Genomic DNA, 275,283 nt, shown 5'->3' on the forward strand with positions numbered 1-275,283 from the left:
ACATCAAAAGTACCATTTTTACTACTTCAACTCAACACAATAAAGGAATAACAACTTGTAATTAAAATTTGGTTAATTTATTAATATCGAAATCAATACGGTGCATCTTTTTATGCAAGAATAACTACTATATAATTGTTGGCTGGTTTTCTATTCATTCAAAAAAAGCAAATTTTACTGTCCCACCTTGGTGGTGCCGACTTGCTACAGCAAGTCGGTCAATTCTTTCGAATTAAAATATAAGGAAACCGACGACTACTCATTTTTTATTATTCATTTTTATTATTCATTTTTTATCCTTCATTTTTTATCCTTCATTTTTCATCCTTCATTTTTTATCCTTCATTTTTTATTTCCGATCAATCAGTATGCGGCTCTTTGACACCATGCTTTTAATATAGTCTTGCCATACAAAATAATACTAGTCGCTAATCTGAGCCCGCAAGGCTCCCTGCCCCTCTTGTGCACAAGATTATGCTAGCCTTGACGTCCTAGATATATCTACTCCGTAAAGGTGTCCTCGACATATCAAAGCCCATAACTTATGATCGGCAACCTCGCAGTTCGAGTGTTACAGACACCTAAGTGTACCAATCGTCTATAGGAACTTGCTGTCCTGGACAGTGTACAAATCCACGTATTCGTCTATAGCCATGGCCTCCAACTTCTTCGCGTCATTGCCCAGATCAACTAACTGCTGGACCTTGGCCTCGCTAAAGTGCGGCCCGAGATGTCTCTTATACTTAGCCAGGATCTCTGGCTTGGCCTCCTCTCTTCTCAGTCTGTGTCCAAGCGGAGCGTCGACCACGATTTCCTCGAGAACAGTGCCATCGTTAAGTGTGACAGTCAATGCGTTAGGGATAGTACGCATATTCTCGTTGTGATAGTCCGCAGTGAATTGGGGATCCTCAACGCACTTGATCTTCTGGCGGAGAGACTCGACGAGAGGGGATGTAGCGGCCTCGCCCCCATCCGTGTAATCGGTGGCTTCGAGACGACCAAAAACGAGCATGACGGACGCCATGTATTGGATACAATGGTCGCGGTCGGCAAAGTTATCCATGGGCTTGAATTGCTTGTCTATTATGCGGACGCAAGCTTCGTGTGTGCGGCAGACGATACCCTTGATGTCCGCCGCGGACTTGCCTTGGTCCTTCAATTGCTTGTGGATGCGCTTGGCTGCTTCAATCGCAGTTTGGGAGTGAAATTCAGCTAGGAGGTGTTAGAAATATAAACAATATTCGACGAATGACTTACCTGGGTAGGAGACCTTGAACAAAACATTCTCCATAACGTAGCTACCGTACGGGCGCTGGAACTCAAACGCATTGCCCCTAAACAGTACATCATAGAAACCCCAAACGTCGGCAGACAGAACAGTCGGAACACCAGGCTCGCCCTTCATGACCTTCAAGACTAGGTTGACGGCACGCTGGCAAGCATCACCGGCAGCCCACGACTTTCTGGACATGGTGTTGGGCGAGTGTCTGTATGTCCGCAAGCTCTGGCCATCAACCCAGGCTTGGGAGACCGCATCAGCGGTCTGCTTCTCGGACAGACCCAGCATCTTGGAGACCACAGCAGCCGAGGCAACCTTGACAAGCACAACATGGTCCAAGCCGACCTTGTTGTACGAATTCAGCAGGGCCAGGCATCCCTGGATCTCATGGGCCTTGATCATAGCCTCTAAAACCTCCTTGACAGTTATGACCTTTCCATTGCCCAAGTTCCCGCCCGCTCTGTTCGTGCGCGAGATCCAGTCGGCCACAGCCAAAATGGCGCCCAAGTTGTCCGAGGGATGACCCCATTCTGCGGCCAGCCAGCAGTCATTGTAGTCCAACCATCTGATCATAGTCCCAATATTGAAAGCGCCATTGACGGGGTCGAGTTGGAAGGGTGTTCCGGGGACCTTTGTACCATTGGGGACCACAGTCCCCTCCACAATCGGGCCCAGGAGCTTGGTGCACTCCTTAAACCGCAGACCTTCGAGGCCACAGCCTAGGGTATCGAGAAAGACGAATCTTGCCGTGTCGAACTGTGCCCATGGTCAACGTAACTATGTTGGACGGGAGTGAGGGCAAGGCGGGGTAGCTCTTACAGCAAGGTCCGAATTAATGGGTGTATTGTGCACGTAGCTAGCAATGTCCTTGATCTCGGGATCGTATTCCCGAGCCTGAGATGGGGGAGGAGCCCCGGATTGTCTGGCTGCCATGACGGAGAATTGTCTGGCGGTTGGGGCGTGGGTTAATGCTGGCAGAGATGCTCTTGAAATAGCGAGGGGGGTACGCAGAGCGCGCGAGTGGAGTGCCGTGGGCCGCCGAAGAGATCTGGAAACTGTGCGAGCACCACGGTTGATCGCCGACATGTTCAATTGAGCGGAGGGGTATAAGAGAATTGAGGATCTCACTTTCGTGAGAAACAGGATCAGTACGAGTAGCTTCTTGTTGCTATTGTTGTACGGATGATTCCTTGCTATTGCTATTACTATTGCTGACGCCGACGCCGACTTTCGCTTAGTCAAGCGGACCTCGGCAAAGCCCGGCTCTCCTTTTTCTGAATCTGGATCCAGCCCTGCTCAGAGCAAATCAACACTTCAAATTTTTTGTAAGCCCCAAATAGTTGATTTCATTCACTTTAGATTCATCTCCGTCGACTGGAGCCCGGAATATAAGATTGAATTCATAATTCGGAAAGCATGAACTCTTATCAAAGCTTGTCCGGACTTCTAATGTTCTCGTCGTTTGAAGATTAAGACGAAGAAATATTCATATCTAAGGCTAGACCCCCATCATCCCGAACTGACATCAAATCTCGTGATTAGACCTCAGACCTAATCCTCACAACAAGATTGATAGAGCGACCTCTTCTTGACAAGGCTTTGAGTCCTGGTAACCAGAGGCAGTGGTGAAAGCCCGCCCTTAATTAATAGTCGGTGCGCTGCCTGTTTACCTGCGGGCTCTCGGTAACAATCAGGACAAGCAAGTGTGCCATTTCAATTTGTATGAGAAATAGCTTAGCAACGAATAGAGCTATAATATTGAAAACTAAATGCATAGATTGGCGTAGTCGAGATCTCTAACATTCATAGCAAGTGTGAAATCCTCTTATTGACAATTTTATAGCAAACAAACGAAATAGTATTTAACTTACGATTGAAAATGATTCAAATCAATTATTTTATATTGAAAATTTTGCATTTTTCAATACTAGTCGTATCTTGTGTTGAATTTTGTGGTGACAGATGGCGTATACCTAGATAGGTAAGTGGAGCAAAGATCAAGAGTCTTAAAGGTGGCGATAGAAGTGTCTGATCTGTTAAGAGCAAAGGAGCAACTGTAGATATATACCGTACCGGTACATGTGTGGCACGTGGGTTCGCCTGGTGACTAAGGAGCTTGGCAAGAATGTGAAGAGCACGTGAATAGCACGTGCAGGACCACACTGTACAACAAATTTCAATATAAAAAATTGATATTTGAAAAAACCTCATTAAAGTGGACTCGTGCATCTTGTTTTTATTACTACCGCTTTACAGTTGTTATTTTATTGGAGGCATGAATACGATCGACAATTTGACGTTCTTGAATTTTCGCTGAACTGTCCGAGCTTTTTTCGCTTTTACAATCGTACTTTTTGCGTGACAAGTATTGTTTAAATTATTTCAATAATAGAAGTGTATAATATTCTCTGTGATTCGAGTAGAACTCGCTTCCGCCAATTTGTTTATCCAGCTTTTATTGTTATGGCTTTTTTTCGTTGATGACTTATTCCTAGTACAAATCGCGATCTTCGATTGTTTTTGGTCGGCGGAATCGAGCTCTTTAGAAGGATTAAAGTTTCAATATTGTACTGTAGCTCTATCTGTCGCTAAGTTATTTCCAATACAAGTTGAAATGGGAAACTTGCTTGCTTGAACAGGCCGCTGTAGCACACTGACTATTACTTAATACTTATCTCTTCATGACTATCATACTTTTATGATTCCTGGGTACCCATGAGACGGAAGCGAGAGATGTCAAGCCTCAAGAAGCTCATTGTCCAAACCATCAAGCATTTCGGCTAAGCTTCTGCTCCAGAGACAATGCACGATAGCGAAACACCATCCATAATTTATTCAATCTGTTCAGATGGGATGGCGAGTCATGGATGGCTCTCAAATATCATCAAATCCCAATCAGCTGCAGGAGCTGCGCCACCAACCACGCTCTCCCGGTGTGCCGTGCCAGCGCGTGCACTGGATTATTGATCAGGCGCAGTAGCGAAACATCAAGGCTCTCCGTCAGAAGCTCTCTAAGACCTCGTCCGGTGCGTGGCTTTCTTTGAACATGAGGGAATTTTCTTTGAACCGAGCCCCTTTGTCGTGTGCGCTACTCCTTTGCTACCGTACCTTGAAGCTCAAGCTGTGCAGAAGCTTAATTGCTGACTCTCAAGCAGGCGAGGCGGTCAAGCAATACTCGGTACTTTGCGTGCTGCACAGTAATTCTTCTCCCTGTCAGCCCCAGTCTAGACGCAACTGCTGCAAGCCTGCTCGAGTCCCGCTCTGCCACAAGCCAAATCCAGCCTCAGGAGTCGGACTGCCCGAGTCTGTTTCAAAATTCCCAATCAGTCTTTATTCTGCTCTGCTCCGCTCTGCTCTACTCTGCTTTGTTTTGCTTAAGCATTTACTTAAGACTTCAACCACCCCCCCCCGCAACACGCAACACGCAACACGACATTTCTGTTCAAAGTGCTTGACTTGATAACTATCAAGGGCTGACCCGTCTCTCGTTCACATCAATCATGTCGCCCTCCCGCACCTCATCTCCTGCCAAAGCCCACGAACAGATCAAGTCCGAGAACAGAATGGTTCAAAATTCACGTTTCGGCAAGCGCTTCTGGATCATCACCACTTGCGTCTCCCTCCTCATCATTGCTATCGCCCTCGGAGTCGGTCTTGGCGTCGGCCTCTCCAACAATGGAGGAGGAGGAGAAGGAGGAGGAGGAGGAGGAGGCTCATCGGATGACTCGCCGGAACCTCCTCAAGTCACCAACCCGAACGCAACGGAGGGGAGCTTCTGGCGCCCTGAAGCCGGCACCTCCTGGCAAATCGTACTACAGCCAAACATCACTGACCTCACACTCAATGTCTCCGTCTGGGACATCGATCTCTACACCACCAACGCGTCCGTGATCAAGCAGCTGCACGACAACGACTCCAAGGTCATTTGTTACTTCTCGGCCGGCAGCTACGAGGACTTCCGCCCGGACTCGAGCGACTTTGAGAAGAGCGATTACGGCAAGCCTCTGGATGGATGGCCAGGCGAGTGGTGGCTGAATGTCAGCTCCCCCAACGTCCGCAAGATCATGTCCGCGCGCTTGGACCTCGCCCAGCAGAAAGGCTGCGATGGCGTCGACCCTGACAACGTCGACGGCTACGATAACGATACCGGCTTGGACCTCACCAAGCAGCAGTCCGTGGACTACATGGAGTTTCTGGCAACCGAGGCCCACGGCCGCAACATGTCCATCGGTCTCAAGAACGCCGGCGGCATCGTCAATTCTACGCTGCTGATGATGCAGTGGCAGGTCAACGAGCAGTGCGTCGAGTACGACGAGTGCGATCTGTTCCAGCCGTTTATAGAGAACAACAAGCCCGTGTTCCACATCGAGTACCCCAAGTCGGCACCACGCATCTCTGCGTCGGACAACACTACGTTCTGTGACTCGAGCTCCGATGCGGGTTTCTCCACGCTGCTGAAGAATATGAATCTTGATGATTGGTATCAAGAGTGTTAATCGTTGGCTGGAAATTTGTGCGAAAAGACTTGTGTAATAGTGATTATTGAATGGGACTGGATACCAATATCTCTTGGCCGTTGCATTTCCTCGCTTCTCATAACCATCCCCCCTTTCCACCACCTGCGTGAACGCGATCTATTGAGCTCTAGCGCGCTGTCGAAACTGAAAAAATTTGCTCGGATATTATGATCTGCAATCTATTCTATAAATTTGACAGAACATCGCTGCTCAGTATCTGAATGCACGATAGTTGGACTTGAGGCATTGATATTAAGAGTTGACCTCACAGCTTTTGGTGCCCTTCTCTGAATTGGGCGAAATGAATATATCCCGCGACAATAATCTGTCCTGCGTCAATTGCTACCAAAATCAAGCGCAAACATGATAAAAATCAGGATTTAAATCAACGTGCACATCAACGAACATCGATGGTTGGCATACGACTCATCTTTTCGCCGTGGCGGTAGACAAACTACGAAGTATGCCGGAGAATAACTTCCAATCGACCCTCCTCGAACTTTTCTTTAGGGAAAAGATTAAATTGATCTCCAGGTATCTCTTGAATTTTGTGTACCATTACGCGCCAACACCACCCCAAATTCGTAGCAGAAGATCCATCCCCGAGCGCCAAAGATGCCATGCCATGCCATGCCTTTCCATGCCCACTCCGCAAATCGATTCTCAACCAAAGGAAACGCTTTTCTTCTTCTTCAACTTCAGCGGCTTCGTTCCCATAGCCGCCTCGCTCGATATGTTGCCCTTCTCGTCGCCAGACGACCTCTTTCTCTTCTTGCGCATGCCCTCCTTTGTCTCGTCCAGCTTCGCCTTGCGCATCTCCTGTCGTTTTTCCGACTCGGCCTTCCTCGCTTCGCGAATTTCCTCCATCTGCCTGGCCTTCATCATCTTGCTCTCGATCTGGCCGTCCTTGTCGGCATTGACCATTGCAAGAATTGTCATCATGCTCTCCTAAACCAGTATCAGAATCCGTTCATCGCAATTAAAATGCCGTAGCGTACCCGGTCATCCACGAAAACCTTGCCCTTCTTTTTGCCCTTAGGCTTCTCGACTCCGATGGGCGTAATCATATTCAGGGCCGGTACCCCCAGCTCCTTCTCAGTGTAGACTCTCCTCTTTTTTTTCAGCGTCGCCAGATTCCCGGCGCTCTTCTGTGGTTTCGGAGGCGGGCCTTTGCTCCTCGGTTTCTTGTTCTTCGAGACTCCGTCGCTCTGCGGCCTGGTACTAGATTTGCTGTTCTTAATCCCAGACTTGTTCGACGCATGCTTGGATTTCACTGTAGATGTCCGTGAGGGTGCCATTGTATGGTGGTGTTATGGGTGGGCACGCAATTGTCGGTTGGAAAGGAAATATTTGAGCATAGAGTATGTTTTTAAGCGGGGCAATCAATTATTCAACCTAAGCCTCGATCTTTTTTTTTTTTGCTGCGACTCACCGCGCTCGCAACCACCCCGCATAAGACTTTCAGGCTCTGCATTCAACCTTCACGACAACCCTCAACCATGGATTTGAAACCCGAGCAACGGATGCGCGCGGCGGCTCTGGCACGCGACACAAACGAGACGAAGATTGTGCTGGCCATAAACTTGGATGGAGGAGAATTCCCTGCCGATACGGACAGCAGGTTGATCGATTCATTGAACGGAGTGGATGGACATGGACACGAACACACCCACGCCACTCAAGCTTCGAAGAGCCAGACGATTGCCATCAACTCTGGAATTGGCTTCTTAGATCATATGCTCCACGCATTGGCGAAGCATGCGGGCTGGAGTCTGGCGCTCAATTGCAAGGGGGATCTTCACAGTATGGCTCGACTCCCCTTCACGGCTTGCTAGCCACCACCTACCCTGCCCATGACTCCTTGCTCACACTGCTCAAAGTCGACGATCACCACACGGCCGAGGATGTCTGCCTAGCGCTGGGGACTGCCTTTAAAGACGCTCTTGGAGCTCCTGTCGGCCTGGCACGTTTTGGCTCAGCCTATGCGCCCCTCGATGAAGCGTTGTCGCGCGCAGTTGTGGACCTCTCAAATAGACCCTTCAGCGTCATTGAGCTTGGGCTGAAGAGAGAGAAGATTGGAGACCTGAGCTGCGAGATGATCCCGCACTGCATGGAGAGCTTCGCCCAGAATGCAAGGATCACGATGCATGTCGACTGCATCCGGGGATTCAATGACCATCACCGGGCGGAGAGTGCCTTCAAGGCGTTGGCTGTGGCAATCCGACAGGCCACGAGTAGGGTGGCTGGGCGGGAGGGAGAAGTTCCTAGCACGAAGGGGACGCTGACGACGTGAAATACAAAAGAGCGTGTAAGAATACGACCTCGAACTAAATCAAGGCGTGAGTTATTTATGTTACGCTGCGGTTCTTGGTTGAGATGAAGCGTGATGATCGGATCAAGTCAAAAAACAGCATCAAAAATGGGTCATTGCGGCAGCGTGGGTGGATGACGAGTGCAGTTATCGCGATAGTGTGAACGGCAGGGAGAGGAGGAGAAGAGGGACGAAAGGCGAAGGCGAAGGTGAGGTACGGACTACAGTGTGTATCTTGAAACACTTATATCTATATATATATCTATATATATATGTATACGAAGTACATACTCCGTACCTGGGAAGATAGCTTGGAGGGGGAGCTAGTGGGTATTCCGGGTATTGCAATGCATCGAATTGCAATGCATTGAATTGCAATGCACTGCACTGCACTCACCAAACCCAGTGCCGAAATCTGCAGCTAGATAGTCGACACGGTATTTGAGTATTCAAGGCAAATACGTGCTGTCTTGCACGAGATGTGTTTTCCATTTAATCCCATTTTATCCCATTTAATTCCGTGGCTCTTTGGACAGCACGCCCACGGCCCTTTCCTTCTGGCTTCTACCATGCAAACCAGCCAATTCTATACGTACCCCTGTAATGCAGCGGAGCGGTGAAGCTCGATCCTAGCTTGCTCGCTTAAAAATAATCAGTTATCCGTGATACTACTTCTCCCCCTCCCCCCTCTCCCTCTCTCTTTTTTTCCCCAAATTTCCACATACACAAGACAACGGAGTCCAACATACAAACACATCCACCTCCAAAACACTATACTCTTCGTCGAAATCATGCCTCAGGCTATCGCTGAGCTGTGAATGCCCACTGCGGACGTGCGAACCCAGCACGTCCGTAGTCCTTCAGCCAACGAGACTTTCAATCCTCATCGACCTCGACGAAGTACCCAGACTCTCACGGTCTTCGCCTGCAGTACCCTGCGACGACAAATTAGGGAGTCTATCGCCGACACAACCAGATAAAGATCAATTGGTGCTCCTGTCTTCAGGGGTGGATCTCAGTTCGCGAGCGAGTGACCGACCGCCTTCACCACTCGCTATAACCTCAAAAACACTTTCCGACCTTCGGTCCCATATGCACAGCCGCGAGAAGTGCAGGAAATATACACGCTATCCTTTCCTTCTCCCGGCGCCGATTTTTGTTACTGAAAATCGAAACATTTTGTCCCTACACCGCCGAACACTTTAATAACAACATCGACCTGCACCATACCGCTTCAGACAGTTAAGATGTCTCAAAACATGCACCGTCGATTGACTCCTCCGCCTACAGTGAATACACAACCAAGTACTCCACAGACATCACAAAATTCTGACTATGACGACGATTACGGCGGGGTGGACGACATATCGAGTGGCGAAGAGGACGGGGACGAGCCAAATGTTGAGGGGGCTGAGGAGCGGGCAATAATTTCGTCTGAAGACGTCCCCGCTCCTTCTCAGCCGCTCTTGATAGAAGAAACATTCCAGGAAGAGTATGACTTGAGCCGAGCAGACTTGGAAGCCTTCGACTTGTTCGAGGAACAAATACTTAACGAGTCTGATGACAAGGCTGTTGAAGCCCGGAAACATGTCCCGAAACATGTTCACTGGGAGTCCCTACATGGTAGCGAGTCAGAGTCCAATGGCTCTGATAATGATGCCGATTGGTGCACCGATCTTTTCATGGAGAAAGATGAACTGAACTATCAATTTCGCCAACTCATTGATAAGGATGATGACAAAGGACAATTCTCCGACGATGGCTTCTACTACGGTGATGCAGCAACCGACGAAGAAGCTGACTTCGATGAATCTGGTGACGACAGTGAATTGAGTGGTTACGACTGTAGGTGGCCATCACCGCCAGCCTTGTCAATGCTAACATTTACCAGCCGATGAATCAGGGTTGACTACTGACGAGGAAGATGTGCCTGTCACCTGTATTTCTCCTCATCGTTCAATTATACGCGCTACTTCAGAAGCCTCAACCTCATCCGAGGAGGTCATTCGCCCTACAGTTCGTCACGACCCCATTCTCGGAACCTGGAATCATAAAAGCACCACCCCTTACGCTATCTACGACAAGGAAAATAATAAAGTTAGAGTCTTTAATCTGGAAAACTTCAGACGACGGATGAACATGGAATCCGCCTCCAGGTCTCTTATGGCAACTCCGATGAATACTCCTCAGCAAGGCTTCTCTTCCCTTCAAGCATCTCCGATAGTCAGTAATTCTGGGGATATCATGCTGAGCGGGATAAATTCGGATTTCTTCGACAGCGGCTTCTTGGGTTCTACCGAACAACGCGAGGATTACAACGTCGAGGATGCGTTCAGAGAGTATACAAACCTCGACAGCTCTTCCCCTCCCACCGACACTGATGAATCGGATGATGAAAATCTGTGGTCTCTCGAAGATCTGTTCGATTTTGGCAACGATACCTCCGATGAAGAGCGAGCTGCTGGATTATCTGACAAATGCCCAACCGACCCTCCATCTTCAACACCTGCTCGTGCCACGACAACCATAAGCGAAGACCAATTGCATCCCAAGCTTGATCCCCTGCTTCGTCATTTCAGTCGTGGAAATGTCGGATCGTTCCGTGCCTACCAAAATGAGCAGAGCCTTCTCAATCGAGGATTGGCTACGGAAGAAAGCCTCGAATTTGGGACTGCGGCCACTATCCGAGGTGTCAAGGCGGGGCGTCTTCATCATGCCAATACACCGATCACCCCCATTCGTAAGAAGAAGAGGCCTGTTGCGTTGGAATCGAGTCCAGCGAGTCCATCTCCGTACGCACCCATGGCGAAGAAGCGCAAGCTTAACTATGAGGAGAGACCTACAAGTCTCAAGAGAAATCGTGAGTCGTGATTGAGAAGATAAAACGCTGAGGACGGCATGCCTGAAAGGGCATCCCTGGCCTCCTGCTTGCTCGTTTTCCTTTTGCTTTGCTTTATTTTCGGAAAACCAAAGAAAAGTTTCGCCCTGAATTCAATTTTTGTTCATTCGTTTGTTTGATTGATCCTGTATCCAGTTGCGGCTACTTCGTGTCTTGGATGTTCGATGTCTCTGGATGGATGGGCTGGTAGGCACTTCGTCTGGATCGAACGATTTTGGCGTTTGAGCTCGAGCTTGCATCATAGGGCAGAAGTCAGACGCAAGAAAAGTTGGTGATATTGCGTTTGTTGAGTCAGGAAGTAGCGTGCGTATGCTGCGATATGATTTGCGATACGATCTGCTCTCTCTGCATGCTGGCTGGTCGGTCGAGGTTGGATGGTCGGGTTCATGGTACGGCGTTCGGGACATACGATCACAGGCTTGCCTGTAGGTAGTAGTTAGAACCACGGCCGCGCCTTTATTGCTCACCATACCAACGACGATACCAACGATGGAAAAAAATTCATACTCAATACTCAACCTTTTCCTGCTTATTAGTGACGCCCTCGTGCGAAGTGATTTCCATGCCTTTGGTAACTTCGGAGGAATAACCCCCGGTGGAAAAGCCGCCTTAATCGGCAGAGTTCTGCCTCGACACGGTCCACGGACCACGACAAACAAGCTTTGTCGATCTATAGTTGCCAAGCGAGCTTCTTTGTTAGATGCCCTGAAGCCAGGCGATCGTCGTCCGTAGATACTACCTCACGATTTATTCACCATATATACATAACAAGACGATAGATACGAGGTATTGAAAAATACAATCCAAATTTGTCAAACGACTAGGGATCGGTTGGCGTCGTTGCACATGGTCTTGGCGCTATTGCAGATAGATCTCTGAAATGCGGCTAGATTAGTATAAGGAATGGAGGAAACCGTTCAACAAGTTATAAGAACTCCGCTCACGCCTTTTATTATTATTTTTAAACGATTGAAATGTCTTGCGATCACTGCCCCTTTCTCGAGGTCGATTTACTCGATAACGAAACAAATAATTTCGATTCGTGGACGACACAAGCAATGAAAGATAAGCACGCCGAGGCTGCCGATATGCTAACGCATTATATCAGTCAATCAGTCAAAAGCAAACTATCGGCAGCTGATTTTGACCATATGAATTTGATGTTTACGTCCTTTTGGACGATTTTCGAACCGATGCCGACACAAAACTTTTATTCGGCTTATCGAAAGCTTTTCACTCTTCGAAACAGCGAATATACAATCGAAGAATCCCTTACTCGCATCAAGCTATAGAACGAAAAGATCGAAAGCGCGGAAATCGATGTGATGTTCGATACTCGAATACTTTTAATCTTGATGCATAGGCTCGGCGGCAACGATTCGTTCAAAGGATTGATATAAATTTAATCGATAAAAGCCGATTTAACATCAGCGAAAGCGATATCAATGCTTCGAGCGGAAGTGCTGCGAAAGCAAGACCTATCGAAGCAAGAGAGGTATGATTCTCAAGTCGGAAACGGCTGTTAATTAAGGATTTTAGAGCATCGAAAAGCATTCGGCCGCATGCACGAAGGAACGAATCGGCTTGGAAGTGAGATACGCGCGACCGATCTCATTTCGGCGATTGTTTGAATTTAATGACTTAATAGTGGGACTTGACGTCGCAGCTTTAGGGGCCTGACGTCGCCGATGGGACTTGTCGTCGCAACTTTAGGGGCCCCTCAAGTGGCGACGTCAGGCCCCTGAAGTTGCGACGTCAAGTCCCATTATTCGGATCGGCGGAATTCACGAAAATCGGAAAAGTTCAAAGCTAAGCGCTATAGCTATTCGAAGATTTACGCTAGCTTTCGATATCGGAGACGACGTCGTTAAGTATAATTATTATATGATGAAATCGGTCGCTTTCGTCAAATGGAAGTTGCTACTACGTATGTCGGTTATATCGGGTCGACATTTAAAAGGAAGTATGAAAAACACCCCAAAGTTTAGATGTCGGACCCAATTTAGCCCCATAAATCGTAGAGCGGTGGTTTCTGAATGGCTTCAAGCCCTGTCAACTCAATTGCATAGACTAAATACTAAGTAGCTTAAAGATCCTTTTCAAGGCTGGATTCTTATACTACGTAATTTGATTGGTTTAAGCCCTGATAAGATTCCTTGCAGAATTATACCTTCGACATGTATTCTTGGAGGGGGGGGAGAGTACCTCAAAGGCAGGTAGGGGTTCATTTGAGCGATTTTCTGACCTCCTTTTATAGCTAGAAGACGGTAACTATACCGTTTAAAATCAGTGCTAGTTTACAAATCAGGAATCGTTCAGTTTTTTCATCGTCCCCGAGCTAAAGACCGCCCTATGACCATCTTATAGCCGTCTTCGTCTAGATTTTTTAAATAAGCTTCTAAATAAGCTCGTCTTGAAATTTTAAAATAGTTCGGTAGCTACGTAGTACTACGTACTACGTCCCAGGCGTAAGTATAACCCCTCGAGGGTAGGATAACCAGGGGTTTTAAAGTGGAAGCTAAACTTTTAAGGCACCCTCGAGGGGTAATACTTAGGCCTGTACCGTGGTACTACGTATATCGCCTACTGAAAGTTGGAAGGGGGTAAGTAGGAGGGATAGGTAGGAGGAAAGGGGAGCTGAAAAGGATATTTTACTTCTTGTTTGCTTACTAATTCAAGTCCGTCGAGACGGTTTAAAATTCGGGGACGGCCTTAGGACGGCTACCGGTACGAGACGGTCCTAAAATGGTCCCAAAACGCTCGGGGACGGTCTTTACGCAAAAAGACCGACTTTTATAAGCGACGATCCAATCGATCAAAACGGTCTTATCTTAACAATAACCTTCTAACGAAAAGACGATTTAACCGATCAAAATGATTTTATTCTAGCTACGATTCGAATAATTTAAATCGTTTGTTCTTACTACTAAATTCTGTTCAATCTTGAGTATCGGCCTAAGGTGATCCACCAGCTCTGCCAATCTACTAGTACTACGTACTACGTCGCAGGCGTAAGTATTACCCCTCGAGGGTATGGAAAACAGGGGGTTTAAAGTGGAAACTAAACTTTTAAGGCACCCTCGAGGGGTAATACTTAGGCCTGTACCGTGGTATTAAGATCTTCTTTAAAAGAGATGCATATCGGATGATCAGCTAACCGTCTACTCTCCCATGAATAAATGTCGGACCCAGTTTAGGCCCATAAATCATAGAGCGGTGGTTTCTTAATGGCTCAAAGCCCTGTCAACTCCACTGTATAGACTAAATACTGGCTCAAAGATACTTCTCAAAGCTGAATCCTTATAAGTTGATTGGTTTAAGCCCTGGTAAGATTCCTTGCGAAATTATACTTTCGATATTTATTCATGGGGGGGAGGGAGAGTAAAAGCTCCTGCATTGCTCTTTAAGGTACTACTACGTCGCAGGCGTAAGTATTACCCCTCGAGGGTATGGAAAACAGGGGGTTTAAAGTGGAAACTAAACTTTTAAGGCACCCTCGAGGGGTAATACTTAGGCCTGTACCGTGGTAGTAGTACTACGTAGTATCTTTAAAGTGCACTCCGCTACAGTAAAGGGGAAGGTCGAACGACTAGGGTCGGTTAGCGTCTTTGCACTTGGTCTTGGCGCTATTCCAGGAACGGTAAAACTTGGAAATGTCGTAGCTAGATTAGAAAAAGTTATCGAGGAAAACGTTCAATAGATTGATTTAATTAAATTGATCAATTTCCGCCAATCGTCTTGCTCGTCGGACCCTGAAACCGGGTAAACAGAGTCAGTCACAACTCGATTCACAGGAAATTCCCAAGCAACTCCTGGCAGACTGGATGAAGCTAAATTAAGGCTTTCTGTCGCTCGTGTTTCGGCGTTGGTCGTCCGCTTTAGTAGGTACTATCGGCGAAAATCACTCCTTGTCAATTAGTATGCTATGTATATAAGTATCAGCTATGAAATATTCTGACAGTCCATGCCATGTAAAGCTTCTCCTTCCCTCATTTTGACACCTGAGACCAATTAGTCGTTGATAGCCAGCCAAATTGTCGCTTCTGTCCTGTCCGTACTTTCTGCCCGTCATGCGTTCCATTTCCACACTCGTCGTCGCCCTTGCGAGCGTATACGTCGCTGGTGCCGCACAGAACGAACTCCAGGAAGTCACGAACTTCACTGCTGGACCTACCGGCGCCAAGATGTACATATACGTCCCGACGACCAAGCCTTGCCTCGCTCCGATCGTGGTCGGGATTCACTATTGTAGCGGCACGGCAGCACAGTATTTCACCAACACCCAATACGCCAACCTCGCCGACGATAAAGGCTTCATCGTCATCTACCCAGAGGCTCCCTCGTCCGGACGTTGCTGGGATGTCTCCTCGACGGCGTCATTGACTAACGGCCAAGGAGGAGACAGTCAGACCATCGTCAACATGGTTGACTATGCTGTGAAGAACTACGGCGGCGATCCAGACCGGGTCTTTGCCACCGGGACCAGCTCTGGGGCTATGATGACCAATGTGCTTGCGGGTGCCTATCCTAACATCTTCAAAGCTGCTTCCGCATACTCGGGCGTTCCGGATGGATGTTTCGCCGTGGCGGGAGCTGCTGCTGGGAGCGACACGCCAGGTTGGAACAGGTCAGTATCTCTCCTATATCTTGGAAGAAGGGAAGAGAAAAGGGAAAAGAAACAGAAAAAACCAATAAGCAAGGTTCTTGAGATGAACGTAGCACAGTGATGCTAATGTTGCCGAAAAGTGAATGCTCTTCCGGAAAGTCGATCAAATCCGCCCAGGACTGGGGAGATCTCGCGAGAAGCTACTATCCTGGGTACACTGGTCCCAGGCCAAAGATGATGATGTAAGTCAGCTTGGCTCGAGGAGAATGGCGAGTTGGCGGACTGACGGCGACGGCATGAACAGTTGGCACGGGGATCAAGACACCATCCTCGCATACCCCAACCTGGCCGAGACTTTAAAGCAATGGTCGAACGTGCTGGATGTCGAGTTGACGAAAAACACGACGGATACGCCCGAGTCTGGGTATACTGAAATGATGTAGTATGTGATGTGCATGCATATCCTTCATCCCCGATACTTGCGGAATCCGAGACTAACTCTGACAAAGTGGTGATGGGACGAAGCTGCTTGGCTACTCTGCTAAAGGGGTTGGCCATTCGGTTCCTGTCCATGCGACTGTTGACCTCGCTTGGTTCGGCATTGAATAGCGCAGGTAATTACTTGCAAAAAGGAGGAGAAGGCCAAGATGGAAGATGTGACGCAAGCGTTGCAAAGCGTTGGATGAGTGATATGTATGTATGTTCATCTGTATATATGTAACATAATATTGAATTAGTGACATGTCCAAACAGATGTCAAGGCAATCTTTCCATCCCACGACAGTTCGTCGGTAGACACGTGATTTGAGGGAACCGAACCGAGGTGGGCGTTGAAACTTCAAACCGCTCACTTACTTACCTACCTACCTTACTCATTAGAAGACAGAGTTGACCGAGGCCTCAACTGCAACTCTCCTCATATCACCTACTCACTTAATTAGCCTCGACATCCAGTACCCAACGTCAATTATCCAATACTTAGATACAAGAAAAGGACCGTACGGACTTTGTCGACGTCTAAACTTACTTCCCATCCCTTGCTTCTCGCCTGCGTCTTCCATTCGATATCAAAAGGTCTCAGTCTCATATTACCAACGTGACCATGTCCTCTAAGGAACAAGAATCAGACTCAGACGACGCGAAGGTAGGGACTTGTTACTAGCAATCTGTCTTTTCCAAACCTTTTGTTTTGCTTTTATATACCATCTGCCGTCAACCTCCGACTATCGGCGCAACCCTCACTATCGTCCATCCTACCTTAGCCGTTGTTCTTCTTGTTGTTATTTTTGTTATCTTTATCATTGCAATGACCATGTTGCACCGTCGAACAGAGACGGTCGTCGCCGCTGATGATTTTCCGCGGCATATCTACACCAAGAGACTGATATATAGATGCCAGTCCGTCACTCCCTCATATCCATCTCCATCCTTAGCCACTCCGCCTCCACCTCCGCCAATACATTCCTACGTCTCTCTCCGAACCATTGTACTTCTTGCGCTGCCTCTTCTGTCTCTGCTCGGTGGCTATGGAACCTGGGCATTAGCATCCTCGAACGGCACATTCGAAAACATCTTCGCCTTGATTGCCTCCAAGGATCCGAAGTTTCCTGGCACGGATGATCCGTTGGTAGATACCTACACGACAATCCCGTGGCTGGACAGGCAGTTGACGATCCTGGTGACCTTCTTCGCCCCGGTCGTGTACCGGGAAACCGGAGCCCTCACGTTGTTATCACGCTATGGCATTGGCCAATTTGGAGGAGCCTGGACTTTGATAGTCATGGAGGGCATGCGTGTGGGCAATCGCTGGAGGGCCGTGAGTTTGTAGGTACCTACAGCTGAACAACCGATAGTCACTGACTTACTTGGTGAAGTGTCGCCACGATGGGACTTATCTTCCAGAACATATCATACACAGTCACTGTTCCGATATGGCTCTTCTTGCATCTCCTAACATCACCAGTCGCCCGGCCTTTCCCAAGCAATAGCATACACGCCAACAGTGGCCTGCTTATCGATCCGTGGGACCTTGTTATCCTACCATACTCGGTGGCCATCAGCTTCCTCCTCCCATCAATCCTCATGGCGCTGCACCATCCCAGCGTGGTATCGACACGCACACACCAGCAACTCATTGCTTTCTGGCAGCCGTTCCCCCTCTGGACAGTGATAGCACACTTCTTCCTCCGCGGCACTGCACGCTGGCTGTCCGGCATCTTCCACAGCACCCGCACCAAGCAGGACACCTCGCGGCCCACCGAGGCGCCTGGAGCATCGTATCTGAGCAACGCAAAGCACGTCTACCGATTCGTGCTGTTCCTCTGCATCAGCACTCACGTGCCAACGTTCGTGCTCGCCCTCCTCCCAGCCGGCGCGGTTCCGGCCTCGATGCCCAGCCTCGCGGCCCTGGCATCACACTCCTTCGCCTCGGTCTACGTCCCCTATTTCCCCGTCCCCTCTTACCGGGTATCCTCCCTGGCTGAAGGCGTGCACACTTTCCTCGCCTGGGACCTGCACATCGGCTCCACGGCGCTGCTGTGCTGGGCAATCCTGCTCCACAGGAACGCGACGACGGAGAGGGCCAACGAGGACCCAAACGTCAGTCTGCCGATCTACAGGGACTTGCTGCTGGGCGAGAGGATCGAGGACGGGCTGGCCTGGAGGAAGTTGATCGGGAAGGTGACCGTCTGGACCCTGCTGGGGGGACCCATTGCCGCCGTGGCCGTGCTCTTGTGGGAGAGGGATGCGATTGTGAGGCGGAAGATCAAGCAGGGGGTATGATGGTCGTTTGCACCGGGGAGGCCTCGTATCTCAAGTAATGATTTGTCCATCTATCTGTGTGTTTCCGAGCAGATTAGAGAGCGGGTTTGTTGCCCGTCCGTATTAGGGCGGCATAGAGAAATGAGTAAGAAGAATCTACTCGCAATTCAGATTCCGGCACGGCGTGGAGGCTTAGATGTAGGGGTAAAGTAAAGTATTCATTCATTCATTCATCCACTCATTCATTCCGTTGCGTGAATTTCCTAGACGTGAGTGGGAGACGACCCCAGCAACAGATTTTGAACCATCGGAGACGACACTTCCGCTGCGAAAATGCACATCGACCAGGTGACGGAACGAAGGAGCCAGTGACGAGAAGGAAGGAGGAAGGATAATGGCCAACGAGAGGTGCCCCGAACGAGACAAGAAAGGTACCAAAAAGGAGCACTAGTCGAAAGGTATTCGGCGCTCGTTCAATTCGGGCTACAGATGAATGCATGCTATTTTGACCAGCCACGAAAGACCAGCTCAGCCAACTCCAAGAAATGCCGCCCTTGTCATATCGTAGCATCATTACCCTTGCGTCTATAGAAAAATCCATCCCAAAGCTGCTATTTAGGCATCATCTCCCGCCACAAGAACAGGTCTGCACTAATTGGTGACCACCAAGATGGCCCACCTCAAACCTCAACCGCGCTCTTCTTCTTCCTCCCAAACCCGAGGCCCTTTCGCGTTCCGCTCCGGGCCATTCCACTGTTGGCGCCATCAAAGCCAGTGAGCGCCTTCTCCTTCTGCTTCTCCCGCTCTCTCTCATCCGCATAGCCCTTCCGTCTCTCCGCACGCCCCTTCTCAATAGTATCCTGACTCAGATGACCAAAGCCGTTTCTCCTCTTATAGCAGGCTTCCATCAACCCATTGCAATCAATCAACTTCCTCGGAATAGTTTGGACGACCTGAAAGATCTCCATTGGGTCGGAAACGGCTTTTATCTCCGCCTCGCCAAGCTTGAAAACAGTAAGAGCAATGCGGAAGAGAGTCTTGCTGCCTTCGCAGAAGAACGAATCCCACACTCTGAGAGTGGACTCGATGGGAAGGGTGCCAATGAAGCAGGACATGAACCAGGCCGTGGTACATAGGGTGATAGGGGGAAGTCGGAGAGTTGAGGGCGGCAGAGAGGAGCCATCAAGTTCGCCGCCAATTTTGGCCCAAATCTGAGGCATCATGTCTTTGATACTGGTCATTAGGACACCGAGATCGACATTCGCTCCCTCAAGATTCAGTTCGTGGGTTCCGGGAAGGTAAACACCCGTGATGATATTGAGCATCCAGAATGCCTTCTCCTCTTCCATGAAAAGTAGCAAGAGACCAGCGAGGAAATTCAGCGACTGGCAATACCCAATGCGAGGGTTGTAGATGGAGAACGCTTGTAAGACCCGGCGCAGGGCTTGTAGGATTGGCGTCTCGGGCTCGACTTGCTGGCTGTTACGAACTTCACCTGGCGACAGAGGTGGTGGGTCAGGTTTGAATCTGATATTGTCGGGAAATGTACGATTGAGATCCCGCTCGATGATTTCCGCATCAGTCTCGGTGACTTCCCCTGCCGCAGCTCGCTTGACAAGGTCTTTATACACGCCATAGTTCTTCGCTACCATCGCCGGACCACCAGCATACCAAAACCACGCATCGCCTCTCCAATCCGGAGGGATGCCTTTCCGGATGAACCGTTTCACTTTGGCGGACTTGGCCGGGAATCGAATAGGTCGATCGGTAACAAGGCTGTTGTCTTTCAGAAGTGCAATCCATTTTTTCCGCCGCCGCGCTAGATACTCGGTGTATGGACCGTTCCAAGCCTCGTACTGCTCCAACGATATGTGTTGTGTCTTCTTTCGAAATCCGTACCGGTCCCTCGTCTCATCAAATACAGCTTCTCCGGTCACTGATCGCGTGGGACTCGAGGGTGGCTGATCCGCGAAATAACCCTCCTGGATCTCCAACCTTCCACTCGCGGTAGACTCATCCTCGCTCGGCCTTCCAACCACGTTAAATATCTGATGCGAGTCCCGTACTATCATGGCATTGTCCGGTGCCATGAGCGAGCCGTTCAACGCGGGCGGGTACGGAGCCCGAAGTACTTCACTCGGTGCCAGAGTTTCTCTCGCCACCATTGGATCATGCATAGCCTCGTGAAGCCCTGATATCCTCTTCTGCTGTGAATCTGCCGTCTCCGGTCTCAGCCCATCGCCATCCTCCACTCCCGAGTCGAAGCCGCTCTCGTACATCCCGATTGCATCGTCCACGCTCATGCCTTCATCTCGCCCAAATATCGAAGTTGCCGAACTGCTTTTTGTCATTACGCTGCTTCTCTCGGTGCCACTTGTTCCCATAAAGCTCGAGTTCGTGGTCAAAGCGGAGCGGAAGCTGGCTCGGACCTCTTCGTCATCGAAACCGGTCGGTCGAGGAAGAGGGTCTCGCCGATGAGCCGAGTAGTTGCTATCTGGCCGATTCACTGCTTCTGGTAGATTTGCTGCCTGCCGCGGTCGATATTGTGCGCTATGAAGGTTACGCTGGCGGGAGTAAATCGAATCTGGTGCGTGGTAGTCGGGTATTGACGCTGAGGGTCGTAGTTGGTACGCCGGAAAATTGTTGGGTGACTGGGAGGAAGAGGTAGAGAAGCCTCTATCTCGAGGTGAGCCCCGCTCAGCCGGGGCTGGTTGCTCGTCGTGGGCTGGCAATGGAAAGGATGCCGAAGGTTGCAATAGAGGCTTGGGGGAGTGGTTCCTGCGCCGTACGCTCGGCTGCCGAGGGCGGGAGAAGTTGTCCGTCACATGGAATTCCTGGCGGTCGGAAGTCTGGCGGTCATCGCTCGAATACGTTCTGTAGCCATTGTTCAATGCGCGAAGCCTGGAGGCCTCAGATGGCTTTTTGTGCAGACTTTGGGGAATCGGCGGCGGCGCGGTGAAAGACCGGGAAGTGTAGGGGCGTTGGGCGTGGTCTTCTCTTGACACGAGAGGAGGCCATTGAGCTGTTGAAGAGGAGGGGGGAGAGGGAGGGGAGGAAGGGGTCGAGGTCGAGATCGAGGTCGCCGTCGAGGTCGAGGTCGGGGTCGAGGTCGAGTCCTTGGGTGCTGTGCGAGGCCGGGAAGGATACAGACTCAGCTTCATGCTCCGCTGCCTCTTGACGTGCTGGCTGTCAAAGTCGGGCCCTTTGTATACCGCCCCAGCTCCATGGCCATAATATGTATTCGCCATGACCAATACTGACTCCCTCCAATTCGACCCGACTCAACTCCTCGACGACTCAGCCCAGGCTAGGCCAGTCCAGCATGCACTGCGCAGCTCGATGTAGGGTGATGATATAGATGTGTATGTATATAAGTGTGTAAATGTTTTTTCTAAATCTCCTGGACGCGATGTAAGTTTTTTTTTTTTCTTTTTTCGACCGTTCTCGTCCGGGGCTCGAAATGGTGGGTATTGTTGGTGAACGGTTGTCGATCTGGGCACATTGGGTGCTTGCAGACGATGTTCAGTCGGAGTCGGAGTCTGAGACCGAAATGTCTCGGACGCTTTGTGTTTGTGATTTCGTGGTGCTCGTGCAGTGCAGTACGGTAAGGTCCGAGTCCGAGACTGAGCCTGAGCCTGAGCCTGTGAGCCGGAGAATCTGGGCAGCCATTCTTCTCACCGCCTTCCCCCCGGCAGAAAAAGTCAAGAAAATTGGAATCTGGAATTGTGCATTTGCGGAATTCTGAACGGGATATCGCAGATGGACTGACTGTACTGGTATTGTAGATAGGAACAAAAAGAATGATAGCACGATCAGAGCATATTTTTCAACCTGTTGATTAAGTAGCTCGAAGGTATCCCCAGGAGACCATAACCCACGGTGGTATTCAGACGGCGCTCTTGCCTGAACCAGAGAGAGGCGGATCGCCAAGATACAAGATATTAATACCTGGATCACGACGCCATGCAAAAGGATTGTAATTTCAAAACATATAACAGCAGGCATTCTCAGTCTATGGTCGTTATGTCTCATGTGCTTCTGCATATGCCTATACAAAGCTCCAAATAATGTAAGCTCCAAACAATATATAGCGGCAAAGTCAGCTAACTAACTGACTACCGACGGATAACAGCAAACCACTTTTCGTATTTAGTTAAGGTAAAGAATTCAAGTGCTTTTATGCAAGCTTAATTGAAACGACGCTCGCGCTTACGTGAAATGTCATTTGAGCGCTTAAAACTTTAGTATAGTACCTCTTTGGATGATGGGCTTGCAGGTGTATAGTCAAATAAGCCAATCGCTATACCCGTAATACGAACTTCGTTATACTACCTATAAGACAGCATATAATCGAACATAAGCTTATTTCCGGCCACGCTTTTTTCAGGGCTCCATCAAATCACCGTTTGTGGATATAGGGTGAGACATTGACATCACCTCGTGACCCATAAGCCATACAGTAGCTTCTCCCGCCTGCCTGGGTTGACGCCGCGTCGCCGAACACTGCAATCGGAAGAGCCACAACTTTGGGAATATCCTTTCCTTTGATCAATTGACTAGAAGGCACCACCAAACATATTCCTCTCGCAACCACGATATCTTCTTCAACACTGTATCCGTCGATCGGAAGTCCTCGCAGCACCTCCTATACCTGTTCTGTTTACAAGCAGCCAGCCAGCCAGCCAGCCAGCCATCCAAGCAGGGGTGTGTCCTTGTTTCCACTACGAGGTAGTCGAGCCTAGTTGTACTATGGCTTTACAATACTCCTTTTCCCAAAGGAGCCTTGTGTTCTTATTGATATCCTTACACATACAACACTCGAAGCGTACTTTACACTTGTCGGAAGGAATTCATCTAGATCCTACTGCCGGAACGTTCATCACCTCGGGATATACTAGCATCAATACGAGCAAGCAATCACACCACCTCTGAATTTTCAGCCGCGATTAGACTCGCACGAGAAAGGAAGGCAGAGGAAACAAGAAAGGCACCAACGAAGTCGGGAGACATGGAAACACAACAGCGTATACGAGCTGAACGAGCTGAACGAGCTGAACGTAAGCGAATGCGCGCCAGGGGCTTCATAGAGCATAGAACGCGAATCAGGAGATGCTAGGTCCTAGGCAGTCCAACAGCCAAACACAGCGTTTGAAAAACGCTATCAAGTAGTGATCAATTCTTGATCGAGTGTATACAACCGTTTCTTATACTACTGTTTTATAGCAATAGCGATGGAGGCCAATGCTATGTATATGTAGCCCTGGAGTCCGCGCGGGTAAAAATCGACTCTTACGATTGCTCCCTCTTTAAATCAGATTAGAGTTTCCACTTGAGTCCGCGGAGCTCGAAATTTGCCCATTTCTTGGACTTGCATGTTAGAGGTTGGGATAATGCAGATGGATGATGCCGTAGATGCATCGAGTATATATGTGTACGACAGAACAGAAAATCTGTACCACCAGGATCGCGGATTTGTCGCATCCGAGGAAATACGAGTGAGCGCGGACGAATTCAGACCAGTCCAAATCAGAGCAGATAGCTGGCTAAACCTTGTAGATAGCCAATCAGAAAGTTCGCTTTCAGCTAGCCAAATACAGAATGAAATCCTGTAACTCTTCAACAACGTCTGCTACCTCTTCCGTCAGCTGGCCGCTCATCATGTCGTATATCCAAGGACTGTAAAGAGATGTCTATCCAATAACTCCGCCTCCACAGGGTATCCATCAGCTTCCCTCCCCAAACGCCAAAATCAGACTCCAGTACGCCCCCAAGAAACAAACGATTCAGCCACTCGTCTCTCACAGTCCATCCCATCTCACCGCCTCGAGTGCCGGGTTTTATCCCAAAGAGTATCCTTTGCTTCTAACAGACGTTCGAATGTTCGGAGATTCATCTCATAATCTCACAATTACAATCCCAAACGGCTCAATGCGTTTACTCGGTCCTCAACCCATGATTGTCTGGGTGGGGTCGCTGGCCGGCTGACCAATGATGGCGATGGTGATGCTTCTGATGCTGGTGCTGGTGATGGCGGCGGCGGCGGCGGTGGTGGTGACGATGAGAGCAGCTGGAGGGCCAGCCGGAACCTGGCATCAATTAATCAGCATGGCCAATAGCCAGCTAGGGGAGTCAAGGCAATCAAGGGAATCAAGGCAATCAAGGCAATCAAGGCAGTCAGGGATAGAAATGTCATGGATAGAGACGTACGGTACCGGCCCTCCGAACTGGGCATCCCCTCTTCGGAGCTTCATTTTTCTGCTGGGCAGGCCGTAGGACACTGGAGTCCTCGCTCGAAGGTTTCTTGGAGTACACCGAGCGCGCCGGTCAGAGAGGCCTTTCAGTCGTCGTCCATTGCTTCTAAGTCAGCCTCATTGGCGATGCTAGCCGTGTCCTCCAGATTCGAGGTGTGACCGGCGATTTTCAACCGCTTGATGATCGATGCGTCCGGCTTCTGGATAATGTACATGGACTGAACGACAGTATGTGTGGCCTCGCTATCACACATGGCTTTCAGCTTGGCAAGCTGCCTGCCCGCCATCCACCAGACGAAGCTGCTGACATAGAGTCTCGAGGGATTGTAAGGGCGTTTGTAGTTAGCAAAAGATGCAACTGCAGTGGACGCCTTGAGCAGTTCCCAGTTAGACAACTGCGAGTTATCTCCTGGAGTGGTCATGAGCATTCTTGACACGCTTGTCTGTTGACGAGGTCGAATATCGCGGAATTTCTCGTAAAGGTCCTGGGAAAATACTGCAAAATCGGGCACCGATTCTTCATCCTCTCGGCTGTTGGGGTTGCGTTTGGTATTGCCGGCCTTCTGAAATTTCTTGGTCCAGATGTCTTTGAGGCCTTGAATGTCCGCTTTCAGGTCGCTCAAGAGCTTTTCGCCTTGAGGATCACCGGAGAACTCATCTGCAACCTTGAGATAATATTGCGCCAGATCAAGATCCCAAAAAGGAGGCTGGCTGATCTCATTCTTCTCCTTCCTGGTGTCGTCGCTATCTTTACCCTTATAAAAGTAGCCGATGGCTCTCTTGCCGGTCTCATCGGCCACCCATTTCAAATAGTCGATTATATGATCCGCGCCAGGCTTTGGATCATCTGTCTTGTAAAGAGGTTGTGCTGGTGTCATTGGAACTTCTGCTGCCTTGAAGGCCGCCCATTCGTCTTCGCCAAATATGAACCCTTGTTTGGGCTGATCGACAAGGTTGCTCAGGAGCTGGCTGAGAATCCTTGATTCCTTAGTATCAACACTCCTCTGCGCATAGCATACTCTTTCTTTGAAAGTGGTGCATGTACCGAGTAAGCCTTGCCTCATGTTGAATTCGAAGCTGCGCTTGAGGAACAACGATATACCGTCCTCGTGGCTTAGGCCACGCACGAGGTCTTTGTAGGTCGTTTTATCTTGTCGAATGAGGCCTCTGGCAACTAAATCAATGGCCTTGGGTACTTCCGCGGTTTCGAAATTGTCTACGATAGCAGGCTCCCAGCACACCCATGCCACATCACCATCATAGTCGCCACCACTCAACTTGTCTGCTAGGGCAGGATACCCCTTCACAGAGAAAATAATGACATCTTTCAGACCAACCAGCTCCTCTCTGATGACGGCTTTAACCTTTTGGATATCACTAACAAAGTGAGCAGGTGATCTTGCCACTAGTATTTGGCTTCCACTGGGTGAAGCTCCTGATAGTCCAGAGACATTATCGACGAATGATGAGAAGTCGATATAGACTTCCCCTTCCTCGAGGACTCCCCAAAAGTCGGGCACCATGTAAGCATAAGTGGATCGCCCCACGGTGATGTTCAATCTTTTCTTCAGTTCGTCGATTCGTTTCGTGAAAACCTTCTTTGCTAGATCCTCCATAAATCTGATGCCCTTCGGATGAAAGCCAGCATCGAGCAAAATGTTTAGACGCTCTTCAAGAACGTTCGGTAATCCAGCCTTGTAGCCAATGCTGCCCCTCTCGCGCTCCTTCATGTTCGGGTTGCTGTCGCGGACCCATTGCCGGAATAATTGTGGATGGTCCCTTGCCTCCTGTATTTCCTGAACCCTCAGCTGCAGACCGTGCTTGAGTATATCAGAGAGGACTCTCTTCATAAGAAGTTTGTCCTTCGCCCGGTCCATCAATATTGGCAGGAATTGGAGATTAAGATCGGCAGACTTGAGCGGGCCTGAGCACTTCGAGACTTCGAAAGTGCGGTGACTTTCATCATCTGACTCTTGGTCGCCTGTTTTCTTTCGAACCCATTTACGCTGCGACGGATACGTTTCAATCCAGTCATCTTGGCCCGTATAATGGAGATCGGTAATCCACAGACCCTTAGCCTCACCAATGCGCCCCTGAAAGGCAGCTGGGAGATATGAGAGGCCGAGGGTCTGCGTGATCTTCAATGCTAAACTTGGTGACATCCTTCCGGCACCGTCGTTCATCACGTTCTTAGGATCGCCAAAAGTGATATTTTGAGCCATGATCTTAATTTGGTCCGGCATGAGCACCACAGTTGATTCAGTTCGAGAGAGCGCTAATGGTCTTGTCAGCAACAAGAAATATATTAAGTACAAAGAAACAACGTACCCAGCGTTGTCCTATTAAACAGTTTTAGATACGACTCATGCTCGTTCCCTTGACTAGGACGGACACACTCAAGCAATTTCGGGATAGATATCTTTGGGCGGTCTTTACAACCATCTACAGCGAAGAAGAATACTCGAAACGCGGCATCTACACTCTCTACATCCTTCACCATCAAAATTTGTTTTTTCGGACGCTCCTTGTCCTTTACCATGAACGGCTTCCAGCTTCTTCCTATAAAGCGATGAGTGGAATCGACCAACCATTCAATGATGATCGATGGCCCCCGTTCCCCCATGGCTGCCAAAGCGCTTGGTATGTTTCGTCCAGAGAGCTGTGGAATACAAATTTCCAAGAATCGATCATGTCCAAATCGACGGCCAAGTCTATAGGATTTTTCCAATTTTAAAGGAGACAACTTCAACTTGAAGAATGTTTCGTCCTCGTCCGGACTGAAATGAAGCGATGCAGCCAATACTACTGCACGAAATCCACTCTCGTATTTCTCTAAGGCACTTGCCCACGCTTCTTTACTTGACCGTTCCGGAAAGGGCTTGTCTCGTAAGACTTCGAGGCCGCGAAGATGTGCCCAGAGCGTCTCATAGTCTTTAAGACTTGCATCAACTTTGCCGTTGTATTTGGATATCGGGACATCAGCGTGAAGAAAGACCCGGGCCACTTCATATACAACACAAGGCAAGGCGCGACTTAGGCAACGGGGCAAGGCAGCTATATAAGTCAGGCGAACACTTGATAATAGGGGAAGATATGAACCCACGAAAAACACCATGGAGTTTCTCTTTGAAACACTCTTCGGCTTCAAGCTGAGCCTCGCTCAACTCACTGTCTGGCATGAACCTACTTTGGCCAAAGTCAAACTCTGATAAATTCTGCGAAAGCTCCTGTTCTGCTGGGCCTGCCGGATTAGCAGCGGCGACGATGATCTCGTCTTCTGTTAGACCCATCAAACGCGATTCAAAGCTACTCGATTGATAGTCAGAGCTATCAGGAGCGTTTTTGTCATCCTGCAAGGTAGTGAACGCGTCCTTGGTCGGCTGGCTTGCGTCAGGGATCGTAGTTTGAGAACTTTGACTTGACGAGTCTTGCTCTTTCTGTGAGAAGACGGAGGTTCCAACTGTTGAGGCAAAACTGGTATTGGCGCTCATGAGATTTCGAGACTCTGATCTTCTACCCGGGGGTGCCATTGTAGATGGCATCGATTGGTGCGGTGGGAGGTTCGATTCCCGTATTATCTCCCTCGAATTTCTTTTGGTAGTGGGAGCATCAGTGAAGGATTCTTCCCGGCGTCGTTTCTCGCTGTTTAACCTTGGACCAGGGCTAAGGATACTCGAAATTGGGACCTTCTCTACCTGCTCTAGTTCCTTTCTGTACTGCTCCACCTTCGACTTGATGGAAGGTGGGCTACCACCATTGAGTCTGTGCCAGTCTTTTTGGTAAGAGAGGAAGATCTCGAACAGGCATTGTAGCAGTTGCTCTCGTTCTTCCGCATTAACGGGCCTCCTCTGTCGACGGGTTGCATCAGGAATGGTCCCTCGTTCACCTCGTGGTTTGTGTACCCAGCCTCTGTAGATCACATCGGCTTTTTGGGTGAACTCTTGATACGCCCTGTCGAATAGGCTCTTGTAAAAGCAGAACTTGATTGTCGCGATACATTTCCGGCTGAGAGAAGTTGGGCTTAAAGACTCGTCGTCGATGTCTAAGCGTAAGTCCCACTCGCCGCATAGAAGGTCGATCCTAGTCTGCAGGGTCTTCTCATCCATCGCTGTGATCCGGCGGCTGGGTGTGCCCGGAGGTTTGGCAATATTGGGAGCCATGGTGCCGGCTCTGATGTGTTAGGATGAAGTTGAGATTTTGTGAGAGAGAAAGAGGGGACCGCAAGGAAAGACTGTATCCAACTGAACTGTTTACATGATATATCAGCATTGCAATTGAGAGCAAAGGGGCCGCTGTTGATACAAACCTGTTTAGATTTAACAATAACGCATTACGGGCGGGAGAAAAGAAAATAAAAAACATGTATTCGCAGAGCAAAGAGTGAGGATGGTGGGAGGGGGGGTGAGAGTTGACGAGGAACGATCTTTTCCGAAAGCTAGAGCGCTCGAGACAATTATAGAGTACGGCTAGCTAGCGAGCGGCCCCGGCCGCACTTAGTCCCCTCCTGTCAACCCTGACAGGCCACTACTGTACGTAAAAGTCACTGCCGAGAAACGGTAAATCCCGAAACCGACAATCGAAGTCGAAAGCAACCAAGTGCGAAGTATCGTCAAAATGCATTCTCAAAAGTATACCGATCTTCGAAATAGCATTCATTCCCTAATCTCGCCCAGTAAGTGTCGCAAACCAATGATTGCGCTTCAATCATTCCAAGAGCGCTCGCTGGCTCCTGCACCACCATCCCTTCTTACTTATTTAGCCCTTGTTCTTCTACCGGTACCTGGAGCAAGAGAAAAAAAAGGAGAGGTGAGGTGTACCTACTGTTACTGAAGGGTTTCCGGGTTGAGTTTGTTGGCATACGGTTATCAATCAAAGCTTACCGGAATCATTAAGATTCCCTATACTACATAACATATATCAGCGGTTAATTTCTCCAACTGCTTGTATGCAGAGATAATATTACAGGCAGACCATGGCAGCTTGGTCGTCACTCGGACATAGTAGAGGATGGAAATGATGATCAGCAACGTACACAAAAAGACCAAATTTCGCGTAGGTAAATACAATCATAAGCAGATATATCTCCATACCTGACTGACCATCCAGAAACCCCAACGCTTCTAATACAACCCCAAAGACATGCCTTCAAATTCATCAATCCGCTCTTCGGGTCCGCCCCCACACCTCATCAGGGTCTTTTTTCCCCTTTGTCTCGGGCACTTTCCAGCTGACGAACACAAAGGAAGCCGCGGCCAGTACGGCAAAAATGAAATAAACCCAGCCCTTCCCGCCAAACCTCTCATTCAAGAAGGTGTTCAGTATAGGGAAGAACTGGGCCACAAGGAAAGTGGCGACATAGTTTGCCCCCAGAGCCCAGCTTTGGGTTGCACCGACAGCTTCTGTGCCCACCAACTCGCTGGCCATCATGAATGGTACAGGACCGAGACCACCGGCGAAGAAGGCAACGAATAAGAGCACCGAGATTGCAGAGAGAAATTTGAACTCCCAGCGTAGGGCTAGAGCCAGAACAAGCGACATGGTTCCCATTCCAGAGATTGAAAGGAGCAAGCAAGCCTTACGGCCAATCTTATCCGGCAATGGAGCGCATGCTACGGTCGTGAAGAGGTTGACAAGCGAGATCATGATGGTGAGTAGGGAGGAGGTGATGGGCAACACGCCGTGAAGAAGTGAAACCGAGTACATCATGATGCTGTTGATACCGCAAAGTTGCTGCGCGCACATGATACCGATGACAGCAATGATCGCAGGCCGGTAGAAAGGATCTCGTATCACTTGGAAGAATCCGACATGTGCCACAGACTTGGAAAAGGCTCTGCTTGTGATGGAAGGACGTCTCCCTCGGGCCTCGGAGTCAACCAAAAGCCTCTCCTGTTCGGGAACGTCCCTGTCAACATCCCAGTCTTCGATCTCCTCAGCGATAGAGGACCCGTGGCCCCGGATACGCTGAAGAGTTCGAACAGCTTGCTGCGGATTTTTGTGAGATGCAAGCCATGCTGGACTCTCTGGCACAAAGCACAATCCTATGCCCTGCATCAGGCCAAGCCCAGCTCCAACCGCCAGTATGATCCTCCATAGCGAGTCTTTGCTGAGATAGTATCCCAAACTCTGTGTGATCAAGATGCCAATATTGATGGTAACCTGTGTCATGGATCCAAACAGCCCTCTCTCTTTCGGTGGCGCAACCTCCGAGATGTAAATCGGCACAATGACGGTCGAGGCGCCTGCCCCGATACCAGCCAGAAATCTGCCGCCGGACAGCATAGGCACTGAGCCAGACAAGGTTGCCAGACCAGAGCCCACGACGAAGAAGACACTTGTAATTCTCATAGCGAGCAGCCTGCCATAGGACCCAGCAATCGGACCTGAAGTGATGGCGCCGATGAAGCTACCCAGAACGAACATGGAAGACAGGGCGGCAAATTCGACCTCGTTCATGGGGATACATTGGGGAAGCTTGGAGTCGGGCTTCGAGCCAAGCTCGTCGACGTTGGAGGTGTTTTTGCAGGTAATAACATCTTGAGGAGCGTTAAGTTCCGACTTGAGGATGTTAGCCGAGTATGGGGGAGAGTGATGGGGGAGAGGAGGCGTAAGTAAGCGAGTAACTAGGCAGGTAAGGTACGTGTACGTACGAGATGGTATCCAAATTGGAGGGGTCCTAATGTGGAGATGAAGATCAGGTAAACCAAATAAAGGGTCACGTCGCGAACGGACTGTCGTAGTCCGGGGGAAGCCATGTTTGAAAGTTGAGGTGAAGAATTCGCTGTGACTGTGACTGTGTTGTGTGTTACATATGTGGTAATGGTTGATGTTGTCCTTCGAAGATGGCGGCCGCTCTGGAATGGAACTACGGGTAGGTAGGGTGTATGAGAGTAGCCGAGACCCCAATCCAGACCCGAGTCTCGAAGTTTTGCAGTACCAGACAGTACTGTATCAAGTCATGGATGGCATGGATATTGACTTGTTGGAGTCGAACCGTCCGAATTGAAACGGGGCAGGCATATGGAGGAGTGTCAACTTTGCAACTAATTCTAATTGATGTGGGGGAGTGCGCGGCTGAATAATATGGTAATCAGCACGTGGAGTATCTACAGAGGTATCTTATCTGTCTTATCTACCCCCACCCTACCCCACCTCACACCCCACGTGATCATCGACTTGGCGACTTTGTTTCATCGATGGTCAAAGGGAACAATTGGAAACGAACTCTGGGCTTGTCTCGGCACCCTTACTTATTGGCCCCTTGTCCCTGTACTGGACCGGGCCTGGCGTGGTCTGCCCCGACCTTTGTTCTTTGCTACGTGTAGCAGTTCCTATATTGTAACTCCTACCTCCATCAGTCACTCTCTCTTGTCTGCGTGCAAACCCTCTCCATATACTGATACTTATACTTATTGTATCCCCATCTTCCTCCTCTTGTCCGTGGTCCTTCAAGCCTTTAAAGCCACTACCCAGTCCAGTCCAGTCTAGTCCAGTCCGGCCCGGTCTTTTCGCCCTCAAGCCCCCTAAGCCAGCCCCTCAGCTCCCCCGTTCTCCCTACCACCACGAGGCTAGTTATCTACTAGGCGCAATCATGGCGTTGCGACCGTCTCTCCTTACCAGAGGCCTGCCAACTGGACTCAGCGATACGGGCTCTCCAGCCTCGCCCGCCGAGCAACGAGACGATGCGAAGAAGAACATGTTGAAGGCGATGCGGGCCCTGCCTACTCAGCATTACTGGAATGTGTACTTTGACAGGTGAGCAAGCGGCTTGAGAGCACTCACAGCTTCACTCCCCGGCTTTCCGGTTCCAATCCGCACGAAGTACGAAGTACTATGTATACGAAATCCCTCTAACACTGGCAAAGACAGCAGAAGGAGCAGCAAAAGTCCCCGGATGGGTCCTACACAGCGTCCCTGGAGCAGCTTGGCTCCCAAATCGAGTCGGTTCAGGACTTCTGGCGCTACAATAACAACACGCCCGTCGACCAGATCAAGATGCGTGAATCCATCTACTTGTTCAAACAGGGCTTCCAGCCCGTGTGGGAAGACCGAAGAAACATAAATGGAGGGAGTTGGACTTTCCGAGTGCCCAAGGCCAACGGGCCCGATTTTTGGACGAGAGTCCAGCTGATGGCTATTGGAGAGAAGCTGCAAAGCATTCTCGATGTTGGTACGTAGAACTTTGACTGGGACTGGAACCGAAAGACCGAACGAACGTATCCATATCAGATCGTAAAAGTGCTGACAAAATGCTGCAGGTGATCAACTTGCCGGCGTCGGTCTCTCGGTCCGTTTCAACTCGCACCTCATCTCCATCTGGCATCGCGACGGCTCCAACAAGAAGTCGATTGACGCCATTCTGGCCACCGTCCTTGAGGAGCTCCCCGCAGAGCTCAAGCCGAAGCCAGATAACTACTTCTACAAGAAGCATTCCGACCACGCCGGTTTCAAGGCTCCCGACCCCGCAGCCACTGCTTCTGCTTCTACCGTTCAGCCTCCCAAAGCATGATACCCATTGATTTGAACGATGAAGAGTAAGGAAAAAATAGCGTACGATATACTCACAGATTCCGTGTATTGCATTGTTGGATTTGGTGTTCTGCGTTGTTGCATATTGTGGCCATTTCGTTGGCAATCGGAAGTTTACGGCGTAGACACGCTCGCCTTCGAGATAAAAGTCCAACATAATGATAAAATTTTCTCGAAATTCGATGGAATGGAGTCCACGCTTCCTGTTTAGCGTTAAACTGCTGTTAGCAGCTGTTCCACTTGAAATATGACTTTTTTTGCCCGACTTATTTTAATATTAGGGTCCACAGCGGAAGTTTTCTTTCTACAACAAATATCCCCTTGTCAAAAGGACAAAGCATCCAGCATCTCAAGCCCGGCTGCCCGGGTAGCTCAATCGGTAGAGCGTGTGGCTCTTACGACCTGTCTGTAGCAATACTGTCTGCGTCAAGATCACCTCAAGGTCGTGGGTTCGAGCCCCACCTCGGGCTCAATTCCCGAGGTTTCCATCTAAGGAAGCTTCTCATCAGCTTTTGCCTCCTAATTTTTTTTGTGGCGTTTTTGGGGGGTTTGTTATAGACCGCGGCAATCGCGGCTCATACCGGTATTTTGCGTGTTTTTTCACCAGCTGCTTCTCCATGTAAGGGATTGTCAATCCAGCAATCTATTTAATTACAGTCTCGTGCAGCAGTGCTGCTCCCACAACCTTATTAGCGTTCCATTCTGAAACCTCAACCGCCTTTCAACGTTTTCTTTTGCCGCTAGCAGGGCGAGCCATGCATGTCAATCAATTACCTACCGGTACTTCGATTTCACTCTGCAGTCGCGGAAATCTTCAAGAATGGTTGGCAGACTTATTTGGCCGTATCAGGATCGTGATACGTACCGGTATCCGCGACAGCATTTCACTTCCTTACTCACTGGACATTCCTGCGTTATCTAGTATGTCGCATCTTCGTGCCATCGACGACGTACCGCCGAGCGCCACATAACCAACCACCAGCACGATCGTCGAAGTACTTACCTACTCCCCGCCCTGCCTTACTTGCGGCAGTGGATCTATCTATATGTACATTTATAGAAAGAAGGAATGTGAGATTGTGAAGACATACTACGTACGTAGTACAAACACGACATGCTCAAACTCAATCTAAATCTGGAAGTTTTTTTGTACAGGAAAACATTCGTGGTCTAGCTCTATGTATATAGACAGTCATATATACATGCATGCATACTTACATACCTTTCCAAAAACCTACCCTGATAGTCCTTCGGTTGTGAGTCTTGAGAAAATGCAAAGTATGCAGGTCGTTAGACAAGTGCAGATGCACTACGGAATCGCAAATGCCAATTCGAATATGCCCTCCAGCACCCCCCCTCCTTCCCCTCAGCCCATACCTGGGTCACCGACCCACCGACCCAAAACGCCGTTGCAGCTCTAGCGAATAAAGTGGTATCTTGGTGTCTCTGTGGACATGCAAATGCTACGCGAGCAAGCAGGACAGCCCCTACAATAAAATAAAATAACACAACCACTTCTCTACTTGCCTCGGCCATCTTTGCAGTTGACATGCACGAGTCTATGTGTCCATTCCGAGTGGCCACCTTCGATCACGACAGCCGTGAGCCGGTGGCCCTTCAAGCAGCTGGTATCCAGTCCTAAGCTGTACTTGTCGACCTGGAGGCCCTTCTTGGAGTCGTGACCAAAAATAACGGTGGTCCGCTCATGCTTCGGAAGAGTCTTTTGGTACTTGTTCCAAACCTGCAGTACGTTAGTACTTGCAAGATAGATAGCCGAGAGAGGGGAGTAAGAGCGAATAATATGGAACCTCACCTTCGTCCAAGCTTTGCCTTTCCTCCCCTCACTTGGTACGCCTCCTTTGCCGATCGTCCTCATGCTCATAACAAACGACGGGTCCTGCTTCTCCAACCTCACACCCGGGGCTAAGCCAGCGTGTACCACCACCACCTCGCCCATAGACCCGAGTTTTCCAACTCGCAGGATGACCGGGCACTCCTTGAGCCACTTCATGCGCTTGTGTCCCAGGGCCTTCACCAGCCTGCGATCGTTGTAGTCCCCGTGGCTGAAGCTCTCTTCTTCCAGCGCATCGTCCTTCTTTGCCGAATCCTCGCTGGGCCCAGGTAGTTCCGTTTCGACTTGCTCGCGCTTCATGTCTGCTGCTGCCAGTATAATGCGATCCTCGTGGTTTCCGCGCACGCCCGTCGCTCCCAGGCTCATGGCCAAATCCACCACCCCAGGCGAGTCCGGACCCTTCGAGACCATATCCCCGGCCAAGACTAGATGGTCGTGTTTCTTGTTGAAGCCAACCTTGTGCAGGAGAGCCTGCAGCTCTTCCTTCATGCCGTGGACATCGCCAACGACCACCAGTCGGCCGGGATGACGGTTCTTGCCGGTCTCTGGGACGAATGTGGCAGGGAGGTCCATCAGCTGGGTCATGTCCGAGAAGGCGGGGTGGTCGCCCAGACCATATTGCTCTTCGACCATCGGCTTGGGCTCAGTAGGCTGCTGCGACGAGGCATCTTCTGTTGTTATTGTTTTTTCCATCAGGTCCATGATCTCGGAACGTTGGAAGAACAGCACAGAGATCAGCCAGGAGACCAGTCCGAAGGCCATGATCCTTAAGAACATAGGTCGCCGGGACGGGGTTTTCGTCCCGCCCTGGTGAAGAGGGAGTGAGATAGGCATTGAGTCGTTCGCTGGTGGAGTCTTTGGATGGGCAATGAAATGAATGCGGCGTCTCTCCTCCCTCGCAGCGACTCTGCGAATCTGATCAATCTAGTGGAGTCTGCTCTTCAAAGTCCTGGATATGTTGATAGACGTGTTGGTGTTGTTCATGTTGATTGTCTCTTAAGTCGGTCGCCTGTCACTCCCAGTGCATGGGAATGGCGAAAGCCGTCTTGGCGAGGAGATCCGATCCCCAGGCGGAGGTACGAGTCATGAGTGGCCATTAATAGTGGGGCTTGCTGCCGCAACTTTTGGGGCCCTTACTCCGTACTTAGCGAGCGTACATAACGTGCTTAACGGTGTACCGTACGGGATTATCTCGGCCCGCACCAGCCACGACAGCCACGACATCCACGACAGCCATTGACCTCAGCCTTTCTGGTCTGACGAATATTCCCAGCTCCGCCTTGCACAGTCGTGCAGTCGTGGTGAGGTTCCTTTTTCCTCTTATAAGTTGGCTCACTTCTCCCTTCCTCACACTCCCCTCCTTGCAACAAAACGCGATACACAACCAATCAATCAGTCAATCACCATCATGCCTCGCGCGACTCGAGAAACCAAACTGTACAGACAGGATGCGAAACTCAACCACAATTTGTTGACACCGGCCGAGCGCGAGAGGCTGATAGAGGTCGGTCAACCGCCCCGTTTGGGAAACAATCTCTCACAGTTTCGCAGCCATATCTTCCATCTCCGCCTTCGCGATCTCCTACACGATCTGGCAGAAGCTCAGCCATTCCAACAATTCACATCGACAACCCGAAGGCGCATTCGAGGCTCGGGCTACGGAAGTTTCTGCGCAATCAACTGCACGCCCTTCTCTATGCCATCGTCCACACTCTCTTCTCCGTGTACGTACGCTTACGGCTGGGATACCATGCCGTGAAGGACAGAATATTCGCCATTCTGTACTATCACCATCGAACGCCCGAGCTTATTCAAAAGGATGTCAAGGGATTGGGCCGCTTACCTACACACCTAAGTGTGATTCTGAAGCTCGAAGATGGAGGTCGTGGTGGCGCCGGGCTAGAGGCCCTGGTGGACGAAGTCGCCGAAATATCTGCGTGGTGTGCATGCGTGGGCATTCCGATGCTTTCTATATACGAGAAAACTGGTATGTAGCAGGATTGTGGTTGCTGGTGGACCAATTTTAACAGGTACCCAGGTATCCTCAAGGCGTACGTTCCTGCGACCCATAGGGCGGTTTCCAGGAAGCTCTCCTCATACTTCGGGCCCCAGCAAACGGTATTGTCGATGCGAGCACCTCACATACCCTCCATAGAATCAGCTCCCAGTACCTCGACAGGCGAAAACGCCAGAGCACCAGTCAAAAATTTATCAGTGCTGCTGCTTTCCGCAGAGGATGGCCGCGACTCTCTAGTCGATCTCACCAAGACTCTCGCGGAGATGTCTCAACATTCAAAGATATCCTCAAACGATATCAACATCGACCTCGTCGACGCAGAGATCTCGGAAAGTGTCATGAACGAGCCTGAGCTCCTGATATTGTTTGGACCTACAGTTGAGCTTTCAGGCTATCCACCGTGGCAGATAAGACTCACGGAGATCTTCCATGTACAAGACAATCACGGCGTTGGATATCAAGTCTTTTTGCGGGCGTTGTACAACTATGCTAATGCTCAGATGAGGTTTGGCAGATAGAGTAAAATTTCGAGTCGAAATCAGGGATAGAATAATCAGATGTGCTTTCAAGTTCGTATTTTCTTTGTGCATGATAGCCGGCTGGGACAGCTCACTCGGATTAAAACGACCAGAGTGACAAGCGTCATATCCCTGCGGTTGTAGCGCCGGTTCACTTTCCTCGTCTCTCCCACGATATCATTGCCTTGTATTTAGTTGCCTCCAGTATTTTTGCTTGGTGCTTCCCGCAGAGGCTCCTCGCGATCTGGCTCTGATGACCTTCCATGTCGTTGCCCCCAAATCTTGATAGATCCCTTTTGCGCGGCGGCTTGTTCGCTCTTCAAACTTGCCCATAGACTGCACAGCAACTTAGCCGAAAATCCCATCTCTCACGCCGCTGTTCTTGTCCCCAACGCCATCATTGCCCATGCCCGGACTCCAACTGATCGTGACTTCGTATTCTCGTCAGATGAGCCTATCATCTATCTCCACACGCCTGCTCTCCTCATAATCACCTCAAACTCATCTTTCTCCACACCCTTGGCCACCCCAGCACCCCCGTTGGCCTCCAAGATCATGCGGCGCATCAGCTCTTCGTCCACATCCTCCTTCAGTGTCCTCGCAACCCTTTTCAGCGTCGCAAGTGTGATTCGTCCCTCGCCTCCGCTGCTAGTAAACAATGCGAACGCCTCATCTACTTCCTTGGCGTGGGAATCGGACGTGCGGGTTCGGTTGTGGAACTTCAAGGCGCAGATAGCGACGAAGGAGCTGTAGACCGCGAAGCCCTCTTCGTCAGGGTCAAGGATGGATATAAACTCTTCGAGTTCATCTGGGCTGGGCGCAACACCCAAGGCTCTGCCAGGAAATCTGCATGAGCATCCCCTCTGTACACATATGGAAGTATGAAGTAAGGAGGAGTGAGGCGAAGCATACTACTTACTTCATAGCGCGGCGCACATCTCCAATCGGGATGACCTTCTCCTTCTCGCCCTTGCGCGTCTCCTCGAAAAGCTCGAAGGCCTCCTTGATCTCTAGCTCCTCTGCCGCGGTGATGTTGTGTTCTTTTGCGAGCTTGGAGGGGCGCTGTTTCGCGGTTGACGTCTCGGCCGGCTGGGCAGCGCGACGCTTTGCTGGCTGTGGGAATCTCGTTAGTCTTCCAGGTGTGTGCCTACCATACTAGAATGAGCAGAGGGCAATAAAGTTATATTTACCATAGTGCGACAGCGACAAAGAATGATCCAGCTGTTGTGGATGTTGAAGTTGCTGTTGTTGTCGGGATTGATTTACCCCGGCCTTCATTCAGCCTTGCAGGGAAAGGTTGGAGCAACTGTAGCCGACCCCCCTCTTTCAACAGCTTCAATCGATTCAATTCACCCCATCCCCCCCAGTCACACTTTTTCACCCTACTCTATCTTCCACTTACAATAAAATAAATATCTCACCCAAGCTTGCGCCTCTCAAAGCCATCAAGCTCTCGGCAATCATGGCTCAAGCCGCCATGAACCAGGAGGATATCAAAGCTCTCGAGCAGCTCCGCCAGCGATTCTTCAACCTCGCCAACAACATTGCATCACTGAAACAAGACGTACTGCGCAGCAACCCACTTCCACCATGGTATGTTCCGTGTCTTAAGTGCTTCCTCACGCTATACGAACGAAGATCTGATCAAACCCTGCACAGGTCCTCCCTCCAAACCTCCGCGTCCATCCTTGCGAGCAACATCGAGAGTATCACGAATCTCATGTCCAAGAATGCCGACCTCTTGAACAGAACAGTCGTCTATCCATCCACCAACTTCCCAGGCCGCACACAGGAAGGCATCCTGACGCAACTACTGCGCAAGAAGATGGAGCCACAGGTCGAAACCTGGGTCGAGGAAGGCCGTACTACTCACGCTGAGGTCACAGAGGGAGGTACTGATGCGAAGGCCGAGGAAGAGCTGTTGGACTGGGCGAAAAACTGGCTCGGTGGCCGCGTGGCGAGGTATGTTATAAATGAGGCAGGGGACAACTATACCTTCGAGGAGCGCGAACTAGGGATCGAGAATGTCAATACTGGGCTGCGTCGAAAGCTCGAAGAAGGCGATAGCGCACGGAGCCGCAGCCGGAGCCGGAGCCGGAGCGGGAGCGGGAGCGAAGACGAGGAAGACGCAGGAACTGCGGTCACAGCTGTGCGACGAAGCAGTATTGGAGAGGTCGAGTCTGGCCTGGGACCACTGAGGAAGGACCCTAATGGCAAGAACAGGAATATTGAGGATATTCTGAGGTTTGGGGTTGGTGGAGCAGTTTTGGAGGGACGCCGGTGACGGGTGGACGAATCAGATATGAATGAAGGACGTCAATCTTAGCGTCGATGCTGAACGACAAGGAACAACATTTACCAGGACAGACAGACTACTAGTGAGTCGGTTCTGGAGGCTCCATGATGACTTCCAATCTGGTTAACGTTTCGAGACACTCTCGACAGACTAGTGTTACCAGCCTATCGCAGTTCTATCACCGGGATTCTGCAACACTAGGCTTACCAAAGCCAGATGTAAGCACAAGAGCACCTCTTATCAGGAATAGGCTTTACGTTGGTCATGGCTACCATACGTCCCCGGCATATGCCAAAACTGTGGCTTTACGAATCAATAGGAGTAGAAATGACTTCTGTCATTCCAGCCTCACCGGTTGTGGCCTTGCCTCTCTTGGAGTAGATCTCTATTCGCAGTCAGCAGGCCTGGGGTTTTGTTGTTGTAATTGGGTTGGCGCTCAGCTGAGTAAGATGTGGTGCTCTTGATGCAGCTGAGGTTACTTTGTCACCCCCGAGGGCCGATTTGAGTGGTACAGAATGGTACTTGAAGTTCTCTTCCTCCCCTTGTGTTTGATTCCTTTTTTGCATTTGTTCAACTTCATGTCATAGTTCACTGAAGTCTTGTTGACTAGTGTCACTCTCTCTTTCACACAAGCGACTACCTTCTTAACCAAGAAGTGACTACCCTTTACTTTATAGAACGACCCGGCAGTTCACGCGCGGTCTCGCAACCTGGCAGCGCTCGTAGGTGCGCCGGGTCGGCGTTGAGGTGCTGAGACGGGACCTCTGGATTGGCGGCTTAGAAGCGATTTCGGGCGAGGAGAGCAGGACCGGGGAAAGGCGCGAGGGAGAGGCGAGGAGAAAGGGGCTTGGGGAGTGGAGGGAGCTCTGTGCGCTCTGGGGCGGGATGTGGATTGTCAATCTTACCATCAAAGGGAGCCTGCGCGTGAAGCTGCTGCAGACCGATCCGGGAGAGCCATCCAGCTCTGCTGCTCCCGAAGGAGCGACTACTTCTGCTTCTGCCTCCGCCTCTGCTTCTGCTTCTCCTCAGCCTCCTCTTTTCTCTCTCCTTCAGCGGACACGGTGTCGGCAAACGAGAGGTGCATCCTGGACGTCAGGTGCGACTGGGTCCTTCACGGCCTCCTCGCCCTCGAATCTCTCCGGTATCTGGAGCTGGAAATGAGAGACGCGGGTGTGAGCCGCGAGGAGAAACTTGTCCTCTGCGCCGGCCTGGAAGCGCTGCTAAATACCGGCAAGAAGAAGAAGGGGGCAGAGGCCGATGGGGGGTGGAGCGGTGATGCACGGGTGGTGTTGCTGGAGAGAAGCGAGGTCCCGGTCTACGGGAAGGAGGGGCCGAATGGTTGTAACTTTGCCTGGTTCGGAGGGGAGCCGGGTGATGAGATTTTCTGGCATTATGATAAAGATTTCCCTCCCGTGTGGCTGCTAGTTATTTTTTTTTTTTTTTGTTGTTGTTGGTAGTCGCATGGGCTGTCTCGCAGTACAGTATGCAGCTGTGAATTGATTGACATCGATGCTGTCGCAATCCATCTGCTTTTTGTAGCTTGCTTGAAGGTGCAAGGTGCTGCCATGAGTCTGTTCTGGATGTTCATCTCGGGGGGTCTGTTTTGAAGGAGTACCTAGTTAGTTAACTTACTAACATCGTGAATTAGAATCCAATTTGATTGTCAGTCTACCTAACCCCTACGTTTATTTAAGCGAGTTTTTCTTTGGGGGGGGGGGGGGGGGGGGTGGAGTTTCTTGGAAATCTTGAGACATCCAAGAAAGAAGTAATCACTAGGTAATCGATGACTTGAAGAGGGATAGAAGGATCAATTCGATGCTCTCTGATCATTCTAGGATTTGAGGAAAGTTGAGTCTTCGTTCATATCAGCATTCCCTCAGGCATGTCCTTCATGACGAGTATCTTCCCCTTGCTGCTCGTCCTCACTCATCGCTCCAACCCTTGTAAACAATACGACTTCCGTAAACCTCGCCCTTCTTCAGCACGGACTGAGCCCTCCATTCGGGTACGTTGACCGCGTTGACGTACCGACTCGGCTCGACACAGAATCCGCTTCGAGCGCCTCTAGCCTTGACGCCGTCCACCTCGGCCACATCAATGTACTTGCCGGTGTAGAATTGGAATGCGGGCTCGGTGCTCAGAACTTCCAAGTGGATCTTCGTCAACGGGTGGTACGCAGACACCAGCTTGTGGAGCGGCGACGAGCGAGTGTCGAGTGGAACGGAGGATGCGGTGGATGGATCCACGATGAAGCAGTCGTCGATGTCGGGGAGCGTTGGACCGAGAGTGAAGGAGGTGTTGGCCTTGACCTCTGGGTGACAAGCGGTTTGCGTGCTGGTCGGGATGCCTCCGTCGTCGAGTGGAAGATATGCTGAAGAGCAGAGGGTGACCTCGGTGCCTTCGATTGTGGGAAGGCCACTGAGGTTGAAGTACCTGCAGTTGAAAGTCAGTCAGTAAAATTCGGCTGCCAGTTGGGCCTACTTACGAGTGGTTCGTAACATTGACCGCGGTCTCTTCGACTGCGTCACCGACCAACTTTACTTCATACTCAATCCCCAGAACTCGCACTTCCTTGCCACTCTCACTCTTTTGCAAGCCGGTAGTGTATACGACGCTGACATCCAACGTTCCTGGATATCCCTCTTCGCCATCCTTGTCCAGCAGAGTAAACTCGACACTCTCGCCACCCTCCAGCCCATCGACACCCGGGATAGTGCGCACACCGACCAGTTTGGGGCCATGCCAGACTCTCTTGCCCCATCCCACAACACCACCATGCAGAGCATTGGCCCCGTTGTTCTTCGCCAACGGGTAGGATTTGCCATTCAAAGACTGGATTTCGGCGTTGGCGATGCGGTTTGCGACCCGGCCGATCGTCTCTCCGAAGAAAGGCCCATTGTGAGAGACGTACTGCGATTGTTTGGGGAAGCCTTGCACGATGTTCAAGTTGCCCTTTCCGACCAGGAAGGCTTGAATGATGGCCCCCAGGGAAAGAAACTGGAAGGGCGCTTCGCCGGCCATGGCGAGGTTAACCTGTTCTGGTGCCGTGTTGAAATCTGGGGATATGGGTACGTATTTACTACTGATTGCTGATTGACTGAAAAGCTTGAGGTTGAATAATCAACCAACAATGGATGCAGTCCGAAGAAGATTAATATAGACGGGAAAACAGCGTCTGATCTGGCGAGACATTCAGCCTGTTGTCGGCGGCGCGGGGAAAAAGGCTACACGAGGCTGAGCCAAAGAGGGGTAAATAGAATAAGTAGACCAGGGACCTAAACAATAACTCGCTAAAAATAAGGCATGTACCTATTGGACCGGCAACAACAACCTTGTAGTTGTCAGCTCGCTTAGGTGGCCTCCTTTCATCCTTTCAGACTTCGATTCAAGCGAGCATATTGCGCAATGAAGCCAGCAAGCTTTAGTATTCTCGCAATCGCAGCAGCTTTCTTGATTAATAGGAATTTTTCTATTGATACTCTGCTGCTCGAAGGATAACTCTGATGCTAATGACCATGGTCCATATCCAGTGCTGCATTTTCGTTGTACGAGGAAGGAGCGACGTGCCTCCATAGACCCGGCCCATCTTGTTGATTATCGTCCTGTTATGTCGATGCCACTAAGCGAGGACAATACTTACAACAGATGATGGGCAGATTTCTCGACCGGGGTCACAACAATTATTATGATATCCTGCTTTGAATGATTCCCATACAGACCAAGAAGACAGGGCTGTGCGCATACCCATCCCATCTACAAATGAAAAGAATTCCAAATAGGCTAAGTCCCAAGCCTGAATTCTGCGAAACATAAATAATGAACATCGAAAGCGACTAATGATGAAATCAAGAAGCCGTAGCACTGTATTTGTCCTTGCATGTAGAGCACATACACCATGCGCGCTCAAGCGGAACATAAGACAGGACAGGCCCTGCCCTTTGCAACACAGCACAGCACACAACATTCGTAGCACCTCACGCCATGCTACTTGTCTTATGAATCTCCGCGTGATCACTGATAATCTTGTTCAGTCCCTCCCGCTGCTTGCATCTCTCAAAGCTGAAGCTCTTCGCTGCTTCGTCCAGCTGCTCGAACGAGAAATCCTTGAACAGGTTCGCGAATTCGACCGAGAAAGACTTCGCCAGGAAGGTCTCGATGGTGTTTCGTACCAAATGTCGCTGTGTCGGCCATGACGTGGGATAGGTCTTGGTCGCCTCGGGCGCGACGCTGTCCATCCATTTCGCAAGTGGCTCGATCACTGTATTACGGTAAGTTAGTAGTTGCCAGATGCGTATGCCTCAGGGGAACGTTCATTATTGATAGTCTCAAAAAAAAATATTGAGGCTGGATGGAAAGAGAAAAGGGAGAAGGGAAAAGGATTGGGCCCCCCCGCTATCTTACCGTCAGCAACTTCCTTGCTAGGATATTTACCCCAGCTATCGAGCTGGAGCATGCGCTTCTTCTCCAGGAACGGCTGGATCGTCTTGTTCCACAAACCATCCGGATCAGTGTGGACCATGCCCTGAACCCCAATGTCCTTGTACAGCCAGATAGTCCACGGGATTCTGTGTTTGTCGTAGATGGCCAGCTGAGCCCCCAGCAGGTTGTATCTCTCTTGGTTGATCTCTTCGGCGTCAGAATCGATGCGCGGGTCCGAATACACGGGCCCGAACTCGCCATTCCACGCTGGAACTTTCTGCTCTTGCATGAACGAGCATTTGCGCAGGAACTGCTGCTCGATCTTTGAATTCTGATCGATGCTTCCCCTGAACCTGTCGCCAGTAGGGAAGCCCATCGAGCAGTAGTCGTGCAGAGCGTACACGCTGTTTGGCAACACTCTATCGAAGTATTTCCATTCCATGGCGAATGTATTCCCGTCCAGCCATAGTATATGATTGGGGTCGATCTTCCTCAGCGCTGGCTCGAGACGAGCATAGAAAGCTGGCAAGCGCCAATGTTCGGGATCACAGGGCTCGTTTAAGGGGTTGTAGCCCGCCACCCAAGCGTTTTCCCTGTAGTGCCTGGCTATCTAATGAACGTAAGTAATTGTGTTCAGCTATGTAAGAGGCAAGTTCGGAATTTAAGTTTGCTTTCTACCTCTTCCCAGAGCCAGACTGTGCGATCTTGGTGATCTTTGTAGTCCCAGAAAGCCGCGTAGGAACTACCCGTGTCAGAATGCCAGTCAGGATTCTGACCACCCGGCGTCGTGTGCATGTCAAGGATCGTGTAAATGTTGTGCTGGGCACACTGGCACGAAGTGTTAGCTTCTCCTTGGTGACACAGAGGGGCTTTGGGAGATGCACCAGGTCGATGACTCGATCCAAGTGCTTGAATCCCGACTCTTTCAACACGCGAGGATTCATGTCGTCCTCGAAATGTCGATAGTTGAATGGTAAACGGATACAGTTGAGCCCCAGACTGGCAAAAAACTGGGCGTCTGCCTCTTGAAAGAAGTACTCGAGGAATTTATCAAAGAAGAACTCCTGCTTCTCCTTGCCAAGGACATTCAGCATGGCGGCTCGGTGTTGATACTCGTGGCCTGGGTAGCCAGTTCTGTCCTATTCAGTACTGACATGGTACGTAATTAATGGTGCCGGGAACAGGTCGTACATGAAGTTCTCCATGTTCATCCATCCTCCAAGGCCAGCTCCTCGGAGAATCACCGTGTTCCCCTTGCCATCAACCACTTTGTCCCCTTCAACCCGGAGGAAACCGTTGGACATGATTTAGTCAATAGACGGCAAAAAGTTCAATAAGATAAGCCGACTCAAGATACTTTCGCTTTTGCGTGAAATGAAAGGAGAACGAGAGTCATGTTGCGGACTTGCCAAGTTGCCCGCACGCATCATATAAAGGTTATAGTCGTCCATACGGAATCCAGTAAGTAGCTGTAAGCTATTCAGCCTGATATATATGACTCCAGTCTTTCCCCGCGTTATACATGGATGGCAATCCAGAATAGGTCAGCCGGCCGTCACTTCTCGCTTACCGGATAAATCAAAACAGACCAATTCGGCTGGAAATTGTTCAAAATCGCGGCTTCTATTTTAACTAGTGTGGTGGAGTTGGGGCTCTGTATTTGTTTTGTCCATGTATATAGTACTGATGTTTTAGGCACCTTTGTCACGTGGGTGCGCTGCATGCTCTGGCCTGCTAAGCACGTGGTTAGGTCACGTGCAGGCTCCTATATAAACGAGTAGTTGGTTCCTCCCTGAACCAGCACCACATCACCATACAATACAATACACGTACTCACAGCACACATTCGAGTGTCCTTCGATCGTCCTCCTTTTCCTCCCTTATTCACCTACGATTCTACCATAGCTATATTCATATATATCTCTTGATTTGACGTTGGGTATATGTCGGAGCTCTTCCCTTCCACATATATTTAGTGACCTACGCAAGGAATCGAACCAAAGGTTGGTCTTTATCCCATCCCGGCAGAACTGTGATTTTTCCCCGATTGTGGCACCAGCGCGCTCAATCCGTTCTAAGGTCTTGTCGATGTTTTGGATGTGTTCGAGCACGAATCGGCGTATACCCGGGAGTGCTTCCTCGTCGGAATAATCCGTTTGTGGTCCTTTTACCCCAATATCGTCGACAAATGGCATAGAGACTTTGGGTTGCAAAGGACTTAAGATGAGATTGACTGTTCGGACGAATTGGGCCACCGAGTTTGTAGCACCTTGCGGGAGGGTAGTGCATCGGAAGAGACCTAGCGATGTGAAGAAGGCGGTAAGGTCCCTACTCGACTGATGGAGTGTTTGTTGATCATAGCCCGAATAAAGGTCGACTAAGCTAGCTATCTAGCAACCAGAAAACTCTTCAGCAAACTCATCCACAGTTAAGGGTAGATTGGCGTCCTTCCGTGTAACTGCATTGAGTAGAGTTGCTGAGTTGATGAGTCGGTACTAGCCCGGCTGCTTTTTGGCTATTAAGAACCACTGATTCCGGTACGGTCCTTCGCAATACTCTAAAACTCCTCTATCAAGCTTGTCTTGGAGCATTTTGATGACAATAGGCTATAGGGCTTTCGGACACGAGTAGTTAGGAGCCTGCCAAGCCGTGTGTAAGATGGTTTTTAGCTTAGTCGGTAGTGATACGTCGTCGTAGAACCTACCGCACTCTTGCCAAGCGAATGCGATTGATTTTTCTTTGCTCAGCATCATCTCTTTAAACAAATCCCTTTCCTTAAGCCGTAGTGTATTACCGACATCTAGGTTCGCTATGCGTTCGGGTGTGATTCGGGAGCCTCTCGGTATGTCGGCAATGCGCGGAAAGAGGTATTGCTTGTATTCTCCTACTTGTTCTTGTGGCGTATCCTTGGCCTTCGATAGCTCGTACCAATCAACCTTGCTACCTGGTGCTGCTCTTACGCCGTCTGCTTCGTCAACTGGCTTGATCTTTTTATCCTTGGTCTTGTACATGCCGAACACCTTAGCCGAGTCCGAAGAGATCTCTTTTCGGGTCCGATAAGGTGTCGAATTCCAATAGTCGATATGATCGTAACAGCGGGTCATAAGGGTATCGGTGCTGACGGCATCTATTTGGCAAGTTATTGAAGGATCGCATTCCGTAGAGGCAAGAACGTCGATAAACTGCTCCCAAGTAGTAGAGTAAGACCAACCTTTGGTTCGATTCCTTGCGTAGGTCACCAAATATATGTAGAGGGGAAGAGCTCCGACATATACCCAACGTCAAATCAAGAGATATATATGAATATAGCTATGGTAGAATCGTAGGTGAATAAGGGGGGAAAAGGAGGACGATCGAAAGACACTCGAATGTGTGCTGTGAGTACGTGTATTGTATTGTGTGGTGATGTAATAGTCAGTGCACTGACTTTGTGACCTGCGGGCTCTCGGTCATAGTCAGGACAAGCAAGTGTCCCAGGTCAAGCAAGTGTCCCATTTCAATTATTTCAACTTGTATTAAAAATAACTTAATAACGAATAAAGCTATGATATTAAAAATTTGATACTTTTAAAGAGCTCGATTCCGCCGATTAATGCATTCAATTTTTATCAATATCGCTCTTTTTATTATCAAGTAATTCAAGTTGCAAATCGTAAAAAAAAAATTGGCTTTGATTCTTTATCGAAAAGAATCGAAAATCGCGATTTGTATTAAGAATAAGTCAATAACAAAAAAAGATAAAATAATAAAAATTAGATATACGAATCGAGATAAGTGAATTATACTTTACTTATTAAACATATTATATATTTTTTATTATTAAAATAAGTAAAATAATATTTATTACGCAAGATCACAATTGTAACAGCGAAAAAAGCTCGGACAATTTAGCGAAAATTCAAGAACATCAACTTTTCGATTATATTTGTAACTTAAATAAATAATAATTATAGAAGTTATAATAAAAAAACCAAATGTTACGAGTCCGCTTGATTAAGAATTTTTTAAATATCAAATTTTTATATTAAAACTCAATTCAAAAGACGATTAATATTCAAAAATATAAAAAATTTAATACAAAATATTTGATTTTCAATCAAATTCAATCGATAATCAAACATTATTTATTCTATTTATTATTAAATTATTAATAAAAATATTTTATACTTGGTTAGACTTTTAAAGATCACGATTACGCCGATCTATGCATCTAGTTTTGAATATCATAGCAATATTCGTTGCTAATTTATTTCTAATACAAGTTGAAATAATTGAAATGGGACACTTGCTTGACCTGGGACACTTGCTTGTCCTGACTGTGACCGAGAGCCCGCAGGTCACAAAGTCAGTGCACTGACTATTAGTGCTGGTTCAGGGAGGAACCAACTACTCGTCTATATAAGAGCCTGCACGTGACCTAACCACGTGCTTAGCAGGCCAGAGCATGCAGCGCACCCACGTGACAAAGGTGCCTAACATCAGTACTATATACATGGACAAAACAAATACAGAGCCCCAACTCCACCACACTAGGTAGGTATGATTAGGTAAGTAGATTAGTTAAATGAATGCATTAGCCAAATAGACCAACCAAACAGACCAGCCTAATAGCATCGACCAGCTTGAACACGTACTCCCACGTGCCTGCCAAGCTGCCAAGCCTTAGGCGATATCACGTGTTCACCATGAGTACTCTAGCAGCTGCTCCTTCGCTCTCCTGAACTAGATCAGACACTTCCTACCATCTTTTGCTGGCACCTTGATCCGTACAGATATTGCACCATAGAAAGCGATGGCCAGTTCTCGGGAGTGCGCTCGCTGTGTTCTATTACGTTCACAAGCCGGCAGCGATAATTGTCTTGACGTTGAAAAGACGCAATCCAGCCCTTCGAGCAGGTCCTGGTGACGCAGATACATATGTATCCAGTATTCCTCAGATCTACAGGCTTTTTTTCCTGGTACTGTCGAACCATGATCGGTTGAACTTCAGCTTCTCGCGGAAGAAGATTAGGGCATGACGAGAGATCCCTGCCTGTACCTCTGATACCTTCGTTTGCATGCGATGCACGATTCCACTACCTACTTTCATCGAGAAGACCGAACAAACGCTCAGGACGAAGGGAGAATCCCTAGTGTGGTTTGCTTGTTGCTTGTGATTAATTGGGACATCCATTCTTTGTTGATGCCTTTCTTCTCTGTGCCTAGACCCAAGGGAATTCAATCAAAGTTCGTAGTCCTTAAGGCTCGAATCATTCACTTGCTGTCGTTCCGTCTCGTTGCCTTTTTTGTCCGCGTTCGATATTCATATTGGCTTCTCTTCGCTCGCTTGAAGAAGTTACAACTGCCTCATATATTTGCAAACCCGCTCGTTATCTAATATTATTTACCTAACGCATATCACCATGGCGCGCTCGAAACCGCAATTTGCGACAGCTATACCAGTATTGATGTTAGCCAGTGTCCTGCTCTTCTCGTTGCCGAACCTCATTTTTGCGAAGACGAACGACGGAGATGCGTGTTCGTGCTTTCGAACGAATGAGTCCTCGGAGGGGTACTTCTTGAACCATCAGTTCCATGATTATAGAAATATTGCTGGAGCGTCGAATCCACCTGCCCTGACGACAGACATGACAAATGCAACGAATGCACTTGCAACCTCAGCTTTCTTCCGCCAGGACGCGTGGACGGACGAGTGGGCTATTCAGACCTGGAATAACAGCGATGTTATGGCGAATACTGGGGCTTCTGTCTTGATGGTGAACACGCCCAACAATATATACATCGGTACAACTTCCCTGGCGCCTTTGCAAAATACAAACATGTTGATAACTCATAGAGCAAATTCAAGACGACTCCCCAGACTACACTTCATACCTGACTCTCCGCACCGTCCGCCACGAAACCTTCCAATCGGTGTCCGAAATCGACTCTGCCGAGCAAAACTTCCACCACCTCTCGGCGCGATTTCTGGCACGCGTGATCGGATCTTCCGGTGCCTGCGCGGGTCTCTTCACCTACCTCGCCGGCGCAACTGCCGCCAACGTACAAGAAGCTGACATTGAAATCCTGACACGCAACCCGCGTAACCGCGTCCAGTACACGAACCAGCCGTCGGTGGACCTGGCCGGCAACGAAGTCCCACAGGCGACAGTCAACCGCACGAACCCCGACGGTCGGGACTGGACCCTGTGGAACGTGTACCGGATGGACTGGATGCCGACGCAGACAAGCTGGTACGTGAACGGAGCGAGCGTGGCGAACATCAGCTTCCAGACGCCGAGGGACCCGACGGGCCTGATTGTCAACATGTGGAGCGACGGTGGCGTGTGGACGGGCAACATGAGCGTCTTTGACGAGGCCTTCCTTCAGATCCAGTGGATAGAGATAGCCTATAATACAAGCGGGCCGTACGACGGGCTGGAGAATCGGAAGGGGAAGAGAGGGAGGGAGGAAGAGGGGACATGGCCCGTGTTAGAGAAGACGAAGGGAACCCCCGGGTGTGAGGTTGTTTGCGGCATCGATGAAAAGGTTTCTACCAGCGGGACGCCGGCGCTTTTGTATAATAATACGGGGATGGCGCCAGTGGGATCGAAGGGGAGGGGGCGGGAGTGCTGGGTTGGATACCGTTTATTGCGGGTGCTGCAGCATTTGGGTATTTCTAATTTTCAACTTTCAAATTTTTAGCATCTAGTTTCTAGATCTCAGGTGTGTATGTATCATATTGGGAGGTGTATTGGGGTGACTAGGAGGCGTTTGAGCGAGTGACGATTTATGGGTGGGCTTTTTAATGGTGGTCGGTTGGTGTCTGCCGAGATAGAGATGTGTTACTGTACGGAACATACCGATATCACCAAAATCACCATCCTTAAGCAATGGATAATCAAGCGAAGTACCGCCTACAGTGTTGTCGATGTGACTTTTGGAGTATTATGTATGGTTGTAAATCTGTTGTCGTATCCTCGAATCTAGTACTAGGCAAAAGCGCAAAAGCATACCGGGCCTTGGTGCTGTCAGCCCCTGGACCATGCTCCTCCGTATAGTAGAGACGAAGTAAGCAGCAAATACTGTAAACAAACGACATCCTCAGCTTGTCCACCTACCCCCACGCCCACGCCCACGTCTACGTCCACATCTACATCCACCATCCACGCCGACGTCTGGCAGCAAGCAGCTATGTACGCGCCTACTTATGGAAGCTCTCCGCCTCCGCCGCCGCCCTCGCATGCGCCCTTCAACCCTAACAACAGAGCACTTCCTCAGCCTCATCAGCCATCTCAGCCTCAGCCTCAGCAACAGCAACAGCAGCAACAGCAACAACAACAGCAACAGCAACAGCAACACCACACGATGTACAACCCACAGCAGTATAGCCCCAGTCCTGGTCCTGGGCATGGGCCTGGGCAGGGACAAGGACTGCCCCAATCGTCATTCCCTGGGCCGCTGCCGAATAACAACGGTATGGCGCAAATGACTGCTGGCGGAGGACAACAATGTACGTTGCACAGAGAATGTTGCCTCCCCTATGGCAGGTATACCGCAGGCATACCGCAGGTATACTGCAGGTAGCCGACCACAAGTCAAGCGCCCATCGCGACACAATGTCCGGCTTCAACTCGTCTACTAACCGCAAACCTATCATCATCTCGGCCAATTCTAAGTAAAAACCCTCACTGACAACTCTTGTGAACAGTGCCCGGCTATCAAACCCCATATTCTGGCTCCCCCTACGGTGGTAACATACCGTCCTCTGCTACGCCCAACCTTCCCCCGAACTTCATGCCACCGTCGTCTGGTGGACCGGCTTTTCAAATGAACCTAATGAACATGAACTCTCAGCTCCAAGCTCAGCGCATGCCACCTCACCCTCCTTCATCAACGCCTACACAGCCAGGGCCACGGGCTTCCCCATTTCCTGGTCCACCCCACAATACTCCACCAAACGCTGGTCCACCATCTCAGTTTTCTACACCTCAAGCTCCAAACTCAGTGCATATCCAACAACAAAATGCCAGCCAGCAAGCGCAAGCGCAAGCCGGGCAGGCTCAAGCCGGACAGGTAGTGACGCCGCTAACACCCAAATTCCCATCGGGAGCCCAGGTTGCTAATGGAGTAGGGGGTAATGTAACACCACTGAGCCCAGGATCTGAAGCGAGAGAGAAGGATAGGGTCTCGTTGTTGCTGGAAATAAACTCCTCGCTGTTACTAGAAGTGATACACTTGCAACAGGCTCACGCCGAAGCAACCAAAAAGGACGGACCCCCGACTACCAATTCGCCGGATGGAGCAGAAAATGAGAAATCCGAACAAGAGAAAGAGAGGGCCGAGAAAGAAAAAGCGGAGAAAGCAAGACCATCTTCAAGAGAATATGCCGAGTATGTTTCAAGCAGTCTGTCGGCGAACCTCAAGGCTAATTTACACAGATGTATGCGCCGGCTGCAATCCAACCTGGCATATCTTGCCGCTATTGCGGACCGATCTCACAAGCCCTCCTCTCAGATTCCGGCACATCCAACAATCATGACTGCGCCAGCTCTAAGCCTGAAGTCACCACCTAGAGCGACAAGCTCATCACCGAAAGCCGATACCAAGAAGGATGAGCCGGGAGAGAAGCCCGAAGACGAAGGAAACAGAGGCGAGAGGCTGCGAGAACAGTACAGACAACTACAGGCACTGTTCCCGGGAGTGGATCCGAAGAAAGAGCCTCAAATGCAACCCGTGAACCCAGCACTGAGGGCTCAGACACAACAACATGCTGCTGCACACTTGCAAAAGCAACAACAAGGACAGGGTCAACCGCATGATCCGAATGCGCAGCAGATGTTGCAGAACGATTTGTTGAGGCAGAAGATGATGCAGCACCAGGCCCAGCAACAGATGGCCCAAAACATGTAGGAGGGTATGGTTAAGCAGCAGCAAGGCCAGACCCCAAATGGAACGAAAATGAATGTTGTCATGATGGAGGCTTTGTACAAAATCGGAGTTGGAAATCATCACGGAGTTGGAAACGAGGAGGGCTCGGTACGGCGGGTAGGCATTGTTGGTGTACTATACCAGGTGCTGCTTTACTACTTTACGACGTTCATAGTGATGAATGCTGGTATGCCGCTTACGACTTTATTGACGAGAAGGGATCTATGGATTGGGCATGACCGTGAGGCAATGGAGTGAGCGCTACAACACGGATTGGGGAAAGGAGGAAAACACACGACTGACCCAAAAAGGAGCTGGAATAGGAGGGGCTACGAGCGCTTGAGTGCGAGGTGAAATCTTCACCATGTCCATAGGTCTCTATCAAGCATATCAATTTATGATGTTCAAGAATGATCACCCCTGTTGACATCAACATCCAGCTGAGTTCGACGCTGCTTATGTATATATCTACATTTGCCCCTCGAGAACGAATTAACATTGTTATTAGCGACAGGTCCTTGCCTGTTCTGAGGCTTGCATGAAATTTCTCTCGCAATATTTAAATACTTGGTAATTTTCATTACACATTACTCTGAACTAGTACTAAAATAGTACCCATCCCACAAGTACAGATAGTCGTCCAACACTCCACTGACCAGACTCGGCAGCTTCTCACTGGCACCGTGCAAGAAGCCCTTGGTGACATTCTCATAGAACGCGCCTCGCATGGCCCACCAGCCCATAGCCCATCCCCTCTTACCCCACTGCTCCCGTTCCAGTGCCGTCGTCCTCAAACCATCCTTCCGCAGCTGCCTCGCCGCGTACTCGATGCTTAGACCCAGCAGCCATGGCTGCCAGTTCGTCTTGTTTTTGCTCCTCGACATCGCAACCGCGTACACAACCGGCTGCAGGATATGCAGCCACTCGGCCAGCTGCGCTGAACCAACAGTCTTATTCAGTAGCGCGCTCGGCGCCTTGATATCGTCGGCTGTCAGAACCTTCGAGAGCAGATAACTCGAGATGTCCCCGGGATTCGGCAGAACAGGTAAACTCAGCCCCGTCCTCTTCATCCTATACTCCTTCTTTTCCCGCACCGGACTCGGGCGCCTCCCGAGTCCCTCGTCCTCAAACGTCGCCTCTGCCTCCGCCGCCGCAGCACCGTCAACCTCCTTCTCTTCCGCCTCGGGAACAATAACCTCCCTCTCCGGCAACGGCGGTGTGACCAGCGGTCGCGAGTTCGTTATCCGCAGCAAACAAAGTCGGCACGCGGCCTTGAATAACTCCAGCAACACAACCACGCGCCACCGTGCCCGCTCCCCTTTGCGCTTCGCCGCCATTTCGCAGAGCAGCTGCGTGTACTGCACCACGGCAAGGACCGTGGCGACTCGCCGGTAGAAGCGCGAGCTGCCGACCCAGAACTTGGTGTAGCGGGCGTGCGGGCTCTGCGGCTGCGTTATAGTTCTGCTGCTGCTGCTGCTGCCGCTGTCGCCAGCGGAAAGTGGCTTTGTGTTTACATGCGTGTTTGTGGCGGCGCGCATGAGCAGAGCGTCATGGTAGAGCGAGAGGAGCTGGATGGAGGAGTGTAGAGACTCGGAAGCGAGCTCGGCGTCGCGGAAGCGTCCCGGGATGATGTATGTGAGAGACCGCAGGGCGGACTCGATCTGCGTCACTGAGGACTGGTTCTTGAGGATGAAGGTGCTGTAGAGGGAAAGGAGTTGGCGGGGGGAGGGAGCCGCGGAGAGCGGGGGAAGGTGGTTGTGCGCGGCTGCTTTGAGTGTTTCCATTCTAGTTGTTGGTTGTTATGATGGAGATAGGACAGATTAGTGGACGAAGGAGAGGATGAAAGGGAAGGGAAAGGAGTGTAAGGAGTTGGTCGTTGTCGCATTGATTGCGATCTCGCGAAGGAATGAATGCCGAGGTCAGTTAACATTACGTGCTTGCATTGCACTCGCTTACCGGTACTTATTGGTGTTTTCAGGGGGTCGTGATATACTTATCTGAACCTCACTTCACTTGAGCAATCGTGATTCGTAACTGACCAGATTCTGGAAAACCTGAAGGTTCGAAGATGGGTATCGCTTCACGTTTCGGTGTGAATCCTGCAGAGTTAAAAAAAAAACTATGTCCTATATGAGGGCGTTTTTATAACAAGAAGTCGAAAAGAGAAGAAGTGATGACTACTTTAGCCGAGTTGCAAGGCTACAAGGCTATTAATAGTGGGAGTTGACCTCGCCATTTAAAAGGGACGTACTCATTTCACTTGCCTTTGGCTCCGGTCCTGCCTTGAAGAATAAAATGCTCGAGCTACACGTTTGGGGTCCAGCGTTCGGCTTGCCGTCCATTGACGCTCATTGTCTGGCAGCAATTGCATATCTGCAGCAAGCTGTCCCGCGCACAGAATGGCAACTGATAGCAACCAGTGACCCAGCGCTCAGTCCTACCAGTACGTTGCCATATCGAGATTGAGTGGGATGTTGCATTGACAAGTGTAGATACGCTGCCAGCCCTCAGGAATGGAAACGTCTGGATTGGCGGTTTCCGAAATATCTTCTACTATCTTGCGAAATTCTCTGCTGGAGAATGGACACCCGATGCCGGACTACCAAGGCAAGAGAGCGCCGATTGCATAGCGTAACTACAATCCTTACCTTTGGCTATCCAATCGCAATGATAGTATCTGACAATTGATTCCCAGATTCTCCTCTTTCGTGGAATCCCATGGCCAATCCCTCCTCGACCTCTCCCTCTACGTCTCTTCCCAGAACTACACCGAAGTAACACGCCCTCTGTACAACAAAATCCAGCCCTTCCCTCTCCCATACCTCACACCATCGTCAATACGCGCCGCAGCAAAACTTCGCACCGATCATCTCGGCCTCTCATCCCTGGACATCGACACCGACGAAAATACGCCCTCTCCCGAGCCTTCCATAATCCCCGCGACTCTGCGAAGGCCAAAACACACTGTGTCCAGCATGTTAGCTGCCTCCCCGGAAGCCAGCGCACGGTTCAAACTTGACGCCCTAGCTACCGCTTTTTTTGAGCCTCTGCAAGACTTGCGCGCTGGGAAGAAGTTCTTCATTTCGGATAATCAGTTTTCGAGTCTAGACTTTTTGGCATTGGGATATCTAACTTTGATGCTTGTGCCGGACTTGCCTCAGCCGTGGCTTGCACGGACGATGCGAGAGAAGTTTCCGGAACTGTGCGAGTGGACCGAGGAGCTGTGTGATGCAACATTTGGAAGGGAGAAGACTACACTCGAGGATGCATTCCTTGTGATTCCCGGGGGTTCTAAAGAAGATGAACTATCGAAGAGATTAAGAGGCAAAGGACAACTGCCATGGAGGCCGTCAAATAACAGGGGTGCTCTGGATACTGGCAAAGTGTTTGTGTCGAGTCTTGCAGAATCAATGCCGATCTTTGGGCAACTGAGCAGAAGTAAAAGGACGAAGAAACAAGGCGGCAGTGCGCGCCACGACAATGTACCAAGCTCTTCGTGGCAGTACTTTGGGCTGATAAGCAGTGTAATAGCTGGATTGGGCTTGGGCATCGGGTATTTGTTCCAGCAAGGCCTCATATCACTGCCCGGAGAGGAACCGGAGAAGTCAAAAATCAGAGATTTAGGCCCTCTTGGGGACGCTTTGGGGTTTTACGGGAACGGAACCGGTGCTGCGATTCAGAGGCAGACTGAGATAGATGACGCTCCTTATGCAGACCCGATAGTAGAAGTGGAGGTTGCTTAAGATGCGATTGGAAGTACGGAGACAGTGTTATGTTTGATAGAATCCTAGAGTCAAACAAAGTAGCCTTTTGGCGCTGGCATGATGAATTTGCTCGAAATCAGGCCTAAGTCTTTCAACGGCAACATATGCTTCTCGATTGGGCACGTCGGCAAGAGAAATCTGGACTCCTGTCAAAAAGAAAGCAGTAGATATTTTTTGGTGTTCATGATCGAGAACGGCGTTGCGTGGATAATGAAACCATGTTTTCCCAACTACCTCGCTAAATAAAAAAGCTTGAGATAAGGTAAGTATGATGGCAAGCTTTGGATGTTACAGTAGGATTTCGGGCTGGGCAAAGCAACGGGCATTCCTCGGCAGCGTTCGGCTGCTCCACATACCTACCCCTCCAATCCCAAGCTCCTCACACCCATCCACCCATCCATCACGCATCCCTCCTCACCAGAATGGCGCTCCAGCATGGAAACCTCGCAGACCTACTGCCTGTACACTGGAAATCGCAGGTCACGGCTTGGTTCGCAGAAGACACGCCCTCCTTCGACTACGGCGGCTTCGTCGTAGGCGACAGCGAACGCAGCGCCACCCTCTACGGCAAGTCGACGGGCGTGCTCGCCGGGGTGCCGTTCTTCGACGAGATCTTCGCGCAGGCGGGGTGCACCGTTCGATGGCACTTGAGCGAGGGCGAGCTGGTGCGTCCGGGCTCCGCGGGCAAGGTTGCTCTTGCGACTGTCACTGGGCCGGTGCGGAAGCTGTTGCTTGGGGAGCGGGTCGCCCTGAACACGCTCAGCAGGTGTTCGGGGGTCGCGACGAAGTCTAGGACTGTCGACGATTTGGTGAGGAAGGCTGGCTATCGGGGAATTCTGGCTGGCACGAGGAAGACAACGCCGGGGTTCAGACTGGTGGAGAAGTATGGGATGATTGTGGGAGGGGTGGACGGACATCGCCATGATTTGTCGAGTATGATTATGCTGAAGGATAATCACATCTGGTCAAAGGGAAGCATCACCGAAGCTGTGAAGGCTGCAAAATCAGTTGGTGGCTTTGCGCTGAAGGTGGAGGTCGAGGTTGACAGTGAGGCCTCGGCTGATGAGGCAATTGCTGCTGGGGCGGACATCATCATGCTGGACAATTTCGACGGTCCTGGCCTGAAGGTTGCGGCGCAAAGTATAAAGCAGAGGTGGGCAGGAAAGAAGGAATTCTTGCTCGAATGTAGTGGAGGATTGACTGCCGAAAATGTTGGCACTTATATCAACAATGGTAAGCGAGTCCTGATGCCAAGCACCAAACCATTTTCTAACCACCTATTAGATATCGATATCATATCTACGAGCACGATACATCAAGGAGTGCCTCATGTCGATTTCTCGTTGAAGATCGACCAAACACCTTGAAGAGAGCGAGTCGCAACGTAAAATTACGTTCAGTCTTTATTTAAAGGCAACGCTTTGCAGTTTGATTTGCCCACCATGTCATTGTAAGTAACATTTTTGTACCTCATGGAGAGGCACTAGCCAGAAACCTTTCGCATCAGCTGTCCAATTCCCCCCAAAATTGTTCCCACCGTGGTATCGTAGAAATCATCAAACAAACGATGCCTCGCCTCGCCAACCTTACACCTATGTACCACATCCAAAGCTCCACTTTATCTCAAAGCGATGCGTGCGAAGTTTGGGAGAACGAAGCTGGCCTTGTGGATATCGGCGCTGTAGTATCTGCAGAGCTTTTCCTCCTCCTCGGCGGACCAGGTGCGAACTGGGGTCTTGAGGTCACGGTCGGCATCCTTGCAGCAGACCATGAAGCCGATCTGGCCAGATGGGTAGGTGGGGATGGTGGTGTAAGCGTACTCAACGTTGGGGAAGACCTCCTTGCAGTCTTTCTTAAGCTTGGTGATCATGGGAAGGTGGAGCCATTGGTTCTCAGCTACAGTTGAAATCAGTATCAAGTGCTTTGCCATCAAAACTCGGGGATCTGAATATAGCCCAGAGCAAAACATCGCATATCTTGGACAGTGAGATGAAAAAAAAAAAAATATGCGATGCTAAGTATAGCTGAACCAAATGGAGAATAAGATAAAACGCGACGGCAAGGACACTTGACTTCCGCGGACGAAGGAAAACGTACAACCTTGTGTGGTAATGACACCTCCTTCCTTGAGAGCACCGAAGAGCAGCTCAAAATATGGCTTCTGGAACAAGCTCTCAGCTGGTCCCTCTGGGTCAGAAGAGTCGGTGATGATGACATCGAACTCATTCTTGTAGTCATCCAAGAACTTGAATCCATCTCCAACGTGGACCTTGACCTTGGGGTGTTGGTAGCTGATGGCCATGCCAGGGAGGTACTTCTTGGACAGACGGATGACAGCCTATTCATCGTATGTTCAGCAACATTCAACGACAATTGCCTTGCTTTGTAGCCTCCACATACCTCGTCGATATCACACAGGATAGCCTCCTCAACACAATCGTGCTTAATGACCTCGCGGAGAACACCACCGTCACCACCGCCGATAACCAGGACCTTCTTGGGATTTGGGTGGGAGTTCATGGCAAGGTGGGTGATCATCTCTTGGTAGGAGAACTCATCACGCTCGGTGCATTGGATAACATTGTCCAACACCAGCACCGTTCCGTGGTCGGTGGACTCGAAGATGAGCACATCTTGGTACTTGCTCTTCTCGTGGTGGATGACGTTCTTGACCTTCAAAGTCATGGCCTGGCCAGGCCACATATCAGAGATCTCGCGGAACCATCCATCTATAGGAGTGAAAAGTCAGTTTTCCATTTCAAATCAGAACATGCGGGGGGGGGGAAGGTGTGGGAACTTCCTTACCCTTGATGGTGGGGTGGGTAATCTCGGACATCTTGGATGAAGGGGAGGAGGTAGGTAATCGGAAGAGTGTCTTGGTGTTGTGATTCTTAAAGAGGAGATGGAGGGGGAGGAGGAGGAGGAGGAGGAGGAGGAGGAGGGAGGGGAATGTGTGGGGGAGGGGGAAGGAGGGAGAGGAAAAGTTTTCTGCAGAGTCGGAAACGGTGACGTTGATGGAGGGGTAAAGGAGTCGGCGACAGGATTCGAATCCGAAAGTAAAAATGAAACTTTTTCTTACTGCAATGCAACAGAGAGTAAGCAACCACGGTGCTCTCTGCGGCTGCAACGGAACTGCCCGTGCCCGCTGGGATCACTGCATTACCCTGGGTCCTTATATCACATGACCATAGATAGGCCTCCTACAGTTTCAGCCTTGTACCCCACCATCTCCCCCGCCCGTTGAACAAACCACCTCCATCTTCCTCAGCTCACCACCATCTCCATTCCACCCACCACCACCACCACCACCACCACCGACTCAGAAAACCAAGCACGCATCGATATTACGTCTCCAGAAAAAAGAACAAGAAACGAACCGAATCAGAAAATATTCTATGAGCCCCTGCGATGGATTTTAATAGCGGTTCCCCGTACCCGGAGGGGGTCATATCTTTCTTGGACACGGATCTCTACAAGCTCACGATGCAATGCGCGGTCCTGAAATACTTCCCGAAGATCAAGGTCACATATGCTTTCAAGAATCGAACGCCAGAGAAGAAGCTGTCCAGGAAAGCGTTCCACTGGCTTGAGGCGCAAATAAAGAGCAAGTCTCCCTGCGACCCGGTCCACATCTGCGATACTAACCCAGAAAAACAGAGCTTGGAAACATTGCGCTATCTTCCGAAGAGCTGCGCTTCCTCCAATCCACCTGCACGTATCTGAACAAGTCCTATCTCGACTTCCTCAAGGGATTCCGACTGAACCCTCGCGAGCAAGTCGCAGCCTCTTTTGTCGCGGACAATGACACTGGATGCGACAGTGACGTGGGAGAGGTAGACTTAGTAGTCCAAGGTCTGTGGGTCGAGACAATTCTTTACGAGATCCCACTGCTGGCATTGACGAGTGAAGCATACTTCAAGTTCATGGACACAGACTGGGAGTACGAAGGACAAGAAGAAAAGGCCCACGGAAAGGGAATGCGCCTGTTGGAGGCAGGCTGTGCAGTCTCGGAATTCGGCACAAGACGGAGAAGAGACTATCATACGCAAGCTTTGGTCTTTCGGGGTTTGGTGAAGGCAAAGAAGGAGGGCGAAGCCAAAGGCTTGACTGGTCAAATCAGTGGTACGAGCAACGTCCACCTGGCAATGCGTTTCGGCATCCCGCCGATCGGTACGGTCGCACACGAGTGGTTCATGGGAGTCGCAGCTATCACCGGAGACTACGATACGGCTACGAAGACGGCACTGAGGTACTGGATTGGCTGCTTTGGCGAAGGAGTTTTGGGAATCGCTCTAACGGACACGTTCGGTACCTCCGTCTTCTTGAGGGCTTTCAATGAACCTATTGGCGAGATCCCAGACAAGCCGCTCTCAGATACTACCGACAAGCCGGACACTGCAGTAGCTACTACTCGCCCCCGAAGCTCTACGAAGACCTTCGCCGAAGTCTTCACTGGTGTCCGCCAAGACTCTGGAGACCCAGCCAATTTCGTCAAGGTGATGCGCGAATTCTACGACAAGGTGGGCATTACTTCCAAAAAGACGATCGTTTTCTCCGACTCCCTGAATATCGAACTGTGCCTCGAGTACAAGAAGATTTCTGAGGCAGCAGGCTTCAACACTTCTTTCGGCGTCGGCACCTTCTTCACGAATGACTTCGTGCACCTGGAGACGGGAAAGAAATCTACTCCCCTCAATATCGTCATCAAGCTAAGCTCCGCTGCTGGCAACCAAGCCATCAAGATCAGCGACAACATTGGCAAGAACACCGGTGACAAGAACACTGTAGAGAAAGTCAAGAAGGAGCTGGGCTATGTCGAGAAGGACTGGAGCTTAGGTGACGAGGCACATAGATGGGAGAAATGATGTGGTGATGCGCAGGCTGGAACCTCACTGCCTGAAGCAAATAGATGATGAGCGGGATCTTGATGACATGCAGTGGCGTTGTGGCTGGGTACAAAAAGCATCTTCGAAAGAGCGAGCCAACTGTTGCGACGCACCAGGCATAACAGAGCATATAGAATAGACTATAGAACGTAGGGCAGTGCCACCATACCCAGAGGTCGAGAAGCGATGGATAATATAACAAAATCTATGAGAATAAGGAGAGACTAGACACGTTTATTGTTCCTGACTACCGAGCTTCGTTGATCATGTCGGGGAGAGCCCACAAAGTGGCTAGATTTTGGATAGGGACTAGGTATATGCTTGCAGGCTGGAATTTATCTATGAAACGCGTTGCCACTTATGTATATTCTACTTGCTGGTTGGAAGCTCTGAAAGAGTGTGTAAACTTCACTATACCTTACGACTGGCTTTCCATATGGACCGACCATGCTCTGTTCGTAATTCGCACCATGTTGAAAGGAGGGAATACACAGCTTAGGGCTAACCAATTTGGCATATCAGAACATCATCTTCCCTTGCCTCTACGCGTATGTGATCATTCCTTGTGCGACTTCAACAAACGTCAAAAAGTCGGCAGTGCTTTACATCAATTGTCCGTACACCTTATCAAATACCACCTGATCCAGTGGTATCGTGACCAAAGGACCAACAGAAACTTCCAAAGCTCAGTACATGAATTGCATTTAAACACCCCGCATGTTGATTCTCAGACCTCGCACCGCAAACACCAGTCGAACGATTCACCCAAATGTCATTACAACTCACCCCCTTTCCCACATCAACCATACTGCATGTTCTGTTGAGGCTTCGGCGCTCCCGGCTGTCCGGGTCCTCCCCATCCAGCCGGTGGACCACCGCCCGGCGGCGGCGGCGGCTGATGCTGCAGCGGCACGCCTCCTCCCTTCATGGCCATCACGTCCTGCCTGTTCTTCAACGGCTGAGCAAAGTTGCAGATGGAACAGACGACGTCCTCATAGCCGTGGATACTGAGTGGTATGACGGGGATGAAGCAGAAGGTGAACCACGGGTTGCGCTTAACGACTCTAGCTGCGAAGTTCCCCTGGTTGGCACGAAGGTAGGTATTAGCTATTTCGTTTGTTGATTTGTTTGTTGGTATGATAGGGAGGGAGGAGGAGGAGGAGGTATAAATACACAATTATGGCATTGGCATAGGGTTGCTTCGTAGCCTTGTAGCTTTTTGGAGAATTCTAGGGAAGAGGGTTTTAGCATGTACGGACTTGCGGATGGGATCCGCGCAGGGGGGGAAGGGGGGGGAGGAGGGGAAAGCTCGGAGACGACGGACCGTGCTCTCCGCAAGTGAAGATAAAACACATATTGATGTGTTGTTGTTCTGGGGATTTGGGGCGGCGATGCGGTGTGCGAGATGCGAGATGCGAGATGCGAGTGCAACGACTGGGGAGATGCGGTCTTCTATATAAGATGTGTTGATTGCGTATGTGAAATGAACCTGGTGGCTGTGTTGTTGAAACAGACCGGTTCATTTATTGTTCCGTTCCGGTCCCTGTCAGTCCCCCCGGATCTTTGTGAGTCGTGACTACCGCTCGGCCGCGAAGGTTGTTAGCGGGACGCTAGCGGAGCCGGAGATCAAAAAGCCTCTCGAGCTTTCTCGACCTCTTCTCTTCTTCTTCCCCAAGCGCCGTCCCCATCAACGCTGCGTTTCTATGCTACATACAGATTTGTGCCCGGCCTGGCCTCCGTGCCGCGTCGCGTGGCGCTTATCAAGATCCTTCGGATCGAACCTGTGCATATGAGAAATTCGGAGTAAACTCTTCAACTCACCTCCCTCCTGTCTCCCCTCCCAAGGGGCGCAGTGCACAGGTCTGCCCGTGAGGGTTTGACGCGATCTCGTGTCTGCAATTGGCATCAGAAAAGCAGGAGCAGGGTCGCGCAGTCTTCGCGCAAGCGGAATGCCGACACCTGTTATTTCCTCTGGGAGAGCCGTTGCGAAGATTGTGTGGGCTACGGCCTGACACTTAAGTGCAATACGCAGCGTACCCTCTCTTCTTCCTCGGTGAAAGCTGGGGAGGACGGGGGGTACAATTCGATTCCGATTACTCTGATGGGGACGGCGCTTCACCACTCTTTTCATTTGAGGTCAGTCTTTTCTCTTTTCCACCTAGGGCGAGGAGAGATTGAGCATGGATACTACTAATTTATGTATTGCGATCTGCGGAAGGAAGACGTATGTATGGACGACCCGAGCCAGCACCCCATACGAAAACCAGGACGAACAAGATCGATCTGCGACAACCCTTTTTTCCCCCATCTCCTTCAAAGCAGAAAGCTATTCCGATGCAGAACTGCGGCCCGAATTCAAAACTCGGTGACTATCGCAAATCAAATAAACAACCCAGAAAGATACATACTTTGGAATGAATCCGCAGACCTGCCCCTGAGCTCCACCTTTCACTCTGATCCACAAAATTCTCTCTACCAACCCTCTCCGCTACCTCCTCCGCCGCCGCCCTGTTGTCCATCGTCCTGATCGTCTCCAGCGTCGCCTCCGTCTTCGGTGTCATTTCCTGATTTGAACAAGCCCCTGTTCGCATCTTCTTCGGGGTTGACCAAGGCCTTCAGCATTCCCAGCTCACTCAACAACGACTTGCACTGGCTGTGTTTCCTAGGCGCTCCGTCGAGGAGCGCCATGATGAGCTTGTGCGCAGTCTGGACTTTTTCGCGGAGTCGCTTCTGGGCTTCAGCACGGACCTCGTGCTTCGGAGATCGGCTTTCGATGATCATCGAGTTTGCAGCTCCTTCCATCGACCGAATCAACATACTCTTCTTCTCTTCAAACATGACGAAGCTCTTCTCTCCTTCTGGTATCTCTTCCCCCTCATCGAATGATCCACCGTCCGGCTTCCCCTCAACTCGTGCAATCCACAACTTGTTCAGAAGCTCCGATGGGGCATATCGCTTGAGGGTTGAGATTTCGTCCTCGTAATCTGTGACGAAGGAACCGTAGAACTCTTCTGCCTTCCCGATGTCTTTGAACAACTTGATCATTGCTTTACCGAATGGAACTCCGTCTTTACTGTGGGCTACCCTTCTCGATCTGTGATGAGGGTCGTACTGCTCCAATGGATATCTTGGACCCGGCATTCTGCCCCCTTCCATCTGCCGGCTTGCGTAATTCTGCCGAGGATCAAGGTCGTAATCTTGGTTGATCATTCTTCTGGGCTCAGAGTAATATCCGTCCTCCCATTCAATGATGCCGTATCCGAACGGGTAGTTGAATCCAGGTCGATGACTGCCTCTGTGGCCACGTACCAAGGGTGCCGCCCCATAGGATGGTCTTCGTGACATCGCTAACTCCAGCGGGGCTGGGTTTATGATGATTCTTGGGACTGAAAGTTTTGACCTTTGCAGACTGGTCACTTGGTGTGGCCTTGTGTCCTATTCTGAGAGAACGACTTGTTTTATGCCATTCCTGCTCATTGTCATGCGTGGGTTTGCCACCAACAAAGATGATTGGCAATGAATGCATCATGCCGCGAAGCTTTGGATTCTGGAGATCGCAGCATAGCAGTTGCGCGTCCCACCAAAAAATAGAACAAACGGAGGTTGCCGTGACGGGAGTTTGCTTTCTCTTTGATGCTTCCATTGCTTCATTGCTTCACTCACTTATTGATATGTTTTCCCTATCACTTTCCACAACCTTTTTTCATCGGTCAATCAAAGCTAAGGGCTGGCTTACTTGCCCCAACCAAACTTATCACCAGATACTCCCAAGCACTTTCCCATGAGTAGCAAGCGCACACTCTGCCGTTGCCGCTCCAACTCTCCCATGCAGCAGTGTTCGTCTATTCAATGACTGACCGGGTTGACGATGAAATTAGTCATTTTCTTTACCCTCTACCATACTGTGCATGAAAGCAAAAGGAAAGAAGAAAAGCCAAAGAGATACATGGAGCTCGGGTGCAACTTCTACAGGGTATTAGCTGCAAGAATTGCGTTTTTCAAAACTACTCAAAACGAGCAATCAATAGAGTTTGCATGACAGTCATATCACAATCATCTGCATAGGGAACGTGAAGCGGACTGGTTCTGCAGACTAGATTCAAACGTCCTCTATCTGTCTATACCCTACCGTCTATCTCGCAAGCTCTGGGCAGGCAGGCAGACATACAGAACACTTGGTAATGGCTAGCCAGGTACAGGCAAACAACCCAGACCATTTATTTGTTTTGCGTGGGAACTCGGCGTGCCCGTGCACGTGTTTCCATACTTTTCCGTGGGTGGTTTCATCCCTCCTCTTATTTCATTCCCGCTTGACGCTTCAAAGCTCAGAGCTTCAACCGTGCCGGAATCTTCACTCTCTTTGCAAAAACACAAATGAAGAATCGCCGGGCTACAGCTCCAGCCGCATCGAATAGGGGGAGTAAAGTTGCCACGGGTCGTGGGGGGCCGCGGATTCGGCAAGTGGATGAGTAATTGAGTGAGCGAGTGAACGAGTGAGCGGGCGGCTGCGGCACACATCAAGGCCAGCATGATGCGGGCACACAGTATTCGCAAACGAGGAAAAGTAGCCGGAAAGAGATGGGACGGCGTCGGCTTTCGTTGTTCCGGATGAGTCTTTCCCTCTCCCTTCTTCCCCAGCACTTCAACTTCAACCTCCTCTCTTCCAGGGGTCCATACCGGTCTCTCATCGGCGGACGACGAGGCCGTGCCGCCGTGAGCTGCTCGGAACGTACTCCTCGTCCGAGGAGCAGCAGGACGAGTCGTCGTCGCTGGGGCCGCAGCGGGAGCCACCGCAGTCAAACTTGACTCTTTCGCCGCCGCGCGTGATGCCGTAACGCTCGCAGGTGCAGTTCGAGCTGGAGTCGGATAGACTGGAGGCCGAGCTAGGGCTGTCGGAGTCGGAGCGCGACGACAGGCTGGAGCCGACGGACGAGGGCGGGCTGTTGGACAGGTTCTCGTAGCCGTAGTCCCCATCGATGGTGGTGGTGCTGAAGCGGGAAGTCAGCTCCTCGAGTGTCGGCGCGCTGTAGTCCGCCTGCAGGATGTACTTTGTGGCGTGCGGCGTCACGGGCTTGGGAGACTGGATCTGCGAGACGGAGAGGGGACGGCCCTTGGGGATGTCGACTGAAAGACTGAGGCTGTCGCGGCGGGATTCTCGGCGCGAGCTGGACGAGCTGTGCTTCTCGCGGGAGGAGCCGGAAGAAGACGAGTGGTGCTTGGATGAAGAGGAGCGCTTCTCCTTGTCGGACGAGGAGCGCTTCTCCTTATCGGACGAGGAGCGGTGCCTGGACGACGAGCTGGACTTCTCCTTGGAGGACCTGTGGGACGAAGATGAGGACTTCTCGGCGGGCACGTCGAGGATGTTCAGGACGCGGCCGGTCGTGGGCTCGGTGGTGGAGGACTGGCCCGGGTCGTGGGAGACGTGGTACCCGTCGATGATGTAGTAGTACCAGTATCGCTGGCCGGGCTGGAGGGTGGTGCCCTGGAAGCGGAAGGTGCCTTTCCAGGCGCCGGACTTGGAGGATGTCTTGTCCTTGGCGAGCGGGAGCTGGCCGGCGTAGTTGTCCCACGAGCCGAGGAGGTGGACGGTCTTGACCCCGGAAGAGGTGCGAAGCGAGAACGAGAGCTGGACGGCTGCCATTGTGACCGAGGGGTTGAATTAGGGGTACTTGGCGATGCGGTTTCTCGTGGATAAACTTGGGGGCGGTTTATTTGGATTTCGAGCAAGAAGAGCTAGTCTTGGGGGGGGGGATGGCGTGGTTTGGTGGAATTAGAGAGGTGAAAGAAATTATGCACAGTCGGCCAGCGACTTGGGATAGGAGGATTGGGAAAGGGTATGTGTCGTGGAAATGTTGATATTATGAGCACAGCTCAGGTGGATGGGCGGAGGGATAGGTGGAGGCGAGGGGAAGGAGAAAGAAAACAAAAACAAAAAAACCGACGAGGGAAGAGGAGGAGGAACTAGACTCTGGGGAATTGACTGCTTGCTGAAGAGAAAAAGGGAAAGAGAAGAGGCCTCCATTGGGGGTGCGGCGTTACCTTTATCGTCTTTCCCTCGAGGCCGACTTTCTCAGGCCTGCTGCGAGCTGCGAGCTACAAGCTGCGTGCTGCGTGCTGTTGGCCTGGTTGCTACGATGGTGGGGGGGGTGGAGGGACGATGTGAATGGAGAAGATGGATTGGATTGAATCGGATGCAGCTGCAAGCTAAGCGAATGCGGTGCGAGAGCGGATTATTGGAAAGGGCATGCAGATGCGGATCAGGTGTGGAGAGGGTGGGAGAGGACGGGATAGGACGGGATAGGATGGCATAGGATGGCATAGGATGCCAAAGGATGGCACAAGATTCCATAAGATGCCATAGGATAGATGGATGACGGGATGACGGGATGACGGGATGACGGGATGACGGGATGATGCTGGATGATGCTGGATGCATGCATGGACGGAGGCATTTTCCCGATCACGATGGAAACCTCCATGAATGGGGCCTCCGGTCCCTCCAGTCCTGCCTGCACACCACTTGGTAGTCCCGGCGCGTAATCAGGTGGGGTGGTGGCCGCTCCCCGGGCGACTAGATCCTGGGGCGGGCGAGCGAATGGGGAGGAAGTATAGGGTGTTGTGGGTGTGATGGGTGTGATGGGTGTGATGGGTGTGATGGGTGTTGCGGTATGGGTGCAGCAGCTGGCTTTGGTATACTTTGTCCAGTATGCAGCTGAGACCCGAGTCTGGTGACTTGACTGACCGACGGGGGGACGGCGAATATCGTGGTACGCGATACTATATATAGACGGGTACATGTACTACGTAACAATCTACCGGTAGTTGTTAGGTTTTAAGTACGTACTACCTACTTGTAGGTACTGCACTGCTGACCTACGTAATTACAACCATACATACATACATACATACATACAACCATATTACTACCTAGACTGTAGACATACAGACCGACACAACCGATGCGGGGTCGTGGCGCCAGAACATGCCGTATCGGAATTCGAAAAAAAGCATAGGTAGGTAGTCAGCACTTGGGTGTTGTGACGGGAGTTGCATGAGATGAGATGGGATGGAGACTGAACTTCCGGGCGGTAAGAGGAGAGGAGAGGAGAGGCGAGGAAAGAAAAGAGAGGAAGAGGGACGGGTGAAAAAAAAAAAAAAAAAAAAAAAAAAAAAAAAAAAAAACAGGAACGACTGAAGGGTGGGGGAAGGGGGGTCTCACACCGACTTGAGCATCGGGGGCTGCGTAGCTGTAGCTGTAGGGTAAGGTGAGGTGAGGTGAGGTAGGGAGGGACGAAATATGTGCGAATGTCATGGACGTTGGGTAGGTAGGTAGGTAGGTAGGTAGGTAGGTTACCTGTGATGATCTTGGTATAGACATGTAGATATATGTAGATATGTAGACATGTAGACATCGTACCTCCGTAGAGTGTCTTTCGTTGCACGTGGTATGTATCGATGTGTGTACCTACCTATGTACATACGGGGTAGAAGTGCCCGATGCGGATGCTAGCTAATACGGAGAGTACAGGTGTGTGGAAAATGAATGCGATAAGGTCATCTCCATTGTTACATTGTTACATATGCTGCGGTGCCTACCTACCTGCCTGCCTGCCTACCTACCTACTCTTCGCCCCTCCTAGATGAATGAAGTGCAAGTGCTGACTGTGTCTCGGGTGTCACCATCTAGCCCGAGGCGGTGGTCGTGGCCGTGGTCGTGGTCGTGGTCGTGGTCGTGGTCGTGGTCGTGGTCGTGGTCGTGGCTGTCGACGCGAATCCCAGGGCCCGGCAGGCAGGCTTATCGCGGCTATGGGCACGAGGACGAGTAGGGCGCCGTGTGGTTCGGATCGTCGAAACTGGCCCAGCCCACGACAGCAGCAGCCTACTCCCCCACGAGACCACCACAAGTCGCCAAACATCCGAGCAGAGGCAGAGCTTCCCGAGAGGCTGCTTGTCCTTGCCGTGGTCTGGGTACTTCTTGGACTCGCGAATATCAGGTCGCTGCGTGAACTTCAGCCTCTCCGTGGAGAGCTGGACGGGTCGCAGTAGCGGACTCAGCCTCGGATCTCTCCTGATCTGACGAGAGGTCCAATGCATCGAGTTCCGCAGCGGGAGCAATCGGCTCCTTCTCGTCAGGCGGGTCAAGATTTAAACGTGCGTTATCCCTCTTGATCTCGCGTTGCAACTGCTGCACCGCCTTGATATGCTTCTTGCTCTTCTCGTGAGCCTTGTACTGGTTCTCGCTCTTGAAGATCTTCTGACAGACGACACATTCAATCTGCTCGATTTCGGACTCTTCGGATGCCTCCGGCTCGGAAATGCTGTCGATGGGCTCTTGAGACTTGGCCCAGTCTTGCACCACATGCGTGTGCAGTTTGGCCTTGTTAGCAGCTCGAGACCGGGCGGCCTGCGCGGTGGCTGCATCGCGTAAAATCTTCTGCCGATCTGCTTCGGTTTGCGAATTTGGAATATACCGTGGGTCTCTCCTCCGGACAAAGGCCACAAGCGATCTCACAGCATCATTGAACTCGCGGATGCCCTCGTCTCTGTGTCGCTGGTTCTCCTTCTCCATCAGCCGCCTGGTCCGTCGGTCTGGGGCATCCGATGCCCTGTACTGGTCTCTCCACGAAAATGTCTTCTTCGTGGTGAAGTTAATCCAGGTGACATAGAAGGGTTTCACTACATCCGCATAGTCATCCTCCACACTGCCAAACCCAGGATAATGCACAGGCTCAAGCCCTTCCCAGTGGCAAGCCGCATCCTCCTCCTTGGCCAGTTGAGCAAAGACGTCTTGAAGTATACCATAAAACCCGTTCGGCGCATCCGTCATCGGAACGCTGCGGTTAAATTTGCCCATCAAGCCCACGATGTGCCCGGCGCTGGTGATCTGGACATTATGTTGGAAGTCATCTTCCGCTGGTCCATCGTTTCCTCTCAAGATAGAATCGCGGTGGGCATCGTACCAGGCTCGCTCTTGGGGATCGGAGAGGACTTCGTTAGCAGATTGCACTTCTGCGAATTTGGCGGTCGCGTTCTCTACATCGCCAAAATTACGGTCGGGGTGGAGTAGGAGAGCCTGTTTTCTGTATGCCTTCTTGATCCTTCATAAGTCAGTACATCTTCGGGGTCGGAGTGGAGTGCAAGATGCCCACTCGTCTTCTGTCGCGTGACGGTCAACACCGAGGACTTCGTAATAGCATCTCTTCACAGGCTCGCTCTCCTGGGCAGCAGCTCCGGCACCAGATGATTGTTGTGCGCCCATAATGGCAATCTGACTGAGCCCTTCTTCGAGACTATCTTGGTGTTGAGGTTTGTATTGAAATTGTACAACGAGCAGAAGTAGCCTCGTTCGAACCTGAAATATACGCGATACTTATCGATAAGCAAGCCCCGAACTCTTATCGCTCATCCTTTGTCATCTCCCCTCAATTACCACAAGAACAACGACGACGACGACAATTCCTCGGAGAATGGCGCCCAAACGCTTCAGCTCAGCGCTGGGCCCGGATACAACACTGCCATTGCACAAGAGAACTCGCGTCGAGGAAGAGCAGCCAATTCCAGCGGCCTCTCATGACAAACTGTCGAAGCTTTCCGATGAGTTGCTGATTCGGATCCTACACCTCCTCCCTCTTCCCACCCTCCTTCGCAGCCACCTCCTCTCGCATCGATTCTACAGACTCTCGTCCGACTCACAGATATGGAAGAATCTGTATTATAACCGTTTTGTCCTCCCTCGAGCATTGCGGATCCCCGGCATCAAGAATGTACCTTCAAGAGAGGAGGCGCTAGTCTTCAGCTCTAGAAGTAGTAAATGGCTGGGCGAGGGAGGCCTTGTTCACAGGGATGATGGCGAGACTACGGACTGGAAGGGGAGGTACAGGTTACGGCACAATTGGAGCAGAGGAGTATGCGAGGTTAGCGAGATCAGTTTGAAGGAGGAGAGAAGTGCTGGGATGCTGGTGAGGATGGCAGATGGTGTGGTACTGACAGTGGATGCGGACGATGGGCTAAGGGGATGGGCTCTGAAAGGGAGGGGGCTCGTTGCTCAGACTGGACTTGGGGTTGGAGATATCCCGAGCTGTCTCGCTGTTGACGAGCAGGAGGGTGGTGGTATACTTGGGGTTGCAGTTGGATTTGAAGATGGCGGGTGGCAAATATGGAGGTTGGATGTCAAGGAGAGAAGGTTCTTGGAGGGCCACAGACATCCTGCTTCCAGCAACGGGACGCTGAGTGCGGTTGCTTTTTCATATCCCTATTTGCTGACCATCACTCAAGGCCAGTGGCTGTCTCTGTACACCTTCCTTCCTGGGCATCTCGAGGCTGAGATCTCACTCTCTCAGTCCGCAGACATGCTGGAGGAATGCGTCAAAGATGTCCACGTCTCGGAAACCGCTCTGGGGGACGACGAACCACCGTTCATAGAGGAGAAAGAACCGTTGGGATCTTCCGAAAAGGGACCAGACCAGCCACGTCTTCTGGCCTCGCTTAAATCCCATACCTCCTGGCCTCCACTTTCTCTTTCGATTCGAAGGACCTCAACCACCTTGATAGCAAGCATCGCTTATAGCCTTCGGACCTACACGTCCGGGTTCACTGTTGGGCTGCAGGAACTGCATCTGTCCCTCACAACTGGTAGCGTGATCTTCTCGCGTCTTACATCGGCACTGCCTCAAAGATTCACATCAATTCTATCACCCTCGTCCTCGTCGCCTTCTTCCCCGTGTCCAGCCTCGGAAAGTGATGGTGTGAGGAGGGAATCTAGTCGCCCAACCACGATCTCATATTCACACCCGTATATCCTAGCCACTCATCCCGACAATACGTTGACTCTCTACCTATGTACCTCGACGAAGTCAACCCTTAGCATTACACCTGGGACAAAGCTATGGGGCCATACCTCTTCAGTGTCGTCTGCTGAGATCACCCCCAGAGGCAAGGCCGTCAGTGTCTCTAGTCGCGGTAACGAACTCCGTGTATGGGAGCTGGAAGGCGGGCTGGGCTCCTCCTCAGGTGGATTGAATGCTGGTCTCAAGAGACGTAGCAGGCTAGGTGTTGATAAAAGTGTCCGGGTCCGGACCGGTAGGCCCCAAGACGAGGCGGCCACTTTGGACTGGGAAACTGTAAGGGATATGGCCGTGCAGGCCTATGAAGATGATGTAGAGGGCAGCAAGCAGTGGGTCGGCTTCGACGATGAGCTTGTCATTGTGCTGAAGGAGAGCGGCGAGGCGGGGCGGCAAGCGCTGGTGGTCTACGATTTTACATGATACCAAAGCATTTCGGGCCATGGATGGATGAGACTGGCTGCGGCAGCGAGCGAGATGTGATTTGATGTGCATCATCATAAAGGTCCGTGACAATAAAAACAAAGAAAAGGCGACCTTGCTACAAACCTTCCCAGCCTGTTTTCTAGATCTAACAAGTCCCCGTCACGATTCAAGCGTTCAATAATCCCGGGCTTCATTCATCCTCTAGCTACGCAGCCCCCTCAAAAAACTACCTCAATTAAGTATATAGCGAAGCAACATCCACCCCACCAGTATACTACGTACTACGTACGTACTATATTGAGTGTTTCCCGGTAGGTACGTAGTACTTGTAAGAGGCTTTTTCTCTCTCGAATCTTTCTTTTTTTTTTTTTTTTTTTTTCTTCTTGCGGGGAGGGAGGTGGGGGGGGGGGGGGGGGGGGGGAAGTGGATCTGATGTCGTCCGTCCGTTGGCTTTTCGCGCGCGGACGATTTGCTGGAGCTTGTGAGCTTGAGTTTGAGCTTGAGCTTGAGTTTGAGCCTGAGCTTGGGATTGATTAAGCTTGAGCTTGAGCTTGGGCTTCCTTACTGTCTGATGGCATTCTGTAAAATATGTAGGTTTAGGCTTAGAGATGATATTATCCGTTTGCTTGTTTTTTCGATTCGGCTCTCCCTCTGGCTTTGCCACGGGATACGGGACACGGGACTGGGGTGAGTAAAGTAGGTAGGTAGGTAGGTAGGTCAGTCAGTACCTAGGCAGGTATCATCAGGTCAGTAAGCTTCTTTCCCAGAGGAACGTCGACGACTGGATTGCGGAGCTGCACCTTCCGGATCGGGTCAGCCCCGTTCATTCCTCTCTTCTTATCTACTTGAGATTTTGGAGAGGGTGATGAATCTTTTCTTCTTCCCACGTCGTTCGGTCGGCTTTCGTTGGGAGATGATGTGCTTTATCGCGAGCAGCAGAACTTCATTTGGGGTGTAGGTGTGCGGGGGGGGGGGGCTGTGGGATGTGAAGCACCAGTTGTTGACTTCGTTCGCCTGATAAGTAAGGCGCGATTCAGATTGAATGACCTTTTTCCTTTTTTCTTTTTTTTTTCTCTTCCCTTCGCCGTATTAGCTCAAGCACCCCCCTTTTTTCCTTCTCGGAAATACCCGGAAGGAGAAAAGTAGGGCCTAGGATTAGCTAGCAAAAGTGATATTCATTTTGTATGCATGTATGCTGAGAAGTTTTGTAAAGATTAGCGGACTGTGTTGTCTCTCTTTGTGAAAGTAGACGGGATATGAGCTTTTTTCCGTCTTTTCTTCCTCCTGGGGACTGCTTATCGTTCATCCATTAATTCGATCGATCGTGGTCAACTCGCTGATTTGGGATTAAAGTGGTGACGCTCTTGGCAATGCGATGGACACACCTGTTGCTATGATAAGGACGGGAAATGAACTTGGAAAGGTTAGAGCAGGTCAGAAATGAAAGTCATGGCTCAGACAGAGAAGAAGAAGAAGAAGAAGAAGAAGAAGAAGAAGCTTTTTCAATTAAGTGAGTTGGAGGAGGGAATGATACCCGTTGTCTGAAATCTCGAAACCCGATTCGAATTCTGAATTGAAGATGAAGAATTCCAGTGCAGTATAGTCCAGTGCAGTATAGCATCATCTCAACGCCAATCCGCGCCAGTCACCAATGAATGCATCAGAAGAAAAAAAAGCATCACTAACCCACCAACTTCTCCCGATCCGATCACTTCCATGCCCGAAAAGCCGAGAGCGCGAGAAAACCGAGGTGATGCTGCTGAGTAGGAAAACTGAATACGGCTCGTCAGTTAGTCAGTCCTATCTCATTCCCATTCTACTAGGGTCTCTAGACCACACACACACACACGCACACACGCACACACATACCTTCTTGGATTTAAAGGCAGTGCGGTGCATCGGACAGCTGCTTGCAAGTCAAGCCAGCACAACTGGCCGCGAGCACCCACTTGCCTCGGACATTGCAGACGAGCTAGAGATGTTCCCGGCCCGAAATTAGCATTCGAACATTCATGCATGTATCAAGACTCGATATCTTGTACAGGAGAGAGGAGAAGGGGAGGGAGAGCAGAGAGAGGAGGGGTAAACTTACGATGTTCTTGTGATCGTACGAGCAGGCTTGCTGGCCGTAGTTGGCGCACTTTTCTTGTGAGATGAAGCCTTGGGGAGCGGCTATGGCGAGGCTGAGGGTGAACGCGAAGGCGGCGAGGAGGGCTGGGAGGTGGAGCATTGTTGCTGGTTTGAGGGTGGTGTTCTTTTTCTTCTTCTCTGTTTGGTTCTTTTGAGTCTCTGTGTGTGTGTGTGTGTATTTGTGTCTGTGTTAGCAGGTGAGTGAGGAGTGTATTCAAGGGGTTGTATGTGTATGTGTGGGTGTGTGTTTGTTTGTTACTCAAGGATTGTCAGATATGTATGCTGGAAGAGTAGAGTAGGAGATTGAAGATCAGATCGTTGTAGGGGTTTCCTCAGTATGAGAAGGAGCGGGTTGATACATTTTGAACTGGCGAAAATGAAAAGGTGAGTTGAATTGCAGAAGTGAGAAGATGACTGTTGCCGGTTTAGGCGGGTCGTCTATTCATTTTGTTTACAAACAGATACGTTAGGGCTAGCGCCATCAAAGCAGTCGACAGAACTTGCTGATCTTGATAAGAGAGTGGCCGTCTGACTAAGCTAATACGGTCTTATGATTCGTTAAAGGTAACCGTCATCAAGTGTTACATAATCCAGGCAAGTGAGAACGAAACAGCCACCTACAGGACCGAGAAAAAGAAACAAAGAAATACTTTAAGTGCTAATCAAGTCCTGAGACACGACTGTATCAAATTTGCTAAATAATTTGAATATTAAGATACTTCCTACTACTTCTGCTATCCACCTAATACTCATCAGAGAGCGTAGGGAGTGCTAACTTCCTATCACTTCTGCTATCCACCTAATCCTTATCAGAGAGCGTAGGAGGTGCTATAACAATTACGGACTTGAAGTAGCTCTCAACTACTTAATCTATATTTACGGATCAGGCTACTGTTTCTAGAAGAAAGGCTATATTGCAGCTGCTCTGTTTCAAAAAATGTTACTACCTGTGACAGGAGATGGTCCTACTTACCGGTACGGATACAAACTTTCTAAATTTGTGACGCGACGTCGCTTGAAGGTTAAGAGCGGGACTTGACGGGCCCAAGAGTTGCGACGTCAAGTCCCACTATTATTTCCGATGTACTACGTACGAATATCTTCTTGCACGCCAACACGAAAGACATGTAGAGATCGGCCTATTACGAAACAACATAAACTCTATCTATTCCAAACTAAGACTATGAGATACCGGTACCTATCTTTTTGTATTAGAATAGCAATACTTTAGTCAAATGCAGATACGTAGGAAGACCCCTTCGAGGAAATATTGTTTACAATACTCCGTCTAGGCGAGGACTGCGATAACAGACACATCTATAGCTAGGGGTGAAAAGCATGTAACGAACGCTTAGATCCAGGAATGGTCTGATCACGTGTCCCGAGAGTTAATCTCAACAACCATTCTCGGAAAATCAAATATATACAGCAAAAAAGTCATTTGGTCGTCGGAGAAGCACACCCTCAGATAAACACCCTTGCCAAAAGCCCGTCACAGGATTTCCATCTCCATCCATATCATCCACACCACCACACCCTCAGAATTCCGGCCGGGCCTCGTGATTCGTCGCCGCGGTAAGCCAAAGCGCGCGACCTTGCATCGCCCGCAATCCCTCCCGGTGCTCAAAATAGTCTCTCCCACCAAGCAAAAGAGAAGTACAGTCACCACCACCCTTCTTCACCTCTATCTACCAGTACCACTCGACCATTGCATCCCGACATCATCCTCAAACATATCTCTGCTCCTGTTCAGACTTACAGCCCGAGTCTGGTTCACAAATCGCACACATCAGCCCAACAACGCAAAGGGTAGGAAAAATAAAAAAAAAATTCAATCATGGTTTCCTTCTCCTGCGAGGTACGTTATTGCTCTGCGCGCTCGGCGACGTCGACCCGGGCTCGTCGTAAGGATGATCTGGTACAGTCTAACCTGCTGCTAGAACTGCGGCGACGTCCTCACCAAGAAGAAGCTGGATCCCCATCGTAACCAATGTCACGGCGCATCGTTCACATGTCTCGACTGCATGGTACACTTCGACGGAACAGAGTATCGCGCGCATACCGTACGTACCTGACCTCTTCATCCCATCTATGCCGTTGGGCCTGGTCTGACGCTTTCGCAGAGCTGCATCAGTGAAGCGCAGAAGTACCAGGGCGCGCTGTACCGGCCGGAGAAGGAGAAGAAGGGCAAGAATCAGAACAACAAGCAGAACCAGAACCAGACCCCGAACCACACGCAGGCTCTTGTGCCGCATGTCGCCCACGTCGAGGACGCCGACTACGAATATCAACACATCTCGCATATTGAGACTGTCGAGCCGTCGATGCCGGCAGCTCCGACCCCGCCGTCTGCCGCACCGGGGTTTGCGCTCGACTCGAGCCCAGGCGCGGTCAATGTTTTTGATTTCCTGGTCGCTGGATCCACGCCAAACCAGTCTCGGCTTGAGCTTCCCGGCCCGAAGCCAGTGCAGATGATTGAGGATACTAATGACGAGGAGATGGAGTTGAATCACGACAGGGATCTTGTAAGAGTGCATTTCAACGAATCTGTTACAGATCTGGTGGAGTACGGAAACGGGCCCGTGTCAACAGGAGCGACGGAATATCGTACCCCAGTACCCAAGGCGGAGCGGGAGCGTAAGAAGGATAGAAAGGACCGGGAATCGACTAGAGAGGAGAAGAAGACTAAAGGGGAGAAGAAGGACAAGAAGAGGAAGCGGCTCCACGTCGAAACTCAGGATCTAGCACCCCGCGACGACGAAAGCATGACCGATGCACCGCCCGTCTTACACTCGGGACTTAGCGGCGGTCTGGGCCGTCTGCTCTCCCGCCCATCAGTCTTTCCTCCGTCGCCAGACTACTCAGGTGGCGACGTCGCCGAGGCGTCCCCGGGCAGCCCTGTGAAGAAGACGAATTCCAAGGACTTGAAGCGCGGGCGTGTAGATACTATCAGCAACAATCTTATGTCACTGATCAGCAAAAAGCGTGTCTCGTCAAGGGAACATTCTGAGGACCGACCCAAGCGGAAACACCGCAAGCAACGCGAAGGTTCCGACCGCCCAGCCCGCAAGATGATCGAGTACACGCCCATGAACGGTGAGGGCGTGGCAGAGGACAACGGCAGCCAGCTGGTCGTATTCCAAAACCGCGCCGAGCTGCTGCTGGGCTTTATCAACAAGGGCCCGAATAGCGAGCGGGGTGTTAGTATGAATAAGGCGCTTAAGAGGTATCACCGCGAGAGGGCTGCGCTGAACCTTGGGCTCGGCAAGCAGGCTGAAGAAAAGGAGCTGTGGAGAAGTCTACGCATGAAGAAGAATGATAGAGGCGAGATCGTTCTATTCTTGTAAGCGAAGTTAATAGCACTTGCGGCTCTAGAAGTGCCTGCCTATTTTGTATTGCTCTTGTACGCTGTCTTGTGTCGAGTCTTTTGGGGGGGGTTTCGAGCCGGTGGATTTCAACGGAACCGCTGCTCATCTGGCTCCAGCCGGGCATCTTAATTTAGATTCGAATTTCAGGCATGGCTCAGGTGTTGCCACTGCTCAATCACTGCTGGTCTGGTTACTTGATTGTACATGCTTGTTTAACTGCAATGGTTGTCCAAGGTGCTTGAAGTCTCCAAGTCTAAACAGCCCAAATGTCTTTCGGGGCAGATGAGAGAATTGGTGTGGCCAGAATGAGGATAGATGTAGGAAGGCCATTCCCCGTGTCACATTGTGGAGAGGAGGAGTTCCCTGTGTTTTTAAATTTCGCCAGACGAACGCTTCTGGGTTCCTCGACCAGCACCAAGCGAGTTGTCCTCTTTCGGTGTTTCAGGCCCTTTGTTCGAAGCCCATTTGGTAGGTAGCCTTTCTTTCCCCCGCTGAGCGATTCTGTTCGGGGAAATCATCGGTCCATGACCGTTAGGTGTCGGATTCGTGAAATCATCGAAGCCTCATCGAGTTCAAGGCGGCCCAAAAATAGTCACAATTCCATCGGTACCAGCACAGCACCACTGATCGCCCCTCACGCCATCCTTCCACGCCAAACAACTCACCACATTCTTCCTTTCCCTCTCCTTGCCATCCGTCCCAATCTTCCTCTTCGCTTCGACTTTCGAGCCCTCCACCCGAACCCTCTCCACCACCTCCCCACTCAGTGTATCCCAGACCACGACTTCCCCGTCCGCACCCTTTACATCCTCATTCCCGCACAAAACCCACCTCTCGCTCTTCCCAAACACGCTGCGAAGTCTAAACTCCTCGTTCCTCCACCCCGCACCTTTATAACTCTTCAAAAGCCCCCCACCCTCCCGATCCATCAGCCTAACACAACTATCCAGCCCCCCAACAAGCACCCCCTTGCCATCCCTCGTCCTCTCCAAACTCGTCACGCTCGCACCAATGACATCCGTCTCGACCCTCCCAAACCGCAAATCATAGCACCTCACCCGCCCATCCACACTCCCCGCCAGAACCTCGTACTCGCCCATTCCCCCTCCCCCTCTCCCTCCCCCTCCTTCTCGAGAAACCAACACGCAGGTCACGCTATCCCTCGCGTCGTCAAGCACCATGACCGGCTTCCCGCTCTGGCTCCGCACGTCCCAGAGCCGCACGCTCGCGTCGAAGCTGCCGGACACCAGCACGCTGTCGCCCTGCGCGGCGAAAGTCACGGCATTAACGCGAGCGGTGTGCCCTTGGAAGCGGCGAAGGGTTTTCGCTGTCGCCACGTCCCAGAGGAAGACGGCGCGGTCGCCGCCCGCAGAGGCGAAGGTTGCGTTATCGCTTGCGACGGTGAGGGAGAGGACTTCGTATCCGTGTGCGGAGTAGGATTGGATGAGCTGGGTGGGTTTTGGGGGGGAGAGAGGTGTAGACGAGGAGGATGGCGTGGGGCAAGGGCGAGATGGATTGTAGAGACGGATGGTGCGGTCCGAGGAGCCGGTTAGGATGTAGGTTGAGGGGGAGGAGGAGTAGGTTAGGGCGTGGACTGGGCCTGGAGGGGAAAAGAGCGGGTTGTCAGCCTTGCGGTTTTCATCTGTCGATATGGTGGGATGTCGTTGAGTTAGTTAGCTGTGCTTTTCTTACCGTTTGAACCTAGGAGTTGGGTTAAAGGTTTGGATGGGAAGTCCATCTTTGCAGCAAGCCGGGTGGAGGTGGGGAGTGCGGTTTTCGCAAAAGAACGTTGATGTTTTTGATATGTTGGAAACTCTCGCGGAGTCCCTGGAGATGGGAGATGTGATGTAGCCGAGGCCGAGGCTGAGGCTGAGGCTGAGGCTGCGGCACTGGCTTGACGGCCGAACTTCGCCGATGCAGGACCCTGCATCTTTACGGTACGGTACCTACCACGGCCCGGCCGGCTTGTCTCTACCGAAACCCGAAGTGCTGGCATCGGTATCGGTATCTGCTTCCTGCCGCCAAGTGCCGACGCCGACGCCGACGCCGACGCCGACATCGACATGGCACGACAGGATGGGATGAGCAAGTTTCGAAGGTTGTCTCACGCTAGCGAGCTGAGCAAGTAAACGCCTTCCTTACAAATGCAGCTGAGGCCAAAGCACGCAATATAAATACCTACACGTCAATACGTAGCCACAGTACTTGACATCACTTGCTTCAGCCTCTGCATATCCCCCTTCAAAATCACCCGCATCAACCTACCAGACTACCAGACCACCACTATTCCCAACCCCGCCCGCTACAAACCAACACCATGTCCGCCGAAGACCACACCTACAAGTTCAACGTCAGCATGAGCTGTGGCGGCTGCTCCGGCGCCGTCACGCGCGTCCTGACCAAGCTGGAGGGTACGTGTTCATCCCGTTCACTCATTCACCCCATCCCATTTCATGTCCTTCCAACCCCACCTCTCCTTAAAGCATCTCCTTAAAGCATAAAGCCCAAAGCTAATCAACCGACCAGGCGTTAAATCTTTCGACGTCTCCCTCGACACGCAGACTGCCACCGTCGTCGCCGAGCCGTCGCTGTCCTACGAAAAGGTCCTGACCACCATATTTAAGACGGGCAAGAAGGTCAATAGCGGTGAGGCCGACGGCGAGGCCAGGAGTGTCGAGCCCGTCGCCGTTGCTTAGGCGTGGGCTTGGGATAAGGAGAGAGAAGGACAGTTACATCGGGGCAGACAGGGCGTTGGGGTTTATCATGGATGCCGCTGGATTTCCGCTTTGGTTTCAGCAGGTTTGAGCATGCGATGAATTCTTTGCGAGAACGGGGAGAGGTAGATGGAGAACAGAACCGGCACTTCGCCTTGTGCAATGAATCATGGCTTCCTACACACTTTTCAATCTTTCGCGTCTGATGTTCATTCTTTTTGGACGGCCTTGGAAAGTATCAGATTGTTGATATACAAATGCCCCGAGTGTGTCAACTTCCACGAAATTAGTTTGTTTCGCGAATAAGCTTGATCCCGCCTGCCAAATATAACCGAGATATAAAGTCAACAATAAAAGGTTTGTTTGATAGGGTATTCGCTTTTCATCGCTTAAGTAGGCTATTATCAATTAGTATTTAAATAGATTTTATCCAATTCATAGATTCATTCCGCGCCCAAAGTTTTTAGCGCTTCCCTCAATTCCTTGACTGCCGTTGCCGCGTCTTCAAAATTCAATGCGGAGATAGCCCATCGGCAATGCTTCTGCGCCTTGGCAATCGACATGTCGTCCGTGGTTAGTTGACCTTTGGTTGCCGGAAGGTCAGAGAGAGGAGGTGGGTTGTCTTTTTGTGGGTGGGGTAGATTTGTGGGCTGCTGGCCTGCGGCGGGATGGGCAAAGTGCGGCTGATGGGGTGGAGGTGGAAACTGCGGAGTGGCATGTGAGGGAGGGGCCTGGCGGTAGAAGTCCTGTGGGGGAGGTGCAGACTTGTCAGGAATAGAGGGTGGTGGGAACGACTCGAAATCTGGAGATCGTTGCACTCCTGGGAACCCTGTAGGATGATCTGGAAGTCCTAACCCGCTGCCTGGAGGCGCTGACGGTTGATCTGGAAGGCCGAGGTTGATAGCATCTGTTGATGGTGCGGTCTGTCGTGTTGACTCTTGTGTTTCAGAGGTAAATGTTGGCACTTCAGGAAAGTATCCTCCTCCGACCGAATGATCTCTTTCATTAGGTGAAGGTTCCAATGGAGAAACCTTTTCGTCCCGGACCGCCGTGTAAGGGAATCCATCTTTTGGATAAGGCTCATACGCGGGATTTTTTCTAGGAGATTCGGGTGCAGACACTTGGGCTGACGGCTGTGCCGAAGGATGCAGAGACTGGCCAACAGAGAATTCCCTTCCAAGGCCTGGTCCGTCGGGTACATCATCTTCGACAGAGGCTGGTTGCGGTTTGTTTGGTCCTCCAATCTGCAAGACTTCCGGGTCATTGGGATCAAGCGCTGGCAATTCTTCATCGGCAGATTCAATCTTCGGATTTGATTCGTTGGGGTCCTTTCCTTCCTTCAATGCTCTCATGATCCGTATCGCATTCCATTTTGCGTATTTGATCTTGGCTGCTGTATCTGTATCTGGAGCCCCCCAGATTTTGAGAAGTTCGAGGAAAGTTGCAGCAGCTTGGAAGGTATCCGCAGTTTGTCTGTGGGTATAAGCAGTGGTCCCTCAACTTGGTGGATGTCCGTACTTCGTGACTGCGTTTGCCTTGACAGCTCTGTCTGCCCTGAAGAAAGTCTCCAAACCAAAGTGTTCAACATATGCTTGTCCGGCGGCGTCGTCAAGGATCGCGTCATTTGTCGCATTGTCGGCTTTGACCTATAACACTCACTCAGCACTTGCGAGGCTACCGAGCTGGCCAGACATGCAACGCAGTACCTGTTCAAGCTTGTCCATCAGATTCAAAGTATATTGTAAAACCTCCTGGTCGTCATTCTGAAGTCCTTTCGCAAGCACCTGATTGACGATCCAATATTCGCCTGTCCCGATCATCTCAGTGCATATTCTTCAGAGAGATGAGGGTGGATGGTCACTTACACCAATACGATATCACAGGCTTCGCAGTCTCGAGTTGAGCTGCTCTGACGATATATCTGGTGAGGTCGGCCGCTCTCAATTTGGCTGGAATATTAGCTGCCATAGCCAGAGTCGATGGCGTAGTATGTATGTAATTGATAGAGGAATCAAAGTTGTAGCAAGAGAGGGGTGTTTGGGGGTAAGGAAGGTAAGTAAGGTAGGTAAAGTACTTATCGAGCTTACCCCTGCCCCGCAGTCCGGATCTTGGCAAATGTAGCGCCTCGCCTCGGAGCCTCGCCCTACTTGAGGGAAAAAAAAAAGTTCAGAGCAACGGAAGTCAGATACCTCATCTCAACCTCAACTTCATATTCAACCTCAACCTCAACCTCTACCTGACTGTCACTCCTCCTCAGCATCAAAGGCATCACCCAACCTCTCCAATTGCTCGCCCAACTCCGCATTACGCTCTTCACGATGCTCTCTATCAGATCCTTCGCCCGCTCGGCGCCGCGAACAGTCGCCCGGTTGAGCTCCTCCGCCATCAGACGCCCAGCAGCCAGACCCTCCTCTCTATTACAAGCTACATGGAAATCAACAAGAGACCATCAACGCGCCGCAGCATTCTCTACAGCGGCTGCTCGCAGATCAGCACCCGCTAAAGGCGATGCCGAGCTCACCGCAAAGCTCGCCTCTGAGATCCAGATGGAGAACGAGATGAAGGACGAGGGTGGCGTGCCAAACAGCGTGCAAGACTACCTGGAGAACGGTCCATTCGAGATCATCGACACGCCTGGCGAGGAAGACGTTATCTTGACGAGAACATTTGGTGACGAGAAGTATGCAGTTTCCCAGCCCATTTCATTCCGTGCACCGAAGCACAACGTTAATATCCACCAGGATCCGCATCACCTTTTCCATCGCCGACCTGAACAACCTCGACCCCGAGGCAGATTACCAAGACCCAGCAATGGCAGACGAGGGCGAGGACAACGTCAAGACCGCGCCAGAGCATCAAATGGAGGAGGGCCAAGAGGGACAGGATGAGCAAGATCAGTCCTTCCCCGCCCGTTTGAACATCATTATTGAGAAGGCCAACAAGGGTGCGCTTGCTGTCGAGGCCGTGGTTCAGGACGGCATGGTCGTCATCGACAACGTCTACTACTACGCCGACCCGTCGCTCGCCCACGCCAAGACCGCCGAGAAGGTGCACGCCAGACAGGACAAGTATGTCGGCCCACCGTTCGGGAACCTGGACGAGGACCTCCAGGTGCTGTTGGAGAGATATCTGGACGAGAGAGGTATCAATACGGCATTGGCCATCTTCGTGCCGGATTACATTGACATGAAGGAGCAAAAGGAGTACGTCAGATGGTTGGAAAACGTTAAGGGCTTCGTTGAGGCGTAAGCCATGTGTCTGGTTTGAGCGGATTGTTATCTTATTCTTCTTCCTCTGTTGTCTTCATACCATTTCCACTCCCACACTGACGATGTATACTACTATGGGTCCATGCTGCTATCATATGATGGCGCGCATGCCACGTACTGTTTAATGACATGAGAGATCCCTGTACATTACTTTGATGCTTCTTTTGAAAATCTCTAGTCCCAGCCAACCGGGCTTTCCTCCTGTTTGGGATTCAAAGTCATAGTGAGTGATCGATTGACTCGACTTTCATTGAAACGTTTGCCCTGTCGACGAAGGAGACCCACAATCATTTGCGACATGTGGATGCTAGTGCGTACGATATTGGTGGAGTTCTAGGGAGCATTTAGACGAGGCTTCGGAAGCAGATGGAAAGAAAACGCCTGATTGTTTGTAAAGCTTAATGCGAATAACGGGTCAAAGCTTCTACGTAGCGAGCCCCTGATTGTGCCAAGCGAGCATGTGACCTGGGGTTCACACAGCAGCTCGCTTCCCTCGACTCCAGCAAAAAGACAAAAGCAAGTAAGCCAGTCTCTCTCTATCAGTGCCGTTGTGCAATTCCACGCAAGAAACGCAAAAACCATGTTTCCCAAGTCCCCTCCCAATGCACAGCCCGCCCTCCCATCTACCAATCCATCTATCTATGCCGGACCACCCCGTCCGGTTTCCTTCATCCTCTTCCTCTTCTCCTCCATCCCAAACTCCGTCTCCAGCGTACTGCTCAAGTCCAAGGCCTTCACGAACAAGCAGACCGGCAAGCCGACGACCGCAAAGGCGATGCTCGCGTACCACACCACCTTCAGCGCATCGACGTAGATGCCGACCACGACCGGCTTCACGTTCGCGCCGAGGCTAGCGATGAAGACCGCCGTGGCTCGCTCGTATGCCTTCCCGTTCATGAGCTGGGCCGCGACTGTCGGCGCGTTTTCGGCCAGCCTCTCGCGGACCAGGCGGTTCACGCGGTCGTTGAAGATAGCGCTCGGGATGGCGATGCCCCAGATGGAACCGAAGGAGCGGAAAAAAGTCCAGCTGGCCGTCGCCGTCGCCACCTCGGTCGGCGGCAGGCTGGCGAGGAGGGGTGGGATCATGGAATTGTACACCATGCCGTTCCCGAGCCCGAAGAGGACCTGGAAGCCGACCCACATGGCCACGCCGGACTTCTCGTCGAGCAGGGCGAAGAGGCCGCAGCCGAGAGACATGAAAACGAAGCCGAGGTAGTGGAAGATGCGGTAGCGGCCGGTGATGGTGATGATCACGCCTGAGATTGCGGCGGCTGGGGCGATGGTGGTGGCCGTGGGGAAGAGCTCCACTCCGGCTCGGGACGGCGACGCGTTCCTCACGGCCTGGAAATAGACGGGGAGGAAGTAGGTGATCCACAGGAGTAGGATGCCGTGTACGAAAGCCATCACGTAGATCGAGACGGAGGTGCGGTTGGTGAAGAGCCTCGGCGGCATGGTTGGCTCCTCGACGTAGCCCGAGACTTGGATGGTGGCAAAGCCGACCAGGCCGAGGAATCCCATGACCAGGGGGAGGAGAATGTGCCACGATGACCAAGAGAACTTGGTTCCACCCCAGGCGAGAGCGAGGAGAATGGCGGTGACTGCTCCGATGAGGACGAAATTTCCCAGCCAGTCCACCCGCTTGGTGCGGTCCCAAACCGTTCCGACTCGCTTGTACTTCAAGTTGAGGAAAGGGATGATGAAAAGGAGGGCGACCCCTGAGACGGGGAGATTGATGTAAAAGATCCAACGCCACGTAACGTGCTGCGTGAAGATGCCACCAAGAACGGCTGTTGATCAGTTAGTCAGTGACAGTTGGTGAAGACTAGGCCCGGACGGAGGTGTAGAACTATTGATGACTTACGCCCAATGATGGTGCCAATGGCATAGGTTCCCGCGAGAAGACCGGTATACTGGCCTCTCTCACGCAGAGGAAGTAGATCACAGATGATGATCTCTCCCAGGGTGATAATGCCACCACCCCCGATGCCTTGGACAGTGCGAGCTGCGATGATCATGCCAATGTTCGAAGCCCCTCCCGCAAGACCGGAGCCGAGCATAAACAGCAGGACCGAGATGATGGTCAGCGACCGACGTCCGAAGATGTTGGCTGCCTGACCGAAGAGCGGCTGGACGGCGGTGGACGCCAGGACATAAGCATTGGCAACCCAGACGAAGAGCTCGTCGGCGTCCAGGTCGAGCGCGATGGTCGGGAGCGCGGTGGAGACGATGGAGAGGTCGATGGCCACCAGGAGCGTGGTGACGCAGACGGAGAGGAAGATCATCCAGAACCGCCAATCCTTCTTTCCCCCTCCGCTTTCGGATTCGGCCTCGCCAGCCTCGACAGCGACGACGGCAAAGGAAGCCGGATCGCGCAAAATCACTGAGCTTGCATCGGTGCTAAACAGTGGCTTCGGGAAAGGGAAGGAGAAAGGGGAGTGGTGAAGGGTACAGCAGCACGTCCTGGACGAGGAGAGCGACGCTACTACGTTCTCCCTGCTCTGCGCCCTGATACTGGTATTAATATCCCTCCTGGAGTCCAGGGAGTAGTGAAGGGAGCAGCAGAACTCTGCAGGACCTTCATGGTCGTAGCTGGAGCCATGGCGGCCAGCCATGGTCAATCGGTGATTCGAAGCGAGTCAACAAAGTAAAGGAAAAAAGGAAAGATGCCAACAATGGTAGGCACGCTAGCTGCAGAGAGAGAGGCAAGGAGTCTGAGCCTCGAAGCGAGATGAACAGAGCGTGAAGGTACGATGCGGCTATAGGAAAAGAGACGCAAATGATAAACATGGAAGCAGAAGAAGAAAAAAAGCCAGGTACTGATCTGATCCTATAAATATTTACCGGGGAAGCCCTCTCGGTGAGTTTTGAAGCTCGGGGCCTTGTTGACATAGAGAGCCATACGCCCGTATCTTACAGCCGGTCAACATCATCCATATTTCGGATCTGAGTCACGAGAGGAGCTGAGTAGGTAGATGTCCCGAGTGGCTAAAGCGGCAGGTAACGGTACTGGATTGATGTCTGTAAAGCAGGTGGATTGGCGGGGGCAGCCTCAGATCTATTATATATGTCGAGTCGGGATGAGACAGAAACGGGTTACCTGACATGTGTTGCATCTCCAGAGCAAGAAAAGACAAAACAGACCTTGTTCGTAGATGTCGTAGAAGATTAAACGATTATAAGCCCTTGAATCTCTCTGTTGGAAGTTGTTGCATAACACATCGGCAAAAGATGGCCAAGGCTTAGTCATCGACATGCGGGTACTTATCAAAGTTTCGGCCCCCGAGAAAAACGACAACATGCTCGTATTCCTCTCTACAAGTTACGTTATCAAATTTACGAATCTTCTTGATTGTTCGCTAATACTTCACAGCAACATTCATTTTCTCGCGAGGAGGCAGTTTCCAGCACGAGCTTCATGCCTTGTTCGCTCCGCTCGAGCCCGAATTCTTTGCACGCTCACCGTAAGCCTTAGTGGCGTAGTCACCGTTGATGACAATCAGGTCCTGTGGTCTGTAGTCGTGCTTGCCGCTCAGGTAGCTCTGCAGGATGGACTTGGTACCGTCCGCGTATCTCCTCTGGGCATCGAGGGAGGTACCGGACATGTGAGGAACCATAGCGTTTCCACCACCGAAGGGGTTCTTTGCGTATCTGAGAGGGTGGTCCTTGGGTGCTGGTTGGGGAAACCAAACATCCCCACCGTATCCGCGAAGGTGACCCGACTTGAGCGCCTCGGCGACGTCCTCCTTGACGACAATGGCGCCACGGGCGGTGTTCACGAGCCATGATCCTGCACCAGGTTAGCCCTTGGTCGGCGCAGCAGCCAAAATCGGAACTTGCCAGGCTTCATCTTGGAGATCAACTCCTTGTTAAACAGACCACGGGTCTTCTCGTGGAGAGGGCAGTTGATGGTGACCACATCACACTGGGCCAACATCTCCTCGAGGCTCTCTACACGTCGGCATCCAATCTCCTTCTCAATCTCCGGCTTGAGGGGCTGGTAATCGAAGTAGAGGAGCTCCTTGCAGTCAAATGGCTTTAGACGTCTCAAGACACGCTCACCGATACGACCGACAGCAACGGTACCGACGACCTTGCCCTCGAGATCGAATTCGTTCTTGGCGGCAGCAGCGACGTCCCATTCACCAGCTTGGATCTGCTCGTGAGCGGGGACAAAGTTGCGAACAAGGATGAGGATGGTCATGACCACGTGCTCGGCGACCGAGACCACATTGGAACCAGTGACCTCAGCAACGGTGATACCACCATTGGTCGTATTGGCAGCGTTCAGGTCGACGTGATCCGATCCGATACCCGCGGTGATGGCAATCTTGAGCTTTTTGGCCTTGGCCAAACGCTCAGCGGTTAGGTAACCGGGGTGGAAACTGAGAAATGAATGATTAGCGAGCGCTACTATTTTTATGTCGAACCTAGAATCTTGTCGGCATTGGGGATAGGAGGCTGCCTACGGGGTGGTGATGATGACCTCGGCGTCAACGAGCTCTTGGTCAAACTTGGAGTTCTCCCCCTCCTTGTCGGATGTGGTGACGAGAGTGTGTCCTTGATCCTCGAGCCACTTGCGGATACCGAGCTCGTTCTCGGTTGTGCCGAGAAGCTCTGGGACCTGAGAAGGGGAATAGATGGGTCAGTCATTGATTGATGGGGGAAGCTCGAGTGTGCACGAGAGGGTGGATAGATGGATGGGTATACTACTCACCTCCTCGGCATGCTTCTTGCCATCGTATAATACTAGGAGTACCTTGACCTGTTCATGTTGTGTCTTGTCAGCGTTCTGGACGATGGGCGATGGGCGATGGGCGAGACGGGTAGGGAGGGCATATGGAACGAGTGAGTGCACAATACCATTTTGGTTTCTGATTTGGTTTTGGGTTTGGTTTTGGTTTTGGTTTGGTTTTGAAGAAGGACTAAGATGTCGAGTTGAGTCGGGTGAGAAGAAGTGAGGAGATAAAGAATGGAGAGGGCAGAGTCTGTGTGTGTGAGAGTGAGAGAGAGAAGGAGGGAGAGAAAGAGAAAGACTTGAACATCAGATTTTATGGTCGAGGCTTCGGGGATAACACGGGATGGAGGGAATGGCGAGGTAGGTGTCCGTCTGGATTGCGGGGTAGTTGGCTTGCTCAGTACCGGTAGCTGAGGAAGATGCGAAGAGCCCGGGGATGTCTCGGCTTCGCGGGTCGGGATCCTGCCTGACCCAGAGGAGTCCGAAGATGACTTCATGTCGATCCATCAGTCAACATCAAGATCGGATAGCCGGGTCATAGTCAGAAAGAGTGGACAGAAACATATGTCCTCGAGTAGGGATCATCCATGGGTTGAGGGGGTACCGAGAAACAAGAGAGAAAGGCTCTTGTATATACAGATATATAGTTGTTGACAGATATATTTGTATGTATACGTTTACATGTATACAATATAATATATGCTTCGTCCCAGATATCCAGCTCTACAAACAGTCCCGGCCCATGCTTCCACACACACACACACATACGCGCGCGTATATACAAAATCTTAAAATATCTTTACCCAATCCGAGACTCCTGTATCGACCCCCAAAGAAAACTCCCGGCCATGCGTCTTGAGTGCGCTGGCTTCGCTCTCCCTTCTTCTTCTTCTACTTCTTCTACTTCTTCTTCTTGTTCCTTTACTTCTTATTCTTCTTCTTCCTCTCCTTCTTCTTCTCCTTCTTCTTCTTCTTCTTCTCCTCCTTCTTCTTCATCAAGCAGGCTCGTCCTTGATGTAAGACACGCTGCACAACTTGTACTCCGGACACCAGTCGTCCAGGCTGACCATCTGCTTTTTCAACCACCGGTGGACCTGGTGCACACCTAGCGGATGCGGGTAGTCAATCGTCTCCACGCTGAAGGTCCGGGCAACTTCCATGGTCGGCAGGTTGATGGCCCCTTCGGATTTCGGATCGATGTCCTCGGCCGCTTCTTCGTCTTGCAGAGCTTTCATTCTACGTAGCAAAAGTACCCGCACAATTAGCCAACATTGCCCCCAAAAAGAGGCCGTAAAAGAAACAAGAGCGACGGCACTTTTCGCTTACCGGTTATAATAATACTGGTCCTCAAACCGGTTCTCGTTAGCGGCGCCCTTGTGCTTCTCTTCTTCCCAGACGAATCGGTCCAAGACTCTCAAGATCGTGCTGCGTTTCCGCAGGCTGAGCCCCCCGTTGTAGCCACTACCCCGGTCCGCGGCAATCGGCGCTCCGACCAGGTCATATTCGAAGAAATCCTCCACGCTCCGCGCCGCGTTGGCGCAGAGCATGCTGTCGCTCTGAAAGATGAGGATGTGTTCGTAGGGCGCCAGATTGGTCCACAGCCACGAGTTGGTCACTGAAACACAGATACAGTCAGCCTTTGCAATTTCTGGGGTCCATTTTTGTAAATTCTGATTTGGAGGATGGATGGATGCGTGTGGGTAGATCTGTTACGTACTGAAGGCATTGACCGAGTCAGAATTGGTAAAGAGCGTCTCCTGGGGCAAGATACGGATCTCGATCGTGCCGATTTTGATGTACCGGGCCAGCGCGGCCGATGTCACGAACATGCCGACAGCTTCGGGCGACGTGTAAATGATGATGGGCCATGATGGGCCGAGAACGCTGCTGAAGTGCAGGATCAGGGGGACGAGGTTCGTACGAAATCTGGTCTCGATGATCACCGCTACCTTTTCCTTCTGAGTATCGTTGAAGGGTGTCACCGGCTTGGTGCTGTCCAGGGCCGTTGGTCCCGCCTGTGCAGATTTTTCTGGTTCGGTAGCTGCCGCCACCGGAGGCGGAAGGGGAGTCATATCATCGCTGTCGATGTTGTTGCTGTTCTGGTAGGCGGAGGCGAGCGTGTGGTGAGGGAAGGCCAGCTTGACGCTCCATATTACAACGAGGAGAAGGAAAGCCGCAAAGACGATGTTCCGAGAGCGCCGCTTCCGCTCTTCGAGGGAGCTAAGTGACGGCTGCATTGCGGCTCCTGGAATCCGGGCCCGCGAAGTAAGGGGTCAGTCGGGTAGCAGTAGAGGAGAATCGACTCTTTCTTCAGCGCATCCACGATTGATTGCGTAGGTGGTTGATGGTTGGTTTGGTTGATTGATTGCACGAGGCTTCAGGCTGGCGAGGAAGTAATAGGAGGCGTTAGGTCGGTCTTCACCGTTGGTCGACAACGATAGCGTGAGTGTTGTAAGTAGAGACTCGAGTTAAGCCAGAAGGTGGCGATAAGGACAGTAATATTCGAGATGATGTACGATCGATCTCTGCTGGACGGGGAGTCAAGAAAAGGGTGAACACTGGTGAGGTGTGTGAAGAAGCCACATACAAGCCGGCAGATGAACTATTTTAGTAATTTGGTTTGGAAGAACCTTAACTACCCTGTACCTTGTGTTTATCCGTATAAACTCTATAACAACTTGCTACGTATTACGGTACTACTAGTAGTACCGTACGTATTACTATACCGGTATTACTACGTACTACTACGTACGTACTTGCGAACCGACGGAACGGAAATACAGCGACATGGGACGCGTGGGCTGGCTAAAGGGGATCCCATCCTCGTCTTCGGGCCTACGGGGAAACAATACTCATACCGGTACACTCAGACTTCTACCGTACCGGTACTCTCATACACTCATAACTCTCTTACACTCATATACCGGTACTCATACACTCATACACTCATATACTCATACAACACTCAAAACACACCCCCTCCCAAGACTGCGTCTCCCTGTTCCTTCGTCCCTTCATCCGTCGGAAGAGTCAAGTCAGCTCCTTTTCATCTAATCGCTCGCAAGTGGGCACTTCATGCATCGCATGCCTCCTATTCCCGACATCCCGAAATCCCAGCATATCCCCAAAATAAATGTGGCTCTTGACGTTTCGGACCGACAGATAAGACTTTACCAAGTTTCGCCCCTGTTGATGAGCTCTCCGAGCATTTTGAAATGGAAATCACCCCCTAAGAGACTGAAAGCTTGAGCAGCCTCGGCGTGCTATTCTAAGTTACCTATACTCTACATGGCTCGTGTAGCTGAACTCAATCGAGATGAGTTCGTGGATCGCCTGCAGTAATTTGCCGCCTTCAGCCGTCCATGCCATCATCCCAGTCTCTGCGCTCGTCCCTCGTCCTCAAATGTTGCAGTGCCCGTGGCAACATCGGGGTAGACGTCGAATCTTCTCTGTCTGTAGATAGGGATGCCCTCTCGGGCCTCCCCAATTTTGGCCCCGTCCAGAAGCGAGAAGACGGTCTCTTCCGATTCTCCGGCCTCGACCATCACCGCCGCCATCGGATCGCAAATCAGGCTGTGGCCCCAGGCATGGTAGCTAGCATTCACATCCCTCGCCGGGCTGCACAACGCGACGTAGAGTTGGTTGTCCAGGGCCCTCGCCTGCCCTTGAAGCTTCCAGTGCAATGGTCCAGTCGTCGTGTTAAAAGCCCCCGGGTAAATCAATGCAAAGCACCCTTTCCTCGCGGCTATCATAGCAAGCTCCGGGAACCGGATATCATAGCAGATGGCTACGGCAATCTTTCCATACTCTGGCAGATCAACGATGGTAACCTTGTTTCCAGGAGACAAGACTTCTGATTCCTTGAACTTAATCTTGCCTGGGATATCGATATCGAATAGGTGTATCTTTCGATGTGTAGCCAGCAGCGTCCCTTCCGGTGAGAACGTCAAAGATGTGTTATAGTATTTCTTTGTGGCCGTGTCCAGTTCGGGAATCGATCCTCCAACCAGATATGTCTTCGCGTCCGCGGCCATGGTAGATAAGGCATGGAATGAGGGTGACTGCTCCTTCGTGGGTGGGGGGGGCAGAAGCGTCTCAGCGTATGAGGAGAAATAGTCGCATCCGTATGGCGAATTGAAGCATTCTGGCAGCACGATAATATTGGCGCCAGCAGATGCAGCAGAAAGGACCTTTTCTCGGGCATGCGCAAGGTTCTGGCTTTTGTCTGCGCCTATGCATCATGTCAGTTGGGCCTGGTTGTGAGGCGCGCGAGCAGTGAGAAGAGTGAGAAGGGCGTATCTCACGAACCGGAGGCGAGTTGCACCAAGGCGAGCTTGACTGGTTTCTTCAAGAGGTTCGACATGTTTGATAAGTATCTCCGGTGGTGTGTCTTGTTGTGTCCGTGGCAAGTCGTGTTGAGAGCGAATCGGCTTTGGAGAGCTCGAAATGCTTTGTGCATGATGCTGCTATACTTTTGGGCACACTCGTTGTCATATATACCTCCTGTACCTATATCTACCTATATGCATACTATATGCATAGTGGGATGAGGATTCCCGACTTATCGGCAATTGGGGCGACTCATCGGCTACTGCCTTCGAAGTCAAAGACCTGCATGGAAACAATTCAAATGCGTACTTGTCGACGACAATAATTGACTCTTTTCTACGAATGGGGTTAGAAGAATAGTTGGGTATCTTCATAGGTACGCCGAACTTGTAACTCTTGGGGGTTTTCCGTACAGCCGCGCAGTGTTGATTCTTCGCTACATATAGGGGGCGGGGTCTCGCCGTATCACGTGACACCTCCTAAGTACCCCGCGCTACGGAGTACTTCAAATTCATCGCGACTCACCACCAACTCCACCACCACCACCACCACCAGAACACACTACCACCACGAGAACGGATCTCGCCGCCGGTATGGAGGAAGACAGGGCTCAGGTTGACCTAGGAATTGCGGCAGATGTTGAAGAACAGCAAGAAGAGGCTATCGCGGCCCAGCGCCATCCCAAGAAACGCTTTGTGGGCAGAAAGCAAGCTGCAGAAGCCGCCATGAGGAATGAAGCAAATATGCCCGAGAGAGAAGCCGGCTCAGTTCAAGGCAAGTTGGATGAGGCGCATCCCGATCATGATTGGTTGTAACTACTAATAAATCCGTTGTAGTCTCGAAGCGAGCCCCTCGTATTCTGAATCAGGTTCCACCCGAAATCCTCAATGATCCAGACATCAACGCCGCAATTTCGCTCCTCCCTCCAAATTACTCCTTCGAAATACACAAGACCATACACCGCATACGAACGAATGGATCGAAGAAAGTTGCTCTACAGATGCCGGAAGGCCTATTACTCTTTGCAACCACAATATCGGATATTCTTACGCAATTCTGCCCTGGTATCGAGACCTTGATCATGGGAGATGTTACGTATGGAGCTTGCTGTATCGATGACTACACGGCAAGGGCGCTGGGATGTGATCTGCTGGTACACTACGCACATTCCTGCTTAATCCCCGTGGATGTGACAACAATCAAGACGCTCTATGTGTTCGTTGATATCAGTATTGATACTTCACATTTGCTTACAACACTTGAGAAGAGCTTTCCTTCGGGAAAGTATATTGCCATGGTTGGAACGATACAGTTTAATGCCACGCTTCATGGTATACGAGCACCTCTGGAGAAAGCCGGCTACAAGCTTCTGATTCCCCAAATCTCTCCGCTGAGTAAGGGCGAAATTCTAGGATGTACATCGCCACGGTTGGCGGAGGAAGTTGACATGATTCTGTACCTTGGAGATGGACGGTTCCATCTCGAGAGCGCCATGATCCACAACCCTATTATCCCAGCTTACCGATATGATCCATATTCCCGGAAGCTCACAAGGGAGACCTATGACCACAAGGAGATGCATACCCTCCGTCGCGAAGCTATTGCATCCGCTAAGTCGGCGAGAAAGTGGGGACTTATCCTCGGGTCCCTCGGCCGTCAAGGAAATCCACATACGATGGCACTCATCGAGAAGAAATTGGAGAGTCAAGAGATACCCTACATCAATCTGCTACTCAGCGAGATTTTTCCAGGCAAGCTCGCTATGATGTGTGACGTTGAGTGCTGGGTGCAAGTTGCCTGCCCTAGGTTGAGCATCGATTGGGGATATGCCTTCCCCAGACCTTTACTAACCCCATATGAGGCATTGATTGTTCTGGGTGAAAAGGAAGACTGGGGGGTTGGAAACGAAGATGTCTATCCGATGGATTATTATGGGAAGCAGGGCCTTGGGAGAACCACTAGACCGCCGAAGTTGATTGCGGCTGAAGGGTGAATATCGGTCGAAGAGCACGAACCACATATCTTCTGCAGCACCCAAGCCTGACCAGCATTCTTTGTCTGCAGACGCCCACGGAGCCGCTGATGACGCCCTTCAAGACTTGGCGAATGAAGCTATTCCATATGAGCCACTACTGGATCGTTCGACACTTATGTCGTGGAAGAAGTCACCGAGATAACCGAGATACGTACTACGAATTACTTTGGCAATGGGGCATCCGGGGTTTGGAGACATTGGGAAGATTGGGGCTTGTAGACTTCCGCGATATCCCCGAGTCCATGGGTTTGTTTGTTGGCAGGCAGTCTTTCCACTCATTACCTTCGATTGTACGTCACCAGCACCATCTGGGGGGGGGGGGGGGGGGGCTCATAAGGCGTAGGCCAACTAGTAGCATGGTAAGTGAACATGACTGGCAAGGATTGGCAACGTGGAACTTCGCCCGGAGAAATAAGCTATTGCCACCGAATGATCTTGGCTGCCCAGGTCCTGATGACATATTTCTGCTTATCTTCAGCCTGGTGAAGGCTGACCCCCACGTCTCCGTCTCATTCTTATTGGACTGGCGGACGCCCACGGACGTCACATTTCTCTGAAATTCCCAGCCCGTCTCACTCGGATTCACGCGGTTCGAGCCGATCATTGCCAGCTTCTGCATCCGATCTGGTCTCAAGTACAGTACAGTATTGCATATACTACTGTACGTACTACTGGTACTACTCCTGCAGGAAAGAGGACCATGGCTGACGTGCTGGTCTGTACAGTACAGTAGGTACAGTACTGTACTGTAGGAGTAGGAGAGCGTGGCGAGCGCATGGCAAGCATTCTGTACGCTAAACTTGTTCGGTGTCGCTTCTGCGCTGCCAACTGCGTCTCAGACTACCGTCTCTCATACAGTACGGGTACAGTATCGATCTCGGGCTCACCCTACACTCTACATATTGGTATTGTAGCAGCCGTTCTTCGGCCTCGTTCCCGGCCATTGGCTCAGCATTGCAGCAGAATATGAAGGATCATGTCGATCCTCTGCACTTCGCTCTATGCTACTACTTCCATCTCTTCTCCTACATCTACATCTACTTCTACGTCTACTTCTACTTCTACTTCGCGGGTCCGGCCACGAAGAGAAGATGGAAGATCCTACGTAGGACTGCTGGAAACGGACCGGGCCGGCCGGAGCCTTCTACTTCTATTTCTCCTTCTCCTTCCACTTACTTTTCTTATTTCTTGATTTATCCTACCGTATACGGTACCCGCGGTACGGAACAAGCAGGACAAACAAAACCTTCTTTTCTACTGGTATTGAACCCCCGTCGTCAATTCTTGGCCAGGCCAATCTTTTTCCCCGCCTCGTCGCTAAAATCACCCAAAACAGAGAAACGCAAGTGTGGCCATGCCCAGCAGGCAGGGGAATGGACGGTCGGCGAACAAGCCCATATGCAGCTTTTCCTGTTTTCGATCATACCGGAGAAGTCTTCCGGCCTCCCACGAGGCTGAAACGGTCCACCGTCTTTCACGCTACCGAAACCTGGCACAGGCGAAAGGGAATATAAGCATGTAGCCTAGAGCACCGAGCACCGAGCACCGAGCACCGAGCACCGAGCACGAGACTGTTTATACTCTGCTCGAATTCGAAAGTCCATGTACGGAACATCATATTCATCATCGACATCATATACATCGCATACACCACACACATCACACACATCACGTATACTTATCACCTACATAATCCGACACCGTTTCCCATTCGAATGAATGAATGGCCTTCTTTTTCTCTACCATCGCTCGCACTTCTGTCTTGGGTTCCACGTTCTTGCCGCTGTCATGTTACTGTGTGCTTCGTTACCACACTAGATCCACCTCCCGTGTTTGACTGCTTGGTTATAACTTATTTTGCCTTTTTCGGGGCTGAATGAGGATGCGAGATGCTAGTGGACAAGATGCAGTCTTCGATGTTCAAGGCCTCGCGCCACTCGTCACCAACATATACTACACCTCTACCTGTCGTGCGATTAAGAGGGCCGGCACAGCTCTCACGTTCCACTTCAGACTCAAATCAGTCCTCGCCGTCGACCTCTTCCCCCAGACTGGACCATCCTGTGGGATCAGATGGCGACGCTCCAGAGGGAATTTTCAGCCCAGAGGTCAAGAAGATCATGCGCAACAGCATGTATCTTACGTTCAACGCTCCACGGGTTGATGACTACGTACGTACTATCCTTAGATACATCCGGCTGGGGTAATCCCGTCCTTAGCTAGCCCATCCTTGCTACTTCCGTGCGTGATTGTATCTGAAAGTTTTCACAGCACCGGGCTCTCTTCTTGACCGAGCCACGACACACTTCAGACAACTCTCTCAACGTCTCAGGAACATTGTTCCACGCCAGCTACGACAGGCCGAGCGGAACACCCGAAGGCACATCCAAAATTTGGCAGCTCGAACAAAAACCCTCGCGAGACGTCTCCGCTGTGAAATCACTTGTCCTCTTGTACAAGATATGTACTCTGGACCCTGCACGTGGGCCCATCGAGTCTCAATGCGAGGAGATCCGTTCAATCGTTAGCCGAGTCCCCCTTGGTCGACAAAACCGCGAGGCTCAGCTCGGGCCTCTTTCCGAAGGGGAAGGAAACCCTGTCCTCGACGGCTACGACTGTGTGATTTGGACAGTCGACGCCATTGACGCCCTAGCCCAAGCCGGAATACTCTCTCTTTCGAAGATGGGCTTTCGTAACGCAGGTAAGCTACCACGGGCGTTATTGGTATCAAACCTCAACCCTCTATGAACCTCTTCCCGCTCTTCTTCCCCAGCTTTTTTTCTTTTTCTTGCTGGGCCGGAATGTAGTTGCCGGTTGGATGATTTGCCGAAGACGGAAAAACTTCTTCCCTAAGAAACTTCTCGGGGAACGGGATGTGGTCTTGAGCCGAATGAGACGCTGACTCGGGCCCATCTAGGTGAATTCATGGCTGCTGCCCGAAGCCAAGCCGGCCCGGAGAACGCTAGAAGCATGGTCGGTGTCGACTTCGGCGGGTTGAGAGTCGTAAACGAGCCGAGATGACTCTCTTGGCTTCATTCTGGTAGTTCTCAATAAGGAACTTGTCAAAGACGAAGAAATAATGCTAGATTTCATAACAGCCCGGGATTCTCTGCATCGAGCCGGTCGAGTCTGCATTGGTCCATCGATGTTCCCGATCGGTGATTTACTGCATTTCGCTTGCGGGGTTCTTCTTTGCCGCGCTGGATATTTTGCTACGCAGGAACGGTTCAGAGAGGCTGGGTGGTGTCATGGGGGTTTCTTGATTTCCAATCGTTGGTCGGCGTTTGCAGCATGCATAGATTCTCTTCTCGTCGGCTACTACCCAAGTCGTATGTATACGTTATATAATGTTATTTTGTATAATGTTATTCTAGGAGATTTGTTTACTTAAATAGCATATACGCATCTTCACGGAACATTTACTCTCATTGCATCAATTGTTGATTGCAACTGTTTCCTCGGGGAGGAGGGGGAGGGGGAGGGGGAAGGGTGCTAGCGAGCATTCTCAGGATGGAAGAGATACAGCCTACAGGGACGAAGGGGACCTGAATCCTGGGAGATGGTTCCTCCTTGTCGTACTTACACCTTCTCCAGTTGCTTAATTGGAGAGGGAGGCATGCCTAGGTAACTATCTGGGTGCATAGCTCGGTAACGGGTTGTTATGTTTGAGACGCCGTAACATTTACCTAATTCTTATGTTATAGCTGGCTTTTCTCTTTTACGGGGTACGCATGTGTGTGATCCCCTTTTGGAGAACCGAGAGAATAGGTTTGCGGAAACTTGGAAGATTTCGAGACGACGGTATTAGGGTGTAGCAATTGTATGGAGCACCGAAAAAAAAAAAAAAATTTTTTTTTAAAAAAAACCCGGGACACGTCTCGCGCAGGAGCTCGTGTCGTAATGCACGCGTGGATGCATACATACTCTGTACGGTACGTAGTATATGCAACCTCCTGCATTGCATCGTCACCCCCTGCCCTGCCCTGCCCTGCCCCTGCGTACCCGGGCAAACGGGCGTGGAGAAATGGCGGTCTGGTCTGCTTCACCGTGCAGCAGTTTTGCGGTTGGTAAGTATTAGGTAATATACATTTGGATTTTTATGGGCACGTATAGGAGCTAATAATAGCCCTGGCAATCGACGTCGGATTGATGGGCAGGACGGACCGGGTTGGAGCAGTGTCGTTGACAGTTAGTTGGCTTGATGTAGAGAGTAGAGAGAGGATCAAACAGCCCGGACATAGGTAGATATATATAGATAGATACTATAGATATATATAGATAGATAGATAGAGAGATAGATACGTAGTAGATTGATAGATACGTAGTAGATTGATAGATAGATAGTTAGATATAAATATCCCGACGAATAGGTCGCTCAAAACTCCAAGACGACTTTGAGTTTGGCAATAATAGCCTCGCTTAGCCTCGCTTAGCCTCTGGTCGGACATTTTCGGCCGGCCGGCCGGACTCCTGAGCCATTCAACTTTCAAGGCCAAGTCAGCACGCTTACTGTTCCGCCTTCAAATTCGTGGGCGTCGACGCGCGAGATGCCACGTATCGTGCAGCAGCAAGATGCTCCTCCGCCTACGGTACGCCAGAAGCTGCAGCTGCAACAATACTCCGTACAGCGGTCGTACAGTACCTGTACATCTACGGTACCTACTTTACGACGATCAGAGCTGGTGCATGGCAGTTGCTGCATGCCGAGGGGGGACAGCCAAGGGGCAAAGGGCAAAGGGCAAGGGTAAAGGGGTAAGGGCAAGGGCAATTGCAGTGACCCAAGTGACTTTGAGAGAGAGAGAGAGAAAGAGAGAGAGAGAGAGAGAGAGAAAGAGAGAGAGAGGGAGAGAGAGAGAGAGTCATATCGTGTGCTGTTCGTTCGGCGTCCTTATTTTCTTTCCGTCTGATTTTTTGCAACCCTGTTTCTGCTGCATGTTTGTTTATACTGTCGCTGTTGTTACAGCTGTCGTCGTCGTCGACGTTGTTCGAGACGCGATATCTGAAACGCCCTTGGTGCGTCAAGGTCCTTCTCTTCTCCTCTGTATATTTCCCCGATCTGGGTGCAGTGCATCAAGTGTTCGCTGGTTCACTGAGGCTCGGCCCGCTGCATCTGAAGCCTATCTATCATACATACTATACTTTGCTTGTGCTATACCTACCGAGCCCAGCGACGTGACCGAACATCCCGGAACGCTCTCACCGCTCTAACGGCTCCTCAGGTGCAATTGCGAACTTCTCGTGGTTCGAGATGCATTGTGCGCCTTCTATCCCACTGCTAGAAGGATCCAAGGCAAAGGGTTCGCGCGAGCTCCCGTGCTAGGAACGATCCCCTTTGGCTGCGCTGCTGCACCCGCCGTTTTCTGCCAGCTGTTGGCTCTCGAGCCACTCGAGCCACACAAACCATACCGAGTCCCGTCCTGATTGAGCACCGCTCTGTAAATACAGGATATAGGATATAGGGTTAGTGCGGTGCGACTGGGCGACAGCTGCTTGCTGCTTGCTGCCCCTTTCTGGCCTCTCTTCCTCTTCCCCCGTGAATCGTTACATTTGGATCGGTCTGACTTGGTGCTTCTAGATTGGTGGTGGTGGTGGTGTTGTTGGGTGGTAGGAGGTGGAGGTCTCGAGTTCTCAAGCTGTGAGCCTTGAATTTGGATCCAATTACCCTTTGGTTCAATTTCGAAGTCTTTAGGACGTGGCATGCTAATAATTGCAAGCTTGGGTTATTTTTGGAGCATCAAAAGTTCGTCGCGAGTTTTGTATCATCAATATACACTTGCCATCCCGGCGTTCGCTATTCAAACTTCATCTTTCAACAGTAACCTCGCCACCGACTTCAACCACGGGGTGGGTAAAAAAGGTGGCGATTGGGACTTTTCCTTGGTGAGTTCGATTGGGATCTCCTGTCTTCCATTGCGTCCCTGATCTTCCTGATCAGCAAGCGCGCAAACATGGCTCATTCAACTATTTAGACTCATTTCACAAGATAAACGAAATTCTCGGAAAGTTTGCTCCTCGAGTCAGATTGCTCGAAGACGGCTTCTTGCATCTCCAGCTCCCGAGTGACCGAAGCGCTGTAACGACTCCGGAGCCGGGTATTGCTCAAGAAAACTGTTACCAGGCCTGAAATTGTGACTGGCGGATTCCAGCCGGCAATCTACTCTGGACCCAGCCAACGAGATCGGGCCTTCTCTCTCTCCTTGGAGACACGGCCAATCGTCAACCCTGGTGTCCTTGAATTCGGTCCTTCTGCAACCAAAGAACGCCAATGGCTTCTTCCGAGGTCGACATGAAGTTTCTGGGCACCTTCGCTCGCAACATCCAGATTGATCAACCTCTCCTCTCCCAAAGCCTCTTCCAAATCCTCGGGAACATAACCATGTTCTCCGACAGGGTACTCCGAGCCCGCAAACTCCGCCGTCTAGACACAACCCGCGATACCAAATCGGTCGACCTGTACTGCCGCATCATATGGTACACGCGCGAATGTCTCAAGATCCTGGAAGAATACGTGCTCCCCCTCGTCTCCAAGACGGTCGAGCTCAAAGTCCTCGCGCACAAACTCCGCGCCAGCTTCTACCACCTCTACGTCCTGTTCCACAACCAGCCGCCCGTCAGCCTCAAGATTTCCACACCACCCGGCCTCAAATCTCCCCGAGCCACCAAGCTCGACAAAGGGAAGGACATCGACCGCAGCTCCACCCCAATCGAGCCGGTCCGGCCGAGCTCCGTCCAACCGACCCACCCCTTCGAAGGCGGACCCGTCGGCGGCATCCCGCCTCCGCTCCCCTTGGAGTTCGCGCCCAACTTTCTCGTCCTCGCCGGCGACTTCCGGCCCCTCACACTCCAGTACTTCCAAGAAGCGACGTCGCTCGCCGACAGCCTGCTCTGGGGCAGCCACCCCCTCCGGCTCTCGGTCAAGGTCGAGTTCACGGCCTTCCTGTACGACTGTCTGCACGAACGCGACCGCTCGCGCCAGCTGGCCAAGGCGACCATCTCGGAGGTGTACAACGCCACGGAGGGCATGGATGACGAGATGTTCGAGGAGGCGGCGCAGCTGGTCGGCATTCTGGGGAAGATGATGAAGAGGGGGCTCGGTGGGGGGGCAGGAAGTACACCTGGCGGGGGGAGCGTGGGAGATTTCAGCAGGACGACGACGCCGCCGCTGCCGCCGCCGCCGCCGAGGTTCAAGGAGGCGTCTTCTTTTGTGATGGGGAGTCTGGGGAGCCCGGGGATGGATAATCCGATATAAGGGGCCTGTTCGTTCATCCCTCCCCCCGTCCCCAAATCTTCATTGACAAGGGATACAGGCGTGGGGTAGAAATTCCTGTTTATAATTCTTCCAACAGAGGTTTGGAAGAGAGAGGAGAGAGAAGAGGGCGTGAGTGAGCGAGAAAAGTTTCACGAAAGGGATGAGTAGTCGCTCAGTAGCAGCAATATAAATAGGGGGAAATGCTTAAATGCGCATCATCTCAGCCATCTACAGTATAAAATAAGGTGTGGGAGGTTGGGAAATAGAGGAGGAGGAGAAGGAAGAGGAGGAGGAGGAGGAGGAGGAGGAAGTGGTCGTACGTACTCCACTCCGTACATATTTTTTCCTGTCTCATATTGTGGGAATAAGGGGATCGGAGTTAAGGACTCGATCGGGGATAAGGGTGGCCCGTGCTTGGCACGTGCACCTTTGCCATAGCAACCACATGGTGGCCCGTGCACCCATGCACCTAACTACATGTAACTGCACCTCGCAGCTAGAATAGCTTCCTCCCCCAGAGACTTAACAACACCACGAATGCAACCACTTGCTATTCGTACCGAGTCTTACGTGTGCACCCTATTATGTAACCAACACTGATCAGTAGTTAAATTCACACTTAACCATAGATGAGCTAGGTACAGAAAAGAAGAGGTAGTTTTTGCCTCTTCAAAGGTATTAACTACGCTACAAGCAACCGTTAGTTCTTAACAAGTCTAGCGGAAACCCAATACAATTGGCAGTACTATCACTAGTTGTAGCGTCTATCACGCAACCACCTTATCACGCAACCACCGCCGCTAATATGGCGGATGACAGAAACAGAAACCCTCCCCCTTACGAATTCGAAGACCCCCCCCCCCCCCCTCTCAAAGAAATCTGTTCGGCTTCTAGCAAGTAGCTTCGAGGAACTCGAATGGACTCTCCGAAGCAAATTCAAAGTCGATCGAGAGGTATAAGAAGCTGATGATTTCGACCTTACTAACAAGACCAAATAGACCTAAGGTTGCGTTCACTCGTATATTATCCGAGCCTTCGATATATTCAAAGATGATTATCGCTACGCTACAAGTGACAATTTATAAGAGACATACTAGAGCTTCTTTAAAAGATAGACTAAACTATTGTTCAAGCTAGGTCACATCACAATCCTAAAATACTTATACAATCACCTCTTCGTCCACTACGTGTAAATGAAAGATCCAAGAAGTAGTATAAGCTATGCTTTAGCCTTTGCTGAACTACTTCACAGATCGACATTTCTCGTATTTCCACCTCACGAAAAGGCAAAACGAGAAAAGCGACTCAGTTTAATGATATACAGACCTGCCGTCAAACCTCCACCTTTACCTTTACCTCCCACACCTCTTATACCGATGCAACTTACACGACCACCCCTTCCACCGATACACCCCCAACTGTATCGACCCCTACCCTCACCTTCGAATGATATACAATTCGATATACTATTCGATAGGCAACCTTATCAACAGCAGAAACAATGGGAGTTCACCCTTGACCTTCGACTACCCCTTGACCCTCGACTACAACCTTTACTACCGATTCACTCGATCTTGTCTCGACCCTCATCTAACCTAATGGTTCATAAACAACCTTACGTACCACCTTTCGAACACCGCGAACTTCAAGGACGAGGAGCAAATAAGGGAGGCGGAGGTGATGATAGTGAAAGCAACCATACGGAGGACTCTTATCGCAAAGATAACTACAAAGGAGGTGGAGGAGGCGGTGGAGGAAGAGGTGAAGGAGAAGGTGGAAGAAGAGGTAGAAGAAGAGGTGGTGGAGGAAAAGGAGGTGGAGGTGGTAATGAAAGAGACCTTGACCAATCAGCTAAAGGAGGCTGGAGATCAAGCCTAGCGCAGTTGATTAGCGGACTCAATAAGATGTATAGACATAAGAAAGAGCTCAAATACAATAGAAGAATATAAGATATACTTTTCGTAAAGCTAAAAAAGTTTTACAGCTTATGCGAAACATGCGACATCCCTCTTACCTTATACGCTAAAGCTTTCCCTGTTATGCTTACCGGAGTAGCAAACGCTTACTATATCGATCAAATAGCTAGCAGAAGCTACTCTTTCGAAGCTATGACACACTTTATAGCCTAACACTTCGAAACCGATGAAAACCGAAAGCACTACATAAGCTTATAAAGAACTACTACATTCGCTAGTGTTATTGCAGACAAAGAGAACATCGGGAAGACCCGATTAGAATGCTTAGAGATTACGATGAAGCTTTTAAAAAGCTGTCAGCAAGGCTTTACACTCGAATACTAGACCGATAACGTATTGCGCGATCAACTTATTAGCGCTTGCAATAGAGTCGAGGAATGCAGACTAGCAATGTTCAATCCAGCTAATACATACGAAGGAGTTGCTGTTCAATTACGATCAGCAATCGGTACTATTTAAAGAGAACGCTAAGTACTCGAATACATAGCCTTTCTTACTATGTACTATGTTTTTAACGACCACAATTGCGATACCAATTGCAATCACAAGACCTATTACACCGATCGAAACTATAAAGGATCAAGTGAAAGCTATAACCGTAGCTCAAAAGGCTATAATCGCGGTAGTGGAGGCAAAGGTAAGAATAAAGGTTTTGCACGTAAAGGAAAGAATAAAGGCTTCCGCGGAGGTAGAAAGCTTAAGGTATGCTTCATCTGCGGCAAACCCGACTGCTAATTTACAAAACACTCTTTCGAAGAACGAAAACGCTCTTACGACGAATACAAGAAAGGCGCTACGTACCACACCACTCAACTAGTAACCTTGGCTTATTTTGCAAGCTTCTTAACGGACTACGAAGGAGTAAAGGGTATTGCAAACGAGGAAAATCATTAAGATCAAGCAACATACGTTATTGAAAACTATCAGTACGACGAATACGATCACGGTGACCGCAACTACTTCACTCAAACCTTTCTCACCGAAGCTAGAAAAGTGACAAGCGCCGAGACTATTGCAATTTTACAAGAACGCTCAGCTTATTACGCTTTCACTACCTTGGACGCTATGAACCCCTCAATTAAAGAAGATGAGACCGTTCTATTAAAGACTTACATTTTACACTCCTGGTATTCAGCTTACCGATTCTAAAGCTTCCTTCTCGATTCGAGAGCTGCAAGTAAGTCTTTTGCAAGAGAAGCACAAGTGAGAGCTCTTTAGCACCACTTGCTTGAATTACAAGTGATTACTACTCAAGAAGGTACTATCAGCTTCGGCGAGACCTCGGCTACTATCAAAGGAACCGTAGAAGTACAAACACCAATTAGCAAGATTGTTTTTCATATAGTCAATATTAACACCCCTTTCTTAATCTATTTGAAAGACATAAATTCTCTTAACGTATATTTTGACAATCTAAAAAACCTGCTTATGCAAGGCTATAATAGCGTGCTAGTTGTTAGAAAATAAAGCTACTTATTCTTACTGCTTAATCAGCAAGAAACTATTACATGCTACCTCACCGAAAGAGAATTGCGTCAAATTCATCGCCGCTAAAGACACCCTTTAATACAGCGTTTTGCTACCACTCTTAAGGCTGCCGGTGAAGAGTTTGAAACCGATATCCTCGAGAAGATTACTAAATACTATGCGCAGTATCAACTATATAAGCAAGCTTTTCGCAGATTCAAAATCTCTTTAAAAGATGAGTATGAATTCAATTATTCGATTATTATTAACATTATATATATTAACGGGGACCTCGTATTACATATCGTGGATTCAGCTACAAGCTACGGTTTTAAAAGATTCCTTAAGAATATAACTGCAAAACACGTATAAGATACAGTACGTTACTATTAGATCGATACATACTTAAGCTTTTTAAATATAATCGTAATAAACGCTAGAACCAACTTGAGCTCTTAAGAGTTCAAACAACAAGCAAATTCGATGAATACTAAGATCAAGGTAATCTTAGTCGAAGCTTACAATAGCGTCGGAAAAGTAGAACGCTATTATAGCTTTCTTCGAAGAATATATAATATTCTAAAAGAGGAACTAGCAAGTGAGGGAGTTGATAAGCACATAGTACTTTAAATAGCTTTTAAAGTTATCAACGATACAGCCGACCCCGGAGGTATTATCTTTACATTGCTCGTATACGGCGCATACTTACGCTTTTCTAAAACAGATTCTCTAACACTATCTATAACAAAAAGACGAAAAGCCTTTCGAGCTGCAACTAAAGAGATTCGTCGATTACAAGCTAAAAGAAAAGTCAAGGACGCTTTAGCAATGCGAAATGGACCAAATACTTTGAAAACCTTTAACCTCCTTTTGCAATCAAACGTCAGAGTCTATAAAGAGGTAAAAAGTAAACTAAGTAAAAGCGAATAGACCGGACTGCACAAGCTAATTGCACGTGAAAACGAAACTTGCAAGGTACTCGTAAACGACCGAATTAGCGAATTCCGTTTAGTAATTGTCAAACCGTACTATAAAACACTTTTAGATACGCTAAACCTCGAAGAATCCTTGCCACCGAACCGGTCAACTAAAGCTAAATTATTACCGGTCCAGCTTACAAAACAACCTATTACTCTAGCTACTAAAATTAAATCACGCTCGCGCAAACCGAAAAGCAGTTTGGCAATTCGCTACAACCCCCGTTACTTTTTTGCAAGTATAAAAGAGTTCAAAGATTTTAACAAGCAATTTCTTAATTACGAAAGTAATATTATTATAATATTCCTTACTTATAAAGAAAAGGCTGATGTTGCGCTCTCTACGAAGCTTAGAAACGAAGGAGTTATCACTACGCTCGGCGAGCAATTCGTAGAATCACGCCTCTAAAAGCTAAAGGGCCTAATAGAAAAGGAGGTATTTAAGGTTGTAAAATACAACCTTGCGATCTACGGAACAAGCCGCATATTCAACTCTCGAATGGTCGATAAGATCAAAAGCAAGAATACCCTCGAACTATACGAAAAATCACGCTTTATTATTCAAGCTTAAGGCGACGAAAGCAAGTATGATATTCTCATTTAATCCCCGACTATTCAACGCAATAGCTAGCGTTTAATGATTTCCTTAGCCTTATTCTTAAAATCCTTTAATCAAGCAATAGTTTTTTTGCGAAATATTACTTAAGCTTACGTATCGAGCCAGCGCTACTTCGAGCGTATGATCTTGGCGTATTTGCTTAAGGACCTCTAACACTTATACTCTCCGGGCTACATCTTACTAATTCGTAGACCTCTATACGGAATTGCGAAGGCAGGTACCTATTGGTGGAACACTTACTACAGACACTATAAAAATAAGCTATTCATAGTCTCTTTTACATACGACCTTTGTTTATTGATCTCTACAACTAGCAAATTCGTTATTATTAGAATGCAAACAAACGACACACTGATAATAGCTGACAAGGAGTTCAATAACTTAAAAGAGCAAGAGCTTAAGAAGGCTGATTTTAACGCTAAGCCAAAAGAAACGCTTACAATAGAAAACGAAGTGACATTTAATAAAGGAACACTAAAGAAGTTCGCTAATAGCTCGATTCTACTTAAGCAGAAGGACTAAGGGAAGAAGCTAAAGCTAGTTACCGAAAATAAAAACAACTACTTGGAACAGCGAGCACGTATAGCTTACATTGCAAGCTTATGTCAGCCCGAAGCTATTTTCGACTTATCTACCGCCGCGCAGATCTAGCAAAAGGACCTCACTTTAAACGATATTACCTTCTTGAACAAAAGAATTGCATAGATAATAGAAAACTAGCAACGAGGCTTAATATACTTCAACATCGACTTACGTTCAGCGAAGCTATTCGTATTTGTAGACGGGAGTTTTGCTAATAATAAAGACTGCAGTTCACAAATTAGTTTTCTAATTATCTTAGCAACCGAAGAGAAGTTTAACAGCTCTTTCTTTATTTAAAAGAACCTCATCGCTGCTAGTTCCACAAAATGCAAGCGAGTAACACGCTTAGTACTTGCTTCGGAAATCTATAACATAATCTCCGGTGTGGATATTGCTATTTGCGTAGCTACCACTCTTAAAATAATTACTAACAAGCTAGAAGTCCTCGAAGTCTTTATAATCGTCTATACCGACTTATATTCCTTTTACGAATGCTTTGTCAAGCTCGGAACCACTAAGGAAAAGCGCTTAATAATCGACATTATAGCTCTTAAGCAATCATACGAGCGCCGAAAGCTTGCAAAGGTCAGATAGATTGAAGGAAAGGATAATTTAGCCGACTCTATAACGAAAATCAACCCAAATAAGTCGTTAGCGACCTTTATTAATACGAACAAAGCCAACGTACGTGTCGAAAAGTAAATGGAGAGAGCATAAAAAGGTCAGGCCGAATTTAGAAAGAACGGTGATAGTATTTTTTACCGACAACGTTAAGAATGAAAGAGCTATTTTTATTTGTATTAGAATTGCAATTGCAATTGCAACTATTGCAATTGCAAAAGAGAAAATTGCGAGTGTAAGAATGAAGGGATCGGAGTTAAAGACTCGATCGAAGATAAAAGTGGCCCGTGCTTAGCACGTGCACCTTTGCTATAGCAACCACATGGTGGCCCGTGCACTTATGCACCCAACTACATGTAACTGCACTAGGCTGCTCCATGGGGCCCCATGGGGCCCCATGGAAATTCGAGTCCTCCCCACGGGGGAACCCACGGGGGGTACAAAAATCGGCCTTCCCCATGGGGAAACCCCATGGGGGGTGGGGTTTCCCCATGGGGTTTCTCTATATATATATATTCATATCACGTGGCCTCGCCTAATAGCTTAAGAAAATCATATATACCAATCGATTTACTAATCATATTTACTAATCGATTTACTAATCCCATTTACTAATCATATTTACTAATCACATTTATTAATTATATATACTAATCACGTTTACTAATTATATTTACTAATCGATTTACTAATCATATTTACTAATCACATTTACTAATAATATTTATTAATCGATTTACTAATCATATTTACTAATCGATTTACTAATCACATTTACTAATCATATTTACTAATCGATTTACTAATCACATTTACTAATCATATTTACTAATCACATTTACTAATCATATTTGTTAATCACATTTACTAATCATATTTACTAATCACATTTACTAATCATATTTACTAATCGATTTACTAATCATATTTACTAATCACATTTACTAATAATATTTATTAATCGATTTACTAATCATATTTACTAATCGATTTACTAATCACATTTACTAATCATATTTACTAATCGATTTACTAATCACATTTACTAATCATATTTACTAATCACATTTACTAATCATATTTGTTAATCACATTTACTAATCATATTTACTAATCACATTTACTAATCATATTTACTAATCGATTTACTAATCATATTTACTAATCGATTTACTAATCACATTTACTAATCACATTTACTAATCACATTTACTAATCACATTTACTAATCATATTTAATAATCGATTTACTAATCACATTTACTAATCACATCTACTAATTATATTTACTAATTAATTTACTAATCGATTGATTAATCGATTTTAAAATAATAAATAAAGTATACTTAAGTAAGTAAAACACAAATTCATAAGGTAGCGATAATAGTATTTAATTTATTTAAAAGAACAAAAGAACAAAAGAGCAATTATACTATATAAATATATATAGCGCAGCTTCGCTTAATAGCTTAAGCGCAAAGGAGCTTACTAAACAGGTGTAAAAGAGCACGTGCAAGGCCAGACTGCATTTATAACAGATTTACTAATCGATTTACTAATCATATTTACTAATCACATTTACTAATCATATTTACTAATCACATTTACTAATCATATTTACTAATCATTTACTAATCATATTTACTAATCATATTTACTAATCATATTTACTAATCACATTTCAATAGAAAATTTAAACCTTTAATCAATTTGCGATCGGCAAATCAGCGAAGATAATTTAAAGTTAGTATTTCGTATATCGCAAAGTATATTAAAAATAAAGAACTTAAAAAAAAGTAAAATTATCGGTGTCTTACTAATTAAAGAAAAGGTCAAAGCATTGCTATGACGATGTCAGCGCTTTGACAATCAAGTGGCAATAAGATTACGCGAATCCTACCCCCCCCCCCCCCCCTCTCCTTGAATAGCCCTTAGCTATACGAATTGACTTGTATTGACTTGTATTCACTTGTATTCACTTGCATTCACCTGTATTAAAAGTCTATAATAAAGATAAAAACCTGAAAAGAAATATAATAATAGATTTATTATTAGTTAAATTGAACGTTAAAGCACTGCTATGACGATGTCAGCGCTTTGACAATCAAGTGGCAATAAGATTACGCGAATCCTACCCCCCCCCCCCCCCCCCTCTCTCCCTGAATAGCCCTTAGCTATACGAAGTAACTTGTATTGACTTGTATTCACTTGTATTCACTTGCATTCACTTGTATTAAAAGTCTATAATAAAGATAAAAACCTGAAAAGAAATATAATAATAGATTTATTATTAGTTAAATTAAACGTTAAAGCACTGCTATGACGATGTCAGCGCTTTGACAATCAAGTGGCAATAAGATTACGCGAATTCTACCCCCTCCCTCCCCCTCTCCCTGAATAGCCCTTAGCTATACGAATTGACTTGTATTGACTTGTATTCACTTGTATTCACTTGCATTCACCTGTATTAAAAGTCTATAATAAAGATAAAAACCTGAAAAGAAATATAATAATAGATTTATTATTAATTAAATTGAACGTTAAAGCACTGCTATGACGATGTCAGCGCTTTGACAATCAAGTGGCAATAAGATTACGCGAATCCTACCCCCCCCCCCCCCCCCTCTCCCTGGATAGCCCTTAGCTATACGAATTGACTTGTATTGACTTGTATTCACTTGTATTCACTTGCATTCACCTGTATTAAAAGTCTATAATAAAGATAAAAACCTGAAAAGAAATATAATAATAAATTTATTATTAGTTAAATTGAAAGTCAAAGCATTGCTATGACGATATCAGCGCTTTAATAATCAGTTAGCAATAAGATTACGCGAATCTTACCCCGTCTTACCCCTCTTATCCTTTCCCTGAGTCGCCCTTAGAAGTTAGCTATACGTATTGACCTGTATTGACTTGTATTTCATATTTACTAATCGATTTACTAATCGATTTACTAATTGATTTATTGATCGGAATAGCAATACAATTACTCGAATCATATCCCCCTCCTCTTGAGTAGCTCTTAGCTATACGCATTCACTTGTATTAATCTGTATTACTTGTATTGACTTGTATTAACTTGTATTAATTTATATTGATCTGTATTAACTTATATTAACTTGTATTTCATATTCACTCATCGATTTACTAATTGATTTATTGATCGGAATAGCAATACAATTACTCGAATCACCTCCCCTATCTTAAGTAGCCTTTAGCTATACGCATTCACTTATATTAATCTGTATTACTTGTATTGACTTGTATTAACTTGTATTAATTTATATTGATCTGTATTGACTTATATTAACTTGTATTTCATATTCACTCATCGATTTACTAATTGATTTATTGATCGGAATAGCAATACAATTACTCGAATCATATCCCCCTCTTCTTAAGTAGCACTTAACTATACGCATTCACTTGTATTAATCTGTATTACTTGTATTGACTTGTATTAACTTGTATTAATTTATATTGATCTGTATTAACATATATTAACTTGTATTTCACATTCACTCATCGATTTACTAATTGATTTATTGATCGGAATAGCAATACAATTACTCGAATCATATCCCCCCCTCTTAAGTAGCACTTAGCTATACGCATTCACTCATATTAATTTGTATTACTTGTATTGACTTGTATTAACTTGTATTAATTTATATTGATCTGTATTAACTTATATTAACTTGTATTTCACATTCACTCATCGATTTACTAATCGATTTATTAATCGATTGATTAATCGGAGTAGCAACACGATTACGCGAATCACCTCCCCCATCTTAAGTAGCCTTTAGCTATACGCATTCACTTATATTAATCTGTATTACTTGTATTAACTTGTATTAACTTGTATTAACTTGTATTAATTTATATTGATCTGTATTAACTTATATTAACTTGTATTTCACATTTACTTATCGATTTACTAATCGATTTATTAATCGATTGATTAATCGGAGTAGCAACACGATTACGCGAATCACCTCCCCCATCTTAAGTAGCCCTTAGTTATATGCATTCACCTATATTAATCTGTATTACTTGTATTAACTTGTATTAACTTGTATTTATTTATATTTATCTGTATTTCACATTTATTAATCGATTTATTCATCGATTTACTAATTGATTTACTGATCTATCTATTGATCGAAATAGCAATACGATTACTCGAATCATATCCCCCCCTCTTCTTGAGTAGCCCCTGGCCATGCGCATTCACCTGTATTAATTTGTATTACTTGTATTGACTTGTATTTACTTATATTGATTTGTATTAATTTATATTGACCTTTATTAACTTGCATTAACTTGTATTGACTTGTATTGACTCGTATTTCACATTCACTTATCGATTTACTAATCGATTTACTAATCGATTTACTAATCGAAGTAGCAATATAATACGCCAGTTATTTGCACCCCCTTCCCTCCCTCTATTGCAATTGATAAGACTTTAAAGGATTAATCAATTTGCGACCGACAAATCAGCGATTATAAGTTAAAGTTAATGTTTCGTATATCGTAAAGTATAATTAAAATAAAAAACCTTAAAAGAAGAATAATTATCGGTTCGTTACTTACTGAATTAAAGGTCAAAGTATTGCTATAACGAAAGTAGCGGCTGCAGCAGTGCAGCGCTGTAATAATTAAATAGCAATACAATCACGCGATTCATACCCCCCCTTCCTCCCCCTTCTTTCCCCCTTTCCTGAATAGCCCTTAGCTATACGTATTAACTTATATTAATCTGTATTACTTGTATTGACTTGTATTAATCCGTATTGACCTGCATTTCACATTTACTAATCGATTTACTAATCGATTTACTAATCGAAGTAGCAATACAATACGCCAGTTATTTGCCCCCCCCCCCCCCCCCCCCCCCCCCCCCCCCCTTTTCCCCTTATTGCAATTGATAAGACTTTAAAGGATTAATTAATTTGCGACCGACAAATCAGCGAATATAAGTTAAAGTTAATGTTTCGTATATCGTAAAGTATAATTAAAATAAAAAACCTTAAAAGAAGAATAATTATCGGTTCGTTACTTACTGAATTAAAGGTCAAAGTATTGCTATAACGATAGCAGCGGCTGCAGCAGTGCAACGCTCTAATAACTAAATAGCAATACAATCACGCGATTCATACCCCCCCCCCCCCTTTTCCCCCCCTTCCCCTTCTTTTGAATTGCCCTTAGCTATACGTATTAACTTATATTAATCTGTATTATTTGTATTGACTTGTATTAATCCGTATTAACTTGCATTTCACATTTATTAATCGATTTACTAATCGAAGTAACAATACAATACGCCAGTTATTTGCATTCTCCCCCCTCCCTCCTTATTGCAATTGATAAGACTTTAAAGGATTAATCAATTTGCGACCGACAAATCAGCGATTATAAATTAAAGTTAATATTTCGTATATCGTAAAGTATAATTAAAATAAAAAACCTTAAAAGAAGAATAGTTATCGGTTCTTTACTTACTGAATTAAAGGTCAAAGTATTGCTATAACGATAGTAGCGGCTGCAGCAGTGCAGCGCTGTAATAATTAAATAGCAATACAATCACGCGATTCATACCCCTCCTTCCTCCCTCCTCTTTCCCCCTTTCTTGAATAGCCCTTAGCTATACGTATTAACTTATATTAATCTGTATTACTTGTATTGACTTGTATTAATCCGTATTGACCTGCATTTCACATTTATTAATCGATTTACTAATCGATTTACTAATCGAAGTAACAATATAATACGCCAGTTATTTGCACTCTCCCCCCTCCCTCCTTATTGCAATTGATAAGACTTTAAAGGATTAATCAATTTGCGACCGACAAATCAGCGAATATAAGTTAAAGTTAATGTTTCGTATATCGTAAAGTATAATTAAAATAAAAAACCTTAAAAGAAGAATAATTATCGGTTCGTTACTTATTGAATTAAAGGTCAAAGTATTGCTATAACGATAGTAGCGGCTGCAGCAGTGCAACGCTGTAATAACTAAATAGCAATACAATCACGCGGTTCATACCCCCCCCCCCCCCCCTTTTCCCCCCCTTCCCCTTCTCTTGAATAGCCCTTGGCTATACGTATTAACTTATATTAATCTGTATTACTTGTATTGACTTGTATTAATCCGTATTGACTTGCGTTTCATATTTACTGATCGATTTACTAATCGATTTACTAATCGATTTACTAATCGATTTACTAATCGAAGTAGCAATACAATACGCTAGTTATTTGCACCCCCCCCACCCCCCCCCCCCCCCCCCCCCCCCCCCCCCCGCCCCTTTCAATAGCCTCTAGCTATACGTATTGACCTGTATTAATCTGTATTACTTATATTGATCTGTATTTACTTGTATTAAGCACTTGCAAATAAGTACCGACAACCCCCCTCCTTAAATAGCCCTTAGCTATACGTATTGACTTGTATTGACCTGTATCGACCTGACTTATATTAACCTGTATTAAAAGTATATAATAAAAATAGAAAATCTTAAAAGAAGTATAATTATAGATTCATTATTAATTAAGTTGAAGGTCAAAGCATTGCTATAACGATATCAGCGCTTTAACAATCAAGTAGCAATAAGATTACGCGAATTATACCCCCCCCCCCCCCCCCCCTCCCCTTCCTTGAATAGCCTTTAGCTATACGAATTGACTTGTATTAACCTGTATCGACTTGTATCAACCCGTATTAACTTGTACTGACCTGTATTAACCTGAATTAACTTATGTTAATTTATATTAACCTTTATTAACTTGTATTTTATATTTAATAATCGATTGATTAATTATATATATTAACTATATTTACTAATTACATTTACTAATCACATTTACTAATCATATTTACTAATCACATTTACTAATCACATTTACTAATCACATTTACTAATCACATTTACTAATCATATTTACTAATCACTTTTACTAATCACATTTACTAACCGACAACCCCTTCCCTGAATAGCCCTTAGCTATACGAATTGACTTGTATTGACCTGTATAGACCTGTATCGACTCGTATTAACTTATACGAACTTGTATTGACTTGAATTAACTTATATTAACTTATATTAACCTTTATGAACTTGTATTTTATATTTAATAATCGATTTATTAATCATATTTACTAATTATATTTATTTATTATATTTCTTAATCACATTTATTAATCACATTTACTAATTACATTTACTAATTACATTTACTAATCACATTTACTAATCACATTTACTAATCACATTTACTAATCACATTTACTAATCACATTTACTAACCGACAACCCTCTTCCCTGAATAGCCCTTAGCTATACGAATTGACTTGTATTGACCTGTATCGACCTGTATCGACCCGTATTAACTTGTACTAATTTGTATTGACTTGAATTAACTTATATTAACCTTTATTAACTTATATTTTATTTTTCATAATCGATTTATTAATTATATTTACTAATTATATTTATTAATCATATTTACTAATCACATTTACTAATCACATTTACTAATTATATTTACTAATCACATTTACTAATCACATTTACTAATCACATTTACTAATCACATTTACTAATCACATTTACTAACCGACAACCCCCTTCCTTGAATAGCCCATAGCTATACGAATTGACTTGTATTGACCTGTATCGACCTGTATCGACCCGTATTAACTTGTACTAATTTGTATTGACTTGAATTAACTTATATTAACCTTTATTAACTTTTATTTTATTTTTCATAATCGATTTATTAATTATATTTACTAATTATATTTATTAATCATATTTACTAATCACATTTACTAATCACATTTACTAATTATATTTACTAATCACATTTACTAATCACATTTAATTATTATATTTACTAATAACTTTTACTAATCTCATTTACTAATCTCATTTATTAATCGATTTATTAATAGATGTACTCATCGATTCATTAATCGATTAATTTATTATAATAGCGAAAATAAATATAATAAAGCATAAAGTAATTCATTAATAAAATTAATAAAAAAGGTTTGATTATTTCAGAAAGAAAAATAAGAAAAAAGCAACTGCAATTATATATATATATATATAATATACGTAGCTTTAATTCAAGAGCTCGGCAAGCACGTGCAAGTTAAATCTTTTCAAGTAACGTGACTTATAACTAGCCCCACTTTAAACCCATGGGGTTTCCCCATCCCCCGTGGGTAATTTCACTTAAAAAAATCCTCCCCATGGGGCTTTAAAAAAAAAATCCCCCATCGGCCAAGGCCCCATGGGGCGAATGGGGAGGAAAACCCCGTGGGGCCCCCACCCCATGGAGCAGCCTAAACTGCACCTCGCAGCTAGAATAGCTTCCTCCTTTAAAGACTTAATAACACCACGAATGCAACCACTTGCCATTCGTACCGAGTCTCACGTGTACACCCTATTGTGTAACCAACACATATTATATTATATTATATTATATTGTACTATATACTTTGAACTAGATCATCGGCCACTGCGGGCCATAGGTACCTAGAAGGAAAGACTATATATATAAAAGAAAAGACAATTTTTATATGAAATCCATGTCTGTTAAAGATACTCGCGATTGTACGGTATTTCTCTTATCTTGTTTAACAAAAAGAAACATGGTGGACTATTATCATTTTTTTGGCTAGAGGCGTCAAGGCGTTGGTATAAGAGCGGCCACTGAAGAGAAAAGGGTGGCTATATCAGGTAAGGACTAAAGACGGTATCGGACGAAGTATTTTTTTTTTGTTGTTGTTGTTGTCGTTGTTGTTGTTGTTGTTGTTGTTGTTGTCGTTGTTGTCGTTGTCGTTGTTGTTGTTGTCGTTGTATTTATCAACGTCAGGCAGGTATCCAAAACGCAATGCTTGGTTGGACCTTAGAACCTCCTATAGTAGTAGCAGGGTACGACGACGTGCTAAGGAAAGTGAATACGTATGAAGTACCTACCATCTAGGTAATCGAGAGTAGAAACCACGTCAGGGGAAAGCTTTCTTTGGAATAGAATAGCTTCGGGTCTCTGAGCCCGCGGTATCGCAAAGGCTTTAGAAAACCTCTTGAAAGCTTTTTTTATTATTTTTTATTATTTTTTATTATTTTTTATTATTTTTTATTTTTTTTATTTTTTTTATTTTTTTTATTTTTTTTATTTTTTTTATTTTTTTTATTTTTTTTTATTTTTTTTATTTTTTTTATTTTTTTTATTTTTTTTATTTTTTTTATTTTTTTTATTTTTTTTATTTTTTTTATTTTTTTTATTTTTTTTATTTTTTTTATTTTTTTTATTTTTTTTATTTTTTTTATTTTTTTTATTTTTTTTATTTTTTTTAATAATATACCCCGAGTTTTTTCTCGTCAATTGTCGACGGCCTCGATTCGTATAAGTACGACCTTCGTTCTCTCTTTACCGCAGAGTTAAAAAAGGCTTGCGTTCGTAGCCCTTATACCCGTATAGAGCCGGTGTGTTTGCAGAGCGCTATCGAAGGCGCTATACTGTGTCTTCAATCAATCGAAACGAAAAACCTTCTTACCTCTTACACCCGTTCCCTCTCTATCGCGGATCCTCTGAGTCTTTCCAGTCGGCATGCTCGTCAGGTACAGATCGTAGTCGGCGTGGTGGTCGAAGGAGGGAAGGAGGTCCGGAAGCGCCGGTAAAGGAAGATCTCTTCGAGAGCCGCCGCAATCTCGATGATTGGATTTAGGCTCTCCAGACTCCTTTGCCGCAAGAGAGAGATGAAGGTTCGTAGGAGACACCTCGTAGTATAGGTATAGGATCGTAGCCTCCTAATTTGCGGAGTGTAAAAAGTGGAAATAGCTGGCTCTTACGTAGGCGGCGATAAGTAATAATAAAGTTGAGCGACGACGATGTTTGTTCACGGGTGCAATAGTAGGTATTAAGCTGCGATGAGAATAAGTTAGGATTTGACAACAAATACCGGTAGTACCACGGTACAGGCGTAATTGTTACACCCTTGAGGGTACCTAGGGTAATCAGGGAATTTAAAGTGGAAACTAAACTTTTGAGGCACCCTCGAAGGGTAACACTGGTAGTACTTAGGCCTGTACCGTGGTAGTAGGTAATTAGACGTAAGAGCGGATTAGCCTCGGCGTCTTCGATACCGGTATACCGGACCTGAGCTCAAAGTATTGACTGTATATAAATAAAGGATTCGATCCAACTCGGACCTATTCCGACCTATTACTAATCAAAGCGAGCTTGCGAAGCTTTGTGTTACCGGAGAGCTCCTTCCCCTATAAGGGGGAATGTGGCCTCATGAAAAAATGCAAATAGCCTTTTTTAGCGAATGGAACTGATTGGTCAGTTAAAAAGTGCGCGTGGTGACGGGAGGCAGAATCCCAAAATGGCAGACAACGTGCTTGAAGTACCGGTACTAACAATTGAAGACTAAAGATTTCGAATATCAAATCATTCAAACAAATACGCCTCTTTAAATTCTGTGAACTCTCAATTCCGCGTATGTACCTTGGTAGGTGCACTCCCAAGCTCGCTTTGATATTACGTAAGCTGCTTGCCATTTACGTCAACTTACTTGATACAAGTACATCTGTGCTCCGTATACCGTACGTCGATCTTTTCAATACACAATCCCAATAAAAAAAAAAAGGAAATTTGCAATACTATAAATAGTTAGCTAAGCGTGTAGTTGAAATCTCGATTTTATTTTTAATCGTCGGTTAGTGAACCTTAAATTCCATTGAAAAAAAAAAAAAAAAAAAAAAAAAAAAAACTCCCCGTCGGCCTGTGTCGGCACCATCGATCCGGAACACCTAAACAGGTAGGCACCTTTGCCCTTGTAGAATCGATAGAAAATCCACCAGCTAGGTATCATATCGTCAATATTTATGTAGGAAAATTAGGGTTGGCATAATCATTGATTGATTGATTGGTGGTACCCCTTGCACAAGAGTCCTGTCAAGGGAAACCTCTACAGGTAGAATTGCGCTCAGACCGGTTTTGTACATTATTTCGGGCGTGTACCAAGTACTACTGGATCAAAATTTGTAGGGCTTATATTAAAAGTCGTAATTTGATATGTGTTCCTGGTGGCTGATGCCGACCTGGCGGGATTTTTTACGTCAATAATCGATCCAACCGACGATGAAAATGAAAGTGAGAAAGAAGGTCAATCAATATGTTGGCCCCACCATTTATTTATAGTCGACGTAGAAACATCAGATACCCGTTACGAATATTGGTATACGGTACTAGTATACTAGTAAGTTAGTATATGAGTATAATAGTATGGTAATATAGTAGTACTACGTATGTTGGTATCTTGGTGTACTAATATAGTATACTAATCTTTGGTATACTAATATTAGTAAAATGAATAGGGCGCAAGAGATCCTTTCTAGATTCCTTTTTGCACCTGCTTATATTTAAAGCATGCCATCAGCTTCTTTACCAGCACCTCCTTTCCACCACGCTCCTTTCCACCACGCTCTTTACCGTCACGCTCACTACCATCACGCTCGCTACCATCACGCTCGCTACCATCACGCTCACTATCATCTTTTGCTTGTGCAAGTTTATTTCTTCTCGTTAGCTCGCACTATCCAAAGCCTTATCAACCTCAATACCGAAATTCTAACACGATGCCATCATCGCAATCCATTTGCTCGATCTTGCTGGCCTTTGGCCTTCTCTTCCATGTAGCTTATGGAAGTGGTATATCTGCAAGGGAAGATACACGGTCAATAGAAGTTATCGGTTATCGAACCGTTTCTAGCGTAAGTTATACTTGATTTTATATAATAAAAGCTTATATTAATCTCGCGAATGATAGACGGAAGCCAGTATGGTGAGCCGGTACCACAGGGTTTCCACAGGTAGTTACGAGTTGACCGACCGCAACCAAATAGGAAACGGCCTCTATCTCGGTAAGTTGATTACTAGATCTTCGTTTGTTACGCGGAGTTAACAATCTGCGTAGTAAACAAACATCCTGGTTGGAGTACGAAAGAGAATGATGACACATGGTTTTGTTCCATCAGCGCGAACTCCAAAGCGTATAAAGACGCCACCAAAGTATGGATCCCAAGGAAAGCAAAGAGCGCTGCGAGCCGGCGACGAGAGGTATTATGGTTCCAAGATGAAAAAGTTATCCTCAATTATATTACGTCAAAGGCGCCCGGATCCCCGGGGAAGGCAGTACGCTTTTCATATATTCCAAACACCTTTGGAGATTGGCAAATGGTTATCCCAGATGAATTGATAGAGAGCGACGAATTAGGACTATCGATGACATGCTTCGATTCAAAGAGGAAGCTCAAAGATTATTCAATCAAACCATACCAGGAATGGAAGGGATTGGGTATTATTGGAGGTCCTAATTCCAAGAAGTGGTTTTCTCGGTGGCGTTCGTCTTAAGCACTAGCATCGGTGAGCTAGAAGAAATGAGAGGTGAGAAGGGAAGAGCTAGAAGGACGGATGGAAGGAAGAAAGGAAGCAAGAGAGAGAGAGAGAGAGGGAGAGAGGGGGGGAGAGGGAGGGAGGTGGCAAAGGAAAAGATTGTCAGATCTAGACTGTATTCGAGACTTGGGATTTGAGAAAGAAAGGAAGGCAGAAGTAGATAGAGCGATCTAATTAATCTAAAGCACACGAATAGATTGATAATGATCATCATTAATTAGGAGCTATCATATATCGAGAGAGCAGCAAACTGAATGTTCGGAAACAAAAAATGAAGGTATATTAATCACAACTTAACTTATTACATATTTCTTATCCTCGTCGAACTTCGGCCTCATTCCTCTCTTTCATAGCTTCTGAGTTATACCCTTCCGAGCCCTTATAGCCTCTGCTACTCTCCTCCTCCTCCTCCTCCTCCTCCTCTTTTTCGAACTCGAGCTTCCCGACCGGCACGAAGAAGCCAAGCTCGTATATAATAGCGAACTGCGTTGTACGATTAGGCATCTCTTGCGCCTCTTAGAAAGAGATATCAAACATCTAGAATGATTCGAGCAGGTTCACAGCCAGCACGCTGACTTTTATAAAGAGGCATTTGCAGAACAATTACAGTTTATTATCTGATAGCATAATAGCATTTCTGCTTCTATCTCCACGCATCAATGGTATCTACCCTTCAGGCAACAAGCACCTTGCAAGTCCAATAACAATAAATACTAAAACAACTCCTCAAACATTCAACTGCTGTACTCCTGCACTTTTAATGTGTTCCACATAATTCGCTAACCTTTCCATGACCGGCCCCCCTTCCCTACAATACTTCTCCACAATCTCCTCGCTCCTCCCGATAAACAGGCGCGGGTCCAGCAATCCATCAATCTCGGCCCAGATCGGCTCGAAATACTTTGTGCTCTTGATGCGAGCGATCAGATCGTTCTTCCCGCCTTCTTTCTTAACGACGTCGGAGGCTTGGTGGGATAGGACTCGGATCTCTTCGTGGGCTATCTGGCGATCGCCCCCATTGGCGACGATCTTCATAATAATGTTCTCTGTGGCCATGAATGGGAGCTCTTCCATCACGTGAGCGCGGATCTTCTCCTCGTAGACGACCTGCATTTTGTCTTAGTAGGAAGGAAAAGGGGAAGGAAGAGGCGGAGGAGTCTCCCAAGCGGCACGAGACGAGAAGATATTGGTAAGACTTACCAAGCCAGAAGTAACGTTATCCAAGCCAATGAGGATAGCATCAGCGAGCAGCATCATTTCGGGGATATCAATTCTCCGAATGGCGCTATCATCGAGTGTTCTTTCGAACCACTGATCGGCATACGTATCAGCGAAATTCATCGGCAGCGACCTCAGCTTGCGGCCCAGAGAGCAGATTCTTTCCGAGCGCATCGGGTTTCGCTTATACGCCATTGCGCTGGATCCGATCTGGTCCTTCTCAAAAGGTTCCTCGAGCTCTTTCATACTGGCCAGGTGACGGATGTCATTGGTGATATGCATAGCCGTAGAACCGAGACCACAAATGGCATTAGAAATGTCAAGGTCAACCTTCCGAGAGTAAGTTTGAACGGAGATGTCGTACTGCCTGGGGAAACCGGCTTTGGCGCAGAGAATCTCGTTGAGCTTGTCGATTTTAGCCCCGTCGCCATGGAAGATTTCGAGGAATGAGGCCTGGGCTGGGATGCTGGTTAGTGGCTGTCCTGTGGTGGTAGCGCTGGAAATAGGGAGGAGTTGCGGACTTACTGCCAGTAGTGCCCGTGGCACCTCGGAAGAGAAGGTCCCTGCGCTGAGTTTCGATATTCTTGAGATCCATCAACTGCGACATCGTGAGGAAGGATTCGTTAAAATGTGTGGTAAGTGGGAAGAGATGGAAGATGCGCTTCTACAACTTACCAAATCCTGGATCCATTGGGTTGCACGTCGACCAACAGTGATGAGTTGGGCTGCCTGGAAGTGGGTGAAGCCGAGGGTAGGTATGCTGGAACGCGTCAGCACGTGGATCATTCTGGTGATGGCTGAACGAGTCGTCAACTTACGCCTTGTTCTCCAGGGCGAAGACTGAGAGGTTATGAACAACTTTGGCGAGTTTTGGTAGGAGGAGGTCCATGGCATCCCTAGTCAAAAGTCAGCAAAGCTCAGATGTAACGAATGTTATGGGCTAGGCTACCTCATTATTATGAGCTCGGCATTGTCCTGAGCTTAGATTAGCGAGAAACCCCCCTTTACTGACTTGAGAGCCACTCACAGTAACACTGTTAAGAGTCAGTAGCTGCAGCTGCAGAACATTTGGGATTAGGGATGTGTATCTTACTAGCAGGATGTAGCCCCGAGATGAATGATTCCCGCAGCGGCAGGGGCGGCGACTCCGAAGGCATGTACGTGAGCCATCTACCACATCTCATCGTCAGCTATCGTGTCACGTGCCAGACATCCTGTCGCTGCGAAGTGGCAGGGACTGGACTCACCACGTCGTGACGACGTCTCTTCTCCTCCACGGCAGCAATCTCAAAATCCTTGTCGGTGAGCTTCAAGTGCGCCTTCATTTGAGCAATAGCCTCATCGCTGATACCCTCGAGGCCGACTTCCTTCTCAGCCTCGGCCAGCCAGAGCCAAAGCTGGCGCCAAGTAGAATGGCGGTTGCGAGCACCAAAGAGCTTCTTCATCTCATCGCTGCTGTAGCGAGAATCCAAGGGGGTCTAGGATGGTTTGTTAGTTATTGATTGTTGAATGCTGATCGGTCTGAAGGGGAAGGGGTATGGATGGATGCAGGTAACGTGCCTTGTAATTATCGAAGCCTGACATCTTGCGTACGTATGATGAGACGGGCGAGAAAGATGGACACGAGAAAGCCAGAAATGGTCAAAAAACTTGAGAACAGGAAGCTAGGTAGGCCTAAGCCAACGCGTGGAGGTGAGGTTGGCGTGTGTAGCAAAGGTGCTTGGTCAGCTCGTGAGGCTGGAAGCAGAGGGAACTTAGAGGTCAGCTTATGAGGAAGAGAAAGGTATTCGTAGCAAAAGAGGGAGAGGTGAATGGGATAGACGTTGTCGCACGTTAGTGTTGTTAATTCTATATTGTAGTTGTAGTTTGGATAGACAACGCATCCGTAAATATATGATTTATTTAAGAAATATTTAAGAATGTTCAATTGTGCGCGCGGGGGCGATTTATACTGTAATAATAATAAGGTTGCGGGAGCAGCCGTTAGCGTGGCGGCTCGACCTGCTTACCTATGCATAACGCAAGACGCCAGTAACACAACAAATCAACCAATGCAACCAACACGACCTTAACACCTCCCTCTCTGTGCGGCATCTCGGTATCTGATCAAGTCGTGATCGAGCGATCCCTTTCCACTCGACTCGTGTCCGTCACGATGGCCCCCTCTTCGCTGCGCCTCCTACGCTTCTCACGAGTGCCGACTCGTCGTCTCCTGGGCTCGCAATCCCGCCGCCCAGTTGTAGTCTCGCGAACCCTACAGCACTCTCGCCCCGCGTCGACAGCTGCTGCAGACGCCAGCCCCCTCTTCGTCACCCGACTCAAGACCTTGCTCTACGGCGCGTCTCTGTCCCTCTCCGCTATCTTCGGCTACCTGTACATCACCGACACGAGAGCGAGCGTACACCAATGGCTGGTGGTTCCGGCTTTGCGATGGCTCTACCCCGACGCCGAGGACGCGCACCACGCTGGGACCAAAGCTTTAAAGACTGCGTACTCGCTCAACTTACACCCGAGGGAGCGGGCTACGGGCAGGGAAGAAACGAGCCTGAGTGTCATGGTGTTTGGGCAGAGGTTGCAGAATCCAATTGGCACATCTGCGGGTATCGACAAGCTGGCTGAGATCCCGGATGCTTTGTTTGCGTTGGGGCCGGCGATTGTGGAGGTTGGAGGAACCACGCCGCTTCCTCAGGATGGGAACCCGAGACCCAGAGTCTTTAGACTGCCAAGTCGGAACTCGATGATCAATCGTTATGGGTTGAACTCGAAGGGTGCAGATGATATGGCTAAGACTTTACGGGAAAGAGTCCGGGCCTTTGCATTCCGAAACGGGTATGGGATTGGCGATGATGCTGAGGAATTTGTGCTTAATGGAGGTTCTGGCGTTCCTCCGGGGAGCTTGACGGAGGGGAAGATGCTTTTGGTGCAAGTTGCGAAGAACAAGGATACCAAGGACGACGATATTGAGGCTGTGAAGAGTGACTACGTTTACTGCGTGGAGAGGCTAGCACCTTATGCGGATATCTTGGTCGTGAATGTCAGCAGCCCGAATACCCCTGGTTTACGCACACTCCAAAGAGTAGAACCTTTAACTAGGATTCTTGAAGGGGTAGTCGGTGCTGCAAAGGCCACTAAGAGGAAGACTGCGCCAAAGGTAATGGTCAAGGTTTCTCCAGATGAGGACCACGATGAGCAGATTGAGGGTATTGTGGAGGCTATCTGGAAGAGTGGCGTTGATGGTGTGATAGTTGGAAACACCACGAACCGAAGGGACAATATATTGCCCCAGGACCTACCCTTGACGTCAAAAGAGAAGGAGATTCTAAGCGAGAAGGGAGGTTTGTCTGGTCCGCACATGTTCGACAGGACTTTGAGCTTGGTCAAGAGATACAGACAACTTCTCGACCAAGGGCCTCCTCCACCGCCTGAGCCAAAGAAGGAGAACAAGACCACCAAACCGGTAGGTCCCAACATCGCCGAGAAAATGGACCCTACGAAAGGAACAGTCACCGAAGCCGTCTCAGCTGCAGTGAGGGGCGCAAAAGACCGTACGGGCGACCATTCGCGTGAGCAAAAAGTCATCTTCGCTACAGGTGGTATTACGAACGGGAAGCAGGCTCTCGAGATCTTGAACGCCGGGGCGAATGTCGCGCAGGTGTATACGGCGCTGGTTTATGGGGGATCGGGCACGATCACGAGGATCAAGAAGGAGATGAAGGAGGAGATTGCAAACAAGTAGATGCAGTAACCAGTACCGTTCCGTGCTCCACCTTCGTACAGGATCTTGCACCATACTTTAAGAGCAACACGACCTTACGAGCTCCTACCATTTATATAGTAGTGGTCCGTGCCCTGGCCTCCACCAAATTCACCCCACGACATATACGGAATAATAGTAATCCCGCTCATGGTCCGTGCGTCCAACTAGCGCGCCGCTCTCTCTCAGGCCCCACGACAAGGCTGGAACAATTTTCGAAATTTAATTCTTCATCTGTGGATTCGCGGAACACACGTCTTCATTTTACTTACGATCACTCAATCCACTCCAAGTAAGTATTTTGATGGATGAATGCTCATACCTAGTTGTCTATCACTAACCTCTTACCACACAGAACCTCACCCTATCTTTCAATCTCAACCCCACCAACCCCCTCGCGATTACCATCACCACAAGATGGACCGCACAGTTGGACTTCTTGGAGGCGGCCAACTTGGCCAAATGCTCTGCGAGGCGGCAAACCCTCTGGGTATCAATGTCGTCATTCTCGATACGGAAAACTCGCCCGCGAAGCAAGTCAATGCGAGAACCCCCCACGTCAATGGCTCGTTCATCGATGCAGAGAAGATCCGCGAGCTTGCTCGCCAGGTCGATATTTTGACGATCGAGATTGAGCATGTTGACACGCATATTCTTGAGGAAGTTGCAGAGAGGGGCGTCGAAACCGTAGCCGAGGACGGCCGGAGGACGACGAAAAAGGTTGAGGTGCAGCCGAGTTGGAGGACGCTGCGGATGATCCAGGATAAATACCTGCAAAAGCACCATCTGGCGAAAGCCGGTGTTCAGACTGTCATCTCGAAAGATGTTGGGTCAAATGAAGAGGACTTGCGAGCTTTTGGAGACATGCACGGATATCCGTTCATGCTCAAGGCGAGGAAGGACGCCTACGATGGAAGAGGGAATTGCCCAGTAAAGTCAGCTGAGGGTATTCAGGAGGCACTGCAAGTTCTCAAGGGCCGGGGCTTGTATGCAGAGAAGTGGGCGAATTTCAGGATGGAGCTGGCCGTCATGGTCGTCAAAACCGAGGATGGCCTTTCGACGGAAGGGACAGGGACTGTGGTGTACCCAGCCGTAGAAACCATCCATGAGGATAGCATATGCAAATTGGTATATGCGCCAGCCCGCGGGGTTTCCGCGACGATACGAGAGAAAGCCCAGGCTCTGGCTCGCAAAGCAGTTGGCAGTCTGTGGGGCAAGGGTGTATTTGGTGTAGAGTTGTTTTTGATGCAAGACGGTAGTGTCTCTTCCATAAAGCTCTTTTGGATCTTGACTAACGTGCTTCAGATACGCTCGTCGTCAATGAAATTGCACCGTAAGTACAGTTCTTACTTTCACTGTACCAAGATACTGACGATCCCAGTCGGCCACACAACTCTGGGCACTACACCATCGAAGCCTGCCCAACGATGTCCCAGTACAAAGCGCAACTCCTCTCCATCCTCGGCGTCATGCCCTCCATAACTCAAATCCCCTCCATGTTCCCAGCAACGATCATGCTGAACATCCTGGGCGGCGCCTCCAAATCTGCTCACGACGAGTTGACGAGGAAAGCTGTAGCTATTCCTACAGCAGCGTTACACATGTACGGCAAGGAATCAAAACCAGCCCGGAAAATTGGACACATCACTATTGTCTCGACATCAATGTCCCAATGTCAGCAGCCCTCTTGATTTTATCACTCAACTTGTCTGTATTGACTTCCGTAGGCGAGAACCTGATGAAACCCCTTATCACACTTGCCAATGCCATGCGTGCAGCGCGCAAGAACATCTCATCGCCCATATCCTCCACTACAGCTGCAGCCCCCGAGCAACCTCTGGTGGCAGTGACCATGGGCTCTGATTCCGATCTCCCGATCTTGAAGCCCGGCATTGCACTATTGAAGGCCCTCGGCATCCCATATCTCGTCACGATCACTTCGGCGCATCGCACCCCCCACCGAATGATTGAATTTGCCGAGACCGCTGCAGATAAGGGTTTCAAGGTTATCATTGCTGCTGCTGGCGGCGCGGCGCATCTTCCTGGCATGGTCGCCTCGTCTACTCAGCTGCCAGGTCAGTGAAGTCTTCTCTCCCCACCCGTCCCGCCCAAAAAGAAGTAGAAGGAGGAGAAGAAGGGTACCAGGAGAAATGTTTGTGAATCAAGGTTGCTAATACGTGCGGCAGTCATCGGTGTGCCCGTCAAGTGTAGCACCTTAGACGGCATGGACAGTTTGCTAAGCATTGTTCAAATGCCACGCGGGGTTCCTGTCGCTACAATGGCGATCAATAACTCGGTACGTTCTCATAATCTATTGCAATTTTTTATTTTGCGAGCATCATTCTCATGGGCTGTGAATACTGACAAAACCCGATCGATCAGATCAACGCCGCCCTTCTCGCCGCCAGGATTCTCGCTACAAACGATTCGATCTTGCAAGGCAAACTGGAGAAATATACAGAGAAGATGAGCGACGAAGTAGTGGAAAAGGCGACGCGCTTAGAAACGATTGGAGCGGAGAGTTATTAGACTTTGTTTTTTACAGTGTAATTTCCGTCGATCTTTATGATACCAATAGAACAAGTAGTAGTAGTACCTAGTAGTACTCACGTGGGGTGGTTTTACAAAACGCAATGCTCGGACCCTGGGAGCTCCTGTAAGGTACGGCGACGTGCTAAGTGGAGGGATTGTACATAAAATACTGTCCAATCGAGAGTAAAAACCATAATCAGCGTAATAATCAGAAAAAGAAAACAAAAACGAGGTTCGGAATCGTCGATAAAGAAAATCTCTTCGAATAGACACCGCATATCGGCGATTTAATTTCGACTCTTTAAAATCTTTGCCGCAAGAGAAAGCTATAGGTTCGTAAGAAGCACCTAGTACAAGTAAAGAATCGTAGTATCTTACAGTACCTATGATATCAATAGAGAGTTATGCAAATGTTAATTACTTGGCTAGCTTCTCTTATCGGCGATAACGATATGCCTCGGCTTGTCTGCCACGTTCACAATCATCCATAGATCAAGAAAACAACAGCAACAACAGCAACCAAAAAAATCCCCAGCCATCCTTCAATATGGAGTTCATGACTGCGCTCCACTCGACCTTTGATGAACACAAACCATCCTTGTTCGAGCTTCTCTCCGAAGCTCAGCTCGCCTCCCTCATACCCCCTTCTCTCCGCTACCTTCTAGCCGTTGCGACTCACCGGCATCCTAGATACCTCCTACGCGTCCTCAACTCCTTCGATGAGCTCTACGCTGTGCTCATGCTCTTGGTTGAGCGGCACTACCTCAAGACCCATGGCGGTGGCTTTACTGAGAATTTCTACGGCCTGAAGCGCGAGAAAGCACTTTCGGTGGGCGAAATCCCACGCGCAAACATGGCCGCGCCAGCACACGTCCGCGCAGCTCTCACCCTGTCGAAGATGGATATATGGAAGAACTTGGCGGTGATGGTGGGTCTGCCATATCTGAAGCGCAAGCTGGATGAGAGTTACGACGTAAATGCGCCGAGAGCGTTGTTGGGAGCAAGCTACACCCGCATGCCTCCGAACCCCACGTTGAAGCAGAGGTTTATGCATTACTACCGATGGTTCCTGAGGCATGTGTACCCGAGTGTCAATGCGGCATATTACTTTTCACTGTTGGCATTTAACATTGCGTATTTGTTCGATAACAGCAAATACCATTCGCCATTCATGTGGTTGATCGGGACGAGGATGAGGAGGCTGGGAGAGGCAGATTATAGGGCCATTGCTGCCTTGGGCGAGCCTAATACTGGAGCCGCTGGTAGTAATCTGGGAGTCACGAGCATATTCAGTCCCAGGATAATGGGTGACAGGTTGCTGGCCAGTTTGAAGATATTGTTGCCGACAAGCATATTTGCGTTGAAGTTTCTGGAGTGGTGGCACGCATCCGACTTTGCGAGACAATTGTCCAAAAAGGCAGCTGAAGGGATTGAGCTGCCCCCGCCAGTGATTTCCGGACTTTCTGCCCTCTCCGTGCGGTTCGGTCCTGGCAGCAAGAAGAATGGTGCCCCTGCGACGGAGAAGGGGCCACAGGGAGAAGATGAAAGAGAGGAGCCCAAGCTCGAGAAGCCGCCCATCGCAGCAACATCCTTGCTGCCAATACACACAGTGCCTCCCCCGCAGGATTCGGGACTATGTCCAATCTGCCAGGAAGAAATCACCACAGCGACTGCGTGTCAGACGGGATTTGTATACTGCTACACTTGTATCCATAGATGGCTGGAAGGGAACCACGACAAGCAAGAAGACTTGAGGAAAGGGAGCGGAAGCAAATGGGAGGATGGTAAAGGCAGGTGTGCAGTCACTGGGAGGAGGGTTCTGGGAGGAACGGAAGGCTTGAGGCGTGTCATGATATGATACCTAAATGCCATGTTCCAACCGAGCAGACGCGGATTCCAATCCTGTTGCGACCGATGGCAGGTTGCCTCGTGATCTCTCCCTCTCACATCTGTTTTACCATATCTTCAAGTAGGATTGGCTACCTCCTGGGTATCCTGCTCTGCAGTAGAAGGTGTTCTCTTCTACCTCTATCAGCCTTGCAACTTTGCTTCCGTCTCTTTTCGCTTCTACTTCTTCTCCTCTTGCCCAGCTTTTCATTCCTTACCTACTCCAACTACAAGGTCCGTGGCTGTCTGATAGCGTGATGAACCGTCATGCGACGGCGAGCTGATGCATCTCTTCCCTAGGTTGATGGCTCCTAATTCTCTCTCTCTCGCTGCCAACGCGATTTCCGGGCACAGCTGTGCAACGGCTGTCGTTCGCTTCGGCGCGCCGATATGTACTTTGTGGAAGGAACCCACAGGGCTCCTTGAACATGCCCTTGTGCACACCTGTCCATGTTCGACCGCACTACCAGTGAGTAGTTAGTAGAAAGGCTGCTCCCAAGGCAAGCTCACCTGAGAGACGGGGACATGTCGAGCTGGAGCCAGCTGCTCCCAGAACTCCAGGCAAGGGCGGGACAGGTACAGATAGATTCACGGCATTACGGTGGATCAGGTCGGTGTCATCCGGGACCATGCGGATCTCGATCTTTTTATATATCGGCGCGGGCACGTTACCAACTAGCAGACCTGTTCGGCGCGGGCGAAAAGTGCTCGTTAAGATGATCCTCAGAGGCGTAGAAGACCACGGGCCATTCGGGACCGAGGACCGTGTTTGGTAGTGCAGGATGAGTGGAATGAGGCGCGGATAGGTCGAGGAATTGAATGATGTTCAAGTACATCACCTACTGTATCCCTGTTGCTGGCGAATCTCCACCACATGTTAGTATAGCTAGCTGACTTCGAAACGGGATGGACGTGGGAACCGGTTTGTCGAGGCCGTTAGACTTAGATCCAAACTTTATATCTGTCTGGTTCAAGACGCATTGCTCTCGGTAAGACATCAAACCTTGGCCGGATCAGACAGGAATACAAGATACATTTCCAACGGGTCCGATCGCGACGTTAGATGCCTTCGTTCTCCTGCACGTGTTCGATACCGCCGTACTGTCAGGGTAGTTATAGACCATGGAGCAGTCGTGCACGGCTACATCTGTCGCGAAGATGTGGAATCACCTGCGCCGTAAATTTTCACGCGCTCGAATGGCAGAACAGCGCGGTCGGTACCGAGACCGTGAGCCTTTTCTTTCTCTGCGTCTTGGCTTTTGTTGACTCTGCTCAGATTAGCGAGGGTCGAGACGAGCACGTGTTGGAATTGGCACGGGAGAGTCTTTTGCCGTCGCTCGGGTCCCGAGCCGACGCGCCCAAAGCTTCCGATGTACCGGTATTAATCCCGCCCATATTCATGAAGTGTGCGAACTCCCTGCCCTCTGTCTCTCCTTGCTACTCAATCTCTCTGTTTTTGCTGCTGTGTATGCTACTACTACTCTAGCCTCCAGAGTCGCATCTGAACAATCAATTAATTAATATATCTATCTACCTATCTATATATCAATCGCAAGCTCCCCCGTCTTCACAATGTCGGGTCCAGTCCGGAAAGGCCTCTCTAACATTCTCAGAAAGGAGGCCAACGATATAGTCATCTTGTCCTCCCTCCGAACACCTATCACCCGCTCCTACAAAGGCCAGCTCAAAGACGCCTACCCGGAAGAATTACTCGCCACAGTGCTCCGCGCAACGCTCGCAGCAAATCCCAACCTCGATCCTGCGCTGATCCAGGATGTCGGCGTGGGTGTTGTTCTCTCGGAACTCGGTGGCTCGAAAGCAGGGCGGATGGCCATGAATCACATCGGGATCCCTACCACGACCTCCTTCTACACTACGAATCGAGCTTGCAGTTCCGGGCTCAGCGCCATCACGAATGTTTCGCATCAGATTGCCACTGGCATGATTGACGTTGGGATCGGGGCTGGGATGGAGAGCATGACGCGGAACTACGGCTCGAAGGCGATCCCAACTGTTCTCTGGCCAGAACTCCAGAACAGCGAGGTTCAGGATGCGAAGGATTGTATCATGCCCATGGGCTTGACAAGCGAGAACGTTGCCGAGAGATACGGTGTCAACCGGGCGGACCAGGATGCTTTTGCAGTTGCGTCGCACCAGAGAGCCGCGAAGGCTCAGCAGGAAGGTTTGTTTGACAAGGAAATTGTGCCCGTACATACCCGATACCAGGAGATGGTGAAGGGAGAGAAGGTGGGAGAGATGCAAGACGTTACCGTGTCGAAGGATGACGGGATCAGGTTCAATGCCAGTTTCGAGGGTATGCAGAAGCTGAAGCCGGCTTTCAAGGAAGATGGAACATCAACCGCTGGAAACTCTTCCCAAATCTCGGACGGAGCCGCCGCGACGCTGCTGATGCGTCGGAGCACCGCGACCGAGCTCGGCTTGACAGCATCGATCATTGGGAGGTGGGCTGGCACACAGGTGGCCGGCTGCAGGCCCGACGAGATGGGAATCGGGCCTGCTGTCGCGATTCCCAAACTCTTGGAGTGCACCGGCTTGAAGACCGACGACGTTGGCATCTGGGAGATCAACGAGGCATTTGCTAGCCAGGCGATCTACTGCTTGCGGGAATTGGGCCTGGAGAAGCGCCTGGAGGAAGGGAGGGTGAATCCTAAAGGTGGTGCTATTGCATTGGGTCACCCACTCGGGGCGACTGGTGCACGCATGGTGGCTGGCTTGTTGCCCGAGCTGGAGAGGCAAGGGCTGGAGACCGGAGTCGTGTCTATGTGTATTGGTACGGGCATGGGAATGGCCGGCTTGTTCGTCAGGGAATAATTGAATGAATGCATATATCAAGGAATGAAGAAAAGAATGAGACGAAAAGAATGAGAAGAGGGAGAGCGAGGCGTTACGAAGAAGCTACGTAGTATACACCGGTACTCGGTCCAAGTAGCAGCTTGGTGGCTTCTTCGCTTGACCCTCGTTTGCATTGTTTGTTTTTGTTTTGTTTACTTGTAGTGATTAGTTGGTAGAATTCGGCGCCGCTCGGGCTCGGGCTCAGACTCGGGCCACAACGGCGAGGATAGGGATAAAGATAAGGGGGAAAGGGAGGGATAAGGGACAAGGGATTAGGGATTAGGGATAAGGGATAAGTGATAGGGGATAAGGGATAAGGGATAGATAGATACTTAGATACCGGTAGCTAGAAGTATAGGTGCCGGTAGTAAGTAGCACTTGAGGGATACTGATACCGGTAGGTACTTAAAGGCTCCCAGTTGATCATGTGCCCTTCCTTAATCGTTCAGCCAACCAGTGTCGCAGGTCTTATCAGTACTGGGTTGGGTGGCTACAGACAATTACTACGTATAACGGATCTCGACGAGGATGCATCTAAACATCCGACTCCGACACCGACACCGATACCGACACCGACACGCAAGCACTTGCACATCCGTCCCTCTTATCCGTATATTGCCTCCGTGTTCCTATCATCTGATACAGATACGACGAAAGATAAACACATCGACAACTCCTTTTACCAATATCTATCGACGACCCACCTACCTCTCTCCCCTCCTCCTCCTCCTCCTCCTCCTCCTCCTCCTCCTCCTCCTCCTCCTCCTCCTCCCTCTACCACCTATGCAAGACACATGTCCTTGACGCTCCAGTAGTACATACATAGGTACATACCATGCCACCTCGATCCCACCAAACCGACATCTGCCTTGAACTTCTTGACCAAGAGGGAGGGAAGAGTCGATAAGCAAGTAAGGGACGGTACCTACCCTCCCTTACCTGGCCGTCGTAATGCTACAGCCGCGCAGCTATCTCTACACGCAAGCACCGACTTCCATTCTTACGTCCTCCAAACCCAAAGATACCAGCAGATATGAACAACAACGGTTGGAAGGGAAAACCAGACCTCTTGCGAGAGATTCTGCGGACATGTTTTCCGCACCCACAACCATTCCTATATCCACCCCGAACCCAACCCCAACCGCCCCCCTGAGACCAACGACAACTTCTTCGCCAGTGCTGATCCCTCTGCCCGCGCGTGGGCAGCGAGACGCTTCGCATGGCAGAGCCCGACCAAACCGTCGTCCCCAGGCAGATGCTATTTCCCCCTCGGTTGCTGCGCTTCTTGCGCTTACTTCGATTCCTCATCCGAAAACCAGCAGTCTGCGACCAAGAGGCGGTGCCACGCAGAGGCAGAGGCAGAGGCAGAGGCTGACGGTGGACGCCATCTTGGAACAAACGGCTTCAGCAGAGAAGCCACTTGGCCTGGCTTTGGGAGAGGAAAGGTCTCCATTGGAACTTTTGCTCAGCGCCCCAGACGACGACGATACAGACACAGATGTAGTATCTATGTCCATGTCCATGTCTGCGTCTACCAGAAGCATTTCCAGCGAGTCCATCCCCTCCTTGGACGGCTGCTCTCTGTCCCTCTCGGATGCCTCGCCACCTTTCACTCCAGTCAAAACTCCTGCCTCCTTGCGTAGCAGAAGGCCGATGCCTTGCCGCCGGACCCACTCGCTCTCGCCATCGCTTCTTACACCACCAGAGGACCATCCACTATCTGAGACGGAGACCTCCGTCGAAGAGCTGGATTTCCAGGTCTCCCCCCAAACCCCAGAGCATAAGCAAGAGAAGCACCATGCCGAAATCCATTGGCGCAAACCAGCTTTCTTCAAGTCCAACCTCACGGCGTCACTGAGAGCCCTGAGATCAGCCGCCCGGTCACTTTCGAGCCTGGCAACACCCTTGTCCATCTCCCCGGATGATTTCACCACTCGGTCAATCGGTTCCATCGATCCCCAAGTACCATTTACCGACGAACGGGTGCCTCCTCGACTTGAGGATGCGCCAACCCCAGCTCTTCGCCGGTACCTCAACCCAACCACGAATGCTCCCATTGAAGCTCACGTCCCGAAATCCCGGACCCAAACGATCAGTTCGACGACTTGCACGGCATCGATCCAGATGCAGACGTACAGGGTATCGTGCGTGGAAAAGGGTGCCTCTACACCAGAGGTCATCAGCCCGCGCACCCAAGCGACCGAAGTAGCCGAGGTCGAGGTCGCCGCTGGACCGTTAGCACGCCAAAGAGATTTGCGCGAAAACAGCGACTTCATCCGAGTCGCCGTTATGGAGATGCTCATGCGCAAGAACGGAAAAATTGACGACCAGAAACCAGGTAGAGCTAGGTGGGCGCTACCACCTAGGAAACCACCGACCAAGCCTTACGAGATCTCGGACGATGGGATCCCCGTACGGTGGATCGCCCTTACGAATTGACGCAGGTACGGCGATTCGAGTAACGTTTGTCTTGCATTTTATAACACCAGATCCCAAATCGGGTACCTAGACTAGAAATGGATCTATAAAAATATCATGTTTCCTGTCGCCCTCAAGCGAGACCGCCCCAAGTCCTTGACGGTATCCTTTTCACCACTCTTTCCTAAGGTGCATGATGACGCTTGGTCCATAGCAACTAGACCCAATCCCCGATCCCGTGGTATGTGAACGCCTCCAATGAAACAATAGATATTCGTCTGTAGTGCCGTCTCCAATGTGGCACGTTCTTCTTTGAGTCCGCATTGTTCAGCGTTACTTCCACATAGTTGTGGTCGATAGGCTGAAGTTCGCTTACATCTGGAGCGGAGCTACTCCTCCTCGAGGAGTGCAAACTGCCAAATTGCTGCCGCCGACGCTGCCGCCGCTACCGCCGTGACGCCTGGGATGATGGTCGGCCCTTCACCCGTCACCTACCACCTTTTTACGGCGGGATCCCAATCTCGTACCCAATCAACACCTCGGTATTGCTACCCTCCCAGCCGCGATTTCCTGCCGCGGAGAGCATATACCTGCAAGTAGGATCGATATGCAACGCACTGATGACACCCGCTCGCGGGGGTCCTGGAACGATCAAGAACGGCACCGTAGAGTGCTTCGCGGACTGTTGCTCCTTCAGATCGTAGAGGCGGAGGATGTCGTGCGATGCACTAAACCAAATCAGTCCCAAGCTTTCTTTCTCGGTAGTAAATAAATAGTCATGCCGGGGACAGACTTACCATATCAGATGCCGCCCATTGGGCATGGCTCGAACGGCTGTGACGGCGCCGCTTCCCTGGGGGAATTTGAATGTTCGGCTCGGGCTCTTCAGGCCTTGGTGCAGGCTGAATTCTTCAACGGTTCCATTCCGTCGGCCTGCGTAGACAAAGTTGCCATCGGGCGACCAACATGCTGCCATGCACCAAGGGGGAACCCCATGCCTGGTCGCGATTCGTGCTACAGGGTTCGGTTGCCTCCTGTCCCATACTCGTAGTGTGCCGTCTATGGATGCGGCGAGAAACGTAGAGTCCGAGGTTGCAACCGCATCTTGGGTTTTAGCTACCACAATATGTGGCGGAGGCTCTTCCTCCAAATGAGTGCCATCCGACTTCGAAGTCTCGCCCATGCCATTTTCTGTAGCTTCTGGAACGAGAGGAGGGGCTTCTCCCATACTCAGATCACCCTGTGCATCGGTTTGTTCCCGGGTGTCCAAACCTGACTCAATTGCCATGGAAAACTCGTCATCTTCATCTCCGAACACTCCTCCGGATGGTGCCCCTTCACCGGCTGTCTCTCCAAACAACGAGTTATTGTCACTCCCACCGCCAAACAGCGAGTCGGCGGGAGACCCAGGCGCATCTTCGTTATTCACTTCCGGCTCATGAGTCGCTCCATCGGCACCTTGCGTCCCGTTCGTGAAAGGCCTGTCGTTGTTGCTGGAAAACGTCTCGGATTTCGGCACAGGCTCCCACGACTCTTCTGGTACAGGGAAAGACGAGGCTGGCCGCACCTCGATGGCAGATATCTGGCCACCACTGCCCTCGAAACTCCTCTTGATAGATCCGGTATCCAAATCCAAATCAAGAACCTTCTTGTCCCAACTGCCGGAAAGAACCGACCTTTCGTCCTGAGCCAAGGCAAGAGCGGAAACTGCTGAATTGTGATGCCGCATGGAGTGGATCCTGGAACCTTCTTGATGCCGTATACTGTATATGTTAATAGCTCCTGATTCCAAACCAGAAAGTAGCCATAACGCTTTTGATTGAACAGCCAACGAATATACTGGCGAGAGTGGTGGTTCCGCCTGCTTCTTTCCCTGCTCTTCCTTTTCCTCCTGCTCTTCCTTATCCTCCTGATCTTCCCTGTCTTCCTTCTCTTCCTTCTCTTCCTTTTCTTCATTGTCTTCCTTGGGATTCTTGTCATCTTCCACCGGCGGGGGTTCCTGGTTGTCCCAGTAGGTCATCAGAACTCCAGCTTTGACCACACTATCCACAAAAGGGTGTCGTTGCGCCACAGTCAGGAGTATCTTTCCATTGACCGTTGCGGCTCCGTCATATTTCCGTATGAAGCAATCTGTACCCCCTGTGAACCAATACCTCATATCTGGTGTCGCTGTTATGGCGTTGATCGATGTGCTTTGCGGCGCCGCCATGGTAGGTACTATATCGTAGGACGATGCAGTGAGAGCTTCGGCGCGCACTTCATAGCGAAACTTGGGCGATCGCAAAGGAGCTGCAGAGATTCGTGGGGAGGCAGAAGTTGAATCGGCAACTGGTCTAGGCTGTGATGTAGGTCCACCATTGATCTGGTTGGCCGTAGGCGTGTCTTCGGAGCTGGTGTTTGGAGGTGGAATACTAGGTCTCCGAGGTTGGGCGACTGAAGCTGGCTCGGGGGCGTCGTCGTCATCATCTTCTCCTTCGTATTGGTCTTCGTCGTTCTCATTCTCGTTCTCGTCGTCGTCTCCGTCTCCGTCGCCGTCGCCATCGCCATCCCCATCTCCATCTCCATCTCCATCGCCATCCCCATCGCCATCCCCATCGCCATCCCCATCGCCATCGCCATCCCCATCGCCATCCCCATCTCCATCCCCATCCCCATCGCCATCCCCATCCTCATCTTCCCCTTCCACGTCTACATCCATTTCATTATCATCAGCATCGTCCATGAGCTCATCCTGTTCGTTGTCGGAGCTACCATTGGAAGCTGGAAATCCAAGACAGTTAGTTCTTGCTGGCATATGGTATTTGTATATATGGATATAGCACATACCTCGGTCATCGTCATCCAGGCCAAAGTCAGGCATCTTATTTGAGTTATGGGGGGACTCTCATTCGAATCAGTACCTTTGCTACCTCATCCTTGTGACGCCCGGAGGCGGAGGGCGAGCAAGAGTGCCAGGTTCGAAAGGTGAGTAGGTAGGCAAGTGTGCAAGGTGGTACTTCATGTTGTTGCTCGCATCCTCGGGACTACCTACCCTCGTGTTGGTTTTTGCGGCCCATTCCAAGATTTGATCAGGGGCTATACTAAACCACAACTTCAGATACTACCTAATTATCTAGACAGGAATTTTCTCATCAGCTAATAAACCTATTAGAGATTAAATTTAGCTTTAGAGTATCTTCTGCGCTCAGAAAAAACCTAGCTGCGGCAGCCGATTTTACTAAGCAAGTAGCCGACAGCTCACAGTACTTACTCAAGCTTCAACGCCATGCGGCTCTTTCTCAGCCCTCTCTCTCTCTCTCTCTCTCTCTCTCAGCCTCGCATAAGTGTCAAGAAAATACGGATATTCACTTGAGACGAACTTCCAACTATGAACTTCCAACAACAAACTCCAGAAATGACTGGCTATGTTCGACTATTTGGCGTTCAATGTATGCTCTACTCTACGTGTCTACCGACCCCGGCATCTCGTCCTCGCTGCTCTCCTGCCCGGGCAGCTCCGCCATTTCATTATCCGTATTTGTATTTTCACTCTCGCCGTCCTCTTCTCCGACCGGCATTCTAGCTCCCCAGAGCATGTTCAAGAGTCTCCTCGCCATACTTACAGGAGGTTGGTTGTAACTACCCCGGATCCCGTCCTGAGGCTCATCATTATTTCCACTGTCGTCATCGGCATCGTGCCCAGGATGCCCGGCTTCATACTCCTCCATTTCTCTCCGTAGAAATTCCACAACCTCAGGGTCCCTCAGAACTTCGTCATCGTCATCGTCCGCGCCGGGCCGCAGAACGGGCAGCAGTCCCCGCATGGCTGCAAACGGGTTAAGGAAATTGCCAAAAGCGTCTCCTGGCGCGCCTCGGTCTCGGCCTTCGATTGCGGCCCGTTGATGCTCATATGAATACACGTTGATATCTGGTGGCAACGGGTCAGAGTCGGAATTGTTGCTTCTATGGAGTAAGTGACTTGGTGCAAGAGCCATGAGGGCAGGGGTGTTGTCTAAGTAGACGAAGCGCACGACATCCAACGTCATGTGGGAATCACCAAGCTTCGGGATTGAATCCACGTCCAATTTTGAGATCGTGTAGGCTATTTCCACAAGCAGGGCCGTAGCTTCCGGCGTGTTCCACAGGTCTTTCGTTTGGAGGACATACATTTCCGTAAAGAGGGATTCCGCCTCGGTTCGTGGGATGGCGCCCCATATGCTGGGTGGTGCATCAAGGCCGAGCTCTTTAAAGAGGTGAGTGAACAGCCAGGGAAGCTTCTGCATCGAGTCGGCAAGCAGCTTTCGGCATTGTGTGCCCTCCTTTAGTTGCAGGGCCGCAAATGCGACAGAAGGTGTGGTGTGCGATGCCGCAAGACATTTCCCCAGGTATGATGGTGCCCAAATCTCGGACATCTCACTCTGGGAGACGTCTAGCAGCCACTTGAACTCCTGAGCTTTGAGGGAGAGTTGATGGATGAGCAGCCGCATGCAATATGGATCTTCTTCTGGATCCAGACTGAGGATCAGCTTTGCCCATTCCAGTGCTGTCCGATAAGTTCCCTTCATGAGCAGTGACTTGATATATTGATATGCCGCCAACCACAGTTCCCTGTTCTCGGGTCGAGCGAAATCAAGTCGAGCCTTTCCTTGGGATAGCTTGGTGCTGAACAGAGATGTCGATGCTCGTCCGAAGGAGAAAAGAGCGCGTTCGAGGAGGTCTGCTGATAACGCGTGGTCTGTCTGGTCCTTGGCAATTTTACTTACTTGTATGAGCAGGGAGATGTGGTAAGCTAGGATATATTAGTTATGTGTAGCACCACCCCCCGGAAGCAGACTTACGATTCCTCGTCAGGAGCGCAATCAGGTTCTGGGGATCCCCCATTTCTACAAAACCAAAGAAGGTCTGCTGTAGACTCTGATAGGCCTGATCATGGACGTAGCGAAACTCGACCGTTCCATCATCTGTCGTATCATCTACCACAGCCATTGTCAGGCCTCCAGTAGTCGCTCTTGGCCAGTCATCCTTCCCCTGAATGAAGATGTTTCGTCGTAAGGTCAGCTCCGAAAGGCCCTTGCCTGGCAGGTGATGGCCTTTCAAGGCCGTCTCCAGATCGACCTGCTGGTTCTGGGCCCGCTGTCTCGACCTTCTCCCTCCTCGTCCAGCAGGACCACCGGGCTCGTCCATCACTTCGACGGCAGCCTTGCCGAACAGATTCCTCATCTCATTCGCAACCTTCAGGTGCTGCGAGTTGATGCCTAGCAGCGAACACACCCTTTCGTACTCCGGGTCAACCGTCAATCTCGTGTCGACGTGCCCGGGTGGGCTCTTGAGCGCCAACTCGCGCAACGCAGCATCGATATCGTCAGTCCCGCCGGCCCAATTCCCCTTCCCATTCCCATCCCTAGGCTCATCCTTCTCCGCATCGACCCCCTTTGCCTTCTTTGCCTTCTTCTTTTTCTTTGCCTTCTTGGGCTTTTTCGACGAAGGGGGGTTGGCTGTCGCAGTTGGTTCCTCCGTGACACTGTCCTGGCCCGCTTCTTCCTCCTCCTCTTCCTCCTCGTTTTCAAGGTCTGCGAGATCTGCAAACGAAAATCCAGGTTTCGTCTTCACGGGTGCCACTGGCTCGTCCTCAGATTGCTCCTCTGCCTGGGGATGTAGTTGCGCTTGCTCCAGTTCCCGTTGCTGCTGTAGTTTCCGCAACTGTCTGCTGGACATGATGACAGTACTGTCTGGGTATCGTGCTCGAGTTTGGGGGGGAGCTGTGCACCAATTTTGTAGTTTGTGTCGGACTAGGAATGAGAGGATTATCTGAAGCGAATAAGTAACTATGGAAGTAAGTATTGAGTATTGAAGTGAGATGGTCTATGTAGCTCCCCACCTCCGAGCGGCGAATGACGCACCCCTCCGGCGGAATCCCGGCCATGTCATGCGCAGCCGGCCGCCAACATTTACGGAATATATAAAATCTACAGATGATGGAACTATGTGACACTCAATTCCCGGATATTGCAAGACACTACAGCGAGGGTGGATTCTATATCTAAGGTACCAATTCACATCAGAGCGCCCACCAGAACGTGGTTATCCCCTGAGACAAGGCTGACAACGAGGAAGGGAGAGGCTGAAAGAGCGGGTCGGCCTGCTACAAGCTCCCATATCCGAATCGCACTCAGAGCTATTGTCGCACCGTCAATACCGACACCATCATCTATCTACTCCGTACGGTCCCTCATCTCACCTCCTCCCCCCCCTCCTCCTCCTCCTCACCACGATCCAAATGCGTCGAGCAGCTGTCCAAGCAGTTCGGACCTCCTCCTATGCTTCGGGCATCCGACACTTCTCCGGTGGCCCAAAACCTCATTTGAAACGTCTAAAGAATGCACCAACCACCACCACTACCAACAACACCACCCACAGAGCCTCCTCTTCCTTATCGTCCATGTATATTCGCAGAGTCTCGGTCGCTGTTCTTTCCGGGCTGGTGGGATTTGGCGCATGGTACACCTACAAATACCAAGCCCGGAATCACACTGACGCGGGCTCGCAGGCGCAGCAGTCTACGGGGTTCACGACCTCTGGAAATGTCTACGGCCCTCTGCCAGCTGGACAGCAAAGCGTTGAGAGGAAAACTGTCATTGTTGGGCCGGACACATTGTACACGCGTTCTATCCCTGGCGACGAACCAATATCCAAAGACACGGACGAGTCGGGCAGGAAAGTCTTGGAAATGTTGACACCGGATCAAGCTACTCAGAAGCTGAGGAGGAACGAAGAATCATACCTGGTTGGACGCGGAAATGGTGTTGTAAGATACGATGTTGTTCAGATACCCAGCAACGATCCCATCGAAGACGACCATGTGGAGAAAATCATCGAGCTACCTCAATCGTTAGCCACTGCGACGAAGCATGCCTCGAGTGATTGGATGTTCTGGGGAGTGTTTGATGGCCATTCGTGAGTGCACGCAGCAAACCTGCAGGATGTTGTTAACATTGGCAGGGGCTGGACGACCTCTGCGAAACTCCGACAGGTTCTGGTGAGCTTCGTCGCCCGCGAACTCAACTCGACGTACAATGCCGCCTTGGCCGATCCATCTGTCGGTACCCCTTCCTCTGAAGCCATTGAAGCAGCCATAAAGACTGGATTCAATCGACTTGACCACGAAATCGTACACGAAAGCGTGGAGAAGGTTCTGAAAGCCAACTCCAAGCTCGTCGCTGCCGAGGTCCTCGCACCAGCTCTCTCGGGATCTTGCGCTCTCCTATCCTTCTATGACAGCAAGTCCAAGCTCCTCCGCGTAGCTTGCACTGGAGATTCTCGTGCCATTCTCGGTAGACGAGGGGAGTCGGGTAAATGGGTAGCTACTCCCTTGTCCGTCGACCAAACCGGAGGCAATCCGGAGGAGGAAGCCCGCATGCGAAAGGAACATCCGGGAGAACCCAACGTCGTCCGCAATGGTCGAGTACTTGGAGGATTGGAGCCGTCGCGTGCGTTTGGAGACGCTACATACAAATGGTCTCGCGAAGTTTCAGAGCGTCTCAAGCAATCATTTTTCGGGCGTACCCCTTCGCAACTCCTCCGTACTCCACCGTACGTGACTGCCGAGCCTGTTGTCACCACTACGAAGATCCAGCCTGAGAAGGGCGATTTTGTCGTCATGGCCACTGATGGTCTCTGGGAAATGCTTACAAACGAGGAGGTTGTGGGACTTGTAGGTCAATGGATCGAGAAGCAATCCGGGGAAGCAAATGGGAGTTCCTGGGCGAAGATGTTTGGTCAGCCGAAGGGCCTGCCGGTCGAGCAAAGTGCCAAGAAGCATGGTGCAAATGATGGTCAGAAGACGCCCATCAGACAACAGCAATGGGGTGTGAAGGGGGGCGAGTCCGAGAGGTTCGTCGTGGAGGACAAGAACGTTGCTACGCATCTGGTGAGGAACGCCTTGGGTGGGAAGGACAAAGATGTTCTCTGCGCGTTGTTGACACTGCCGTCGCCGTATTCTCGGCGGTACAGGTATGCTCTCCCTCCCCTGTCTCGTAAATAGCACTCTGGCTCACATGGTTCAGGGACGACTTGACTGTGCAGGTCATCTTCTTCGGCGACAGCGACAAGGGTGGAGATGTGGTATTGAACAGGGAAGCCAGTGCAACCGCCAGTGATGTGAAGGCCAAGCTGTGAGGCGCTGTACCGTATCTGCGGAACGTGTACTTTTACATTTTTTATATTGGTGTGGGATCTCATGGGGGTGATGAGGCGCGCGGAGTTGGGGAGCTGCTTGCCCGGACGGTGGCTGGCTAGTGCTCCCTCTGGACGATGCGATGACAGAGATGCAATGCAAGAAGATTTGCCGTCTCGTAAACAGTCGTGCCCTCATCGCTCTCGATGTACATGACGTCCCGATCAGTCTTCGCCCTCTTCACCAACTCAGCAACTCCATACCGTTGTCCATAGCAGTTCGGCATGGTATTGGGGGGGTGCACGTGATCTCTGGGTCTCGTGTTAAGAGATAGGTACCTAGATAAGGCACGGTAGATACCGATACCTATAGATAGATCGCCCACCTGATTCAACTTCATCTACCCCTTATCCATCCCGCTTCATTTCGTCTCATCCCATCTCATCTTCATCTCACTCCTTCGTATCAGTATTTCCATATCACAACACACGACTTGCCTCGAATAGAAGGTCTTGGATGACTTCTCTTTATTTACATTCGTGAGATCCCGCTGCCCCCAACACCCACCCACGATGGCCTTCCGTCAACCCACATTCCACACGGCCCAACGAGTCCATACCTCGCCCGTAGAGCTCCAGCCACAAGACCAGCACCAGCACCAGCACCAGGTCTCGCCGCCGTCGCCGTCGCAGTCGCAGCAGAATCGCGTCGCCGACAGCCAGGAATGGATCCTGTTCGCACCCTCCGCGGCATCGACGACAGACCGCGGCTACGATACTTCCACAGCGAAGACGCGCACCGAGGACCTTTCAAGGATTAGTGATTTCGGGAGCTTGGACACTGCTGCTCGCAGCTATGGTTACGAAGAGGGTTCAGAGGAGGACATCGAGGAGGAAGAGGAAGAGGAAGAGGATGGCGAGCTGGACAGCCTGGACAGCCATCTGCCTGCTTTCAGGGCCGAGGGAAGCCTATACAGAGAGAGTGCTGGGGCCACAGGCACCGTGTTGCCGACCCACGATGGCCTGGGGAGTTTCCGTCTGGATCAGACGAATATGGGCGAGGATGTGCAGGAACATTTATATGCCTTCGAACGCTTTAATCCGCGAAGGGTGAAGAGGAGGAGAGAGAGCGTGGAAGGGGCAGTGGATAAGATGGAAACGGGTGAACGGGTCGCGGACGCAGACTGGATGAGAAGGATTGAGCAGTGGCGGATGGAGCAGAGCCGGCTGCTGGTGGATGAAATTCAGAAGGAGACGAGGAAGAGGAAACAGTCAATGTCCAGTGAGAGGCGGTCTATCATCGAGGATCGGAAGCAGGAGGATCTGGCGACTTTCAGCCACGTGGAGAGCGAAGAGGCACAGGACGAAGAGAGCGATGGATTCTGGAACAGAATCACGAAAAGGGTCATTCGGGATTTGATGGGTATTGACGACGATTTGCTCGCCATCCTCCTCCTTGGTGAAGCTCTTCCCGACGACGACGACAACCACACATCCTCGAGGCCCACTGCTACATCCGTCATAACGTCCAAGAAGTACGATGAGTCCACCTGGGAACATCGAATTCTGGAGCGAGTGGCCAGAGAACTGGGGATCTTGGTCAGTCAGCTTTCCGACCACCCTGGGGCCTTTTCAACCTACCTTCACTCCCAACAAACACCTCTCCCCTACGCCGGGCTACCCGTCATTCCAGAGACGCGAAACCAACCAATCCTCGACGCCTCGACCCTCTCATCTCCAGAACCTCAATTCCGTCCAACCCTTCAAACCGAACCAGTCTCCATCCCGATATCTAGCACTTCTTTCGCCCCGTCTCTTCTTCTCGACGAAGACGCCACGCCTCGCGCCACCAGCCCCATCTCCCAACCCCTGACACGTGAAGAATGGGAGCGCGACCTCGATATCAAAATGGTGTTTCGCTACCTCCACCTACGCTTCGCTTCTAAATTCAACTTTGCTTCCCCCGCTGCCACTCTAAACTTGACCACCGTCGGCACCTCGCACCTCGCAACAGCAAGTACAGCAGATACGGCCGCACGTGCTGCCCGAGTTCGGCAACATCACCCACTTGTCAAATCAGGGGAGCGACGCCGCAGCAACGAGCGGAGGACGTGGCGGGCCAGCGTCCCTGTTTCAGGAAGTCCAGTGCTGAGGAGAGGCAGTAGCAGCTGTGCAAGCGAAAATATGAGCGGGAATGCAAAGGCGAGAAACAGTGGGAGTAGTCGCCATTATTGGGATTTCGGAGGCCAAAGTGTGGGGAGCGGGAGCTTGATTGCAAGCACCGGGGCAATGGGGAGCTGGGGGGTATGAATGTGTAGAGAGATGAAGGAGACGATTCACTGTTTACGATTCACTGTATCCGATTATGTTTTTTTTTTTGGGCCCAGAGCGGATTTTGGGTGGAGGTGTTGAGCATTTGAAGCGATTTCTCGTCTCAATTTCACCTGGTTGATTTCCACGCCGCAAGTATTTTCTTCGCAGTACTTGCAATTTTCGGATCCAGGCTAGCACTAATCTTACCTTTCATTCATCAATGTCCTTAAACCGCTCCCCTTCACAGTTCCTTCCTTGCGCAAACAGTACTGACGGGAGGCAGGGACTATATAACAGTCTCACTCACTCACTCACTCACTTCCTCACTCACTCCTCCCCTCCCCATCTCCGATAGAAAATCCCTGACGCCGCCACCACCACCACCACCACCCGCACTCTCGAATCCAACACCAACCGCCCCGGGCTTGTCGCGTCATGTCATGTCAACGACAAAGGCCCCCATCTCTCGTACAGAACCGTACCGAGCTCGGCACATTTTCTCGCGTCTAGCGAGCAAGCGGGCTCCTGTCTCGGGGCTCTCTCCCAATGCCGATTCTGGCACACTGCTGGCGGAATACTTTCGGAAATGTACTTTACTTTTGAGTCGTCGGACTAGGACGAAGGACGAAGTGAGTGAGGGCGTATTGTGTCGCGAAATTGCATTTGCAAATTGTGCGCGGCGTGAAAAAAAAAAAAATTGCTGAGGTGCTGTGGCGGGATAGGTAGCTTGAGATTCACTCCGTCTGGTCGTTCCGGTTGGTTGCTGTCGAGGCTTGGGGGGGAGGGGCTTCGCTTTGGAATTCGGGGGAGAAATTAGTTAACTTAGTTGGGTCTGGGGTTGGGGTTTGCTTGTGCTAATCTTGATTGCGTGACTAGCCTACTTGCTTACACTTTTCACAAATAGATGCACACCTACCTAAACCAACCTACCTACTCCCTTTATATCTATCAATCAATCACCAAAGCTCCCGCACTCCACGTGAGATAGTTTCCAAAGTCGGATCTGTATTACACCCCATACAGTATGATGAAAGATCCCTTTAAGGCTTTTTTTCCAAGTCAGGTGAAAGAAGAAAAACATTTGGTGAGATCGGAAGGTTTTTCGGACTAATACGCCATACTAACGACGTGTGTAAAAGGCAACTAACTAACTATTTATCGACAGGCTGTATTCGAATCTGAGCATCTGTAAAGGGCATGATACGCAGTGATCAAGAGTTTGTGTCCACGGAGTACATTTGCAAAGGTGGGAGCTCGTTTTGAGATCTTGCAAATCTTTCTGCGGACTTTTTTCTCGGTGGAGATGTGTTGCTTTTGTTGTCGTCGTCGCTTGGCGAGATACTTAAGCGAGGTGGGGGAAGAACAGAAAGAGGGTCCATTATCAATCAAAGACATCAGTCGCAGCCGGACTCTATACAAAAAGAGAAGTTCCAGAATTTATGACGGTCTACAGGCTGCCATGCAGAAAGGATGGAAAAACTGGAAGGTGTTATGGCACTATAATAAAATCCGATTCGCTCGGTCGTCTGACGATGGAAAAACGCATTTCCAAACACCATCGAACCCTTTCCCAGCCATTATTATCGAGTATATCTAAACTTCTCACCGGAATTCTCCATTCGCCTGCCCTTCCGCCAAGGATTCTCCCTCCCCAGTCTCCACCCTGTCCCCACTATCCATCCTCTCAAACGCCTTCTCCACCTGCCACTCCCAGTCACTCCACGCGACGATAATCCACTCGATAGCCCCGACAAGATACAGCGCTATACACTGCCCAACCCAGAGTCCACTCAGTCCCCACCCATGGAACGCCAGCCAGATGCCTAACGGTAATGCTCCCATGTAATAACTTGCTATATTTACCGCAGCCCCGATATGCTGTCGTCCCATTCCTCTCAAGCTGCCCCCGCAGCTTCCGTTCAAGCCATCCGCGATCTGGAAGAGCGCAACGTATGGAAGGACCTGCGCTGTCAATTTGATAACTGCAACATCGTCGTTGAAGATCTTGGCGAAGGAGTCCTTCACGGACATCAAAATGATGAGGATAAGGGCACCCATAACAATGCTCAAAAAAGCAGCCACATTCGCCGCCCTAGCCGCACCCTTCGCATTGCGTGATCCTAGCAAATTACCAACTCGTGCTGAAGCAGCAACGCCAATGCCAAAGGGGACCGTGTTCATGACTTGGTCCGTAGTCATTATGATACTTTGCGCAGCGAGCGGGATCGTGCCTAGCCGCCCAGCAGCCAAGGCAACGATTTCGAAAGCCCACCATTCCGTGCCAACATGAACGACGCCGAGAATTGCTAAGCGAGCGAATGTCTTGATGTTGTGCAAGCAGGCAAGAGACCAGCCGCCCCAGCAGACCGAGCCGGCAACGAAGCGAGAGTAGGCGACAAGGAGGAAAAAAGATATCCAGTAAGCAATTCCGGTTGCAAAGGGCGCACCGAGTAGGCCCATCTTGAAGGTGTAGACGCAGAGGTAGTTGAGGCCTGCATTGAGTGGAGAGGTGAGGAGGAGAACGTAGGTACCTGGGCGCATGATTTCTGGGGTCTTGTGAGCTTTAGTCGTGGGAAGAGGGCCTGGTGGTACTGACGCTGGGCTTGCAAGTATTTCTTCATAGCCTCAAAGTAAACATAGCCTAAACCACCTGGTATCAATACCGTTAGGAATCTGGCACTATCCACACAGAGGTACTCTTCCTGCCCCAGTAATCTGAAGATTGGAGCAGAGCATGCCCACAAGACAGCAACCGGTATATAGAAAGCAGTGAGGACGACGAAAGCCCGCTGTAGCAAGATCCCGAGATCGTGGGGATTCTTGCTTCCTGTAAAAGTCGACGAAGCCAATGTGTCCAAGGCAGTTGTTCCTCCCAGCGCAATCAACCATGCGGTACACATAGCAAACATATAACTGAAAGCTGCCGTAGCCAATTTCTCAGGACTCAGCCTCCCAACTATCAAAATCGAGATCGTCTGCAAAGAGTTCTGGAGTGTGTAGGCCAATATCACAGGCACGGAGCCGCGCAGCAGCATGAAGAATTCCGTAACCCATTGCTTGAATGTAGACTCGTCTTCGTCCACGTCGGATGCTTCGCCTAATGCGGATGGGGATGAATTTGGATTCGCGTGAATGGGCTCAAGGAGAGATGTTCGCTCGTGAGGTGGAATTAGAAAGGTGGATTGTTCGGATCTGAAGAAGTTGGGCAGCCAGTATGGCTTTGGATCGCTTGAGTTGTCCATTGAAAGAGGTCTGAAGAGGAGCAAGTTGTGACTGAGGTTGAGTTTGACTCGGCATCGACTGTATATGACATGAAAACAAGTGAGAAGAAGGAAAACTCGAACGCAGATATCAACACGGCCGTCAACTTCGAGAAAGAGGCTGGAGTGATAGATATCCAGATACTATGACACACATTTGCAAGAGAAAGAAAAAGCCATGACAAAGATAGACGTAAGAAGTAGGAAAATCGATACTTGGACCACAACGGTCAAATGGATCTACATCTCGCGCGTCGAGTCGAGTCGAGGGCGGTGGAGACCTGACAATTGGATTGCACCATGGGGTATGGGGATAGCTGCGGTTCCACCGAGGATTACTGCAAGTGTTTGATAAGGTCGGCGGCGATGTTTGTTGAGAGTTTCGTGCTGTCTGATGTTGCTGGTGGTGGTCGTGGTCGTGGACGAGATGACACGGAGTTGTTGCTCAGAATTACGTAATAGAAAGTATTGACACGTGACCAGGGCTTCAACACTTCGTACTTACACCAGACATTTACCACTCTGACTTCAACGACGCCTCAACATCGGCATTCAACGCGATTCTTCCGAGGAGCTTACATCTATTGCCAACATGGAATCAAAACAATTGACGTCGGCAGAATACCAATTGCTGTCGTCAGAATTACACGCGGGTCTTCGTCGCATATTGCGTAAAAGTCATCTTGCAATGGATGATCATGAGAGCGCTGCGGTGGCAAGTGAAGTGAAAGAGCCTCTCCTGTACCTACATTTTGACTTTATTCCTAACACGACCAGGCCCCTTTGAAGATGAGCGACACTCGCCCCCGTGGTCGTCCCCGTGGGCCATGCAGCAAAGTTCGCAATCTTGCTACCTACAAGCTTGTCGAGAATTTCAATAGCGTAATTCAAGGCTGGACAGATGCAGAGCTGCGCAAGAACCCCTTTGGTCCACTGAAGAATCTGCACCCTTCAAACCATGAAATTCAATACTACAAAGCCCAAATGATTGATAAGTTCGCTGACGCTCCCGAGGAAGACCCCTGTGTTAAATGTCAAGAACGGGGCTTGAAGTGTCGGAAGAGCTGGAATCCTTATGACCGCTCCGGCCGCGCCACCAAGTTTGGGGATCAAGCCTGGATTAAGACCACTCGATGCTCGGGGTGCTTGCGCGTAGCCGACGGCAAATGTCATGGTAGCAAGGACACAGATTTCCGGAAGGCCCTCCGGTACCCTGCAGGAACCGCGCGCCTTATTGGCCCTACGAAAAGAACAAGAAACGATCGAGTCCAAGACGAGAAAGTTGGAGTTCAAGACCAGCAAGTTGGAGTCCAAGACCAGCAAGTTGGAGTCCAAGACCAGCAAGTTGGAGTTGAAGACCAGAAAGTTCGATACCAAGAACAGCAAGTTCAAGGGGAGAGTATTCAGCTAGCTGCCTCGATGTCCAGCGCTAAACCTTCGCATCTCCGAAAGGATGTTCCCGTAATCTTCCGGGGCCTGAAGCTTCTTCCAATGCCACAAGGCACGACATTTGAGCTTTATATTCCGGCTGTGGTTGGTGGCCGCCGATGTGAGCCCGGTGACACTGTTCGAAGCGAGGATCTTACGAATCGACAGCTTCAAGCCCAGTTGGACGCAGTGGACAGTATGACAGCCAGGGTTGCATACAGTGACTTTTCGGCCACCACCTGGTCAGATGCGCAAGTGGTGCAATCAAATCAGAGCCAATCTCACGTTTTCGGCGCATCTCGCTACCCTGCTCAGAGCTCTTTGCGTGCGCAGGACTCACCAGCTTTGGGCCGGGACGACCGGGCCGATGTACTCGAGCGTGACTTTCGGCCACCGCCTGGGGGCTCAAGGAACGACGGACGGGCCGTACCAAATGTGCAACCTGCAAGAGCCTCCCGAGTACTCGAGAGCCCTTCAGATGACGAAACTATGGTTGTCCCCGAGAAAGCTCGCCCGGTCACGCCCCGAGCCATGCAGGGCAAGAGAGAGGCCTCCGATGATGCCGATTCCAACATTCTGTCCAAGGTGCCCGTTCACAAGCGGGCGAAGAAAGGCGGAACGAACCACTGACGGAAGCCACCTATGGGGGAAGATAGACAGATAGATAGATAGACAGATACCAGTACGTTCCGAGAATATGATCTGGCGATGATTCACCACTTCTTTGGCATCCGCCTCGCCATGCCGTTTCTTGAATGTCAATTCAGAGTTACGTACGTCCCTTATCCAAAGCCCCACTCCTCTCATACGTAACTGCCTTTGTTACGCCATGAGGTATGTATGTTTGTATGTATATATCAACCGATGGAAAGTCCGGAAAAGAAACCGGCTTTGAAATCGTTGTGTTACACATGAATCCTTGTCATCAACGTGTGAGCTGGTTCCTCGAGCCGCGGTAGGCTGTAGCTGGGATGGATGTGAATCGTGATACTTTCCATTTTCTATTTTCGGCAAGCCCACGTTCAGACGAACGTCCATGCTTTTTGAGGCTCAATGTAAGTATTGCCGGTGCTTCATGTTCAGGTGAGGTACTACCTACTATATGAATGAGACCAAGCTTCGATCCAACGTCGAAGAGAAAGTACCTGGGACGACAGAGGTCGCTACCGTCTCGTGACTTTTGGCGAGAAGCGAGTCCAGAAGCGAGTTTTGGCTTATCGATAACGTACGGAGCGACTGACCACGTGGCCAGCGATAGCCAATCCGCGTGGGGATGCAACCGCTGTGTGTTCGGAGCCGCTTACGTAAAATAGCAAGTACGGTCGAGTGGTACGGGATGGGATTGGATGGATGGGTAAGCGCCGTCGCCGTGGGCAAGACGAGAATGCATCTTGGGACGGTGAGATCTTGCTTGGCTTTAAGCTGGGCCTGTGACGGTCGGAGTTTGAAAAGGTGGTTGGTTGGTTGGTGGTGTTCAGTTGGTGGTGATCGGTTGGTGGTGGTCGGTTGGTGGTGGTCGGTAGTGGTCGTCGGTAGTGGTGGTCGGTAGTGGTGACGGTGCAACTCCGTGATGGCCCACCAACCCCACCATCCCACCACCCCACCTCCCCACCTTTTTCAGGGTCTGATAAGCGAAGACAAGTCTACCGAGCTACTGTACTTACGCGCCGGGCCCGGGCCGCCCCTGATCCCTCGCCAATCAAGGCCGCTCAAGTAAACAACGCCGCATGCAGTGTATCCATCCGTCCATCCGTCCATCCATCCATCTATCCATCTGTCCCATCCCATCCCATCCTACTGTTACCGCCAACCTTTCTGCGGCATATGGGATGGGATGGATTGGATGGATGCATAGGCGGATGGACGGATCGCTTGGTCGGTCTGCCCTATCATGTGGCTACTTACTACTTGACTCGACCCGACCTCGCCCTCCTCCAACCCTTCAAACCCTTCAAACCCTTCAAACCCTTCAAACCCTTCAAACCCTTCACCACTTCACCCCTTATCCCCTTCTCCCCTTCACCCCTTCTCCCCTCCCATCTCACATCCTAAACAGCCGTCAGTTAACTACATCAACAACGACAGCCCTGCCTCGCAACACCGTCCCATCGCTCGGATGTCAGCTGTCAGAGAGAATCAGATTCCGAGCATTTGGTCTGTTCTTCCTTAGCCGAATATCCAGAACCAGGACCCAGGACCAGGTCCAATTGCTAAGAAAGCGGCAACCGAAGAAGCAGACCAAACCAATTGCCTTTGCCCGGAAAACTCCCTTTCGGCACCGACATCTCTACCATCTCAACCTCATCATCAACAAACCCGTCGCCTCTGTTGCTCCAGCCAGCGCTGTCCACCTGTCATTATTTCTCTCGTCCGCGCCACTCCACTCTCGTTCCTGCCTGTCCGTCGGTTTGGGACGTGGACCACCGTATCAATTTAGCTCATCCGCCATTGTCTATTCATGACTGTCACCAGTCAAGTCTTCCATCTGGTCATTTTTAATCTGCTCGAGTCATTTGCGGCAAACGCTTCTGTGGGAGAACGGCACTGCATTTTAGGGAAGGAATTCAGACGGGCAGCCAGGATCGATCGTCGGACAAACCGAGACGAAGGGACGACTTTTTAGACGAGAATGGGAAAACTCATCAAGAACCACTGGGCTCGCCTGATTGTCCTCACCGCCAGCATCTGTATGTCCCCTCTCCTTCCCTTCCTCTCCCTTCCCCCACCAATCCATCAGGCAGAAAGAAAGAAAGAAAAACTAACTTGAAAAAGACCAAATCGCCGGCGGCGTGCACGGCTTCTTCTGGCCCAAGATCTTCTGGGACTTCCTCACCAAGAACCTCGACGTGGCCGTGAAGCCACTCCCGATCCTGCAGACCATCAATGTCGTGCTCGGCCTCGTGATGCTCGCGTGGGAGTGGCCGCTGAAGTTCCTGGCCGGGAGCGCCCTGCACCGCAGCATCGCCGCGCGGCTGGTGGTGCTGCCGCTCGCGGCGCTGGCGGCGGCGTTGCTGTACCAGAACACGAACCCGGCCATCTACTACACCATCGGTATGGTGGTGTATTTCTGGGCCTACAGTGAAGGAGAGGTGCGTACCAGTGCATATTGTGGAAGGGAAGAGTTTTAGCTGACAAGCGACATGCAGATCGTCGTTGCGCAACCGTGGGCTCTCCCCGAACGCACGCGGCCGGGCAAGGTCTAATCTAATGAACTTCGCTCCCCGGTCCTGCGCTCCTACCGGTTACTTATCCCATGGAACGATCACCTACGCTCTGCAGAACTGCCGGTATCAGCAACGACATCTTTTGCGCTTGGATATTTTGGGGGGATTTTCTTCTTCCCTCCTCCGGACCTGATCTCGCGATATTTATACACCTTAGCTTTATTGTTTTGAACGTGCGGTGTGGCAGGCTGCGGTAGCCGGTCGATGGAATGACGAGAGAGAGAATATCCCTGACAGACAGGCAGGCAGAGAGAGAGGGGAAGAGTATTACGCATGCGAAGGGGTTGGGATTCAGGATTCGTTACCGCCGAGAATCGGGAACCTTCTAGCATGGATGGATGGATGGATGGATGGATGGATGGATGGATGAATGAATGAATGAATAAATGAATGAATGACTGGATGCATAGATGGATGAGTGGATGAGTGGCTTTTTAAAGCTTTGATGGTAATCTGGGATGGCGTGGCTTGCTGAACCTGGGATGAAGAAAACAAGCCAGTCTTTATAGTATAATATAGTATAGCATAGTACAGATACCCAAGTGATGAATCGAAGACCTTATTGCTGATGATGGATCTTTTTATTTGTCTTGTTCTTTTATTTCTATTTTTTGCCATTGATCGTGCCCAAGGATGATCTGAATTGGATTATGCAACCTTTGATATCATAGATTGGTTTTATTCTGTAAAGCTCGTGAAATACCTTGTTTGTTTTAATTTTATATATTTCTGTTCTCCTCATCGCATCGCTTACACATCGATAATCAACATGGCCAAAGCTCCCCCGAGCTCCACCCCGGCATTTCCCGCACCACAATACAAGCTCACCTCATCAACTCCAAACCTGCGCACGCCGAACCTCAATCCAACTCCTCGCCATGCTCCTCCGCCCTCTCTCTCGACGTCCTCTTTTCCAACTCAAGAACCCATCTTCTCGCACCCACCTTCGCTGCCTGCGCTGTCTATCAACCGCAACCGAATCATCCGCGACCCATCACAAAGAACAACAACGACAACAACAACATCATGCCCCCACCACCTCCAACCACGTCCAGATCGTCGAAGTCGGCCCACGCGACGGCCTGCAGAACGAAAAGACCATAATCCCGCTAACGACGAAGATAGAGCTGATAGAGCGGCTGGCAAAGACGGGCCTACGGGATATAGAAGCGGGCAGCTTCGTGGCGCCGAAATGGGTCCCCCAGGTCTGTTCAATCTCTCGCGTCACAAACATACACACCACGGTAGAGAGGATTGGGCTAAGAAAACATCAAGGAGGAAAATAGATGGCCGACTCCTCTGAGATCCTGTCCTATTTACTCAAACACCCCCCGAACACCCTGGACCCGATATCCTATTCCTTCCTTGCGCCCAACGCGAAGGGACTGCAGAACGCGCTGGCGATACTGAAACAGTACCCGAAAGCCTACCAAACGTTCTCGACGCCCAGCGACCCTTCCAAGGCAGGCGAAACCCCCTCTGCGAACGGCTTGGCCGTCGGCGCAGAAGAGAAGAAGCGCGAAAGGCCGTTCATAGAGATATCCGTATTCGCGGCAGCGACGGAGACGTTCACGCAAAAGAACCTCAACACCGATATCGCGACGTCGCTGCTCCGGTTCCAGGAGGTGATCGCCGGCGCCAAAGGCCAGGGGCTGCGGGTCCGCGCGTACATCTCCGTCGTGCTTGGGTGTCCGTTCGAAGGGTACGACGTCGATCCGCACCGGGTGGCCGAGATGGCGTGCTCGCTGATGGAGATGGGCGCGGACGAGATTGACCTCGGCGACACGACGGGGATGGGCACGGCGCCGCGGACGGCAGCCCTCCTGCGTGCGCTCTCGGCGGCGGGGATCCGGAACGAGGATCTCACGATGCACTTCCACGACACGTACGGCCAGGCGCTGGTCAACACGGCGGTGAGCCTCGAGCACGGCGTGCGGAGGTTCGACAGCTCGGTCGGTGGGCTGGGCGGTTGTCCGTACAGCCCCGGCGCGACGGGGAACGTGAGCACGGAGGACCTGGTCTACTTCATGGAGAGCCTGGGGATGGAGACGGGGGTGGATCTGGACGGGATGGCGGAGATTGGGGCGTGGATTACGGGGGAGATGGGCAAGGCGAATGGTAGTTTGGTTGGAAAGGCAATCTTGGGGAAGAGGAGGAAGGAGAGGGGAGGGGGCGTTTGATCATACAGAATTAGCTGAATGAATAGGTAGCTGGTTATCCATTCGGACAGCGAGATCTTGGCTGCAAGCATCCCGAGATCTAGAAGTCGATTATCTACTTGTATGAGGATGATGTGTAATGAACCTTCAAGCAGCCCTACTGTAGCTCGCGCAGTCCAGAACTTTTCCGAAAGCAGATATATAAGCGAGCCCCTTCAAATGAAAGTCGCGAAGCTTTCTTGGCGAGTTTGCCACAGATAGAGAGCTCTGAATGTGTACCACGGACTACGTCGCAGGCGCAATTGTTACACATTGAGGGGAGGAAAATCAGGAGGTTTAAAATGGAGATTAAGGCTCCCAAAGCATCCTCAGGCTGTAACACTTAGGCCCGTACCGTGGGTATCTCCGTAAGTATAAGTAGCCGGCGCGCCTTACCGGCATCCCCCCGATGCGCTGGCCCGACCAGGGGGTGCGGGCTTGTTTACGGTAGTCGTTTGGCCTCGGTAATTGACCCAATGGCGCGACGACGCTGCAGGTCTCGTTGGATTCGAAAAATGGTCGACATGTTGACACCGGACATGGCATGGATGGAGAATTGTTTTTGGAAAGTGTTTTGATATCTTAGTATATATAGCTCGGTACTGGCAATTTGACGATGTCAGACGTCGGAGATCGACGTCTGACATGGGCACCGTCCGAGACGAAGCAAGCCCGCGGGAACTATAAACCTACTTACTGTACCTATTCCTGGCTCCCAGGTCTGAGGCTCATCAATCCCTAACTCCCAAGCAAGCAAGCAAGCACTCAGAGAGAAATACGAGGTCGGTAAATAAAGCTTATACGGCGGAAAAGAAATGTACAAGAACACGGGACGGTCCCGATGTCCTCCAGCAACTCCAGGACGAGATCCGACAAGATGCTGCTCCCCATCTCCCTCATCGCGTTGACGCTCTCGGCTCTCCCGACTCTCACCACCGCCACCCCAACCACCACGACAACCGGAACCAGAACAGCACATATCTTTCGTCGCTCCAATTGCACCAACCCGAGCGTGAGGAGAGAATGGCGCAGTCTCCCTCGGGACGAGCAGATCAGCTACGTCGATGCGGTCCTTTGTCTCACGACTAAACCGTCGCGGATCTCCCTGTCGACTCCGCTCTACGACGACTTTGCCTATGTGCACAGTCAGCTCAGCAATGAGAGTGAGCCTTTCCCCCCCCGTGATGGGTGGTCCTCCAACGTGACGGGGTGCTGATGAGAATCCCATTGGAAAAACACAGTCCACTCGGTTGCGTCTTTCTTGCCGTGGCATCGATATTTCCTTCACGTCTACGAAGCCGCGCTGAAAGAATGCGGATACATAGGCAATCTGCCGTAAGTTTCTTCTCTGCTCTCCTCTTCCCTTCTTCGCTTCGTGAGAGAGGCGTCGCGTGGGAATCTTCCACCGGCCCTCATGCATCCACATCCGTGCTCACACCCATTCTCCCTCCACAGGTACTGGGACTGGACCCTCGACAGCTTGTCGCCGTCCACCTCTACCATCTGGGACGCCACCACCGGCTTTGGCGGCGACGGGTCGCCGGACCGCACGGAGCAGGATGGGAACAACACCCGGCGCTGCGTCGCCGACGGACCGTTCCAGGACCTCCGCCCCTCGTACATCACCGATGAGTACAACCCGCACTGTCTCACGCGCACCTGGAACAACGGGACCGAACTGCCGGGCCGCATGCTGGGCGAGTTCTACTCGCCCGAGATGCTGGCCAACGTGCAGGCCAGCGCCGACTATGCCACGTACCGGTTCCAGCTCGAGAGCACGCCCCACGGCGCCGTCCACTCGGGCATCGGGGGTGACATGGTGCCGAGCACGTCGCCCAATGGTACGTGTTGCTGATCTCCCCCCTCTGCCTCTCCCTCTCGCTCTCCCTCTCCCTCTCCCTCTCCCTCTCCCTCCCTTGCATCTCAAGAAGAAGTTCGGTTCCCCGCTGACTCCGGCCCTCTCCAGACCCGATCTTCTACCTCCACCACGGCCAGGTCGACCACGCCTGGACCCTCTGGCAGAAACGGGATCCCGGCAAGCGGAACACCGAGTACGCCGGGCCCCGGACGCAGGACCAGTTCGACGGCGTGACGCCGCCCGAGGCGAGCCTCGACGACTGGATGCTCATGCGCGGCCTGGCTCCCGATATGCAGGTCCGGGACGCAATGACGACGCAGAACGGGATCTTCTGCTACACGTACTAGGATACGTGAAAACGCCTTTAGTAAATATAGACTTGGGGGGGGGGGGGGGGGGTGTATGTATATATGTATATATGCACGAAAGAAAGAAAGAAAAAAAACAGTAATCTGTAATCTATATTATACCCCTCCCCTTGCCCCCCCCCCCCTTGTTTATTCCCTTCCTTCCCAATCCGAAAATTTTCCCATCTTTACGATACGATTCCTGCTCTTTCTTCCTCCTCTTCCCATTCTTTCAACGAGTCTCTCGTTCAGATGCACGACGTATCTGTTAAATATATTATATATATATATATTTTTTTTTTTTTTTTTTTTTTTTTTTTCAGGTGGCATTTCACCCGGGGGTCCTCCGGTCCTACTTTCCTGTCAGACCTCGCTTGAATGGGCGCATCAGCACACCGAAGTAAATATACATATATACATATATACATATATACATATATACATATATACATATATACATATATACATATATACATATACATATATATACATATACATACATATACATATACATACATCGCTCATCTTCTTCGAACAGAATTCCACCCGCTTCATTTCATCGACGGGATGCCCCCTCCCTCCTCCGGTAAGGCAATTTGCACCACGGCCATCTCGTAGAGGGGTAGTCGGGCTGCTACGAAGAGATTCTTTTTCAGCAGAGAGTTAAATGTGGAAACCTTGTCCGCAATGCGTTTTTTCTTTTCTTTTTTCTTTTCCGTGAGTACCTAGGTGCGGTGTGTTCTGGTTAGAGGTTTGGGTTTTTTTTGGGGGGGGGGGGGGGGGGGGGGGGTGGTTCTGGTCGGTACCGGTACAATACGAGGAAAGTTGGATGCGGATTGGATTGGATATATATTTTTTTTGTTTTTTTTTTAAGGTTCTTGGTGATGAGATTAGTAAGGTGACTTGTTCTGCTTGAGTCGTGATTTAAGCGTTTCTTCCGGCGGAGTTTATAGCGTTCGGTCTTCTCTTTCGAGATGATCTTGCATATCGGTTGTTTGGGATTGATTACTGAGTTCGGTTTTCGGTGTTGGCTTTTCTTTGTAGTCCAGTAATCAGATGGTTTAAAAAGCTGAAACTTTGAAGATTGATCAAGAATGCTACGGCTAGAGACGGATAGTATGGTAGTACTTCCTAATCGTAGGCTTGGTAATGAGAAGGAGAGACGAGGAAGCAAGACCTAGAATACCGGTACAGGAGGGCCGAGAGGTCTTGTACCGGTACTTCTACTTGGGGCGGCCGCTAGCTTCGGCTGACTAATCCCCCATTCCCCCAACCAAGGCCTGCCTGCCAGCACCGTAACAAAGAAGCGTTGCTTCGAAGAGATTTGTTTATAGCAGGTTTGACTGCTAGTTACGAGAATCCTAAGAACAGCTCTCGGGGTTGTTTACGAGCTGAACGCGGAGTCTAAGAGATAAGAAGGTCGATATATTAGCTCGAAGGTAGAAGCTATGGAAGAAGAAGGTGACTCCGCAACTACAAGGTCTGTGCTCTAGGCCCCCCACGTGTTCCTAGCCCTCCGACTGAGTAGGTACCGGTAAGTAGTACTACCCCCTCCCATGAATACTTAAATGTCGAAAGTATAATTTCGCAAGGGATCTTACTAGGGCCTAAACCAATCAACTGATATCTTTGAGCCAGTATTTAGTCTATATAGTGGAGTCGACAGGGCTTTGAGCCATCAAGAAACCACCGCTCTATGATTTATGGGCCTAAACTGGGTCCGACATTTATTCATGGGAGGGGGTAGTAGGTACTACGTAGCTAGCGTAATAGTCAGTGCATTATTGACTTTGTAACCTGCGGGCTCTCGGTCACAGTCTGGGCAAGCAAGTGTCCCAGGTCAAGCAAGTGTCCCATTTCACTCATTTCAACTTGTATTGGAAATGACTTGGCACCGAATAAAGCTATGATATTAAAAATTTAATACTCTTAAAGAGCTCGATGCCGCCGACCAACGCATTCGATTTTTAACAATATAGCTCTTTTCATTATTAAGTTATTTAAGTTGCAAATCGTAAAAAACAAAAAAATGTTTTTGATTCTCTATCGAAAAGAATCCGGAATCGCGATTTGTGTTAAGAATAAGTCAATAACGAAAAAAGCTATAACAATAAAAATTAGATGTACGAATCGAGGGTAAGTGAATCATATTTTATCTATAAGAAATATTATATATTTCTATGATTGAAATAAGTATAATAATACTTGTTACGCAAAATTTACAATTGTAAAATCGAAAAGAGCTCGGACACTTTGGCGAAAAATTCAAGAACATCAACTTTTCGATTATATTTATAACTTGAGTAAGATAGTAGTTATAAAAGCTGTAATTGTTACGGCTGGAGAAGAATAGTCTTGCAGTACTACCTCATCGTACGCTTGGTAGTGTGAAAGGAAGACGAAGGAGAGAAGAACTACCGGTACAATACAAGTCCGAGGATATATATATGAGGGGCGGCTGCGCGAGCGGCCGCATCACATGACCTTGGATGACAAAGCACAACCCGACCAACAAGGCAACCAGAAGCGTAACAATAATAATAAAAACAAATTGCACGAGTCCGCTTGGTTGAGAGTTTTCTAGATATCAAATTTTCATAGCGAAATTCAATCTAAGATACGATCAATACTAGAAAATATAAAAATTTTCTAATATCAAACTTTTAATTTCCAATCAAATTTTAATTGATAATTAAATATCATTCACTTTCTTGATTATTAAATTGGTAATGAAAAGATTTCATGCTTGGTTAAAGTTCTAAAGATCTCGATTACGCCGATCTATGCGTTTAGTTTTGAATATAATAGCAGTATTCGTTGCCAAGTTATTTTTAATATGAGTTGGAATAATTGAAATGGGACACTTGCCTGCCCTGACTGTGACCGAGAGCTCGCAGATTACAAAGTCAGTGTGCACTGACTATTAGATACCGCGATTGCTTTTCATACGACTTTGGACCAGATTACTAGGTAGACAACTTACTTTGCCGAAGATGCTTATAGTAGTTTGCATCGACTCTTATTCATTTGACGAGTATTTAGTAAAGACTAATACTATGAAAGAGAAAGAACTATTGATTAATGTAATAAATAGCCTTGCGCTAATCATACGAACGAACGCAAAGAGATGGCGGAGATACGCTGGATCGATAGGAAATCGAACCTAGCTGACCACATCACGAAAGCCGTACCGAATGAAGCACTCAAGACTTTTCTCCATAGTAATTTAATATCTTGAAGGTTGAAATTGAAGGAGGGATTGATAGAGAATAAGAAAGGAATTGGATTTGAAGGAAGTCGATTCCGAGAAGTTCGAGTAAACTTCGGGACGAGAAAACTATATACGTTATAATCAAAGCGTTCCTTATTACAAGTAGAGAACTGCTGATATCGGATTGTAAAGGCTAAGGTGGCAGTCGAGAATGGAAAGAACGCGAGCGAATGGCAGTGGCCCGTGCGCCTACAGTTCCCGTATGGAACCGTCACAACTACTCATAGCAATACCAACCATTATCACAACTATAATCCAATTGACTAGTCAATACCACCAACAGCTGTGTTACCAATAATAAGATAAGGGGTCTAAGGAGGGGGGTTGCCCCTTTCATACTTGGCTTTCGGTTGATTGATCTCTTGATTGAGAGAAGGAGATTTTTGTTGTTGTTGTTGTTGTTGTTGTATTTATTTACGTCGGGCGGGTAGCAGGCGAAGCCTGCCGCCCTAAGACCTCCCATGAGGTACGGCGACGTGCTAAGCTAAGGAGTTACATACAAGAAAGCCCTAGAAAGCAATTCATAATGCTGTAGCGAAGGCTACTGTCGCATGCGCCCTTCCCTTACAGATAGGATGGATCACATAGAAAGAAACCTTTCATCAAGGGAAAACCACAAAGGGAAAGTCAAGCAAGTACAGACTGCTATAGCTAGCTAGAAGCGAGCTGTTCAAGTCACATAGCGACGGGAGTCGAGGCCGGACCGGAGTCAGCCGAGAATAAGAAAAGAAAAGAAAAAGGTCATTTAAGAGAAGGAGAGGGAGAGGGAGAGGGAGAATAGTTAGCGTGAGATACAATAGCCGGATCGTAAGAGGATCATAATGGAAAGAGAGCAATAGAAATCGAATCCCGGTTAAAGCTGATCCTTCTGAGAGTGCAAACTGTTCACCGAGGCCAAAAAAAAAAAAAAAGATTCCGTAGACTCAATAAAAAGTATGTAATTGTATCCAAACGAGTGGCTGTAAAGAAGATGTACATTTTAGTACACTACTGCGCCCATTAAGCGGGGCCGTATGAGCTATGCCTTATACAGAGCCCCAAGCATGCATTAGCTGCGACATAATACCAGCTTACGCGGAGCCCTTATTTTGCATGCCCGAGAGCATGGCTCTTCCGCATAACACTTCTGCTTCAAACGAATGAATTGAGATCCCAGCTCCGTCCGTATGTATGATCCGGTCTTCTCAAAGCGTGCGAGATGAACCGAACTACCGTCGAAGGACCGACCGATCGACCGATCGACCGACCGACCGACCACCTTACTGAAGGAAAGAACGAGTCTTCTACTTGAACTGGACGTTCCTGCACATCATAGAGCTGATCTTGTCATCGAATAGGTAGTTCGAGCCGTCATCGTAGATGCTGGCACTTCGGCCATTGGCCATGAACGTTGCCGATTCACCGCAATTCAAGTCGCTATTTATCATTTTCATCATGATTAGCGAATTTGTTTATTTAGATATATGTGATATAGTAGTAAAAAAAAAAAAAAAAAAAAAAAGGATAACGACAACAGAACGGTCGATCGATGTTCACTTACTACCAGAAATGGCACTCAAATCCTTTGGTATCGTAAGAAGAGATGGCATCGTTGAAGATCGAGACGCCGGCATAGAAGTTCACTTGAAGACTTTTGTTAGCTTGAGCTCTTTCATCAGTATATGTAAGGAGGTGTCTTTCTTACTGCATTCGCTATCGTTGAATGCTAAATCATGGCAGTCGACAAAGTCCTTCTGGAGGCAAAGACTGATCTCTTGTTTTATTTGTCTAGCGGCGATAGGAGGAGTAGGTCCTGCGACCACAGAAGAGGATGCAAGAAGAGCTGTGGCGACGATAGCGTTCGTGAACTTCATTTTGATGGATTGATAGTGACGTAAGGATAGAAGAGGAGGGGGGGTTTCTGAGAGACTTGAATAGAGGTTTTGATAGACAGTGAAGAATTGCTAATGGGCTGGATTGTCGGACTTTAGAGAGAGATATAAGTACTTTTTCCTTCAAGCTTACGGATATTACGGATATACAGACTTTGAAGATTCTTTTCGCCAAGTCGTATTAATATATACGGAAAGCTTAAGGCGTTTCAAATTAAGTAGCACATCAACTATAAAAATTTTAAATGCGGAGGTTATAAGGCCTTAAATTTTATTCACCGCCTTTTCTGGCCAGTCAATCAGTGAATTTTGGGATCTACTACGTAGTAGCTGGCAGAAAAGGACGGCGACAAAACCTAAAGGCCCCCGTGCCCTTCGTATACTGTATTAGTCTTTCATATACGTACTACGCACCGGCAGTTGTACCAGGAGTCCCTTCTACTGTACTTTATGAAACTCTATCGATTCTTCTCGAAGTCTGGATACTGGAAATCATCTGTGAATCAGTCTTGGCCATTAGATCATGCTTCTAGTGCCCTTCCGTATCAGCATGTCTTTATACCTATATACCTATCCTCCCTCTTCCCAACAATCAGTACGGCCCACCCCAGGGAGGTCCTCCCCAAAGATAGTACTACGTACGGCTACCCTCAGCAGCAGCATCGCAACAACTTGAAAGCTCGATCCTGCTGAGCCTTGTCAGGTTTCGTGAACTGATGTTTGAGCGGTAGTTCTCCGGACTCGTCTGGCCAGCATGTCTGTCCCCACCGCAGGCGTTGATCTTCTTAAACCGGGGAAAGAGGCTGGCGTACTTAAGGCTCTGTATGCTTGGCTATGCGTCGTACGTAGTATTTTACTACGTACTACCTAGTACGTCGCAGGCGTAATGGTTACACCCTTGAGGGTAGGGTAATCAGGGGCTTTAAATTAGACATTCAAGATTTTGAGGCACCCTCAAGGATGTATAAATTACGCCTGTATCGTGGGTATACTTATTTTAGAAAAATCCGACTCTATATTTAGGACGACTTTCGACATGGGCCGCACGGGTACCCACCCACAAGCTCTTCAGCCTGACGAAGCGGGTGTTGTTTCACTTGGTACTTACTATCTACGTAGTAGGTACGTCCTCCCCGTCCTTTTCTCTCCATCTGCCAGACTTGGTTGACGTTTGACGCAGCTTGGACTCCCTTGTGCTGTTGCTGACTGTGCGTGGAGACTTGCGAAGCTAGCTTCGAATTGCCTGTCTTGCTGCTTATTTTGGATCGCTTAGCTAGCTAGCCATACTCAATATCTGCTACACGTAGTACTGCGTATATCCTTTAAGACTGAAAAGGATGTAAGCGAGCCGACGATTACGTACTGCTGGTATTTTTATACTATCATAGCGATAATCAGTATATATGCGAAATTGCCGAGCCACTTCGCAGTCATAACTATATAACCAGAGCTGTTCCTCTCTACATTTTTATTTTCCATTTTATCATACACTCTCGTTACAGTGCTTTACAATCTTCTTACAAGCTTCATTCGTTAAACTTCATTCGTTAAACTTCACTCGTTAAACTTCACTCGTTAAACTTCATTCGTTAAAACGATCGATCACCTTTATTTACCAACCTTACTATGCGTTTCAATAACAACCTCTTTTTGCTCGCCTCCTTCTTCGGCGCTGCAACCGCTTTCCGTCGAACTTGCACGCCCGACACCACTAGTGACGTCGCCGGCACCGGCTGTTACACTTTGACAGAATCCGACCTTTGGGAGAACATCGCGGCTGACTTTTGCACCAATCTACCCGAGCTAAAAAAAATGAACCCTGGCTCCTCTTCTAAACCAGGAGAAATTCTCAAAGTTCCTTGCCAAGCTCGAAAGCGCGATTGCTCTAGGATCCCGGGCCAGGGATATGGGTATTATACGGTCGTCGAAAGCGACGACTTGGCACTTATTGCGATGGATTTCTGCATAGATACTTTAGCTTTGCAGCGACTAAACCCGAAGGTTGTTACGGGCTACAAAGTCGCACCTGGCGTGGTCCTCGAAGTTCCTTGCGCTTGGAACTAGCTACAATAAAGAAAGGCCTTATCCGCTCGCTCGCTTTGCTTATTGCGAAGCTATAACAAGCATGGGATTAGCGACGGAATAGGTTGTGGTTGGACTTCACTTTGAAGCTGAGATTTATCAGGCAGTTGGACTGCTCTTCTTCGACAACAGGGTTGAGCTTAATGTATTTCGGAGGGAGGGAGGTTAGTGGATGGAAACTACCGGTACCGTATCCTCTGCCTTATATGAGACCTGGGCAAGCCATGCGTGGTGGAGACGGGCAACGGCGACAAGTGAGCGATTGGCAGGAATTGATGACTCAGAAATGCCAAGTATCAAAACCTATAGTGTTTGAGCAGCTAAAATGAATAGAATTGCATTGCTATTACATCTTGATATGCCAACATGTCTTTGCCCACCTTTGAAATTCCATCACAACCACCAAAACCACTAGGTCCGCTTTCAGCAAATACCTCTTTCAGCTCTCAAGCTAGCTCTAGTTCTAAAAGAAGCGCTAAAAGCGTCTTAAAAAGAAAATGGGGCAACGATAAGCTTATTCCTAAAGTAGCACGAATGGGAAAGAAATCTATGACGATAGATAAGCTAAAAGCACGAAGCAATTGCAAAAGAAATCGTATACGTAGAACCGAATATGGAAATTGGTCGAAAGTGATAGAAAGTACAGATTGAACCGCAATTGATATTTAAACATATCTATTAAGACGAAATTAAATCAAAACAAATTAAAAAAGGGACGAAAACATTGAAATTCGCTTAATTCCGACCTTTACCAAATTCTCGACGTTGGATTTTGCTGGCTGAGTAATCCTCTTTTCTCGCTTCTCTACTTGGCTGGCTCCACCGCGCACGGCTCTACGTACTACTACGTCGTACTACGTATGAGGCCAAGCTGGGTCCGATAAACATTCAGGGGGGGGCGGGGGTGATAGTACGTACGGTACGTACTAGTTGGGGGGTTGGGGGCGGAGGTCTGGTATTCCCTGGCGGCCCTCCGCAAAGCTCCCGGGGGCCAGGGGACCTCGCTTCGCAACGGTCCTGGTGTACAGAGTAAATAAGGCTGCCTTCCGGAGGCCTTTAAACATGTTACACTCTAAAATTATGTAATAAGATGTGAACCCTTCAGCCACCGGCCGTACTGTAAGCGAAAATTCGCGGCCTTCCGCAAGCCCCGGGGCAAGTCTCCGGACTTTCACGGGATCATATTCGTAGCTATATAATCTATAATGACAGCTTCCTTTGGCCGGATACAGCTAGCTGTCCTTCGAGCATTCAAATCATAGCAATACTTGGCCTTCTAAAGTGCAATGCAGCCAGATGTCCTTTTAGCATTCGATCTACAGTATTAAAATAAACGGATTCTGAAGCCGAGTGAACTTACTCGGTTGTTCTAAATATAAATAGAGTTAGCGTTACAGCGAAGATTTTAGTACGAAGTAGTACAGTAAGATGGACGGTTTCAAAAGACAACGATCGTTGATCTGCCGACCTGCTTATCTTATCGACTGCTATTAAGTACTACGTACATTTCAGCCCCCTTGTTTAAAGGGTTGGCCCAGTTCTGCTCCATAAATCGTTAAGCGGTGGTTTCTGAATGGCTCAAAATACTGTCAACTCCACTGCACAGGTTAAATACCCCACGGTACAGGCCTTAAGTGTGACGGCCTGAGGAAGCCTTAAAGGTCTAAGCCTCCACTTTAAACCTCTTGGTTACCCTAGCCTCAGGGTGTAACATTTACGCCTGTGACGTTATACGTAGTGCTTGCTTAAAGATAGTAGTACTTTTCATAGCTAGTACTGTCGATCGCGATACAGTAGGTTTGTTAGTCCAAGCCACAGTAAGAGCCCTTGCAAAGTTTCACGATCGCCCTTTCAACATGGGGGTACATATAGTACTACGTAGTAGTACTAAGTACGTAGTACTCGTAATACGCCGCTTCTTCGTATACGGAGGTCTCGGTTATACGGTTTCAAACGCATATGCATAGCCTCAAAAGATTCCACATGCTTTCACACTCAAAAATGAATGCCGCTTTATGCCAGCCAATGTTTCCCTTGTGCGCGTACGGTAGGGCTGAGGGTAAACATGAGGGAAATAATCGGCCAGAAAAGAAGCCATTCGTATAAAATCGCGAAGAGACGTACTTACAGATGTCAGAAAATAGCGGAGCAAGAGCAGAATCAATTGAATATTCTAATAGTTTACGCTGCGCAAGGCACGCAGTTTTGTTTCTGCAATTATGGCCAGTCTTATCGCAAGCAGAACAAGGTTAAGTAACGCGTTGCTAGCTTTTCTAGCATATCTCCAACATGTGATAACACGCCAGTTCTGGCCCGGTCATCACTATCTAGGTTGACATGTCAACCTCTTGTATTTACTACTAGCTCTCAGGTCCCTTCAACCTCTACTCTCGGTAGTCATTGATTCTACTACGTAAGTTATTACTTTGAGAAACTCTCTTGCATTCATGTGATTCCCCTGATCCCGCGAGTTTCTCGAGTAATCGGTTAAGGTTGTCACACAATATCCTTCCGCTTCTTTTCATTTCTCTTGGTGTTAGGATCCACTAGCTGTTAGGAGCCAATAGTTGAATAGCTTCACCACTGGGCTGAACAGCTCAAAAAGGCACAATAACTGAGAACGCTCCTCAGATAGCTATTCTACTATATATAGAACATATTTAGAACGTACTTAGTTAGCCCACCTGACTAAGAACTCCTGACAGCCACCGGCTTTCTTGCTACGCTCGTCGTTTTAATCCTTTTTTGGAATCGGATAAAGATCCTCGATTATATGCCCGAAACAATACACGATTCCTTCTATTCTAAAAACGCTCCCAGTTCTACTTTTGCTCCAGCAAATAAATCACGGGTCGATGTGGCTCGGCGGGTTTTAGCGCTGCCGCTTTAGACATACCGGTACGACGAGTCGGTAGAGGCAAGCACGCCGAGCTGCCCGACGACGAGCGTCAACTTCGATGTAAGATCCGTACGTGACAACGCACAGCAATAGCGGGATCTACCATCGTCTCAGATCACAAAATGGCGTCGAAAGATCGCGGAATATTTGCAAAAACAAAAGAAGAAAGAGAAAGCGACCGCCTTTAAGCGTAAGCACGGCGGCAAAGGCATCGTGATGGCGGCCGAAGACCACGATGCCGTGATCCGAGTGCGGACTTCGATACGATTCCTGCGCTCCTATAGCTGCACTCTCTCGGTCGAGATAATATCCATTTCCAAAGCGAGCGCTCGCCAGCTAACAAAGAGATGCTTTTCGAGCTCTAGACATGCGCGAAGGGCTCCGATCTGAATAGCGGTGCCGAGAACGTAACCTTCAAGGTCGTAAAAGGCGTTCAGAAAGCCGACGGCTAAAGAGACTTCTAGGTCAAAAGAGCGGCGATGCAGCAGTCGAGTCTTAACGAGATCTTGTATTTGAATACCGATTCCATCCTCGTTGCGGACCCGGGGTCCCTATTCGAGAGCAAGGCCTAAGAAGAGACGGGCCTGCTGCTCTGGCTGGACTACACAAATTACACCCGTCCAGTCCGATCTGGCGGCTCGTCGGACAGCCTTGCCGGAAACGAGTACGAAGGCGAGTCGGGGCAGATGGTGATCTCGCGATCCCGGCACCAGGACCTGCTGTAGGTGGTGGAGTACCTGGCGCTCCACCACGACGAGATCTACGGCTTCATGGGGGGGGGGGGGGGGAGACCGGCAGTCGTTTCGCGCCGCGGCCCAGCTGCTGGGGAAGCAATAAGTTGAGCCGGCCGGATGCTTGCTGCAGGCTGGCCCGGACGGGCAATGGATGTTTATCCACCCGAACCTGATCAAGCACGGCTCGTTCTTACATGCTTGGATTAGGCTTCCCTCAATGCTGTCCATTCTTTTGGACCGTGGCGTCCGCGCAGGTCCAGTCAAAACCCTTGGCCAGAAGCTTCACGATATGGTAGAAAGAGGTATATACGATGCAGTCATCTCCAGGCTCTTTTTTTCTTTATTATCTCTATTGATGCGCTCGAAAGAAGTCTTGGCTCTCACATCGCGCAGCAGAACGGAACGCCGGCCTCCTGATTCGGAAACTTCCGCAAAGGTTCCAATTCGAAAGCTTCGAGCTTTCCGCGAAGTCACCGGTCCTTATGAGCACAGTAGGGAGGCTGGTGAGAAGCTTCCCCGGAGCAGCAATCGCGGTAGACCAAACAAAAGTGTCAACACCCGGCTTCCGCGATGTTCTTACCGAAACGCTCTTTGCTTTGGAAAGTGAGGGAATCGACGAATCTATAAGCAAATTTCCCGGTCATGCTCCCAGAGATGGGGTGTCTCCGCATTTTATCACGGAATGATGAGTTAAGCCATGCCCATTTCTGTTCTCGGAGCTGCAACATGTTCCTTTAAATTGCCCTATCTTTGCCTAAAGAACGAGCTCTCTCGATAGCGTAATACGAGGAGGCGACTAATCAGATTCCTGTTCTTAAGCTGCCTGGTATTTTACGTGGTCTCGGCTCACCCGTCGCTATTTCTCGGATCCACAAACGTACTAAGGACGAGGGCATTTTTGGAAGTGGCCCAAAACCGTTCCGTCGCTCGCCACGCTGGCTGTTGCTCAAAGTGTCACTGCAGACAACGCTCGCCGACCAGAAGCGCTACGAGATATTCATGATCTATTTCACAGCTACCGCTCTCGAACGGGCAGTGACTGCTGACGTTTCCAGCGACAAAATTCATGTTATGCTTGCAAAGATTGCGCGACGTATCATGAAACTGGGTTTCTTCATCAAGGAGGATGCGCCTTGGGCTCCCTTATTAGAGCCTGCAGCAAAAGCAGCTGTTTTTGAGCTCGACATTCCTAGCTTTATCCGCAGCTGGCGTTCTATTTCGTATCAGATTCTAGCTGATGTGCTGAACCCTTTACCGGTCCCCTAGTCGCGGTGAAAAAGCCTGACTCTTAATAAGTACGAGGGTCTGAAAGACTACGTCAAGCAGAATGTTGACAGACTGGAATTCGTCTTGAAAACTAGGCCCTTGGCTCAAACCGCAGGCAGAGCAGTAGTAGTGTTCGAAGCCACCGAAGAAATTGCCTGCCTCGAAAACCGATCAAAACTTGCTATGCAAGATTCGTTGTCTTAAACACTTGACCGCTGAAAATCTTGGCAAATACGACATATTCAAAAAAATTGTTCATTGAAGATCGCATAATCATCTATTTATTTTCCACTTCAATATGCTCCCAGCGGTACCAATCATACTTCGAACGAAGTGATTTCTGGACAATGGTCTTGCCCTGACGGCCTGAATATACACGAATACCACGCTTTTGCGGTGTTGCGCAGCGGTCATCGCCTTCAATTACGACACACAGGGCTTGAGAGCCGGCAATTCCGGGGCCACATTGTGGATAACGTGCAAGCACAATAAACTCCTGGAACTACTCTGAGACCCTCAAATCCGAACATTTGCTGACATCTTGATCATCAGACAAGATGTGGGAACTTTGCATGGCCTGCGGACAAAACTGGTCCTCAGAGACAGAGAAACACGGACGCGTGGCAATCGTCCTCCACGGATCTGTAAGTTACCATCCACACCTTGACCATGTGCGCGTAGAAATTGCTACAAGTCGAGGTGACAAGGTTTTCTATCACCAGTTTGTGATCGATAAGGACCTCGGGTACGTTCAAATTCGGCTTCGGGCTCGCGGAAACTCGTGGAGGTGCCTGCTAACATAATAACAGATTGCTCACCGATAACGGCAACTTACGTTCGAGGCTATTCAAGTTATATCTTCATGCGCTGACATCTCCCTGCCTTCCTGATCCCCTTATATTCCGCACCGGATCCGAAGAGGCCCTTCATGGTCTCAGACTTGCCGCCGGCACGAAATCGTTTCTGGACATGGAGCAGAGCAGTTTACACCGACCCACGATGTTGTTTACGACGAAGCGAGAGATTCTATCCCCAACAGTCCTCGGGAGTTTGGTGCCTGCCACATTGCAACATTGGTACGTACAGACGTCCCATCCTAGATTTCAACAGTTAAAGCTTGCCGGCTGTTGAATCCGTGACACAGTATCGTGTTAGCAAGGGTGGCAGTGGGCAGATTCACATGGTCATTGTGGATCATTGAGCCGAAAAAAAAAACAAAAAAAAATCCTTTGCCCCAAGCTCACATCAGAATTCCTGCGCTCACATCACGTCTTTGGATTCTTCATCTTCCAACCTTGCTCTGTCTTGTATCAGTTCGACTGCAATGCTGACTTTCTTGCAGGTAGAAAAATGGTCTTGTCGCTTAACCCCATACACCGACCGATCTTTCTCGTCCATTCGAGTAGTGGGCCCAGTTCGGTTGCATCGTTCACGGATCACAGCCTGGTTCTAAGATGCGATTCGAGAAGAAATGGCCCGAGTATTGTGGTGGAGCTGGCGTTCCTGATCTATTTCGGCCCTGGCTTCTTGGTCTACTTTTGCCCTTACATCAGGCTTTATTATCACGTGTTTCTGCTCCACTAAGCACGGTGCTAGGTCACGTGCATACGCTTATATGGACGAGTAGTTGGTTCCTCCTTGAATTACCATCATCATATATATATATATACAATACAATACTACGACGAATCGACGTCTTCTATTCCCCCTTCTTTCCACCCACGATTCTACTATGATTATATACATATACATCTCTTGATTCGCAGTCAGGTATATGCTAGATAGAGCTCTTTCATTCCACATATACTCTGTTGACTTACGCAAGGAGCGAATCGAGGGTGGTCTTCACACCGTGTCATGCGTGACAATAATACCTCACAGGATTACCATGCCACGCCCGACAGGAATCCTCCACTCGGATACCCAATATCCGTTCAACCACCGGGAAGCCTCCGCTACACCTACGGTATAACCAAGATGAGGACCCGACAAGTTAAAAAAAGATTCTGAGAATGCGTATCATAAGCTCGCATCGTATCTAAGTCCAGGACATCAAGGAGTCTTATTCTAGTAGTAGCGTAGAGTTATATCTATATACTGATCCGAGGGTGCTCCTTAGAGCAGAGCCCCAGAGATCAGTTCACTACCAATACATACTTCTACACTCCTACTATTCTATCTTTACCTGTCTTCAGAGCTACCTTCTGACAAGCTGATCTCTCATATGGAATGAATTGAGAGAGCGAGCCACCTGGCTATTCCTGGCGTAATCGTTGGCATGATAATCCGTGAGGATTTTTTCTGAGATTTGCTAAGGTCTTAGCAACACCTTGTTCTAGCTGCGTTCTCCAGCCGTCAAGTTGGTCCCTATAAAAGAATGAGGCCATGAAGTCAGCCTGCTGCTTGCTAGTATCTAAACAATATAGGTGGGCCCTGAAGTAAGCTTCGACATCGGCTATAAATCGCCTAGTCTCTTCGGGTTTTTCGCATTGACTTTTCCTAAGCAGAACGGCCCGTACCCTTTTTTCCTTGTCGCGCTGGTCTTTGGCCCATGCGTCGCTCTTTTCTTTATTAAAGAGGATATTTCCTACCTCCTTAAATAATAACCTTATAAAGATTTGGTTTAAGACGTTTTGCATCAGCTCTCCTCGATATAATTGTTTTTCGGGTTCTCAGTCGTGAACCAAGTGTGTTTTGATTGTTTTCCGCCGTTGTTTCGAGGGGTTTTTCAGTTTCATCCTCAGGCCCAATTTTACTTCTTGTAAGGGCTCGAATTCCAGTGGTCAATGTGGTCGTAGCAGCGGGTCATAAGGTTATTAACGTCAGCGGTACCAATTTGGCTGGTTGCCGAGGGATTGCAATCCGTAGACGAAAGAACATCAATGAATTGTTCCCAAGTGATAGAAGAGTAAGATAATGAAGGGTCGTCCCCCCTTCGGTACTGTGACGTTTCGCCCTAGAAACCAGACGAAAAGCTAGAAGCTTCTAGCATACCGACCTCGGCGCTTTTAACAAGGCCGGTCGCTAGTTTTTGGATTCGCTTCCGCTCTCGCTCGAAGAGTCTTCGTGGTAGATCAGGCTAATACTCTGCTCTTTACACGGTCGACGGCCTTATCGTGCTAGCTTATCTTATCACTCATTTTGGCTTGCGTAACTTGCCCTGTAGAAAGGCTAGTAATTATATCAATTACTAAGCCGCTTTCGTGGTCGGAAGGGTATCGAAAGCCAATCCTCGCTTTGCGTATAAAGGGGTAGCCGAGGATCAGTCGAAAATCTGGCGAATCCATCACATAGAACCGAGTGCGGATTGTAGCTCCGCCGATATTAACAGAAACATTATCAGCGTAACCGATAAAGCGCGAAAAGGAACCGGTAATCGTGCGAAGGCCTATCTCTTAATCGTAAGCGATAGGGATTTCGAACTTCACCGCAGCGTCGTGGGTGATTACGCTGACCTTCGCTTTAGTATCGAGTGTAGCGGGCGCATCAGTGATCAGAGACTGATTTACAATAATCACGATGACCTTAAGCGTTAAAGAATAATAATAAGTACCCAAAGAACGGTTGACCAAACGTTGAAGCGAGGGCGACTATCGCCGAAAAGGGCTCCGCTTCGCCTCCGCTTGCAGATTGTAAGGCACGCCGATCCTTACGGGCAAACCGCTTAAATAGAAGGTGCTGGATCCAAACAATGCCGTAGAAAATTGCCGTAAGAAGGGTAGGCAGGAGGCCGGTGAGAGGACTAGAGCAAAGGCGTCTCCAGGGAGGAAGTACTCCCAGGTTGTGAAGGAATGAAGTGAAGGCTCGGGCTCCAGCATATACCTGACCGCGAATCAAGAGATATATAAGAATATAATCATGATAGAATCGTGGGTGAAAAGGAGGGCGAAAGAAAGACGTCTGTTCGTCGTAGTATTGTATTGTATTGTATGTATGTATGATAATGGTGGTTCAAGCAGGAACCAACTACTCGTTTATATAAGCGTATAAACGTGACCTAGAAACGTGCCTAGTGGAGCAGAGGCCTGTGATAGTAGGGCCTGATACAGGGCCAAAAGTGACTAATCGTCGGTTCAGTCTTAAGGAGGCTCACCTAAGCGAGCCGAGGCCCATCTAAGCGAGCCGACGATTAGGAAGCCAGGGCCAAAATCGACCAGGAACGCCAGCTCCACCACAGTATCCAAGTAGATTCTCAGCTTTATCAAGTTCGGATTCTACGATGGACAAATTTCGAATCATCTTATTCCTCGTAACATTCATTGGCAGAGTCGAAATACGATACTACCGGTAAGCCATTGGTTGCTACATTTTTGGCCCGGGCTACCGCACCAGCCTTGCGCGATCTACACCCACCTCAGCATGAGCGCTGCGATCTCTCGAAAGGCTATGAGCCCGACGAAGACCTGCTAAGTAGCATGCTTGAAAGATGCAAGGTAACGTTGAGTCTTTATACAGGCAAATATCCTCACGATTAATACTTTCTAGCTCTTCAATCATTAAGAACGCGAAGACGGCGTTGGTGCTTCCTCGCCTTTCGCCTTCCATCCTTCTTCGTTTGCTCGCACGCTCCAACCCAGTGGCGCTGAGCAACGATTAGAAAGTCGCGTTCACGCGCTATGCTCTGGCCATTGCGGAAATGCAGTGAGCTGAACGACTGGTAGCTTGCGGCGAGAGACTCGGACATATTAAACGAGTTGACGAACACTGGTCATAAAAACTGGGATCCGATGGAGTATCCGGAATGGTTGTTACTTGAACTTGGAAATAACATTCTCATTCGCCCCGAAAAAGCCAAGATTGCACGAGAAAGTGATTTCTCCCAGAACAGGCTCGAATTCGACCATGCAGCTTGAAATGGGATTGGGCAGGTCTTCTGTTATCGTACCCATCGTCGCTGCAACATTGGTAGATAGCTCGAAGCTTGCTCGGGTTGTGTGCTTGAAGTCTTTATCTGAGCAGATGTTCAGCTACTCGCAAGCAAGCTAGGCGGGCTCCTCGGACGCCGCATCTACCGTCTTCTGATTTAGTGATCGTTGAAGCCAACTTTGCATTGTGCTAAGCTTATCCAAAAGACGTACAATAAATGTATGGCTTCTGGGGGAATCCTGCTCGTACAGCCAGAAAGTCTCCTCTCATTCGAGCTGCTCGGTGTCGACTATCTTTTGTCCAAAGACTTGGTTCCCCAAGAGCAAGGGGATGATCCTGTGCCCGGACAACCCCAGGAGTCGATGCACGAAACAGGTACGGTGAGGGTGAGAACTCAGCAATGGCTTTATCAAAATGCTAGAGACATCCTAGACGAGTCGGACGAGATTCTTAGCGTTAGATTCGAGCTGATCTACATGCTGGGGATGCAGCAAAAGATTGAGTTCCTCTCCCGATCGGTGGGTGATCATTCAAAAAGTCCTCGGCATTTTCTCGGAGACAGCTCAAGACATTTTGGAGGAGTTTCCTCAGGGCCTCGAGCTCATCGAAGCATTTACAGGAGCATTTCTCTGCACCCGTATTCTACAGAAGGAGGCTGGCAAATCTTTTCCTGGGAACTATGGCCAAAGCACCATGTCGGTCCGGGCTCACGTCTCTGCCAATGTGGTGGACCTCCGACTCAGAGGAGCAAACATTTTCGAATGTCCCAGGGTGTGAATGTGTCTTCCGACGGGTGGGTCTCGCCCGAGAGCCGAGTCAAGCAAGACGACGCTGCGGCTCAAATCTGCAAGTTCAATAGCAGTCCTATCGACTTTCTGCGTCTTATCATATCTTTCCGACGGCTTGATCAGACCTTCTCGATTTCACACATGGGCAAGATAGTCAATGGTGAGTTGCTCATGACTATGGACTTTGAGAAAGACGATCGTCTTCAGGAAGTTGTTGATGGCCCAAGGGACGTGGATGATGACGAGGATACCATTGTGGTCAAGCCAGAACCTGGTGGAATTGGTAAGCCCAGAATAGATGCAACTGCTAAGAAATGTATTATTATCTCATTTTCTTCGTCGTGATTGGAAGTCACTTATTATTCTGGGAGCGAAAAGATGTTTGTTTTGTCATCATCGATAATCGCTTACCTTGAGAGATTGAGTCCGGAGCATTCTCATTGAGTGAACTTGGCGAGGCTTTAGGGGCCTGCAACATATCCCTTATTTTTGATGCAAACAAAAATCCGGCTCTTCTCTATCAGACTACCTCGTCTAAGCTATTTACATGAAGTTATCCTCCACGGCGACCATCTCGAGTTGCCGTACCATATTCTGCACGCCTCCTCGCTTTCGTCTCCAGCTTCGTTGAAGAGCAAGAGCCTCTGATAGCCATTGGAAGGCACGACCCAGATTAGCTCGGGTCCATGCGTGTATGTATGTAAGTATGTATGTATATATGTCTATAGCTCGAGCCTCGCTCTTTTCCTCAATCAACATCTCTTTTACTCCATATCTATCTTCAGCCCGCACGCCCCATTTCTACGATGTCTTCTCTCCTAGACCCCAGTGATCCTAGCCATAAGGATCTTCAATCTGGTCTCGCTTACTACCAGCAGATTTTGGAAAAAAGGCTTCAACGAAAGGGAGAGAGGCCAAGGGACTACCAATCCCGAGCACAGTGTATCTACCTGTTGAATAAGATTGCTTTCGAGTGCATGGTGCATGATACTCATAGCGATTATTTTGTGGTGCTAATGGCTATGGAAAACCCATATCCCCCTTCTGTTGCTGCCATGGGAGAGCTCAAGAAGCTCATGATCGAGGACCTGCAGATCGAAACCAACCACCGCGGCTCCTATATTCTCCTCAGGTTCGCCTATACCGCTTCACGACTCACTGATGTCACGAATGTCGCGGAAGACGAAGCCGGTTCCCCTATTCTGTTTATCCTCATCATGCAGGAGCGTGAAGCGGTCCGAAGAGCTGACACGATTCTCAAGGAGAATGGCGTTATCATCCTCAAGGAGCCTTTCTTAACGAGCGTTAAAGAGGGGGGATATTGCATCAGAGTGGACCATCCCACAGACATTGTATGGTTGGCCGAGGATGACGCCCGGATTCCGGAGAAGTGGAGGGTGAAGGCTGCCAAAATGCCGAAATCTGCTGAGCACTGGAAGATGAAGGGAAATGAGATGTTTGGTGAGGCGAGCTACTATGAGGCCATCGATATGTAAATTCCAACCATCCAACCAGCATTTCGATATCTCACGGGTTTGCAGGTACTCGAAAGCTCTTCGATCGAATCCGTCATCAGAAGAAAAGGACATGCTGCACAGAAACCGGGCTCTGGCATTCCTTCGAATCGAAGCTTACGATGCTGCGATGGACGAGATCTCGTGTCTGGCAAAAGTCGACGATAAGGGGCTACATCGATGGGCACTTGCTCTGTATGGGCTCGGCAGGTTTGACGAAGCACTGAAGGTATTACAGAGACTTGTCAGCACGTATCCGGATAGTGCCATTGGAAAGCAAGAGCTCGCTCGATGTCGCTTGCGCCTTGCGGAACAAGAGAGTGGAATTTACGATTTCCAAGCCCTCTACAAGGCAGCAAAACGACGCCCGCCACGATTGGACATTGCAACTTATCGGGGTCCGGTCGAGGTACGGGCATCGGCCGGTCGAGGCAGAGGGTTATATACCACAAAGCCAGTGCAGGCAGGCGATCTACTACTCTGCGAGAAGGCTTTCGCCTACTCTTACGCCATGAGCCAAGAGGACATCGCCAAACAATCTTCCATGGATTTGGAGACGAGAAGGCGGGAGGTGTGCTATTTGTTCCATGTACCCATGGAGAAGATTACTGTCGGCACACACCCACATATCATCAACAAAATCTCGACTCAGCTTATTCTGAACCCCTCGCTGAAACCCGCTTTCGAGGATCTCTATCACGGCGACTACCAAAGCAACACGACTCCACCGAGCGATGGTAGTACGGTGGTCGACACGTAAGACCTCTCTAGCTCTCTGATATCTGATCCTTGTGATTTGATCCTGGCTGACACTGGCCAGATTCTTGGTGGCAAGGACAGTTTACTTCAATGCTTTTCGCAGTCCTCTGACCTCGAGACATAAGACCAGAAATCCTGAGGAATACTCGGATCCATCGCTATGTACCTCGGGCCTCGTACGCATATATTCTACTTTCTCCCCATATCATTGACTGGAAACTCTCCCTCTCCTGCTGTTTCTCGCACCAGACACTGCTGACAAGCGCGAAGTGGATTTTAGCATCGTACATCAATCATTCTTGCGAGCCTAATTGCAGGCGTGCGTTTATTGGAGATGTGCAAATTGTCCGAGCTGCGAGAGACATGCCTGCCGATACCGAGATTACTCTCAGCTACATCGAGACGGACGATCCGGCGAAGATGAACCAGAGACTGTTCGATGGCTGGGGATTCGACTGCACATGTGCTATGTGTGTTGATGATCGAGAGACGCCTGCTGCTGTCAAAAACCGAAGACAGAGACTGTTCGACAAATTCAGCGCGACTACTGATGTCAAGAAGAGGAAAAGCATCATTACCCTTCTCGACAAGACATACCGGCATCCGCCAGTCGTGGTCCCGAGAATTCGCATGTACCCTGTCCACTTGCTCATGGCACTGGACGTCGTCAACCCGCGGCGGAGAGACGCCGGCGAAACAATTGGGCGGATTCTCGCCGCGTTTGAGAGCCTAGGCTTCATTATTGAAGGGGCCGTCCTTGTTCCCGGCGAAAGAATCGTCGTGCGCCGATGGGGCTTCGCTCATGACATGGTCACCATAGGCTGGTTGGAACTTTGCTCTATCTATCAAGCACTGGGAGAAGATGAGCTGGCTGAGCAAGCAAAGGAGCTCGCGCGGATCACGACGGTGTTGCTCTTTGGGGAGGATACGACGTTTAACTGGGCGAGGCTTGCTTCCTAGCCTGCAGCCCATCGCAGAGTCTGGTTGTCCAGGTGTGCCTGGTTCGAGATTTTCTCAAAGGAGGCGGCCCGATCAAAGTGTGGTATAGAAGCCGATTCATCAGATCGGGACGAGAAAGCAAAAGGATAAGCATGGCATCGTGGGAAGCGGAGCGTTTGATTCAACCCACTTATCGGTTAGATAGCTTTTGCCGTTTACATATCATGCCTGCAGCGTTACAACAATAGCGTTAATCGAATATCTTTTCTTACCGAACCTGTTCTGTTTCCCTCGGATGAGATGAGTGCGTGCAATCTGTGTCTTCCTGAGTTTTTCATTCGCTCGGACTCTCGGAGGCTCTGTTGGTTTTACCTGCTTCGGAGAGCAGAAAGTGTGTATGTGAAACCGGGTAGAGAAAAGATTCCTCGATGGATGATTGTCTGGTTCATCTTCAAACTCGACTGCTTGGAAAAGAGGAAAAGGTGAACTCGTGAAGCTCGCGAGTCTGGTGAGCTCTTGACTGGTGTGATGACAGCCAGCAAGCAAGCAAGCAAGCTACCGGTACTCGATCTGCTGCAGTAGCTGAGAATATCATATCACGTGCGTGCGAGTGTAGACCTTTTTTTATATTATGTAAAAGGAGAAGAGAGAGGGGTGGGGGAGGAGGGGAGAGGGAGGAGTGGTGATTCGAAGCAGCGTTGTTGTTGTTGTTATTGTTGTTGACTTACCTGATGATGTGTTCACAGTTAATCGAACAGTTGGAATTTCGAATTGGAAGGTTTCAGAGGCTGTTTACGGTCTTACCCGGAGCGTGCGCGAGAGGCCAGGAAGTAGGATGAGGATGTAGTACGGGGGGTTGGGGGGTTGGGGTTTTTTTTTTTTTTTTTTTTTTTTTTTTTTTCAAGGCAGAGCACACGCTGCTTAGGATACGAAGTAGGTACTCTGTATGGTCTCTCGGGACTGGCGCTATTGGGAATGAGAGAGAGAGAGGGTGTGTGTGGAGATGGAGATGAAGATGAAGATGACGAGTTCACTGGCTTGATTGTATTCGTACCTATTTCCTTGCTAGGAAGAATCCAAAGCGAACAAGAGAGAGAAATGAGTTGTAGGAGCTGGTGCATCGTGTTATCCCCCGTTGTCGCCCCCCTTCTACATCCTACATCACACATCACACATCTACCCGCGGTACGTGTCATTCCCGGAAGTAATGGAGAAACAGCATCAGCATCAGCATCAGCGTGTGTCGCTGACGGAGTGTTGTCTGCTGGGTGCAAGGCAGGGCAGGAGAGGAGGCGGCGAGGGTGTTTAGTGCTGGATTCTGTCAGTAAGGCGAGGGAGTGAAGGGGTGAGAGAGGGCGTCGGAAGAGAGAGGGGATAAGGGATCAGGGACAGAGAGGGAAGGGGGGGGGACTCGACATACAGTGCAGCAGGTGCAGCTCTCGCAGCTGGTGCAGCCGCTACATTTGGTGCAGGAGCATTCACCCATGGTTGCTTGTGTTTGGAGGTTGTGTGTTGTGTGGTGTGGTGGAGAGATATGTGTATTTGTGGATGTGTATTTGTGGATGTGTTTATGTGTATGTGTATGTGTATGTGTATGTGTGCGGAATCTCAAAAGCTGTTGATGAATAAGAAAATATATATATATATAACGAAGGAAGATAGAGAGAGAGCAGAGAGGTTTTTATATCTATCCCCCGTACGTCGTCTTAGGAGACAAGAGAGACAAGAGACAAGAGGAGAGAGGCATGTGATAGTAGCAAGCACGGCCTTCACCCAGTCTGTGCAACCACCATCTGCACTTCCCCAGTTCCGCAGCACGAATCGCGTTACGTCCCTCTCTGCAGCGGGAGTGAGATGCGGAGGGTCAGAGACAGAGTGGTGGGTTGGGAGCTGGTGGTACTCGAGGCCACGTCTTACACTGCAGCCACGGTTCATGCAGTGCCGGTGGGTGTTGTATTGTGTTCTGTTGTGTTGGGAGAGACAGACCTGTGAGCCTGTCAAGTGATATCAGCTCTGAGAAGAAGGGAGGAAAGGGATTACCAATAAGGAGCTCGATATCACGAAACATATATGCATGTGCAGCTATGAGCCGTGTGGCACGTCTGGTTCAAGATGAAAGGAATTGCCACGTCCGCTACTTGGGAGCGTGGGGGTTCGGGAGCGCGAATATAAGCGAGTGAGTAAGCGAGGTCGAAACAAAACATCGGCAGCGTCCTGGTGCGTGCGTGCAGATTTTTCAAGCAGAGGAGAGGTCCGGAGAAGCGTTGCGTACGTGACGACGTGGCCAAAGGCATGTGTAGGGTGGAATATAGCGGAAGAGGAGAAGGCCTCGACGGTTTCATTATCCACATGTCAGTCAGCCTGCCTGCATACCTGCCGTCCGAGCAGAAGATGAGGGCCACTGAGGGAGGGATGATAAGCAGGTGATGGTATTCCGCAACCTGTATACGAAGTACATGCAGCGCTTTCTTTCCTCCATGCGGCAGGAAAGTAAAGGCAAATCAGTAACAACAGACTAATAAATGAAATACTAAAAAGATCCGCAGAGAACGCTTAAACGCTCGCCTACCTACTTGACAAGCTCTCCAACCAGAGTAAATAGTAAACACTTTTAAAACAAGAATCATCTACAAAGCAAGGGAGGGAAGACGGGTGGGCGATAAGTAGAGCGAAACCTTGATATCTTCTGTCATTTTCTTCGAGTTGGAAAAGTAGTGTTGAGAAGTGATGGGAAGTGATGGGAAGTGATGAGAAGTGATGAGAAGTGATAAGAAGTGATTCGATGAACTCCAACTCCCAATTTGCAAGCAAATTCTCGAATCTCATCTTTCATTTTATTTTAGTTTTGAGCCATTCATCCATCCGCCTTCTCTTTCATCGCACTGCCTGCCCTTCCTTCTTTGCGCCTCTGCCCCCTCTCCCTCTGTTGACACTTGGGCTCGCCTCGCTCGCTTCGCTTCGCTTCCCGCCCCCTTTTTGCAGGCAGACGAGCGCGCTCTCCATTTCTTCTTTCCCACCATATCGGTGAGCCGCGCCGCGCTGATAAAATTATTACCGGTGGGTGATCCGGTCTTAGAATTTCCTGCTCCTACTCCTGCTTCTGCTCTGCTTCAGGGAACACCCACAGCTTCGCGAACCCCACATGCCCTAGCTAGTCCCTCGCCCTATCCAAAATGCTCATATCCGAGATGCTGTCCCCCCCCCTCTCTGTCTTTCCCAAGCATTATTTCTTTTAGTACATCCATCATCCAAGTGCGACCCCCCCACACACATTCTGAAATCCTCGTGTCGATTCCCACACTTTCGTCCCCCGTCGTTCAAGATATTACGAAACAGATTTCAAGATGCCTCGCCCATTTGCAACATGTGGCCCATCTTCTCAATCTGCATCTTCTCGTCAGCAACGCAACCCCCGAGAAAAGAGGAGCACAGGAGAGCATACCTTGGTCTTCAGATACCCCCCCACCTCCTGACTCCTGATCCCCCCGTGTGCTCCCCTCCATGCAAGCGGGATCATAGCCACCCGCTCCTTCACCACAACCTCCCTCCCCGGCCCCTCGACGGCCCTGACCTTATCGGGATTATTTGTCAACAGCCGCACGTTCTTCACCCCGAGATCGACCAGCATCGCCGTCGCCAGCCCGTAACTCCTGGCATCCGCCGGATGCCTCAGCAGCAGATTGGCCTCCACAGTATCACTTCCCAGATCTTGCAGATTATACGCCTTCAGCTTCTCCCCCAACCCGATCCCCCGCCCCTCCTGCCTCAGGTACACAATGACTCCTCCCCCAGACCCGGGCAGCGACATCAGTCTCGCCGCCTCGTCCAACTGCTCCCCACAATCGCAGCGCGCCGACCATACCGTCTCGCCCGTGTAGCACTCGCTGTGTATCCGCACCAGCGGCGGCTCCTCCGTCCGCGCAACCTGCGCGTCCTCACCCGCCACCGCCTCGGCCATGCTGCTCGTCGTCCGGCCCGGGTACAAGCGCCCCGTGTACGCCCCCCGGATCAGACGATCCATCTCCGTCTCGCCTTCCCTCACCCGGTCCAAGCTGCGGCTTCGGATCGTGTTCCCAAACACGATGGCCAGGTGCTCCTTGCTATCCTCGCTGTTCTGGTACAGGTGCAGGAACATCTCGGTCCCAGATCCGCCGATGGTGGTCGGGATCCGGGCGCGCACCACGCAGTGGACCGTCGGGAGCGTCTTGAGCAGTTTGGGCTTCTTCTGGCCACAGCCGCCATCTGCCGCGCTGGAGTCAACGGGCACGGATTTGGGGAGGTGCTGGGCCTGCGAGCGGGCGGGGGTTTGGGTGCCCATTCCCGGCGTTGACGGGGGCGTGAAGGCTGGGGAGACGAGGTCGGGCAGCTCGCCGGTGATTTCGATATCCGTTTCGGCATCGGATTCGTGGTGCCGAGGTGTGGCGGATTGGTCCTGGACCTGGACGGCGAGCGAGGGGTGGTTGAGGGAGAGGGAATTGAGGTCGAGTTCGGAGATGGCGCGCGACACGGGAATTGGCCGCGGCGAGTAGAAAGGCGGTAGTTGGGGGACGACATCGTTTTCGTCGACACTGTGAACGTTATATTTGGGGTTGAGGTTGGGGTTGGGGTTGTGGTTGTGATCCCAAGAGGTGGAGGAGGAGGAGGGCGACGAGGGGTTACTGGGGGAGGAATTGATCATGTCGGGCATTGTAGCGATGCGGCGGTGATGGGATCAATAGACAGAGAAGAATAGACCGGACAGCGTCAATGCGACCACAAGAAGAAGAGAGCGAGGTGGGTGTTCTGGTGGTGGTGGTGGTGGTGGGTGGCATTGGAGATAGAGACGTGGAAGATGATGCTGAGATCAAGAAGAAAGAAGGCGGAGAGTGTCGGAGGGCGGATGCCGAGAGTCGGATGCGGGAGCCGAGGTCAGCTTACAGTTAAGGGGTCCTCTAGACCGATATACGCAAATTATGTAATTTTTATTCTTTATTTTTTATATAACGTATATATATATGTATATATATATATATATTTGTATACGTGTATACATGTATATAGCAATATTCCGTTTCGTTTTTATTTAATCAGTTAAGATGTACTCTAGGCCTTCCGATAGACGCAAACCATGCCATTTTTTCTTCTCTCTCTCTCTCTCTCTCTCTCTATATATATATATAAACGTGTAGATATGTATATAGCTATACTCCATTTCATTTATATATAATTACCGTTTGAATTACCGAATTGAACAAGCCCGTCATACAAAATCAACCCCCCCCACCCCAATTCCTGCTAACCACCACCGGTTATGAGCCCACCCCCCATCCAAAGCCTCAAAAGCCCCTCGTGCCACTCTTCTCGTCAATGTGTCGATATCTCTCCTTCTCCTTGCGGTCCTTGAGCAGGATGGCCGTCGCGAGAATGAAAACCACATCGATACCCACGATGCCAAAAGCGCCCGTGAAGACGATGTCCAGGAAGTTGTTGGCGAAGCTGGACAAGGGCCCGACACAACCACCCTCGGCGGCCGCCACCAGGTTGTCGACACACGTCGCATCGACGACAAATGGAGGCGACGTGCTGTTGAGATATCCGCAGCAGGCGAACTAGAGCCGCCGAGAGTTAGCAGAGACTCCGAACAGGACAGAACAGGACAGGACGCTTCCCAGCCCACGCACCTCTTGCTGCAGGAGACTCTGGATAGAAGGAGGCTGGCTCTTCCAGATGGTGAACAGATTCTCTCGCGTCTTCAACGTCTCAAACCAGATCGTCAGGCCGATGACCATCGTGACCAGTCCCGAGATCACCGTCAAGTACCCGGCGAACTTCAGCCACCCTCGACTCGTTCGCATCACAATCGCGGGTACGGTCATCAGAAACGTGAAGAAGACCAAGATGGCGTTTCCAATCGCGGCTGTTGTTCTCGGGATTAGTTTTTGCATCGTCTTCCACCGGAAGTCGGCAGGGGAGTTCCACGAACCGTTCAAGGGACACATATCGAGGAGCAAATCCCGCGCCACATTGTCCGCCGTCTTCTGCTCCGTGATCTCGAACTTGGTCGTGAACGCAAAGATGATCAGAAGTCCACCCGTTGCCACGAACAGGACATCGACCAGGAAGTACGTGAGGAGGATGTTGTCCCGGGCCATTTCGACGATAGGCCGCGATAGCGGGTTGGAGAGTTGCAGATTCCTTTCCTTCACAAAGACGGATGACGACCGGCGTCTGGCAATCCCAAGTGCTGCTCGGGAGCCGTGCGATGGTGGATGGATACGGTGGAGATGCGCCCGATGTCGACGTCGATGTCGATGTCGATTTCGATGGAGATGGAGATGGAGCCGAAGAAGAATGATCAATTACAAAAGATGATGTAGAAGCGCCGCGAGGAAAGAACTAAACACACACCAAAGAAAGGATCGTCGGGAGAGAAGGAAAGACTTGCACTTGCCCTTGCGTTTGCAGTTGCATTGTGAACGGATTCTTTGGCACACGGTAGGCCTCGAAGTTGGAGGCCGTGCAGGTGCGGATGCAGGTATCCTCGACAGCTGGTGTTTGAGAAGCGCATCAGCCTCACATCCGAGGCACTCCATTGATCGATGCAGGCCACCGACTGGTCTGGTCTCTGCGGAGGCCGAAGTAGTTTGGGGTTTGGGGTTTCAGGTTAGAAGTGACGGGAAGTGGTGATGGTGATGGTGATGCTTCGCTTGTCGGCTAGGTTGGTCAGGTAAACAAACAAACAAACAGCACGATGTGCAAGGAGAGTAGTGATCATTGCTTTTTTTTTTCTTCATATATATCTGGGGACCCATCGGCTGCCTATCTATATGCTGTCATCTAGCTAGCACAGTCTGGAATTGAGGATTGGAGAGCGAAACTTCGTATGATCCTTCGTTGGCTGCTCCCCATCCACGGCCATGGAACATGGTGGGCCGTGTGGTGACGGGCGAAAACCATCCCTCTCACGCTTGTTGCTATATAACTCACATCGGCTTGCGGTTTGTTGTCGACACAATTCATGAGATAGATGGACGGCCGCAGCTGGCGCCCCAGGGACACAGACCAGACACCAAATGAAACCCGGCTTCGCTCTCGCCGCCCTCCCTCCAGACAGGACCTCAAAGATAATAGGATGTTGACCTCACCGGCCACCACCGGCCACCGAGGCAACATGGGGCTCAAGATGTTGCTCTTGATCCATTGAATCCATCAATCATAGTCGTTGCCGCAGTTGACGACAGCAATAGCGGAGGTCGTCCAGGACAGCTCGCTAAAGATGGATTTACTCTGCAGCCAGATTGCATGCAAAGCTTGCCGGCTCGGACCCTAAACTTTCGCTCTCCTGAGCCAACAACCAAGCCACCTCACTCCAACTCAATCCCTAAACACCCATCCCATCCGACAAGAAGTATAATCGACCGCCAACATGGGACTCTGCAAGCTCACCACCTTTGCCCTCCTGGCGCTGCGTGCCGTCAGCGTCTCTGCTGCCGATGCCGTAAGTCGATGACCAGTTGCAAGCTCCCTCTGGCTGTCTTCAGACAATATACTTACCTATATATACATATATATACATGCACACACACACCAAAAACCTCCAGTTGCTAATTCATTGACTTCCGCAGGTCGAAGAGGGAGCCGCCAGTCCATCCGCGACCCCCAACCTGGCCGTGTCAGCCTCTGCCTCGTTCCCCAACTCCGAGGTCTTCGGCGTGAAGCTCATCAACGGCCATGCAACCAAGGCCGTCCTGGACTTCACCAACAGTGAACCGGAGCCGGTCACCATTGCCCTCGTCCGCGGCTCCTTGTCGACCCTCAAAGCGCTGCCCGCAGATGCGCCGCTCAGCGCTGCTATCGTGCGCAATCTGACGGCCACCCGATACGGCGTGGAGGTTCCCGCTGGCACCAAACACACCATCCCGTATACCTTCACGACCGATATGAACCCCATCGACCTCCGTCTCAACCTGATTGCGGTTGTCTCGAGCAAGGCGGGGACCGTGTACCAGATCCAGGCTTTCAACGAGACGGTCAGCATCGTCGAGGCGCCGACCAACATCTTTGATCCGCAGATGTACGTCCCCCGATGAAAAGTCCTCGGCTGATTACTACTACTGACCGCTGCGCAGCATCTTCCTCTACCTGATCCTCCTCGCTGCATTCGTCGGCACCCTCTACTTCGCCTACAAGTCCTGGATCGAAACCCTCTTCCCACAAGCCAAGCGCGGAGGCAAGGGTGGGGAACGCGCGAAGCGCTCCTCCGGAGGCTCCAAGAAGGCGGTCCCTGTCGAGGAGCAGGTGTCTGTGATCGGAGCGGATGGGCCGGCGGTCACCACTGCGGTGGAGGCCCAGAAGGCGTACGACGAGAGCTGGATCCCCGCCCACCACATCAACCGCCCGAATGCCAAGCGCGTCAAGAGCGGCGCATCGACCAAGAAGTCCAAGTTCATCGAGTAGGAATCGGTCTTGGGGGAGACGGCGTCTGACGAGGTGTATGAGTATACGGGGTGAGGCCAATGCACGAGAGAGTGTAGATGGGATCAGGGTCGGTGCATCCGGGGTGTATGCGGTGGGATGCCAACAGGACAGGACGAAAGAAAAGCATAGTTTAATATACACAAAAATCTATATCACAAGCAGGCGTGGTCACATTTCGTCTGGGTGAAGTCGTTTTGGAGACCCACGCCACGGCCAGGGCTCGCCCGACGGATATCCTGCCGGTGTCTGCGGCCGAGACTCGAAAAAGGCCCTTGAAATCACTCACTCCCTCACTCACTTGCCAACTACTGGTGAGCGCGTCCTGCAGGCCAAGTAGGTCGGTACTGTAGCCAATATCAACAAAGGTATCGGTTCAGAACCCCCCTATCCATCTACCTATCCCACCTACCTCACCTAGGTTTAAGTAAGTACCTAGGTAGGCTGGGAAAGCTCACTAGAGCAGCATTTTGGGCTAGGTCGTAGTAGTAGTAGTAGTAGTAGTAGTAGTTCTTTCGAAGCATGGAATTTGCTGTATCTGTATGTTTGTTTACCTCTCTCCCTGGCGAGGAAAGACAGGGTGTATGTGTGTGTGCTTCTCAAAAGTTTATCAGCCTAGCCGTTTGTATACAGTAGTATATTTACGAGATACTACTTACTTACTTACCGGTACTTACTTACTACCTACTTACCACCTCTTGAGAGGCATATCAAATGTTGCTACCGGTATTATACCCGGACCTAACTAAGGTAGAGTTTACCTACCTACCTACCTACCTACCTACCTACTTACTTACCTATCTATCTACTCGCCGGTCCGAAATTTTTTTTATAGAAGAAAAACAGATCCCCCCGACCTGCGCCGGGTCGGAAGCTTTTCGACTCGTTTCCTGGGAACCGACGAGCGAGCGAGCACGGGATATGATTAGTTCCAAGAGCTTTCTTTGCTTGCAAGAAGTGTACTTTTGCCTGTATGCAAGGAACCATCGGCATTGATTTCATCATTATTGACCTTTAATCAAAAGAAGTACCTAGACGGTTGGTTTATCTCTGGTCTCTCGGTTTCGATGAAAACTCTCTATAAGCAAACAGATGCAGATTGATACGGATATAATGGGACAGTTAGTTGTGATAACAAAATCGCTGGGTGCACGTGGCCACGGCGAGCTACTAAGATTTTATTAAACAGAGAAGCAAAAGAGAGGGATGGAGGGTGAACAGAAAAACAAAAAAGGTGCTATGTAGGACCGTGCAGGGATCGAACCTGCAATCTTTTGATTAGGGAAGTTAAGGGATGAAACAATCGAAGTCAAACGCCTTGCCATTGGGCCAACGGTCCTGTGTTGTGGTCTTAGTAATTGATGGAGAGAGGCTTCACTATTTAAAATATGTTCTCACCTTTAATTTATTAAAAACCATGCAGCTTCAATTGGGGGCGTAAAGCTTTCTTCTTCTTATTTTTCCTCACACGGAATAAAGGAAGAGTTTTACACTACAGATCACAGTTACTAACGCTCACACACACACATATAATCATCCTGCGCTGCGCAGATACCGATAGCAGGAATGAAACAGAAGAAAGCTCGGCTGTATATTCCATCCCGCACTTGATTTCTCATCACCCCCAACTACGGTACCTATACCGATATCTCACCTTCTCTAGACCAATCGTCGGTTACCTTGAATTTAGTTTGTAAAAAATCCCGACCAGGCGCGGGGGGGGAGGTAATAGATACATATAATTCTATAATTTTGGGGGGGAAAAGACGGCCAAATGCAATGAATGACCATATATTCAAAGGCACCTGTCGAGTCCGAATGAATAGCTCGAGTAGTGCGAGACACTGGGAGACAGAGTGAGACGATTCTTTCTTCCGGACTCACCGGTCAAGCGAGCCAGGCCTCACCACACACACACACACGCACACATCAAAATCCACGGCCAAAAGCCCAAAACAAATAAAAACAAAAATAAAACGAGCGGCAAAGCTCGCCCATGGGCAAATACTGAAAATGCTCCGTAGCTGCTTCGAAAAAGCAAAAACACACTCCCTTCCCCATCCTTCCCCGTCTGTCTGTCCTTTGAGCACCCAAAATTGAGCTTGCAGATCGTGCCCACTTCTGTGGCGGGGGGGACCTGTTGTGTAGAGAGGATGATATTTCTAAGTTCTCTTTGGTAGGAGAAGTCTATGTACCTCCCTTAGCGTGCACGTGCTCCCAACAGGCCTGACAGCCTCAGGCCATCACATGACCTTATCCTACGAGGTTCTCGACCCGAGGACCTTTCTTCTTAACTAAGTGCTCAATGCTTATTACTCCCTTCAAAGGAATTCTAAACTCCGCTAAAGTATCGTTGCTTAACTCTTATAGTTCCCTTCTTTACTCGCTTCTTGGTTTCCTTTGCGCCAATATCAATGTTCCTTGATAACTCTTACCAAAATCTTTAAACTCCATCTTCCCTTCATCTCTTCACCCTTCTTAATGTCTTGCGATCGTCCTAACCAACTTCTCTTTCTCTTTCCTCTTCTTCTTGAGCTCCGATGGCAGCGAATGTTCCGAAGTGCCAGCCCTCAGATTCTGGTACTTTAGCAGTCTCTCTTCCTCTCTTGTTATTAAATAGGAAGTCCGCAAGTAAAATAGCTTTAGTTGGTCTATATAAAAGTGTCGTAGTATCGCTTTCTTGTTGATCTGTTCTAAGATATATGATCTCCTATGCTCACCTCTTAAGCTTGATACTTTAAATAAGCCTCTTCAAGATGGTCTAAGTTTCTGCCCAGCTGCTCTCTGGTCGTACAGCATCACAAGAGATCTTGGTAGCAGACTCTTAACTTTCTAAGAGAATGGTTTTTTCTTTTTAAGGCTCTCTCGGACGTTTTGCTTAATGACCTCGTAACCCGCGATGTATTCTAAGACGGCGTTCTCCTAATCTTTTGTTTCTGCAAAGTCTGCTCCTCATAGTTCGTCTAGGAACCTTTTGTTTAAGAGTGTCTCGTAGATGATCTTCGCATAGTACGCTAGAAAAGCTAAGTCTATTGCTGCTCTAAGAGTGTGTCCTCGATAGATCTTGAATAGTGAGTACCTTAAGTGAAGGATCTCTCTCGCGTTCGTCTCGAACATCACCTCCTTGAACTTGTCTTCGAATGCTCCTTTAGTCTTCGCTATCGCTCTTTGCACTATGTCGACCGCCTTTTCCGCTATGCCTGTTGATTTCTTCGATGCTGATAAGAAATTAGTCCACAAGACTCTTCTCTTGCCCACAAAATTCCGAACTGTATCGCTAAAGTAGCTACCGAAGTCGATATAGAATCCGATTGGCGTTCCATCTTGGTCGAACAGTTCTGTGAGACAGCGTATAACGTTTTCTGAATCGAGTGCGATACAAGAGAACGCCTAAATGAATCTCGAGAAGTAGTCTATAATGATTAGGAAGAACCGAAATGTTTCTAGCACTCTTAAAAAGGGTCCGCAGAAGTCTGCTCCAAGAAGTTTTATCGATCCCGAGACCACCACGCTAGATAATAGTTAAGATCTTATAGCGGTGCCGTGCTTCGCGCAGTCCAAGCATCTTAAGATATACAAGTACACGTCTTTAGTCATGATAAGCCACCATACGTTTCTTAATTTCTTTATAGTGATAGTGATAGCGAAGTGACCTCTTTAGTCATAAGCCGTCCGAAGCGCTTTCCTAATATCCTCGAGCGTTAAACATGTTCTCTACACTTCCTTCTAATAGTACTACAATGTTTCTTCTTCCCACTTATAAGAGCTCGCTTTCGTTTGCAGTCTCTTTTGCTTGACTTTGTCCGAGTCTATAAAGAAGATGCCGTGAGCAACCAAGTTAAAGATATCTGTGTACTACGGGCATTGTCGGTAAGCCTCTTCTCGAGAAAGAATTATGTTTAGTATCTTTAAAAGATGGGTAAGCATAGTGTTAGTCTGGGTAAGCATCGATTGCAAATGGTTTAACATCGGGATCCCTCCTCTTGACATCGGTTCTAACCCAGCAACGTATCTCGGTCCTCCTGCTCGACAGAGAGCTGACACGAACTTGACGTCTCCTTAGGCTCTTCCGGATAGTTGTAAGATAGACTTAGGTTCTAGCATGTGTCTTACTGCGTTGACCTTCTCTAATTCCAAGTCTTTCAATAGGTTCCCTACTTCCTTTAGCAGCTATCTATACCCCTTTTTCTCGTCTTTTTAGATCCAAACTCTATCTTTGTTTATCTTCGAGATCGTCTCGAACTTTCCGAATTCTAAACCTCGACAATTATCTCTTGAGAAGATCGTTCTAGATAAAGCGTCGGCAACTTGGTTTCTATAGCCTTCGATATATTATATCGTTATATTAAGATTCCTCAGCTCGCAGGCCTATCTTACGTAGATCCCTTCTTGTGCTGACTTGAAGTCTAAGAAGTGTGTTAATAGTCTGTGGTCGGTGAACATTATGCTTGCTTCATCGCATTTCAGCATGTAGCTGTATTTGCGGCAGAATTCGACTATCACTAGCAGCTCTCTCTTGTATATCTTATATTAGCGTTGTGTTTTCGTCAAGGTGAAGCTATCAAATAGCAAGGGTGCCTCGTCTCCGCTGTCTTGTGTTTAAGTGATGCAGTATCTTCTAGCATAAGCACTCGCATCTGTATATATTAGCACCGGTTTGTTAAGTACATAGCCGAATCGTTTTAAAGCTCTGCTGCAAAAGTCTTTTAAGATGTTAAAAGACATGCATTCTGCTTCCTCCTACGTCTAGTCTACCTCGCTTGTAAGCCGATTAAAAGAGCGGGCAATCTCTGCGAAATTTTTAACCTAATTTCTAATGATCTAGATCGATCCTAGAAAGCGTCTTGTCTTTTAAGCATTGCGAGAGGTAGGCTAATCCTTGATGCTCTATGCTCTCTCTTTCTTTATTATTGCTCTCTCACTTGATTTGTATGTTACTCTTAGTACTATAACCTCAGTCATAAACAAGAAACATTTCTTAAAAGTAAGCTTCAATTGCGACTATAATAAGCGTAGCAACTAGTGTTGTTCTAAGAAAGTGAACGCTTCCTCAAAGTTCCTTACTCTTGAGAAAACGTCGTTCATATAGTACTTCAGCTTTGGTAAAGATGCATCGTTGTCGTCGAGTATAAAGGAGAAAAGTAAGGGTTCCGAGTCATCAAATCCTTCGTCCATTGCTCTTTAAGACTTTAGTATCTCTCCGAGTATAGTCTTTATCAATTCATTAAATATAAAAGCCGAGCTTCCTCCTTTTTAAGTCATCCGAGTTGATTGCAATTAAAAGTGACTTAGTATAGAAAAGGCGTAGACATAGCGGTCGTCAAAGTGGATAAACACCGACTAATATCCGTGTTTAAGATCCATTTAAGAAAACACTTTATATTAAAGATGGTTCAAGTACTCGTAGCATTCCCTTAGCCCAACTAGTGTGCATCTTAAGATCTTCTCCTTCACTTTTAAGTAGTCGAACGTGACTCGGAACTTACTTTTCCCGGGTTTTAATTCTTCCGACTTCTAGATCAAGTTCGGGTGGCTATTCTAGTCACTCAGCCTCCTATTTGCAAGCATTGTGCTCTTAAATATACTATTCCTCACTCCTTCCTCAATCGTCTTGTGTAGCTATGCTAGTTTTATAGGTAGGTATCGTTTCGGAACGTTGTCTGCTACTAAGGTAGTTCTTTTAAGAACCTTATATCGGTAAGTGATAAGGTTTGTGTAAGGGAAATCATCGAGTCCTGCGCTATTCACTCTTCGGTATATATACATCAAAACTTAGACATCTTTTAACCTGTCTGATAGGATTCTATCTCTAAAGGTGAGTCCGCATTTTGTTGCCTACTCTTTTAGTACGGAGGATCTTAAGTCTTCACGTAGTAGTCTGGTGACTCTCCTTTCTGTCGGGAAAATCCTTATTATTAAGTGGACCTCACATAGTCTCGACTGGATCCTTGATGTATTGTTCCTCGTAGTCCTAGTGAGTCTTGAGGCTTTAGTCTCTAAGAGTAGTGTTTGCAAGTTTCTCTCATCGATCTGTATAAGGGTGAATTCCTCAAGTAATGTCTAGTAGCACTGTGTAAAAGCTAAGGTTAAGGTTCCTTATGTTATAGGACTGTTGTTGCATTATTCAAGCTAAAGGGGTTGCTTGGTAAGGGTTCTCTTAGCTCGAAGGTGAACTCCCTTTCGTTAGATGAGTTTTACGCTATCGCTAGAGCGGCCCAAGTGACTTAGTTTTCCGAGTCTTCCGAATCGTTTAAGTTGTTTAAGTCTGACTCATGTTTCGTGTCTGTCGTAGAAAGGTTTGACTCTAACGGTTCGAACTTCACTGTTAGGTTGTCGAAAGACTTCTTGGATTCCTCTTTAAGCTGTAAGACCAGGTTGATCCTTTTTAATGGTCCGAAGAGAAGGCATTAGATCACCACTTGCTTTTCTCTTAGCACGTTGCTACCGATTATAAGCTTCTCGGCTCGAATCTCTAACTTAGCGTCTACTATGTACATCCATGTCAAACCTAATAGCAAGCTTAATTCTGTGTCCTTTACTCTTGCGTCCTCTCTAACGAAGACGTCGACCTATCTCTATATTCCTTTTACTCTTATCTCGATCGTAACGAATTTTGTCAAGTCGTAGACCTTTCCGTCTGCTGTGCTAAAGCTGACTCCTTCGTAGTTTGCTGATGCTAGTGATTTGGACTTTAGATTCAGCTTCTTCGCAAAGTTAAAGAACATTAATACGATATTAGAACCTTGATCTACCGCAGTCATCCTTACAAGCAACTTTATCTCTACTGTCTTTTTCTCTGTCTTTGTGCGTATGCATGATACCACTCTCTAAGCCTTCTCGTCGAGGTGTATATACGAGCAGATCTAAGATAATATCGATTTAAGGTTTGCTTGGCTCCCGGCCGCTAGTATCGTTTGCGATTTCCCTTTCTTCATATTCTTTCTTATAAACAACTTCCGGAACTGTTTAAATACCTTTAGTGATAGCTAAAAGAGCTTTAAGAAGTTGATAATCATCTCGAATTTCGCCGCTAAATCGCCGTAGTCTATCGGTCTTTTCTTTTTGCGGCTTACGATCTCTTTCAGCTGTCTTAATTTCTTGCTTCTTATTTCTACTTTATCTTTCGTAAGAGCTTTCTTCGGGGCTGGCTTCTTAGCGTTCTGCTTAACGACCTCGACAGTGTCTATATCATCTAATGTTCTTACCACTTTCTATCTTTTCTTCGATCTATTATCTGCTATCCTTACATTGACATTCGTAGCGTCTTCCTTATCTGAAATAGCTACTTTGTATTTAAGATCTCCGACGCTTCTCATCTTGCACTCGGTATTAGTCTTAATAGTCTCGTCGAGTATCTTTTCTACCGAAGCTGTCTTATAGCTATCCGTATACTATTAAAAGGATATGCTCATAGTGCTTGTTAGTGTATTCATCCTTGAAGTAGAGGCATTAGAGCTTGAGCTAGACAAAAATAGCCCTTCGCTAATAATCTCAAGATAGTGTGCTGTGACCGTCTTCTTTAAGTAGCAGATTCTTTTAAGATAAGCCTTTTTTTAATCTTAGAGTTGAGCATTAGAACAAGCTGTTTTCAAGTGGCCGGTCTGTCTATAGCTTATGCATAAAAGTCTATCCTTCGATCTGTTATAGATCCTCGACTTGTTGATAAACTGGTTTCTAGATTCAGATGCTAGTCGAAGTGGTGCAGAAAGCGGGTCGCTTAAAAGTGGTAAGCGTGGAAGCAGTTGCTGTCCAATTTGTCTGTTGATAGTTGGGTTGCTCTAGGTCTAAGAGTTTGTGTACCCGCTCTAGTAGTTCGGTCTCTAGTTGTTTCCTTGATATCCACCTTGTCTTTGTGCTTAAAGAGAGGGGGCATTCTGCTATAGAGTTATTAAGTTCTTATCCTGTCTTGGTTCTAAGATGCGTTAAGTTGGCCTCACAAGTTGAGCGGGCAGTCCTGGATTGGAGCCTGATAGGGCGGCGACGTATAAGGTATCTTGAAAAGATGCTAAAGCTACTTGTGCTAAGACTCCGGCATAGTGCTCGATATACCTTTGCATTCTCTCGTACATCTTGATCTTTTCTATGTCCGACTCAATCTTCTCTTATGCTTTGAATGCACTCTGAGAGAGAACGAGAGTTTCGTATGCCTTTTACAAGCAGAGCAAGAGCAAAGCATTGTTGGTCAAGGCTAATATCCGAAGCTTGTCGTTTGTAACTCTTTTAATAAAGGCCGACGTGATAGACTTGAGTATATACTTATCCGAATCAAACTGATTCGTCATTATTGATAGTGCCTCGTTCTTCTCTAGATCTCTTCTTCTAGTCTTCTTTAATAGCGCGACCGTTCGTAAATAATAAAATGCAAGACTTTCTTATAGTCTTTATTATAAGTTAAAGACTTCGGCGATCACGTTTTACTCTTCTATCAATTCCTTATCATTAGGAAATTGCGTCTTCAGCTATTCTACTACTTCAGCCTTCTCCTTCTCTATTGCTATAGTGCGGTTAGTCATGATGTATCTCATTCTTATATTAGATCTGAACTTCTTGCTAGCTTTTTTTATCAGCAAGATTAAGATTGCTTTAAAGTACGTTGAAGGGGAAGGGTTATCGGAGCCATCGACTTCGAAATCGTAGTCTAGTCGGTCTAGCCACAGCTCAGCCGGCATCTCTTTATCGTAATCCTTATAACGATCGAACCTTAGCATCCTTGAGTTCGACATCTTGTCCGTTGCTTTAGGTCGTGGTGTAGTGGTGGTAAAAAGGGGAGTGAGACAATAGTTTTGCAATTGATTAGTTGCTTGAGTATCTTATTGTTGCCCGGTCCTTACAAAGGCATCTGTGTTATAAATTTTTATGTCGATCTTAAGCACGAACTTAACACTTGGTCGGTCTTAAGGGTTAAAAAGTAGTGATTAAGTCTCAGTGTTTGATAGTTGCGGTAGTAAGGTTATTAATCTTGCTAACCATAGATATGTTCGTAAAGGAAAGTCAGTGATCAGCTTGTGCTATGCTTGTTGTTCTGAAGTGGAAAGTATCGAGGCTATTGAAAGTGAGCTCGCCTGCCCTTGGTTCGATGATAATGTTAATGATGAAAGTTGAAAGTAATGGATTTTCTCTTCGTATTTCCTTTCCGAGTCTGTTAAGGAAAGTAAGCCGAAGCGGAGTTCTTTTGTTCCTTCCTCATGCATTTATCTGGCTTGTAGGTCGTTGTTGCTTTCGTTGGTCCGTGATTTCTTTTTTGTGGGTCCGTGGTTTTGGTTGAGGTGGTGGTAAGGCGGTGATTTGTCGATAAACTCTTCGAAGGGGGGGGGGGGTGGAGCTGAAGTTGTTTCTAATAATTGTATTCTTAATGTATTGCTTAAGCTCCTTGTCTGCGAATCAAAGGATTGTCAGGTCGGTCGCTGCGTAGGTCACCACTTCTGTAGCGAGGGGGACCTGTTATGTAGAAAGGATGATATTTCTAAGTTTTCTTTGGTAGGAGAAGTCTATGTACCTCCCCTAGCGTGCACGTGCTCCCAACAAGCCTGACAGCCTCAGGCCATCACATGACCCTATCCTACGAGGTTCTCGACCCGAGGACCTTTCTTCTTAACTAAGTGCTCAATGCTTATTACTCCTTTCAAAGGAATTCTAAACTCCGCTAAGGTATCGTTGCTTAACTCTTATAGTTCCCTTCTTCACTCGCTTCTTGGTTTCCTTTGCGCCAATATCAATGTTCCTTGATAACTCCTACCAAAATCTCTAAACTCTATCTTCCCTTCATCTCCTCACCCTTCTTAATGTCTTGCGATCGTCCTAACCAACTTCTCTTTCTCCTTCCTCTTCTTCTTGAGCTCCGATAGCAGCGAATGTTCCGAAGTGCCAGCCTTCAGATTCTAGTACTTTAGCAGTCTCTCTTCCTCTCTTGTTATTAAATAGGAAGTCCGCAAGTAAAATAGCTTTAGTTAGTCTATATAAAAGTGTCGTAGTATCGCTTTCCTGTTGATCTGTTCTAAGATATATGATCTCTTATGCTTACCTCTTAAGCTTGATACCTTAAATAAGCTTCTCCAAGATGGTCTGAGTTTCTGCCCAGCTGCTTTCTAGTCGTACAGCATCACAAGAGATCTTGGTAGCAGACTCTTAACTTTCTAAGAGAATGGTTTTTTCCTTCTAAAGCTCTCTCGGACGTTTTGCTTAATGACCTCGTAACCCGCGATGTATTCTAAGACGGCGTTCCCTTAATCTTCTGTTTCTGCAAAGTCTGCTCCTCATAGTTCGTTTAAGAACCCTTTGTCTAAGAGTGTCTCGTAGATGATCTTCGCATAGTACGCTAGAAAAGCTAAGTCTATTGCTGCTCTAAGAGTGTGTCCTCGATAGATCTTGAATAGTGAGTACTTTAAGTGAAAGATCTCTCTCGCGTTCGTCTCGAACATCACCTCCTTGAACTTGTCTTCGAATGCTCCTTTAGTCTTCGCTATCGCTCTTTGCACTATGTCGACCGCCTTCTCCGCTATGCCTGTTGATTTCTTCGATGCTAATAAGAAATTAGTCCACAAGACTCCTCTCTTGCCCACAAAATTCCGAATTGTATCGCTAAAGTAGCTACCGAAGTCGATATAAAATCCGATTGGCGTTCCATCCTGGTCGAACAGTTCTGTGAGACAGCGTATAACGTTTTCTGAATCGAGTGCGATACAAAGGAACGCCCAAATGAATCTCGAGAAGTAGTCTATAATGATTAGGAAGAACCGAAATGTTTCTGGCACTCTTAAAAAGGGTCCGCAGAAGTCTGCTCTAAGAAGTTCTATCGATCCCGAGACCACTACGCTAGATAATAGTTAAGATCTCATAGCGGTGCCGTGCTTCGCGCAGTCCAAGCATCCTAAGATATACAAGTACACGTCCTTAGTTATGATAGGCCACTATACGTTTCTCAATTTCTTTATAGTGATAGTGATAGCGAAGTGACCTCCTTAGTCATAAGCCGTCCGAAGCGCTTTCCTAATATCCTCGAGCGTTAAACATGTTCTTTACACTTCCTTCCAATAGTACTACAATGTTTCTTCTTCTCACTTATAAGAGCTCGCTTTCGTTTACAATCTCTTTTGCTTGACTTTGTCCGAGTCTATAAAGAAGATGCCGTGAGCAACCAAGTTAAAGATATCTGTGTACTACGGGCATTGTCGGTAAGCCTCTTCTCGAGAAAGAATTATGTTTAGTATCTTTAAAAGATGGGTAAGCATAGTGTTAGTCTAGGTAAGCATCGATTGCAAATGGTTTAACATCGGGATCCTTCCTCTTGACATCGGTTCTAACTCAGCAACGTATCTCGGTCCTCCTGCTCGACAGAGAGCTGACACGAACTTGACGTCTCCTTAGGCTCTTCCGGATAGTTGTAAGATAGACTTAGGTTCTAGCATGTGTCTTACTGCGTTGACCTTCTTTAATTCCAAGTCTTTCAATAGGTTCCTTACTTCCTCTAGCAGCTATCTATACCCTCTTTTCCCGTCTTTCCAGATCCAAACTCTATCTTTGTTTATCTTCGAGATCGTCTCGAATTTTCCGAATTCTAAACCTCGATAATTATCTCTTGAGAAGATCGTTTTAGATAAAGCGTCGGCAACTTGGTTTCTATAGCCTTCGATATATTATATCGTTATATTAAGATTCCTCAGCTCGCAGGCCCATCTTGCGTAGATCCTTTCTTGTGCTGACTTGAAGTCTAAGAAGTGTGTTAATAGTCTGTGGTCGGTGAACATTATGCTTGCCTCATCGCATTTCAGCATATAGCTGTATTTGCGGCAGAATTCGACCATCACTAGCAGCTCTCTCTTGTATATCTTATATTAGCGTTGTGTTTTCGTCAAGGTGAAGCTATCAAATAGCAAGAGTGCCTCGTCTCCGCTGTCTTGTGTTTAAGTGATGCAGCATCCTCTAGCATAAGCACTCGCATCTGTATATACTAGCACCGGTTTGTTAAGTACATAGTCGAATCGTTTTAAGGCTCTGCTGCAAAAGTCTTTTAAGATGTTAAAAGACATGCATTCTGCTTCCTCCTACGTCCAGTCTACCTCGCCTGTAAGCCGATTAAAGGAGCGGGCAATTTCTACGAAATTTTTAACCTAATTTCTGATGATCTAGATCGATCTCAGAAAGCGTCTTGTCTCTTAAGCATTGCGAGAGGTAAGCTAATCCTTGATGCTCTATGCTCTCTCTTTCTTTATTATTGCTCTCCCACTTGATTTGTATGTTACTCTTAGTACTATAACCTTAGTTATAAACAAGAAACATTTCTTAAAAGTAAGCTTCAATTGCGACCATAGTAAGCGTGGCAACCAGTGTTGTTCTAAGAAAGTGAACGCTTCCTCAAAGTTCTTTGCTCTTAAGAAAACGTCGTTCATATAGTACTTCAGCTTTAGTAAAGATGCATCGTTGTCGTCGAGTATAAGGGAGAAAAGTAAGGGTTCCGAGTCATCAAATCCTTCGTCCATTGCTCTCTAGGACTTTAGTATCTCTCCGAATACAGTCTTCATCAATTCATTAAATATGAAAGCCGAGCTTCCTCCTCTTTAAGTCATCCGAGTTGATTGCAATTAAAGGTGACTTAATATAGAAAAGGCGTAGACATAGCGGTCGTCAAGGTGGATAAACACCGACCAGTACCCGTGTTTAAGATCTATTTAAAAAAACACTTTATATTAAGGATGGTTCAAGTACTCGTAGCATTCCCTTAGCCCAACTAGTGTGCATCTTAAGATCTTCTCCTTCACTTTTAAGTAGTCGAACGTGACTCGGAACTCACTTTTCCCGGGTTTTAATTCTTCCGACTTCTAGATCAGGTTCGGGTGGCTATTCTAGTCACTCAGCCTTCCATTTGCAAGCATTGTGCTCTTAAATATACCATTCTTCACTCCTTCCTTAATCGTCTTGTGTAGCTATGCTAGTTTTATAGGTGGGTATCGTCTCGGAACGTTGTCTGCTATTAAGGTAGCTCCTTTAAGAACCTTATATCGGTAAGTGATAAGGTCTGTGTAAAGGAAATCATCGAGTCTTGCGCTATTCACTCTTCGGTATATATATATTAAAACTTAAACATCCTTTAACTTGTCTAATAAGATTCTATCTCTAAAGGTGAGTCCGCATTTTGTTGCTTACTCTTTTAGTACGGAGGATCTTAAGTCTTTACGTAGTAGTCTGGTGACTCTCCTTTCTGTCGGGAAAATCCTTATTACTAAGTGGACCTCACATAGTCTCGACTGGATCCTTGGTGTATTGTTCCTTGTAGTCTTAGTGAGTCTTAAGGCTTTAGTCTTTAAGAGTGGTGTTTGCAAGTTTCTCTCATCGATCTGTATAAGGGTGAATTCCTTAAGTAATGTCTAGTAGCACTGTGTAAAAGCTAAGGTTGAGGTTCTTTATATTATGGGACTGTTGTTGCATTATTCAAGTTAAAGGGGTTGCTTGGTAGGGGTTCTCTTAGCTCGAAGGTGAACTCCCTTTCGTTGGATGAGTTTTACGCTATCGCTAGAGCGGCCTAAGTGACTTAGTTTTCCGAGTCTTTCGAATCGTTTAAGTTGTCTGAGTCTGACTTATGTTTCGTGTTTGTCGTAGAAAGGTCTGACTCTAACGGTTCGAACTTCACTGTCAGGTTGTCGAAAGACTTTTTGGATTCCTCTTTAAGCTGTAAGACCAGGTTGATCTTTTTTAATGGTCCGAAGAGAAGGCATTAGATCACCACTTGCTTTTCTCTTAGCACGTTGCCACCGATTATAAGCTTCTCGGCTCGAATCTCTAACTTAGCGTTTACTATGTATATCCATGTCAAACCTAATAGCAAGCTTAATTCTGTGTCCTTCACTCTTGCGTCCTCTCTAACGAAGACGTCGACCTATCTCTATATTCCTTCTACTCTTATCTCGATCGTAACGAATTTTGTCAAGTCGTAGACCTTTCCGTCTGCTGTGCCAAAGCTGACTCCTTCGTAGTTTGCTAATGCTAGTGATTTGGACTTCAGATTCAGCTTCTTCGCAAAGTTAAGGAACATTAGTACGATATTAGAACCTTGATCTACCGCAGTCATCCTTATAAGCAACTTTATTTCTACTGTCTTCTTCTTTGTCTTTGTGCGTATGCATGATACTACTCTCTAAGCCTTCTCGTCGAGGTGTATATACGAGCAGATCTAAGATAATGTCGATTTAAGGTTTGCTTAGCTCCCGGCCGCTAGTATCGTTTGCGATTTCCTCTTCTTCATATTCTTTTTTATAAACAACTTCCGGAACTGTTTAAATACTTTTAGTGATAGCTAAAAGAGCTTTAAGAAGTTGATAATCATCTCGAATTTCGCCGCTAAATCGCCGTAGTCTATCGGTCTTTTCCTTTCGCGGCTTACGATCTCTTTCAGCTGTCTTAATTTCTTGCTTTTTATTTCTACCTTATCTTTCGTAAGAGCTTTCTTCGGGGCTGGCTTCTTAGCGTTCTGCTTAACGACCTCGACAGTGTCTATATCATCTGATGTTCTTACCACTTTCTATCTCTTCTTCGATCTATTATCTGCTATCCTTACATTGACATTCGTAGCGTCTTCCTCATCTGAAATGGCCACTTTGTATTTAAGATCTTCGACGCTTCTCATCTTGCACTCGGTATTAGTCTTAATAGTCTCGTCGAGTATCTTTTCTACCGAAGCTGTCTTGTAGCTATCCGTATACTATTAAAAGGACATGCTCATAGTGCTTGTTAGTGTATTCATCCTTGAAGTAGAGGCATTAGAGCTTGAGCTAGACAAAAATAGCCCTTCGCTAATAATCTCAAGATAGTGTGCTGTGACCGTCTTCTTTAAGTAGCAGATTCTTTTAAGATAGGCCTTTTCTTAATCTTAGAGTTAAGCATTAGAACAAGCTGTCTTCAAGTGGCCGGTCTGTCTATAGCTTATGCATAAAAGTCTATCTTTCGATCTGTTATAGATCCTCGACTTGTTGATAAACTGGTTTTTAGATTCAGATGCTGGTCGAAGTAGTGCAGAAAGCGGGTCGCTTAAAGGTGGTAAGCGTAGAAGCAGTTGCTGTCCAATTTGTCTGTTGATAGTTGGGTTGCTCTAGGTCTAGGAGTTTGTGTACCCGCTCTAGTAGTTCGGTCTCTAGTTATTTCCTTGATATCCACCTTGTCTTTGTGCTTGAGGAGAGAGGGCATTCTGCTATGGAGTTATTAGGTTCTTATCTTGTCTTGGTTCTAAGATGCGTTGGGTTGGCCTCACAAGTTGAGCGGGCAGTCCTGGATTGGAGCCTGATAAGGCGGCGACGTATAAGGTATCTTGAAAAGATGCTAAAGCTACTTGTGCTAAGACTCTAGCATAGTGCTCGATATACCTTTGCATTCTCTCGTACATCTTGATCTTTTCTATGTTCGACTCAATCTTCTCTTATGCTTTGAATGCACTCTGAGAGAGAACGAGAGTTTCGTATGCCTTTTACAAGTAGAGCAAGAGCAAAGCATTGTTAGTCAAGGCTAATATCCGAAGCTTATCGTTTGTAACTCTTTTAATAAAGGCCGACGTGATAGACTTGAGTATATACTTATCCGAATCAAACTGATTCGTCATTATTAATAGTGCCTCGTTCTTCTCTAGATCTCTTCCTCTAGTCTTCTTTAATAGCGCGACCGTTCGTAAATAATAAAATGCGAGACTTTCTTATAGTCTTTATTATAAGTTAAAGACTTCGGCGATCACGTCTTACTCTTCTATCAATTCCTTATCATTAGGAAATTGCGTCTTCAGCTATTCCACTACTTCAGCCTTCTCCTTCTCTATTGCTATAGTGCGGTTAGTCATGATGTATCTCATTCTTATATTAGATCTGAACTTCTTGCTAGCTTCCTTTATCAGCAAGATTAAGATTGCTTTAAAGTACGTTGAAAGGGAGGGGTTATCGGAGCCATCGACTTCGAAATCGTAGTCTAGTCGGTCTAGCCACAGCTCAGCCGGCATCTCTTTATCGTAATCCTTACAACGATCGAACCTTAGCATCTTTGAGTTCGACATCTTGTCCGTTGCTTTAGGTCGTGGTGTAGTGGTGGTAAAAGGGGGAGTGAGACAATAGTTTTGCAATTGATTAGTTGCTTGAGTATCTTATTGTTGCCCGGTCCTCACAAAAGCATCTGTGTCATAAATTTTTATGTCGATCTTAAGCACGAACTTAACACTTGGTCGGTCTTAAGGGTTAAAAAGTAGTGATTAAGTCTTAGTGTTTGATAGTTGCGGTAGTAAGGTTATTAATCTTGCTAACCATGGATATGTTCGTAAGGGAAAGTCAGTGATCAGCTTGTGCTATGCTTGTTGTTCTGAAGTGGAAAGTATCGAGGCTATTGAAAGTGAGCTCGCCTGCCCTTGGTTCGATGATAATGTTGATGATGAAAGTTGAAAGTAATAGATTTTCTCTTCGTATTTCCTTTCCGAGTCTGTTAAGGAAAGTAAGCCGAAGCGGAGTTCTTTTGTTCCTTCCTCATGCATTTATCTGGCTTGTAGGTCGTTGTTGCTTTCGTTGGTCCGTGATTTCTTTTTTGTGGGTCCGTGGTTTTGGTTGAGGTGGTGGTAAGGCGGTGATTTGTCGATAGACTCTTCGAAGGGGGGGGGTGGAGCTGAAGTTGTTTCTAATAATTGTATTCTTAGTGTATTGCTTAGGCTCCTTGTCTGCGAATCAAAGGATTGTCAGGTCGGTCGCTGCGTAGGTCACCACTTCTGTGGCGAGGGGGACCTGTTATGTAGAAAGGATGATATTTCTAAGTTCTCTTTGGTAGGAGAAGTCTATGTACCTCCCCTAGCGTGCACGTGCTCCCAACAGGCCTGACAGCCTCAGGCCATCACATGCCCCCATCATTTAGGCTCTTCCGGAACTTTCAAAAAAAAAGAAAAAAAAAAACTTTGTTATGACCTACGCAAGGATCGAACCTGCAATCTCTTGATACCGACCGGACCGCAGCCCGGGTCGTAGTCAAGCGCCTTGCCATTGGGCCAGCAGGCCGAACGAAGAGAGTTTGATGCTTCCGAATGAACATCTTTGTTATAAGTACGAATTGTCAAAAGTCACAACGGAAGACCCGCTTTTCGTGCGTGGTTGGGTCGCTGATGTAAGTTACTTGCTTACTTACCTACTTCATCTTCGTCTTCGTCTTGATCTTCGTCTTCAACTTTAACTCAACTTTATCTTCAACCTGCCCATTCCGGAGACGGCTTCATTCCAAACGCCGTCGAGTCTCGAGTCTCAAGTGTTAGTATTTGCATCCGAAATCCCGATCAGATTCGGATGCCATGTGGAAGCGAGATGGAGCTCTCGCGCTTAGATGATGCTGGCTGGCTGTCCGTCTGTCCGTCCGTCGGTGTGTGTCTTGTCTGTTCCGCATGGATGCATCGCTGCCGCTGCACAATCCTCGGATATCGAAGCCATGTCTATTTATCCATCCGACTTGGGAAATATATATATATATATTTCTATTGAAAATAGAATGGTCAATTCCGCGACAGTCGTATAAATATATATGAGGAACGGAGAGTAGAAAGGAAGGGAGTGAGTGCGTGCGTGCTGGATGGCACGTCAGAAGGAGAAGCAGAAGACGAGGATGAAGAAGACGAACATGAAGAAGACGAAGATGAAGAAGACGAAAATGAAGAGAATGATGAAGAAGAGGAAGAGGCTCGCTTTGCTCATTTTCAAATATCCATCACATTTTTCGAACGGCCCAGCCATCCGACCCAACCCAGCGCAGCTTGCCTCGAAGCTCGAAGCTCGAAGCTCGAAGCTCGAAGCTCGAAGCCCAAAGGTCGACGGTCGTCGTCGCAAGACTCACGCACCACCTCCGTCCATCTTCCAATTCCCAATTCCCATCGCGAATCTCCGGCTATCCCATCCTCGCCTCCACCAACCTCCTCCGCCACCTCGCCTCAGCTGTCCCCAGGTGCGAGCGCCGTCACCGTCCCCCCGGGGCGAGGTTGACATCGAAAACTTACGGCTTGCGACACTTGTAAGAAGAGACGGCGTTCTCCGCAAACTTCAGAGCGCTAGCCTTGAGATTGCCCTGGCCTCCATTCCACGAGAAATAGCCCGATTTCTCCGCACAGTCGAGTCCACTATCGCCTCTGTCAGCCAGCCGCCCGTCCACGCCTCGCGCGCTCCAGAAGAACAAGAGCCGTGCCGCGGGGATACGACGGAGAGGGAGCCGGTCAAGCTTACAAGTAGAAGAAGCATTCCACGTTCCGGGTGTCGAAGGAGCTCAAGGTGTTGTTATAGGGATCGGGAATGTTGGCTATATTTTCCTCTCGTGAGCGAGCTGCGACTTTTGGGGAAAAAAAAAGAAAAAAAGAAAAAAAGAAGAAAAAAAGGGAGGAGAGGAGGAGAGGGAGTTCTCATCGTACCGCATTCGCCGGGGGTGTAACCAAATACTTGGCAGTCCCCAAAGTCTAATTCCTGACAGAGCTGGATGGTATTGCCACTCATATCGATGCTCTCATCCGCCGCCGTGACGGCGGAAGCGGCAAGGATAGCGGCAGCGAGGATGGAGTTGATGAACATCATACTGATAGATAGATAGATAGACAGACTGACTGACGAATGGGATTTGGTGAAAAGAGGAATCGTCCAGAAGATTCGAAGTAAATAGAGAGAAAGCGGCCGGCCTAGAAAGAATACGATAGTAACGATGATGCGAAGCCCGCCACGGGATTCCCACGGGATTAAGTACTCGTTTTATCTTTCTTTCTTTCTTTCTTTCTTTCTTTGTATTACATATAGTACCTGATACCTGGTACGGGGTCTCGTCCCTGGGCGGCCCTACGCTCGCGGTCGAAGAAGGGGCTGCCTGCTCTCTTCCAAGTACTAGGTAGTAGTAGTAGGTACGTACTCCGTAGGTAGGGCAAAGATATTAATAGTACGCCGAGCTTGACATCGCGACTTCAGGGGCCCTTCCGGAAAGTCAGTAAGCGAAACAATGAAACAATTACGCTCCGCGAAACGATGGTGTCCCGCTCCGAAATTTTATCATCATAATAATAACATTGAACGGCGAGGGAGGTGTAAACCTTTTCCGACGACCTTTTCTCAACTAGACGTTTAAAGTCGGCTACTTACGTACTTGGAAATGTAGTTAATATAGATAGCTCTAAGCTCTTCTTGACTCAATTCGAAGGACACGCGATATACTCGATTTATTTCCTTTTTTTTTTCCTTTTTTTTTTGAAGCTTGATCAGCATCTAAAAATAGAATAAAATATATAGATGGTATAGATACCTACTATACTTATTCAGTACCTACCTACATCAATATCGACCCGACCCGGTCACGGAATGAGCACGCCTCGCTTAGCCTGGCATACCCGTACCGTAACCCTCAGGGCCCCCCCCAACGTCCCTTGCAAACACTATCATATACCGACCGTACCGGTAGCTAGCTACGGTAGCTACAGTAGAAGTACAGTACCGGTAGGTACCCTACCGATACCTAGTCCCCGTGATTCCCTCTACCGGTACCTACTCATACCGTACGTATACTCATACCGTGTCCCTACCTCGAAGGAACCCACTCCTCCCCCGAACCTAGGGGCGCATACAGAAATCAAATCAGACAAAAAAAAAGCTCGCTCTGGTGATCCAAAGGGGTGCAGCTAGTTGCAAGAGAACTGCGGTAACTACGTGCGCCGCACGCTACATATATATATATATATATATATATAAATTGTTTCGCCCACTTGCATCTACAGTACAGGAGAGAAGGGGCCCCTCAAGTGGCGTCGTTCAGTCCTACTGTACTATTAATAGTCGGCGCACTGATGACTAGGTACCGGTACGGTATTGCCATCCCGCCTCGGAAATTATTCATTAGATTATTAAGTACTGTACATACATACACTTGTTCTCTCGATATTTCCGTCGGTATTTTAAAAACTTAATGAAAGATTGATGATATCATTTTTTGTTTTTCAAAAAAAATAAAAAATAAAATTCAATCTTTAAAATACGATTTGTTGATTCGCTTTCTGACACTTTGGGATGATAGATTGATTACCGTGCCATTCACCCCGCAGATTCTAACCTACTATTTAATCCACTTGAGAGGCAAGATCCGCTTGCTTTTCGGCTTCGGCTTGATCCCGATCGGATACAGTCGCGTCGTGAAAATCGTTCAAGAGGCGTTGAAAAGTTTCATGTCTCCCTCATCTGCACGCCCAACAATGTTGATGGGTACGGTATATATAAAAATGATAACGTATCGGTCCTTCTGAGAGTCTGCCGATCTTACTGTACTGTAGTGCATGGTTTCTATTAGTACAGTACAGTAGGAGTAGAGCTTCGATGTCCGTTGATATGCAAGCAATTTAAATCGCGAAGTAGAAATTGCACAGGCGAAGAAGCCCTCTCATCTCGGCGTCCTTTGCATTACTGTATCACACGATAGATATATATTAATTTGAAAAAAGGAAAAAAAAGAAAAAAAAAGAGGATTGATACCGGAGGAAATCGTGTTTCGGATGTCTGACCGCAGTTTTAACAGTAAGCAGTCGTGCTATAAGGTTCACAATGATACCTTACTTACTGCAGGGAATCCATCGCCAGGTACCGGCATTCCAGCTTCCGATGAGCCTCCGTCGGTAGGTAGTAGTAGTAGGTACCGGTAGGTATTCCGGCTGATCCCTGGCCTTCGAAAATTCCCGAACACGTGACCGAGCCGAGCCCTCAGAGCCGCCGACTTACCGACTTACCTCCGAATAGGTAGGTAGGTAGTAGGTAGGTTCTGCTCCGGACACGCATTTATTACCTAACATGGCTTTCACACAAAGATATAAGAGAAAGGGTCGCAAGAGATTCGTACCAAGGGAGAGGGTTCCCAATACCGTCGGATAATACAGTAATCCGAAAAAACGGATAATACCGTAATCTGAAGGAAGACAGCATTTCCGTTCTTTCTTTCCTCTCTCTCTCTCTCTCCCTCTACAGAAAAATCGACCAATCTACCTAGACCTGCCTTCGTTTCGGTAAAAAGTATCGCTTATTGCAATTTCGCGCGGGAGAAGACGACGGTCGAGGCGAAAGGAAACGGAAGTACGGTAGGTAGCGAATTCTTCGCCTACGAGTGCAACCCCGGGGACGGGCCTAGGACGGCCAGGAAAACGGGTCTCGAGGAGGCTCCGCGGACGGTCTTTTCGACGAAGAGACGGTTTAATTGATTGAATCGGTTCCATCTTGGCTATCTATAGCTTGAAAAAAAAAGAAAAACATTCAAATCATTTGATTTCAGGTTCGAGCGAAATCCACATAGGTACGGTAGGTATCGATCGGCCTAGGGTGATCCACTAGGTACCGGTACTTAGCCATTTCAGCCTCTCGTGAGCGTCTCTTACGTAAAGAAATCGTTGTTAGATGATCGGCCGACTCTCGAAAAGATCTCGAGTTCCCTTTTCAAGGTAAGCCCAGGGATTTGGAGGGGTTTGAAGTGGATATTGGAACTTTTGAGCCACCCTCAGGCGGTAATTACTAGGCGGTAATTACTCTGTAATTACCCGGTGTTTACTCGGTAATCGCTTGGGCCGCCCTTCCCCGTTCATTGGGTCACGTCCGACGTTATGAATATCGCTAATACTATACTGTAGGTATACTACTATCTACGACGTACTACCTATAATGCACACTTTGTATACTTCGTGCGACGAACGCATTAATCAACCAATCCACTGATTTCAAGAAATATCGGAAAGAAAGAAAGAAAGAAAGAAAGAAAGAAATCTACAGCCCTTTCCCTTCCCTTTCCTTTCCCTTCCCTTCCCTTCCCTTCCCTTCCCTTCCCTTCCCTTCCCTTCCCTTCCCTCCCCCCTCAACCACTCATCTATCTATCAATCCCATTTAACATTCACCATTGCCAACCAAGAGCCAAAGACCTTGAGACGCGCCTTATGATACATGTAGTATGTGAAGACGGAACATGAGGTTACTTACTGGTGCATGCATATCGTCGAGGGCCAGTGGTCCTCACCAAGTGAAGGATCCGATGCTGGTGGTAGGCTCACGGGGACAAGGGGTTAGGTGCGTGACGGGAGATGAATCGTGGATTATAGCGAGGGGAGCCATTCACTAGAGGGGGAGTGTGTGGTCTTTGGTGACAACAAGGCGTTCCCGTTCCTACCACTATCTACGTGCGATGACTAAAATTATACAATACGAATATGTGGTCTACAAACGAATATGTTACAGTCACCAACCAATGATCAACAACAAGAGAGAAACCGAGAAACCCTCGAGGACAATTGCAATACAAGAGGAAACATGGAACCGCTGACCGGGCAAAAGTTTGCCCGGACATCGACGACGAGAATACAAATTCAGAAACCCAACAGGTAGAAACAGAAAATTCCTCTCCGCGGCCAATCAATCAAACACATCAATCGTAGCAAAAATGCTGTTCTATGATCTTTGGCAGGGCAGCCATGCGGTTCGCGGTCGAGGCAAAGTCGATCGACTCCTCCCGCATTCTTCGGAACTGCTGCGGTCGCTCGCGTATGGAAGGTGGTGTCCCCTGTTGAGCCGTAGCCGGGGGCTTGACGACCCGTGGTGCGGCCGTGGGACGCGGTTGTTGTCCAAGCGGAGGTCGGTGCCAGTTCCGCACGCTATCCTCTAATGCCCTTCTTTGCTCCGACTTTGCCCTTGCCCGTGCCCTTCTCTGCTCTGATAATTCCCTTGCTCGCTGCTCTGGGATGTTGCGATCACGGGAAGGCGTAGAGTCCGGCGCAGAGGCTGGAACAATGGGCCGAGGAGCAGAGGCCGGTGGTAGGATGGGCTGAGGAGCATAAGCCGGTGGTACGATAAGCAGAGGAGCAGAAGCCGGTGGTAGGATGGGCGGAGGAGCATGAGCCGGTGGTAGGATGGGCGGAGGAGCATGGGCCGGTGGTAGGATGGGCGGAGGGCCAGAGGCCCTGGGAGTAGGCTCCGGGGGATCGGGCGATACAGAACGTAAATCGATGATGATTCTCATCTTGGGCGAATCTTCCGGGCCGCTGGCAATGGCCGCACATCTCTTCCGCGATGGACCTGGACAGGGAGTCTGTTGCGGTGACGAAGACTCCTCACTTGCGTCGCTCCCTTCCTCATCACGCTCGATCGAGGGTATGACAGCCGGCATCCGCAAGGAATACTGTCTCCTTCGAGGGCTGTTCCTATGGGGACGAGGCGTGTCTTCACCGTCCGAGAGCTCTTCTTCAGGGCAGGGGGGCGAGAAGACTGAAGACGAGTCAGGGCTTGTCGTCTGGCTTGAACGCGAGTGATGGGCGTGGGAGGAGGGCTCGTCGTCGTCGTCGTCGTCTTCGTCGTCGTAGTCATCATCACCATCTCTTTCTGGCTCGTCGTCGTCAGGTATGCGATTTGGTCGGGACGGGTGGCAAGGGAGACTGTTCAGAGGTGCCGGGGTAACCTCCACAACGGGTCTGCGAGGAGCCCCGTTACTTCGGTCGTTGCTCTGAGCATGCTTAGCCCTTGCATCACGCACTATCTGTGCATCACGCTCCGAAAAATCGGGAAAAGGAGTGCCGTTGCGAAGGGCATCCACAAGAGGCAGAGCAACATCTCGGACCGTCCGAGGCACACGTTGGGCTGTCCGATCCTCATCGGTCTCAGGCTGGGGGGGAGGTGGTGGCCCGTCGGCTCTTCCGGTTTTTGCGCACGCCGTTGTGCGCCGGTTGTACCGTTCACGAATGACCTGCAAAGCCATGGATGCGCTGCTGAGAAAATTAGCGACGTCTTTAATCTCCTCACCAACTTAGTTGTGGCCGTACGCACCCGCTCGAATTGTCCAACGCGGCTCCCAACAGGTCTATGAACTCTTCCAACAAGCGACAGTTCTCTTCCAATAACATCACGCGGGATTTTTCCGAATAAGAGCCCTCGGAGGGCTCGGTGGGTGCTTTGTCCACCGTTTCCGGAGCCTTTTCCGGTTCTTCCGCACGAGAGCCCTCAGAGGGCTCAGCGGGTGTCTGTGTCTGAGCAATCCCCTTTCCCTTTCCTACCACCTCCGGGTCTTTCGCACGAGAGCCCTCAGAGGGCTCAGCGGGTGCTTGTGTCTGAGCAATCCCCTTTCCCTTTCCTACCACCTCCGGGTCTTTCGCACGAGAGCCCTCAGAGGGCTCAGCGGGTGTCTGTGTCTGAGCAATCCCCTTTCCCTTCCCTTCCACCTCCGGGTCTTTTGCACGAGAGCCCTCACAGGGCTCAGCGGGTGCTTGTGTCGGGGCAATGCCCTTTCCCTTCCCTTCCACCTCCGGGTCTTTTGCACGAGAGCCCTCACAGGGCTCAGCGGGTGCTTGTGTCGGGGCAATGCCCTTTCCCTTCCCTTCCACCTCCGGGTCTTTTGCACGAGAGCCCTCACAGGGCTCAGCGGGTGCTTGTGTCGGGGCAATGCCCTTTCCCTTTCCCTCCACCTCCGGGTCTTTCGCACGAGAGCCCTCACAGGGCTCAGCGGGTGCTTGTGTCGGGGCAATGCCCTTTCCCTTTCCCTCCACCTCCGGGTCTTTCGCACGAGAGCCCTTAGAGGGCTCAGCGGGTGCTTGTGTCGGGGCATTGCCCGTTCCCTTCACCTCCGGTTCTTTAATCGGTTCTCGTCTTCTGGAGGGGCCCGGCTGGCTAGCCACAGCGCGCCGGTTGACTTGGTTGCCATTCCGATCGACGACAATATTCCGTACAGGGTCTCGCGCGGGGTCAAATACAGAAAATGTCGGACCATTGTTTCTGGGTCTGGCGAGGCGGTTAGCGATCGGGATGCGATTAGGATTGCCGAAATCGACTTTCCTTTCCCGCCTGTGATCGCACAGATGGTTGACGACCAATTCTGTACACAATAAGTAGATGCCAACATAACATTACTTCCAATCCTTTTCGTACCTGCGTTCTTCACCGTGCGATTGTCGAAACACTCGCAACTCCTGCCTCTCTTTCGCCCCCTAACGTTCGAGGCGTTCGCGGTCGAACGTTGGCCGTTGGCGGCAGCGGGTTGGTTTATGGCCGTAAAAGAAAACATTTCAAGTTTTGATAGAAGATGAGATTGCAAGAAAGAACTTTTAGGTGAGGATCCAGGAAAGAAGACGATGATGATGTTGATGGAGTGAAAGCGCCACGGGGGAGAAGTACTTATATATACGTAAAAAACTTATGGATATACGCGTTCTCGACGCGTCGAAGCCTCCGCGTCGACGCGGACGCGGTTCCACACAAAAACTTGTAGACAGGGGCGGTTCAGGTTGGCTGGGAGTTGCCAGCCTCCTCTTGCAGGATTCCAGGGATTCCAGATGAAATCTAATAACTTACCTGATGTTTGCTTTTGTTGGGATAGGTATGAAGAAATAGTTGTACCGGTAGACGCAAGCTCAGACGTACCTGGAGTCGCAAGGTCTTGGAAGTACTACGTACCGGTAGTAGTTGTATTTTGCCCCATCTGTTCAGGCGACGGGAGTGAAGACAGTGGCCCCTCTTACCTCGATAGAAAAAGATTGAATCTTGGATACCTTTTGACGTGAAGTAAATGATGTCGAGATACCTGCTTCCAACTCGCTGTGAAGTTGGGGGCTCCAGATCTTCGGCCCGCCGAGATACATAAGGTTTTATCTCCTTCTCTCACTTGACTTAGGATTCGGTAAATTCTGGGAAGTTCGCGGACTCGGATCCGCACCCATGATCCCCGGATACTTGCCTGTTTTCTCCTCCTTCAAAGACAAAAGGCCCGGGTCTTCTGCCATAACAGGTATGGGCAGTAAGTACAACGTACAACCGATGTGTCAATGAGTAGTAGTTGTATTCGATATGACACCGGACACGGCCGAGCCCTTGACACCATTCTTCTCTCCGACTGTTGCCCAGTCAGTAAGGTTAGACTGTATGTAAATGCTCCATACGGAGCAGTCCAGGAAGTCAATCGAGACTGACCATCCAACGCAACAAGGAATCTGCTAACGCAATTATAGCACGCTACCTGGACAACCAACCGCGTCAGTAGGTGTTCTGTATCTCTCTCCCCTCTCTCTTCTCCGTGTATCCATGCCCTTTACCCCCCCGCCCCCCGTGCAAACTCGACTACTTACCGTCGCCGTCATCTCAACCACCTGTTGATCCGAGAAATGCTTCTTGAGCCCAGCAAACACCTCATCCGGGACCGCCACATCCCGCGTCATGGCGTCCGTGAAATTCACCACGGCCCACTGCGGCTCCGTCAAGCCCTGGCCGCCCGTTCTGTGTCCCAAGTCCCGCTCTGCCAGGACCTTCATGCCCTCGTCGCTGACACCGGCCGCCGCCGCCAGAGGGGCATGGTGCGTCCACTCGTACCCGGCCTCGTTGACCACGGCGACACGGCAGATGGCAATCTCTCGCACATCGTCACCGAGGGACGTCTTGGTGCGGATGGCACCGAGGAAGCTGTTCCAGCCGTCGGCCACGGCCGGGGAGTGTAGCAGGGCGAGATCGAGGGCCTGCAGGGGACGGGGGTTTCGACGCGCGCGGACCCGATCGACGACGGCCTTGCGCTCGGGGTCGGTGATGGTGCTGGGATCCACATAGGGGAGACGCATCGTGAGATGGCTGCTCGGAGGGGAGGTTGGGAGGTTGGGAAGTTGGGAGGATGGGGAGGTTGGGAGGTTGGGAGGTTAGGAAATTGGGAGGGTGGATCGGGGCGATTTGGGTTTGTTTGTCTGCTTGTTTGTGTGCGTGCGCAGCAAGACTATTGGAAAGTAAATGCAGGTTTGAAGGGGATGTCCGAGGTGGAGGTTGGGTAGGGTAGGAGTATGGAGTAGTAGTGATAGTTGTAGTTGTGTGTGTATACGGTATATATATAAAAACTGATGGGTAAGGGGAGGTGGTGAGAGGGAGGCGGGCTGGAAGTATGTATCGGTATAAGTTGGTGTTGTAGTTGCAGAGAGATGTAGGGAAGATGTATGCCACGAGTCATGCATATAGACCTACACATCGTATGTCACGAGTCAGTCAGTGGGTCATGACGGGGTGGGACTTGGACACGGAATGTCCGGGGAGCTCTGGTCACGGGAAGGGGCAGGGGGGCAGGGGGGGTAAATACTTTGCCGGGCTGCGTCTCTGAACTTGCTCGGAATACCGGTATACACATTGTCTACCCTACATCTACAACTTTACTCTACTCTGAAAGCGATTGGCGATGGGTAGCTCAAGATTTCCATTTCCAGGCCGGATGTCGTCTGCTCCCATCGTTGGGCGCAGAGCAGAGAGCAGAGAGCAGGACTCCAGTCGAAGAAGGACTTTGTTGACTCTGGCTTGCCTCCCTCTGGCTTGCCTCCCTCGCTAAGCTAAGGCTAAATGAAGCCCGCAGCCTCTTTTCCGCCTCCTCCTCAGTCACAACCCAGCTATCTGTCGAGTATCAAAGATCCTTTGTCCAATACGCACTCACGATCTAACATGCCTCCTGCAACATGCAATATCCAACGCCCAACAGTCAGCCAGCCAGCTAGCCAGCTAGCCATCCCTCTCTTCCTCTCTCCCTTCCTCTCTCTCTCGCCAACCACCACCAGAATGAAGACCCGCCTCCCAACCATTCACCCCTCCGCCTTCTGAATAGCAGCCCGATCCAGATCCAGCTCCCGCTCCCCAAACTCCGTGCTTCCAGGCACCTCCACATGGAACCGCTCGGCAACCACCCCCTCGAAGCCCACCTCGCCGTCGCCCTCCAGCTCCAGAATATGCCCCCCGAAACGCCTGCCGACGTCGATGAAGTGCGCATGCACGCCCACGACGCTCACGCCCTCGCTCCACCCCGGACTCCGAATGCCCACCACCGTCCCCTCCACCCGGACAAACTCCCGCACCGCCTGCCCCTCCGCCAGCTCCGCCAGCGGCTGCCCCTCGTACGCCTGCTTGTGGATCGCCCGCACCTTGACGCGCCCGAACCGGCCCACCAGCCGGAACAGCACGAACGCGTTCCGGGCGCTGGGGAACGCCTGCTCGAGCTCGGCCAGCAGGCTGCCCTTGCTGGCCACGGCGATGGGTCTGGCGAGCGCCGGCTGGAAGTCGGCGACCATGGCGAAGGGCACGAGCTGCGCGCCGGAGGCAAGGTGCGTGCTGCCGTCGGCGTGGAACTGGTAGGCTTCGGAGTCCAGGACGATCATCTCGCCGTCCATCTGCTCAAAGGTGCCGAGGCCGAAGTTGCCGTGTGTGAGGAGCGTGGAGACGGGCATGCTGCTGGAGGCGGAGGCGAGGCCCGACATGAGGGCGCTGATGATGGAGAACTGGTACACTTCGTTGGGCGCCATGATGAAGATGGTTGGGGGTTGGGAGTTGGCAGTCCAGTGTGAAGCAAGGTGAAATTCGATTTAAAATCCGAGGTGAGTAATGAGTAGTGAGTAGTGAGTGGGTGTAATGACGAAAACCGCGAGAATGGTACAAAGTATTTGTACTCCTGATGACCGCGATCGGAAGAACTTATCACCACGCTCGGAAGAGGTGCGGCATTTAAGTTTTCTGGATAGTGGCGAATATGCAGAGTCATGGAGAAAGGAAGCGGAAACGACGTAATTGCTGGTCCGGGTGGGTCAAGATCGTGATCTCTAATACAAGTATTACCTCCGTAGCCGTAGATATGATGATTTCTCATCTCTTGTCTCTGGACAGATAGATTAGTCACAACCAAGCGAAGCGCGGCTTTCTCTGCCATCTATCTGTGAATGCAAATGCGCTTTCTACTCATCACTGGCTCCGAATCCGGTAGGTAGGTAGTTGTCGAGGGGGGAGTTTATCCGCTCGCTCGCCCATCTCAACCTCGCTTCCTCACGTCACAGCAGTAAGTCGCGTAATAATGCAATTGAACTCGGTAATCCATGGTGTCTTTTCACAGCGGGTATCTCCTATCTATCATCTTCCGAAGCCTCTTGCCGCATACGCCTCCGCAATCTCAACGCAAAAAAAAAAAAAAAAAAAAAAAGCCAAAAAAAAGAAGAGGATGGTACAAATCGCTAAACATCCTATCGTCTGCTGACCTCACCACTGGCACGTCTACGGTCCAGGCGCTTGATCACGGCACCAAGGACAGCCTTGAGAACCCCGTCGCCAGTCAACCCATTGCCGCCGTCGCTAGAAGATCGTCCACCGGTCCAGGTGACCGTGTCTACGATATCCCGTACTCCCCCCTCGACCATTTCACCCAACCCGTCGTCGAGCTCCTCAAGCGCTTCTTTCGCACCTTCTTCATTCCCTACCTGGAAGAACTGCACACCGACTTGGAATGGCGGCGCATCAAGAATATCTAGCTTCTTCGCCGCAGAGATCAACACACTCTCCACATCGTCCGATGGCACACCATCCGTAAACACAATGAGATTCAGTGGCTTCATCTCCCGGCCTGCCGCAATCTCCTTCTCGAGTCTGGCCAGGTACGGCTTCAGGATATTGTGCACGCGGGAACCAGTCGGCGTGCCACCTTGCGGCCTAACACGCTCAAAGATCTGGTGTACGGTTGCCGCCCGCGTGATGCCTCGGTAGCCGCCAGGAGCGACGCCTTCGGAAGGCGAGCCTTCGCACGAGGTCTTGTGATTCATGAAGTAGACGTCGATGCCGTCGTGGTCGTGCCTGGTGACGATCGGGGCAATGGTGGAGATTGCCTGTCTGACTTCGCGCCATGAACGGCCCGTCATGGAGCCAGAGTCGTCGATGAGGAGCGTGGTGTCGAAGGTGCTAAGGAAAGAGTACGGGTCTTCATCACTAGGAGTCGTCGGCGCAGGTGTAGAGGTCTGGGGTGGTGTTGGGGCTGCAAGTTCGGGAATTTGGTACTCAAATGCCGGGCCGTACTGTGTGGATGGAGAAGTTGTGTATGCTGGCGGTGGCTCGTTGGAGGAGACGGTGAAGGTGTTCATACCAGGGCGGTCTGGTCGTCGTGTTGCGGATGCTGGGTTGCCGTGAGGGCTGGGGCTTCTACGTGCTGCATCATATGCTTTTCCCACAATGCCTGGAACTCTTAAAAGAGGTGTATCCGGGCTTTCTGAAGTGGTTGATCGTTGCGAGGCGTTGCTCCGTCTGCGACCGAGTGTCCGTAATGAACCAAAGAGCGAGCGAGAGGGTGCTGGCTCCGGTTGAAGACCCCGTGCTGATCCTGTAGGCATGACTATGGTTGAGCGGTATGAGCTATGATCCTGGATGGATGTGTTGACCGAGTCGCTTGTATGTTGATGGGTAGATGTATGTCTGAGATATCTGAAAGAGTGAACAGCGTCTAGGGGGAACAGGAGGGGTGGACTCTTATACGCCATATGGCGTTACCGTACCCGGAAACAATGCGGAACGTGAGTCCCAAACATGAAGAACGACTGTGAGTCTGCCGCGAGGCTATGTGAGTGGGAGGGTGAAAGAGAGAGTGAGAGAGTGAGAGAGAGAGTGAGTGAGTGAGTGAGTGAGTGAGTGAGTGAGTGAGTGAGTGAGTGAGTGAGTGAGTGAGTGAGTGAGTGAGTGAGTGAGTGAGTGAGTGAGTGCATCATGAGGCGACGTCGACGTGAGTTGAGTGTGACAGTTCCATGCGCAGCGAACTGCGCCCACCCATTTCACTGCCGTGACCTTCAGACGAGGCAGCCATCTATCCAAACCAATGTCATGGCGACGTGAGACCCGGGACCTGGACTGGAGACAAGCCTATGCCGTTTGACAACAGTATGCCATATCGAAAGCCCGGGGAACCGGAGACCGTCCTCGCCCCCAACCCAGCCTTCTCGGTCGGCCGAAGTTGGTCCTCGGCCATCGATCTCTCGCTCAGACACCGTCTTCCCCTATGCTAAGGAAGGCCCTGCAGATAGAGCGTGTTTCTTTTCCAAGGCAATCTGCCAAACCAGATGCCCTATCATTGAGCTCACGCCGCAGTCTCAGCCGCGTACCTGGCTTTCCCTCGTGCCCTTTGAGCCTCCTTGACCTGCTTCCTCGCTTGGCTGAAACTCAAACCTACCTCCTCATTGATCTTATTGATCAAACCATCCTCCGTAACATCGTCCAGAGTGAAATGGCCTAGACTTCCCTGCCGCCATCTCTGTATCATCCATAGCGCAGCCGCCTCGATATCCGGGACTCCGCCCTTGCCTAACCTACCCGTCTTCCGACACAGGCCTTCCAACAATTCCTCAATCTCGTTTGTTGGTGTGCAGTAATCACCGTACCAGGTCTCGCCGCCTTGCTGCTTATTGATGTGATATAGGAGGTAATCGCATAAGGTGACTGGTGAGATGATCGTGTCCTTTACGCTTCCCACCAGTGCCAACTTCATCATGGCTTCTGCGTTGGGCACAAAGGGGACAAACACACCAGGCGTATCAACCAAGTACACGCCCTCGGTTCCTTTATCCTCATCCTTCTCCACGATTTTCACTCCGCTGGCGATCTTTCTCGTCACGCCCGGTTGCGCCCCGGTGATTGCTGCTTTCGCTTTGTGTACTCCTGCCATCCGTAGCGCATTGAGGAGAGAGGATTTGCCAACATTGGGCATGCCAACAACGAGGATTCGAGAGCCGAGGAGTGATTGTCGCTGCCAGGCGTGTTCTTTGGTGAAGTCGAGGACGATTTTCATGTCCTTCTTCGATTTGTGGTCGGTGAATAGGATGGGAGATGGGGCGTGCCATTGCCTGATCACGTCTTCTTTCTGCGGTATGGCAGTCAGTCAGCCTGACGTCCGTTGCATGGAAATCGGGCAACAGAGATTGTGAACGCAAGTGGTACGAACTCTTCGGTCGGACGGCCGGTCCTTGCTCCCCAGATCCCGCTTCGTGTATATTACCAGCCGCTCACGGCCAGCAAGAGACTGCTCGAAAAGGGGATTCCGCGATGTGAGGGGCACACGATAGTCGCGACATTCGATGATCAGGTCGATGCTCGAGAGCATCGTCTTCATCTTCGCCAGCCCTGAAGCATGATGGCCGAGGAAATAGGAGCGCGGGAGGGAGAGTTGCGAGGGGAAGACCGGGCGAGGAACGAACTGGGCCATGGGGTTTACGGGCGTGGTGGTGGTGGTGGTGGTGCTGGTAATGAAAGGCTACGGATCTGCCATTGTACTCTATATCGGGTGGGTGAGCCTGTTCGTAGACGTGGGCGTGGGCGTGGGCGTGGGCGTGGTAGGTGAAGTTGTTGTTTCCCAAAGACTGAAGTGACTTAAGACGAAGCCCAAAAAATCCGAGATCACGTGTAAACCAACTAGCGATGACCAAGAAGCAAAAACACACGTGATCGTGCACGTGACATAACAAGGCCGAAGACCATAACGCACTGCAACTCAACTCATCACCATCACCATCACCATCACCATCATCCCATCCTCATCCTCATCCTCATCGCCGTTCTCGTCCTCATTCTCGTCCTCGTCTACATCTTCACCTCCATCCTCATTTACACGCGACGACTTACTTACTGTCGACTGGATCCGAAGAAGTCTTTCATCTTTCCATCTCCATATCATCATCTGATACCCTCTGTCTCGTCTCATTGTGATCACATCCATCCATCTTCTCACCTGGATCAACAGCACAGTAAACCTCAGATACACTGTCATCATCTTCTTCACCACATATCATTTCTCATCAATGTCGGAACCTCCATCCCCGAAGAAAGGCTTCATGTCTCGGCTCTTCCACTCAAAATCAAACAATCGGCTACGCAAAGCTGCTCTGTCTCCGCCACGGCTTCCTTCAAACCCCTCGTTATATACCACATCCTCTCAAAGCACCCAAACCACCCAGATCACCACATCACCAACCTCCTCTGCACCCTCCAAGCCGAAGCCGTTAGCCCACGGTGCCGTCTACCGACCCTCAGATGACAACCGCGATGAGCAGACGGGCGAGAGGAGAGACGACACGGACCTACTCCATGGACTCGCTCATCATGAATCTCACGATTCTCTGGACTCCATGGTCAGGATCCAAGAATGGAGACCGCCTGGCGAGCGGGAGGTTGCATCTCTGTCCGTATCACTCTGGGGCAAAATTACTTCATTCCTGTCACCTGGGGACAAGGCAGCCCTAGCCTTTTCCACGCGAACGTTGATGAAGCGAATCGGCACGGAGTGTTGGTGGGAGCTCGAGAAAGAAGAAAATTTCAAGGAAAAGTTGAGCTTTCTCATGACTTTAGATAAGGATCTCCCAGGTCACTTGCTCTGTTTCTCCTGTGCAAGATACCATCGACGGATCCAACCAGGACAGGAGACCCTCAAGCGCAAGACCGTGCTGAATCCAGTCTACCAGTGCCCCATGGTCGGAAAGCCAGGCCACGTCCAGCCCCGAGCACGACTAACACCCCAATGGAACCTCCCCTTCACCTTCGTGCAACTAGCCACGCGAGGCCAGAGATACGGCATCGCCACCTATGGCATCCACGTAAACGAGCTGGGGCGACGCTGGAGGGACTCCAGCAGTGGTTGGAGCCACGAGTCCCGCTTCTACATCCACAAGGGCCACCTCCTGATGCGCATAATCAGCAGGAGTTTCGCAGCCCCCAAATTGCCGCCCAGTGGGCTCCGCCACTTGTTGTATAGCAGAGAGGACTACACACCGTACTTCAGCGCCTGCGCGCACTGGCAGGATGGCGAGCTGATGCCCGTGTGCAAGTGCGCGCTGTCTCACGTTCCCGAGCATCGGCAGACCAGGAGAGAGCAGCTGAGGCAGGGACCCATGATCAGAACGCACCTCAGAAACCCCAACCCGATCGTGCTTCTCTGCTCGAAATGTAGGCCGATGAGGCGTTGTCCCGAGTGCCCGTCCGAGTACTTGGTAGAGCTGAAGCTGGCGGAGGATAAGGAGGACCCGGTCGTCACGTTCAAGCAGGCGATTGTGGTGACGAGGTGGTGTGACTTTGGCGATGGGAAGTCGCCGTTTGGGCCGGAGTGGTGCGCTCTCAATGGGCTGGAGGTGGAGAATCAGGAGGCTTATGACAGTTTTGCGCAAATGGGGAAGAGGGCCATATCGGGGGTGTTTGAGGCGCAGAGCGGGATCACGATGCCGGGACAGAGACTGATAAGTTTGAACCCCAAGAAGATTAAACTGGGTGAAGAAGGTGATGACTGGTACTGAACGAAATGGATGATTCTCCACCCTCTTGAGGTCGAACAAAGCGACCGAACCATGCAGTACTCGGTCAGATATCTATGTAAAGCCAACTCAGCACATTCGAAACAAAAAGAAAGGAAAAGGAAAACTGGGATCCGGGAACTCTTCAGACCACTTCGGGGTACCTCCGGGACCCCAAAACAAACAGAGACCAATACATTTATTGATCCTGGCTGCAAGTTCGGCTCCGTGGCACCACCTCCCCTCCTAGCCCTGAAATCCTGGACCCGACGACCCGGGAACTTTCTTCCCCCAAATCCCGGAGCCACTGCTCGCTTCAAATACCAAGCCCACACCCATAGCCGTCTATTGCGGCTAGATGGAACGCTTCGATCTACATACCGGCCCACCGGGCATTTCTGGGGCGGGCTAGCGGCTTATACCCTCCTCTCTTCTCCTCTGCTCTTCTCGCTGAGTGTGAGGCTGAAGGGAGCGTTCTGCTCTGGCACCAGGACTGTGCCGAAAGGTAGGACGCTTTGTCGGGTGACTTTGGATCTTTGCCAGGACAAGGGGGAGACGAGGATGTTCAATCACTTCCTCTGAATAACGTTTTCAATTGCTTTTATTGATATTGCATATCATTGCTATAACCCATTGGAGAATTGGAACACTGAAAATGGAAAGTGGGTGGAATCGGAAGAAGCGAAAACCGTCTTCGCTTAACAACGCCATTACGAACTAAATACGGAATGGGCACCGGAGTATATGGGGTGGCTGGAAAGAAGAAAGCTAGACCACCACGCGAAACTCAACGAAGAGGTATCCATGCAATTCTTTACGATATCGAAGATGGGAATGTTATGACATCTAGGCAAGGCCATCGAAACAACAGAGTGCAATCCAACTTCCGAAGAGCGCACTGCTGGATGCCTACGATTCTGCCCGTCTCGGCCAAGCTCTTCCAGAAGGAGAGATTGAGGATAACGGGACAGGACATTAGTGGTGCTCGATTTCTCATTAATATGTAGTAAGGGGTAGGGTTACCGCGGCACACATCTTCTCCTCGTCATAGAGGAGGTGATATTTGGAAAGTCAGAGATATGGAGTTGCAGGAATGAATAATTGTCTTGTCCACGTTCGAAAAACATTGAGACAAAGGTTTCATGACCATTGTCCCGAATATTGATTTTCAAAAACGGTTTCAGGCCACGAGAGCTGAACAAATCGTCTCAAAGGTGAAAAGGTCGATGTATTAGCTAGAAGGTAGACGCTATAAAAGAAAAAGGTGACTCCCCATCTACATGGTCTGTACTCTAGGCCACCACGTGACCTTAGCCCTACGATATATCCCCTTTATATTAGTTCTCGTCTCGAGAACTTCCTTAAAGGCAGGTAAGGGGTCATCTAAGCGGTCCTCTGATCCTCTTTTATAAAAGACGGTTTTTAGACCGCTTAAATTCAGTACAAAAAACTGAAATAGTTTTATAACTATTTTAAAAAAGATATAGTTGCAAATAAAAATAATTTCTTAAATGGAATCGTTATAATAATAATTTAATAAATTCCATGCCAAGATATTTCTCGGTATCGCTATTACGGCTTATATATCAAGTTATCAACGCTTTAATTTTTTTATAATGTAAACACCCCGCCTGACATGCTTCTTGCCAGGGCCACTAAGGCCACACTAAGCGGACCTATCTTCTATGAAAGAGCATATATCTTTTCGCTAGAATAATTAACGAGCTTTCCACTTATCTTTTTTGCACTTCTTTATAAGGACTATAAGGTCTAGCTTTAATATCGAGCTTTTATACGACACTTCTTTTTTAATGCTTTTATATGAATGACTTACGCAAGGATTTAAAACTTTAGTCTTTGTCTTTATATAGCTTGTTATAATCGTTTAATTCGAAATTAATTTGAATTTTATTTAATTTTCTTTTTATACTTAATAATTACGACTTTAAGTTATTAAAACCTTATTTTCGATAGGTTCGGACTTCGGAATGCCGCAGTAGCTAAAGTGCAATATGCCCATATTTCGGCTCTCCGATAAAAACTCTTTTTTATTGCTAATTGTAGTGCTTACTGGCACTAGGATCAGGAGGAGATTCTGCGGATTGAATGAAGCTTGGTATATTCTATCTAAGAAGCTCGTCAGGATCTATGTACATGTACCTAAGAGCTCCAGTGTGCCAAGGGCGCTACTAGGCGAGGTCACATGACATGTCACATGGAGCTTGGGTGGAACCTTAGGTATGCCTGTTCCGCACAACACTAATATAAAAGAATTTTCACTTTTTAATAAAAACACTTTTTTATACTTCGGCTTTTAGGCTGCTCCATGGGGTGGGGGCCCCATGGGGTTTTCCTCCCCATTCCCCCCATAAGGTCTTGGCCGATGAGGGACTTTTTTTTTTAAACCCCATAAGGAAGATTTTTTTAAGTCAAATTCCTTACGAGGGATGGGGAAACCTTATAGGTTTAAAATAGGACAGCTAAAAATAATATATATGAGGCCGTTAAAAATAAAACAAATTTACGAATATTTATTAATTTTACTTAATCATTATATTTATTTATTATATTTATTAATCACATATGTTATACTTTACAATTACATTGCATTATATTATAATAAACTAAAATTACTAAATAAAACTTCCAGTCATGATTTCCCGCAATTTCCTAACTAACGCCATATCTTTGTTTTAAATCGTTACTCGTTTAGCGTGAATAGCATATAAGTTCGTCATTAAAAGTAATTAGTAAATCGATTAGTAAATCGATTAGTAAATCGATTAGTAAATAAATATATAAGTATTTACTTTTAAACTCTCTTACGAAGAATGCCTCTGAAGCTTTTTGTAAACATTTTAAAGCACCGCTTTAAAATTTAAAGTCTTGTTTAAAATCGTGAGTGATCTTTCGAACAAGACGCTAGAAGAGAGTCTTTTTAATAAGAAGCTCGGTGCCTTTTTGATATCGTCGGATCTCTTTTAACGCAATAGCTATATAAATCAATAATTATACTTAAGAATCAATTTATTAATTGATTGAACTTACTTCTTGGCTTATAGCGACGGCGCTTTCGTTAGCTTAAACCTCTTTTTTTCGCAACAATTGCAGACTTCTTAAGATACTTGCTTTTTTTGGATTTTTGACGAGAAGAAGTTTTAACTGCTGAAAGTGATTTGCTAGCTAATAAAACGGAGCGAGCAGCTCTAGCCGTCGAAAGTGATTTTTTAGCTCTTTTGTGTTAAGAGAAAGGAATATCATTTTCACTTGAGTTTTCCTTATCATCGCTTTGCTTTTCTTCATCTGTATCACTATAAAGCATCGTCTTCGTCGCGGTTTTTATAGCTATAATTGGGCCCGAGATAGTGAAAGACCTTTTAAAAGCTTTTTGCGCGAAAGCTTTTTTAATGCGATTGCTAATAGAAGCAGAAGAAAATTCAGCAGCTGCAAAAGAATTGTTTCTAGCACTTAGGTCGTAAGACGGATCCTCGTTTTAAAGCTAAGCTAATGCATTCGCTTGGCTCGTCGATTATTGTATTGCTTTTAAAGCAGTTCTAAAACAATTAGCGAACGAAAGAAAAAGGTTTAAAAAGATTAAACTTATTAAAAGCTATTGGTACTTATGCTAATATTATCAAGAACGATGCTTTTGTTCATTTCGGATTAAATAGCCGAAATAAATCTGACTGCGTTTGCTAAAGAAAAATTTAATTAGTAAATATTTATTAATCATAAGTCAAAAACATTACCGGATCGAAGTTTAAAAGATGATAAGTGCTAGTCTATATTTGCGCGAGAGTTTGTTAGTGTTTAAAAAGCGTCACTTAAAATAATAGAAATTAGCAATTATTAATTAATAAAGTAATTAATACTTACTAGCTTGACCTTGAGAAATTCGGCGAGAAAGGGACGAGGATAAATCGGTTCTTTGTTATAGACTTGCAATACCGCGCGAGGTTTCAAGAATTTTTATAAATGCTTATTAGCCATTTGCAATTGATTTACTAATCAATTTACTAATCAAATACTAACCGGATAGCTGTCGAGTTGTAATAGCGCGGCGCTTAGCAAAAGTGGGGTCAGGAATTTCTGTAAATGCTTATTAGCTATTTACAATTGATTTACTAATCAATTTACTAATTAAATACTAACCGGATAGCTATCGAGTTATAGTAGCGCGGCGCTTAGCAAAAGTAAGGTCTGGCGCATCCGTAGCCAATTAAGCTTTGCTAGACTGAAGATAAGGATTTGCGCTAAGCAAAGTAACTGAAAAAGTATTAATAGTACTCCGATTAATTAAATATAAACTTACTTTGTTTACCTTGCAAATTTAAGTTTTCTTCTTTTACGCTTTCGCCGCGTATTGTATCTGCTTCACCTTCTTATGCTTCGTCCTCATCTGCTTGACTTTCAGCCGCTTGATCTTCAGCCGCCTAACCCTTAGCCGCCTGACCTTTAGCCGCTTGACTCTCAATCGCTTAATTCTTAATTGCTTTATCAATTAACTTATCTTGGCTTGCGTCATCTCTTTTAGCCGTAGTGCTTAGTATATCGGTAAAAGGAGGTCGGTCCGAAAGCAAAGGTTCGTTTGGTAAAGAGGCTATTTGAAAGTATTGATAAAGGGACCTGATCGCGATAATCTAGTTTACGATCAGTAAGTTGATAATTTTAAACAAGAAAAGGACGACCTTACAAAGCAATAAATAGCGTTGTATTTAAAGGCGTAGCAAATAAGAAAGCGATAGTTGTAATTAATTACTAGGTAATAGTAAAAAGGAATCAGACTTTACTTTGTAAGGTAAAAATTGCGCGGGGCGGCCGCCTTATCTTAGCTGCGGCTGCCTTATCACCTCGTGAATTCACTAGCGGCCGCGCTAGGATGTTTTAAAAATATAATGTACGAGTTTACTTTTAATCTTAACACCTTTATTCTATTACCTTTGATTTTACCTTAAACAATTACTCTTAACGTTTAGCTTCTTTATAATACTATTCAATATGGCCGCTTATCAGCTTGATTCGATAGAAGGTATCATTGCAAATACAGATCAGCTTGATTTGATGGAAGGGATTGAAAAATCTATAGTAAGAATCATTTTCTTATTTACTAATCTATTTATTAATCAAAAACGTCTTTCTTAGAATGCGGCCGATACGACGGCAATCGTGGCGGCAAGCAATCCGGTGCTAGGAAACCTTGGCAAGCGCAAAGTAAGTATCTTTTTTACGTAGTATTCTAACCTTTATTAATTTATTAATTTTTCTTAGAAAGGAAGGCTAGAGAAAGGCCAATTATCAACCAATCCTTATACGATAAGGGCCAATGCTCGTATAGCAAAGTTAAAACAAGATCCTTAAGCAAATGAGCTTCGAAAAGCTAAAGGACGAGATTAAGCGGCCGCTAATCAGCTTTCTGCAATTTGAAAACAAACCTTAGAATATTCTTAAACATCAAAAGCTGAAAGGAAAACTCGATGGGCCGAAATGCGAAAGAATCTTATAGATGAACGGTACTTTTTCTTTTCTTTGATTTATTAAGCAATTTACTAATCGATTTTAAAAAGAATCGAGGCATCCACGCGGATAATCTTGCTATGCAAGCCGCTTCTTTTACAACTAGATTCAATGATGGAAAATACTTGAATAGCGATTAGGTTGATGAAGCATTCAATTTAGACGAAAAGGTTTATAAGGAATTTAATTTGCGAAAAGACGAAGAAGAAAATAGTGATATACTTCGCGATAGATACGTCTCGATTACCGATAAAGAGATAAAGAAGGTCACTCGGCAATTAGCACGTTAGCACGCATGAGTAAGCATTTATTTCATTTAAATATTTATATTTTGCTAATAATATAAAGTTACGCTATATAATAACCGTTTAGCAATTTCGTCGCTATTAGTAAAGTGTAGCGCGGTCTTTGATAAAGAAGTGCCGAGCTGCTAATTTAAAGAGTAAGGAAGCTTTCCTTGAATTGATAGCTTAAGACTTGGCAAGCACGGTTTCAAAACGAATTAAGTAAGAATTCATTTTATTATGCTTTTAATCAATTGAACTAATATTATAACTTTTAGTCTTTATCCAATCAAGCCTCCTTACGTCTACTTTTCCCTTGATAAAAAGAAGTATTGGCGAGCTAAAATTAGAGCAAATACCGATAAGATTAAATACGAATTGCCGGGTCTAGCCGCTTGGTGGAATATAAAAGGATTCGAAAAGAATATTAAATTTAAAGAAGCTGATTGCGATCTTATTTTATTTCAACGCGTTATGCAATTGATTTGGAAAAAGGACGAGCCAGCTCCGGAGTTGTTTTACGGCGTTAAGGATGGCGATACGGAATTGAGATCATTCCTAAACTCAATGCCTAAGTTTATGTAGAATAGAATTCACGATTAATTATAAATTTTGTATTCTACAAAAATACTTTTATTTATCTTATTTATTAATTATATTTATTAATAATACTTATTAATTATATTTACTTATCATATTTATTAATTATATTTATTAATCATATTTACTAATCATATTTACTAATCATATTTACTAATCATATTTACTAATCACATTTACTAATCGTCGGTTTCTTGTGTAACGATACGCTAAGTCTTGTAACGATACGCCAGGTCTCTTGGACGCACCTCATATGCGCCAAGCTACTTCCTTCCTTTTTTCCTTCGCATTTTTCGTATTCTCTCATTCCCCGCTTTTGACCTATGAACCATGGTTCACGAGTCTTTGGCGCTTTTACTTTCGTGTATATAGACCTTAGCTACCTTCGACCTTTACACTTAGTAGTTGTTGATTCTAAGTCATTACTTTGAGATTCTCTTGAGCTCTTATGTGAACCCCGCGCTCCCGTGAGTTCCTTTAGGTAATCGCTTAAGGTCGTCACAAGTCTCTTGGACGCACCTCACATGCGCTAAGCTACTTCTCTTATTTTTTCTTTCGTATTCTTCGTATTCTTTTATTCCTCGCTTTTGACTTATGAACCATGGTTTACGAGTCTTTAGCGCTTCTACCTTCGTGTATATAGACCTCAGCTACCTTCGACCTTTACACTCGGTAATTGTTGATTTTAAATCATTACTTTAAGATTCTCTTGAGCTCTTATATAAACCCCCGCGCTCTCGTGAGTTCTTTTAAGTAATCGCTTAAGGTCGTCACATCTTGAAGTTTTGAATAAAAAGAATTGACCGACTTGCTGTATTTAAAATCGATATAAATATATTAATAAATTATTTTAATATTTAGATTTATGAATTATATTTAAAGTTAATTATATATATATTTTATTTAATATAATAACGATTTTAAAACTATTTATATAAACTCATCTATTAATTTATAATAATGAAATTCAAAAGGCCCTCGCAAGCTATCGAATTTATTACCTTCCTTTCTTGCGATACCTTCCTTTTGTATATAAAAAGTCTTTTGCCCGCTAACAATACCAATTCTATGATATCCGTCGTTATGTTCGTTTTTACTGATCCATTCAACAAATAGCTTAATTTTATAGCCGTTATTTAAAAACCGCTTAACTCGATATTCGTCTATTCTAACTAACCAGCCACGATTACGCCCTTCTTCGTCTAGCATTTCTACTGCACACCGAGCGTTTCGACCGTTCGTTCGTCTAATAAAAAAGGAATAATAAGTTTCATTATCTACTTCGGTAAGGATCGAGTTTAGTTGGTTTGCAATCCTTAATAAATTAATAACTTGATTAATATATAGATAATAAAACGGCACTTACAAATAAATCGGCAAGCGTCCGTTAAAATATAAATTTCTTTTATCCATTCTTCAGTTATAATAGATATTCGAGCTTATAGATATAATTATAAGCTAATACGATTATAAAGTGTTCTATCGTTTTATATAATAAATTTTTAATTAAATGCTTTTATTTTTAATATTTATCAGATTATATTAATTTTATTTACCGCATAGCAGCAGCCGAAAAGAAAGCTGCAAAGATTATATTTAAATTAAGATTTCTATGGGCACCTTATCCTTGTATACTAATTAAACCTTAATAAATTTAAGTAGGTACTTGTTATAACGACCTTGAGCGATTATTTAAAGAATTTATAAAAAAGCGAAAGGATCATATAAAGCTTAAGAAGATTATAAAATCATTATTTGAATTTGAAATTAATAATTATCGAAAGTAAAAGTTGAAAAAAACTGAGTGTTGGATTTCTTTTAAGCGATTAAAGAATATATTCGTAACTTCGTAACGGTCGTCAAAGTACTTGCAATTGCAAAACACTCGGTTGTAAAAGTATTTGAATTCTAATTGCTCTTTAAAATTCAAAGGAGCTGATTCCTTTTATATGATTAGAAGGAATCACGCGCACTAGCTAACTAATAAGTTTACTAGTTAAGTTAAAGGTCCTTTGACTGGTGTGATATGCTGAGCGAGGCATGTTAAGTGGCCCGTGAACTCCCTTAAATACTACTAGCTAGCTAAGGTCGATATAGATATACCGACATTGAAGTTTATATATAAGAAGGTTGTTCGTAATAGTCAACCTAAGTAAAAAGAGCTTAAAAGTGTTAAAAGATATAATTATAATTAAGCTTTAATAAAAAGGAAATAAAAAGAAATGAAAAGATAAAAAAAAAAACCGCTAGTTAAAACTTAACGCTCGCAAGAATGCTGCTTAAAAAGAATTAAGCGTAAGCAAAACCCTTTTTAAAAATAAACTAACTTAATAAAATATATTTAAATCATAAAATGATGTTATACAATATTCAAGTATATAAGACGTTGATATATAAGTTCAAATCAATAGTTTAATAGCAAATTCGCTAGAATCTAAACATGTCATCTCAAGCTACTGATTCGTTTTCATCTTAAATTACTTTAACCATTTACGAAGATACCGATCTATTTCAAAATCAAGAGTTCGAAAGCTCTACAACTAGTTTCTCTGGCCCAGTACTATTAGCAACTATTGGATATTTTAATTAATATTATATTTAGAACGTCAAAGAGATTGAGACTTTTAATACTTGGTGGTCATAGACCTCATAGTATTCTTAACAACAAGAAGCTAATCAAAATCCTTTGCGAATCGATTAGAATAGAAAAAAAACTTCTTTTGTATGGACTGGATTCGTTCAAGCAGCTGAGAAATCAATAAGAGAGCTTGTAGTATGCTGTAAAAAGTGCGACCGAGCTTTAAAGCATCCGAAGCTAAAGGCTTTTAGAACGAAAGCATTAGCCGATCATCAGAAAACGGATGTTTGCAAACGCGTCGTAAGTAGGCCAAAACAAAAGCTTCGGCAAACTCAATTAAGATCTAAATCTCTTTAACGCAATTTGGTACGTTTGTTTTTATTTATAAATTCGGTTAATAAATCTAGTAAATCTGATTAGTAAATCTGATTAGTAAATCGGATTAGTAAATCTGATTAGTAAATTTGATTAATAAATCTGATTAGTAAATCTGATTAGTAAATCGGATTAGTAAATCTGATTAATAAATAATAAAACTAATATCTAATAGACACATCTATCACGAGGAACGCTTTCGCATTAAGACTTAAAATCAGTATTTCGAAAAGGTGTTTTAAATGTTATATTATCTACGCGAAGCTCGTTTCGAATAGTTAATAACCCGGATTGGAAATCTCTTTGCGAATTATAAAACCTATATTTTAAGCTCTTTAATGCTTCAACTATTAAGCGAGACCTTGACGATAGGATTTTGGAAATTGATCGCTATCTACTAGACAATTTACCAGCTAATCAAAAACTTAGCATTTCATTAGATTGTTAGTCTAGCATTAAGCGCTATTCTTTTATATGCATAATCGGAATTGCAATTACAAAAGATTGGCATATGATTCAGCTTATGCTTGGATTTATATACGTTGAATTTAATCATACAAAAGAAGAATTAATAAGAATTATTCACGAACGCCTTATTAAATTAAGCTTAACAAAAAGGATAATCGCGATTACAACGGATAACGCATTTTCGAATAACACAATGATAAAAGAGTTGCTTAAATGCGTCGAAGATGCATTTGAGAAAAAGCTTTTTATAAGCTAAAAGATTCTACACGTTCCGTATATAGCTTACGTCTTGCAATTATCTCTTAAAGCGTTGCTCGGACCGCGATTATCGCTAACGAACGAAAGCTTAGAAAAGCATTAAGAAGAAGATTCTGATATAAACGAGCTAAAAGGAGCAAGAAAACGCGATAAACGAAGGATTGCATATACACTTGCGATTGTAAGTTTTTTTTTTTTAAAAAAAATATTTACTAATTATATTTACTAATCATTAATTAACGTACTTAAGTTCGGAAGTTTGTTAAGTGTATTACAGCTAGCTAACCTCGAAAATCGCGATTTAATAAAACGATGAAAGCTTTTATCGACGATTTAAAGCATTTTTTAACGAAAAGCTTAAAGCTTGTTTTAAATGTTGTTACAAAATAAGATTCTACATTCTATATGCTTAATCGATTTATAACTCTTAAAGATGTTATTCAAAGACATTGTACAGAGATCGATGAGATAAGTATTTTTAAATTATCTGATACTCAATAGAAGCAAATCTTATAGCTAATCGATATCCTTCGACCGTTTCACTTTTTAACTATGCACTTAAGTGAAGAGCTTAGTCTTATTATTTAATACGGATTTTTAATATTCGATGAAATATTCGAACGTTTAAATAAAGCACAAGCACGATTAAAGTCTAAATATATAAAGATTTCGGAAGAAGATCGCAATGATTTTAAATAGATCTTGCAATTAAAAGAAAGCGTCATCAATGCTATCGAGAAATTAGATAAGTATTATAAGAAAACGCAAGGGCCGCTAAAGGATATTTTTGCTTTCGCGATAATCCTACATCTTGCTACTAAGCTAAAGACTTTCGACCTAAATTTTTCTTAGCTTTACGAAAGTAAAGATTGGTTTGCAATATATCGAGCGAGATTCGAAAAGCTTTTTAACGAATATTATAAGTCTTCGATATCTACAGCTTAACGTATTGATAATATCAAAGCAATCGATCGTTAACCGATGGCCGCTTTATTACTCCGCGGCAAATTAATGCTAAGTTCTTCTTAACAAGCTTCTTTCGAAGATACAGATCACGAGTCGTCGGAAGTGCATGATTATCTTTCAGCTCGTAAGTTTGAAATTTTAATTTAAAACCTTAATTTTATTGATTTTTATTAATTGAGTTTAGCGGTCGACGGACGAGAGATTTTAACTTCTTGGCGAAACCTTGAGCCTCGGTACCTTGATCTAGCTCGAATGGCTAAAGATTTTTTATGCATCTCTTTAACTAGTGTTTGCGTAAAAAGAGTATTTAATATTGCAAGAGATATTTGCGATTATCGTCACGGTAATTTATCGCTATCAACAATCGCAAAAGAAATAACTGCTTTATATTTCAAGATGTATAATACTCGCTTAGATAAAGCTCGGCACTTATTCGAATCGATTTTAATAAATTACAATGATTTAGATGAGGATCAGCTTAAAGAGGAATTCGAATAAGAAGTACAAAAATTTCAAGAATAGCAAAATCGTCAATTTCAAAGCTTATTTTGTTTTGAATATATCTTTGCTTGCGATAATCTTGCGATCGATCAAGACCTTCGAACAATGAGTTTTAAGCAACAAGAAGCTAGGTTAATAATATTAAAAGCTAAAGTGCGAGAATCACGTAAGTTTAAATAATATTGATTTTATAAATATTTATTAATTTTATTAAATAAGAGAGAACTTAGATAGGTTTCAAGATATTGATAAAGATGTTTCGTTTAAAATGCGACAGCCACGGTACGGAAAGTCTTTAAATTACGAAGGGCATTCAAAAAGTAAGTTAATTTACTTGCGATATTTTTACCTTTTATCGATTTACTAATCGATTTACTAATCGATTTACTAATCGATTTACTAACTATCATATAAGATTATATAAAGCGCATTCTTCCGCTTCTCAAAGCAAAGTCGTAGCAAATCGATTATATTCTTTACAAAGAAAACCAAGCAAAATAAATCAATCGAAAGTAGCTACGGATTTACCTTTCGATAAGCAAACTCAAGATGATACAGATTAGAACGTTCTTAATGATATAGAAAACGAAAACGATTTAGAAAATTCAGATTCGAACGGTACGAACGAATCGACTAGCTTTGAACGCTATATAAACCACAAAAATAAAGTGCAACGAGGTACGATATTATATAATATACGCTTTTATTTATATATAAATTCTAACTTAAATATTAGCGATAGCAAATTTATGCGATCAAAACGATTCGAATGATATTTCTCAACAAAATTATTTTGACGCGGAAGAAATATCAAGCCTTAAGCAAGGTGATGAAAGGATAATAGGTAAAAAGGAAGCTGATAGAATACCGGACTCGGCTTCGCTATCCTATAGAACCTTAAATGCCGCTCAAACCCCGAAACCTAGTATTTCGAAACTTAAAACTACTCTTTTAATCGTTATTCAAAGTCAAAGTAAGTCAATTATTATATATAAGTTTAACGACCTTAAATCTAATACTTTTATAAGCGAACGAATTACAAATCTATCATCAACTTTAAAGCGCAAACGAATAGAAGAAAAAGAAGATGATGAAGCGGGATTAGTACAAGATAAAAAGAAAGAAGCTTCTTCTGGAATCAAGCGTTTAATTGCAAAGAGTATCGCTTTTGCTAGGTTTTATAATTAGCGACTTTGATTTTATTTATTGAATTGCTTTTTTTGTATTATTAAGTTTTTGTATTTACTTGTTTACAATTGATTGCAATAATTAATTGAATTCTTTTTTATCGATATCTTTAGTTTTTTTATTATTATTAATATATCTATATCGACTTTAGCTAGCTAGCTAAGAACACCGGTAATAGTAGTTAAAAAAAGAGTTCACCCGTGAACCATGGTTCACGGGTCAGTTAGCATGCTTCGCTTAAAATGTTATATTAATCAAAGGACTTTTAACTTGATTATAAAACCTTTTAGTTAGCTAGTGCACGTAGTTCCTTTAATCATAAGTATTACCTTTACTAAACTTTAAAAGAGCTGATTCTTTTTATAACTATTAAGTTTTTTAGTAAAGTTAAGTTATTCGTAAAGCTATATAGCCCGTGAACTATGGTTTACGAGTAAGTTACGTATAGCAGCTTTAAGTACGTTAGGTGTGGCAGCCTTGCGTAGGTTACGTATGGCAGCCTTACGTAGTTTACGTGTGGCAGCCTTAGGTACGTTAGGTGTGGCAGCCTTACGTAGTTTACGTGTGGCAGCCTTAGGTACGTTAGGTGTGGCAGCCTTACGTAGTTTACGTGTAGCAGCCTTAGGTACGTTAGGTGTGGCAGCCTTACGTAGGTTACGTATGGCAGCCTTACGTAGTTTACGTGTGGCAGCCTTAGGTACGTTAGGTGTGGCAGCCTTACGTAGTTTACGTGTGGCAGCCTTAGGTACGGTAAGTATAGCAGCCTTACGTAAGTTACGTATGGCAGCCTTACGTGGGTTACGTGTGGCAGCCTTAAGTAGGTTAGGTGTGGCAGCCTTACGTAGGTTACGTATAGCAGCCTTACGTAGTTTACGTGTGGCAGCCTTAGGTACGTTAGGTGTGGCAGCCTTACGTAGGTTACGTATGGCAGCTTTAAGTACGTGAATTCTTTCTGTGTAGCATTTACTAATCAGATTTACTAATCAGATTTACTAATCAGATTACGTACGGTAAAGCACGTGCTATAGCCGAGCTAAGCACGTGTAGCAAAAGGACGTGCAGCATGCAAGGTTTCTTTCCGTGCAGCATTTACTAATCAGATTTACTAATCAGATTTACTAATCAGATTTACTAATCAGATTTATTAAGCGAAGCGTTCCTTCTTTGTTCCGCGTCGAGTTCGTGTTTTAAATATTGTAATTCACCTTTATTGAATCGAGGCATTGCATCGATTATCATTAAGCGACGCGTTATTTTCTTTGTTCCGCGTCGATTCATTATTTCAAAACGCGTTATTTTCTTTGTTCCGCGTCGATTTATTGTTTCAAATATTATAATTCACCTTTAATGAATCGAAGCAATGCTTCGATTACGATTAAGCTATACTTTTATTTTTATATAAGTACTCGCTCCTTCTCTTTTTCCTTTTCTTTTTTTCATTATCACTTTAACACTCAACTTCTCAACCTCAACCTTAACACCCAACTTCTTAACCTTAACCTCAACACTCAACTTCAACTTCTCAACTTCAACACTCAACTTCAACTTCTCAACCAACCTCAACACTCAATTACAATCATATTCAACTTGGGTAATTATTTTCCTTTTGATTCCTTGCTTTTTAATTCTTTGCTTTTTGATTTTTTGCTTTTTGATTCTTTGCTTCAAGCTAATTATTTTCTTTATTTAGCAATGTCGATTCCTTTCTCTTATAACGCTATGGTCGAGGTCAACCCTTTTAGCACTAGTAGCAACAAGCCAATCAACGAGATACTTGGTCGCTACAAGGATTTCGTAATCGTTTATACTGATAGTAGCGTTGTTAATTTAATATTTACTTGCTATAACGGAGAAGATACCGCTTTGTTTCTAAGACCAATCGGCCTCGAGTACGAATAGAAAGGTCGCAAAAGTTTTATCGACGAGTTCGGCATTAAGCACTACGGTGCTAATAAAGTTAGTAATAATATCTATATTCTATGATCACTAATTGATTTTTTATTTAAAAAGAAAGCGTTCAAGTCCTCTATCTCCTCGACCACTTTATCTTTTTCCTTAACGCAATTAGAAAGCAATTCACTTATAAAGATGTTAAGGTTCGATTGATCTTAAGTGATCTTACTCTTAAGCTTTTCGATAGCGATCATGCCGAAGCTAAAAGCATCTTAAAGGAGCTATTGATGCTATACCCTTTCACTATCGATAGCACTTTAGTATACAAACGCCTCACCCTTAAGTTCTCGAATGAAAATGAGTTTAAGTAGAGCAACAAGTGCCAAAAGCTAAGAGAGCTACTTGAATCAGACGAGATTTATCTGAATCATGCTTACAAGCAAGAGCTTGGGCCAAAGGCGAAGACCGAGTTAAACGTATTCTACGTAACTGCAGAAGGACGGGTCTTTATCAACTCTTTGTAACTAGTAGACTTAGGCTAAAGAACGGGTCTTTACCAACCCTTGGGCCTTTGTAATTAATAAATTTGACTAATACTTTGAGTCTCTGATTAGTAAATGTGATTAGTAAATGTGATTAGTAAATGTGATTAGTAAATGTAATTAGTAAATGTGATTAATAAATGTAATTAGTAAACCTGATTAGTAATTATGCATATGCATATTTTTATATATATAAACCCTATGGAGTAACCCCACGCCCTATAGGGTTTCCCTATAAGGAGGGGCAGAATTTTGTACCCCCCGTAGGTTCCCCCGTAGGGAGGACTCAAAACTCCGTGGGGCCCCATGGGGCCCCATGGAGCAGCCTATCGGCTTTTATCTTGAATTAAAGTAATTGATAAAATCTAAAGTAATTAACTGTCACGGTACGAGAGCAAGGTCTTCGAATGAGGTCTAAATTGTGTACGAGGGATAGAAGAGATACTAAGGTATAAAAGGAGATAAGTCTATTATGGGGATCCGTGCGTTCTTTAGCCTTAGCATTTTTTAGCTGAATTGTTTGTTTCCTCTTTTTATATATAGTCCTTTTTATTTTCTCTTTTCGTGCATTTCTTTCGTAAAAATTAATCAAATAATTAAGCTTCTTCTCGAGCAGCAATAAGTTCTGTTTTAATAGGTTTTAGCTTTTGAAGGGAGCGTTTTTCGAACTTTAAGATAGAGGATCGTGCGTTGATTACGTAAGAAAGAGTTTTTTAAGTCTTATCTTTTAGAATTTTTTTTTATAAAATCAAGTATTAAAAACCTTTAGCTTTAGTTCTTTTAGAATCAATAATAGCTTTAACCGCTTATAGCTTTTTACTATTTGCATCGATAGCGATAAAAGGAGAAGGGTTTTGTTAGCTTAGCAAAAGGTCGGTAAAGGCGAAGCGAAAGAGGTTGGTATGAAAGCTATCGTTTAACTTATCGTATTCTGTAGTGCCGACTGGCACTAAGATCAGGAGGAGATTCTGCAGATTGAATGAAGCTTGGTATATTCTATCTAGGAAGCTTGTCAGAATCTATGAACATGTACCTAAGAGCTCCAGTGCGCCAAGGGCGCTACTAGGCGAGGTCATATGAGATGTAGCTTGGGTGGAACCTTAAGCATGCCTGTTCCGCACAACATATTCGAAACGACGAAATATAAGTTTAAGCGATAAGTATAAGAGCTTAACACTTTTTTGATCTTATAATAGCCGAAAAACTTATGGTCGAGACTCGAACTTCTTAATAGGTTTATCGGTCTTAATGTTACGAGAGTTAAGGAAAACCTTGTTTTTAATTCGGTAAGCAAAAGCTAAAGATCTAGTTTTATTAATTGCGAATTCTTAAGTTGCTTAAGCTAAAATAAGATTAGTTCTAAAAAAGGCGAAGATTTGTTTTACTTTATTTACGAAAGCTATGCTTGCTTTGTTTTTTACTTTAATTGCAAGTATAAAAGCAAGTTCGAAAGGTCGAAAGGGTCCTAAGCTAACGCGAGGGTAGAAACTAATATTAGCAAAAAATAAAGATATTTAAGTGGAAGCGTTTATTACCTTATTAGCTAAGAATTCAGCTATTAATAATTATATGGCTTAGTTATCTCGAGTATGATCGATATATTGTTTAATAAAGTGCTCGGATTGAGCATTGAAAATTTTTGTTTGGTTATTTGTTTTAAGGTAAAAAGATATAAAAAAGCTAAGTTTAATTCTGAATTTAAAGCAAATTGCTTTTTAAAATCTAGAAATAAATAAAAAGCTTTTATCAAATACGATAATATCGAAGAGGCCGTATAATCTTTATACGTTATCGAGAAATAATTAAGCTAGTTCTTTTACTTTAAGCTTAGTATAGCAAGCGATAAGGTAGCGACTTTTAAAAAGGCGATTAATTACGATTATAACGCAATCGTAGCTATTGCTAAAAAGTAAAAGGCCGATGAAATCGATTAAGAAGTAGCGCTAGCGTTGATTGAAAAAGGGGAGAGGTTTAAGAGTACTTTAATATCGAAATCGAAAAGTAGTATTGGTCCCTATAGGGAAACCTTATGCCTTATGGAGTTTCCCCATAGGGAGGGCAGAATTTTCTACCCCCCGTGGGTTCCCTCGTGAAGAGGACTCAAAACTCCGTGGGGCCCCATGGGGCCTCATGGAGCAGCCTAGGTTTATTCGATGATTCTCGACGTTTTCATAATACAACATAACACATACAATCAAAAGGGACGATACGAGTAGTCGGGTCTTGTTCAAGACTACGGACAGCTGCTTAAAGGCTCCATATGCGTTGCATACGCTAGAGGTCTATTTTGCTAGTGTACAGCTTAAACGGGGTTAGAGATTAGTTGCTACGGATACCGATACCGATCGATTACGAAGGATTCGAATAAAGGTTTTTAAAGATTTGGCTAAGCTAAGCCTTATTAGTCACTAAGGATAGCTGTTTAAAGGCTCCATATGCGTTGTTGCATACGCTAAAGGTTTATCTTGCTAGTGTACAGCTTGAACGAGGCCAAGGATTAGTTGATAGAGGTATCGGCGAGTTAATTTCGAAAGGTTTAGTTGCGAGATATACGAACGGAAACGAAAAGAAAGGTGGTATAGCTAAGAAAGCTGGAAAGATAAATCAGAGGTTTGAATAAAGGTCTGAAGTTCTCGAGGCGAGAACCATTAGATAAAGGACTTGTCGTAGCCTTAGGCCACCAGGCTACCACAGGTGGCACAGACCACTTAAGAGGGTATATAGCAGCCTCACGTTGCTTTGAGCTTCCAAGAATAACAACCACCTTGCTCACTATTATCCTTTCCTTGTATTGTCTGGCTGTCATATCCGAAACAAGACCGCCGAAGGCACTAAACGAATCCAGAAGCCTTCGACGGCGAAAGAGGTCAGCTGTTATACGAAGACCACTTTAAGGCTGTGTGTACTTCGGTTCGCAATGCACTTTAAGCGGGCCTCATCTCATAGCATGCACCTCCAACGTGTCGGATATGATCAGTTGATAGACCTTTCACGTGATAAAGGCACTTTTACTACTTTCTTTCTACACTTGGCCTTTTTTGACTGGGGGTGATTTTAGATGACAGGGATCTGTTCTTCTTATTCGTCTTATTAAGCTATTCAAGTTTGAGAAGATTTGACCGTAGCGGCGCAAAGCTAGATCGATTTAAGGGTTAGCTCTTCCTTGCGAGTAGCAGCCATAAGTTCGGCAAGAGCGGTCTTGGACTTATCACCGTCGATATAGTTATTATTCGAGATCCAGTTAGACTTGAAGTTCTCGTACGAAGGAGGTAGCTGGCTAAGGTAGACTCCAACCATCCATAGAGCAGAGAGCTGAGTGTTGCTACCGAAGAGCTTGAGCTGGCCGTTTAGTCGTACGAATTCGTTATTAAAAGAGGTAATATTATCGAACTCGTCTATACGAAGAGCGAGAAGTGCTGACTGGAGGCGGTAGAATATAGAGACTCCTTTAGGCCGGAATCGTTCTTTTAAGTCTACCATTAATAACTTTTTAAGATCGTGCTCTTCGGTGGTCCCGATGATAGTTAGGCCTATTCCTTTTCCTTCAGCGAAGTCTGCGGCAATTGGCCCGAGTCTGCTGCGGACGAGAGAGCAGCCTTGAGTCTGGAGTTCGTCCCATGCGTCGAGTCTCTTTTTAAACGCAAGCTCCGTCTCGATTGAGATGCGGACTGGTCGGACTTTTGTTCCTTGGAGAATTTTTTCGTAAATGTAGTTCTTGTTAACGAGGGCGAAGCCGATTCTTCGGAGGAACTCGACCCAGTTCTCCTCGTCGAGGAACGGGACGGCGGAGAGAGCGGAAGCAGAAGTGGATTGAGTGTCTGCAGCCATTCTTAAAAATCGGGATCTTGATAAACTTAGTAAAATTGTTGACGTTGGCTCGTAGTGCCGGAATGGTACTTGTCGAGATATTCTTATAAGTGGCGAAAGAATTCTTTGACTCGAAGGCCGAAGAGTAAGGTAAGTAAGGGAGGTCGAGGGGCTTTTCGTCAGAGCAAGATAAATAAGAGTCTGAGTTTGATTCAGTGTCAAAGCGTTGAAAATCAAGATCAGAATCGCGATTTTTAGCAAAGCTAAAGGATCGGAAAGGAGTATTGATAGGTATGTGTGTAGTTTGTAAAGAGATCAAGGGCCAAGGCGAAAGGGGAGGGTAAAGTTGAAAGGTCGAGAGATCTTGCGAGACTTAGTATTCCTTAAAGATACGAAAGTATCGTCCGTAGGAAAAGCTCTTTTTAAGGTCTTTCAAAGCTTTTGGTTGGGTAAGCTGTCCGCAGCGTTTTGATTTATGATTAGTTCGCGATAAAATAAGTAAGGTTGGGATTAAAGTAGAAAATCTATTAAAAATTTAAGATTTCTAGAGTTTTATTTTGTCTCGAAAGCTAAGGCGCGCTAATATAGTGTGCATAAGTCATTTGAAACGTAATGATCTCGTTAAGAGAGGTTTCGGCTATTGTAAAGTATAAATAAAATATATGCAAGGTGTATCCATGGCTTGCAGGTTCTCGGGAGATTAGTGCTCATTTCGCGTCTTTCCGTCAATATTCCGGAAGTATATATAGACTTGAGGAAGTACTGATTCAAAATGAGTCGAAGCTAAAGTGTTTCTAAAAATAGGTTGTTTATTCTTGATATAGCTTCAAATGAAGATATACCTTAAAGGGGAATGCAGGAGCATTTAGACGGTCAGCTGATCGTCTAATAACCATCTCTTTTAGGGGAAATTTTAATAGGTGGGCATGGCTGGTGGATCACTTTAGGCCGATACTTAAGATTGAATAGAATTTGAAAACAAACGATTTAAATCATTTAAATCGTAGTTAAAATGAAACTAATTTATTCGATTAAAATTATTAAATCGTCTTTTTTAAATACTCGTTTTTCGTATCAAGATTCAAAACCGTCTTGGGACCGTTTTCGAGCGTTTTTAGACCGTCCTAAGAAAGCTCGGGGTAGGAAGGACTATCATTAATAATATCACGACTCACTAGCGCACCTCGGAAATATATAGCCTGCTATACCCCTTAGAAGAATAATCATCTTCTCTTCTCTTGTTCTGACGGAGAGACTTTATTAGCGACATTCGCAAGGAGCCTGCGGAGGATTCTCAGGATTGTGACGAAGACCTTCACTAATCCCTAAGTCAAGGATCGACAACTTCAAATTCAGACTTACATTTTGTTGGATCGCCGATAGCGATCTCTTCGTAATATTCGTAAAAGTCGTGACGTCGTCAAAGTACTGTAGAAGCACCTAAAAAGACGTGTCGCACAAAAGCCGGGCACCAAGGCTAGGCCTTATGGTCTTCACAAGGAAGTGCAAAAAAGATGGGTGGAAAGCTTGTTAATTGTTCTAGCTAGGAGATGTGTGCCCTCTTATAGAGGATGGGTCCGTTTAGTGTGGCCTTAGTGGCCCTGGCAGGTACCCCATCATTGATCAGGCAAGGTGTTTACAGTACTTGCAATTGCAAAACACTCGGTTGTAAAGGTATCTGAAGTCTAACTGCTCCCTCAAGTTCAAGGGAGCTGATTCCTTCTATACGATTAGAAAGAATCACGTGCACTATCTAACTAATAAGTTTTACAATCAAGTTAAGGGTCCTTTGACTAATGGCAAGCTAAGCGAGGCATGCTTAATGGCCCGTAAACCTTGGTTCACGAGTGAATTCCCCCCTAACTACTACTTATTAGCTAAAGTCGATATAAATATATCGACACCGGCAACTCTTCTTTAGCAAGCAGTGCTTTGCCAACTATTATATCGACCGAAAGAAAGAATGTTGGATTGCTTCCAAGCGATTGGGGAATATATATTCGTAACTTCGTAAAGGTCGTTAAAGTACTTGCAATTGCAAAACACTCGGTTTGAAAGGTATCTGAATTCTGTATTTGCTTCCCAAGACTCGAGGGAGCTGATTCCTTCTATATGATTAAAAGGAATCACGTGTACTAGCTCAATACTAGGTTTACAAGCAAGTTGGGGGTCCCTTGACCTGTGATAAGCTAAGCGAAGCATGCTTAATAGCCCGTAAACCTTGGTTTACGAGTGAACCCCCCCCTAACTACTACTTACTAGCTAAGGTCGATATAAATATACCGACACCGGCAACTCTTTCTTTGGCAAACAGTGCTTTGCCAACTATTATATCGACCGAAAGGAGGAAGGTAGTAGTAAAGAGCAAAAAAAATTCAAACGCAAGGAATAAAGAAAATTCTTTTTTAAAAAGGGCTCCCCTTTCTAAAAATCTTCCTTTCTTTTGCACCGCAACATTACCGTCAATTTGCGAAGTGCTCGCAATGCTCTCCCCCGTATTGGCAGCCTTGAATAAAGCACTCGTACTCGTTCTCAAGGTCGTCGGAATCAGCTTTGCTTGAGGTGCGCTGAAGGGAGGTTTGAGAGGAGTGTTAAGAGAAGTGCTGAGAGGAGTGCTGAAAGGAGTGCTTGGCCAGCACTCGGGTCGAAAAAGGGGTGCTAGTAAGGGGTCGGTTTGGCCCAGGTTCGCCGGGGGTTCGTATCCTCGTCCAGGGTCTCGTCCAGGGTCCCTTGGCGGCTTATTTCCTTGTCCTTTCGTCGGGCCACCGTGTCCTCCTCCTCTTCCTTTGTGCCCATTACACTCGCTTCCCCCTTTATTTTCTCCTTCTGGATCACCGTCCAAGCTATCGGGATCGTTGGGGTTGCTAGCAGGAGCTTGCTTCCCTTGCTGCTCGTATCCTTGGGCTCGGCCTTAGCGGTATCCGTTGCCCCGGTCTTGCTGCAAACTAGTGTAGAAGCACCCAAAAAGATGTACCACACAGAAGCCTGATACTAAGGCTAGGCCTCATGGCCCTCACAAGGAAGTGCAAAAAAGATAAGTGGAAAGCTCGTTGATTGTTCTAGCTAGGAGATGTGTGCCCTCTTATAGAAGATGGGTCCGTCTAGTGTGGCCCTAGTGGCCATGGCAGGTGCCCCATCAGGCAGGGTGTTTACACTAGATCGAAGATCCTTACGTTGTCCTTAGTGAGAATCAAATTTGCTTTAAATCTAAGGGTCGTCGTAAGCCTCGATGTCGCCGGCAGGTTTAACGTCCTTGAACCCTCGGTCCTCTTGCCACTTGGATTGCTGCGAATCGTATTGCAGCCTCTTAGCGCGCTCTTTAAGTGATAGAATCGCTGGCTAAAGTAGCGAAAGAATAGGAAAGGGAAATGTGACGACCTTAAGCGATTACCTGAAGGAACTCACGGGAGCGCGGGGTTCACATGGGAGCTCAGGAGAATCTCAAAGTAATGACTTAGAATCAACAACTACCGAGTGTAGAGGTCGAAGGTAGCTGAGGTCTATATACACGAAGGTAGAAGCGCCAAGGACTCGTGAACCATGGTTCATGGGTCAAAAGCGGGGAATGAGAGAATACGAAGAATACGAAGGGAAAAAGGAGGGAAGTAGCTTGGCGCATGTGAGGTGCGTCCAGGAGACCTGGCGTGTCGTCACAGGAAAGGAATCGCGGGAACTGCGCCGTTAAAGTAGCGAAGGAACAGGAGAGGGAAGAGAATCGCGGGAATTGCGCTTTTGAAGTAGCGAAGGAACAAGAGAGAGGAGCGAATCGCGAGGACTGCGCTTTGATGACGATTGCCTTACTGCCTTGAGCTCCTCTTTATGCTTTATAGCCTTCTCGATTCTCTCTTTACGCTATTGCGCGTCCCTCGTAATTGTCAAGTTTCGGAAGTCGTCGAGGTCTCGCGCAATTGCCTCTTTTTAGCGTCGGAGCTCCTCGTTTTCCTTCTCGAGTATGCTTTAAGGCTGATTCGAAGGTTCGTCGATGATTTTAGTGAGACGAATAAAGCCTAATTAAGGGAACCTTTCGATTTGTTTACCTTGAATTTTAGCGACTTCCTTAGTTTGTCGATTAAAGCGTGCGCCGTGCAATAGTAACCTCGATCCACCTAGAATCAAACCCTTCGATTGATTGCTTTCGCTATTCTTCCCAAGTCCATTAGTGCTCCTTCTCCATTTAAACGATTAAAGCTAGTCCATTAGCGTAGCCTCTTTGCCTTAAGAGGCACCAAACTCCTTTAAACATTAAGTGATCCTTTAGTCTAATAAGCACCGTAAACTTGCTTCCTCGATAGCCGTGAGCTTGTTTAGCGGCCAACGAGAACTCGTCCGCGCTTTATCTAGCAAACGCGTATCGGAATAAAGACTAAAGCTCGTGGTCTTTTAATCCTTTTGTTGGTATCACAGGGTGATGCAAGGTCCGAATACGTATTCGAGTTGTTCGAGTGGATTCAGTTAGTATATTGCATATCATCTTTAAGTACGTAAGGTGGTAGCTTCTTATAGCTACCGATGCAAACGGAAGGTATAAACGGGTATCCACGTGACTTGACCTGTTTGACCGGTTCGACTGAGTTGACTCAGTTGAATGTAATCAACCAAGCTGAATGCTAGTTCTAACACTCGCAGTCTTTCTTTCTTGCTAATAGCAAGGTAAGTAAAATAAAGGTGAAAGAGAAAACTCAAAAACTCCGTACGCTAAAGTAGCTCTTTTAATAAGAAGCACCGAAAACAATCTTTTTCAGCTTTCTTTTTCAACTTAACCTTTTAATTTAACTTTCAGCTTATTCGTATTTAAAAAGGTTTTTAGCGCTTTATTAAGTGTTCTCTTTATTATTGCATCGGCGGTGTTATGCTCTTTAGCAATCTATCGAACCTTAATAAGCTCTCTCTTTTCGTAAGTGTCGGTATATCCATATCGACCTTAGCTAGTAGTAGTAGTAGTAGTAGTAGTAGTTGGGGAAGCTCACCCGTGAACCATGGTTCACGGGCCACTTGGCATGCCTCGCTTAGCATGTCAGCAGTCAGGGGACCCCCAACTTGACAAGTAAATCTATTAGCTAGCTAGTGCACGTGATTCCTTCTAATCGTATAGAAGGAATCAGCTCCCTTGAGCCTTAGGGAGCAGACAGAATTCAGATACTTTATCAACCGAGTGTTTTGCAATTGCAAGTACTTTGACGACCGTTACGACCTTACGAATATATATTCCTAATCGCTTAGAAGCAATCCAACACTGATCAGTAGTTGATTTACTACTAAGTGATCAATCATAAAGAAGCTAAGAATACTTTATAGCGAAGATACTTTTCATTACGATACCTCCTTCCTTTTACAACGGAAGAGCGATTCCGTACCAAGTCGCTTCTTATATTACCGATTTTCCCTTATTCCTACGGAAAAGTGATTCCGAACCAAGTCACTTTTATACAACCTTCAAAGCTGTAGAGCCGCGCCTGCTATACATAGCAAACCCAACCAACACGATCGATCTACGTACGAGCAGATAACAACTATGGCCGATCGAGCAACTAGACCTTCAGGTGAGGAGTCCAGCCGACAAAAAGCAGTAAGGTATTATACCCCTCGAGTCTCATCACCATTCACGGAACCCTTAGCTATTCAGCTAAAAGGACCATTATACCCAGGACTCCCAAGCCTTTCGGAAAGACCAGACGACGAGATGTCGAGCATCTTATTTGACTTAAACGAGCTATTATACGCAAGGCTAGACAGTGAGATCACGGCCCGAGCGATAGTGAACGACTTCTTAGATGCGAAGTGTAGAGGGCTAAGGGATTACGACTTATAGAGCTTATTCCGGCACGCTTTCTCACGCTAGGATTGGACCAGTTTTATAATAACGGGGGACAATACGGGACGAAGCCTTAAGTTTGCTACCTTTATTAGCCTTAGGGAACACTTGCTGTCCAAAGGCGTGTGGTGCCCCTTAAAGCAAAGGGGCTACGCCAATAGGATGGTCAAGCTCTTGAACGACGAGCAGCAACACTAATGGACCCTTCAAGAAATAAAGGAGCAGCAAGCAGCACCCTTAGGCCTCGATTCAAGGTGGACCGCCGAAAACCTTACGGACGACGAGGATAATACGCCTCAACCATCTCTACCACCCTTACGAAGTCCAAAAGGGAAGGAAAAAGAGGTATTAAGGAAGGAAGGGGAAGAGATTCGGAGGTTACGCGAGGAATTTGCGAAAGAGAGGAGAAATATGGAGCAAAATATAAAGGTGATGGCAAGGCAAATGGCGGAGTTACGGACTTACGCTATATAATCTAACGAAAGGCTACGACGAAGCACTTCAGCGTACTCGACGCCCTTAATTCAGCAACCGCTACGCAATACGCTAATCATATAAGAGCTAAAATCACCTTAGCGGCCCTTAAACCTCTTTCTCAAGAGCTACAACCGGGTTTCCTAAAATCCAAGGCCGAATAGCAATAATAACGGCCCCGAAAACATAATCGAGCTTGACAATACGCAAAGCAATAGCAGCTATACGCCAAAAGAAGACCCGCCAAAACCTGAGAGCATTCCGGATAAAATCAGCTTTCACTAAGGACAGCGTGCAGATTTCCGTGCCCAACTTTAACAACCCGAAGGGGAGATCTAGCACCTTCGGACGTATCGACAAGCTCCTTAGATCCTTTAACAAGCTACGTATCGATAAGAGGGATACTAAGGGTATAAGGATCGCTAAGAGCGCGCTTAAAGGTACGGATATCATCAAGCTGGAGCCTTAGCCGGTAACTCGAATGGCCTTGGCGATCCTGACGATGACCGACGAGAAGGAAACGGAAGAGATTGGCAAGGAGATCGAGGCTACGAGCACGGAGGAGGTAGGAACGGCCCTTTTGGACTATTAAAGGGATTCGGAAACGGACTCTTAAGGGACCCCGGATTCGGAAATAAGCTTCTTAAGGACCTTAAAAGAGGACGGACCACCGGCAACTATATCGGTAACCTTTTACCGATCAGACCATTAGCTAAGCAAAGCACGCTTGCGTACGGCACTCTAAGCGCTTCTGACGATGATGGAGACGATTTCCTTAAGCTAAGGGCAGCAGACCCTCACCTAAGAGCGAAGGAATTAGCTTTGTTCGCGCGAAGCTTTCTTAAGGAGCTGAAGTATTCAGGACCCGACGATGACTTCAAGACTCAATTAGGAATTTTTGCTGATTAGGCAAGTCGATACGGTTTGACCTCCGAAGACTACTTAGCGGCGTTCCCGATTATGCTCACAAGGGAGGCTATAACCTTTTATTATAATCACGTTATCAAGGCCAGACTTCCGACTTTCAAAGCAAACGCTATTGCAGTAAAGGACCACTTCGAGATTGACCACCGGCGGCAAGCAAAATACGACCGCTAAAAGGAAATTTCGCTAGATTTGATCAAGAAAGAGAATCTAAGGACCTCGCTTAGCGAGTGCTTTGAGAAGCTCGCTAAAGAGCTTAAAGGGATTTAAGGCTCTTTACGACCAGGTTTGAAAGATGATCGAAGTCTTGCTAACAAGCTGTATTTAGCTTGTAAAAACGTGCCAGAGATTACGATTGCACGAATGAACCTTGCTTTTACCTTTACCGCCGCAGTTGCCGATATTCGCAAGGCTATTGCGTTTGCAACTAAGACCTCCCGACCTCTTGCCAAAGCGAGTAAAGCTTACGCGAGCTTTAACGAGCCACACGATCATACCTGCTCTTAGCACAACACTTCAAAGGCTGACTCCGATTTGGACGAGGAATACGAATGCTTTATTTAAAACCGCCAATACTTCGGAGGTAAGAAAGCTGCCAAGGCTACTAAAGGTGAAAAAAGGTGTTTTGTTTGCAAAAAGCCAGGTTGCTAGAGCACCAACCACACCCCCGACGAAAGGAAAGCATCCGTCGCCAAGTTCTAGGCCTTTAAAGACGCAAAAAAGGTGACGAGAAGCAAATTTTCTTAATACGTGGCGTCGATCGAAGGCTGGCTACCTGTATCTACAAAAGAATTCGATCAGTTTATCGCAAGCTTACTAGACGAGCCACTCGAATCGGGCAGCTACGCTAATATATCGGAAGGTTTTGTGACTACCTACGGCACCTTTGACGCTGACGAGGTATACAAACAGCTGGAGATTTAGACGGCATTCCACGCCTTTATTAGCTAAGTAGAGACTTAAAAGATGCTCGGGCAAGATCCGCGTATGCTCGCGGGTAAGGCAAAGACTTATATAGCCTCTAGGTACTTTGAAAACGTGTTCATAAGCCTTATGATTGACAGCGGAGCAGCCAATTTCTCTACCGCTAGCTTGCCTTAGCTACGAGCACTCCAAAAGAAGTACCTCGAGGTCCAATTGGATATATCCCGGGCAAGGGAGAAGTCCGTTAAATACGGCATCGGCTCTGCCACTTCTATTGGAGCAGTTACCTTAGATACTTCTTTAGGTCAAGTAGAGTTCTACGTTGTAAAGAGCGACGTACCCTTCTTACTCTTATTAGCTGATATAAATAAGCATAAAGTGATCTTAGATAACTTGCGGAACGTACTAGTCTAAAGGAAAAGGGAAATACTAATAATAAGGATGTTTGGGCACGTATGGATGCTATTAAGTAAAAAGCACGCTGCTACCTATTATAATACCGAGGGCGAGACCGTTTACTGCCACCTTACGGAAGAACAATTGAGGACTATCCACAAGCGTTTTGGCCACCCTTCAGCAGGTCGATTTGCTGCTGTTCTTAAAAGGGCCGAGCACGAATTTAAGCGAGATTTGCTTTATAATATCTAAAAGTTTTGCTACTATTGCTAAGTATTCGGACGCTCTTCGAGGAGGTTTAGTATTAGACTCAAGGACGATACTGATTTTAATGATACGGTATACGTGGACGTAATGCATTTTGACGGCAAGAACGTATTATACGTCGTTTGCGATTTTATTAATTTTCAAGCCGCTATTTTCTTTAAAAGCATGTCCGCACAGCACTTACTTAAAGGATTCAGTCGATGTTAGGTCAATACTTACGTCGGACCTCTTACAAACGTAATGCACGATCCCGGAACCAACTTTAATTCGGCAACGTTCCGAGGCTACTTCAAAGGTATTGGCAGCACTTTAAGGCAGATACTTGTAAAAGCTTATTATAGCGTCGGGCTAGTGGAACGCTACTACGTCCTTGTGCGACGCGCTTTTAAGATCGTTACAAAGGAGCTTCCAAAAGCCTTAAGGGAAGACCGGCTTCAAATGGCTATTAAAGCTATTAACGACACAGCTAAACCTAATGGCCTGGTTCTTACATTCTTCGTTTTTGGGACTTTACCGAGGCTAACGGAGCAAGATCGACTTGCCGCGTTTACTTAAGAGCGTGCTGCTGCTATCAACAAGGCTATAAGGGAAGTACGAAAATGCCACGCTGCAAGGCAGGTTAAAGACGCGCTCAAGAGGAGGAATGGCCTAATTACGAAGCATACCTTAGACCTCTTTATTAGCTTACGGGTGCTGGTATGGCGGGAAAACCAAGGGTGGAAGGGCCTTTTTCAGCTGCTTGGCAGGCAGGGGCACACGTGCATAATGGCTTGTCCGAGGCTTACGGAATTCAGGTCAACCTTAGTAAAACCTTATTACTTTGAAGTTGAAAAGCTGCTAAAGGAGTTGCAGGTACTTGAGGTAGAGGTGGAAGAAGAGGTGGAAGAAGAGGTGGAAGATGATTAGAGCGAAAGCGAAAAAGAGCTGGAAATACGAAATTCGCTTAAACTTTAATATTCGCTTAATTTACCGAGATCGCTTAATCTAAGAAGCTCGCTAAGACTAACAAACAGCCCTTTTAACCCTTAACTTGCTAATCCTTAGAAGTTAACAATACTAATGGTCTAGATACTTTATTAAAAGTACGATCTTAGTATTTCGACCGTGCTTAACGAAGAGGAAAGCGATTCTTACGTTCTATTTACTAAGGACTCCGAGGTGTTGATTACCGATAAGGAACGCCGGGACTATGAGCTTTTAGTTAAGCTACGAGCCGAGGGAATCATTAAGAGCCTCGGGGCACTATTTCAAGAGTCTAGAGCAAAGGAATTAGCTGGATTGATGGCTTAAAGCATTCTCTAAGTGATCCCGAGCATCGACTTACGCGCTAAGGGCGCTAAGATCTTCGGATCTAAGTTTATTGATAAAATCAAGGGCAAGGGAACACTTACGCTATACGAGAAGTCTCGTATAGTGGTCTAAGCTTTTTAGGACAAAGGCAAAACGAGGGTACTCATCGAGTTACTTACGGTACAGCGAGCGGGCTAAAGACTTTGTTGTGCTTTGGCTTTTTCTTTGATAAAGGACTACGAGTGTCAAGTCTATGGCAAAGATATCACTTAGGCTTACACTTAGTCAAGCACGAAGCTTATCCGAATAATCGTCGTGCGACTACTTAAAGAGATCACTTATCGATTCCTCTCCGGCACTTTGTTTCTTATGATTGGCCTTTTGTATAGGATCTTCGAAGCAAGAACGCATTAGTATAAGCGTTTTTCAAGGCATTTTACGGACAACCTCGGGATAAAGCAATCGAGCTTTGATTCTTGCTTTTTTATGTCAATTAATAAAGATCAATTAAGAATAGCTGCTTTATAAACGGATGATATTCTTATAGTTATCAATCTAGCTATAAGAGCAAAGGAAGAAAAAGAGCTGGTCAAATCCAAGCTAAGGAGCAAGGAAATAAAGACCTTTATACACGCCGAGCTAATGATTTTCAATGGATGCAAGCTATCTTTAAATAAAAAAGGGTTCGGACTGTTAGTTGGGCAAAAAGGGCAGGGTGAAAGGCTTGCAATGATCAAGCTCGATTCAGCTATACGAGCTAAAGAGTACTTAAAGCAACGTGCCCGAGAGGCGTATTTAGCTACCATTTGCTACTCAGAGGCATCTTGCGCTTTATCGATAGCCGCTTAGCACTAGGAACCGAAGGACGAGGACTATAAAGCCTTTAATAAGGTGATCTAGTGGCTAATCGATCACCCAACTCGAAAGATCTATTACGTGCTCTTAGACTTAAAGACTGCGAAGCTCTTTGTGTTCGTAGACGGAGCGTTTGCTAACAACGTTAACCTCAGCTCTTAGATCGGTTTCGTAGCTATCCTTGGTAATAAAGCTCACGTAAGTAAAAACGAGTTCACTTTAACGGGTAATATCTTACATTAGGTGTCATAGAAGTGCAAGAGGGTGACAAGAGCAGTATTAGCCTTTGAGCTATACGCGATGTCCTTAGGTATCGATATGGCTATTGCTATATCGACTACCTTTGCTTAAATCACGGCTTAGCTAAGAATCTTTAACTTCTTCGTAGTCGTGTGCACTGACTCTTACTCGCTTTACGAATGCATGGTAAAACTGGGGACTATTAAGGAAAAGCGTTTAATGATCGATATTATAGCTATTCGAGAGTCATACGAAAGGCGAGAGCTTTCTAAGGTACGCTAGATCGGAGGCAAATCTAACCTTGCTGACGCCATAACTAAAATCGGGGCTAATATCTCTTTGCAAGAGCTAGTTTTGACTAATACCTTGAAGGTGCAAGTCGATGGATGGGTGGAAAGGCCGCTGTAGAAGGAAGAGGGAGATTGTTTTTCTTTTGTTTAATTACCTTTTTTTTTTTTTTTTCGGTCGATATGGTAGTTGGCAAAGCACTATTTGCTAAAGAGAGAGTTGCCGGTGTCGGTATATCCATATCGACCTTAGCTAGTAATAGTAGTAGTAGTAGTAGTAGTTGGGGAAGCTCACCCGTGAACTATGGTTCACGGGCCACTTGGCATGCCTCGCTTAGCATGTCAGCAGTCAGGGGACCCTTAACTTGACAAGTAAATCTATTAGCTAGCTAGTGCACGTGATTCTTTCTAATCGTATAAAAGGAATCAGCTCCCTTGAGCCTTGGGGAGCAGACAGAATTCAGATACTTTATCAACCGAGTGTTTTGCAATTGCAAGTACTTTGACGACCGTTACGACCTTACGAATATATATTCCCAATCGCTTGGAAGCAATCCAACAGTAAGATTGCTTAAGCGCTATGATATCGATCATAAAGCGCTTTTCTTTCGTAGTGCTAAGCTTTATTAAGCACTTATAAAAAGAATAAGAATCAGTAAAAGTAATTACTAAGATAGTAAGTAAGCCGAGTTGTTTTATGATTATTGCAAGCGTAATACTTATTGCAATTGCGATATCCACTCTAGCTATTATACTATATACTTCGAAAGCTAATACGCTCTTGATGACTCGAGAGCATTTCATCGAAGAATAGTAAACGAGGTTGCTTTGCAATTCGATCTTATTAGTGTAGAAGGACCCAAAAAGATGTGCCGTATAAAAGCTTGGCTTTGAGGCTGGACCTTATGGTCTTACAAAAGAAGTGCTAAAAAAAGATAAGTGGAAAGCTTATTGATTGTTCTAGCTAAAAGATGTGTGCCCTTTTATAAAGGATGGGTCCGTTTAGTGTGGCCTTAATAGCTATAGCAGGTACCCTATTAAGCAGGGTGTTTACATCCGTCCTTTTATAGAATAGGTAAGCGCCCCCGCTTACTATTAAGCAAGAAGAGAAAAAAGGGAAGGGGTATAGAAGAAAGAAAGAAAAATCTAGTATATAAAAAGAAAGGGGAGTATCTTGTCGCTAAACTTTAAAGGTTTAAACTACTTTTCGGCAGCTTTTTCGTAGTCTCTTTCCGTGCTTACTGTCGGTATATCCATATCGACCTTAGCTAGTAGTAGTAGTAGTAGTAGTAGTAGTTGGGGAGTTCACCCGTGAACCAGGGTTTACGGGCCACTTGGCATGCCTCGCTTAGTATGTCAGCAGTTAAGGGACTCTCAACTTGACAAGTAAACCTATTAGCTAGCTAGTGCACGTGATTCCTTTTAATTATATAAAAGGAATCAGCTCCTTTAAGCCTTGGGGAGCAGACAGAATTCAGATACTTTATTAACCGAGTGTTTTGCAATTGCAAGTACTTTGACGAACGTTACGACTTTACGAATATATATTCTTAATCGCTTGAAAGCAATCTAATATTGATTAGTGGTTGATTTAGCGTTAAAAGAGATCCGACGATATCAAAAAGGCACCGAGCTTCTTATTAAAAAGACTTTTTTTTAGCGTTTTGTTTAAGAGATCACTTACGATTTTAAACAAGACTTTAAATTTCAAGGCGGTGCTTTAAAATGTTTATAAAAAGCTTTAAAAGAATTCTTCGTAAGAGAGTTTAAAAGTAAATACTATGGTGGAGTTAGGGCTTTGTATTTGTTTTGTCCATGTATATAATACTAATGCTAAGCACCTTTGTTACGTGGGTGCGCTGCATGCCCTGGCCTTGCTAAGCACGTGGTTAAGTCACGTGCAAGCTCTTATATAAACGAGTAATTGGTTCTTCTTTAAACTAGCATTATATTATTATATAATATAATATACGTATTTATAGCACACATTCGAATGTCCTTCGATCGTCCTTCTTTTCCTCTTTTATTTACTTACGATTTTACTATAGCTATATTTATATATATCTCTTGATTTAACGTTAAGTATATATCGGAGCTCTTCTTTTTTATATATATTTGATGACTTACGTAAAGAATCGAACCAAAGGTCGGTTTTCATACCCTTTTTAGACTTGCTTCTTTTGCGAAAAGCTATATATTCGAAGTTTACGTTATACGCTAAGCTATTAACCATATGCTTTTGCGATGCTCTTTTAAAAAGTATTCGATATACGTTAAGCTAATAATCAAGTGCTTTTGCATATAAGCTTTAAGGTTATTGCTTTAAAAGCGATCTTCTTTCGATTTATATCCGTCGAGTATGCTATTCGATATACTCGATAAGTACTACTTAAAAAGTCGTTATTTTAGTTCGAAGATCGAGCTAGCTAAAGTTCAATTCGATATTTATAAAGTTTTATTTACTTAAGCTACTTTATACGGCGATACGCTCGAAGTATTATTCGTTTAGTATACTTTACCTTTTTGATTTAATATCGATTTTAATACGAGTCTATTACTTTTTTTTCTTTAAAAAAGCGGGCAATAGCTAAGTACCGGAAATATTACGCTAAGCTTAAGAGGTTAAAAATTCAATACTTATTTCGCAATAAAGATTACGCATAAGAACTTCGAATTGCTTTTAAATATTTTTCGTTTTAATAAATAAAAGATACGACGAGCGGAAATAAGTGTTATGCAATTCGGAACCGTTTCGATATCGCATTATATTAAAAGCAAGCTATATGCTTGCATAAAAGCTCGGCTATTATTCGACCTCGTTTCTATTTCGATATACTTAATCTCGGCAATTATTTTTCCGCTTATTACGGATCTTGCGTTATAAAGTTAAACGTATTATTAATATCGTTTATTATATCGATTTGATTTCGATTATCTAGCTCGACGCGATCGATATTCGACTTTTTAATAAATCACTTTCGACGCATCGAGATCTTATATCTTTGCAACATTTTCTTATGTATTTAATATTTATTATAAATTATATTTATTTTATTTTTGTTATTCATTTATATTTATATTTATATTATTTTCGTTTCTTTTTCGCATTCGTTTCGAGACACTTTTACATTTTAATCGATATTTATCAACTTAATTTAATAGGCTTACGTTAAAGCTTTCGGAAATCAAAAAGAGCTATGACTTTTTCGATTTAAAAAGATTTCGGATTTAACGAAAATGCTATTCGCAAGTTAATCGAAGATAAAGTAAAAAAGATTTAAGCCTTTTTATTTTTCGTAAATGCTTCGAATTACGTAAGTATTCGTAAACTTTTTTTTAAACTTAAAGCTTTTAGAATGCTTGCTTTCGATAAAGCTAATATTACGGATTATATTCGCTAGCTCGAACGAGCATTTAAAGATTACGGTATCGTTATTGATTTGAAAAAAAAGCAATGCTTTGTTAAATATAATATTTTTAGCTTTTTCGATTATAATATACGTTATAATATCGAAAGCTTCGGCGGCTTTTCGGATCCGAAAGTAACTTAAGACGACTTTAAATCGATAGTCAAAGAAAAGTATAAAGCTTTCGATTTAATTAAGTAAAAGGATAGTATTAGCTTTTTAAACGATTTAAGTAATAAGTAGATAGCAAAAAAAAGAGCTTTTAAAGCGGAGCTTTTATAATTCATTCGATAATTTAACTTTACGAGCTTTGCTTGCTTCGTTAATAAAAATATTACCGATAAGCAATTAAAATAAAAGTTTTTCGATTGCTTATTATTATCGATGCAAAATCGGATTTAAAAAAACGTTAAACTTAAAAAAGATTATTTGCAAACTTATAATATAATGTATATTATAATTAGCAATTTAATTAAGTAAGAACAGATCATTGCGAAACGGATTAAAGAATACGGCTACGCCGAGATCTTTAAAGCTTTTTCTCGCTATGATCTTTATTAAAACGAAAACTCTCGTTTTTAAATACCGTTTATCATTCTTGAAAGCAAACGAAACTTATACGTTTCGCTCTTTTATAGCATTTACTTTAGTAGTACTTATGCTTTTTTTTTTATCGCGTAAGCATTATCGCTGCGAGTTCGATTACTTCGTTTATCGATTTTAATTTAAAGATCGAAGCTTTTATAAAATAGCTAGCGAAAGTTAATATTCATTTAAAACTTATCGATAGCTTCGCTTTCGTATTAAAAGAAGCTTATATAAACTTATTAAAAGCTATTTAATATAAAAAGACTCAAGAGATCGCTTTACACCGGGTTTACGAAATTAATATAGCCGACACTTATTCGAACCGAAGTTACGCTATATCGAAAAGAAAACGGTTCTTAAACGATTCTATTTGCATTTTTTATTAATATTAATAAACTTTTGATTTACTTAGCTATTAATAAAAGCTTTATAAATATTAAAATCAATATTATTTATTTATGCTTTAATACGGATTAGCTTTTTATTTTAACGAAGCGGACTTGATATGTATAAGATTATATCGAAAAGAAATATTATCGATTTCGTTTTAATTTCGAAACGATATTTTTAAATACGAATAAGTTTTAAAAAAGGTTCGTAAGATAATAAATGATCTTAATCTTAAACGTCGTTATAAAGCTTTAAAAGCGTAACGAAAATCTATTAAAAAAGCTATACGAGAACGCGCTAAAGCGCTTATTCGAGCAATTAACGGCGGCAATACGAAAGCTTTTCGTATTAACGACTTTAATACTTCGAATATGATTCGCTAGCGATGCATTACGTCGACGAATATATATGCTTACGTATTTAATATAAAAGCTATTATTGCATTAATAAAGATTCAAGCGCGCAACGCAGCTTTTCGAATTACGCTATATCCGCTAAAAGATATTCTTTCGGCAAAAGCAAAAGTCTAATTTATTTATAATTAACTTAAGGTTACTTTCGCTAAGCTAATAGAAATAAATAAGCTCGAGCTCGCTTATATCGCGATTCTTAATCGAAACGCTTTACGATCGAAAGACTTACGGAATTTGCTCGTTATATTATTAAAAGCTTTTAAAGCTGCACTTAAGCTTAAAGCTAAACCTTTTAAGATTATTAAATTATACGAAAAGCTTAATAAAGTAATCTCTTTTTTAAGAATAAATTACGAAGCGATTCGTATTAAGCTTTTAAAAAAGCGCGATTTGCTTAAAAACTTAACTTTTAATAAGACTATTGCGTTCTTCGTTACTCTTTTTACTTTTAAACGATCTTTTTTCGAAAGTATAATCGATAAGATGATTTAGCAAACCTTTATTAGCGAAAGCGTTATTAACTGCCTTTAAGTTACGATTAGCGTTGCGGAAGCTTTAAAAGATTGCTTAATTATAAGTAGCAGGTTTATATCGAAAGCGACGGATAATATAACGAAAGACGGACTTGCTTCGAAGCTTTAGCGGCTTATTTAAAAAAAAAGTAATATTTTTTTATTTAATAGTGATTTATTTTATAAAGTTACGGGTCGCTTTATCGATAAAGCGCTTTATCGTAAGAATTTACTTTTTCTTTTTTCTTTTGCTACGTCGACTTACGGCCGAATTATTAATAAGATAGACTTTATATAAGTCTTTGCTCGATTAAAACGGATCTTATATTAAGATGCTATTGCTTAACGGTCTTAATTCAAACGCTTATTCGAATTCTTTTAAATAATTAAGCTTTAATTGCAAAAAAACATTCGTAGCAATTAAATTAAGCATCGCCGACGCAATACGCTTTTCGCATTCGAAGCTCTTTCGATTTAAAAACGGTTTTGCTTTATTCTTATTATCGGCTTTATTTCGACTTTCTTTATAGCCGTGTTTTACGGTGTTTTTTAATTCTAATATTTTTTTTTCGATTAATTTACTTATAAAGATCGGCGTACTTTGCGGACTGCAATCGAGAATAATACGAAACTTTTTTTAACGGAAATCGGCTTTGCTTCGACGTTTAGCTAGCTATTTTTTAAATACTTTTATTATTATTCGCTAATTTTTAAAGTTATTATTAATATATTCGAATAATTTTTAATTATTAATGCGCGAGCTATATTCGATATAAGTGCGAAGATTAGCGTTATCATTTATAACGCCGCGGTTAAATTCGAAATCTTTATAGCTTACGATTAAAAGATAAGCTTTCGAATAATCATCGGTTTATTATCGCGCTTTATCGGATACGCTAATAATATATCTATTAATATCGAAAGTATTACGATCCGTATTCGATTTTACGTTATAAATTCGTTAAAGTTTCGATTTATACTTAATTATCTTTTTATACGTAAAGCAAAAATCGGTTTTCGATACTTTTCGAATTATAAAAGTAACTTTGTTATTGCAATAGTTATTAATCCGTTTACAAGCTAAGTTACTTAAGCTAAAGTAAGCGATAAAACGAATTAATACGACGAAGCCGTCGATCGCTTAAAAAAGCAAAGTATAAGCTTTATTTATTACGATAAGTTTTCGAATAGCGGCGGCAACGATTCGGAAAATTAATAGCCGGCCTTATTAAAAGCGCCGAAATCGATATATTAAAAGCTTTTTGCTTTTCGCTTAATTTCGAAAGCGAAACGTTATAGCATCGAAAAAAAAACGACTTTATTATTTAAAAGCAATTTATTAATGTTTTTACTTTTACGGAATGCGATTTTTTAATAATTTATTAAATAAATGCCGTTAGCATCGAAAACCTTATGACCCGCTGCTACGATTATATCGATTATTAAAATTCGATATTTTATTAGATTCGAAAAAAGATCTTTTCGGACTCGGTTAAAGTATTCGATATATATAAAATCAAAAATAAAAAGATTAAATTAATTAACGAAGCAAACGGCGTAAAAGCAATATTAAATAGCAAAGTTGATTAATATAAGCTATCGAAAGCTAAAGATACGTTATAAAAGCAAAAAGGAAAATACAAGTAATATTTCTTTTCGCGCATTGCCGATATACCGAAAGGCTTTTAAATCATATTCGAACGCATAGCGAACTTAAATATCGGTAATATATTACGGCTTAAAAAAAAAGATTTATTTAAAGAAATGATATTAAGTAAAAAAAAATTAATCGCATTCGCTTAATATAGGCTGCTCCATGGGGTGGGGGCCCCATGGGGTTTTCCTCCCCATTCCCCTTATAAGGTCTTGGCCGATAAAGGACTTTTTTTTTTAAACCTTATAAAGAGGATTTTTTTAAATCAAATTCCTTACGAAGGATAAAGAAACCTTATAGGTTTAAAGTAGGACAGCTAAAAATAATATATATAAGGCCGTTAAAAATAAAACAAATTTACGAATATTTATTAATTTTACTTAATTATTATATTTATTTATTATATTTATTAATTATATATATTATACTTTACAATTACATTGCATTACATTATAATAAACTAAAATTATTAAACAAAACTTCTAGTTATGATTTCTCGCAATTTCTTAACTAACGCTATATCTTTGTTTTGAATCGTTACTCGTTTAACGTAAATAGCATATAAGTTCGTTATTAAAAGTGATTAGTAAATCGATTAGTAAATCGATTAGTAAATCGATTAGTAAATAAATATATAAGTACTTACTTTCAAACTCTTTTACAAGGAATGCTTTTAAAGCTTTTTATAAACATTTTAAAGCACCGCTTTGAAATTTAAAGTCTTGTTTAAAATCGTAAGTGATCTCTCGAACAAAACGCTAGAAAAGAGTCTTTTTAATAAAAAGCTCGATGCCTTTTTAATATCGTCGGATCTCTTTTAACGCAATAGCTATATAAATTAATAATTGTACTTGAGAATCAATTTATTAATTGATTGAACTTACTTTTTAGCTTATAACGACGGCGCTTTCGTTAGCTTAAACCTCTTTTTTTCGTAATAATTGCAGACTTCTTAAGATACTTGCCTTTTTTAGATTTTTAACGAAAAGAAGTTTTAGCTATCGAAAGTGATTTGTTAGCTAATAGAACGGAGCGAGCAGCTTTAGCCGTCGAAAGTGATTTTTTAACTTTTTTATATTAAGAGAAAAGAATATTATTTTTACTTGAGTTTTCTTTATTATCGCTTTGCTTTTTTTCATTTGTATCATTATAAAGCATCGTCTTCGTCGCGGTTTTTATAGCTATAATTGGGCTCGAGATAGTAAAAGACTTTTTAAAAGCTTTTTACGCGAAAGCTTTTTTAATGCGATTGCTAATAAAAGCAAAAGAAAGTTTAGCAGCTATAAAAGAATTGTTTTTAGCACTTAAGTCGTAAGACGGATCTTCGTTTTAAAGCTAAGCTGATGCATTCGCTTAACTCGTCGATTGTTATATTGCTTTTAAAGCAGTTTTAAAACAATTAGCGAACGAAAGAAAAAGGTTTAAAAAGATTAAACTTATTAAAAGCTATTAATACTTATGCTAGTATTGTTAAGAACGATGCTTTTGTTTATTTCGGATTAAATAGCCGGAGTAAATCTGATTGCGTTTATTAAAGAAAAATTTAATTAATAAATATTTATTAATCATAAGTTAAAAACATTACCGGATCGAAGTTTAAAAGATAATAAGTGCTAGTCTATATTTGCGCGAGAGTTTGTTAGTGTTTAAAAAGCGTTACTTAAAATAATAGAAATTAGCAATTATTAATTAATAAAGTAATTAATACTTATTAGCTTGACCTTAAGAAATTCGGCGAAAAAAGGACGGAGATAAATCGGTTCTTTATTATAAACTTGCAATACCGCGCGGAGTTTCAAGAATTTCTATAAATGCTTATCAATTATTTGCAATTGATTTACTAATCAATTTACTAATCAAATACTAACCGGATAGTTATCGAATTGTAATAGCGCGGCGCTTAATAAAAGTAAGGTTTAGCGCATTTGTAGCTAATTGAGCTTTGCTAAATTAAAGATAAGGATTTGCGCTAAGCAAAGTAATTGAAAAAGTATTAATAGTACTTCGATTAATTAAATATAAACTTATTTTATTTACTTTGCAAATTTAAGTTTTCTTTTTTTACGCTTTCGCCGCGTATTATATCTGCTTTACTTTCTTATGCTTCGTCTTTATCTGCTTAACCTTTAGCCGCTTGACCTTTAACCGTTTAACTTTTAGCCGCTTGACTTTTAGCCGCTTGACTTTTAATCGCTTGATTTTTAATTGCTTTATTAATTAACTTATCTTAGCTTGCGTTATTTCTTTTAGCCGTAATGTTTAGTATATCGATAAAAAGAGGTCGGTCCGAAAGCAAAGGTTCGTTTAATAAAAAAGCTATTTAAAAGTATTAGTAAAGAGACTTGATCGCGATAATTTAATTTACGATTAGTAAATTAATAATTTTAAATAAGAAAAAGACGACCTTATAAAGCAATGAATAGCGTTGTATTTAAAAGCGTAGCAAATAAGAAAGCGATAGTTATAATTGATTATTAAGTAATAGTAAAAAGGAATCAAACTTTACTTTATAAAGTAAAAATTGCGCGGAGCGGCCGCCTTATCTTAGCTGCGATCGCTTTATCTTAGTTGCGGCTGTCTTATTATTTCGTGAATTCATTAGCGGCCGCGCTAAGATGTTTTAAAAATAAAATGTACGAGTTCATTTTTAATCTTAATACTTTTATTCTATTACTTTTAATTTTATTTTAAACAATTACTTTTAACGTTTAGCTTCTTTATAATACTATTTAATATAGCCGCTTATCAGCTTGATTCGATAAAAGGTATTATTGCAAATATAGATCAGCTTGATTTAATAAAAAGGATTGAAAAATCTATAATAAGAATCATTTTCTTATTTACTAATCTATTTACTAATTAAAAACGTCTTTTTTAAAATGCGGCCGATACGACGGCAATCGTAGCGGCAAGTAATCCGGTGCTAAAAAACTTTGGCAAGCGTAAAGTAAGTATCTTTTTTACGTAGTATTTTAACTTTTATTAATTTATTAATTTTTCTTAAAAAGGAAGGCTAAAGAGAAGCTAATTATTAACCAATCCTTATACGATAAAAGCTAATGCTCGTATAGCAAAGCTGAAACAAGATTCTTAAGCAAATAAGCTTCGAAAAGCTAAAAGACGAGATTAAGCGGCCGCTAATTAGCTTTTTGCAATTTAAAAACAAACTTTAAAATATTTTCAAGCATCAAAAGCTAAAAAGAAAACTCGATAAGTCGAAATGCGAAAGAATCTTATAAATGAACGGTACTTTTTCTTTTTTTTGATTTACTAAGCAATTTACTAATCGATTTTAAAAAGAATCGAAGCATTTACGCGGATAATCTTATTATGCAAGCCGCTTCTTTTACAATTAGATTTAATAATAAAAAATATTTAAATAGCGATTAAGTTGATAAAGTATTCAATTCAAACGAAAAGGTTTATAAAGAATTTAATTTGCGAAAAGACAAAAAAGAAAATAGTAATATACTTCGCGATAAATACGTCTCGATTACCGATAAAGAGATAAAGAAGGTCACTCGGCAATTAATACGTTAGCACGTATAAATAAGCATTTATTTTATTTAAATATTTATATTTTGCTAATAATATAAAGTTACGCTATATAATAACCGTTTAATAATTTCGTCGTTATTAGCAAAGTATAACGCGGTCTTTAACAAAGAAGTGCCGAGCTGCTAATTTAAAAAGTGAAAAAGCTTTTTTTGAATTAATAGCTTAAGACTTAGCAAGCACGGTTTTAAAACGAACTAAGTAAGAATTCATTTTATTATGCTTTTAATCAATTGAATTAATATTATAACTTTTAGTTTTTATCTAATCAAGCTTTTTTACGTCTACTTTTCTTTTAATAAAAAGAAGTATTAGCGAGCTAAAATTAAAACAAATACCGATAAGATTAAATACGAATTGCCGAGTCTAGCCGCTTAATAAAATATAAAAAGATTCGAAAAGAATATTAAATTTAAAAAAGCTGATTGCGATCTTATTTTATTTCAACGCGTTATGCAATTGATTTAGAAAAAGAACGAGCTAGCTCCGGAGTTGTTTTACGGCGTTAAGGATAACGATACGGAATTAAGATCATTCTTAAACTCAATGCTTAAGTTTATATAAAATAGAATTCACGATTAATTATAAATTTTATATTTTATAAAAATACTTTTATTTATCTTATTCATTAATTATATTTATTAATAATACTTATTAATTATATTTACTTATTATATTTGCTAATCATATTTATTAATTATATTTATTAATTATATTTATTAATTATATTTACTAATCATATTTACTAATCATATTTATTAATTATATTTACTAATTACATTTACTAATCGTCGGTTTCTTGTGTAACGATACGCTAAGTCTTTTAGACGCACCTTATATGCGCTAAGCTACTTCTTTTATTTTTTCTTTCGTATTCTTCGTATTTTCTTATTCTCCGCTTTTAACTTATAAACTATAGTTTACGAGTCTTTAGCGCTTCTACTTTCGTATATATAGACCTTAACTACTTTCGACCTTTACACTCGGTAATTATTGATTTTAAATCATTACTTTAAGATTCTCTTAAGCTCTTATATAAACTTCCGCGCTTTCGTAAGTTCTTTTAAGTAATCGCTTAAAGTCGTTACATCTTAAAGTTTTAAATTAAAAGAATTGATCGACTTGTTATATTTAAAATCGATATAAATATATTAATAAATTATTTTAATATTTAGATTTATAAATTATATTTAAAGTTAATCATATATATATTTTATTTAATATAATAACGATTTTAAAACTATCTATATAAACTCATCTATTAATTTATAATAATGAAATTCAAGAGGCTTTTGTAAGCTATCGAATTTATTACTTTCTTTTTTTGCGATATTTCTTTTTTGTATATAAAAAGTCTTTTGCTCGCTAACAATACTAATTTTATAATATCCGTCGTTATGTTCGTTTTTACTAATCTATTTAATAGATAGCTTAATTTTATAGCCGTTATTTAAAAACCGCTTAACTCGATATTCGTTTATTCTAACTAACTAGCTACGATTACGCTCTTTTTCGTCTAACATTTCTATTGCACACCGAGCGTTTCGACCGTTCGTTCGTCTAATAAAAAGAGAATAATAAGTTTTATTATCTACTTCGATAAAGATCGAGTTTAATTAGTTTGCAATCCTTAATAAATTAATAACTTAATTAATATATAAATAATAAAACGGCACTTACAAATAAATCGGCAAGCGTCCGTTAAAATATGAATTTCTTTTATTTATTTTTTAGCTATAATAGATATTCGAGCTTGTAGATATAATTATAAGCTAATACGATTATAAAGTGTTTTATCGTTTTATATAATAAATTTTTAATTAAATGCTTTTATTTTTAATATTTATTAAATTATATTAATTTTATTTACCGCATAGCAGCAGTCGAAAAGAAAGCTGCAAAGATTATATTTAAATTAAGATTTCTATAAGCACTTTATCTTTGTATACTAATTAAACCTTAATAAATTTAAGTAAGTACTTATTATAACGACTTTAAGCGATTATTTAAAGAATTTATAAAAAAGCGAAAAGATTATATAAAGCTTAAGAAGATTATAAAATCATTATTTGAATTTAAAATTAATAATTATCGAAAGTAAAAGTTAAAAAAAACTGAGTATTAGATTCCTTTTAAGCGATTAAAGAATATATTCGTAACTTCGTAACGGTCGTTAAAGTACTTGCAATTGCAAAACACTCGGTTATAAAAGTATTTGAATTCTAATTGCTCTTTAAAATTTAAAAGAGCTGATTCTTTTTATATGATTAAAAGGAATCACGCGCACTAGTTAACTAATAAGTTTACTAGTTAAGTTAAAAGTCCTTTGACTAATGTAATATGCTAAGCGAAGCATGTTAAATAGCTCGTAAACTCTTTTAAATACTATTAGCTAGCTAAGGTCGATATAGATATACCGACATTAAAGTCTATATATAAGAAGGTTGTTCGTAATAGTTAACTTAAGTAAAAAGAGCTTAAAAGTGTTAAAAGATATAATTATAATTAAACTTTAATAAAAAGGAAATAAAAAGAAATGAAAAGATAAAAAAAAAAACCGCTAGTTAAAATTTAACGCTCGCAAGAATGCTGCTTAAAAAGAATTAAGCGTAAGCAAAACCTTTTTTAAAAATAAACTAACTTAATAGAATATATTTAAATCATAAAATAATATTATATAATATTTAAGTATATAAAACGTTGATATATAAGTTTAAATTAATAGTTTAATAGCAAATTCGCTAGAATCTAAACATGTCTTCTTAAGCTACTAATTCGTTTTCATCTTAAATTACTTTAACTACTTACGAAGATACCGATCCATTTCAAAGTCAAGAGTTCGAAAGCTTTACAATTAGTTTCTTTAGCTTAATATTATTAACAACTATTAAATATTTTAATTAATATTATATTTAAAACGTCAAAGAAATTAAGACTTTTAATACTTGGTAGTCATAGATCTTATAATATTCTCAATAATAAAAGGCTAATTAAAATCCTTTGCGAATCGATTAAAATAAAAAGAAAACTTCTTTTGTATAGATTAGATTCGTTTAAGCAATTAAGAAATCAATAAAAGAGCTTATAGTATGCTATAAAAAGTGCGACCGAGCTTTAAAGCATCCGAAGCTAAAAGCTTTTAAAACGAAAGCATTAGCCGATCATTAGAAAATAGATGTTTGCAAACGCGTCGTAAGTAAGCTAAAATAAAAACTTTAGCAAACTTAATTAAGATTTAAATCTCTTTAACGCAATTTAATACGTTTGTTTTTATTTATAAATTCGGTTAATAAATCTAATAAATCTGATTAGTAAATCTAATTAGTAAATCGGATTAATAAATCTAATTAATAAATCTAATTAATAAATCTAATTAATAAATTAAATTAGTAAATCTGATTAATAAATAATAAAACTAATATCTAATAGACACATCTATTACGAAGAACGCTTTCGCATTAAGACTTAAAATCAGCATTTCGAAAAAGTGTTTTAAATATTATATTATTTACGCGAAGCTCGTTTCGAATAATTAATAACTCGGATTAGAAATCTCTTTACGAATTACAAAACCCATATCTTAAGCTCTTTAATGCTTTAACTATTAAGCGAGACCTCGACGATAAGATTCTAAAAATTAATCGCTATTTACTAGACAATTTACTAGCTAATTAAAAACTTAACATTTTATTAGACTATTGGTCTAGCACTAAGCGTTATTCTTTTATATGCATAATCGGAATTGCAATTATAAAAGATTAGCATATGATTCAGCTTATACTTAGATTTATATACGTTAAATTCAATTATATAAGAAAAGAATTAGCAAGAATTATTTACGAACGCTTTATTAAATTAAGCTTAATAGAAAAGATAATCGCGATTATAACAGATAACACATCTTCGAATAATATAATAATAAAAGAATTGCTTAAATGCGTCGAAAATGCGTTTAAAAAAAAGCTTTTTATAAGCTAAGAGATTCTATACGTTTCGTATATAGCTTACGTCTTGCAATTATCTTTTAAAGCGTTGCTCGGACCGCGATTATCGCTAACGAACGAAAGCTTAAAAAAGCATTAAAAAGAAGATTTTGATATAAACGAGCTAAAAAGAGCAAAAAGACGCGATAAACGAAAGATTGCATATATACTTGCGATTATAAGTTTTTTTTTTTTTTTTAAAAATATTTATTAATTATATTTATTAATCATTAATCAACGTACTTAAGTTCGGAAGTTTATTAAGTGTATTACGGCTAGCTAACTTCGAAAATCGCGATTTAATAAAACGATAAAAGCTTTTATCGACAATTTAAAGCATCTTTTAACGAAAAGCTTAAAGCTTGTTTTAAATGTTATTATAAAATAAGATTCTACATTTTATATGCTTAATCGATTTATAACTCTTAAAGATGTTATTTAAAAACATTGTACAAAGATCGATAAGATAAGTATTTTTAAATTATTTAATACTTAATAAAAGCAAATCTTATAGTTAATCGATATCTTTCGACCGTTTCACTTTTTAACTATGCACTTAAGTAAAGAGCTTAATCTTATTATTTAATACGGATTTTTAATATTCGATAAAATATTCGAACGTTTAAATAAAGCATAAGCACGATTAAAGTCTAAATATATAAAGATTTCGAAAGAAGATCGTAATGATTTTAAATAGATCTTGCAATTAAAAGAAAGCGTTATTAATGCTATCGAGAAATTAAATAAGTATTATAAAAAAACGCAAGAGCCGCTAAAAGATATTTTTGCTTTCGCGATAATCTTACATCTTGTTATTAAGCTAAAGACTTTCGACTTAAATTTTTCTTAACTTTACGAAAGTAAAGATTGATTTGCAATATATCGAGCGAGATTCGAAAAGCTTTTTAACGAACATTATAAGTCTTCGATATTTATAGCTTAACGTATTAATAATATTAAAGCAATCGATCGTCAACCGATAGCCGCTTTATTATTCCGCGGTAGATTAATACTAAGTTCTTTTTTATAAGCTTCTTTCGAAGATACAGATCACGAGTCGTCGGAAGTGCATGATTATTTTTTAGCTCGTAAGTTTGAAATTTTAATTTAAAACTTTAATTTTATTGATTTTTATTAATTGAGTTTAGCGGTCGACGGACGAGAAATTTTAACTTTTTAACGAAACCTTAAGCCTCGATACTTTAATCTAGCTCGAATAGTTAAAGATTTTCTATGCATTTTTTTAACTAATGTTTGCATAAAAAAGGTATTTAATATTACAAAAGATATTTGCGATTATCGTCGCGGTAATTTATCGTTATCAACAATCGCAAAAGAAATAACTGCTTTATATTTTAAAATGTATAATACTCGCTTAAATAAAGCTCGGCACTTATTCGAATCGATTTTAGTAAATTACAATAATTTAAATAAAGATCAGCTTGAAAAAGAATTCGAATAAAAAGTATAAAAATTTCAAGAATAGTAAAATCATCAATTTTAAAGCTTATTTTGTTTTAAATATATCTTTGCTTGCGATAATCTTACGATCGATCAAGACTTTCGAACAATAAGTTTTAAGCAACGAAAAGCTAAGTTGATAATATTAAAAGCTGAAGTGCAAGAATTACGTAAGTTTAAATAATATTGATTTTATAAATATTTATTAATTATATTAAATAAAAGAGAACTTAGATAGGTTTCAAGATATTAATAAAGATGTTTCGTTTAAAATGCGACAGCTACGGTACGGAAAGTCTTTAAATTACGAAAGGCATTTAAAAAGTAAATTAATTTACTTGCGATATTTTTATTTTTTATCGATTTACTAATCGATTTACTAATCGATTTACTAATCGATTTACTAACTATTATATAAGATTATATAAAGCGCATTTTTCCGCTTCTTAAAGCAAAGTCGTAACAAATCGATTATATTCTTTATAAAGAAAACCAAGCAAAGTAAATCAATCGAAAGTAGCTACGGATTTACCTTTCGATAAGCAAACTCAAGATGATACAGATTAAAACGTTCTTAATAATATAAAAAACGAAAACGATTTAGAAAATTCAAATTCGAACGGTACGAACGAATCGACTAGCTTTAAACGCTATATAAATTATAAAAATAAAGTGCAACGAAGTACGATATTATATAATATACGCTTTTATTTAGATATAAATTCTAACTTAAATATTAGCGATAGCAAATTTATGCGATCAAAACGATTCGAATGATATTTCTTAACAAAATTATTTTAACGCAAAAGAAATATTAAGCCTTAAGCAAAGTGATGAAAGGATAATAAGTAGAAAGGAAGCTGATAGAATACCGGACTCGGCTTCGCTATTTTATAGAACCTTAAATGCCGCTTAAACCTCGAAACTTAATATTTCGAAACTTAAAACTCTTTTAATCGTTATTTAAAATCAAAGTAAGTCAATTATTATATATAAGTTTAACGACTTTAAATCTAATACTTTTATAAGCGAACGAATTACAAATCTATTATTAACTTTAAAGCGCAAACGAATAAAAGAAAAAGAAGATGATAAAGCGGGATTAGTATAAGATAAAAAGAAAGAAGCTTTTTTTAAAATCAAGCGTTTAATTGCAAAGAGTATCGCTCTTGCTAGGTTTTATAATTAGCGACTTTAATTTTATTTATTGAATTGCTTTTTTTATATTATTAAGTTTTTATATTTATTTGTTTATAATTGATTACAATGATTAATTAAATTCTTTTTTATCGATATCTTTAGTTTTTTTATTATTATTAATATATCTATATCGACTTTAGTTAGCTAGCTAAGAATACCGGTAATAATAGTTAAAAGAAGAGTTCACCCGTGAACTATAATTCACGGGTTAGTTAGCATGCTTCGCTTAAAATGTTATATTAATTAAAGGACTTTTAACTTGATTATAAAACCTTTTAGTTAGCTAGTGCACGTAATTCCTTTAATCATAAATATTACTTTTATTAAACTTTAAAAGAGCTGATTCTTTTTATAACTATTAAGTCTTTTAGTAAAGTTAAGTTATTCGTAAAGCTATATAGCTCGTAAACTATAGTTTACGAGTAAGTTACGTGTAACAGCTTTACGTACGTTACGTATAGCAGCTTTACGTGGGTTACGTGTAGCAGCCTTAAGTACGTTAGGTGTGGCAGCCTTACGTAAATTACGTATAGCAGCTTTAAGTACGTTAAGTGTAGCAGCCTTACGTAGGTTACGTATAGCAGCTTTACGTAGGTTACGTGTAGCAGCCTTAAGTACGTTAAGTGTGGCAGCCTTACGTAGGTTACGTATAGCAGCCTTACGTAAGTTACGTATAACAGCTTTACGTAAGTTACGTGTAGCAGCCTTACGTAAGTTACGTATAGCAGCTTTAAGTACGTTAATGTAGAAGCACCCAAAAAGATGTGCCGTATAAAAGCCTGGCTTTGAGGCTAGACCTCATGGTTTTACAAAGAAGAGTTAAAAAAGATAAGTGGAAAGCTCGTTGATTGTTCTAGCTAAGAGATGTGTGCCCTCTTATAAAAGATAGGTCCGTCTAGTATGGCCTTAGTAGCCATAGCAAGTACCTTATCAAGCAAAGTGTTTATATCCGCCCTTTTATAGAATAAATAAGCGCCCCCGCTTATTATCAAGCAAAAAGAAAAAAAAAAGGTGTAGCAAAAAGAAAAAATCTAGTATATAAAAAGGAAGAGAGTATCTTGTTTTTAAACTTTAAATATTTAAACTACTAAACTACGCTTCAGCAGCTTCTTTATGATCTCTTTCCGTGCTTACGTCTTCAACTCTTTCGTTCTCTTTAAGCTAAGAAGGTCTTTTTCTCTTAGCAGAGCTAGCATTAAACGATAACGTACTAGCAATAGCATTTTTAAAAGTGAAGGAGCGCGTATCGTTCTTGCGCTTGTTAATAGCATCGTTGATAAGTGTGAACTTGGCCGACGGAAGGTTAGCGAAGCTAAAATAAGGTTTAGAGCTATTAGTTAAGTTATTTTCGTTTTTAAGCAAGTCAGTTAAGGCTTTTATAGCCTTATCGAATGCGCGGTTTAAAGATTCCGGTTAAGAAGATAATGCTTTAAGATCGTCGATTTAGCTCGTAAACCGTAGTTCACGAGTAGATTTCGTACTTTTTAAAGTGATCTTTACATTTAAATCAGAGTCGTTAAAAGACAACTTAATCGATCGCAAGTAGGCTGCTCCATGGGGCCCCATGGGGCCCCATGGAAATTCGAGTCCTCCCCACGGGGGAACCCACGGGGGGTACAAAAATCGGCCTTCCCCATGGGGAAACCCCATGGGGGGTGGGGTTTCCCCATGGGGTTTCTCTATTTATATATATTCATATCACGTGGCCTCGTCTAATAGCTTAAGCGCTAAGAAGTTTACTAAACACGTGCAAAGCTAGACTGCATAACAGATTTACTAATCGATTTACTAATCATATTTACTAATCACATTTACTAATCATATTTATTAATTATATTTATTAATCATATTTATTAATCGATTTACTAATCATATTTACTAATCACGTTTACTAATTATATTTACTAATCACATTTACTAATCATATTTACTAATCGATTTACTAATTACATTTACTAATTATATTTACTAATCGATTTACTAATCATATTTACTAATCGATTTACTAATCATATTTACTAATCACATTTACTATTTATATTGATTAATCGATTTACTAATCATATTTACTAATCGATTTACTAATCACATTTACTAATCATATTTACTAATCACATTTACTAATCATATTTACTAATCACATTTACTAATTATATTTACTAATCATATTTACTAATCACATTTACTAATCATATTTACTAATCACATTTACTAATCATATTTACTAATTACATTTACTAATCATATTTACTAATCGATTTACTAATCATATTTACTAATCACATTTACTAATTATATTCATTAATCGATTTACTAATCATATTTACTAATCGATTTACTAATCACATTTACTAATCATATTTACTAATCATATTTACTAATCATATTTGCTAATCACATTTACTAATCATATTTACTAATCGCATTTACTAATCATATTTACTAATCGGTTTACTAATCATATTTACTAATTACATCTACTAATTATATTTACTAATTAATTTACTAATCGATTGATTAATCGATTTTAAAATAATAAATACAGTATACTTAAGTAAGTAAAGCACAAATTCATAAGGTAACGATAATAGTATTTAATTTATTTAAAAGAACAAAAGAGCAAAGGAGCAATTATATTATATATATATATAGCACGCAGCTTCGCTTGATAGCTTAAGCGCTAAGGAGCTTACTAGACACGTGTAAAAGAGCACGTGCAAGGCCAGACTGCATTCATAACAGATTTACTAATCGATTTACTAATCATATTTACTAATCATATTTACTAATCACATTTCAATAGAAAATTTAAACCTTTAATCAATTTGCGATCGGCAAATCAGCGAAGATAATTTAAAGTTAGTATTTCGTATATCGCAAAGTATATTAAAAATAAAGAACTTAAAAAAAAGTAAAATTATCGGTTTCTTACTAATTGAAGAAAAGATCAAAGCACTGCTATGACGATGTCAGCGCTTTGACAATCAAGTGGCAATAAGATTACGCGAATCCTACCCCCCCCCCCCTCTCCCTGAATAGCCCTTAGCTATACGAATTGACTTGTATTGACTTGTATCGACCTGTATCGACCCGTATTAACTTGTATTGACTTGTATTCACTTTTATTCACTTGTATTCACTTGCATTCACTTGTATTAAAAGTCTATAATAAAAATAAAAACCTGAAAAGAAATATAATAATAGATTTATTATTAGTTAAATTGAACGTTAAAGCATTGCTATAACGATGTCAGCGCTTTGATAATCAAGTGGCAATAAGATTTCGCGAATCCTACCCCCTCCCCCCCCCTCTCCCTGAATAGCCCTTAGCTATACGAATTGACTTGTATTGACTTGTATCGACCTGTATCGACCCGTATTAACTTGTATTGACTTGTATTCACTTGTATTCACTTGTATTTACTTGCATTCACCTGTATTAAAAGTCTATAATAAAAATAAAAACCTTAAAAGAAATATAATAATAGATTTATTATTAGTTAAATTGAACGTTAAAGCATTGCTATAACGATGTCAGCGCTTTGACAATCAAGTAGCAATAAGATTACGCGAATCCTATCCCGTCTTACCCTTGCTACCCCTTCCTTAAGTCGCCCTTAGCTATACGTATTAACTTGCGTTGACTTGTATCGACTTATATTAATCTATATTAACTTGTATTGACTTGTATTCATCTGTATTCACTTGTATTCACTTGTATTAAAAGTCTATAATAAAAATGAAAACTTGAAAAGAAATATAATAATAGATTTATTATTAGTTAAATTGAAAGTCAAAGCATTACTATGACGATATCAGCGCTTTAATAATCAAGTAGCAATAAGATTACGCGAATCCTACCCCGTCTTACCCCTCTTACCCTTTCCTTGAGTCGCCCTTAGAAGTTAGCTATACGTATTGACCTGTATTGACTTGTATTTCATATTTACTAATCGATTTACTAATCGATTTACTGATTGATTTATTGATCGGAATAGCAATACAATTACTCGAATCATATCCCCCCCCTCTTGAGTAGCCCTTAGCTATACGCATTCACTTGTATTAATCTGTATTACTTGTGTTGACTTGTATTAACTTGTATTAATTTATGTTGATCTGTATTAACTTATATTAACTTGTATTTTATATTCACTCATCGATTTACTAATTGATTTATTGATCGGAATAGCAATACAATTACTCGAATCATATCTTCCCCCTTTTGAGTAGCCCTTAGCTATACGCATTCACTTGTATTAATCTGTATTACTTGTATTAACTTATATTAACTTGTATTAATTTATATTGATCTATATTAACTTATATTAACTTGTATTTCACAATCACTCATCGATTTACTGATTGATTTATTGATCGGAATAGCAATACAATTACTCGAATCATATCCCCCCCCTTCTTGAGTAGCCCCTAGCTATACGCATTCACTTGTATTAATCTGTATTACTTGTATTGACTTGTATTTCATATTTACTAATCGATTTACTAATCGATTTATTAATTGATTTATTGATCGGAATAGCAATACAATTACTCGAATCATATCCCCCCCCCTCTTAAGTAGCCCCTAGCTATACGCATTCACTTGTATTAATCTGTATTACTTGTATTGACTTGTATTAACTTGTATTAATTTATATTGATCTGTATTAACTTATATTAACTTGTATTTCACATTCACTCATCGATTTACTAATCGATTTATTAATCGATCGATTAATCGGAGTAGCAACACGATTACGCGAATCACCTCCCCCATCTTAAGTAGCCCTTAGCTACACGCATTCACTTATATTAATCTGTATTACTTGTATTAACTTGTATTAACTTGTGTTAATTTATATTGATCTGTATTAACTTATATTAACTTGTATTTCACATTTACTTATCGATTTACTAATCGATTTATTAATCGATTGATTAATCGATTTACTAATTGATTTACTGATCTATCTATTGATCGAAATAGCAATACGATTACTCGAATCATATCCCCCCCTCTTCTTGAGTAGCCCCTGGCCATGCGCATTCACCTGTATTAATTTGTATTACTTGTATTGACTTGTATTTACTTATATTGATGTGTATTAAT

The 275,283-nt window shown here is 46.4% G+C and overlaps 75 protein-coding genes across 75 annotated transcripts; 38 read left to right on the forward strand and 37 right to left on the reverse strand.

Annotated features, from left to right (window-relative positions):
• Positions 1-598: 598 nt before the first annotated feature.
• On the reverse strand, positions 599-2,365 carry L3040_001124 (uncharacterized protein; the record flags this gene model as incomplete). The annotated part of the gene is made up of 3 exons (XM_007293137.1): positions 599-1,212; positions 1,258-2,035; positions 2,099-2,365. The coding sequence occupies 3 exons, from the start codon at positions 2,363-2,365 to the stop codon at positions 599-601; spliced, it is 1,659 nt and encodes a 552-aa protein (XP_007293199.1).
• Positions 2,366-4,779: 2,414 nt separating this feature from the next.
• L3040_001125 (uncharacterized protein) lies at positions 4,780-5,775 on the forward strand (the record flags this gene model as incomplete). The annotated part of the gene is made up of 1 exon (XM_007293138.1): positions 4,780-5,775. One exon carries the CDS (start codon positions 4,780-4,782, stop codon positions 5,773-5,775), a length of 996 nt encoding a protein of 331 aa, XP_007293200.1.
• Positions 5,776-6,459: 684 nt separating this feature from the next.
• Positions 6,460-7,094, reverse strand: L3040_001126 (uncharacterized protein; the record flags this gene model as incomplete). The annotated part of the gene is made up of 2 exons (XM_007293139.1): positions 6,460-6,744; positions 6,795-7,094. 2 exons carry the CDS (start codon positions 7,092-7,094, stop codon positions 6,460-6,462), a joined length of 585 nt encoding a protein of 194 aa, XP_007293201.1.
• Positions 7,095-7,295: 201 nt separating this feature from the next.
• L3040_001127 (uncharacterized protein) lies at positions 7,296-8,089 on the forward strand (the record flags this gene model as incomplete). Its single annotated transcript, XM_007293140.1, has 2 exons — positions 7,296-7,599; positions 7,677-8,089. 2 exons carry the CDS (start codon positions 7,296-7,298, stop codon positions 8,087-8,089), a joined length of 717 nt encoding a protein of 238 aa, XP_007293202.1.
• A 1,265-nt stretch (positions 8,090-9,354) lies between these two features.
• L3040_001128 (uncharacterized protein) lies at positions 9,355-10,978 on the forward strand (the record flags this gene model as incomplete). The annotated part of the gene is made up of 2 exons (XM_007293141.1): positions 9,355-9,952; positions 9,999-10,978. The coding sequence occupies 2 exons, from the start codon at positions 9,355-9,357 to the stop codon at positions 10,976-10,978; spliced, it is 1,578 nt and encodes a 525-aa protein (XP_007293203.1).
• Positions 10,979-15,076: 4,098 nt separating this feature from the next.
• L3040_001129 (uncharacterized protein) lies at positions 15,077-16,221 on the forward strand (the record flags this gene model as incomplete). Its single annotated transcript, XM_007293143.2, has 4 exons — positions 15,077-15,633; positions 15,753-15,854; positions 15,917-16,054; positions 16,122-16,221. 4 exons carry the CDS (start codon positions 15,077-15,079, stop codon positions 16,219-16,221), a joined length of 897 nt encoding a protein of 298 aa, XP_007293205.2.
• Positions 16,222-16,714: 493 nt separating this feature from the next.
• L3040_001130 (uncharacterized protein) lies at positions 16,715-18,393 on the forward strand (the record flags this gene model as incomplete). The annotated part of the gene is made up of 3 exons (XM_066155436.1): positions 16,715-16,756; positions 17,012-17,436; positions 17,487-18,393. The coding sequence occupies 3 exons, from the start codon at positions 16,715-16,717 to the stop codon at positions 18,391-18,393; spliced, it is 1,374 nt and encodes a 457-aa protein (XP_066013452.1).
• Positions 18,394-19,052: 659 nt separating this feature from the next.
• L3040_001131 (uncharacterized protein) lies at positions 19,053-21,620 on the reverse strand (the record flags this gene model as incomplete). The annotated part of the gene is made up of 1 exon (XM_007293145.1): positions 19,053-21,620. The coding sequence occupies one exon, from the start codon at positions 21,618-21,620 to the stop codon at positions 19,053-19,055; it is 2,568 nt and encodes an 855-aa protein (XP_007293207.1).
• Positions 21,621-24,709: 3,089 nt separating this feature from the next.
• Positions 24,710-28,783, reverse strand: L3040_001132 (uncharacterized protein; the record flags this gene model as incomplete). Its single annotated transcript, XM_007293147.1, has 3 exons — positions 24,710-26,898; positions 26,952-27,677; positions 27,727-28,783. 3 exons carry the CDS (start codon positions 28,781-28,783, stop codon positions 24,710-24,712), a joined length of 3,972 nt encoding a protein of 1,323 aa, XP_007293209.1.
• Positions 28,784-29,511: 728 nt separating this feature from the next.
• Positions 29,512-31,378, reverse strand: L3040_001133 (uncharacterized protein; the record flags this gene model as incomplete). The annotated part of the gene is made up of 4 exons (XM_007293148.2): positions 29,512-29,526; positions 29,714-29,743; positions 29,808-31,181; positions 31,274-31,378. The coding sequence occupies 4 exons, from the start codon at positions 31,376-31,378 to the stop codon at positions 29,512-29,514; spliced, it is 1,524 nt and encodes a 507-aa protein (XP_007293210.2).
• Positions 31,379-32,214: 836 nt separating this feature from the next.
• Positions 32,215-33,132, forward strand: L3040_001134 (uncharacterized protein; the record flags this gene model as incomplete). The annotated part of the gene is made up of 3 exons (XM_007293149.1): positions 32,215-32,378; positions 32,489-32,793; positions 32,882-33,132. The coding sequence occupies 3 exons, from the start codon at positions 32,215-32,217 to the stop codon at positions 33,130-33,132; spliced, it is 720 nt and encodes a 239-aa protein (XP_007293211.1).
• Positions 33,133-34,671: 1,539 nt separating this feature from the next.
• Positions 34,672-35,838, reverse strand: L3040_001135 (uncharacterized protein; the record flags this gene model as incomplete). Its single annotated transcript, XM_007293150.1, has 2 exons — positions 34,672-34,893; positions 34,966-35,838. The coding sequence occupies 2 exons, from the start codon at positions 35,836-35,838 to the stop codon at positions 34,672-34,674; spliced, it is 1,095 nt and encodes a 364-aa protein (XP_007293212.1).
• Positions 35,839-36,412: 574 nt separating this feature from the next.
• L3040_001136 (uncharacterized protein) lies at positions 36,413-37,539 on the forward strand (the record flags this gene model as incomplete). The annotated part of the gene is made up of 3 exons (XM_007293151.1): positions 36,413-36,508; positions 36,556-36,991; positions 37,043-37,539. The coding sequence occupies 3 exons, from the start codon at positions 36,413-36,415 to the stop codon at positions 37,537-37,539; spliced, it is 1,029 nt and encodes a 342-aa protein (XP_007293213.1).
• Positions 37,540-38,000: 461 nt separating this feature from the next.
• On the reverse strand, positions 38,001-38,732 carry L3040_001137 (uncharacterized protein; the record flags this gene model as incomplete). Its single annotated transcript, XM_066155438.1, has 3 exons — positions 38,001-38,373; positions 38,459-38,652; positions 38,730-38,732. 3 exons carry the CDS (start codon positions 38,730-38,732, stop codon positions 38,001-38,003), a joined length of 570 nt encoding a protein of 189 aa, XP_066013453.1.
• A 269-nt stretch (positions 38,733-39,001) lies between these two features.
• Positions 39,002-40,036, forward strand: L3040_001138 (uncharacterized protein; the record flags this gene model as incomplete). Its single annotated transcript, XM_007293153.2, has 4 exons — positions 39,002-39,132; positions 39,199-39,790; positions 39,902-39,917; positions 39,972-40,036. 4 exons carry the CDS (start codon positions 39,002-39,004, stop codon positions 40,034-40,036), a joined length of 804 nt encoding a protein of 267 aa, XP_007293215.2.
• Positions 40,037-41,757: 1,721 nt separating this feature from the next.
• On the reverse strand, positions 41,758-42,856 carry L3040_001139 (uncharacterized protein; the record flags this gene model as incomplete). Its single annotated transcript, XM_007293155.1, has 2 exons — positions 41,758-42,268; positions 42,321-42,856. 2 exons carry the CDS (start codon positions 42,854-42,856, stop codon positions 41,758-41,760), a joined length of 1,047 nt encoding a protein of 348 aa, XP_007293217.1.
• A 953-nt stretch (positions 42,857-43,809) lies between these two features.
• L3040_001140 (uncharacterized protein) lies at positions 43,810-45,558 on the reverse strand (the record flags this gene model as incomplete). Its single annotated transcript, XM_007293156.2, has 5 exons — positions 43,810-44,093; positions 44,237-44,864; positions 44,933-45,082; positions 45,139-45,388; positions 45,446-45,558. 5 exons carry the CDS (start codon positions 45,556-45,558, stop codon positions 43,810-43,812), a joined length of 1,425 nt encoding a protein of 474 aa, XP_007293218.2.
• Positions 45,559-47,063: 1,505 nt separating this feature from the next.
• Positions 47,064-47,707, reverse strand: L3040_001141 (uncharacterized protein; the record flags this gene model as incomplete). The annotated part of the gene is made up of 4 exons (XM_066155439.1): positions 47,064-47,127; positions 47,183-47,381; positions 47,466-47,479; positions 47,682-47,707. 4 exons carry the CDS (start codon positions 47,705-47,707, stop codon positions 47,064-47,066), a joined length of 303 nt encoding a protein of 100 aa, XP_066013454.1.
• Positions 47,708-49,656: 1,949 nt separating this feature from the next.
• L3040_001142 (uncharacterized protein) lies at positions 49,657-50,938 on the forward strand (the record flags this gene model as incomplete). The annotated part of the gene is made up of 2 exons (XM_007293158.2): positions 49,657-50,038; positions 50,091-50,938. 2 exons carry the CDS (start codon positions 49,657-49,659, stop codon positions 50,936-50,938), a joined length of 1,230 nt encoding a protein of 409 aa, XP_007293220.2.
• Positions 50,939-51,601: 663 nt separating this feature from the next.
• On the forward strand, positions 51,602-53,146 carry L3040_001143 (uncharacterized protein; the record flags this gene model as incomplete). The annotated part of the gene is made up of 3 exons (XM_066155440.1): positions 51,602-51,746; positions 51,945-52,626; positions 52,675-53,146. The coding sequence occupies 3 exons, from the start codon at positions 51,602-51,604 to the stop codon at positions 53,144-53,146; spliced, it is 1,299 nt and encodes a 432-aa protein (XP_066013455.1).
• A 605-nt stretch (positions 53,147-53,751) lies between these two features.
• L3040_001144 (uncharacterized protein) lies at positions 53,752-54,948 on the reverse strand (the record flags this gene model as incomplete). Its single annotated transcript, XM_007293159.1, has 1 exon — positions 53,752-54,948. The coding sequence occupies one exon, from the start codon at positions 54,946-54,948 to the stop codon at positions 53,752-53,754; it is 1,197 nt and encodes a 398-aa protein (XP_007293221.1).
• Positions 54,949-55,459: 511 nt separating this feature from the next.
• Positions 55,460-56,907, forward strand: L3040_001145 (uncharacterized protein; the record flags this gene model as incomplete). Its single annotated transcript, XM_007293160.1, has 3 exons — positions 55,460-55,607; positions 55,657-55,795; positions 55,860-56,907. 3 exons carry the CDS (start codon positions 55,460-55,462, stop codon positions 56,905-56,907), a joined length of 1,335 nt encoding a protein of 444 aa, XP_007293222.1.
• Positions 56,908-57,350: 443 nt separating this feature from the next.
• Positions 57,351-58,295, forward strand: L3040_001146 (uncharacterized protein; the record flags this gene model as incomplete). Its single annotated transcript, XM_007293161.1, has 2 exons — positions 57,351-58,161; positions 58,213-58,295. The coding sequence occupies 2 exons, from the start codon at positions 57,351-57,353 to the stop codon at positions 58,293-58,295; spliced, it is 894 nt and encodes a 297-aa protein (XP_007293223.1).
• Positions 58,296-58,546: 251 nt separating this feature from the next.
• On the reverse strand, positions 58,547-59,764 carry L3040_001147 (uncharacterized protein; the record flags this gene model as incomplete). The annotated part of the gene is made up of 4 exons (XM_066155441.1): positions 58,547-58,824; positions 59,029-59,266; positions 59,329-59,657; positions 59,734-59,764. The coding sequence occupies 4 exons, from the start codon at positions 59,762-59,764 to the stop codon at positions 58,547-58,549; spliced, it is 876 nt and encodes a 291-aa protein (XP_066013456.1).
• A 572-nt stretch (positions 59,765-60,336) lies between these two features.
• L3040_001148 (uncharacterized protein) lies at positions 60,337-61,793 on the forward strand (the record flags this gene model as incomplete). The annotated part of the gene is made up of 2 exons (XM_066155442.1): positions 60,337-60,532; positions 60,586-61,793. 2 exons carry the CDS (start codon positions 60,337-60,339, stop codon positions 61,791-61,793), a joined length of 1,404 nt encoding a protein of 467 aa, XP_066013457.1.
• Positions 61,794-62,613: 820 nt separating this feature from the next.
• Positions 62,614-63,169, reverse strand: L3040_001149 (uncharacterized protein; the record flags this gene model as incomplete). The annotated part of the gene is made up of 3 exons (XM_066155443.1): positions 62,614-62,895; positions 62,988-63,043; positions 63,139-63,169. 3 exons carry the CDS (start codon positions 63,167-63,169, stop codon positions 62,614-62,616), a joined length of 369 nt encoding a protein of 122 aa, XP_066013458.1.
• Positions 63,170-64,286: 1,117 nt separating this feature from the next.
• Positions 64,287-65,159, reverse strand: L3040_001150 (uncharacterized protein; the record flags this gene model as incomplete). Its single annotated transcript, XM_007293164.2, has 1 exon — positions 64,287-65,159. The coding sequence occupies one exon, from the start codon at positions 65,157-65,159 to the stop codon at positions 64,287-64,289; it is 873 nt and encodes a 290-aa protein (XP_007293226.2).
• A 1,339-nt stretch (positions 65,160-66,498) lies between these two features.
• L3040_001151 (uncharacterized protein) lies at positions 66,499-67,455 on the reverse strand (the record flags this gene model as incomplete). The annotated part of the gene is made up of 1 exon (XM_007293165.1): positions 66,499-67,455. One exon carries the CDS (start codon positions 67,453-67,455, stop codon positions 66,499-66,501), a length of 957 nt encoding a protein of 318 aa, XP_007293227.1.
• A 2,349-nt stretch (positions 67,456-69,804) lies between these two features.
• L3040_001152 (uncharacterized protein) lies at positions 69,805-71,073 on the reverse strand (the record flags this gene model as incomplete). Its single annotated transcript, XM_007293166.2, has 2 exons — positions 69,805-70,912; positions 70,964-71,073. 2 exons carry the CDS (start codon positions 71,071-71,073, stop codon positions 69,805-69,807), a joined length of 1,218 nt encoding a protein of 405 aa, XP_007293228.2.
• A 208-nt stretch (positions 71,074-71,281) lies between these two features.
• Positions 71,282-73,078, forward strand: L3040_001153 (uncharacterized protein; the record flags this gene model as incomplete). Its single annotated transcript, XM_007293167.2, has 1 exon — positions 71,282-73,078. One exon carries the CDS (start codon positions 71,282-71,284, stop codon positions 73,076-73,078), a length of 1,797 nt encoding a protein of 598 aa, XP_007293229.2.
• Positions 73,079-74,789: 1,711 nt separating this feature from the next.
• L3040_001154 (uncharacterized protein) lies at positions 74,790-75,311 on the reverse strand (the record flags this gene model as incomplete). The annotated part of the gene is made up of 3 exons (XM_066155445.1): positions 74,790-74,853; positions 74,951-75,012; positions 75,174-75,311. The coding sequence occupies 3 exons, from the start codon at positions 75,309-75,311 to the stop codon at positions 74,790-74,792; spliced, it is 264 nt and encodes an 87-aa protein (XP_066013459.1).
• A 1,737-nt stretch (positions 75,312-77,048) lies between these two features.
• Positions 77,049-78,558, forward strand: L3040_001155 (uncharacterized protein; the record flags this gene model as incomplete). Its single annotated transcript, XM_007293169.1, has 3 exons — positions 77,049-77,069; positions 77,152-77,274; positions 77,335-78,558. 3 exons carry the CDS (start codon positions 77,049-77,051, stop codon positions 78,556-78,558), a joined length of 1,368 nt encoding a protein of 455 aa, XP_007293231.1.
• Positions 78,559-79,151: 593 nt separating this feature from the next.
• On the reverse strand, positions 79,152-80,317 carry L3040_001156 (uncharacterized protein; the record flags this gene model as incomplete). The annotated part of the gene is made up of 2 exons (XM_066155446.1): positions 79,152-80,179; positions 80,272-80,317. 2 exons carry the CDS (start codon positions 80,315-80,317, stop codon positions 79,152-79,154), a joined length of 1,074 nt encoding a protein of 357 aa, XP_066013460.1.
• Positions 80,318-80,896: 579 nt separating this feature from the next.
• Positions 80,897-81,275, forward strand: L3040_001157 (uncharacterized protein; the record flags this gene model as incomplete). The annotated part of the gene is made up of 2 exons (XM_007293171.2): positions 80,897-80,990; positions 81,106-81,275. 2 exons carry the CDS (start codon positions 80,897-80,899, stop codon positions 81,273-81,275), a joined length of 264 nt encoding a protein of 87 aa, XP_007293233.2.
• Positions 81,276-81,736: 461 nt separating this feature from the next.
• On the reverse strand, positions 81,737-83,261 carry L3040_001158 (uncharacterized protein; the record flags this gene model as incomplete). Its single annotated transcript, XM_007293172.2, has 4 exons — positions 81,737-82,766; positions 82,812-82,939; positions 83,000-83,100; positions 83,159-83,261. The coding sequence occupies 4 exons, from the start codon at positions 83,259-83,261 to the stop codon at positions 81,737-81,739; spliced, it is 1,362 nt and encodes a 453-aa protein (XP_007293234.2).
• Positions 83,262-83,611: 350 nt separating this feature from the next.
• L3040_001159 (uncharacterized protein) lies at positions 83,612-84,542 on the forward strand (the record flags this gene model as incomplete). Its single annotated transcript, XM_007293173.2, has 2 exons — positions 83,612-83,973; positions 84,035-84,542. 2 exons carry the CDS (start codon positions 83,612-83,614, stop codon positions 84,540-84,542), a joined length of 870 nt encoding a protein of 289 aa, XP_007293235.2.
• A 659-nt stretch (positions 84,543-85,201) lies between these two features.
• On the reverse strand, positions 85,202-87,174 carry L3040_001160 (uncharacterized protein; the record flags this gene model as incomplete). The annotated part of the gene is made up of 2 exons (XM_007293174.2): positions 85,202-86,349; positions 86,424-87,174. 2 exons carry the CDS (start codon positions 87,172-87,174, stop codon positions 85,202-85,204), a joined length of 1,899 nt encoding a protein of 632 aa, XP_007293236.2.
• An 801-nt stretch (positions 87,175-87,975) lies between these two features.
• On the reverse strand, positions 87,976-89,425 carry L3040_001161 (uncharacterized protein; the record flags this gene model as incomplete). The annotated part of the gene is made up of 5 exons (XM_066155447.1): positions 87,976-88,349; positions 88,400-88,944; positions 89,029-89,183; positions 89,277-89,324; positions 89,423-89,425. The coding sequence occupies 5 exons, from the start codon at positions 89,423-89,425 to the stop codon at positions 87,976-87,978; spliced, it is 1,125 nt and encodes a 374-aa protein (XP_066013461.1).
• Positions 89,426-90,292: 867 nt separating this feature from the next.
• Positions 90,293-91,534, reverse strand: L3040_001162 (uncharacterized protein; the record flags this gene model as incomplete). The annotated part of the gene is made up of 3 exons (XM_066155449.1): positions 90,293-90,533; positions 90,624-90,912; positions 91,015-91,534. 3 exons carry the CDS (start codon positions 91,532-91,534, stop codon positions 90,293-90,295), a joined length of 1,050 nt encoding a protein of 349 aa, XP_066013462.1.
• Positions 91,535-92,665: 1,131 nt separating this feature from the next.
• Positions 92,666-93,660, reverse strand: L3040_001163 (uncharacterized protein; the record flags this gene model as incomplete). The annotated part of the gene is made up of 2 exons (XM_007293176.1): positions 92,666-93,528; positions 93,606-93,660. 2 exons carry the CDS (start codon positions 93,658-93,660, stop codon positions 92,666-92,668), a joined length of 918 nt encoding a protein of 305 aa, XP_007293238.1.
• Positions 93,661-94,219: 559 nt separating this feature from the next.
• On the forward strand, positions 94,220-95,619 carry L3040_001164 (uncharacterized protein; the record flags this gene model as incomplete). The annotated part of the gene is made up of 2 exons (XM_066155450.1): positions 94,220-94,400; positions 94,463-95,619. The coding sequence occupies 2 exons, from the start codon at positions 94,220-94,222 to the stop codon at positions 95,617-95,619; spliced, it is 1,338 nt and encodes a 445-aa protein (XP_066013463.1).
• A 1,946-nt stretch (positions 95,620-97,565) lies between these two features.
• On the forward strand, positions 97,566-98,682 carry L3040_001165 (uncharacterized protein; the record flags this gene model as incomplete). Its single annotated transcript, XM_007293178.2, has 3 exons — positions 97,566-97,832; positions 97,933-98,362; positions 98,579-98,682. 3 exons carry the CDS (start codon positions 97,566-97,568, stop codon positions 98,680-98,682), a joined length of 801 nt encoding a protein of 266 aa, XP_007293240.2.
• Positions 98,683-101,926: 3,244 nt separating this feature from the next.
• L3040_001166 (uncharacterized protein) lies at positions 101,927-102,979 on the forward strand (the record flags this gene model as incomplete). Its single annotated transcript, XM_066155451.1, has 3 exons — positions 101,927-102,770; positions 102,912-102,917; positions 102,969-102,979. 3 exons carry the CDS (start codon positions 101,927-101,929, stop codon positions 102,977-102,979), a joined length of 861 nt encoding a protein of 286 aa, XP_066013464.1.
• Positions 102,980-120,815: 17,836 nt separating this feature from the next.
• L3040_001167 (uncharacterized protein) lies at positions 120,816-121,590 on the forward strand (the record flags this gene model as incomplete). Its single annotated transcript, XM_007293180.1, has 3 exons — positions 120,816-120,950; positions 121,007-121,100; positions 121,154-121,590. The coding sequence occupies 3 exons, from the start codon at positions 120,816-120,818 to the stop codon at positions 121,588-121,590; spliced, it is 666 nt and encodes a 221-aa protein (XP_007293242.1).
• A 768-nt stretch (positions 121,591-122,358) lies between these two features.
• On the reverse strand, positions 122,359-124,434 carry L3040_001168 (uncharacterized protein; the record flags this gene model as incomplete). The annotated part of the gene is made up of 10 exons (XM_066155452.1): positions 122,359-122,739; positions 122,833-123,308; positions 123,376-123,448; positions 123,526-123,610; positions 123,669-123,746; positions 123,800-123,825; positions 123,878-123,884; positions 123,944-124,020; positions 124,098-124,328; positions 124,411-124,434. The coding sequence occupies 10 exons, from the start codon at positions 124,432-124,434 to the stop codon at positions 122,359-122,361; spliced, it is 1,458 nt and encodes a 485-aa protein (XP_066013465.1).
• Positions 124,435-125,005: 571 nt separating this feature from the next.
• L3040_001169 (uncharacterized protein) lies at positions 125,006-126,586 on the forward strand (the record flags this gene model as incomplete). Its single annotated transcript, XM_007293182.1, has 1 exon — positions 125,006-126,586. The coding sequence occupies one exon, from the start codon at positions 125,006-125,008 to the stop codon at positions 126,584-126,586; it is 1,581 nt and encodes a 526-aa protein (XP_007293244.1).
• A 435-nt stretch (positions 126,587-127,021) lies between these two features.
• On the forward strand, positions 127,022-129,133 carry L3040_001170 (uncharacterized protein; the record flags this gene model as incomplete). The annotated part of the gene is made up of 6 exons (XM_007293183.1): positions 127,022-127,859; positions 127,910-127,937; positions 127,986-128,278; positions 128,332-128,679; positions 128,791-128,900; positions 128,987-129,133. 6 exons carry the CDS (start codon positions 127,022-127,024, stop codon positions 129,131-129,133), a joined length of 1,764 nt encoding a protein of 587 aa, XP_007293245.1.
• Positions 129,134-129,683: 550 nt separating this feature from the next.
• On the forward strand, positions 129,684-130,994 carry L3040_001171 (uncharacterized protein; the record flags this gene model as incomplete). Its single annotated transcript, XM_007293184.1, has 1 exon — positions 129,684-130,994. One exon carries the CDS (start codon positions 129,684-129,686, stop codon positions 130,992-130,994), a length of 1,311 nt encoding a protein of 436 aa, XP_007293246.1.
• A 1,601-nt stretch (positions 130,995-132,595) lies between these two features.
• L3040_001172 (uncharacterized protein) lies at positions 132,596-133,855 on the forward strand (the record flags this gene model as incomplete). Its single annotated transcript, XM_007293185.2, has 1 exon — positions 132,596-133,855. One exon carries the CDS (start codon positions 132,596-132,598, stop codon positions 133,853-133,855), a length of 1,260 nt encoding a protein of 419 aa, XP_007293247.2.
• Positions 133,856-134,965: 1,110 nt separating this feature from the next.
• Positions 134,966-136,315, forward strand: L3040_001173 (uncharacterized protein; the record flags this gene model as incomplete). Its single annotated transcript, XM_007293186.2, has 1 exon — positions 134,966-136,315. The coding sequence occupies one exon, from the start codon at positions 134,966-134,968 to the stop codon at positions 136,313-136,315; it is 1,350 nt and encodes a 449-aa protein (XP_007293248.2).
• A 481-nt stretch (positions 136,316-136,796) lies between these two features.
• Positions 136,797-139,154, reverse strand: L3040_001174 (uncharacterized protein; the record flags this gene model as incomplete). Its single annotated transcript, XM_007293187.2, has 3 exons — positions 136,797-137,022; positions 137,092-139,054; positions 139,121-139,154. The coding sequence occupies 3 exons, from the start codon at positions 139,152-139,154 to the stop codon at positions 136,797-136,799; spliced, it is 2,223 nt and encodes a 740-aa protein (XP_007293249.2).
• A 580-nt stretch (positions 139,155-139,734) lies between these two features.
• Positions 139,735-141,988, reverse strand: L3040_001175 (uncharacterized protein; the record flags this gene model as incomplete). Its single annotated transcript, XM_007293188.2, has 2 exons — positions 139,735-141,062; positions 141,112-141,988. The coding sequence occupies 2 exons, from the start codon at positions 141,986-141,988 to the stop codon at positions 139,735-139,737; spliced, it is 2,205 nt and encodes a 734-aa protein (XP_007293250.2).
• Positions 141,989-142,768: 780 nt separating this feature from the next.
• L3040_001176 (uncharacterized protein) lies at positions 142,769-144,448 on the forward strand (the record flags this gene model as incomplete). The annotated part of the gene is made up of 4 exons (XM_066155453.1): positions 142,769-142,771; positions 142,821-143,227; positions 143,273-144,283; positions 144,337-144,448. 4 exons carry the CDS (start codon positions 142,769-142,771, stop codon positions 144,446-144,448), a joined length of 1,533 nt encoding a protein of 510 aa, XP_066013466.1.
• Positions 144,449-145,018: 570 nt separating this feature from the next.
• L3040_001177 (uncharacterized protein) lies at positions 145,019-146,755 on the forward strand (the record flags this gene model as incomplete). Its single annotated transcript, XM_007293190.2, has 1 exon — positions 145,019-146,755. The coding sequence occupies one exon, from the start codon at positions 145,019-145,021 to the stop codon at positions 146,753-146,755; it is 1,737 nt and encodes a 578-aa protein (XP_007293252.2).
• Positions 146,756-148,360: 1,605 nt separating this feature from the next.
• On the reverse strand, positions 148,361-150,000 carry L3040_001178 (uncharacterized protein; the record flags this gene model as incomplete). Its single annotated transcript, XM_007293191.2, has 2 exons — positions 148,361-149,304; positions 149,355-150,000. The coding sequence occupies 2 exons, from the start codon at positions 149,998-150,000 to the stop codon at positions 148,361-148,363; spliced, it is 1,590 nt and encodes a 529-aa protein (XP_007293253.2).
• A 610-nt stretch (positions 150,001-150,610) lies between these two features.
• On the forward strand, positions 150,611-152,076 carry L3040_001179 (uncharacterized protein; the record flags this gene model as incomplete). The annotated part of the gene is made up of 2 exons (XM_007293192.2): positions 150,611-150,742; positions 150,796-152,076. The coding sequence occupies 2 exons, from the start codon at positions 150,611-150,613 to the stop codon at positions 152,074-152,076; spliced, it is 1,413 nt and encodes a 470-aa protein (XP_007293254.2).
• A 1,999-nt stretch (positions 152,077-154,075) lies between these two features.
• Positions 154,076-154,649, forward strand: L3040_001180 (uncharacterized protein; the record flags this gene model as incomplete). Its single annotated transcript, XM_007293193.1, has 3 exons — positions 154,076-154,133; positions 154,219-154,535; positions 154,593-154,649. The coding sequence occupies 3 exons, from the start codon at positions 154,076-154,078 to the stop codon at positions 154,647-154,649; spliced, it is 432 nt and encodes a 143-aa protein (XP_007293255.1).
• An 899-nt stretch (positions 154,650-155,548) lies between these two features.
• Positions 155,549-156,850, forward strand: L3040_001181 (uncharacterized protein; the record flags this gene model as incomplete). Its single annotated transcript, XM_007293194.2, has 2 exons — positions 155,549-155,875; positions 155,957-156,850. The coding sequence occupies 2 exons, from the start codon at positions 155,549-155,551 to the stop codon at positions 156,848-156,850; spliced, it is 1,221 nt and encodes a 406-aa protein (XP_007293256.2).
• An 859-nt stretch (positions 156,851-157,709) lies between these two features.
• On the forward strand, positions 157,710-159,073 carry L3040_001182 (uncharacterized protein; the record flags this gene model as incomplete). Its single annotated transcript, XM_066155455.1, has 4 exons — positions 157,710-158,031; positions 158,110-158,203; positions 158,324-158,709; positions 158,835-159,073. 4 exons carry the CDS (start codon positions 157,710-157,712, stop codon positions 159,071-159,073), a joined length of 1,041 nt encoding a protein of 346 aa, XP_066013467.1.
• Positions 159,074-163,627: 4,554 nt separating this feature from the next.
• Positions 163,628-164,197, reverse strand: L3040_001183 (uncharacterized protein; the record flags this gene model as incomplete). Its single annotated transcript, XM_007293196.1, has 3 exons — positions 163,628-163,760; positions 163,885-163,966; positions 164,029-164,197. 3 exons carry the CDS (start codon positions 164,195-164,197, stop codon positions 163,628-163,630), a joined length of 384 nt encoding a protein of 127 aa, XP_007293258.1.
• A 1,644-nt stretch (positions 164,198-165,841) lies between these two features.
• L3040_001184 (uncharacterized protein) lies at positions 165,842-166,279 on the forward strand (the record flags this gene model as incomplete). Its single annotated transcript, XM_007293197.1, has 1 exon — positions 165,842-166,279. One exon carries the CDS (start codon positions 165,842-165,844, stop codon positions 166,277-166,279), a length of 438 nt encoding a protein of 145 aa, XP_007293259.1.
• A 5,474-nt stretch (positions 166,280-171,753) lies between these two features.
• Positions 171,754-172,542, forward strand: L3040_001185 (uncharacterized protein; the record flags this gene model as incomplete). The annotated part of the gene is made up of 4 exons (XM_066155456.1): positions 171,754-171,840; positions 171,919-171,941; positions 172,006-172,272; positions 172,539-172,542. The coding sequence occupies 4 exons, from the start codon at positions 171,754-171,756 to the stop codon at positions 172,540-172,542; spliced, it is 381 nt and encodes a 126-aa protein (XP_066013468.1).
• A 3,741-nt stretch (positions 172,543-176,283) lies between these two features.
• On the forward strand, positions 176,284-177,498 carry L3040_001186 (uncharacterized protein; the record flags this gene model as incomplete). Its single annotated transcript, XM_066155457.1, has 4 exons — positions 176,284-176,580; positions 176,654-176,761; positions 176,833-177,133; positions 177,404-177,498. The coding sequence occupies 4 exons, from the start codon at positions 176,284-176,286 to the stop codon at positions 177,496-177,498; spliced, it is 801 nt and encodes a 266-aa protein (XP_066013469.1).
• A 158-nt stretch (positions 177,499-177,656) lies between these two features.
• Positions 177,657-180,083, forward strand: L3040_001187 (uncharacterized protein; the record flags this gene model as incomplete). Its single annotated transcript, XM_007293201.1, has 4 exons — positions 177,657-178,342; positions 178,392-179,120; positions 179,185-179,299; positions 179,394-180,083. 4 exons carry the CDS (start codon positions 177,657-177,659, stop codon positions 180,081-180,083), a joined length of 2,220 nt encoding a protein of 739 aa, XP_007293263.1.
• Positions 180,084-183,401: 3,318 nt separating this feature from the next.
• Positions 183,402-184,749, reverse strand: L3040_001188 (uncharacterized protein; the record flags this gene model as incomplete). The annotated part of the gene is made up of 2 exons (XM_007293202.1): positions 183,402-183,446; positions 183,505-184,749. 2 exons carry the CDS (start codon positions 184,747-184,749, stop codon positions 183,402-183,404), a joined length of 1,290 nt encoding a protein of 429 aa, XP_007293264.1.
• Positions 184,750-185,377: 628 nt separating this feature from the next.
• L3040_001189 (uncharacterized protein) lies at positions 185,378-186,193 on the reverse strand (the record flags this gene model as incomplete). Its single annotated transcript, XM_007293203.2, has 3 exons — positions 185,378-185,650; positions 185,723-185,958; positions 186,025-186,193. 3 exons carry the CDS (start codon positions 186,191-186,193, stop codon positions 185,378-185,380), a joined length of 678 nt encoding a protein of 225 aa, XP_007293265.2.
• A 1,274-nt stretch (positions 186,194-187,467) lies between these two features.
• On the forward strand, positions 187,468-188,498 carry L3040_001190 (uncharacterized protein; the record flags this gene model as incomplete). Its single annotated transcript, XM_007293204.1, has 3 exons — positions 187,468-187,539; positions 187,667-188,115; positions 188,171-188,498. 3 exons carry the CDS (start codon positions 187,468-187,470, stop codon positions 188,496-188,498), a joined length of 849 nt encoding a protein of 282 aa, XP_007293266.1.
• An 18,000-nt stretch (positions 188,499-206,498) lies between these two features.
• L3040_001191 (uncharacterized protein) lies at positions 206,499-207,067 on the reverse strand (the record flags this gene model as incomplete). The annotated part of the gene is made up of 3 exons (XM_066155458.1): positions 206,499-206,622; positions 206,726-206,798; positions 206,908-207,067. The coding sequence occupies 3 exons, from the start codon at positions 207,065-207,067 to the stop codon at positions 206,499-206,501; spliced, it is 357 nt and encodes a 118-aa protein (XP_066013470.1).
• A 3,853-nt stretch (positions 207,068-210,920) lies between these two features.
• On the reverse strand, positions 210,921-213,542 carry L3040_001192 (uncharacterized protein; the record flags this gene model as incomplete). The annotated part of the gene is made up of 3 exons (XM_066155460.1): positions 210,921-212,250; positions 212,312-213,353; positions 213,407-213,542. 3 exons carry the CDS (start codon positions 213,540-213,542, stop codon positions 210,921-210,923), a joined length of 2,508 nt encoding a protein of 835 aa, XP_066013471.1.
• Positions 213,543-214,296: 754 nt separating this feature from the next.
• Positions 214,297-215,082, reverse strand: L3040_001193 (uncharacterized protein; the record flags this gene model as incomplete). The annotated part of the gene is made up of 3 exons (XM_007293208.1): positions 214,297-214,367; positions 214,445-214,490; positions 214,600-215,082. 3 exons carry the CDS (start codon positions 215,080-215,082, stop codon positions 214,297-214,299), a joined length of 600 nt encoding a protein of 199 aa, XP_007293270.1.
• Positions 215,083-216,075: 993 nt separating this feature from the next.
• On the reverse strand, positions 216,076-216,789 carry L3040_001194 (uncharacterized protein; the record flags this gene model as incomplete). The annotated part of the gene is made up of 1 exon (XM_007293209.1): positions 216,076-216,789. The coding sequence occupies one exon, from the start codon at positions 216,787-216,789 to the stop codon at positions 216,076-216,078; it is 714 nt and encodes a 237-aa protein (XP_007293271.1).
• Positions 216,790-217,497: 708 nt separating this feature from the next.
• Positions 217,498-218,631, reverse strand: L3040_001195 (uncharacterized protein; the record flags this gene model as incomplete). Its single annotated transcript, XM_066155461.1, has 1 exon — positions 217,498-218,631. The coding sequence occupies one exon, from the start codon at positions 218,629-218,631 to the stop codon at positions 217,498-217,500; it is 1,134 nt and encodes a 377-aa protein (XP_066013472.1).
• Positions 218,632-219,368: 737 nt separating this feature from the next.
• Positions 219,369-220,490, reverse strand: L3040_001196 (uncharacterized protein; the record flags this gene model as incomplete). The annotated part of the gene is made up of 2 exons (XM_007293210.2): positions 219,369-220,148; positions 220,230-220,490. The coding sequence occupies 2 exons, from the start codon at positions 220,488-220,490 to the stop codon at positions 219,369-219,371; spliced, it is 1,041 nt and encodes a 346-aa protein (XP_007293272.2).
• Positions 220,491-221,082: 592 nt separating this feature from the next.
• L3040_001197 (uncharacterized protein) lies at positions 221,083-222,567 on the forward strand (the record flags this gene model as incomplete). The annotated part of the gene is made up of 1 exon (XM_007293211.1): positions 221,083-222,567. The coding sequence occupies one exon, from the start codon at positions 221,083-221,085 to the stop codon at positions 222,565-222,567; it is 1,485 nt and encodes a 494-aa protein (XP_007293273.1).
• An 18,299-nt stretch (positions 222,568-240,866) lies between these two features.
• Positions 240,867-241,559, reverse strand: L3040_001198 (uncharacterized protein; the record flags this gene model as incomplete). Its single annotated transcript, XM_007297829.1, has 1 exon — positions 240,867-241,559. The coding sequence occupies one exon, from the start codon at positions 241,557-241,559 to the stop codon at positions 240,867-240,869; it is 693 nt and encodes a 230-aa protein (XP_007297891.1).
• Positions 241,560-275,283: the final 33,724 nt, after the last annotated feature.

Source organism: Drepanopeziza brunnea (genome assembly GCF_022702325.1).
Source record: "Drepanopeziza brunnea f. sp. 'multigermtubi' strain 214-2 chromosome Unknown ctg1, whole genome shotgun sequence".
In the NCBI taxonomy this organism is placed as follows: domain Eukaryota; kingdom Fungi; phylum Ascomycota; class Leotiomycetes; order Helotiales; family Drepanopezizaceae; genus Drepanopeziza; species Drepanopeziza brunnea.